At 43.8% G+C, this 288,358-nt stretch overlaps 1 protein-coding gene across 3 annotated transcripts; it reads right to left on the reverse strand.

The window, feature by feature from the left end:
* Positions 1-42,348: 42,348 nt before the first annotated feature.
* On the reverse strand, positions 42,349-218,866 carry LOC137321093 (zinc finger and BTB domain-containing protein 7C). 3 transcript variants are annotated; one of them, XM_067983288.1, is made up of 5 exons: positions 218,642-218,866; positions 180,040-180,093; positions 104,575-104,706; positions 54,967-56,226; positions 42,349-43,569 (listed from the first exon to the last, which is right to left on the reverse strand). In XM_067983288.1, the coding sequence occupies exons 3-5, from the start codon at positions 104,601-104,603 to the stop codon at positions 42,930-42,932; spliced, it is 1,929 nt and encodes a 642-aa protein (XP_067839389.1). In that variant the 5' UTR covers positions 104,604-104,706; positions 180,040-180,093; positions 218,642-218,866; the 3' UTR covers positions 42,349-42,929. The 3 variants fall into 3 exon arrangements, with proteins under 3 accessions (XP_067839389.1, XP_067839407.1, XP_067839398.1); XM_067983306.1 differs by lacking the exon at positions 104,575-104,706 and having other exon boundaries at positions 218,642-218,865; XM_067983297.1 differs by lacking the exons at positions 180,040-180,093; positions 218,642-218,866 and adding an exon at positions 108,833-108,983.
* Positions 218,867-288,358: the final 69,492 nt, after the last annotated feature.

Here is a 288,358-nt window from a genome sequence, read left to right on the forward strand (position 1 = left end):
TGAGCCCTGTGGCACACCACTGGAAACTGATTTGGCAGGGTTTGGATGAAGAAATCTTGTGTTGGAAAAGTAGGAGAAAGAAAATGCTCCACGTACACCAATAGTGTATACGCACATAGTAAGGGCTATAGTGCTAATGCATGTCCTATATTTTTCTATTTTGATGCCAGATTTCTTCAGCTAGCCCCTGAACATTGGCCAAATGGGTAGAGGGAAAACCAATGTATAGAAGGAGAGACTATGGGGAGATGGGAGTAGTCGAGTCATTTTTTATTTTGCTGACCTACTTGCTTGTAAAACTTTTTAAAACAAATTCCTGGGATGGGGGCATCGCTGGTAAGAGTGGCATTTATTGCCCATCCCTAGTTACCCTGATTTGATACAATTGTGTGACTTGTTGGGCCACTTCAGAGGGCAGTTAATATTCAATCATGTCGGTGTGAGACTGGAGTCACCTATAGGACAGACTGAACAAGGACGGCAGGTTTCCTTCTCTAAAAGTGAACCTGATGAGTTTTTATGACAAGCAAACATCTTCTCGGTCACTTTTACTTATTTTTATTTCTAGATTCAAATTTTCAAACTGCCATGGTGGGATTTGAACTCATTCCAAGTAACATAACCATTACACTATCGTACTCTATTTCAACAATTGAAGCCATGATGTGGAGATGCCGGTGATGGACTGGGGTTGACAATTGTAAACAATTTTACAACACCAAGTTATAGTCCAGCAATTTTATTTGAAATTCACAAGCTTTCGGAGGCTTCCTCCTTCCTCAGGTGAATGTTGTGGAAATGAAATCCTCGAACCTTTCGCATTTATAAATCACAGAACAATACTTGGTGATTACAGACAGTGTTTTCAACTGCCCGTTGCCAAGGCAATCAGTGTGCAGACAGACAGGTGTTACCTACAAGGTCTCCGAATATACAAACCACCAAAAAAAAAGAGAGAGAGGCAGAAACATCGAAAAGACAGCAAATGACCCGTTGTATTAAAAACAGATAACATTTGTTCGCTGGTGGGTTAACGTGTAGCGTGACATGAACCCAAGATCCCAGTTGAGGCCGTCCTCATGGGTGCGGAACTTGGCTATCAATTTCCGCTCGACGATTTTGCGTTGTCGCCATGTTCTCCGCAGCCTTCAACATGTCATCAATGACGACGAGCACCTCGCTATGGCCATCCACACACCTCCACTACTCGCCTTTAAACAGCCACCCAACCTCAAACAGACCATCGTTCGCAGCAAATTACCTAGCTTTCAGGAGCACAGCGTCCATGACACCACACAACCCTGCCACGGTAACCTCTGCAAGACATGCCAGATCATCGACACAGATACCACCATCACACGAGAGGACACCACCCACCAGGTGCATGGTTCATACTCCTGTGACTCGGCCAACGTTGTCTACCTCATACGTTGCAGGAAAGGATGCCCCGGAGCATGGTACATTGGCGAGACCATGCAGACACTGCGACAACGGATGAACGGACACCGCGCAACAATCGCCAGACAGGAGGGTTCCCTCCCAGTCGGGGAACACTTCAGCAGTCAAGGACATTCAGCCACCGACCTTCGGGTAAGCGTACTCCAAGGCGGCCTTCGAGACACACGACAACGCAAAATCGTCGAGCGGAAATTGATAGCCAAGTTCCGCACCCATGAGGACGGCCTCAACCGGGATCTTGGGTTCATGTCACGCTACACGTTAACCCACCAGCGAACAAATGTTATCTGTTTTTAATACAACGGGTCATTTGCTGTCTTTTCGATGTTTCTGCCTCTCTCTCTTTTTTTTTGGTGGTTTGTATATTCGGAGACCTTGTAGGTAACACCTGTCTGTCTGCACACTGATTGCCTTGGCAACGGGCAGTTGAAAACACTGTCTGTAATCACCAAGTATTGTTCTGTGATTTATAAATGCGAAAGGTTCGAGGATTTCATTTCCACAACATTCACCTGAGGAAGGAGGAAGCCTCCGAAAGCTTGTGAATTTCAAATAAAATTGCTGAACTATAACTTGGTGTTGTAAAATTGTTTACAATTGTCAACAATTGAAGTAATATTCTTTCCCGGGTCCTCAATACTGTGGAACATCTAACCCCCTCAGTCTTTCTTCTACAATCAACAGAGCTTCAAGACCCAAAATTGGCATTGCCTAAAAACTGTTCTGATCTTTATTGTAATCTTTTGAGTCTGTTTCTTAATAATAAAGAAATTTAAGTGGCAAGTAACTGATGGCTGCTACTATGCCATCTGTCTCTTTCTTTACCTTGTTGCTGCCCTTTAAGTAGTTCTCACTGGACCTACTTTGGATGTGGATACTCTTCACATGCTTCCTTCAGTTATTCTGGTTTTGTATGGTTTCAACATCAGGTTTGATTGTTATGAAGATCTTTAAATAAAATGTATTCGAAAAAAAAAGGCTTGCAAAACTCACTGTCCAGGCTCACACTTAAGTTCAAAACAGTCCAAGGGGTTCCTGCTCAGCAGCACTGTCATGGTTTGAGTATGTGGTGATTGGTCGTTGGATTCACACTAGCCAACTGCAACATTGCCAAAGTCAGACCACTGGAAACAGTGAGATTTTTTGAGCAAAGCAGGATGGAGACTACAGACTCAGTGGGGGGAGTTTTAGCCCCCAAGGACGGGTGGGAAGGTAAAAATGTTAAAATTCTCAAACCTGACATCAACCCAATGAGTGAAGGCACAAGATGTGGATGTGGTTCTCAATGAATGCTTTGCGTCTGTCTTCACAAAAGAGGGGGACGATGCAGAGATTGTGGTTAAGGAGGAGGATGTGAAATATTGGATGGGATAAACATAGTGAGAGAGGAAGTGTTAAGAGGTTTAGCCTCTTTGAAAGTGGATAAGTCGCCAGGCCCTGATGAAATGTATCCCAGACTGTTAAGAGAAGCAAGGGAGGAAATAGTGGAGCCTCAGACCATTCATTTTCCAATCCTCCCTCGCTACAGGTGTGGTGCTGGAGGATTGGAAGACTGCTAACATTGTACCGTTGTTTAGAAAGAGATAAAATGATAGACCGAGTAATTACAGGCCAGTCTAACCTCGGTGGTGGGCAAATTATTGGAATCAATTCTGAGGAATAGCATAAATCGTCATTTAGAAAGGCAATGGATTAATCAAGGACAGTCAGCATAGATTTGTTAAGGGAAGGTCGTGTCTGACTAACTTGATTGAATTTTTTGAGCAGGTAACAAGGAGGGTCGATGAAGATGACGCATTTGATGTAGTTATCATGGATTTTAGCAAGATTTTTGACAAGATCCCACATGGCAGACTGGTCAAAAAAGTAAAAACCAAGGGAAAGTGGCTAGTTGGATCCAAAATTGGCTCAGTGGCAGGAAGCAAAGGGTAATGGTCGACGGGTGTTTTTGTGACTGGAAGGCTGTTTCCAGTGGGGTCCCGCAAGGCTCAGTACAAGGTCCCTCGCTTTTTGTGGTAGATATTAATGAGTTGGACTTGAATGTGGGAGGCTTGATCAAGAAGTTTGCAGATGTTATAAAAATTGGCCATGTGGTTGATAGTGAGGAGGAAAGCTGTAGACTTCTTTTTTTATTTGTTCATGGGATGTGGGCGTCGCTGGCAAGGCCGGCATTTATTGCCCATCCCTAATGGCCCTTGAGAAGGTGATGGTGAGCCACCTTCTTGAACTGCTGCAGTCCGTGTGGTGAAGGTTCTCCCACAGTGCTGTTAGGAAGGGAGTTCCAGGATTTTGACCCAGCGACGATGAAGGAACGGCGATATGTTTCCAAGTCGGGATGGTGTGTGACTTGGAGGGGAACGTGCAGGTGATGTTGTTCCCATGTGCCTGCAGCTCTTGTCCTTCTAGGTGGTAGAGGTCGCGGGTTTGGGAGGTGCTGTTGAAGAAGCCTTGGCGAGTTGCTGCAGTGCATCCTGTGGATGGTACACACTGCAGCCACTGTGCGCCGGTGGTGAAGGGAGTGAATGTTTAGGGTGGTGGATGGGGTGCCAATCAAGCAGGCGGCTTTATCCTGGATGGTGTCGAGCTTCCTGAGTGTTGTTGGAGCTGCACTCATCCAGGCAAGTGGAGAGTATTCCATCACACTCCTGACTTGTGCCTTGTAGATGGTGGAAAGACTTTGGGGCTGATCCCGATTTAATTTAGGTATATAAAATTGTGACGGGATTGGATAGAGTGGATAGGGAGGACCTATTTCCCTTAGCAGAGGGGTCAGTGACCAGGAGGCATGGATTTAGAGTAACTGGGAGAGGGATTAGAGGGGAGCGGAGGAGAAATGTTTTCACCCAGAGGGTGGTGGGGGTCTGCTTGAAAGGGTGGTAGAGGCAGAAACCCTCAACTCATTTAAAAAGTACTTGGATGTGCACTTGAAGTGCTGTAACCTACAGGGCTACGGATCAAGTACTGGAAAGTGGGATTAAGTTGCATGTCTCTTTTTAAGCCAGTACGGACACGCTGGGCTGAATGGCCTCCTTCTGTGCTGTAACTTTCAATGATTCTATGAACCCACCTCCAACCTGCCCACTTCCGGTTTTAATGGAGGCGGGTCAGGGGGCGGACGACCAATCCGCTCTCAGGAGGCGGGTCGGTCACTAAAATTCTTTAAGAAGTCTGTGTGCCTCCATTTTAACTCTTTTTATTTTTAATGTAAAAGGGGGCGAGAAGGGCCGGATCCACGAGGTAAGTGCCTTAACTGGACTGCTTGTGGGCCAGGAGGAGCAGTAGTGCTTCTACTAGCCCCCCAAGCTTACCTCCACGGGATCGGCCCTCCACCCCCCGCGATGTCAGACTTACCTGACATCCGCTCCCCGGCTGCTTTCCAGCCTGTCAATCTGGCTGGCTGTCGTGCAGGAGCATGTTGAAAAAATTTAAAAGATGTCCTACAGTTAAATTCAGCAGGAAACTGCGGGAAACCCTTACTTCAGGGTTCCCCATCTGATAATCCTCCCTTCGCTCTCTTCCTGGCTCCAAGTAAATGTCAGGACCATTGAATTGAACAGATCTGGGGTAACTTGTTTTTTTTATAGACAGATATACAGTAAAAGCCACTATATTTCTCAGAAACAACAGCAGCTGTTATCCGAAATAAGAACGCCTCGACAGGTCTAATTCACCTATGACCAGACTATCCCAACCCACTAATGATTTCTTTGCAGTTGGGGTACAGATCTAGACCAGTCATTGAATGGCTTTAGTAATCAGTTGGTTAGAGGGAATCATCCTTTATTGCTTTACTCACCTCTACTTATCTGCTAAAATTAATGACGAGAAAAATCTTGTCCTCTGTCACCAATTGACTTTTTGCGTAGCCTTCAGGGCTTGTACGTAATTCAGATGCGAGGCCTATGACTCATCTGCATTGTTTTTCACTGTATTCAGGTCATCACCTATTAAGTGATTAGCCTCAGTCCTCAGTTAGTGTTTAACTGTTCATTCTCACATTGAGCTATGACTGTTCACAATATGTAACTGTTTAACTCCTCAGAGAGAAGCTGAAGTTAAAAATAATTCCAGAGAATAATAAGAAGAAGTCATCGAGAAAAGGAAAAGCTGCAAGGCAGAAATGATATTCGGGCCAAGTTGAATTTTGAAAGCAAACAAAACCTCTCGTGAAGGGTAGGTCATGTGTGACTAATCTAGTTGAATTTTTTGAAGAGGTCACTAGCATTGTGAATAGGGGAATGTCTATGGATGTTGTCTGTATGGATTTCCAGAGGCATTTGGTAAGGATCCGCACAAGAGATTATTAGCAAAAATGAGAGCGCACGGAATTGGAGGTAATCTTGTGGTAATTGTTTGGGAGGTAGGAGACAGAGAGTACAAGTGAAGGGAACATTTTTTGATTGGTGGGATATGACAAGTGGTGTTCTCCAGAGATCTGTACTGGAGCCTTAGCTTTTCAACATATATTTATATCAATGACTTGGATGAAGGAATCGAGAGTTGTTATCCAAGTTTGCAGATGACACTTGACTAGGAAGCACAATAAGTTGTGTAAATGGGAGTCGGAAGTTACAAAGGGATATAGACAGACTAAGTGAGTGGGCAGATGGAATTACATGTGGGCAAATCTGAGTTCATCCACTTTGGATCCAAGAGAGACATACTGGAATATTTTCTTAATGGTGAGAGATTAGGAGCTGTGGAGAAGCAAAGGGATTTAGGTGCCCATGTACACAAATCACTAAAAGCTCGTGCACAGATACAAAGACTAATCATAAAGGCGAATGGAATGCTGGTCTTTGTTTCAAGGTGGTTGGAATATAAAAGTGAGGAAGTGATCCTTCAGTTGTAAGAGTCTTGCTCAGATTCCATCTGCAGTGCTATGTTCAGTTTTGGGCACCATACCCCAGGGAAGATATACAACGCAGATTCACCAGAATGATGCCAGGGCTTAAAGAGTTAAATTATGAGGACAAGTTGCATAAACTAGGCTTGTATTCCCTTCAATTTAGAAGGTTGAGGGGTAATCTAATCAAGATCTTTAAAATGATAAAGGGATTCAATTGGATAGATAGAGAAATTATTTCCTCTGGTGGGGGAATCCAGAACAAGGGAGCACAAGTTTAAAATTAGAGCTCGGCCATTTAGGAGTGAAATCAGGAATCACCTTTTCACACAAATGTAGTGGAAATCTGGAACTCTCTTCCCCACCCCCACCACCCCCAGGCTGATAGATGCTGGGTCAATTGAAATTTTCAAGACTGAGACTGATAGATTTTTGTTAAGGAATGGTATCAAGGGATATAGAGCAAAGGTGGGAAAATGAGGTACAAATCAGCCAGGATCCAATTGAATGGCAGAACAGGCTGGAGGAGATGAATGGCCTACTCCTGTTCCTATGCTCCTTTGAAGGAACTAAGTCGGAAGGGAGCACAGGATGGGGAGAGGAGCAGCGAGACATGATGAGCCTGATAGGGTCACGAGCCTCTCACCACCTGCCCTTGGAAGAAAATGAGTGGGTTTCGGGGAGTGGTTGGAGGGTAAAGGGTGAGGTGAAGTGACAGTGGAATGACATACCTTTCTGGAACTCGTAAAGTCACAACTAACTCTATCATCAAATGGTTAGAAATCCACAAGGCTTATATTTGGCAATATAAACTAGAGGGCACAATTCTAAAAGGAGTGGAGGAACAGGGGGATCTGGGGGCATATGTGGATAAATCTTTGAAGGTGGCAGGGTAGGTTGAGAAAACGGTTAAAAAAGCATACGGAATCCTGGGCTTTATAAATAGAGGCATTAGAGTACAAAAGCAAGGAAGTCATGATGAACCTCTATAAAACACTGGTTCGGCCACAACTGGAGTATTGTGTCCAGTTCTAGGCACCACACTTTAGGAAGGATGTGAAAGCCTTAGAGATGGTGCAGAGGAGATTTATTAGAATGATTCCAGGGATGAGGGACTTAAATTACATGGATAGACTGGAAAAGCTGGGGTTGTTCTCTTTGGAACAGAGAAGGCTGAGAGGAGATTTGATCGAGATGTTCAAAATCATGAAGGGTCTAGACAGAGTGGATAGAGAGAAACTGTTCCCATTGGCGGAAGGGTCAAGAACCAGAGGGCATAGATTTAAGGTGATTGGCAAAAGAACCAAAGCTGATATGAGGTAAAACTTTTTTACACAGCAAGTGGTTGGGATCTGGAATGCATTTTCCGAGGGAATGGTGGAGGCAGATTCAATCATGGCCTTCAAAAGGGAACTGGATAAATACTTGAAATGTAAAAATGTGTAGGGCTATGGGGATAGGGCGGGGCAGTGGGACTAGCTGGATTGCTCATGCATAGAGCTGGCACGGACTCGATGGGCCGAATGGCCTCCTTCCATGCTGTAACCTTCTACGATTCTATGAAGGCTAAACCCCTTGACCTTAACACAAGCCCAAACTAGAATCCTAATCAAATATATACTAAAAATGACCCTAACTGCAACACTAATTGTAATGCCCCAACAGTAACACCCTAACCCCAACCCTAAATCGTACAGCCTAACCATAAACCCTCACCTCTGAACCTAATCCCAACCTCAACTACTGCTACTCCCACCCATACCCTTAACCCTAACTCTAATACCCTAACCCAAACCCTAACTCTAATGCACTGACTCTAACCCTAGTGCAATGGCTAATCCTAAGCCCTAATCCTAAACCGTAACTCTGAACTTTTATGGTAAATCCTCCCTCTGACTTTGACCATGTCCCTATACCGAATTCTAATCCTAATCTCAATGTGGCTAACCTCATCCCTCACATTTACAAAGACGCCGGTCCTTCTGTAACTAACTCTGACATGGTGAGCTCTAATATTATGCAGGATAAAACCAATCCTACATACTATAACCCCAGCCAGGATTGAAAAAAACATATTGTCAAAAAAACCTGGAGAAGAAGGAATAACAACATGGGCCAAGTAGAAGTGACAGGCTCTAATGAAATAGAAATTCCAGCAATTGATGAGAGCATAAACACAACACAAATACCCTCCTGCCTGAACCTCTTAATATAACCCCATAATTAACCTGGGAAGATTTTATTCCAGGGCAGATTGGTTAGTGACACTGGTGTCAACAAGACTGCCAGCAAGGCCAGTGGGAGCAGTAACAAAGCTGACAAGGTCACAACAAATCAGCGGGGGTGGCAGCATTGTGGCAGAGTTCAACAGCCACAAGGCTGGCAGGACCAGCAACAGGCAGGAGAGTTCAGTGGCAAGATCACAGTAATAAAATAATCCACGATTTAAAGTTAAACCTAACTTCAATTTTAATGGGAAATCCCTGGCCAGGAGTGCATGCAGTAATTCTGAAGAATCAGAAACAAAGCTGAAACTTGAGAGCTGCAAAGGCCAGTGGAAAAAAATGGTCAACTGTGGAAACTGAGACAAAAATCAAGAGCCAGAACTATAAGTACCAGGGAGACAAGAATTGGAATGGCATCCCACTTTAATCCCTGGCTGTACTTCCCCTGAAATATATTACCACAAAGCACTGTGAATACTGATTTAGTTGAAATATTCAAAACAGAAATAGATTCATGACGAAAGAAACAAGATAACAAGGAATTAGAAAAGACCAGTCACCCAAATCAAGCCTATTTCTTTCACAAACCATGTACAATCCACTCTATAATAGACTCTACCCAATCCATTTAAACATGGAGCAGAAGAATGCAAGCTTGATGTGAAGGCAGGAAGGAAATTAAATTATGCTCATTGGCTCTATCCAGGGCCTTTACATTTTCAAACTACCAAATTCCCAAGAAGTCTCCCATTTAGCACTTGCTGGAGGTGGTCAGTCATGGTTTGCTGCAGGGTGAGATGATCACCAGGAGCGTCGTAATGGAAATACTTCAGTAGCAAGCGAATAGAGCATTTATGTAATTAGTATTAAATAACCACTGCAGAATCTAGATGGGATGAAATAGTTTACTTTCTAACAAAATCGTCCCTTCAGATGGTTCTCATTAGCCTCTCAATGACAGAGGAGCAGTGGTTTATTTCAAAGAAATGATTATGTCATTGAAAACAGATGTACCACAGAAATGGACTACATCACCTCAACCACCCCCGTGTGACCAAACCAACTAACCAAACGAAGCTTATGAAGCAATTTAAAAAGTTCAAACACTTTAGCCCTGATTTTAACCTATCCCACCCATAGCAGGTGGGATAGGTTGGGATTGGACACCCATTTTAGACCCACCTAATTTTACTCTCATGACTTGGTTGGATGAGGTGTAAATCAGGCATTCGACCCAACCACTCCATTCCCACTTGGGAGCACTGGGTTAAAATTGAGGTTTTTATTGTCATTTTTCTTCTTACAAAAAGGTACTCCCCAATGGCTTTACATTCATCACCTCCCTATCCTCATTCCATCTCGCTTCTTCTCCAGCTCTCAGCTCATGCACAATATGCCTACACATCATTTACCTTTTCAATAGCCACTTACTAACTCTCGCCCTCTCTTTCTGCAGGACAAGGCAGCACATAATCCCAGGGGGAGGAACAAGACCAGGGGAGGAGTACCCAACATGATAGCCCTAACCCAAGCAGAGCATGAAGCCTGGACATTAGTGGCCCAGGCAAAGCCATTAGCATTGGGGAAGGTAAGTCTAGCGGCTTATCTTATGTGTCTGCATATGACTTGTAATCCTACATTCACCTCAGCAAATATTCAGCAAGCTTCACAACTTCAAGCTGCATTCTCAAGACTGTCACCTGCTAACGTCATGGGTGATTTGGACAGGTATCACAGACACAGCTAAAACAACTGCAACCTCAGTGAGAAGGAAATTGGGGTGGGAGTATTGCTGGAACACCGTCTCCTGGTGGCTACATATGGAGTCAGGGGAACCGTATCAAATTGAAAGGCCTCAAAGAACTTCATACAATGAATTACTTTTTGTTGTTATGTAGGCAAAAGCAGCAGCCATTGTTCACCAGCAACGTCTCACAAACAAAAGAGATAAATAACCAATGGTTCTGTTTTTGGTGCTATTCATTGAGGGAGAACTCCTTGCTCTTTGAACAAGTTCTCTGAACAAGGGGGTCGATTTTAACTGTTCTTGCCAGGTGTGAAACGGGTGGCAGTGGGTCGATCGTCCGTTTTACGCCCTGTCCGATTTTTCTTCCCATTAATTGCAGATATTCTATCATGTACACATGTCTGCTTAGACTACCCCTTCAGGGAACAGGAGCTAATTCCTTGCATGCATCCCTTGCTGGGTGGGAAAAAAAACATCCATCCCCACACACAATAAACATGGAGAAAATGCTGTAGAGTTGTACCAATGTAAAATAATGATAATTGTGCTCTGCCTGGAGCTAGGGAATCATCAGGGGTTTCGAGCCACTTTCACATCAGATCAGCCCATCAAACACATGTATGAATACAAAAATGGGATAAGAGAGATTTAAGTCAACATCAGCAAACCAGCAATTATCAGCAAATGGAGTTAACAAGCAAAAAAGGAATCATTGAACAAGAAAAACCCATGAAACAAAGAATTTGGCCTGTCCAGCCTGATCCTTATACAGACTATGTAGAATCTATAAAGTTATGGGAGTGTAGGTTATGAATTCAAATTCTATCATGGCAAGTTATGAAATTGAGTTCAATAAATCAATAGACATTTTCTCACCTTTTTCCTCATCACAGCACCAAAAGAGCCATTGATCATGTCCTGTGGAGTGTTTGATCATCCCGGTCTATACCGAAAACCTACAATCGCATTCCCAACCAGATTTTTATCCAGCTCTGTTTTTGAGGGAGTTAGTTGACTCAGCTTCACTACTTCCACAAATCTACTACTTCCTGAGATGATAACATAGAATCATACAATAATATTAAATTTACAGCACAGAAGGAGGCCATTTGGCCCATCATGTCCATGCCGGCCGAAAATGAGCCACCCAGTCGAATCCCATTTTCCAACACTTGGTCCATAGCCCTGTAGGTCATGGCACCTTCAGGTGCACATCCAGGTACTTTTTAAATGAGTTGACGGTTTCTGCCTCTACCACCCTTTCAGGCAGTGAGTTCCAGACCCTCACTACCCTCTGGGTGAAAAAGATTTTCCTCAGCTCCCCTCTAATCCTTCTACCAATCACTTTAAATCTATGCCTCCTGGTTCTTGGCCTCTCTGCTAAGGGAAATAGGTCCTTCCTATCCACTCTATCTAGGCCCTTCATAATTTTGTACACCTCAATTAAATCACCCCTCAGCCTCCTCTGTTCCAAGAAGAACAACCCCAGCCTATCGAACCTTTCCTCATAGCTAAAATTCTCCAGTCCTGGCAACATCCTCGTAAATCTCCTCTGTACCCTCTCTGGTGCAATTACATCCTTCCTGTAATGTGGTGACCAGAACTGTACGCTGTACTTAAGCTGTGGCATAACCAGTGTTTAGTACAGTTCCAGCATAACCTCCCTGCTCTTATATTCTATGCCTCGGCTAGTAAAGGAAAGTATTCCATAAGCCTTCTTAACCGCCTTATCTACCTGTCCTGCTACCTTCGGGGATCTGTGGACGTGCACTCCAAGATCCCTCACTTCCTCTAAACTTTTCGGTATCCTCCCATTTATTGTGTACTCCCTTGCCTTGTTTGCCCTCCCCAAATGCATTACCTCGCACTTCTCCGGATTGAATTCCATTTGCCATTTTTCTGCCCACCTGACCAGTTCGTTGATATCTTCCTGCAGTCTACAGCTTTCCTCCTCACTATCAACCATACGGTCAATTTTTGCATTATCTGCAAACTTCTTAATCATGCCCCCTACATTTAAGTCCAAATCATTAATATCCATCACAAAAAGCAAGGGACTTAATACTGAGCCCTGTGGAACTCCACTGGAAACAGCCTTCCAGTCACAAAAACACCCGTCAACCATTACCCTTTGCTTCCTGCCACTGAACCAATTTTGGATCCAATTTGCCACTCTCCCTTGGATCCCATGGGCTTTTACTTTTTTGACCACCCTGCCATGTGGGACCTTGTCAAAAGCCTTGCTAAAATCCATGTGGACTACATCAAATGCACTGCCCTCATCGACCCCCCCCCCTCAAAATTTCAATCAAGTTAGTCAGATACGACCTTCCCTTAACAAATCCATCCTGACTGTCTTTGATTACTCCATGCCTTTCTAAGTGACGGTTTATCCTGTCCCTCAGAATTGATTCCAATAATTTGCCCACCACTGAGGTTAGACTGACTGGCCTATAATTACTCGGTCTATCCCTCTCTCCCTTTTGAAACAATGGCACAACGTTAGCAGTCCTCCAATCCTCCGGCACTACGCCTGTATCCAGTGAGGATTGAAAAATTATGGTCAGAGCCTCTGCTATTTCCTCCCTTGCTTCTTTTAACAGCCTGGGATACATTTCTCTTACTACCCGTTTACTATCTTTATGATGTGGAGATGCCAGTGATGGACTGGGGTGGACAAATGTAAGGAGTTGCACAACACCAGGTTATAGTCCAACAGCTTTATTTGAAATCACAAGCTTTTGGAGCTTTGCTCCTTCGTCAGATGAAGTGACGAAGGAGCAAAGCTCCGAAAGCTTGTGATTTCAAATAAAGCAGTTGGACTATAACCTGGTGTTGTGCAACTCCTTACATACTATCTTTATGCCTGTAGAAGACTTTTGGATTCCCTTTTATGTTGGCCACCAGTCTATTCTCATACTCTCCCTTTGCCCCTCTTATTTCCTTTTTCACTTCTCCTCTGTAATTTTTATATTCATCCTGGTTCTTACTTCTATTATCAACCTGACATCTGTCATATGCCCCCTTTTTCTGCTTCATCTTATTCTCTATCTCTTTTGTTATCCAGGGAGCTTTGGCTTTGGTTGCCCTACCTTTCCCCCTCATGGGAATGTACTGAGACTGTACCTGAACCATCTCCTCTTTAAAGGCTGCCCATTGTTTGATTACAGTTTTGCCTGCCAATCTTTGATTCCAATTTACCCGGGCCAGATCTGTTCTCAACCCACTGAAATTCATCTTCTCCAATTAAGTATTTTTAATCTAGATTGCTCCTTGTCCTTTTCCATAACTAATCTAAACCTTATGATACCATGATCACTGTTTCCTAAATGTTCCCCCAATGACACTTGCTCCACTTGACGAACCTCATTCTCCAGAGTCTGATCCAGCAATGCCGCCTTCCTCGTTGGGCTGGAAACATACTGATCAAGAAACTTCTCCTGAATATACTTCAGAAATTCCTTCCCCTCTTTGCCCTTTACACTATTACTATCCCAGTCTATATTAGGATAGTTGAATTCCCCATTATCACTACTCTATAGTTCTTGCATCTCTCTGTAATTTCATTGCAAATTTGCTCCCACTAATTGGTGGCCCATTGAATACACCCAGTAGTGTAATGGCACCTCTATTGTTTCTTAACTCTAACCAAATAGATTCTGTCCTTCAAGGACATCCTCTCTCCAACACTGCAATATTCTCCTTGATCAATACTGCCACCTCCCCCCTCCTTTTCTTCCTTCCCTATCTTTCCTGAACACCTTGTATCCAGGAATATTTAGTACCCAATCCTGCCCTTTTTTGAGCCAGATCTCCGTTATCACCACTACGCCATATTCCCAGCACAGATTTGTTAAAGGCAAATCGTGTTTAACGAACGTGATTGAGCTTTTTGATGAGGTAACAGAGAGGGTTGATGAGGACAATGTGGTTGATATGGTGTATATGGACTTCCAAACGGCATTTGATAAGTGCCACATAATAGGCTTGTCAGCAAAGCTGAAGCCCATGGAATAAAAAGGGCAATGGCAACATGGATATGAAATTGGCTAAGTGACAGGAAACAGAGAGTGGTGAACGGTTATTTTTTGGACTGGAGGGAGGTGTACAGTAGTGTTCCTCAAGGGTCGGTACTAGGACCACTGCTTTTCTTGATATATATTAATGACTTGGACGTGGGTGTACAGGGCACAATTTCAAAATTTGCAGATGACACAAAACTTGGAAGTGTAGTGAACAGTGAGGAGGATAGTGATAGATTTCAAGAGGACATAAGCAGGCTGGTGGAATGGGCAGACACATGGCAGATGAAATTTAATGCAAAGAAGTGTGAAGTGATACATTTTGGTAGGAAGAATGAGGAGAGGCAATATAAACTAAATGGTACAACTCTAAAAGGGGTACAGGAACAGAGAGATCTGGGGGTATATGTACACAAATCTTTGAAGGTGCCAGGGCAGCTTGAGAAAGCCGTTAAAAAAGCATATGGGATCCTGGGCTTTATAAATAGAGGCATAGAGTACATCAGCAAGGAAGTTATGATGAACCTTTATAAAACACTGGTTCAGCCATAACTGGAGTATTGTGTCCAGTTCCAAGCACCGCACTTTAGAAAGGATGTGAAGGCCTTAGGGAGGGTGTAGAAAAGATTTACTAGAATGGTTCCAGGGATTAGGGACTTCAGTTATGTGCAAAGACTGGAGAAGCTGGGATTGTTCTCCTTAGAGCAGAGAAAGTTGCGAGGAGATTTGATGGAGGTGTTCAAAATCATGAAGAGTCTTGACAGAGTAGATGGAGAGAAGCTGTTCCCATTGGCAGAAGGGTCGAGAATCAGATTTAAGACAATTGGCAAAAGAACCAAAGGCGGCATGAGGATAAATATTTTTACACAGCGAGTGGTTAGGATCTGGAATGCACTGCCTGAGGGGGTGGTGGAGGCAGATTCAATCGTGGCTTTCAAAAGGGAATTGGATAAGCACTTGGAGGAAAAATTTTTTCAGGGCTGCAGGGAAAGGGCAGGGGAGTGGGACTAGCTGGATTGCTCTTGCAGAGAGTCAGCATGGGCTCGACGGGTCAAATGGCCTCCTTTTGTGCTGTAACCATTCTGTGATTCTACGTGGCTATTTGCACCTGCAGCTCACCAACCTTATTTACCAGGCTTCGTGTATTTACACACGTGCACTCTAAACCTATCTTAGACCTTCACATATTCTTTCTTAATCTGATCCCATCTAATACTGTACTATTTCTTACTGTGGTGCTATCTGTATCTCCCAATCCTTTGTGCACCTTGTTTCTCCTTTCTAATGCTACATCCTGGTGCCCATCCCCCTGCTAAATTAGTTTAAACCCCCCCACCCCGCCAACACTAGTGAACCTTCCCGTGTGGACATTGGTCCCAGTTCTGTTGAGGTGCTACCCGTCCATCTTGAACAGGTCTCTCCTGTCCCAGAACTGGTTCCAATGCCCCAAGAATTTGAAGCCCTCCCTCTTGGACCATGTCTCTAGCCACGCAGTAACCTGCCTTATTTTCCTATTTCTGTACTCACTAGTATGTGGCACTGGGAGTAATCCAGAGATTACTACCTTTGAGGTCCTGCTTTTTAATTTCCTCCCTAGCTCCTGAAACGCTGGCTGCAGGACCTTATCCCTTTTCTTTCTTATGTCGTTGGTACCCACATGGACCACAACTTCTGGTTGTTCCTCTTCCCCCCCCCCCGCAGAATGTTCTGTACCCTCTCCATGATGACCTTTACCCTGGCACCAGGGAGGTACCATGCAGGACTCAAGTCGACAGTCACAGAAACGCCTGTCGGATCCCGTATGACTACTGCATTTCTAAAAAGTATATCCAGATATTCTGTTAGGTACCCATGTTTGGAATTTACTAGATTATATTCTTCTGGACTGTATCATAGATGTAAACATGTTTCGCTGTATTATCTATAAGGCTGGAGCAGAGAGTGATTCACCATGAATCTCCATGGTGTTTAGGGACTGTGGTAATCGAGCCATTCTCCGTCAGCCATGAGCGTGATTCACATTACTTCCAACACAAATTGTTTTACTCACTCAGTCGCGTGTCAGAGCAGGTTATGGTGTCCTGTTGGAGTTCACATATCCCTATCAGGGGGTCTCAGCTTTATTTCTCAAACTATGATCAGTATGAATGGTGTATTTTTTTTTGGCTTAACAATTTGAAAAATTTAAAGATTGTCCTCCCCAGAAAATGAAAAATTTCCCACAGAAAAAGTTCACAATAAAACTACTTACATTTATGTAGCGCCTTTAATGTAGAATAATGTCCCTAAGCACTTCACAGAGTTTTAAACAAAAAATGGACCTGGAGGCAGAGAGGGAGATATTAGGAGGGGCTTAGTCAAAGAGGTGGGTTTTGAGATGGGTCCTTCAAGGTGGAGAAGGAGGTGGCGGGTTCAGGGATGGATTTCCAGAGAGTGGTGCACAGGTGGCTAAAAGCCCAGCTGCCAATGGTGTGGCAAAGAGAGGGCAGAATGCACAAGAGGCACGTTCAGAGGAGCAAAGAGTTTTGGGCTGGGGGGGGTTGTAGTACTGGAGGAGGTAGAGAAAGGGAGTGACAAGGCCATGAAGGAATTTAAACAAAGGAGTGAGAGTTTTAAATGGAAGCCAATGTAGGCCAGGAAGGAGAGGGGTGTTGGGTGAGTGGCACCTGGTGCAGAGTTTAGGATGAGTTGAAGTTTACGGAGCCGGAGGCCGACCAGGAGAGCGTTGGAATAGCTGAGTCTGGAGGTGACAAAGGTATGGATGATAGTTTCAGCAGCAGATGAGCTGAGGGGCAGAGGCAGGTGATGTTACAAGATGTGAAAGTATGCAGTCTTTGTGATGGAGTGGATATAGGATCAGAAGCTCAGCTCAGATTCATCCTGAGACAGTAGCCAGGTAGGGGGATGGAGCTGTTGGCTCCTACAATGAATAAATTATTTGTTTATTATTCTAAAAGTGTATAAGAAAAGTTAGGGACAAGATCAGGGCCTTTGTCCCACTGAAGATAACCCTTCTCGTGAAATAATCACCCATCAATTGTATCCTGAATAGCACCACTATTTTTGCCTCCATTAACTGCTTAATAGACTTTCAAATATTTATCGCTCTGAATAAAGTTTTTTCCTAATAGCTGTTCTAAATTTGCTTTTTACTAAATTGTATTTTTATCATATTTTGAAGCTATAATCTGAGTTTACAGAGGGAGGGTGGGGGATGAGAAAAAGGTGGAGGTTCTGGCAAAAGAAGGGTTCAGAAGCAGATTGGGTGTGAGAGGGGCCAAGGGACTACAATGTGACTGGGAAAAAAACATTCTGTTTTTAGACCAATCTTTGCTTCTCCTCTGTCACACAAGTGCTCTTGTGTTTGATGGGATTGCTAAAATTTAAAGTGACAGGCACACAAATACCACACTTTGTCCATAACCCATCACCGTACATAAATTTTATTGTAGCAAGATGGCTGCCGTGGAAATGAAATATCACAACTGGTTTGGAAGGAGGTGATCTTCCAATGTGAGGTTGAACAATGTGGGGGCAGAAAAGAGGGAACTTTGTTCCTGACCACACTGGGGGTGAAATTGGTCTCTGCCAGTTGTGTAAAATGTGCTCATAGCGAATCAGCAGCCTGTTTTAAACTGCCCTCGAGTGACAGCCTTGGCTCAGTTGGTAGCATTCTCACTTCTGAGTCAGAAGGTTGTAGGTTCAATTCCTAATCCAGGGATTTGAGCACATAATCCAGGCAAACACTTCTATGCAGTTCTGAGGGAGTGCTGCACTGTCAGAGGTGCCATCTTTCGGATGAGACGTTAAACTGTCTGCCCACTCAGGCGGACATAAATGATTCCACGGCACTATTCAAAAAGTAGGGGAGTTCTCCCCGTGTCCTAGCTAACATTTATCCCTCAGCCAACATCACTAAAAAAAAATCTGGTCATTAATCTCATTGCTGTTTGTGGGACCTTGTTGTGTGCTAAGTGGCTGCTGCCTTTCCTACTTTACACCAGTGATGACACTTAATTGGCTGTACAGCACTTTGGGACGTCCTGCGGTTGTGAACGGCACTATATAAATTCAAGTTCTTTCTTTTGGAAAAGCAAATCAAGCGCAGTGTAAAACGAGTTGCCGATTTGCTATGAGTCTGTTTTGCTTACTGGCGAAGACCAATTTCATCCTGACTTATGTATGCTTGATGTTGACTGATATAAGGGAGAGAAAAGTAAAACTTTCTTCCATTCCCCAAGATTGACATTTCTCATCAGATTGAGTATTGCCCTCATCCCTTAACAATATCTAATAATTCTTTGCAGTAGTTTGTTTTTTCTTAAAAGGATGGCACGACTCCCTTTTTAAGGCTGTGAAATATTTGCAAAATCCTGACGGTTGTTTGTCCACCATCATGGTGACAAGAGTTCTGCACCTGAAATTCAGCTTTAATATTGGAAAACTGAACAATGTCTCCCTCTGTTGGTGAATTGAGAGGATCTATGTTCAGTATTGAAGTAGCAGACTGAGAACAATCTTACAATTAAAATTCCACGGGGTCTCCCGATTGTCTGCTGTTTCTCTGGGACTTCCAAGGATCTTCCGTCGAAGTTACGGTGAACGATCGAGAGACCCCTGCGGAAATTCAACCCCTTAATGTTCTGTGGCTTGACAATCCTTGATTCGAGTTTGTAGTTATAGGGGCTGATTTTCCTGAACCACTCTGCCTGATAATGGACAGGAACAGCTTATCTAAATGCACTGTGGACTGTCCAGGATGAGTGTAGACCAGACAATGTGGGGTGCAGGAAAGGCGGCATGTGTCCAAGTTCAGTTGGTGTATGACTTGGAAGGGAACTTGAATATGATGGTGGTTCTATGATATTGCTGTTCTTGTCCTTCTCATGGGAGGTACCATTGAAGTAACCTTGGTGAGTTGCTACAGTGCATCCTGGATATCATACATAGTGCGGCCACAGTGCACTGGTGGTGGAGGGGATGGATATTGAGTCCAGTGAATTGGACGGTGGGGGCAGGGGAAGGGGGGGACGCAGGGTGGGGAGGATGGGTGGGGGGGTGGTGTTGGTGCTCTATCCTCAATGGTGTTGAGCTTATTGTTGCAGCTGTACCCATCCAGGTGAGTGGTGAGTATTCCATCGCACTCCTGGCTTGAGCTAATTAAATGGTGGCGGTTTTCAGGGGAATACCCAACCTCTGCTCAGCTTTTGTAGCCACATTATTGGTATGGCTGCTGAAGACTCTAAACCTTTACTAATTAAGGTCACCAATCCTGATGGGGATTAATTAGTTTGCTCTGAAGGACACAATGGCTGTGCTGGGAATGAAGACTTTTTGGGTAATTTTTTCCTTTAGCCTGGGGGCACCTCAGGCAGACCGGCTGTGTGTCGCTCTGCCTTACGAACATACGAATTAAGAGTGGGAGTAGGCCGTTCGGCCCCTCGAGCCTGCTCTGCCATTTGATAAGATCATGGCATATGGTGGGGATGGTGCTGTTTGAAGCACCCTTGCAGGCACAATGGGCTCGATTTTAGGGTCGGGTTTCCGGCGGGTTACCAGCGGGGTGGCCCCGAAAATCCCGATCTCCGGTCACGTGACCGGATCGCGACGAAATCCCGGCCACTTCCGGGTACCGCGCTGACGTGCGGGGCTGCGCGCGCAAGCCCCGCTGGTGGGAATCCCGCAGGCAATTAAAGCCAGCGGGGTTCCACTTGAGAGTACTTAACTTGCTCGTTGTGGTCAGTTAATGAGCTGAAGCAGCTGTCAAAAGAGGAAGTGTGGGATTTTAGGTTCAAGGCAGTGAGTTTCCCACACTGGGGGAAACAGACTCCCTCCAACCAGGCGTGTTGCAGCCAGCAGCCTGTGGCAGGTGCCAAGGTGCGCTCCACGGGGGAGAGCCCTCACCCACGCAGGAGGCCACCACGTCACATAGGGCAACCCCTGCCCTCCACCACCCCCCGCCAAGCCAGAGGACAGACCGACACGAAACCGCAGCCCCAGTCCGAGGACCCACACACCTACCCTGCACAACCCCTCAGACCAACACCTGCCAGTTGGGTGGTGTGTGGACACCCTCGGAGGACGAAGAGCATGACCAGCACCAGCAGCCTCGCAGTCCACGCTGTCCGCCGCAGAGACGTGGATCCCCCCAACACGGTGTGGTTGCACGCCCACCTGCACAGCAGGAGGGAGGGCTACCGCAGAGAGAGACGCGTCGCAGAGGGCACTACCCTCGCCACAGGGTCCACAGACCGAGGCGCAGCTCCCCGGACCTCTCCGATCAGCAGTGCACAGGGAGGCGCAGATTCGCTCGACATGTAGTCGTGGAGATCTGCAGCCTCTTTCATGCCGAGCTGCTCCTGGCTGGCCCCAGCACCAACTGCTTACCTGTCGCTGGCAAAGTCACCACTGCCCTCCACACCTTCTCCTCCGCATCCTTCCAGGGTGCAGCCGGCTACACCGCCGATGTCTCTCAGTCGTCTGCGCGGACGAGCCCTGCAAATACACCTGCACCTACTCTGCAGTAACACGATGGGTGGCATCAGTGGTGGGTCCTCATAGTGATACCCAGGAGCGGGCATTATTGGACACAACGGACAGGATTCGCGGAGACATGGCAGTGGTGGTGTCAATATAATGTGTGCTGTTTGTTGCTCTGAAATTCAATATGGGTAACACCCATGACAAACCCTCAGACACCCTTGTGCACCCCCTTCATGCTGACGAGACGTTTGCCTTACGCTGCCTACTGCACATATGTGATGCATGCCCTGTGGCTGCAGCACAGGTGGTGGCAGGTTGAGTGAGGCTGGCCGTGAGGGAGATGCACGAGAGGGTGAGGATGGGATGGAGCCATGAGATTGTATGAGGATTGGGTCGCGTGTTAGTGGCAGGATGAGTACTGGCGAGGTGAGTAGGTGGAGGTAAGATGAGGATGGGGTGTGAGTGGGTATGAAGGGTGATGTGACAGAATAGTGTTGGCGGTGCCGAAGGAGATTTGGGGTGGGGGCAGTGTTGTGGCAGACAGAGTGTAGGGGAAAGACTTCGTGTTCTCACTGTGGCGGACCTACTGCGGTCATTGCAGCGCCTCCTGCACTGTATGCAGGTGGGCCATATGTTGGTGGCGCAGGTGACCCCCTCTGCCACCTCGAGCCAGGCCTTCTTGGTGGCAGAGGCAGGCCGCTTCCTCCCGCCCGCCGGGGGGAAGATCTGTGTCCTCCCCCTCCTCCTCACCCCATCTGATGATACCTGGGGTGAGGCATCATTAAACTGGGAGCAGCCTTCCCCCTGGGCTGCTCCATGCTGCAATTTGTTCTATTGGTTGCAGCATCTGTCAGTGGAGGACTGCCCCTTTAACTAGAGAGCCTCCAGCTGACAGATCGTACTGCACATGCGCAGCCCGACCGACGCGCAGGCCAGCGCCGTGGACCCCGGAGGAGCAGGTAATTGATTCCTATTAGTGTGTTGCCTGCTACGATCACGTGGGCAACCCACTAATTTCGCCGTTCGCGTTTTCGACGCTCCCGGAGGACCACCCGCTGGGAACCCGCAGGCCTGCTAAATTCGAGCCCAATGTATCTGCTCCAATTGTGTTAATTACCCCGTCCCTAGATTTTGGGAAAGGGTCTCCGGCATGGGGCTAGAGCAGATGGGAGTTCCACTCCATCACACCTGCGCTGGTGGAGCAGATCTCCAAGAATTTCAGGTCTGAATTTTTTTTAAATTACAATTTTTCACACTGCAATCGATTGTATAGGCTTTCTGAATTGTAAAATTTAAATCCCTCCACCACCAAAGTCCTTTGCTTCCACTGTAGTTATGGCTCAGACGATGGGAAATATGTTGTATTTCCCTGATTCAGATGTTATTAAAAGATATAGTTGGGCATATAAAATCAGTGCCAGGAAACCCAGTGGGCAGGGACACGGTGGAGCATGATTCTGTTCCCCCCACAACAATTTCACTTGTAAATTGGTGAAGGGAGGGGTGAAAATCCCAGCCCAGTGTTGAATTAGGTGATCTCTGGGGTGACAGTTGGGCCTCAGTGCACCTGGGCTAAGAGCGAAAATCAACTAAAGATCCTGTTCTTGCTTTCCAGTGATCCTTGCGGGAAACTGACTCTAAACTCAGCTGTTATACTCCCAACCCCACGGTTTAATAAGTAATGGTAAGTAAACGGAAGCTCGAGGAACAGCACCTCATCTTTCATTTAGGCACTTTACAACCTTCCGGACTCAACACTGATTTCAATAACTTCAGACCATAACCACTGCTCCCATTTTTTCGGACAGCAGGTGCTGGCAATGGTTCTGATGTTGCCATTCGCAGCTATTCTAAACCATTCTTTTGTTTCTTAACTTGTCCCATTTCCACCCTCCTTGCCTTGCACCATCATCCCTTTTGTCATTTGATCACTTGTGCCCTCTACCCTATCATAGATCTTCCCTTTTGTTCTTTCCTCCCTTCTCCCCCTCCCCCCTTTCCCTGACCCTGTACTTGCTGAAAAACTCTTTTAACATCTTCCAATTCTGATGAAAGGTCTTTGACCTGAAACGTTAACTCTGTTTCTTTCTCCACAGATGCTGCCTGACTTGCTGAGCTTCTCCAGCATTTTCTGTTTTGATCCCACAGTTTAATATCCTGCTAACACTCACTTGACTCATACACAGAGAATTGTTACTTGGACAAAGATGCGTGGCACCCATGGAACCATTCCCAATAGGAGTCAATGCCTTCAGGAAAAGAGCAAGGAAGACAATTGGCAAAGGAATTTCCCAAGAATTAAAAAGTCAAATATTTTCACATCACCAACTCTTAGAGGGGAGGGAACAGTTTAATAGATCGACAGGTTTCTGATGCGTGAAGGACCACAGGAGAGGGAGTTGGGAGTTAGAGAGAGAATTTGCGAGGGAGCTTAGAGAAAGACTCTTTCCATTGGTGGATGGTGAGGGTAGTTGGACTGGGGGAAGATGGGTGGTAAGGGAAATGAGTAAGTGGCCAGAAATAGCCTTATCGAAATCTCAGATGCACAGAGGCTATGAGTTGCAAGAACAAGGGAGTGGCCATGTATGTGCGTTTATGTGAAGGACGAGACTGAGTGAAGTTAAAGGGGTGAGAGAAAAGGAAACTAGGTGCGTTTAAGTGTAGGTTGATATAAATGAGAATAAGGAGTTACTCAACGTAAAGACTAAAGCTTTCTTTTCAGAATCTGGGTCAGCAGAGAGGCAGATGTAGAGATTTGCTATCTGTCACAAAGATACCAGCAGCTACCAAACATCATTGGGCTGACACATTCACCATCAGTAAATGTCACTTGTGGCCTGAAACTTGGCTCCACCTCCTTGTAGACACGTTTTGATGTTGACCTATGAAGATGGTAAAATGGTGTGGCACAGAGAACCACTGTCCTCGTAACCACTTCATACAACACTGCCTCCATTGTCATTACCTGCTACTCAAAGAAAACACCCTCAGCAGTCATCAAACAGGTCATGTTCTGAGCTGCTCCATCTGTAGTCTGCAGACTCATGCTGGGTTTTTCTTCCTCTTCATTTTTTCCCATCTTTTCTTAGTCCCCTACCCCTTCAGCCTTGACAAAGCTACTGATAGACTGAGATGCCTTTTGAGCTTCTTCAAAAGTTTTCGGAATTTTTGTCACTATTGTGATACTTCACTTTAAATGTCCCCAACCCTTTTATATTTTACTTACAAGCAATTTTCTGCTTCCATTACTAATGTGTTTCCTACACTCAACTGAATCTGCACCTGAAGTTGGTCCAATAAGTGGACCACAGAAAATTGGGTGGAAACAGCACATCCTCATTTGAGTCTTTCTCAACCCAACAACTGCAATTTGGATCTAAACTATGTCAAAAGAGAAAAATCTAGGCTAATACAACGTTAAAGGTGCTATATAAATGCAAGTTGTTGTTATGTGTTCCTGAGATTTTTTTCAGTTTGCTGTGGCTTGGTTCTTATTCTTTCTATATGGTATATCTGCAGCTTCTGGCCACTAGAGAGAGCTCTTCACTGTCTCTTAATGTTAGGGATATTCTCTAGTTTTAAAGAAAATTAGGGATTGATAATATGATGGCACTCCCCATATTATTGGATATAGAGGCCTAAGGCCTGTGCAAAAGGCCCTCAAATGGTGAAAATGTGGGGGTTTCCCCATAACGTGACTGAATACTTGAGTACTGCACCCATACACAGTAGGCACTGAGGGAAGGCCCACCTCAAAAACGTTTACTAATTTTGATCCAGGATTGGCCCTCTCCTTATAGGACCATCCTTATTTACCCACATTTTTTCATTATCATGGCCAAATACCTGCAAGCAGACCCAAGTCCAGACTAAATTTGGGGACTAAAAAAATGCCAGTAGCCCTTCACAGGGGTGGAGCCAATGGAGGGTCAGGAGAGTTCATGACTCCAACCCAATCACTTTGAACTCGGACAACTTTGCACACACCCATAAAGAATTAGTTCTCTGGTCCGCCTCTGTTTCTTTAAAATATTGGGAGGAGGAGACGGAGGGGTGGAGCAGCTCACAGCAGGCACTTTGATGGGCTGCATCATGTTTCCCTCCTGGACCCTTGGGCCTCTGATGGCCCCAAGAATCCTCGCCTAAATTTTTGCCTCTTGGGGCTAGGTTGGCCAAATCTGGATTTCGACTCCCCCCTCCACCCCGGTCTTTCAACCTTAGCTACACCCCTGTCCGTTCACTGGCAGCTGGCATCCGACATCCTGCCACATCACGTACTACATGCTGGAAATGCCCAAGATGTATTAATGAGCCGACTTCATATTATGGTGTGAGGTCAACTCATTTAGATGCAGGTGAGGCCAGCACCTGATCAGCAGTGACCCCTGCGCCAGCACCTTGTTGTAGGCCTCATAGCCTAGGAATAGGTGGCAAAGGCTACAGAGATTGCAGCTGGCTGGGTTCTGGCAGTTTACTATCCTGATCATCGAAACAGGAAAGCACACTGGGTACTGCCAATTAGTGCAGTCTAGGGGTTCTAATATCCCTTCACTCTTTACACTGAAGTTATCAGAGAATGATTTACAAAGAACAAATTTTTATACAAAACTTAAGTCTTATCACATCCTCACTAGAATCATAGAAAAGTTACAGCATGGAAGGAGGCCATTCGGCCCATCGAGTCCGCGCCTGGTCTCTGCAAGAGCAATCCAGCTAGTCCCACTCCACACCCCCCCCCACCATCCCCGTAGCAATGCAAATTTTTCCTTTCAAGTACTTATCCAGTTCCCTTTTGAATGCCTCCACCATCCCTCGGGCAGTGCATTCCAGATCCTAACCACTCGCTGTGTTAAAAAGTTTTTCCTCATATTACCTTTGGTTCTTTTGCCAATCACCTTAAATCTATGTCCTCTGGTTCTTGACCCTTCCACCAATTGTAACAGTTTCTCCCTATCTACTCTGTCGAGACCCTTCATGATTTTGAATACCTGTATCAAATCTCTTCGCCGCCGTCTCTGTTCCAAGGAGAACAACCCAGCTTCTCCAGTCTATCCACGTAACTAAAGTCCCTCATCCCTGTAATCATTCTAGTAAATCTCTTCTGCACCCTCTCTAAGGCCTTCACGTCTTTGCTAAAGTGTGGTGCCCAGAACTGGACACAGTACTCCAGTTGTGGACGAGCCAGTGTTTTATAAAGGTTCATCATGACTTCCATACTTTTGCACTCCATGCCTCTATTTATAAAGTCCAGGACCCTGTATGCTTTTTTAACGGTTTCTCAACCTGCCCTGCCACCTTCAGCGATTTGTGCACATAAACCCCCAGATCTCTCTGTTCCTATACCCCCTTTTAGAGTTGTGCCCTCTAGTTTATATTGCCTCTCCTCGTTCTTCCCACCGAAATGTATCACTTCGCATTTTTCTGCGTTAAATTTCATCTGCCTCGTGTCTGCCCATGCCACCAGCCTGTCTATATCCTCTGGAAGTCTACCACTATCTTCCTCATTGTTTACTACCCTTCCAAGTTTTATGTCATCTGCAAATTTTGAAATTGTGCCCTGTACACCCAAGTCCAAGTCATTAATATATATCAAGAAAAGCAGTGGTCCTAGTACCGCCCCCTGGGGAACACCACTGTATACCTCCCTCCAGTCTGAAAAACAACCTTTCACCACTACTCTCTGTTTCTTGTCACTTAGCCAATTCTGTATCCATGTTGCTACTGCCCCCTTTATTCCATGGGCCGCAATCTTGATGATAAGCCTACCGTGCGGCACTTTATTAAATGCCTTTTGAAAGTCCATATACACCACATCAACTGCATTGCCCTCATCTACCCTTTCTGTTACCTCATCAAAAAACTCTATCAGGTTAGGTTATGTCCTAATGATCTTCTCAACTGATGAATCACTAGTCCGAGTTGTACAATTTTGCTATATTCTGCGGGGGAGAGAAAGAGAAAGGGAAACGTCATCCAGAGCTGGAACAGAGAGTGGAGGGTGCTGAAGATCGGGATGGGGGTGGGGGAGAGGGGAAAATCGATGGGGAGGGGAAGATTGGGGTGGAGAGTGGAAGATCGGGGGCAGAGAAGATCGGGGGGAGGGGGGAGATTGGGGGGGAGATGGGAAGATTGGGGGGGGGGGAGAGTGGAAAATCGGGGGAGGGAGAGGGAGATCGGAAAGGGAGACATTGGGGAGGAGGGGGACATCAGAGAGGGGGATAATGGACATCGGAGCAGGGTGGAAAGGTTAGGTTTATTTTCTTTTTTAACTTTGTGCAATGGTTTTTTATTTAATTTATTTTGTTTATTTTTGCCTGATCTAGCCCTTCGCGTATGGCCGTGGGAAAGCCGCCCAGGTAAGTTTAAAATCGTTTTAACTATCTACTATGTCAGAAATAAAGTACCTTAAGTACCTCAATGAGGTGCATTTGGTTCTTTAACTATCATCCCGCCGGCTTTAATTGCCTGTCTATGGGAAACCCGGAAGTCGGCAGGTTGGGGCCGGCTTCCTCACCTGCTCGGGATTTTCCCGATTTTCGCAGCCCCCAACTTCCTCTTCCCTTTCCTTTCAATTTCCTTTGAAAATCGAGGCCAAAGAATCTGCAAAGGGATATAGACAGGTTAAGTGAGTGGGCAAGAAGGTAGTAGATGGAGTATAATGTGGAGGTTATTCACTTTGGTAGGAAGAATAGAAAAACAGAATATTTTTTAAACGATGAGAAACTATTAAATGTTGGTGTTCAGAGAGATTTGGGTGTCCTCGTCCAAGAAACACAAAAAGTTAGCCTGCAGGTGCAGCAAGCAATTAGGAAGACAAATAGCATGTTGGCCTTTATTGCAAGGGGGTTGGAGTACAAGAGTAAGGAACTCTTGCTGCAATTGTACAGGGCTTTGGTGAGACCTCACCTGGAGTACTGTGTACAGCTTTGGTCTCCTTATTTAAGATGGATATACTTGCCTTGGAGGCGGTGCAACGAAGGTTCACCAGATTGATTTCTGGGATGAGAGGGTTGTCCTATGAGGAGAGATTGAGTAGAATGGGCCTATACTCTTTTTAGTTCAGAAGAATGAGAGGTGATCTAATTGAAACATGTAAGATTCTGAGGGGTTTTGACAGGGTAGATGCTGAGAGGTTGTTTCCCCTGGCTGGAGAGTCTAGAACTAGGGGGCATAGTCTCAGGATAAGGGGTCAGCCATTTAGGACTGAGATGAGGAGGAATTTCTTCACGCAGAGGGTTGTGAATCTTTGGAATTCTCTACCCCAGAGGGATGTGGATGCTGAGTCGTTGAGTATATTCAAGGCTGAGATAGATAGACTTTTGGACTCTAGGGGAATCAAGGGCTGGAAAGTGGAATTGAGGTCGAAGATCAGCCATGATCTTACTGAATGGCGGAGCAGGCTCAAAGGGCCATATGGCCTACTCCTGCACCTATTTCTTATGTTCCCTCTCTAAATTTAGGTCTGTACAACTGCTTCATTTCTGTTGTGTATAAACAAAAAGCAAAATGTCTGCTGTGGGTCAATGCCTTTCTCAAATATCAGAGCTGTTGATTTGGAGGAAGTGCATTCCCATAACACACTGTACCCAGACCGTGCTCATTGTAGATCTAAATAGTGCAGCACAGCAGTTCATAAAATGAACTGTGCTTGACTGTTAACATGGATCACAAACCAATAACTTAAGACTTCTTTTGTCCATGTTAGAGATTTCTCAAACAGCACAACATTCCTTATTGGTCATATCTCTATTCTGTCAGATACAATATTAAAATAAATATAAAAGCATTGTTTCCACTCTAATTCACTGCCCTGAAGATCAGCACCTATTTACCCTCATTTCAAAAATGAGAGTATACTTTACTTAATATATACAAACACTAAATGCACAAAATACACACAGAATATTGGAGCTCTTTGTCTGCAAACTCAACTAGGTTCAGAGAAGGAATAATCAATTCAGTGGTATCCCTTGTGATCATTGTAAGGGACAATAATTCTGACATATATGCTTAAATACACAGCTCTTTGAAATGGTGGAGGTTCAACAAAATGTGGGTCTCAACAGTCATCAGTCAGTTTACCAACCTGTAAGGATCCTGGAGATATTTCAGTAAAAGCGGTTTTAAAAAGTGGTTAAAATCACTTCAACTATCACCCCTCAGGGCTTTGAAATAAACTGCGACTTGTCCTATAGTAAAGCCAGGTAACAAAATTGAACCATTGATTCTCATAGTGTCACACATTAAAGGAAGGTGGCTTTGAGGAGTCAGCCATTTTCTTTTCATCCCAAATGTGCAATCCCTGGTCTTTTCTGCGTTAATTGTTCTCAGCTGAGTCAGGAGTAGTAAGGGGCTATGGCAGGGCAAAAGAATCAACCAGGGCCTCTGCTCCTGATGGCTACCCAGCGACTGCTGCTAGAAATGTGCAGGTGCAAAAGTCGGGTGAAGCTGTGGTATGCTCCATGGGTGAACAGCCTGCTGACAATGACTGTCTAGACTCATGCATAAAGAATGGTCACTTTTTATATAGTTTTGGAGGACTGCTTGCACCCATGGAACTGATTAAAACAAGAGTTAGTGTTCTCAGGGGAGGAGCTGGGAAACTGGTAAAAGTAAACTTTCTTAAAAAAATAGTTTCTGTGCTTTGGCTCACTGTAAGTCTATTCAGCTTTTATAATGGCTGGCTTCATGTCTTTAAAGATTACAAAAATGTACCAATGTCACTCTCAAACCCAACAAACATCATCAAAATGTACAGTAAACATATTTATTCAGATACATAGATGACATAGGTTTTTCCCCACCCCTGGGGAGCAGGAGTAGGGATACAAATTCTGGTACAAAACATCATATAAAAGAATAATCAGCCCCCACCCCCAACATTGGCTTTGTTTAAAAGGCTAAGCTAGAAAACAGAAGTTTGGTAAATTCAACAACAGACACCAGCCACAATAGACTAAAGGTCTTAAATGACTGTTTATTGAAAATGAGAATGAGAAGCTGTTTCTTTTATCACAGAACACAAGTAACTACATTTGTAAACTAAATGATATTAGGACCCATTTAAACTTGCTCAGTTTTGTTGCAATTCCAGCTATAGAATCCAGCCTTCAAAGCAAACCTCATGGTGTATCATTTATATAACCGAAAAGATCGATCCTCACAGCTTAGTGGTAAAATACCTTGGTCAGTGTGGAGCAGATCTGGACAGGAAATGTTCCAGCTTGACTCCTGGTCTCTTCAGAGGGGTTTCAAAGGGGGGTGGGGGGTGGGGAGAGGCAACAGATGTGCACCAATAGTTGGGGGGGTGGGGGTGGGGAGAGGCAACAGATGTGCACCAATAGTTGGAGAGGGGGTGGGGGGTGGGGAGAGGCAACAGATGTGCACCAATAGTTGGGGGGTGGGGGTGGGGAGAGGCAACAGATGTGCACCAATAGTTGGGGGGGGTGGGGAGATGCAACAGATGTACACCAATAGTTGGAGGGGGTGGGGAGAGGCAACAGATGTGCACCAATAGTTGGAGGGGGGTGGGGGGTGGGGAGAGGGAACAGATGTGCACCAATAGTTGGAGGGGGTGTGGGGGGTGGGGAGAGGCAACAGATGTGCACCATTGGTTAGGGGGGTGGGGGGTGGGGAGAGGCAACAGATGTGCACCATTGATTGGGGGGTGGGGGGTGCGGAGAGGCAACAGATGTACACCAATAGTTGGAGGGGGTGGGGGGCGGGGAGAGGCAACAGATGTGCACCAATAGTTGGAGGGGGGGTGGGGGGTGGGGAGAGGCAACAGATGTGCACCAATAGTTGGGGGGGTGGGGAAAGGCAACAGATGTGCACCAATAGTTGGGGGGGTGGGGAGAGGCAACAGATGTGCACCAATAGTTGGGGGGGGTGGCAACAGATGTACACCAATAGTTGGGGGGGGCAGGGAGAGGCAACAGATGTGCACCAATAGTTTGGGGGGGGGGGTTGGGAGGCAGGGAGAGGCAACAGATGTGCACCAATAGTTGGGGGGGAGGCAACAGATGTACACCAATAGTTGGAGGGGGTTGGGGGGGGTGTAGGGAGAGGCAACAGATGTGCACCAATAGTTGGGGGGCAGGGAGAGGCAACAGATGTGCACCAATAGTTGGAGGGGGGGTGGGGGGCAGGGAGAGGCAACGGATGTGCACCATTTGTTGGGGGGAGGTGGGGGGCGGGGAGAGACAACAGATGTGCACCAATAGTTGGAGGAGGTCGGGGGGGCGGGGAGAGGCAACAGACCAATAGTAGGGGGGGAGCAGGTAGAGGCAACAGATGTGCACCAATAGTTGGGGGGGGTGGGGTGGGGAGAGGCAACAGATGTGCACCAATAATTGTGGGGGTGCAGGTAGAGGCAACAGATGTACACCAATAGTTGGGGGAGTGGGGTGGGGAGAGGCAACAGATGTGCACCAATAGTCAGGGGGGGGTTGGGGAGAGGCAACAGATGTGCACCAATAGTTGAGGGAGTTGGAGGGCGGGGAGAGGCAACAGATGTGCACCAATAGTTGGGGCGGTGGGGTGGGGGGAAGAAGAGACCGAACTGTCAAGGTTCCCACTCCTGATTGCAATCCAGTGATCTCCGCTGAAAAATGTCTGTACGGATGTGAGCGGAAAACAAAATTAGACTTGTCTGTAATTATCCTCATGGTAAAATAGCTGGAACTCAGGCCCAGATTTTCGAATTGCCATTATTTTAATCAGCTGCTGCCTTGTGTACTCATGCTCGTGACTTTCCCGGTGAGTCCAAGAGAGGTCAGTTTTTGGTAGCCACTGAAAATCAGAGTATATTTAGAATGACTGTTATATACACATGTACTCTCCTACCTGCAGGTCATGACTTAAATTATTCAGTGCCTCCTCCTACAATTATCATCGAACCTGAGGGAGTTTGGGTTATCTTGGTTCAAGGTCTTTATTCTCTGTGGATTCTAAATCCCATGCACAGAAAGCCACAGTCATGAGATTAAGTGGAGTTCTCAGACCATACATGAGCAATACACTTAGCTGACCATGAAATGATGTACATGATGGATGAAGGGCCAGGGCTTAAACCAATATATTGATTTCCAAAATTTCCAGTGACTTCCTACAAGCAATTTTATTTTTGTTCAGCTGGGTGTTTGACATGCAAGAAAACCCATCACCATATTTAATAGCTTCCAAACTCCACTTACCCAAGTGCACAAAGCTTAGGTGAAGGTTGGCATTTGCCAGAGCTTAGCCATCCCTAGGTATGTGCTGCAACTGAAGCAGCTAAAACCGTACAGTACTAGCAAAAAGTATGGTTTGTCCAGCTGGGACCTGCCTATCCAGTAGGGCATTGGCTTTTTTTTCTGGAGGAGAGTGGAAAGAATATGAGAGCTGAGTGACAGATCTACCCCTCCAGGTGATATTAATGACCAAGCTGGCTGGTTTAATTATCAGAAGCGTCCTGGAGTACTGTAGACCTGCCTGTCTCCGTATTAGATTACCAATTCCGTCACAGTGTTAACGTTCTAATCTTTGCTTGCCACGCACGTTCTTCTTGAAGCCAAATTGAGCTTAAAGAGACCAATTCATTTTCCGTCTCCCTCCAAGGAAGGCAGCCACAGTCATCTTTAAGCTAACTATAGAACAAAGAGATCTGCTCGCCTTTCCCCACCCTATCTCCTAGGAAAGACAGTCACTGGTTGGTAATTAGATAACTGACAAACATGGCTTTTGAGCCCTATTCAGGGGACAACAGATAGCAGGAACTCCTAATGAGCAACACAACTTACCATAGAATATAGAAGTGCATTGCCACCAACCTCCTGACTACAGTGTGGGCACACACTATACCCTACTGTATGGTGGTTCCACCCATTACAGGTGCAGAACTTAGCATCAACTCTCACCTATCTGCAACGCACTCATCGTAGAACATGTACCAAGCCTACTTGTCACCAATTGCATGGCCACTGTGTGGCTGATTCCTTCTTCAGGATGCTGAGTAACAGGTTGGAGTAGCCTGAAGGTTTCCCTTCCTACAACTTTTTCCTCTTTTTGCCACAATGTCACTTCACAGCTTGGTTCTGGATCTCACATATAGGCCAAAGGAAGCCCTTCTGTTGTATGCTTTGGAGTTCTGAACCATGAACCATGTCTTCTTTTTCAAATGCAGCAATGTCCCAAATCAAGTTAGGCTAGTGGTGTATAAGATGTGTATCCTTGCAAGCAAAATTAACTGAATTCTCCCATTAAAAGGGTGGGAAGTGAACCTAAGGTGTGATGAATGCATAAAAACAGAAACATTCCTCATTCAGGAGTTAATTTATCATTTTGTTTTAAACAAAGACTGGCTCTTAGAACAGGAGCTGCTTCACTGGTAGGTGTTAATATTTGGAAAATTTGTTTCTAAACCCAAAAAGCAGCACAGCGAGGATAACAATCCAAAAACACAAACAACTTTTTGTAGCTTCACTGACAGCTTATTCGATAGGTTCATACCTATCAATCCCCGAAGACTGCATAACACACCATCATAAATGCATCTCCAACTCAAAAATATTAGGATATATTAAGGTACAATGATTAATGCTTGAGAAGGTGTAAATATAGGGAAGTAAAAAAAATCTTCCTTCTCCCGGTTCTAAAGAACCCCTAATACAGCAATAAAGTACATTATACAGCCCAAATGCACAGCGAGAAGGCCAAGGTCAACAGGTTATTACACAGTGTTTGAAAATGGAGGCTGAGAATTTAAAGCACACAAGAACATTGCTGTACATGATTTCATACACTGTTAAGCCTCCCTAGTGAACAACTGTGTCCCAACAGGCAGTTCTGGTAATTGCATTATGACGAGTAAATAACAATAATGAAAGAAATTTAATCTTTGTTGTTAGCTATCAAAATTTTCTTTCTTGTCATGAGGAAAAGTTCTGCAACTTTAAAATTAAAAATAGATTTCGTTCCACAGCAACGGTCAACATTGGTTGGGTAAGAAAATGCTAAAGAATAAGTAGGATCTGGACACTGCAATTTCAGAAGAGAGATTCCTGAATAGTGATCAGGAGTAGGAACTCTGGCTGATTTGAGCCCCTTCCCAAGACCAAGGGCACTGAGGCCAATTGTACCACCTTACTCTAATGCCGCTCAGATCAGCTAACGCAAGGCAGTTTGGGATTTAAGTTTGAACTCTTCCTTATCTATCGAGCTAAGTTCCACACCTAAAACTGCATTACTTACTTAACCACCAGAGAGTGCCTTTTTTCTATTTATATAGTAAATGCTGGTGACATTATTGTTAAGTACTGGCTAACGGAATAACTGTTAGATAACTGATTTTGAATCAGCCCTGTGTTTGTTATTACACCTCTATTAATTATTCTAATGCTAATCGAGTTACAGCCACAAGCTCAGGGCTAATTCAGCATCAGTTACATTTATATAAATTCAGCTTCCAATGGGATCGGCCCAGTAACTCATCTATGTCAATATCCCATTTACTGTTTAAACAAGTGCTGTAAGAAAATGACTAAAAATTAACAGATGATGGTAATTAGAACTCTTTGGGATCTTAATGGTGGCAGAACCTCTTTAATACCAAAGCACAGAAACACAGCTTTTTGACTGTATTTTAAGTTTTTGCCATTAGATTAATTCTCTCAATAAAGTGAGACTGTGCAAAGCTTTAGTGTACAAGTGTCGCAATTGAGGGTTACCAGAACTACTCTGTAAGAGATTTAATCACGCAATAACCATATAACACACCCATACCTATTTCATTAATCAAGTCAATTTTTTAAAAAATCATGCTGCTTTTAACAGCCACTCTGAGCAGTCATCATTACTGACCAGAGAACCATGCCCACTTCTGGGTAAAATCCTTGCCCAATTGTCACACATTTTTGACATGTAGTAATAGTGATCAGGGCCCATCACCTGGATGGTAAAGTGCATATGTAACAGGTGCGTTATATACTAAAGGCAATCTTTTAAGCCAATAGAAATTGCGTAAAAACTTAATAAAAATGCTATTAGGTATACTGCTACAAGAGCAATTAGTGCAAGTCAAGTGAAACATTTGTTCAAAACAAAGAGTTTCTTTTTAAGAGCCGTAATGATTCAGACCACAGTTACTATCTTTCTCTGTTTAAGAACATGACCACACTACTTTGCATAACCGGGTACAGGCCTGGCCGTAAAGTTATCATCTCTGAACCAAACAAAAGGTCCCAGGGTTGATTCCCCAGGCTGAGTTAGCTAATGTCAGCTGGATCAATAGTAGATGCGCTACAGTTATCAGAAACATCCTGGTTCTTGAAGGGAAACATTAGCCACCTTGGCTGTTCCTGACATCTATCCAATGACCCCCCCTAGAAGTATGCATGTGTGGATGTTGGGTGAAAACTTGTGGGGCAGTCCAAAACTAGAGGTCATAAATATAAAATAGTCGTTAATAAATCCAATAAGGAATTCAGGAGAAACTTCTTTACCCAAAGAGTGGTAAGAACATGAAACATGCTACCACAAGGAGTAGCTGAGGCAAATAGCATAGAAACATTTCAGGGGAAGCTAGATAAATACACGAGGGAGAAAGAAATAGAAGGATATGCTGATAGAGTTAGATGAATTAGGGGAGGAGAAGGCTCGTGTGGAGCATAAATGCCGGAATAGACCAGTTGGGCTGAATGGCCTGTTTTTGCGCTGTAGTTTTGATGTAACTTGTTATAAAACAGGATCAAGTTTAGCATTGCTGTCCTCCATAGTTAGATAGCGTGCCCACTGGAGGCAACCATCATCCTTGGAACCATACTCCAACTATACCCTAGTGTGATGAGTAGGGAGCTTAAGTCACTGCATAATAAGAAAGTCTATATTTTAATATCTTTTTTTCAGGAGTCTGGCTGTCACTTTAAATCTCAGTTGCTGCTAACTGCTTCTGCAGGCTGCAGAAAATGCACATTTTGTTCTGGTATGCCATTAGCCATTCCAAAAGCATTCATACTGTGTCCAGTATGTTCAAAGCATTTTGCTAATGCGTGTGTAGGTGGTTCCCCTGGAACAAAAGGATGTTTGATATGCTAAAGTCCGGATAAATGTGAATGCCCTGCAATTACAGGCCTTGAGCTTTAAAGTGTGCTAGGGATTTCTCTGACCAGCAAACATTCTTTGTATTTGACATTCTATGAATTTTTTATGTGTGTGTATATATATATTTATATATAATCAAAATTGGAGAAATACATGCTGAATTCCCTTTATATTGGGATATCTTCGAAGATATTTGGAGCTACATCTTAGGCCTTAGGCTGTGTCAGCAGCTATTCTGAAGGTGACAGCGATAGGGAATGTAGAGACTCTGGTAGCAAACTGCTGCACAAGGCATAAAGTTATTTCAACTGTCAGTTTTGCAGTGAGTGTTAGCACAAGAAAAGCATCTTTGTCATTTTTGATATTGTAAGGAACAGAGTAAGGTTTTAATCAGTGTAAATCTACGGCTTTAAGAGTATTTAAGACTCTAGATTTGCATGTTTACTGTTCAATACCACTATCTAGTAGTTTCTAGGTTACAGTCCAACAATTTTATTTTAAAATCACAAGCTTTCGGAGATTATCCCCTTCGTCAGGTGAGTGAGTGAATAAGAGGTTCTCAAATCGCATATCTTATATTAGCCTCGTAAGAACGGGATATGACGCTCGACTTGTCGATCGACAGTTCAGACGGGCCACAGCGAAGAATCGCATAGACCTCCTCAGAAGACAAACACGGGACGCAACCAACAGAGTACCCTTCATCATCCAGTACTTCCCCGGAGCGGAGAAACTACGCCATGTTCTCCGCAGCCTTCAACATGTCATCAATGACGACGAACACCTCGCTAAGGCCATCCCCACGCCTCCACTACTCGCCTTCAAACAGCCACCCAACCTCAAACAGACCATCGTTTGCAGCAAATTACCCAGCTTTCAGGAGAACGGCGTCCACGACACCACACAACCCTGCCACGGCAACCTCTGCAAGACATGCCAGATCATCGACACGGATGCCTTTTGGGTCTCTTTCTCTCTGTCTGTGTAATTTGACACAGTGTGTATTCAGCATACTGGGACCTACTGTTTTCCGTGGCTAACCTGTCTGAACACCAACGACACCTTTTGATTGGTGTGATGGAGTCCCAGCCTAATATAAGATATGCGATTTGAGAACCTCTTATTCACTCACTCACCTGACGAAGGGGATAATCTCCGAAAGCTTGTGATTTTAAAATAAAATTGTTGGACTATAACCTGGTGTTGTAAGATTCCTTACATTTGTCCACCCCAGTCCATCACCGGCATCTCCACATCATAGTAGTTTCTAGACTAAGCCATGGTCTGATGGAGTGTTTAGCCTTCCACGTATCGATGTTGAGGAAACCACATGTGGTGGCACGTAACAGCGTTTTGGCTTACAGTATGTAAGTATCCTTTGTTTGATCTCTGGGTTTGTTATATTGGGCAAATAAATGAACTTGGGTCATAATGAGCAAGTGTTTGCTTTTGGGGTGTGGTCTCTTGACACTGAACTTGAGGAAGGTCTCCAGAGTGAAAATCTAAAAACATAACCACTAGTAAGAGAGTACTTCAGGGGAAGAGGAAGGGGAGAAACTGGAAGGAAAAAAGGTCTATGCTGTACTGCCAATAGCAGACATTACGAAACTAGTTTCAGGCTGTATGCACAAAAGTTGGTTTTCAAAAATTTACAGTTCCTCCCCGCACACTTTGTCCCTTTCCTGTAAGGATCCATACAGTCTCCATTCAGTTGATCTGCAGGCAGTAAAACTCAACAGTTCTGCAGTGAGCTGTCCAAATGATCATATAATTTCAGGGCTCAAGTTTAGAACTGCAGTGGTGTTGGCTGAATGCTGAGCTCCTCTAGTGCAATGACATCCATACATGACTAACAGATTACAATGTCCGTCATGAGATCTGAACTGGCAGTCACAGCGTTGTGTCAAATTTTTTCTTTTGTGAGCCTTGTGAGGGTAAAGGTGAGCAATGAGGATGATTCCAAGTATCAGGAATTTTAAGTTATGAGAAAAGGTTACAGAATTTTGCTTTTCTTTGGAAACAACACTTCAAGATTATGAGAGGAAAGTGGATGCAAGTAAGTTTTTCACTATGGCAAAGAGTTAAAACCCAAGGGAACATGTGTTACACATTAGAAAATCAGAAGGAAAGTCATGCATATCCTTTTCACCCAAAATTGTGGAATGCTACCAGGGAAGGCCAGTGAAATGACTGGTGTGAATGGGTTCAAGAGGCATTTGGATGGGTTTCTCGAGAGAAAAGTTGATTGAGGGACACAGTGAGAAAGTGCAATAGATCTATTAAAAAGGAACAGACTAATTGGACATTATGTTTTTTTTTTACCTATTCCTCCAAGTTCTTATATTTATGTGTTAAGTTGTTCACCTTAAGTTGTTCACCTTAAGTTACCATGTATGAGCTGGCTTTTCCAGTAGTCCTATGCTGCAGAGACACTTGCTGTCTTCTGAAGAGGACTTTAGTTTTTACTGACTTGAGCATCGTGTGGAGTCTACAATGCCACCTGCGTGCTTATGTACGCTCAAAAACATTGAAGTGACTGTGGCCAAATCTGAAACTAAAACTGCAATGAGTGAAAGAAAAACAATTTAAAAGAAGAAAAATGTTTAAAATATTGACACCTATTATCCTCCTTCAACCAAAGTATCTCCAAATTTAAAAACCTTTGAGGATAACCACAATTTATAAAAGGAAGGACATCTTAACTTGTTCAGAGGAATTCAAACCTTTCCTGCTGGAAATCCCTGGCTGTGCATCATGGGAATTAAGGTATTACTGTGCAACCATTATGATGAGGACAGATGAATACATAATCAATGTAGAAAGCTTTCTGTTTTTAATATTGACAGAGTTTATATTGCTAAGGATCACAGTTTTTATATGATACTTTTATCTGAGTTTGACATTTAATAATTTAGTCCTGTACAAGGAGGCTTTTTTTTTGCAGGGGAGAAGGAGTGAAGGAATAAAGAAAATAACAGTAGAAGTTTAAGAGCATCTTTGAGGGGGGGGAGGGGTAGGGGGAGGTAGTAAATTTCAAGTTCTACATTTCCTAGTTACCGCTGAGGAATCTATTCACCTGCATAGGGAGGACATAGGATTAATGTGCAGAGCAGCACTATTACAAAAATTATCTTTACACAGAGGGTGATTAGAAAGTGGAATTCTCTGGCACAAACTATTGTTGAAGCAGCGTCCATAAATTCTTTTAAAATAAATTTTCATGGTTGCTTGAAAAGATGGAGTATCAAAGGGCATGGGGAACAAGCAGGAGAGTGGGATTAGACTAGGTGTATATTATGTGGGAAATCACTGACACAGACTTGAAGGGCCGAACTGCCTACTTTGGCATCATAACATTCTATCATACATTGTGGGGTCTCCAAACACCGAGCAGGGAATAGAATATCATCACACAAAACTTCATGTTTATTTTGTGCATGGTAACAGTAGTAATGGCTCCATTCAAAACATTTTTTTTGAATTATCTGTTTCTTCTGTAAACAGTGGAATAAATTGTATTCATCTGGATGTGGGATTTAGAAAATACAGTATTGCACTTTCAGACAAGTAACCAGTCAGATTGAGTCCTAAAAATTAAAATGAAAAATACTTGCTCCAGTGTTCCATTCTTGTGTGGATTATATTCACGATTTTAGGAGGCACAGTAAGTTGTGTAGATGGGAGTAGGAAGTTATAAAGGGACACAGACAAAGTGAGTGGGCAAAACAATGGCAGATAGAATTCAACATGGGGAAGTGTGAGGTCATCCACTTTGGATCTAAGAAAGACAAATTGGAATATTTTCTTAATGGTAAGAGACTGATCTGTGGAGGAGCAAAGGACTTTTGGTCTCCACATACACAAATCACTAAAAGCTAGTGCACAGATACAAAAAGTAATCAAAAGGCTAATGTAATATTGGCCTTTATCTCAAGGTTGGAATTCTACAGTGAGGAAGTAATGCTTCACTTGTACAGAGTCTTGGTCAGGCCCCATCTGAAATATGTTCAGTTTTGGCCACTGAGCTGTTCGAGAAGCTATGTTGGACGAAGTTGTATTCCATTTAAAGGCTCCATTTTATGGTTAAAATACAGCTTCAGAAATTTGCTGAAACTGCTAGTATCTGTAGAATATCAATAAGTCAGTCAAATCTGTAAGACTGGTACCATAGAATCATAGAATCATAGAAGTTACAACATGGAAACAGGCCCTTCGGCCCAACATGTCCATGTCGCCCAGTTTATACCACTAAGCTAGTCCCAATTGCCTGCACTTGGCCCATATCCCTCGATACCCATCTTACCCATGTAACTGTCCAAATGCTTTTTAAAAGACAAAATTGTACCCGCCTCTACTACTGCCTCTGGCAGCTCGTTCCAGACACTCACCACCCTTTGAGTGAAAAAATTGCCCCTCTGGATCCTTTTGTATCTCTCCCCTCTCACCTTAAATCTGTGCCCCCTCGTTATAGACTCCCCTACCTTTGGGAAAAGATTTTGACTATCGACCTTATCTATGCCCCTCATTATTTTATAGACTTCTATAAGATCACCCCTTAACCTCCTACTCTCCAGGGAAAAAAGTCCCAGTCTGTCTAACTTCTCCCTGTAAGTCAAACCATCAAGTCCCGGTAGCATCCTAGTAAATCTTTTCTGCACTCTTTCTAGTTTAATAATATCCTTTCTATAATAGGGTGACCAGAACTGTACACAGTACTCCAAGTGTGGCCTCACCAATGCCCTGTACAACTTCAACAAGACATCCCAACTCCTGCATTCAATGTTCTGACCAATGAAACCAAGCATGCTGAATGCCTTCTTCACCACCCTATCCACCTGTGACTCCACTTTCAAGGAGCTATGAATCTGTACTCCTAGATCTCTTTGTTCTATAACTCTCCCCAACGCCCTACCATTAACGGAGTAGGTCCTGGCCCGATTCGATCTCCCAAAATGCATCACCTCACATTTATCTAAATTAAACTCCATCTGCCATTCATCGGCCCACTGGCCCAATTTATCAAGATCCCGTTGCAATCCTAGATAACCTTCTTCACTGTCCACAATGCCACCAATCTTGGTGTCATCTGCAAACTTACTAACCATGCCTCCTAAATTCTCATCCAAATCATTAATATAAATAACAAATAACAGCGGACCCAGCACCGATCCCTGAGGCACACCGCTGGACACAGGCATCCAGTTTGAAAAACAACCCTCGACAACCACCCTCTGTCTTCTGTCGTCAAGCCAATTTTGTATCCAATTGGCTACCTCACCTTGGATCCCATGAGATTTAACCTTATGTAACAACCTACTGTCATTTTCTAAGATAGATTTGGAAACTCTGACCTTCTAAAGGATACATCTATCTGGTTGACAACGATATGTTTATCCTTTTATGCACATGTAAGTAGATATGGTTGTTATGTTATGTCCTGAAACTGTGCTGTGGAGCCTTCCACCTCATGGTACCACAAGACAGTGAGTCTTTGGAATGTTGAACAAATGGCATCTAATTTAAACCAGGAGTAAGGGTCATGGTAGAGATATGACATAATGGTCTTTTAGCTAAGGGTATAATTGCATATGATTATCACGGGAAGATAGGTAGAGATCGCGGGTTGGCCACCTTACAGCTTGAGTTCAAGCAACTGTAGCGCAAGGTGTCCTGCAGCCTTCACATTGCCTTGTGTGCTGTCTGCGAATATCATTCTTCTATAATAAAATCTGTGTAAACATTTTACATCTAGAAATCTCATTCCCTGTTTCAAAGGTAACAGCTCCAAGCTTACCCCTATAGTATGCTCTATAACAGACTCTCAGGAAAGATATATTAGCCTTGGAAAAGGTACAGCGCAAATTCACCATAATGATACCAGAGCGTAAAGAGTTAAATTATGAGGACCGGTTGCATAAACTTACCTTGAGATTAGACGGTTGAAGGGTGATCTAATCGAAGTGTTGAAAATAATAAAGGGATCAGTAGGGTAGATACGGAGAAACTATTTCCTCTGGTGAGGAAATGCAGAATCTTAAAATTAGAGCTCGGGCATAAGAGTGAAATCAGGAAGCAGTTTTTCTCACAAAGGGTGGTAGAAATCTGGAACTCGTTACTCCAAAAGGCTGTGGATGCTGGGTCAATTGAAATTTTCAAGACTGAGATCAAGAGATTTTTGTTGGGTAAGGGCATCAAGAGATATGGAACAAAGCCAGGTAAATGGAGTTGAGATGCAGATCAGCCATAATCTAATGGAATGGCAGAACAAGCTTCAGGGGCTGAATATCCTTCTCTTGTTCCTATTTTCCACATTTGTAAAAATTGTAGGTTCAAGCTATTTTTTTAAATTTAAAGTATTTCTACAGTGATTGCAGTGATGTGAGATTAAATATTAATTTAAACGATTGAGTACTACTTTCCCTACACTGGAATAGGGAGAGAGTCTTTGCACATTGTATTGTACATACACAGAAACACAATAAAACTATCAACTTTTAGGCATTTTATAACAATCAGAAATAATCCAATTCCTTCATTTACAAATTTCTGAATAACTTGGGGATATTTTTGGTTAAATGAATAAAATCAAATACAAATCCAGAAACCTAACCGATGATACACAGCTGAGAAAACTTTGATATTTTGCATCAATGAGCGAGCCAATGTTGATGTCCCCCTTTAATGCTAAGGCAAACTCATCTGAGTTACTGAAGAGGAAGGCGTCACAAGAAGTACGTTACATCACAAAAATAATTACAACACTTCTCCCACAAAACATCAGCAAAGGAAAGGCAGTTTCAAGTTCGTATCGGCTACAGTACTCAACTTCTTTGGGTTTTTTTTTTGTTTAAATACAATTACTTTATACAATAGATCAATTTCAAGATCATTCAGTGGTCTGTAAAATTATTTTTCTAAAGACGTTTTACACATACAAATATTACATGTATAGTCCAAAGTGTGGATTTTGTTTCACTTTCATGTTCAGAAAGTACACGTTATACTATGGAATGGCATTTCCATGCAAGTCGTTCATTTTCTTTTTCTTTCAAACTTGCTCTTCTGTTTCTTTACTTACTCGCCTCCTGAATAGAGGCAGCAGGGTTAAATCGCACGCCCCATGGATCACCTGTTGAATAGTACTGTCGGGGTAGATGAGAGAAAGTATTGTTGTGAGACAGGGTAAATGCAGCAAAGATGTCTCTGTCCCTTTCATCGACAATATGGTTCCTGTTCAACATGCTAGCTGTGGAGCTTTCTCTTTCCTTTGCTGCTGCTTCGCCGATGAAGTTCTTGGAATTTCGAACATCTCCATTAAAGTACTTCTCAGGGTTGCCTGGCTCCACCTTCCTTGCATTTGGAAGCCTGTTCCCTTCTCTCGGCAGGATGTTGGTGCCACTTTCATTGGAATGTGTGCCCTGGGATGGGCCACCCTGTGAGTAGAGGAGGCTAGCGGAGCGCCAGGCGGCAGGCCTTCGGCCCCGACGAGGTCGTGGCAAGCGGCAACTCTGCCTCTTGATGTGTCTGTGCAGGTGGTCAGAGCGGGTGAAGCTCTTGTAGCAGTGCTCGCATTGGTAGGGACGGATTCCCGTGTGTATCCGCATGTGGTTCTTTAGGTCGTAGTTGTGCACAAATCTGGCGTTGCAATGAATGCACGTGTAGGGTCTTTCCCCAGTATGCTTTCGCATGTGAATCTTCAGCTTGTCTTGTCTGAAAACAGGGGAAATAACATGACATCACAGCGGGAAACACAATGCATTATAACAGCGTTCCCTGGCTATGCTGACTAAGTCAACTTATATTAGCCTGGGTGACTATAAGTTTCTACAAGTGGTCTCAACATTTCTGTGGGTGGTGGGGAGAGGGGCTCCCTTTCACAATCGCTGTCGAGTAAGCCTTGCTAGAATTTTTTTGTCTTTGAACACCAGATGAGCACACCTTACCACTCGTAGGGCTCTAAAGTGCTTTTCTTGGTACATTTTCACTGATGAATGTTTTTACAAATTTAGGCGCTTTCGAGTTTGGTGGTATCAACCAGACCTGTTAACAGCCTGAGCGTCTTACTTTTATGGGAGGGGAATGTGCTTTGAATTCCAGGATCTGCCATTGCTTCTGGTCCCATAGGTAAGGCTGTTACACTGTAGCCAAACGTAGCATCTATTATGCACCAGCAAAATCCCACAGACAGACTATGGCAAGACAGTGAAAGAACTCCTTGCTCTTCTTCGAATAGTACAACAGGAACTTTAATATCCACTTGAACGACTGGAAGTGGCAGATGAGATTTTAGTTTAATATCTCATCCAAAGGACAGCATCTCCGACAACACAGCACTCCCTTGGTGCTGTACTAGACTGCCAGCTTAAATAGGTACTCAAGTCCCATAGGGCTCAAACCAGTAACCTTCTGACCCAGAAGAAAAAGTGCTACCAACTGAAACTGAGCTAAACTAACACTGATTACGTAAAAAGGTTCATTAAAAAAAACTGTGTAAAATCTGCACCCCAATAGTTTGCACTCTCTAAATTTTGCCAAATGCTATTTATGAACTTTACTGAGGACTGATTAGTTCAGAAACACATTATTTGGAACCAGTGGCTCCATGAACTGAACATACTCCAATATTCAAAGGTGCCCCTTCGGAAGAAAGAAAGAAATATAAATAGGAGCCCAGTGTGATTTCAACTTTGGGGAAAACAGTGATGGATCAATGTCCTGCATCCAGTAGACTAAACAGCACAGTCAGCATGAGAATTCTAAAATTAGATAGACTATATATATGCATGAAGTTGGGGGCGGGGAAGAAAGGTGGATTCATTCTGTTTTGGCACAGGAAGCTAATGTTTGGTGGTTTGCAACCAAAACAAACAAAAATAAAACACCAGCTGGAGCCTTAGCAGTGCCACAGATGGAAGTGTTTGGCAGTGACAACGCCTTAGCTGCACATGCTCAGAGCAGAAAGAATCTTGCACATGTAAAGTAAGATTCAATGAAAGGCTCTTTTCAATCCTTTCTGCAATAAGCATAACTACAGACAGGTGTCACCAGAGTCTTCTAGCAAAGTAAAGCCACAATAACCCAAAGCTGTGCTTGTTTTATGCTTTGTTATTCTAACTTCAGAACTATCAGATGGTCATACATTAATGGTGACAGTCGCTTCCTTAAACATATGACCTATTTTAATATGTCACTCTCAACAATAAACATAGGATTATGTATTTAAATGCATTTGTATCCGTGACACTTTTGCTGGTCATAAATCTAATATTTTCTCCAAATTGACAACTCTTTAACCTTGCCAGAGATTAAAATTAAGTTTGAATCCCCCAAATCATCTTCAGTTTTTGGCAGTTATACATTGGCAGGATTTATTTGACATTTTAATATTGGATCAGTTGATCACAGATATAATGTGGATCAAAACGAGTCATTCAAACATGGCTGACAGATGGAATGTGATATATAGTGATCTGGCAGTGTAATGATAAACACTCAGGTCTATGCCTCTTTGTTCTCCTCAAAGTTTGCACCCATTGTCCCTCTTCTCTGGGGAGGTATACGTGGTGTTTGGCTAATCTGCGTTATTGTACCTGCTTTCTGCTGACTGGCTCAGAGCAACATGGGTGCCAATTTCTTCCAATGTGTTATTTTTACCAGGGATGTACTGAACATGTGGAAAGGCAAGACGGAGTTTTTTGTCATTAAAATAAACTCTTGAACGCAACAAATTATGATACTGGGTTTCAAAGAAAAATTTAACTGATCAAAGACACATTCAAACCTCGCTCCACAAACTCGCCCTACTGAAGGAGGCTGATTCATGCAGAACATAGAGTTAATTGAAGGGAATTTTTGTTGTGTTTTAATAAAATTAAAAGTCAGCAAAAAATGCTGGAGTGGCCAGATAGTCAAAATGTTCTCCTTTTATTGAAATGCTACTGACTGTGGGCTATTGGAGTTTTCAATGCTCTACCACAATGATGCACATTCAGCAGGTCCTTCACGGGATCTAGCGAAACCGAGAAAGCCACTATTGGATTGTTTTTTCAAACCCTCTTCGCTATCTTGTGGTCAGACTGAGTAAATAATAATGGGGGAATGTTTGCTGGCAAACTAGGAGTTCCCAAATAAGGTTAGATTTCATTTAAAAAGAAAATGAAAGATGAATTTGAAGATCTCTGAAGCTAAACTCTGTGCCTCAAACACTTGTCCATATAGCTTGTGTATCACAAGCTGACATCTGCACTGTAAGTTCCAGCCATTTGTGCTCCTAGATGAGGTATCCCCACAGACACTGAGCATCTCACCTTAGGGAGAGGAGATGTGAGCACATGTAATACGCTGATTACTGACAGAGTAAATAATATATACACAAATAATATTTTTCCCAGCTGCAAAAACTAATCATCTAAGGTAATAATAATCTAAGGTAACAATTAACTACAGTTTATAACAGAACACACACATACAGATATATTTGAATATGTTTTTTCAACTTGTATATTATGCACAATTTACTTTGAAATAAATGACCATCAAAAGAGCTAAAATTCATACCACACTCTGACCCTGGAGCACTAGATTGTTAACTACAGCGGGAGACTGGTTACACTTGATTAGAAAGGGGAAGTAGGGACAGGGAGGAAACTTGGCCCACATCAGTCAGACAGCTATTCTATCAGGGGATGGCATTAACAGTATCAGTGGAAATGACCACAGGCTGGACTGATCCCTCTGGAAAATAAACATAATTTGCATGACTTACCAAAGAAGAGATTAACATAATTAGCACAATAAACTTGGCACATAACTTTGAGTGCTTTTTCTCAGTTTCAGTGTCTGTTGCAGACAGCCTTTCAAATCTCGTAACCAATAAGCCACTATTGGGCTGACCTTCCCTCAATATTCTCCCCTCCTCTCCTGAAGGACCTGACTTATGCTTTGGTACTTTTTTGACACTACTATAGTATGGTCACATTTTTTTTGCCGATACCAGCTTTTTATTTCCAGATTTTATTTTAAATCGAATTCAAATTCTCAAATTATCATTGTGGGATTTGAATTTACATTCCCTGGATTATTAGTCCAGGTCTCTGGATTACTAATCTAGTAACATAATCACTACACTACTATACTGCAGGGATGGCTAATCTTCATGTGTGACCCCAGTAAGTGTCAACAGGCTACTTGACTACAAGGCGCATCACTGTCGAGCCTGATCCTGTTCTCACCCGACATCCATACACGTGTATTTTCCAACAGAAATAACTGCATAGCGACCAAAAGCAGGAGCATGGATGAGTTTTTCCATTCCCTAGTATAGGAAAACTGAGACAAATTGAAACACCCCAGTACATTTTCCAACACAATCCTAAGCAGCAAACACACTGCCACCACTGGACAAGAGAATTTGTAGATTACTTCCTAACTTCAAAAACCTGCTCAAAACCTTTCTTTTTAACCATGCCTTTGGCCTCTCACCCGCAACTTTTCCATTTTCTTTCCTGCTTGCTGTACACTGTTTTCCCTTCAACCTATAGAGTGCTTTGAGGCGTCTTCCTGTACATGGGGAGTGCTATAGAAGTGCACGTTATTGTTAAAAGGGAATGATACATTGCACACATCTTATTGTTGCAGACTAGGAAATTCCATGCCTTTAACTTGGTAATTTGTTTTATATTAATACACAATGGCGTCTATTCATGATCGCTCAATCTTTTTATCTACATATAGTTATGTGGGTCACCTACCCACAAATAGTAAATGCTACATTGAATCAAAATAATTGAATATGGGAGGAAATCTCCCATCCTTACCCTATCTGGCCTATATGTGACTCCAGTCCCACACCAACGTGGTTAATTCTTTGAAGTGGCCTAGCAAGCAACACAGTTGTGTCAAACTGTTACAGGGTAATAAATTCCAGCCTTGTCAGCGACACCCACATCCGGAGAATGAATAAGAAAAAGGTTCCATTTGATTCCCACAAGCTGCTACCACAGAGAGAAAATTCAGCACTTATTACAGTCCCAGGTTTTGTAATTATATTTATTTTAGAAGTTCAAAAGTCCCCACCCAGCATTCAGCTGCACAATGGTTCATGTAAAGAACTCAGATCTCACAGGAATCTACAAATTACATTATGATCATCACATTTCACCAAACCTAGTCAGCACCAAACATTCCTTGGAGGTCCTACCAATAATTAGAACCTTCAGCAAAAATAACCCAATACCAAATAAATAAAATTTGGGCCAACAAGCACTGATCTCTAATAAATTCTCAAAACATGGAACTCCTATTATGTGTTGCAAAGATTACAAGTGAGAACCAGGCTGAGTATAAAAAGTTCAGGGGGGAAGTAAAAAAGGAAATAAGAGGGGCAAAGAGAGATTATGAAAATAGACTGGCAGCATTGAAATGTAAAGGTTATATTCTGGCATAGGAGGCCGCTAAACTCATTCAAGTATTTGTGCAAGTACATTAGTTCTCATTCACCAACTCTAAATAGTTGAACTTGCCATATGCAGTGAGTTCTGAACACTTAAATGCTATGATTCTACACTGGAAACACAACCTTGTTTGTTAATACCTGGCCAAAATGCCAAAAACATTTTTTACTCCTCCAAATGTTTATGTCCACCATTTATAAAATCCTACATCAATCTCTCAAATCTTGAGGAAACAAAAGTAAGGAAACTTTGTGGGGTCTAGGACAGAATCTATTTGGTTAGAGTAAGAAACAATAGAGGTGCCATGATACTACTGGGTGTATTCTATAGGCCATCAACTAGTGGAATGGATATAGAGGAGCAAATTTGCAGGGAAATTACAGAGAGGTGCAAGAACTATAGTGTAGTGATAATGGGGGCTTCAACTACCCTAATGTAAACAATTTTACAACACCAAGTTATAGTCCAGCAATTTTATTTTAAATTCACAAGCTTTCGGAGGAAGGGGATATATGCATGGAGGCAGAGGGCATGGCAGAGTTACTAAATGAGTACTTTGCATCTGTCTTTACCAAGGAAGAAGATACGGCCAAATTCACAAGATTTCCACATCGTTCACCTGAGGAAGGAGGTAGCCTCCGAAAGCTTGTGAATTTAAAATAAAATTGCTGGACTATAACTTGGTGTGGTAAAATTGTTTACAATTGTCAACCCCAGTCCATCACCGGCATCCCCACATCATGACTACCCTAATGTAGACTGGGACAGTAATAGTGTAAATGGCAAAGAAGGGGAAGAATTTCTGAAATGTGTTCAGGAATACTTCTTGATCAATATGTTTCCGGCCCAACGAGGAAGGAGGCATTGCTGGATCTGGTTCTAGGGAATGAGGTGGGTCAAGTGGAGCAAGTGTCAGTGGGAGAACATTTAGGGAACAGTGATCATAGTATCATAAGGTTTAGATTAGTTATGGAAAAGGACAAGGAGCAATCTAGAGTAAAAATACTTAACTGGAGGAGGGCCAATTTCAGTGGGTTGGGAACGGATCTGGCCCGGGTAAATTGGATTCGAAGATTGGCAGGCAAAACTGTAATCGAACAATAGGTGGTCTTTAAAGAAGGGATGGTTCGAGCACAGTCTAGGTACATTCCCACGAGGGGGAAAGGTAGGACAACCAAAGCCAGACCTCCCTGCATGACGAAAGAGATAGAGAACAAGATGAAGCAGAAAAAGGGGACGTATGACATATGTCGTGTTGTTAATACAAGTGAGAACCAGGCTGAGTATAAAAAGTTCAGGGGGGAAGTGAAAAAGGAAATAAGAGGGACAAAGAGAGAGTATGAAAATAGACTGGCAGCTAACATAAAAGGGAATCCAAAAGACTTCTATAGGCATAAAAGTAAGAGGAGGGGTGGGGCCGATCAGGGACCAAAAAGGGGATATATGCATGGAGGCAGAGGGCATGGCAGAGTTACTAAATGAGTACTTTGCATCTGTCTTTACCAAGGAAGAAGATACGGCCAAAGCCACAATAAAAGAGGAGGTATTTGAGATACTGTATGGGATAAAAATTGATATAGAGGAGGTGCAAGAAAGGCTGGCTGTACTTAAAGTAGATAAGTCACCAGGTCCAGATGAGATGCATCCTAGGTTGCTGAGGGAAGTAAAGGTGGAAATTGCAGAAGTACTGACCATAATCTTCCAATCCTCCTTAGACACAGGGGTGGTGCCAGAGGACTGGAGAATTGCAATTGTTACACCTTTGCTCAAAAAAGGATGTAAAGAAAAACCCAGCAACTACAGGCCAGTCAGTTTAACCTCGGTGGTGGTGCAACAATAACCCAGGACAAATTAATAGTCACTTGGACAAGTGTAGATTAATAAAGGCAAATCGTGTTTGACTAACTTGATTGAGTTTTTGGATGAGGTAACAGAGAGGGTTGATGGGGGCAATGCAGTTGATGTTGTGCATATGTACTTCCGAAAAGCATTTGATAAATTGCCACATAATAGGCTTGTCAATAAAATTGAAGCCCAAGGAATAAAAGGGGCAGTGGCAACATGGATACAAAATTGGCTAAGTAACAGGAATCAGAGGGCAGTGGTGAACAGCTGTTTTTCAGACTGGAGGAAGGTATGCAGTGGTGTTTCCCATGGGTCGGTACTGGGACCACTGCTTTTCTTGATATATATTAATGATTTGGACTTGGGTATACAGGGCACAATTTCAACATTTGCAGATGACACAAAACTTGGAAGTGTAGTGAACAGTGAGGAAGATAAATGATAGACTGCAAGAGGACATAGGCAGGTTGTTGGAATGGGCAGACACATAAGAACATAAGAAATAGGAGCAGGAGTCGGCCAATCGGCCCTTCGAGCCTGCTCCGCCATTTAATAAGATCATGGCTGATCTGATCCTAACCTCAAATCTAAATCTAAACATGGCAGATGAAATTTAACACTAAGAAGTATGAGGTGATACATTTTGGTATGAAGAATGAGGAGAGACAGTATAAACTGAAGGGTACAACTCTAAAGGAGGTGCAGGAACAGATAGACCTGGTGGTATATGTACACAGGTTGTTGAAGGTGGCAGAACAGGTTGAGAAAGCAATTAAGAAAGCATATGGGATCCTGAGCATTATAAATAGAGGCATAGAGTACAAAAGCAAGGAGGTTTTGTTGAACCTTTATAAACACTGGTTTGGTCACAATTGGAGTGTTGTGTCCAATTCTGGGCACCGCACATTAGAAAGGATGTGAAGGCCTTACAGAGGGTGCAGAAAAGATTTACTGGAATGGTTCCAGGGACAAGCGACCTCTGTTACGTGGATAGACTGGAAAAGCTGGGATTGTTCTCCTTAGAGCAGAGAAGGTTGAAAGGAGATTTGATAGAGGTGTTCAAAATCGTGAAGGGTCCAGACAAAGTAAATAAAGAAAAATTGTTCCTACCGATGGAAGGGTCGCGAACCAGAAGACACAGGTTCAAGGTATTTGGCAAAAGAACCAAAGGCAACATGAGGAAAAACTGTTTTTAAGCAGCGAGTGGTTAGGATCTGGAATGCACTGCCTGAAAGGGTGGTGGAATCAGGGTCAGTTGTGGCCTTCAAAAAGGAATTAGATAGGTACCTGAAGGAGAAAAATTTGCAGGGCCACAGGAAAGAGCGGGGGAGTGGGACTAGCTGGATTGCTCTTGCAGACAGCTGGCTAAGGCTCAATGGGCCAAATGGCCTCCTTCTGTGCTGTAATGATTCTATGATAAGAAAAAGGGCATTTGACCCAAATAGCTGATTCGCTCCACAGATTACAAATAATTTCCGCTTCATGGACTCCACTCAACACAAAGGCATCCAGCAAGTGAAGGTAAAATTTCAAGATAATGGTCTATGAAATTTCTCTCCAACCCCCAAAGGTAATTGAGCAAATCTCCAGAATGTTAATTGAACCCTATAATGCACACTTAGAAATTAAGCAGTTGCATTCCAAAGGTGATTTATCCATGGTCCCAACAGAACATGAACCATTATGTTCTATGGAATATTTAATCATTCTTATCCTTATAATCTTTAATCCTGTTCTTAATGGATATTTATCCAACTGTTTATTTAAACGTGTAGATTGGCATAGCATTTTTTCTGGGCGTCTGCTCACTACTCTGTGAGACAGCAAATTTTTTCCGATCTTTGAAGCTTTCTAACGAAAGATTATGTACCTTATAATGTTCTCCTCAACTGGAAGCATCCTCGACAACCACTCAACGTTGTGCAGCTTGGCCCAACTCTAGTGGTTTGTAGAGGATGGTGAATGAAAAATTTAGCTTTTTTTTTCCAGTGCCAGGCCTATCATAAAATTTCACCTTTTGTCTCTTAGTCACGGTTTTGGAAATCCTCCATTTAATGGGTCTGTGCATGATCCAAAACAACACAACGAGGGAGAAATTTGAATGCGTCATACCCATTTCTCAAGTGTAAAACAGCGCAATGTGTACCGATTTCTGGGTGTGAGGTCCTGCCCTGGGAGCATGACTGCCATCATATTGCTCTGCTATTTCTTGGGCATCCCTGGCGGCCATCTGAAAACAGCATTGGCCCAATTAAGTATGCAAAGAAGGGATCCTGCACCTGTTTAAGGACTCTTGCAAAATTCATAAAAGACTAGGCAGAGCATGTGCCGCACGTGCTCCGACTAGTTTTTCCAGTCCTACAGTGGCCTAATCCACAGTCCTTAAAGGGACCGCTGGAGGCTGCCAAAGAAAATTTTGGGGAAACTTTGTTTGTAATTCCTCTCCTGTGGAGCCTGGAGGACAGAAATACTCCTCCTGGCTCCACAGCACAATTGTGGGCTGCTGCTGACCCGTGCTCACTCTCCCCCCCACCTCCCACAATTTCCTCCGCCCCCCCACCTCTCTCCCAGAACTTACCCGTTGGCCACTGCAGGTGAGGCAGCAGGCCCAAAATTGACACCCGCCATCAAGTGAACTGCCTCTGGAGGCATGACAGGCGCCGGCAGCTTGTCGTTATTATTACAATGAGGCCCAAGGCCCAATTTCTGACAAGCCTCGGCCTCCCGGTTCGGGCGTGTGCTGGAAGTGCACTATTAGTTATGCGCTTGAAAATGAGCCATAATGAATTTCCATCACATTATGTCCATTTTCTTTGAATGTTAATTGAAAGGTGATGCTTGTGCAAAAAAATCCTAGATATAAAATCATTAAGTATATTTATTTAAAACAGAACTCAGGACAGCTTTTACTAAAAAAAATCTTAGTTATTAGTAAAACATATGATATGCAAGGATTTGGAAAAAAAATTAATATTGCAGTTAAAATGAAAGTTTAGTTCATTGATAAACAAAGTAGGTAACCGTACTGTTGAGTGTGCTACTGAACCAGAAAGACTAGTACGGACCCAAGTTCAATTCCTGATGTGTGCAAAGTTCGATGATTCCAGCCAAGGAAGAAGATGGCACAATGCAATTCCATTATTCTTAGGCTGGAAAGGGAAATAAAAAACGTGCCAAGACTCTTGCTCCTAGTCACATTCCAGTAACCCTTGCTGAAAAGTGTGCGTGTGGATGTTAGGAGAGGACAGTATTAGGCTTGGTTTTGATGACCTCTAGAAATGAATAATTTGCCTTCACTCAATGTCTAGGCAAGATAACAGAGAGTTGTGATGTCAATGGAACTGTACCTCAGGATGAGTCAGCACTTTCAGGAATGGTGTGGAGAAAAGTAGAAAAAAACAATATAGAAATGAAAAGGTGAAGTCTTAGATTTTCAATTAGCTGTTCAGTTAAATCTTATTAACCATTTGGCTTTTCATTTTTGTGCTTGGGAAAGGAGGGCAGTCATGCATCAGACTTTTTGGATTTTTCTATCTTAACTCCAGAATTCTTACTTTTCTTCAAAGTGCTTTATTTTCAAGACTTTTCCCTCTGATTGTGTTTCTGCATATGTAAATATGTAAGTCAATGACTACTCGTAATTCCTAATCCTATTTTTTTGGACTGGTCGTCCAATCTCCAAAACCAGCTGGTGCCCATTATTCATTGCCCTCACCCAAGATTTCAAAACATTTAGTCTGTTCATAGAACTGTAGAAATTTACATCGAGTTACATCGCGTCTACAGCACTGAAACAAGCCATTCTGTCCAACTGGTCCATGCCAGTGTTTATGCTCCACATGAGTCTCTTCCCACTCTTCTTCATCTAGCCCTATCAGCATAACCTTATATTCCTTTCTCCCACATGTGTTTATCTAACTTCCCCTTAAATGCACCTATGCTATTTGCCTCAACTATTCCTTGTGCTAGCACATTCCACATTCTTACCACTCTTTGGTAAAGAAGTTTCTCCTGAATTCCTGATTGGATTTATTAGTGACTATCTTATATTTATGACCTCTTGTTTTGGACACCCCCACAAGTGGGAACATTTTCTTTACATCTACCCTATCAAACCCTTTCATTGTCTCGAAGACCTCCATCAGGTCGACTGTCAGCCTTCTCTTTTCTAGAGAAAAAAGCCCCAGTCTGTTCAGCCTTTCCTGAAAAAGATATCCTCTCAGATCTGGTATCATCTTTGTGAATCTTTTTTGCACCTTCTCCAATAACTCCACAGCACAGAAGGAAGTCATTTGCCCCATTGTGTCTGTGCTGGATTATGAGTAGATTGGATAAATAAAAAAACTCGGCCAAATACCCGAGTGAAGAAATTGTTAAAGTGATTGTTCCTAATCTCTGTGGTCAAGGTCTTGGGTTCTAGCTCTAGACAACACTGCACTTACGAGGAGCATTTTCAGATCTCAAGGGAGCTGCTAGGTGAGGTAGTCAAGGCTGTGGAATATCTTGCCTGAGAGGAGAAAAAACTGCCACATCAGCAGTAAGCTTGTCTGTATTGGTTTAACATCAAAGGAATATTCCAGACTAGGCTCAGAAAAATCCTGTCTGTAAACCTTATCCATCTCATTAAGAAAACTAGGTTTCAACTGACCTGCATTTAGAATCAGACTTTTTAATCCACAGACACTATGATAATCCCATGCAGGATTACATATGGGTGCTGGATGCTCAGTTAGTGCTGACATACTAGAATTGTTGCATAGCCATATATCTAGACAGGGGATGGACAACAAAAAAATTAACTGCTGCTAACCTGGTAAAGCGGACTTCACATATATTGCAAATGTATGGTTTCTCCCCTGTATGTGTTCGCATGTGTCGTGGTAACTTCCCTGCTCCCTGGATCACTTTGTTGCAGATAGGGCACTGCTGAGATGCCTTGGGTCTCATCTTTTTCTCATATTCCAACGGCCAAGTTGGATAGACTGCTGCCAAATAGGAAGGATCTAGTATATTCAGATAGGAATTAAAGTCTAGCTCTTCCTTTACAGCTCCAAGGTTATTCCGGCTGTTTCCCACCATAATACCTTTAAAAAAGTCACAAAGACTTGCGGTTGAAGGCAGATCCTCCTTGACTTCCTCCTTGATCTTTTCCTTTTTCACTACTAGATTAAGAGGCAATTGGTCCACATCTTGGTGTTCTGCAAGCTGAGGAAAACCATGATAACCTCCATTCCAGAAGGGAGGAAAGAATCCTGGTCTTAGTGGAGACATGCTGGTCCTTCCATTCAGCAAATTCCCTCTAGAACTTATCTCTTCTTTTAACAGAGACTCTAAGGAGAAATCACGTACAGGACCCAAGCGACCGCCAGGACCATTAACTGTAAATTGGCTAAAAAACTCCCGAGGCGGTTCTGTGTATTGCTTTTCTATAAGCTTGCTGGTCAAAGCGTTTTGAAAATCACATTCCTTATTCCAGTGATGACCTTCTTGGAAACTTTCTTCAGATTTATTGACAGGTTCTTGAGGAGGTTTTCCAAGATCTTGTTGGGGAGATTCTTCGAGACCTTGTTGGGGGGATTCTCTGAAATCTTCTTGGAGCAGATTGTCTTCAAGATTTTGGTTGGATTGTTTTTCTGGATCTCCTCTATCATTGCTCACCCCACCACTTGACTCCATGATATCAACACATACTTGGATAACACACTGAATCTCTAACAGCTGTGCTGCACTTAAAACATCCTTTACATTTGAGCTGCTAATAGTGAGGGTTGATGTATAAGCAAACTCCAAAATTGCAGAAAGTGCCTCTGGTGTCACAAAGTCAATCTGGTAAACATTATGTTGGTCTGCAAGAGTGTCTGTGGTGAACAGTGTCTTGAAGTATTTGCTACATGCAGCAAGGATTGACCTGTGGGTCCTGTATTCCTGATCCTTTACTATCAGGACAACATCACAGAGAAGGCCATCCTGCCTCTGTTCATTCAAACTACAAAGGAGCTCGGTGCTATGGTCTGGAAATGGAATCCCAATGAGATCATCAGCCGCACTGGCCATCTTTGTACAAAGAGGTCTGTCAGATAAAGCAAAGTGGAAAATAATCTAATTAGTGACAATAGCATTTTGAAAGTCAAATATAGAAAACATACACATGTAGACTCGCACACATGCACACACTCTTAGGAACATAGGAATTGCTAGACGAAGAAAGACCAAGGTCCATTTCGTTCATCTTCTACCATCCTCGAGAATTTTCAGTTAATCAGAGAGAGCCAGCAGGGATTGTGAAAGGTAGGTCGTGCCTGACAAACCTGATTGAATTTTTTGAAGAGATGACTAAAGTAGTGGATAGGGGAATGTCAATGGATGTTATTTATATGGACTTCCAGAAGGCTTTTGATTAGGCTCTCATAAGAGACTGTTAGCTAAGATAGAAGCCCATGGAATCGAGGGAAAAGTACGGACTTGGTTAGGAAGTTGGCTGAGCGAAAGGCAACAGAGAGTAGGGATAATGGGTAGGTACTCACATTGGCAGGATGTGACTAGTGGAGTCCCGCAGGGATCTGTCTTGGGGCCTCAATTATTCATAATATTTATTAACGACTGAGATGAAGGCATAGAAAGTCTCATATCTGTGTTTGCGGATGACACAAAGATTGGTGGAATTGGAAGCAGTGTAGATGAAAACATAAAATTACAAAGCGATATTAATAGATTAGGTGAATGGGCAAAACTGTGGCAAATGGAATTCAATGTGGACAAATGTGAGGTCATCCACTTTGGATCAAGAAAGGATAGAACAGGGTACTTTCTAAATGGTAAAAAGTTAAAAACAGTGGATGTCCAAAGGGACTTAGGGGTTCAGGTACATAGATCATTGAAGTGTCATGAACAGGTGCAGAAAATAATCAATAAGGCAAATGGAATGCTGGCCTTTATATCTAGAGGACTATGAGTACAAGGGGGCAGAAGTTATGCTGCAGCTATACAAAACCCTGGTTAGACCGCACCTGGAGTACTGTGAGCAGTTCTGGGCACCGCACCTTCGGAAGGACATATTGGCCTTGGAGGGAGTGCAGCATCGGTTTACTAAATGATACCCGGACTTCAAGGGTTAAGTTACGAGGAGAGATTACACAAATTGGGGTTGTATTCTCTAGAGTTTCGAAGGTTCAGGGGTGATCTGATCGAAGTTTATAAGATATTAAAGGGAACAGATAGGGTGGATGGAGAGAAACTATTTCCGCTGGTTGGGGATTCTAGGAGTAGGGGGCACAGTCTAAAAATTAGAGTCAGACCTTTCAGGAGCAAGATTAGAAAATATTTCTGCACACAAAGGGTGGTAGAAGTTTGGAACTCTCTTCCGCAAACGGCAATTGATACTAGCTCAATTGCTAAATTTAAATGTGAGATAGATAGCTTTTTGGCAACCAAAGGTATTAAGGGATATGGGCCAAAGGCAGGTATATGGAATTAGATCACAGATCAGCCATGATCTTATCAAATGGCGGAGCAGGCACGAGGGGCTGAATGGCCTACTCCTGTTCCTATGTTCCGATGTTCCTATCCTGGTAGTTGCATGATACAATGATAATGGAGTTGTTGACTAATCATAGCAGTCAATCTCTTATCAATTCGTCTACAACAGTCCCAGACATGACATGAGAAAAACCCCAGTGGTGGAGAGCTTTAAGAACCATAGATCTAGAGCTAGAGGGCATAGTCGCAGGATAGGGGTCAGCCATTTAAGACTGAGATGAGGAGGCATTTGTTCACTCAGAGGGGTGTGAATCTTTGGAATTCTCTACCCCAGAGGGCTGTGGATGCTGAGTCGTTCAGTATATTCAAGGCAGAGATAGATAAATTTTTGGACTCTAGGGGAATCAAGGGATATGTGGATCGGGCGGGAAAGTGGAGTTGAGGTTGTAGATCAGCCATGATCTGTTTGAATGGCGGAGCAGGCTCGAGGGACTGTACGGCCTTCTCCTGCTCCTATTTCTTATGTTCTTAGGTCAAAATTCGTCTGTTCCTCCCAAGCAAGCTACACTTATCATGTCATGTTTCAAATTTCTGAAATAAATCTACCGAATTTGCATTTGAATTAATCAATGCTAACTGCTTCCATCATCTCCTTTGGGAGCCTGTTCCATAGATTGATCACTTGCTCACTGATACCTCTTTGACAGCACCTTTGGCCACCTTCCCTAATCTTTATCCTACATCTGCTCAGATCTGACCTCCAAGTATGAAGCACCTTAATATGTTTTGCTACATTAAAGGCGCTATATAAATTCTGTACTTTATTTTAAATAATGTTGACATGTCAGGGCGATAGAAATTGAATAATCTGCATTTGAAGGTTTTTTTATTTAAACTATTCCAGAGTTAGAAAAAGAACAGTTACTGTAATTCAGAGGCTGTGGATTACTGACCAGCCTCATTTAAAGTGATAACCTGGAAAAAGGAAAAACAACAATTATGAAAATTCTCTGCAGAGTAGGATCTAAAAGTATTAGGAACCGAGCCAACAATTTTCTAACCACATCAAGTAATTGTAAAATATGTACAATACAACATGGTGCAAGTGCCAACACCACAGAAATCTCAGCTTGTGTACTTTTACCTGTTAAGCCCTTTAGCTTCCAGTCATGAGAATCAGGAAACAGCCAGCAGGGAGAAAGGAAACCACGACAGTTATACAGAAGCACAGAATTCAGTTGCAAGATAATATGGCATGAAATGTTTAGAAATGCTGTAGCTGCAATAAACAAAGACTCTGTACTGTACAAGACATTCCTTATGGTATTTTATATTCATCAAAATTAATCTATCTCTTTAACAGAGGGGAAAAACAAGTAAAAAGGAGTATTTGAGGAAACACAAAACCTCTGTCCAGGTGGGAACATCATCATTTTATCTTTTGAAGAAAGCAGTGTCTTTTTCAGCCTAACTACATAAATAAAACCACTGTGTTCCCTCACCCTTAAAACACTAATAGTATTTCTATGACCTTCTTCAGTGATGAACTCAACAATACTAATCACAGCACACGGTCTGCTTTCTATCAAAGGTTCCCTTTTAGTGTTCTTTGAATACAAAATATTATTTCAGTCATTTTTCTATATAGTTGAACATTTTAAATTGCCTACATAACAACACTCACTGCACTTCAAAACATAATTCATTGTGTAAAACTTTGAGGCAGTTTAACATGAAAAGCGCTATATGAGTGCAGGTATTAAGAATTCTTCAGAAATTAGAACAGAGACCATTCAATGTTAGAAATCTTCCTAACCCAATACTAACTGTACTAACCTGCATTGTATCTGCATGCATACCTAAACCTTTTCACATTTGGATGTGTATAAAATACTGATATTATTTATGTAACAGTACTCATGAGACATTAGCACGAATAGTCCACAGCATAGAGTTGTTCCTTTAATCTGCTCATTCTGGCTGTGCAACATTTCTATGAATGGGAAATTAGGGTAGAAACTGTAAAACAATCTCTAAAGCAGTTCAAAAAGAATATGCACTGATACACAAGTCCATTAAGAAATAATTTGGAGGGCTTCCACAGTGGCTAATGGTGCACTACATGGTATGGTACGGAGATATACAGGCAAGAAAGCTCCCAATTTCAATCCCTGGTCTGTATTGAGTTAGTTGATTTCAACTGGGAAACTACAGTTGACTTATAATCACAGAATTGTACAACACAGTAGGAGACGATTCAGCCCATTGCACCAATGCCGGCGCCCTGAGATCTCTCCACTTATTTCCATTTACCTGACCTTTCCCCATACTCTTTTTACATTTTTCTTTTTCAAATATTTATTCACTTCTCTTTTAAAAGCTATTACAGATTCTGCTTCCACTCCCATTTCTGGTAGAGTATTCCATGATGTTAAAAATCTCTTGTGTTTAAAAAAAATCTCCTCTCATTTTGTACTTTCATACCCTCTAATTTCAGCTAACTGAACAATGGAAATAGTTTTTCCCTGTTTATCTTATCAAAACCGTACGTAATTTTGAACACTATGGACTTCTTTTAACCTTCTCTGTTCTAATGAAAAGACCTGCAATTTCTTTAGTGTCATAACGAAAGCCTCTCATCCCTGGTATCATCCTAGTGAATCTCTTCTGTACCCTCTCCAGGGCCTTAACATCCTTCCTAAAGGAGGGCGCCCAAAACTGTACACAATATTCTAACTGCTGCCTAAACAATGATTTGTATAAGTTTAGCACAGGCATAACTTCCTTCCACCGCATATTCTTTATCGATATACTTCATTATTTTCTCAAAAAGCTTGGGCTCGGAAAAAGAAAAATATCAGCCAGAATTCCCACTCCTGACCCCAATGTATGGACACGGGGTGAAAACAGGTTTGGAATAGGTCATGATACCCCGCATGATGGAATAACCTCCCAACAATCACAATGTAAGTTCACATATGAAAAATGCCACGGAAGTGTTCCCTGTAGAATTGCATCCCTTCAGCAGGAGAGGGGAGAAAATTTGAAAATATAATAGATAAATAATACTAAAATAGTCGGGATTTTTTTAAATAAAGTTCACCTTCTCTCTGACCTCTGTTGCCCCTCTCACAGTGAGAGTAATTATGGAGAAGCTACAGCCCCCTCATCATGCACTACCAACGATCACGCATACGCAAAGTCCAGAAAATGCATGTGGAACTGCAAAATCTACAATTTTGGTGCAGAGGTTAATGTAAAACTAATTCACATTTTTCAATGCAATTTAATAGGGATGTTTCTGAAATATATAAATATATATATAAATACTCGCCTTCAAACAGCCACCCAACCTCAAACAGACCATAGTTCGCAGCAAATTACCCAGCTTTCAGGAGAACGGCATCCACGACACCACACAACCCTGCCACGGCAACCTCTGCAAGACATGCCAGATCATCGACACAGATACCAACATCACACGAGAGGACACCACCCACCAGGTACATGGTTGATACTCCTGTGACTTGGCCAATGTTTTCTACCTCATACGTTACAGGAAAGGATGCCCTGGAGCATGGTACATTGGCGAGACCATGCAGACACTGCGACAACAGATGAACGGACACCGCGCAACAATCGCCAGACAGGAGGGTTCCCTCCCAGTCGGGGAACACTTCAGCAGTCAAGGACATTCAGCCACCGATCTTCGGGTAAGCGTTCTCCAAGGCGGCCTTCGAGACACACGACAACGCAAAATCGTTGAGCAGAAATTGATAGCCAAGTTCCGCACCCATGAGGACGGCCTCAACCGGGATCTTGGGTTCATGTCACGCTACACGTAACCCCACCAGCGAATAAAAGTTATCTGTTTTTAATACAACGGGTCATTCTCTGTCTTTCTCTTCCTTTCGGAAGATTCTCCATCTCTCTCTCTGTCTTGTGTTCTGGCCGTTTGTATATTCGGTGGTCCTGTAGGTAACACCTCTCTGTCTGAACACTTTGATTGCCTTGACAACGGGCAGTTGGAAAGATTATCTGTAATCACCAGGTATTGTTCTCTGACTATAAATGCGAAATGTTTAAGGAATCCCACGCTCACCCGACGAAGGAGATAATCTCCGAAAGCTTGTGATTTTCAAATAAAATTGTTGGACTATAACCTGGTGTTGTAAGATTCTTTACATTTGAAATATATAAAAACCTTGAACTATTCAAAAATAAGCAAATCCGAAATATATTTTTAATATCAGTTGGATGGTGAGTTAAAAAAAGATTGGAAATGCAAGCAGCCATTTTGAAGTAATGATAGTAAAATGGAGTGTTTAATAGGGACACAGGTAGTCTCAAATTCGAGAGTTCTGACTCCCATTCTCAGCAGCTTTGAAACCTATCTCTACTATTTTTGATTGTAAGTCCACAAAGGGAGAGTATCCTTAGTTTTTGTGGATTTAGAAAATGCTGGAAATGTATTAGTTTTGGAAAGGATGCAGCAGAAGAGCGCATAATTTTGCATGCCCAAACATCCAGCCCTAACAGTAAAAGGTGCTGTGCAACATTTAATTTTTGTGAAAGAATAGACTGCTCTTCTGTTAGCAAAAAAAGTATGAGTCAAACTCTTCATTTCAGAAGTTCTGAGAGATCTCATGATATATGTTCAGGATTCAACACTTTTGTATATTTGACTGCATAACAAGAGGGTACAGCTGGAGGAAACTGTGGTGTTCTCCCAAAACTGGCACCAGTGGTTGGCTGGAGTCTATAAAGGCAGCGGGATTAACCTTCTAAGACCGTTACCTAGTACAATGCATGCTGTTAAACAGTGCAAAATTCTGAGCTTCAACTTTTGTGCAAAAAGGATATTGGTCCAGGTGCTTTGCTATTTAATGATTTTTTGTGTCATTAGTTTCATTACCAATGCAAGGTACAAGATCAACTTGCATTTAACATCCTTTAACAAATGTTCCAAGGCACTTTACAGAAGCGAAGGAAAAAGTGGACAATAAGCCAAAGAAGATTATACTGGGAGGGGTGACCAAAATTTGGTCAAAGGGATGGGTTTTAAAAGTCAAAGGAGGCGAGGGAGGTGGAGAGGTTTAGGAAGTGAACTTCCAAACACAGGGTCTAGGTAGCTGGAAGAATAGTCACCAATGGTGGTGTGAAGGAAGGGGTGCACAAAAAGCTGGAGTTAGTGGAACAGAGAATTTGGAGGGGTTGTAGAAATAGAAGAGGGTACAGAGATAGGGGGGAATGAGGCAGGAACCCCCCCGATGGTGGACTCCTCTCCATGGTAGACCCCCACCTTCCTCTGACTCTTCACCCAACCTCCAGCGATCTCTGATCTTCTTCCCGGCCCCCGATCTTCTTCCTGGCCCTCCCATCTTCTTCCCGGCTCCCCCCCCCCTCCACCGATCGCCTCCCCAGACCTTCCCCCGATCTCCTCCCCAGCCCACGATCCCTCCCTCCCTTTGATCCCCAGCTGCGACTTGCTGGCACAGGCCTTCCTATCCGACAGCCAGCCAGCCTGTCAATCAGGCTGACTGCCGGACGCGAAACCCCGAAGTTCCTTGTTAAGATTGCGAGCTCCAATTTACCTTCCGAGTTTCGCACCCGAAAATCTTCCCCCCACCCTCCAGCTGGAAGTGATAATTCTCATCCTCCATGGCCTCGCCCCTCCCTATCTCTGTAACCTCCTCCAGCCCTTACCCTCCAAGGTCTCTGCACTCCTCCAATTCTTGCCCCATCCCCGATTTTAATCGCTCCACCATTGGCGGCCGTACCTTCAGCTGCCTAGGGCCTAAGCTCTGGAATTCCCTCCCTAAACCTATCTGCCTCTCTTCCTCCTCTTTAACCAAGCTTTTGGTCACCTGTCCTAATATCTCCTTATGTGGCTCAGTGTCAAAATTTGTTTGATAACACTCCTGCGAAGCGCCTTGGGACGTTTTACTACATTAAAAGCATTATATAAATGCAAGGTGTTGTTGCTCTTGTTGAAACGTTACATGCAACAGGGCATATGATTACGAATTGAAAGTACAACGTTCAAATAAATGTGGTCGCCAAGGCCCTGCATTCTCAGGAATGTTTTGCTTTCTAGTAAAACATTCTTGACCCCACACTACCACTAATAGATTTTTTTAAAGTACATCTCACCCAGTTATATTCAACAGGGCATGAAACACTGAGCAAAGTTTCTCATTGCATAATCACATTTAGTCATTTATTAATCTGGATTAAACATGTGAAGCTGAAGGCTTGTGCACACTCCTGGAAACAAATGGAGTATTTGCACTGAGTGATTTCCTATCCATTGGCAAAGCTGGGAAAAATAGGATCTGAATGTAACTTTCACTCTTTGAAATGTGATTCTTATCTACAATCAAATACTAGGATGCAGCTCAAGGGTATTTGACTACAAATTGAATTGATGTTTTTAATCCTGCATACATAATAAAAACACACACACATATGCCATATTATTTGTGTAATTTTCTGCATCCTGTCTACAAAAGTAGGGGAACATCTAGACAATAGCGATCACAACATAATAAGGTTTAAGATAAAGATTGAGAAGGACATAAATAAGACAAAGATCAAAGTAATAAATTGGAAAAAAGTTGATTTTGAGGGGATGAGAATGGAACGAAGAAACACCTAGTATCCTCACCAGGAACACAAAGCCCAAACAGCCCTGACCTCATTTGCAGTTGGTAGACAAGCTTTCCAGGTAGACCAACTGATGACTGCAGTCTTCCAAAAGGGAGTGCAGTAATCGTTACTACACAACTGCATGCTGGCTCTGATTTCTTTAATGTCTCTCTACAAGTACATTTCCTCTCATGAAATATTGTCTGCACAGTTCTACTGTAATTGGAGTCATTTTTTTCCAGCTGATCATTGTGCAAATTTTAAAATAAAATTCAGTTTGCACACCCCCCTGAATTGTACAATCTCCATATGCCATTCAGTTGAGTTTGCAAAAACCAGAAAAAAATTCTCATTATTTATTGTATTCCTCCTTCTCACTAGAAGATCAATAATTAAATGACCTTATACTGCAGCTAGCATTCTGCCTCATCAACCCCTACGCTCATTGCTGCTAGTAACAGAGAATGTGTGGGAGCAAGCACACCAAGGCCATGAGAACAGATGTAATCTCTAGAAAAACGCAACTGAAGCTAAAAGCCGCTATGTCACCTTCAGAACTAAGGGAGTTCTGAAAGCCACATTCATTTGCATTTTGATCTACTTCTGGTACAAGATGTAGAACAACTGTTTTGCACCACTAATACTACACGATCTATTAGGACACATAAATACATTTGCATGCTGCCATTACTTATCTCTGTCTATTTAATATTTAATGTGTAATTTTAAACCTCAGTTTCAGCTGATGTTGAAATTGGGAATTAGGAGGAAAACAGACTCAAAATCAAATTTTTAAATATAATTTTCTTTACATTTTAAGTCTCTCCCTAAATCATGCAATATTCCCCAACTGAGACTATGGGCCACTGGCCAACTCGTAGGTCTCAACCTATACTTGGCATTAGAAGATATATAATTGGGGCTTGGGGTGACCTCCTTCTTGTGGTGGAGGCACCTAGTCCTCACTGGCTGCCTCCATTGATAGCATGCCAACACCAGAAATGTGCCTTAGGAATCACGGATGTCAATCTGTGCCATAACTACTTAGTGACACAAAAAAGGCACTATACAAAGTTACTGTACATGAGCAGCTGGTGAGTTTTCAGTTGGCCCATCACAAAGTGTTTATTTAAGGTGCTTTTATATAGCAGGAGCACCATACTAGTGCCTCCAGGTTTCCCAAGTGCAGGTTTTGTGCAGCCAGTTACAAGCCAAATGTAAAATTGGAGACCCTCTAAGACTTTCTGTTGGGTGGATTTGTTTTTAGTTGATCTTTTGGGCCACCGGTCTTAGGAAGTCTTGGCAGTTTTGCATTTGATTTGCAGCCAGCTATGCAAGATGCACACTTGGGAAACCTGGCGCCACTAGTGCAATATATAAGTGCCTTTAGTAATCACTAGTTCTTCAACATAATCATCAGCAACACTCTACATGACTCAGCTTCAACTGAGGTTGACTTGGCTCCTGAAGACATCTTCAGTGTTCAAATAACTACCACAAAATATAGCTGAACTCCTACCTCAGGGTATGTGAGTTCAAACACTAGTTTTGCTGAAAGTCACATGTAGCCTTACTGGCCATCTCATTTGAAGAAAACTGATTAGAAATGAGACCTAGGGATTTTCTAGGTCAATCTATAAAATCATTGGCACGAAAAAGAAGAAAGACTTGCATTTATATAGTCTGTTTCATAACCTCAGGACATCCCAAAGCAATGAAATGTAGTCACTGTTGTAATGTAGGAAACATGGCAACCAATTTCCACACAGAAAGCTTCCATAAACAGCAATGAAATAAATGACCGGATCATCTATTTTTTATGTGTTGGTTGAGGGACAAATGTTGGCCAGGACACTGGGAAAAATCCTTTGCTGTTCTTGGAACAGTGCCGTGGGATCTTTAACGTCCACTTGAGAGGGCGGTCAGAGTTGCCAACCCTTCAGGAATTAAAGATTAATCTCCTGGACATAGCTGCGAGCAACCCTGGATAAAAATCAAAGGAGCATTAAAAAAAATGGTGTTTTATAAAAAAAATGCTTTGAGCACTTTCGTTTTTATTAGTTATAAAAATATTAGTGGAGCGATTGGAGGTGCGAGATCATGTGATGAAACCACCAGGAATAATTCCAACCAGAGCTGGCAACCCTCCACAGATGGGACCTTGGTTTAACATCTCATCTGAAAGACGGCATCTCTAACAGTACAACACTCCCTCAGTACTGATTTCCTGTACTGACCTCCTAAGCTATCCTTTACCAGGCTTTTAATTAAAGACTGGTCTGTTATGTCTATAATACAAATTGCTTAAGTATTACATCTTTTTCTCATTTAATTAAAATGTATAGGGAGGTAAAGCAATCTTTTATAAGAATACAGTGAAATTCATTCAGAACTGGACACCCAATTATAGAAAGAATATTGAAAACATGGTAAAGGTGCAATGTAGATTCACTAGAATGATATTGGGGTTAAGAGGATATATCTGGGACAAGAGACTTAAAAAAAACAGGATCTTATTTACTGGAACAGAGCGCGTTAAGGAAAAATTGAACACAGTCTACTCCTGTTAATTCAAAAAAAATTGCAATAAAAAGTTTGAATTGTCTAATAATTTGAATTAAGCAACTTTAAATTAAGGGGCCACAATTGACTGTAGCCAGTGAATGAACAGTGCCCGCCGTTAGTTAGATTTGTCCTTGCCCACTTAATTTCCATGAGACTTTGCACCGGAAGTTGCTGTAAGTGGGAGACGAAAACAGCACAATGCCCTCCACAGGGCATCTGGGATCTGTGTGAACAGGGCAAGCAACTGTGTATCTCCTTAACCAATCAGACTGAAGAATTGTGAAATGAACAGCACTGTCTGAACCAGGAAGTTTAAGTTAGAATAGTGAATTCAATATCAAATTAGGTACAGAAAGCAAAGTAAACAGAGGGAAAGAAAGATTGGATTAAGAGGGAGAGAAAAAGAGAAAGAAAAAGTTTTAAAATGTTTTAATTTACATTGTCTTCAAATCTCCAACAAGAATTAAAACCTGTAGGAATGAGACTCCACACTTGTAAAAGTTAACTTTCAGTGCCAGAGAGGCTGTTTGGTAGCAATAAAGATGTATCACACAGTAAAAAGGGTTCTGAGACTGAAATGGACAAGCCCTAACTTTCTGTGGCGAGTTTAGTTCATACCTACAACAGTAACTACACTTCAAAAAATATTTTATTGGCTCTAAAGCAATTTGGGACGTCCTAAGATCGTGAGAGACACTGTATAAATGCAAGTCTTCCTTTCTTTCTTTTACCGTGCAAGAAAAGAACTACATGCCGTTCAATGCATTTGAATAGTGAGTCAGACAGCGAGATCCGTTTTTGCGAAGTTGATGGCGGAGCGGCGCATCTCGGACAGCAACTTCCGGATTTTCGCGTTTAACCTCGCATCTGCCCTCGCCTGAAGTTGCTGTGCATAAATAACAGTGAGCCCTGTTAGCCTCACCTTTATTTTGACAGCAAATTCTGGGCTAAGAAGAATAGACTAGAAGCGTTAAAGGTTAAGGTTTGAGATGGTAAATGAAAGATTATTTCCACTGGTTAATGAACAAGGGGACTTAAATTTAGGATTAGTACCAGAAGAGGAGGTTAGAATAATTTTTTTCATGCACCAGGTTATTAGAATGTGGAATGCATTAACACATGTGGCTATTGATGCAAATTCAGTCATATTTAGGAGGGAATTGGATGAACAATTGAAAAAAAAATTTTGTATGAAAATACAAAAACGGTATGTACGTCATATGGAGCTAGGGTGGCATAGACAGAAATGAGCTCCTCCTGTACTCCCTGTGAGTATCAAGGAATTGATAAAATTGTTCACTATGGCAAAGGGTTCAATACGAGGGGACAGAAGTTAAAAACTAGGGAAGCAGAGAAGTCATGCAATCTTTTTTCATCCCAAGGATAATGTGGAATAAGTTACCAAGGAAGACCACTGAAACAAGACAGTATAAATGAGTTTAAGAGACAATTGAATAAGTTTCTGGAGACAGAAGGGATTGAGGGATATGGTGAGAAGACAGATATGTGGTTTGAACCTGAAAATTCAATGGGGTCATTGGGCCACTAGTCTTCTCCTATTTCTAAAAATTCCTGTTATCATGAAGCCTAGAAAACTTATGAGTTGGTTCTTGCTCACATTGAAGTCCTCTCAGATTGAAGGATTAGCTTTGGTGTAATGTGTATAGATTTCTGTGGGTAAAATGTTCCAACCTCCTAACTAGGAACATGGACTAGGGAGGAGTATGGGGAACCCAATGCAGTAGTGAAGAAAGAGCATGAAGTCCAGAACAAGAAAAACGTTCAGCCCATCAAATCCACTCTATCCAGAATCCCTGTCTGAGTATTCTATCATCAACCTCCCCAAACACCACCAACTGGTGATGCCCTACTTTAAGGATTACCAAGTTTCTTCCCTTTTCTCCCCTGAAAAATACTTGAAAATAAACTAAAATCCATTGTTTTCAAAACAAATTCACTTCTGATAAAACAAAACATATGTATTTTTAAAATTTTTTTAATTGCAGTGTCTTTTTTGTGAGCAATTTTTGCCTTCTTTTATGCTGTTCTTTTAATTTAGATTACTGGAAGCCAGCATTCAGGAGCTAGCACCCACTGTAAATGCTAATAAACCTAATTTCTGAAGCCCGGTGGCAGATGTAGACTCAGTTTTACCTTAGTCCAAGAGGCCAATTTTCGGATGGCCGAGCAGGTGCGTTGGGGGTGGGGGCTCCTAAAATGGCGGAATCCCGGAGCGGGTTCAGAGCCCGGCTCCAACCCGCTGACTTCCGGATTCCCCAATGACGCATTCGGGTGCACGTGCAGTGCCCGCATGCGGGACTCCCACCGGCAATTAAAGCCGGCGGGATGATAATTTACATTCTTATTTAGGTAGTTGAAGTACTTGACAGACCTCATTGACTGGAGATTTTGGCAGGGGTGCAATTTTGACGGATCCTCAGCGTGTTTCCCGTGCTGTGGGAAACACTCCCTGTTGGAGCGGACGTGTTTCAGCCAGCAGCCAGTGGGAGATGCAAAGGATTATTTGACAGTTGGGGGGAATACCTCATTTATTGCAGCATTGCACTCTGTCACTTCAGACAAAGTTTTGGCTGCAACACCTTTATCTTTCCACTCAAAATTATTAATTTATACCCGAAACTCTGCTGTGCAAACACATTTACCTCCTTTGCGGACCCCCTCAAACTCACCATAGCTGCATTCATCACTTCTTCCGAGGACGAGCAACATTAGCAGCCTCGCCAGGCATGGCGTCCACCTCCGCCACGTGGAGCTCCACAACACAGTGCTGCGCCACAGGCACCTGCACAAAATAGTCGTGCAACTATACATACACCCACTGTAGGGTGACCCAATGGGTGGCATCAAGTATGGGTGTTCATTGTGAACTTCATGAAAGGGACTTATTACACAAGCCAGTTAAGAATGGCCAAGACGTGGCAGTAGTGGTAACAATAATAATGATTAATGTGCCATTAACAAAAATCAAATATAAATAAAAAACATGACAAACCGTCAAACACCCTTGTGCATCGCCTTTGTGCTTACAAAACCTTTGCCTTACTCTTCCGATTACTCCCACGTGGTGCTTCCCCTGTGGCTGCAGCAGAGGTACTGGCAGGTTGCTCTTGTTCATGCCCTGACTGATTAGATGCTTTGGGCCTATGCCCTCTGGGTTTCGGTGCCCGTGAGGGTCCCTCCAAAGACTGCTCCACCTGCACCTGTGCAGGGGCAGACTCGACCACCTGGATAGGAGGCAGCATTGCGGGTACTGGTTGAGAGGGGGCAACAGGTGAGACATGGGAGCGCTTTGAGTGGCGTCTCCACTTCCATGTCCCCTTTCGCCATCATCCCTCTCCTGGGCCAGGCCCACATCACTCCTACCACCCTTGACAGTTTGGAGGACATGTGTGAAGCCTTGTAAGGCCAGTGCTGGTGTATCTGACTGCCTGTTTAAGCGGCAGAAAGTTGCTCACCCTGAGTCTGAAGGGCCGTTGACAGGGCCTCAATGGACTCGTTGGTGTGCCATGCATGAAGTTTGATGGAGGCTAGCCTTCCCTCCATTGCAGACATTCCCGCACTTACCCGCGACACTATTTCAGAGATGCCCTCATGTACCTGTGACAGTATCTCAGAGTTCCTTCCTGTGCCTGTGCCACCATTCCACTCATGCAGGAGTTGGGCTCCTCCATCCTCTGCGCAATTGTGGAGAGGGCGTGTGGCACCTGTTCCAGCACCTCTCAAATGTGCTGCTGCCCGTCGATCATTCTCCTTTTAAAGGATGGCCCCCAGGGTTCAGCATCTGAGTCCAGCTGAGCAGAGCCTGGAGAAGAGTGCTCCCACCGACACGGACTCTCCACAACTGCCTCTGCCACCAGTGTCTGCTCGTGCTCACATGTGTGTGGTGACTCACCATGTGTGACTCTAACTAACTGAGGATGGGGACCCCCACCGAGATGTGTGTATCTGCGCTGGTGGATGGCTCGCTCAGATGTGACGGTGCCCCCTCAGAGGCCGGCAGGTCCACTGAGGAACCGCCCTCTGCCATCACGGCAGTCGCTGAAGGCCCTGTAAGAGAACAGAAGGCAATATTAAGCATGATGACAGATGTTGAGGTGCTGAAGATGGTAAGGCATGTTAACATCATTTGCTATTGTGAGTGCTGAATGTTAAAGTTCTGTCACCAGCCATTTGTCAGGTGCCAGTCTCGGCGTCCCCCACGGACAGGCACTCGAGGGTGCAGCTCAATTCGAGAGCCTCCTGCTATGTGTCCATGAAGACCACCAGATGTTGTGGCCCCACTCCGGTCTTCGCCCTCTCCCGTGCATTCTGGGCTCGCTTCTCCGATAAGGGGAGAAAGTAGAGAGGCGTGAGTGAGTGATGGTGACGTGGCCAACCGCTGAATGCATTGGTTTAGGTGAGGCTGACTGTGAAAGAGATGCATCAGAGGGTGAGTATGAGACAGAGCCATGAGATTGTATGAGGATTGGGTTGAGTGGTAGTGGTGGGATGAGTACTGGGGAGGTGAGAAAGTGCAGGTAAGTTGAGGATGAGTTTTGTGTGGGTGTGAGGAGTGATGTGATAGAGTAGATTTGGCAGTGCAGAAGGAGTTGTGGGGTGGGGGCAATGATGTGGAAGACGGAGTATAGGAGAATGAGTAAGTGTACTCACTTTGGCTAACCTAGTTAGGTCACTGAAGCGCTTCCTGCACTGTATCCATGTGCGGGAGATGTTGTTGCTGCTGCTGACCTCCTCTGCCACCTTGAGCCAGGCCTTCTTGGTGGCAGAGGGAGGCCATTTCCTCCTGTCAGCCGGATAGAAGATGTCCCTCCTCCTCCTCACCCCATCCAGTAAGACCTGGAGTGAAGCATCACTAAACCTGGGAGCAGCCTTTTCCCTGGGCTGCTCCATGCTGTTGTTTTGGTTCTTTGCTGCAGGAGCAGCATTGGAGGACTGCTCCTTTAAATAGGGCTTCTCCAGCTGACAGCCTGTGATGTGGGTGCGCATTCTGCCTGCTGCGCAGGTTTCCAACGGGAAACCCGGAAGCCAAGGTAAGTGGCTTCAATTTACTTGCGATCGCGTGGAGAACTCACCGATTTTATTGGGCGGGTTACCCACGCGCCCAATCGACCCCCCATTGCCAACCCGCTTCCCTGGTAATATCGGGGCCCATGAGTCTGCATCCAGGGTATGGAAAACAGATATAACAGCATAAAATCTGGGAGCTGCTTCCAGACGCTGGGCTTCTGGAATACAAAATTAAACAATATAAAAGTAACAAAAATAATAACAGGAAATGCTAGACACACTCAGCAGGTCAGGCAGAGAGAAAAATGTGGGGTTAACATTTCAGGTCGATGACCTTTCGTCAGAACCAATATTGAAGAGTAAGGTCATCTTATACATACAGGATAAAGTAATTTATCATGTGGATTCAGCAACACTTAATCTACCTGCTCTAATTAGTTGAATTACTGTTATCTAAATTAAATACAGGTGGGACTGTAAGAGGAGTCACTTTTAAGAGATGACCTCAAAAAAGTAGCTTAAAAAGTTGAAATTAGTCACTGAAATTCAGACATGAATTATTTTAATCTACATAACGTGACATTTAATTAGACACTGAATTTTGAGGATCCACCTAATGCTTTAGCCTAAGTGTCCATAAGTTGTTTTTAAATGAAGATGGATTCTTGGTGCGATGTTCAATGAGACCAATCCTACTGAAAGCACAATGGGCCGGAAATTGCTAGTAAAATAAGGGCGAGCCTAATAGCGCTCACCATTATTAATGGGCAAATCAAAGAGCAAGTTCCGGCGACTGCACACGCGCAGTCAAACGCGGAAATCCGGAACTCACTCTTCCTGATTCACCGGTGATCTGAACGCTCCATGGATTGATAGCTCGCTGGCTGGCTCTTCAATGAAATCAATGGAGGAGCGTAAACTTGCCACTAAAATAGACCGAAAAGGTTCAGGCTGCTCTGAACTGGTGCAAGGAGCCTGTTCTGCTGCCATGTTAATCTCGTGCATAAATAATAAAGCCAAGATTCAGCCAGAAGGAGCTTTTTAGCTGTCGGAGAGTTGTTTAAAAAGTCTGAGAGCCGGGTGTCAGAATTTTCAAATGTGGAGTCTCATTCCTCCCAATTTTAATAGTTTTTGAACATTTTTTAAAAATTTAAATTAAAAAATTTAAAATGTTTGTATTTTTTTTACTTTTTCTATCTCTTTTGTCTCAGTCTTTTAATTTTACCCTCTCTTTATTTTGCTTTCTCCATCAGATGTTATAGTACATTTACTAATCTTACCTGGCACTTCCTGGTTCTTAGTTTGCGCGGTTTGTGAATGAGCAATCACTCCCTGGTTCTCACAGCGTGCTTGATTGGTGGAGGGGACATAGAGCCCGGGAAAGGACACTGCACTTCTTGCAGCTCTCAATTAAAGCAAGTTGACACCCAGAAGAACGTAAAAGGTTCGTGGATAAGTTAGTTACTTACCAGCGACGGGCGACATGTGTTCACCACTCAGCGCAATTTCTGGCCCAATATGATTTGGTCCCAAAATGTGTCATAAGTGGTTAACTTAAAGAATTTGAGAGAATTGTCGGATTGAAATAATTTAATGAGTATTGAAAATTGCAAAGGTTTATACCCCTTTCCCCATGAATCAAATTTCCATCTTAGCTGCATTTTCCAGGAGGCATTGAGTAGAAACCAGGCACTTCTTCACAGACAGGGAAAGGCAGAAATAGAGGGGGCTACCAAACTATGAACAACCTGGGCCACTCACCTCCCAGCTACAGGCATTGACAGAAGGTTATGAGCACCTTGTTTGTCTGTCTTTGCCAGGCCTGGGAAAGAGGGATGAAAGATGTTTTAAATAGTCTGAGAAATCAGACAGTAATCTCTGTTTTGATAAACTTTAATTAAAAAAGGAAAGATAAATATAAAGAGAGCACTGGCAAATTAAGCTCTGAAGGACTGAGAGGAGCAAAATTACAACAGCTAGCAATGAAAATACCAGCAAAGTGTCAGGAGGTGCCCTCTGTGGGACGTTGAGGCTGGAGTTCACTCCCTGAGACACATTCTTCATATGCTGAAAAATGTAACTTACAATAGATGCAGAATTAACAGAAAGCTCAGCACCCAAACAAACCTCCAGTTTTTAAAAAAAAACCTTGTAAACATAGAGCCAATGTTAATTTCTGACAAGCTCCAATTGTTCTGACCAGAGGATAAAACTCTTTAACCATAAGAAGAAACAGATTTTTAAAAACAAAAACATGTCCCTTATTTCTAAGCAAGTCAACTACAGTTAGAAACACTGCAATAGCCAGCCGACACCAAACCCATTTTGTGGGGTGCTCACTCAGCATTTTGTTGAGTCTGATTACTGCTGTCAGCAGCTACAGTACTGGAGTGCACTTGACTTTCTTTTTTTGTCGTTTATTTTTTAGTAATGGAAAACAATGAGGGAGAACGGAAGTATTTCTTTCCAGGCCATCTGGCTCAGAACTGACAAAACTCAATCTAACTGTATGTTAAAGTACTGTACTACATAGCAAGTTGGCTAACTTTGTTGTTGCCTCCATTATCTGTTCAAGGGTTTCCCTACATCAAAGAGGTAATTTTTATTTTGTTTATTCCTCTCCAATTCTCTACCCTCCTCCCCTGAAGGCACTGACTCACACATTGTTTTTTTTTAGTTCACTCCACCCTTGCCCACATGGCCATTTCTCAGCTTCAGTTTTGACTTTTGGGCGCCTGACCAAGGGAATGCGCCAACTGGTCACGGATACACGTGGCAAAGAGGTGGCTGTGATTTTGAGGCCCTGGCCTCATTTGCAGCAAGCTGTTGAGCTGCGGGGTGCCGAACGAGCATCCCAATGCTATGCCCTGCATTTAACTTGCTGCTGGCTGATATTGGGCTGCCCCGGCGAGCAGCAAGTTAAATGCAGGGCATAGCGTTGCGATCTCAGAGCGGGGGGTGGAGGGTGTCCCGGGTTGGCAGAGGCCCACATTATTTGAGAAATGATATCCAACTTACCTTTGCAGGACCTCTTCGGCTCTATCGCCTGAGGAACTGATAGAAGAGTGCACGGCGTACACACTGACCAGTTCCAACTTAAAATGGCAATCGGGGTCCTAGGACCCAAACTTTCACATCAAAAGGGGATTACTGCCTGAAACAGGCAGCACTTTGGGCACCCAACAGTAGGCCCCTTTTCAAAATGGTACCAGATGCATCATCAGGTTAACGGGGCGGTAAGGTTACCATTTTGAGGCCATTAAAACCATGTTAACACCAGGCACAACAAGTTAAAATCGCCCCCTTCACGTGTGAGCCCATAAAGCAAGAGTTGATAGGTTATTTAACTGTAGGGGCATGATATCCGATCCTGACCCAATCCGAACATCTACACACATGCACATTACAGCAAAGGTCACTGGACAGCAAACAAGAGAAGATTTTTTTTCCACTCACTATAGCCCATGATGCTGTAGCCGACTGTAGAATACTTACCTACACCTCAGATGAAATCAGCTAACTCAGTACAGAAAAATTAGTTCATTTTATTTCTTCTGAGAGCTTGTTTTCTCAGATTCAAGTAACAGAGGTTGGCAAATATAAAGCTAAATTTAGCAGAAATCCCCTCCAAAAGAAATCACAATTCAGAGTCACCAAACAACTTGAACTTCCTTCCACTATTAAGCAGCAATAATAGTTGATATACAAGGATATTTTTAAAAAATTATAAAGTTTTTTGAGTGGTTTTAAATGATAAGATCTTCGCCAAAAACCTTTTCCGTGAAACCTGCATGTTTGAAATAACTGAAATACTCTGTACTTGCTTAAAAACTGTTAAATCTTTACTTCTTCCAGCTCTGACGAAAGGTCATTGACCTGAAATGTTGTGCTCGATTTTAGCACCCGCGATCGGGTGCGTTGGTGGCAGGGGGGCTACGAAAATCGGCGATTCCCGGGGCGGGTCGGGAGCCCGGCTCCAACCCGCCCACTTCCGGGTTCCCCACAGACACGCTCACATGCGCGCGCAGACCTGCACGTGGGACTCCCGCCGGCAATTAAAGCCTGCGGGGTGCCACTTAAGGTATTTATTTAGGTATTTCAGGTCGTTTAGAGACCTGATTAACAAGATATTTCAGGAGGGGTGGGATTTTGCAAACAACTGGGACTGTTTCCCGTACTGGGGGAAACACTCTCAGTTCAAATGGATGTGTTACAGCCATCAGCCTGTGGCGGCAGCAAAGGTCCATTTGACAGTGGGGGAGGGGGAGACCCTCACTCATTGCAGGAGGCCACTCTTTGGACAAAGTTTGGCCTCCACCACCTTCCTCCTGACAATAAAATTCACCAACTTGCACACTTACCCCGGTGTCCAGACACATGTACCTATCTTGCGGACCTCCTCAGATGTACATCTTCCGGATGGGGGCCGCCGTAGCTCAGTCATGACCTCCTCGGAGGGCGAACAGCATCACCAGCCTCGCCGGCCACCTCTGACACGTGGAGCTCCACAACACAGTGCTGTGACACATCCACCTGCAGAGCAGGAGGGAGGGCAACCGCAGAGAGAGATGCGTCGCAGAGGGCACTACCCTCGCCACAGGGTCCATAGACTGAGGCTCAGCTTCCTGGACCTCTCTGAGCAGCAGTGCACACAGAGGCTCAGAATCACCCGACATGTAGTCGTGGACATCTGCAGCCTCCTTCATGCCGAGCTGCTCCCGGCTGGCCCGAGCACAATCATCTTACCTATCGCTGTCAAAGTCACCACTGCCCTCAACAACTTCTCCTCCGCATCCTTCCAGGGTGCCACCGAGGACATCGCCGACGTCTCTCAGTCGTCTGCTCAAAAGAGCCCTGCAAATACACCTACACCCACTCTGCAGTGACACAATGGGTGGCATCAGTTGTGGGTCTTCATTGTGATCCTCAGGAAAGGGCATTATTGCACAAACCAGACAAGATTCGCAAAGACGTGGCAGTAGTGGTGACAATATAATATGTGATGTGAGTTGATCAGAAATTAAATATAAGTAAAAACCATGACAAACCCTCAAACACCCTTGTGCATCCCCTTCATGCTCACGAAACGTTTGCCTTACGCTTCCTACTGCACATATGTGATGCATGCCCTGTGGCTGCAGCACAGGTAGTGGCAGGTTGAGTGAGGCTGACTGTGAAAGAGATGCATGAGAGGGTGAGTATGAGATAGAGCCATGAGATTGTATGAGGATTGGGTTGAGTGGTAGTGGTGGGATGAGTACTGGTGAGGTGAGTAAGTGCAGGTAAGATGAGGATGAGGTTTGAGTGGGTGTGAGGAGTGATGTGACAGAGTAGTGTTGGCAGTGCAGAAGGAGATGTGGGGTGGGGGCAGTGATGTGGCAGACGGAGTGTAGGGGAATGAGTAAGTGTACTCACTTTGGCTGACCTACTTAGGTCATTGCAGCGCCTCCTGCACTGTAGATGCGCGATATGTTGGTGGTGCAGGTGACCTCCTCTGCCACCTCGAGCCAGGCCTTCTTGGTGGCAGAGGCAGGCCGCTTCCTCCCGCCCGCCGGGGGGAAGATCTCTGTCCTCCCCCTCCTCCTCACCCCATCCAATAAGAGCTGGAGTGAGGCATCATTAACCTGGGAGCAGCCTTCCCCCTGGGCTGCTCCATGCCGTAATTTTTCCTTTTTCTTGCAGCATCTGTCAGTGGAGGACTGCCCCTTTAAATAGAGCTCCTCCAGCTGACAGACCTTACTGCGCATGTGCAGTCCACCCGACGCACAGATCAGCAGCGGGGAACCCGGAAGACCAGGTAAGTGGATCCAATTAGGCTGCAATCGCGCGCGGAGCAGACTGGTTTCACCGGGCGCGTTACCCATGCGCCCAATCGACCCCCCGCCACGAACCCACCGCCATGGTAATATCGGGTCCGTTAACTCTGTTTCTTTCTCTACAGATGCCACCTGACCTGCTGAGTATTTCCATTTTCTGTTTTTATTTTATTATAAATAGCAGTATTAGTGATCTAAAATTATCTTTCTTTCACTGTGACAACTCACGTTCACCAAGTCCAGCCCGGCACTTGAAGTCCCAAACTCTTCCCTTGAAGGAGCACTATTCACCCTCAATAAATCACTTATTCCCCTTCCAGTACTGCAGATCAGGCAGGGGTTCTCATTTTTTTGCAAATAGTCACAAATGGGTCCAAACTTAACTGGACCGGTCATATAAATACTGTGGCTACAAGAGCAGGCCAGAGGCTCGGTATTCTGCGGCGAGTGACTCACCTCCTGACTCCCAAAAGCCTTTCCACCATCTACAAGACACAAGTCAGGAGTGTGACGGAATACTCTCCACTTGCCTGGATGAGTGCAGCTCCAACAACACTCAAGAAGCTCGACACCATCCAGGACAAAGCAGCCCGCTTGATTGGCACCCCATCCATCACCCTAAATATTCACTCCCTTCACCACCGGCGCACAGTGGCTGCAGTGTGTACCATCCACAGGATGCACTGCAGCAACTCGCCAAGGCTTCTTCGACAGCACCTCCCAAAACCGCGACCTCTACCACCTAGAAGGACAAGGGCAGCAGGCACATGGGAACAACACCACCTGCACGTTCCCCTCCAAGTCACACACCATCCCGACTAGGAAATATATCGCTGTTCCTTCATCGTCGCTGGGTCAAAATCCTGGAACTCCCTTGCTAGCAGCACTGTGGGAGAACCTTCACCACATGGACTGTAGCGGTTCAAGAAGGCGGCTCACCACCACCTTCTCAAGGGCAATTAGGTATGGGCAATAAATGTTGGCCTCGCCAGCGACGCCCACATTCCATGAACGAATAAAAAAAAATGCAGCATAGTGGTTGAGAAACACATGGCTTATGGGAGTTTTTTTTCCAATTCCAAACAATGCCTTCCTCAAGGGCCACTCTCAGGAATACTTCAACACGCTGCACAACAGCAGTGGGACACGGTTGTGATTCGCTATGTAGTGAGTTCCTGATTTCAAGTATCAAGTGGATATTTGAATCCCATAACTGGGTATGCTGTGAATAGAGGTCCAGAGACACAAGGAGCAACAACTCTGCTGAGGACCGCAAACCTAAGGGAGGCAGGCACAAAAATCCCCTGGGCTGTGTTATGAATAGCGCTGTCTTATATATCAACAGATAAAGATGAAGCATCTGATCAGCAGCAACTTAAACAGAGCCATTTACTCACAAATCTGAATTCTTTCATGTCTCCAACACAGGGAAAGAGAGCTTGCCAACATTGCCAGTGGCCAATGCCACTTTTAACTAATGTGGCGTGTACAAACAGTGCAAAATGTTATCTGTGTTTCCTGCATCAAAAAGTATGAGACCCCCAGCTGCTTGATCAGGCCTCCACTGCGTAACTTTGCATGACCTACGGAGCAGTGAGTGGGCATTGCTGAAGGGCATTTGTTTCTGTCACATATTCTCATGTTACAATCTGCATGTGAAAACAATCAAGGTCTTACTGGACTCAAGTAAGTACTTTCACCTTCCTGTTACTTTGAATTTTATGGATGAGTTTTTATTAGAGAGTGACATTCCAGCTTTTAGCATTCCCCAATTTAAAAAAAAAGTACACATAGTTTTGTGGATTCCCAGCTCTGGCCCACGTAAACACATAAAAGATGAGAATTGAGAGAGAGGAAGAAAGTCAATTTCCTTTACGACTTTATAGTATCAAAAAAAAAGTTTGGCTGGAAAGACAAAAACATACAGTATCCTGGCTGCTAATGTTTCAGACATCCCACACCCAACAAGTCTGCCTTAGTTGCTGATTAAATTTTTGGATCTTTAATATCAATCTTTCTCAGGACTGATTTAGAACCTAACAAAAAAATGAAAACCCAACATAACCCAGAATCAAAGCAGTTCAAAGCAAGACTACTTAATATTCATTGTCTCGCAGTGAATCCAGAGCATACCCTACAATCAAAGCAGCTCAAAGCAAGACTGAGTTTATTATGCATTGTCTGAGTCATCCAGAGCAGTTCCCCAGTGCAATCCTACTGTATACTATAGCTTTCTGACATTGCTATTTATTTACTCGACACCCAGCCTACTGTAATTCCTAACATTTATCTTCAGGCGAAAGGGTGGCAACAGTTAGTTCCATTTATAGTTGGGTGGATGAAACCTTACATACAGTTCTTTGTATTTACTGTATTTTCTTTCTCCGGGCATAAAAAGCTGCAAATTCAGCAACACCCTGACATAATAAAGCACAAAGTAATACAGCCAAACACCTGGCAGACATCAGAGGTTCAGCCAGTGTAAATCATTTCACAGGTTGTGTGTTTATACCATAGTTTTCCCCCTCTCCTCAAAGCAGTGACTCATACAGAGGTGTGGTCCACGGCCACCAGCCACCCTCCAGCACCTCACCCAATTGGCCTGATGTATGAGCTCATGTAACCCTAGACAGTGAACGACAATGGGTTATTCAAACATGGTGGTCTTCACTCAGCTAAATTCTGTCCACATCTAATGTCACTTACATGTACATTTTCCCTGTCATCTCCTGGTGGTGATACATCAGTGAACGAATTTTATTTTAAATTCCTTCCTTTTTTTAAACTATGGTCTTTCTGGGCAATGTATCAATTCAGACCTATTTGCTCCTATGCCTCCATTAATGCCACTTTCAACTGCCAACTTACAATACTGTACAGCTCGGGAATGCTGTACAGTACTTCTCTAATCTTTCCTTGTAGTCATTCCCTTTACATTTACAAACATTCCTGTTGCTTATCTGCTTACCCCTTCCAATGCATGTACAGATTTTTGGTAATGCGGTTAGTGGAAGTAAACACAGCATTTCAGACGCGATATGACTTTGTAATGTGCAACCAATATATTCTACTGTATTGGCTATTTATCTTTGCAGTCTACATTTTTTAAAATTGTGAAAATGGTGAGAAACTAGGAACTGTAAAGGAGCAGAGAAATTTAGGGGTCCATGTAAAGAAATCACTAAAAATTAGTGAACAGGTCCAATAAATAATTAAAAAGGCTAAAGGAATGTTAGCCTTTATCTTAAGGGGGCTGGAATACAAAGGGGTGGAAGTTATGCTACAGTTGTATAAAGTTCTGGTTGGACCACATCTGGAGTACTGGGTTCAGTTCTGCGCACTGCACCTCAGGAAGAATATATTGGCCTTGGAGAGGGCGCAGCGTAGATTCACCAGAATGGTACCAGAGCTAAAAGGGTTAAATTATGAGGACAGGTTGCATCGTCTAGGCTTGAATTTTCTTGAGTATGGAAGATTAAAGGGTGATTTAATTGTGATGTTTAAGATGATTAAAGGATTTGATAGGGGAGATAGAGAGAAACTATTTCCTCTGAGTCCAGAACAAGGGGGCATAACCTTAAAATTAGAGCCAGGCTATTCAGGGGTGATGTCAGGAAGCACTTCTTCACACAAAGGGTAGTGGAAATCTGGAACTCGCTCCCCAAAAGCTGTGGAAACTCCATGCCAAACTGTCAGTGTGTTGTCAGGGTTAAAAAGTAGTTATCAAAAAAAAGCTGAGCATCAGTTCAACACTTTGACTCCATTTTGACACCTTTCTACTGAAAGGTGAATTGTTTGAAGTAAAAAACTACAAGACTTCAAAAAAAAGGAGGAATTTTGCAACTCAGTTCCACAGTGATGAGATTTTCAATTGTTAAAAAGAGTTAATTTGTTATAGGTCAGAAAGTTAGATTGGTTAGAACTCAATGAAGTATCTGTGATCCTCTCCTGTGCAACACACTATTTGCTCCACAATTGCATTTTGACTTTAATAACATCAGACATGATTATTACCCACTCTTCCTCGGTAATAGTTTTCCACGAGGTGTGGCTTTATTTAAAGTAATTTAAAATTACTAGAGTATCATGTACTGCTAATGCAATCCACAGCAGATGAGATCAGACATAAAAGTATCAGTCTTTAATTTGGGACAAGGCGTGGTAGAAAAGGGCTCAATTTCAGAGGGGCTCAATGGGTGGCATCATGTCTTGGCATTTATGATGAAGCACATGAAAGGACTCAACAATGGGCAAGACGTGGCAGTGGTGGTGAGAATTATTACATTTAATGTGACAGAAAAAAAATTCGAAATTAACAAGGGGGAAAACTCTCCAGTGGCTGGAGTCATACCTAGCACAAAGGAAGATGGTAGTGGTTGTTGGAGGCCAATCATCTCAGACCCAGGACATTGCTGCAGGAGTTCCTCAGGGCAGTGTCCTTGGCCCAACCATCTTCAGTTGCTTCATCAATGACCTTCCCTCCATCATATGGTCAGAAATGGGGATGTTCGCTAATGATTGCACAGTGTTCAGTACCATTCGCAACCTCTCAGATAATGAAGTAGTCCGTGCCCGCATGCAGCAAGACCTGGACAACATCCAGGCTTGGGCTGATAAGTAGCAAGTAACATTCGCGCCAGACAAGTGCCAGGCAATGACCATCTCCAACAAGAGAGAGTCTAACCACCTACCCTTAACATTCAACGGCATTATCATCGCCGAATCCCTCGCCATCAACATCCTGGGGGTCACCATTGACCAGAAACTTAACTGGACCAGCCATATAAATACTGTGGCTACAAGAGCAGGTCAGAGGCTGGGTATTCTGCAGCGAGTGACTCACCTCCTGACTCCCAAAAGCCTTTCCACCATCTACATGGCTCAAGTCAGGAGTGTGATGGAATACTCTCCACTTGCCTGGATGAGTGCAGCTCCAACAACATTCAAGAAGCTCGACACCATCCAGGACAAAGCAGCCCGCTTGATTGACACCTCATCTACCACCCTAAACATTCACTCCTTTCACCACCGGCGCACTGTGGCTGCAGTGTGTACCATCCACAGGATGCACTGCAGGAACTTGCCAAGGCTTCTTCAACAGCACCTCCCAAACCCGCGACCTCTACCACCTAGAAGGACAAGAGCAGCAGGTACATGGGAACAACACCACCTGCACGTTCCCCTCCAAGTCACACACCATCCCGACTTGGAAATATATCGCCGTTCCTTCATCGTCGCTGGGTCAAAATCCTGGAACTCCCTTCCGAACAGCACTGTGGGAAAACCTTCACCACACGGACTGCAGCGGTTCAAGAAGGCGGCTCATCACCACCTTCTCAAGGGCAATTAGGGATGGGCAATAAATGCTGGCCATGCCAGCGACGCCCACATCCCATGAACAAATAAAAAAAAACATGACATTTCATCAAACACCTTTGTGCATACTCTTGGTGAATTACAATACCTTAACCTTTCCCTTCCTACCACTTCTACGTGGTGCACCCACTGTGGCTTCAGCAGAGGTAGTGGCAGATTGCTCAGATCCCTGCCCTGACTGCAAAGATGCTCTCGGCCCACGACATCTGGGTTTTGGAGCCCGTGAGGGCCCCGCCAAAGACTGCTCCACCTGCACCTGTGCAGGGGCAGACTCGGCCACCGGGAGGGGCAGCATTGCGGATACTGGTTCGGGGTGTGGGGGGTGGGGGCGGTCAATGGGTGAGAGGTGGGAGTGTGTTGAGTGGAGTCCTCACTTCCATTTACCCTTTCGCTATCATCCCCCTCCCGGGCCAGCGCAACATCACTTCTACCACTCAACTGGCCAGCAGGCAAGTGAGCAGATGCGCCGCGTTCTAAGGCCAAGGCTAAAGTATCTGTCTGCCTGTTTAAGGCGGCAGACATATTGACATCCAGAGTCTGCACGCCCGTTGTCATGGCCTGCACGGACTCATTAGAGAGCCGTGCTTGAAGCTTAATGTAGGATAGCATTCTCTCCATCGCAAACATTCCTGCACTTAACCTGCGCCACCAATCCACTAGCAATGGAGTTGGACTCCTACATCCTCTTCACTACTGTGGAGAGTGCATGTGGCATGTTTTCCAGTACCTCACAAAGGTGCAGCTGTACCTCTATCATTCTCAATCTCAACAATGGCCACGGGGCTTCAGCATCTGCATCTAGCTGAGCAGAGGAGTGCGCCCCCTAATGTGGACTCTCCATAGCTGCCCCTGCCACCTTTGTCTGCTCGAGCACACCTGTGAGTGGTGAATCACCAGGTGACAACTCAACTATCTGGCTAACAGGACTCACAGAAGAGCCAGTATCAGCACTGGTCCATGGCAGTATGCCATGTGAGGAATAAGCTCCTCTGAGGAATCACCTTCTTCCATTGCAGTTGATTGTTGTTGGAGGTGTGAAGGCCCTGGAAGATAACAGAAATCAATATTAATTATTCATCGGAAAAGTGACAATCTTTCCAATGACTTTCCAATACTGAGATGTGGAACAGGTCAATCACTGATAAAATCAATTCATCATGTGTGTGAAGACATTAAAGTTCTGTCACCAGCCATCTGCGGGTTGCCAGTCTCTAGATCTCCAACGGATAGACATGCAATCGTCCAACTGATGTCCATGGCCTCCTCCTCTGCATCTGTCAACTGGACTATTTGTGGTGGTCCACCTCCAGTTCTACTCCTCTCCCTTGCATTTTGCGCTCTCTTCTCCTACAAGGGAGAAAGAACAGACCTGTGAGTGAGTGAGGGTGATGTCTTCACCCAATGGATGTACTGCTTTGGGTGAGGCTGACAATGGAACAGATGCATCAGAGAGTGACTATCAGATAGGTGCATCACACTACATCAGGATTAGGGTGAGCGGCAGTGGTGGGTGCACAAATGGGGAGGTGAGGAACTGCATTGAAAATGAAGGTTAGTTGATGCTGAAACTTAAGTGGGTGTGAGGAGTGATATGATGGCGATGGCTTGCCAACACAGAATGAGGGCAGGGGCGGGGTGTTATTTTCACAGGATGTGGGTGAATCAGCAAATGTACTCACCTTTCCTGACCTGGTTAGGTCATTAAACTGCTTTCTGCATTGAACCCAAGACCTGGACACCGTGCTCCTGCTGCTCAGCTCTTCTGCCACCTCCAGTCACGCCTTCTTCGTGGCAGAAGCAGGTGGTCTCTTCCTCCTGTCAGCTGGGTACAGGACGTACCTCCTGATTCTCACACCAGTCATTAGCACCTCAAGGGAAGCGTTGCTGAACACGGCTGCTGCCTTTGCTCTGTATTCCTCCATTTTCCTTGTTCCTCCTTTCTCCTTCAAAATCCATTTTTGCATTGGCCCTTTAAATACCACAGTTCACAGCACATCATGCAGGTGCGCAGCACGCCCGCTGCATGGCTTGGAGACACGAAATGCGGAAATAAAATTAAGTGCCTTCAATTGAGTTGCAATCGCTCAATCCAACGCGCTAAAATTATTTCTGGGTTCCCACGCAACTATTTACCCACCCGCCGAGTTCCCGCCGCCATGGTAAAATCATGCCCGTGGTATCAGCAACAGGCCTAGGCGAAAATGTCAAAGAATTTCATGGGCTATGGGCAGGGCAGTTAAAGCTTTTGACATTTGGTGCCAGTTCTTTCTCATGTTTCATAGTGCAAGTGGAGTTTGAGACAGCAGTTTCACCTATACTGACACAGATTGGGTAAAAATACAATCATTTGAATTGATTTATTATAAAACAGTCTCATCGAAACCAAGGAAAAGGGCTTGAAACAGTCACAGAACTCATCAGCCCATAACATCGAAAGAAGAACAATTTATTTTGTGTATTATGGTAATTTCTCCTCTTAACTTTCCTCCCTTATAACTTCCTTAGCTACAAATATAGAATCATAGAATCAGAATCATAGAATGGTTACAGCACAGAAGAAGGCCATTCGGCCCATCGAGCCTATGCCGGCTCTTTGTAAGAGCTATCCAGTTAGTCCCATTCCCCCGCTCTTTTCCTGTGGCCCTGCAAATTTTCCCTTCAAGTATTTATCCAATTCCCTTTTGAAAGCCAAGACTGAATCTGCTTCCACCACCCTTTCAGGCAGTGCATTCCAGATCATAACTACTCGCTGAGTAAAAAAGGTTTTCCTCATGTCATCTTTGGTTCTTTTGCCAATCACCTTAAATCTGTGTCCTCTGGTTCTCAACCCTTCCGCCAATGCGAACAGTTTCTCTTTATTTACTTTACTTTATTTACTTTACTTTCATGATTTTGAATACCTCTATCAAATCTTCTCTCAACCTTCTCTGCTCCAAGGAGAGCAACCCCAGCTTCTCCAGTCTATCCACGTAACTGAAGTCCCTCATCCCTGGAACCATTCTAGTAAATCTTTTCTGCACCCTCTCCAAGGCCTTCACATCCTTCCTAAAGTGCAGTGCCCAGAATTGGACACAATGCTCCAGTTGGCCGAACCAATGTTTTATAAAGGTTCAGCATAACTTCCTTGCTTTTGTACTCTTATACCTCTATTTATAAAGCCTAGGATCCCGTATGCTTTTTTATGCCGTCCTTTCTGCTCTTTCACCTCCCCTGCACCCTCACAGTATTAAAATCAAGACTCATCGCATCATTTTATATCCTAACTCATTCTTTCCCAACGCTGCAAAATCCTGGAACTCTTTCAGTCATTTCTTCCTCCTTCAATCCACAAACTTTTAAAACCCAAGGTTGGTGTGGACTGAGCACTATTTCTTGATTTCCTTTGTCTTCTCCCCGACTCTGTTCAACATCAGTGGTATCCTGGACTTTCATCTAAGTTTTTCAATTAAAGAAAAATCTAATACATATGAACTGCGGGTGGTTTCTAAAAGCCTCTACGAAAAGGTTCCAAATGTGTCATCGTGGAGCAGCGAGCAAGCTTGGGCTGCCATTGGAAAGCATTCACAGCTTTATCAGACCTGTTTACTCCCATAGTCACTGCTAAATGCTCTGGTCTCTGTCAACAATAGCAAGCTCCATTTTAGCCCTCACATCATGCACCGTTGATCAATTCACTTCCTTTAATGTGTCAGTGAAAATCAAGAATGCTCCACTGCTATTTGAAGCAGGCAGGGATTTTTTTAAATTGCAAAAGGATCAGGAAAACAGGGTAAATGCTCAAATGTAGCAGAATCTGTATGAAAAGAAATGGAAAAACTTAAGATATATATTTGTACACGAAGGGAATCAAGGGATATGGGGATAGGGCGGGAAAGTGGAGTTGAGGAAGATCAGCCGTGATCTTATTGAATGGCGGAGCAGGCTCGAGGGGCCGTATGGCTCCTATTTCTTATGTTCTTATAAAAGGCTAAGTGAAGAACTCAATGTTCAAGTTCAACCTTCATTTCAACCTACTCTCAATTCCTGGTACACAGCTGGTGTTTATTTAGTGTCTGCACCTTCTTTTCCTCTTAATTGCATTGCTACCACCTCACCCAGCAGGAAAAAAAGGTGAACATTACCTGGACACAGCTTTCTCATTCTTCTCACTGTTTGCGAAAGCACTGCATGACTACTGCTACAGCGTGGTTTCACTCATACTAGGGAGGATGGGCTATCTCCCACCTCAGACAGAAACTGAACAGAAAGATTTTAGACAATCACAGGAATAAATAGAAAGAGATGATTAAAAATTCCAATCGAATTTGATGGTTCCAGTGTTGCTGAGACCAAGGAAATGGCATCTGTAAAAAGCAAACAACTATGGTCAGCTAATGAATAAACACCACCACCACGACTAACAAATACAAAAGGTTGGATAGGCCTTCTGGAATTTTGCTTGATTACCTTTGGAAATCAGTGAGAAATTACATGAAATTTTCAGTCAGGAGAGTAAATAAGTAATGTAGAGTTTACGATGGAGCGTACCGCCCACAATCTGACGAATGAGACGGCTTGATGGGTAAATTTCTTTTTCTTCTTCCATGCTCTATGATGTTCTTAAAGCCCCAGACTTGGTTAATACAATGACTGAAACTAAGGCAAGAAGAAGATGGGCCAGTCACTTTGGAATGTGGCCAAACAATTTGATCTCAGTTTCCTACAAGGGTAATGGGTCAAACTGAAGCTTTATTTGGTAGTTTTATGATCCTGCCCCCTAGCCTCACTATTGACCACGCTGCCAGCTGCCTAGATCCCACTCTCTAAAGTCCTCCGTCTCTCCACCTCCCTCTTCCCCAAAAAGATCCTCCTCAACATCCACCTCTTTGACCAAGCTTTTGGTCACCTTTCCTAATCTCTCCTTTGGCTAAGAGATCCATTTTCCTCATGCCTTTGTGAAGATCCTTGGGATGTTTTTCATGCAGGACAGTCATCGGACTTGTAAAGGAGAAGTCGTGCTTGCCTAATTTAATTATTTTTTCGAGGAAATTACAGTAAATAGATAAAAAGGAATGTGGTAGATGCAGCAGTCATGCATTTTCAGAAGGTATTTGACAAGGTACTATATAAGAGACTTATAGGAACATGGGAACAGGAGTAGGCGATTTTGCCTCTCGAGCCTGTTCTGCCATTCAATGAGATCATGGCTGATCTGTGACCTAACTCCACGTACCTGCCTTAGCCCCATATCCCTTAATACCTTTGGTTAACAAAAATCTATCAATCTCAGATTTAAAATTAACAATTGAGCTAGCATCAACTGCCGTTTGAGGAACAGAGTTCCAAACTTCTACCACCCTTTGCGTGTGGAAGTGTTTCCCAACTTCACTCCTGAAAGTCCTGGCTCAAGTTTTTAGACTATGTCCCCTCGTCCTAGACTCCCCAACCAGCGGAAATAGTTTCTCTCTATCTACCCTATCAGTTCCCCTTAATAGCTTGAAAACTTCGATCAAATCACCCCTTAATCTTCTAAATTCCAGGGGATACAACCCTAGCTTGTGTAATCTCACCTCATAATTTAACCCTTGGAGTCCAGGTATCATTCTAATAAATCTACATTGCACTCCCTCCAAGGCCAATATATCCTTCCTAAGGTACAGTGCCCAGAACTGAACACAGTATTCTAGGTCTAGTCTAACCAGGGATTTGTATAACTGTAACATAACTTCTATCCCCTTGCATTCTAGTCCACTAGCTATAAAGGCCAGCATTCCATTGGCCTTTTTGATTACTTTTTGTACCTGTCCATGACATTTTAATTATCTACGTACATGGACCCCTAAGTCTCTTTGGGCTTCCATTGTATCGTGCTTTTCACCATTTAGAAAGTACTCTGATCTATCCTTTTTAGATCCAAAGTGGATGACCTCACATTTGCCTCCATTGAAATCCATTTCCCACAGTTTTGCCCATTCACTTAATCTATTAATAGCTCTCTGTAATTTTATGCTTCCATCTACACTGCTTACAATGCTGCCTATCTTTGTGTCATTGACAAACTTGGATATGTGGCTCTCTATCCCTTCATCTAAGTCATTAATAAATACAGTGAATAGTTGAGGCCCCAACACAGGTCCTGGGACACCACTAGTCACATCCTGCCAATTTGAGTACCTGCCTTCTTACAAAAACTAAGGCACATAGTATCAAAGGAATATAAGTGCAGGGATAAAAGGCAACTGGGGAAGAAAGCAAAGAGTAGGAATAAATGGATCTTTTTTGGATTGGCAGGATGCAGTAGTGATGAGCCTCAGAGACCTGTGTTGGAATCTCTTTTGTTTTTCCATTTATATAAATAATCTGGACCTCGTCCCAAGCAGAAAGATATCAAATTTTGTGGGTGACATGGCAAACTCTGAGGAAGACTGCAGAAGATTGCAGGAGGGCATAGAGAGGTGAGCAGAGTGGACAAATAGGTAAAAAATGCAGTTCAATACAGAGAAATGTGACGTGGTACTTTTTGAGAAAAGAAGGGAAGTATATCCTAAACAGGGAGATCCTTGGAGTTGAGAGGCAGAGAGATTTATGGGTGGACATGCATATGTTATAAATTTTCAAAAATGCTATAAAAGATAAAATTAGATTTATATATTATAATTATATCTATATATATATAGAGAGAGAAATATAGAAAGAAAGAGAAAGAACTTAGATTTATACTGCGCCTTTCACAACCTCAGTTCATCCCAAAGCGCTTACAGCAAATGAAGTACTATTGAAATTTAGTCACTGTTGTAATGTAGGAAACGCAGCAGCCATTTTGCGTACAGCAATGTCCCACAAACAGCAATGCGATAATGACCAGATAATCTGTTCTTTTGGTGATGTTAATTAAGGGATAAATATTGGCCAGGACACGTGGAGAACTTTCCTGCTCTTCTGCAAATAGTGCCAGGGGATCTTTTATATCCACATGAGAGGGCAGACGAGGCTGGCTTCATCTGAAAGATGGCACCTCTGGCAGGGCAGAACTCCCCCAGTACTGCACTGAAGTGTCAGCTTAGATTATTTGCTCAAGTCTCTGTGTCAGAAGGTCTGTTCAGGTCCCACTCCAGAGGCAAGAATGCTACCTCTGAGCCAAGGCTGACACAGGAAGAGTATTAAAGAATATTGGAAAGAAGCAGGGAAATGCAATTAGAGTAAAAAGCTCCAGTTAAACAACTAGCACCTGCACAAATAAATGGCCTTCTCCTATGTTATAATTTCCGTGATTCGACATACATGCATCTGGATCTTTGATTCAAATCCTGCAATAAATTGCTTCCTGAATTTCACAGTTTCAACTTAGTTGAATCTGTGATATTATTTTAGTCAATTGTATTGCATCAACATGAACAGAATTGAAATGGCTCAGAAACATTGTTCTATATGTATAAAAACCAAAAAATATTAAACACATGTAAAATCAGGTGCTAAATCAGTTAAATCTACCCTGAATCCATGAAACATGCAATAAAATAAAATCTACCGACACTGCAGTTTAGACAAAGTATTCAATTCAAACCATATTTTTTGATTGCAGACCTGCCACTTGTAGATGTCCCACATTTGCCAAGGACAGAAAAAAACAAAAACATGGAATAACTCCAGCCCTATGAACTCTGACTACATAGCACAAAAGTTGGAATGAGTTTTGATAACATGAGTCTCTAGGTTTATATGTCAACAAACTGCTGAAACTTCACCCAGCTTATGATATTGTCTGAAATGCTTGATGTGCTCTGTACTTAAGAAAATCAATACAGGATAAGGATCAATCCATTGAGCCTTCAAGCAGGTCATGCATGACTTGCACTGTCATGGGATCATCAAATTATTTAATCCCGAGGAAAATTAATGTGGGTGAAATTGGTCATTGGCAGTGATGCAAAGTGGGCGATAAGGAATTGGCGGCCTGTTTTACACCATTGATGTCAATGGAAAAGAAGATCGGACGGGGTGAATAACGAGCTGCCAATTCGCTATTGCCCATTTAATGCTATCGCCAAGAGATCAATTTCACCCCCGATAACTACAAGCAAAACTTCCAAGGCCCAATTTCAGGTTTATACTGCGCCTTTCACAACCTCAGTTCATCCCAAAGCGCTTACAGCAAATGAAGTACTATTGAAATTTAGTCACTGTTGTAATGTAGGAAACGCAGCAGCCATTTTGCGTACAGCAATGTCCCACAAACAGCAATGAGATAATGACCAGATAATCTGTTCTTTTGGTGATGTTAATTAAGGGATAAATATTGGCCAGGACACGTGGAGAACTTTCCTGCTCTTCTGCAAATAGTGCCAGGGGATCTTTTATATCCACATGAGAGGGCTGATTACAGCTGGGACAGCAGTTCAAAAAATGGCAAGCTAAATATAGATAAGATGGGCAATTAGCACACTGTAGCTCATCAAATTACAGTCTCCCCGTCCCATCACATCATCTAAATATATTTTGAATGAATATTAGAACTTTCTTTCCACCATCCTGAAGACCATTCCAAATTTTGATCACTCTCTGTGTGAAGAAGCTTTACCTCAGATCTGTTCTGAACTGTCCATTCATTAGTTTAGCCGATGGTATAGCGAGGTGGAAATTCCATTTTCCATTTATCCGCCCACTCTGCAAGCTTGTTTATGTCTTCCTGTATTTTGGTGCAGTCCTCCACATTATTACCTATACTCCCCAATTTGGCATAATCCGCAAATTTTGACTCATACCTCCAATTTCTGAGTCCAAATCATTTATGTATATGGAGAACAACAGTGGTCACAGCACGGATCCATGCGGGACATCATTCTCTGACAGTCCAAGAATCTTTGCTTAACTTCTACCCTCTGTTTTCTGTTCTGCAGCCACCTTTCAATCCATTCTTCTACCTGGCACTGGACGCCACATGCGTACCACATAATAGACTCGTTCGCAAAATTAAAGCCCATGGGATTAAAGGGACAATGGCAGCAAGGATACAAAATTGGCTAAGGGACAGAAAGCAGAGAGTAGTGGTGAACGGGTGTGTTTCAGACTGGTGGGAAGTAAACATTGGTGTTCCTCAGGGGGCATCGGTGAGCAGGTTATTGGTGTGTTTGCAACCATCTTCAGCCAGAAGTGCCGCGTGGATGATCCATCTCGGCCTCCTCCCGATATCCCCACCATCACAGAAGCCAGTCTTCAGCCAATTCGATTCACTCCACGTGATATCAAGAAACGGCTGAGTGCACTGGATACAGCAAAGGCTATGGGCCCCGACAACATCCCGGCTGTAGTGCTGAAGACTTCAGCTCCAGAACTAGCTGCGCCTCTAGCCAAGCTGTTCCAGTACAGCTACAACACTGGCATCTACCCGACAATGTGGAAAATTGCCCAGGTATGTCCTGTCCACAAAAAGCAGGACAAATCCAATCCAGCCAATTACCGCCCCATCAGCCTACTCTCAATCATCAGCAAAGTGATGGAAGGTGTCGTCGACAGTGCTATCAAGCGGCACTTACTCACCAATAACCTGCTCACCGATGCTCAATTTGGGTTCTGCCAGGACCACTCAGCCCCAAACCTCATTACAGCCTTGGTCCAAACATGGACAAAAGAGCTGAATTCCAGAGGTGAGGTGAGAGTGACTGCCCTTGACATCAAGGCAGCATTTGATTGAGTGTGGCACCAAGGAGCCCTAGTAAAATTGAAGTCAATGGAAATCGGGGGAAAACTCTCCAGTGGTTGGAGTCATACCTAGCACAAAGGAAGATGGGAATGGTTGTTGGAGGCCAGTCATCTCAGCCCCAGGACATTGCTGTTGGAGTTCCTCAGGGCAGTGTCCTTGGCCCAACCATCTTCAGCTGCTTCATCAAAGACCTTCCCTCCATCATAAGGTCAGAAATGGGGATGTTCGCTGATGATTGCACAGTGTTCAGTTCCATTCGCAACCCCTCAAATAATGAAGCAGTCCGAGCCCGCATGCAGTAAGACCTGGACAACATCCAGGCTTGGGCTGATAAGTAGCAAGTAACATTCGCGCCAGACAAGTGCCAGGCAATGACCATCTCCAACAAGAGAGAGTCTAACCACCTCCCCTTGACATTCAACGGCATTACCATCGCCGAATCCCCCACCATCAACATCCTGGGGGTCACCATTGACCAGAAACGTAACTGGACCAGCCATATAAATACTGTGGCTACAAGAGCAGGTCAGAGGCAGGGTATTCTGCGGCGAGTGACTCACCTGACTCCCAAAAGCCTTTCCACCATCTACAAGGCACAAGTCAGGAGTGTGATGGAATACTCTCCACTTGCCTGGATGAGTGCAGCTCCAACAACACTCAAGAAGCTCGACACTATCCAGGATAAAGCAGCCCGCTTGATTGGCACCCCATCCACCACCCTAAACGTTCACTCCCTTCACCACCGGCGCACAGTGGCTGCAGTGTGTACCATCCACAGGATGCACTGCAGCAACTCGCCAAGGCTTCTTCGACAGCACCTCCCAAACCGACGACCTCTACCACCTTAAGGACAAGAGCAGCAGGCACATGGGAACAACACCACCTGCACGTTCCCCTCCAAGTCACACACCATCCCGACTTGGAAATATATCGCCGTTCCTTCATCGTCGCTGGGTAAAAATCCTGGAACTCCCTTCCTAACAACACTGTGGGAGAACCTTCACCACACGGACTGCAGCGGTTCAAGAAGGCGGCTCACCACCTCCTTCTCAAGGGCAATTAGGGATGGGCAATAAATGCCGGCCTCGCCAGCGACGCCCACATCCCATGAACGAATAATAAAAAAAATCTTTAACTGAAAACTAGGAGCTTTACTGTGACAGGGGTTATTATTAAATTTGTGGAATAAATTTAATTAATTTTTGAAATAACCAGTACACACTTTCCTAGAGAATGCTACTTTATTAATACATGCTTTCATTTTAAATAAATCTTTAAAACTGTGATTGATGTTATGTGAGCCACAATTTGAGTTAATTTCCTGACTTCGTGTATACACAACTGCTGCACTGCATTCTGGGCAATGTGGTTTCTTCATCAATTTTAGTTTGGAAAAGTAATCACAGGGTTATACTGGAGTAACATCCATGCCAAGATGTAAAATTTACCAATAGATAGGAAAGATAGGGAATCCTCCACTTGCTCCTTTCCCATTTAAACCCATCACAACAAATCACCAGCCATAACGGCATATGACCTTTCAGCTCCATGTATAAACTGTCGTTAATAATTTTCATTTTTGGACAATGGTACACAGTATAAAGTAGATATGGTTGCCAGATATTAACAACCATATAAACCTCAGGGTTCAGGTAATACCCCCAATGTTTAATGCTGTTTTCTGAACCCCCAGAGCTTCCTACACACACCTGACCATCCAGAATTATAGATGCGACTATCAAGATCGTCTGCAACAGTTGCACATATCCCAATATGCCATCCATCAATGATATAATCTTCTAATCTCCCTCTCTTCTCCCATATCCATTAGGATTTTCATGGAATTCCTCTCTCTTCCATCTACCCAAAAGAAAACCTAAGATGCTAACAAAAACACTTAAATGTATTTTGGATTCTCAAATTTATTAACTGGATAACTGATCCATTTACAATCTGGAAAAATAATGCAATCATACTAGCATGGGCTTCATTTGGGGCACTGCCAATGCATTAACAAACATCATATTGAATACACACACAAAACTGGGATGTTGTTCTATTTTAACAATCGTTTAAAATGCACTCAGTACAGCTGAATCAAACTATGCACTCATTTAGTGGGAGCGAGGTAGGAGATAGAAAGTAAAGGAGGGCAAAAAGGAAGGCAAGAAGGGAACAGCTCAGATTGTGCTTGATGGAAAATAACCCACCCAATGATGCTGGATCTAATAAAACTCATGAATGCCAAACATTTAATTTAATTCCCAACCTTAATCATAACATGACAACTACTTTACGTTAGACATCATTAGCAGCATAGCAGTCTTAAACCACAAATACATCATGTGTCATTCTCAATGGGTGACTGGGGCAGCAGAAACACAGCAGTCATTGCTAAGGCTAATGATCTGTCACGGTATGACATGCTGTGACAGATCCCTTGAATTTTATAGCCTACAGGGAGAATTGTAATTTTGCGCAGAAATTACATGATTTTGTATTGCTCTTGCATAAAGCTGACACGGACTCAATGGGCCGAATGGCCTCCTTCCATGCTGTAACCTTTCTGTGATTCTATGATTTAAAATCACATTACTTCAGAGTTGACATACAGGTATTTTCAGCATCAAGACTGATTCCTTAAGCACTAATCTTGCGACTTCATTGCAGAGACCACTGTTTCTCTATATTTTTCAATCTGCAATTTTATCACGGTAATTGCTGTATTCTTGCAAGCACTTTAAGGCTCCAGTGTTTGGCAAATCAGCTGAGAAAACTCGGGGCAGTATCTGAAAGAGCAACTGCCAGTCACTCCTGTGCTGTCAGGTTTGGTTGTGAATAAAGAGCTGCAAGTGTGATTTACCCATAACTGCCTTATGATTTTCAGCAAAATTCCCTGTGACAATTCACTAACCTCAGTTACTGCCACTAAAACCAAAACAGAAGATTTCATGTAGACAGATATCAGACATACATTCCTTCATTGTCCACAACTTGGGATATATTAGATCAGGAACCCCAATCTCCTAACAAAATTAAATCATTATATTTTTCCAGCTGCACTGATAATGCAGGATACTGCAGTCATTTTTCAAGCTTGAATTACAGCACCATTAACACCTCAGTGTTTGTATCTCAAGAATACTAGTAATACTCAACATCTTGGCAAAATATACAAAACTCATATCACACACTATGCTATCCTGCTGTCTGCACAGTTTTAAAACATGTTAAAAGCTATCCATTTTAAAGCGTGCTGTCACCCATTTATTACCTTCAAACGCTAGTGAATACACAAGTGGAATTAGAGCCAAGAAATGGCTTCCTTAAGGGCTCAGTGGAAAAATGCAAAAACTGAGGCACTAACCAAGAACAGTCCAGGTTCAAAACCCAGTCTATGCCGATTCTACATTTCCCATCCTTAGGTTCCAGCAACAAGCCTGCCCCTACTGAAGTAAAGCTAATTGGGATGGGCCAGGTGCTGGAACTGCAGTATGGGAAAAGCAGGCAGGGTAAAGCTGACTTTATCCCAGCATATGGAGCATTTCTGAAATATGCAAATGTCTCAATGGAGAAATTTTTTTTAAAAAGGTCAGCCAGGGTTCCAGCTCCTAATTGCTAGCCAGTGAGGGTATATAGATAGGACTGGGTTTGGCTATGTTGATCCACAACTTAATAGCCTGCCACACTCACTGTCCAGACTTACACATGAGAAATATTTAGTAACATGTAATACTAGAACCCATGGAACCATACCAAATCCTAAGTTAGTGTCTTTGGGGGAGAACAGAAGAAAAAGGGAGAAAATTGAGGGGAAAGGAAGACAAGAAAAGCCATTGATGAGAACTCTGGATTCTATAAACCCACTTCAGTTCCAAAGACAAATCTTAATCTGACCACAGAGAGACTGCACAGCATTACAGCTACTTTGTATGGAACACAATCATACTAGACAACAGCTTTCATTCAGTTTTGATTTTTACTCCCCTGTTACAAGGCCTGATTCCACTCAGTTCTATCTACGTTTATGAAGTTCAAACAACAGCTCCCTGCTCGCAGACACAATGCCAAGTTAACCTTGCAGAGCTTACTGTTTCCTGTCCCTCTACCCAAATTGTATCAACCCAGAGTTTGGTTTAACAAATGTTGACAGATGGTACAAGTTTATCAACACACACTTTCCCAAAACAAAAGGATTGGAATATAGTAGATTTTACATGCGAGTATTTCAGAGGCCATTCATACTGTCCTTGAAGGGAATCTGTTTTACTTAATGGCACAACAACCACCAAGCAGTGATAATAAGTTTGAAATTAAGAGGACAGACATTGTAATTTTCTTTGTTATTCATGATTGCAAAGAAATACTATTTCCTGGAGATGGGTTAGAAACGCACTCCCACCGCACCCCCCGTCATCCTGGCTGAGAGCCCAAGCGGCTGCCTCGAATGAACCTGCAAAGGCACACAGTTTCAAGAACTACACAAACTAAAACACAGATATCACATTCTACCATTAGAAATGAAGTTGCCTGGTCTACTTCATTTGGAAATTGCATACGCTAAATACACAAATTTGGAGATGACCTACTCCTCCATAACATCGTAATCTTACACAATATAATGATATAGTTAAAGTGCACTTTGAAGTAACTTAATTTATAGGCTGTACCAAATGTAGCAAATCCAATTGCCCCTTACCCTGCCCTACATCCTGGCCAGGGTGAAATTGCAGTGTGTCCATAGGAGGCCTGTCTCTGTGGAGCCCTTTCTGTCTCTGGTCTCTTTTTTATTTTCTATGATTCTTTCTCCATCTTTTTTCTCAGGTTACTGCATCAGCACTGATCACCCAAACTATTTGACTGCATCTTGAATTCCACCATGTGGTCTCATCTACCCAGGCACAAAGATCAACGAAGAAGGGCAATGTCAATATGACAGTGAGGTACATTGACCAGGAAAGACTCGGAATCAAGATCTGTTTTGAGATTTTTTAAAGGAGGGGGTAGAGAGGGGAAAGAAGAGAAAAACCTCAAGTTTTGAGTTTCGTTCTTCTGGTGTTCCACAGCTGCAAAGAACTTTTCTCTGGTCCTCATTAGTACCAAGTTCACCTTGCTGGGTCTGATTTTCTCTCCCGCTCCCTTCCCCAAATTAGAACCCACACAGATTTTGGTTTGACAAATCTTGACAGGAACTGTGAAATAACTGCTCTTCACTATGAACCAGTCCTGCAATTTTCATTAATACACACTTCCCCCCCAAAAATAGAAGAGACTGACATACATTACATTTCATGTTCAAGCCCTGGAAAATAACTTTTTCTTTTAGAGCAGAACAGCAATAGCACAGCAGACACTGGTAAAACAAAGAGGTCTCACATTGTGAGTTTTTTTCATACCCACTAATCCTTGTGAAGAAATAGTTTCCTGGTGATGTGTTAAGAAGCAGGTTCCTACCTCATCTCCTCATTAAAAACCTAGCTGACAGCCTGAGTGACGACACTCAGTAATCTCAGCTCTGGGACAGAGGTAGGGGTGGTAAAATTGACCTCAGCAACCTTGGCGGTGGGAGAGAAAATAAAAATCAGCAAATGTTGCTCTTCAGATCACTTTCCAGCAACCCCTGCCCAAAAGTTTTGAAGTGCAGACAGGATTAGACTTGGCTTTGATGCTACTTTAGTTGATAACTCACAGGGGGTAATTTTGACTTTGTGCGATAGTGTAAAACGGATGCTAGTCAATCAGCAGCCCGTTTTACATTTCTCCCGATTTTTATTTCCATTGAAGTCAATTGAAATAAAAATCGGGAGAGTTGTGAAATGGGCTGCCGATTCGCTACCACCCGTTTTACACTATCGCACAAAGTCAAAATTACCCCCACTGTCTCGAAGCCCAAGAGGGAATAGTCATCTGGGAAATGGACAAGACAACTGGATTTATATCCTTGCACAAGTCACCAACTGCAGGAGAGAACAAGGAAGATTTGGTAAAAATAAAAACAAACACACCATGTCATGTTTTAATTCATACCCATTTTAAACTTTTTTTTACTACGATTGCAGAATTTCTGGAGAACTTTCAAAGAGGAAATAGTCTTACAGTGTTTTATTTTTAAATATGCGCCATACCGCTTGTGCAGCATGGCAGAGTGATGGTCATGGCAAATGCACCACATTTACCTTAATAAAAATCACATTAATGCTGCTTCCAGTTTTCCTTCAAAACACTCTACTAAAGATATGCAGGGTATGCACCATAAGAAAGGCAAATTTAATTTGCGCCTCAGCAAATATGTTTTCATAACAAAAAACATTGTAAAAGACATCTGCCGTAGTGCAAATTGAATTCACCCCTTAGAAATAACAGAGCCATCAAAATGAGATTTGGTACAGGCCATTCCATTTATATTGTATCAAGTAAACTGGACAAACCATTCCTACACAAACCAAATGCAGTAACATACATTTTTTCCAATCTGTGCATATCTGATAGTTTTGACAAACTGCCAGAGTAGCACTCTGGAAGTACACCAAGTTGGAGAGGTGCACGGAGAAACACCAGGAAGAGAATACTGAGTAAGGGAGACTCTCAAAGAAACATCATGAAGACAGTGCTGAGTCAGGAAGGCACTTAGTTAAAAACTACCCAAGCTTTTTAAACTCAGAGTATCTCTCCAGAAGGCTCACCTGATTTCTTCAGTTACAAAGGTTATCACATAAACCAGACAGGTCAGGATCAGAGGAACAGGAGTAGGCATTCAGCCCCTCGACCCTGCTGCGCCATTCAATGAGTCATAGCTGATCTGCATCCTAACTACATTTACCCGCCTTGGCTCCATATCCCTTAATACCCTTATCATAGAATCATAGAATCATAGAAGTTACAACATGGAAACAGGCCCTTCGGCCCAACATGTCCATGTCGCCCAGTTTATACCACGAAGCTAGTCCCAATTTCCTGCACTTGGCCCATATCCCTCGATACCCATCTTACCCATGTAACTGTCCAAATGTTTTTTAAAAGACAAAATTGTACCCGCCTCTACTACTGCCTCTGGCAGCTCGTTCCAGACACTCACCACCCTTTGAGTGAAAAAATTGCCCCTCTGGACCCTTTTGTATCTCTCCCCTCTCACCTTAAATCTATGCCCCCTCGTTATAGACTCCCCTACCTTTGGGAAAAGATTTTGACTATCTACCTTATCTATGCCCCTCATTATTTTATAGACTTCTATAAGATCACCCCTTAACCTCCTACTCTCCAGGGAAAAAAGTCCCAGTCTGTCTAACCTCTCCTGAAAAATCAAACCATCAAGTCCCGGTAGCATCCTAGTAAATCTTTTCTGCACTCTTTCTAGTTTAATAATATCCTTTCTATAATAGGGTGACCAGAACTGTACACAGTACTCCAAGTGTGGCCTCACCAATGCCCTGTACAACTTCAACAAGACATCCCAACTCCTGCATTCAATGTTCTGACCAATGAAACCAAGCATGCTGAATGCCTTCTTCACCACCCTATCCACCTGTGACTCCACTTTCAAGGAGCTATGAACCTGTACTCCTAGATCTCTTTGTTCTATAACTCTCCCCAACGCCCTACCATTAACGGAGTAGGTCCTGGCCCGATTCGATCTACCAAAATGCATCACCTCACATTTATCTAAATTAAACTCCATCTGCCATTCATCGGCCCACTGGCCCAATTTATCAAGATCCCGTTGCAATCCTAGATAACCTTCTTCACTGTCCACAATGCCACCAATCTTGGTGTCATCTCAAACTTACTAACCATGCCTCCTAAATTCTCATCCAAATCATTAATATAAATATCAAATAACAGCGGACCCAGCACCGATCCCTGAGGTACACCGCTGGACACAGGCATCCAGTTTGAAAAACAACCCTCTACAACCACCCTCTGTCTTCTGTCGTCAAGCCAATTTTGTATCCAATTGGCTACCTCACCTTGGATCCCATGAGATTTAACCTTATGCAACAACCTACCATGCGGTACCTTGTCAAAGGCTTTGCTGAAGTCCATGTAGACCACGTCCACTGCACAGCCCTCATCTATCTTCTTGGTTACCCCTTCAAAAAACTCAATCAAATTCGTGAGACATGATTTTCCTCTCACAAAACCATGCTGACTGTTCCTAATTAGTCCCTGCCTTTCCAAATGCCTGTAGACCCTGTCCCTCAGAATACCCTCTAACAACTTACCCACTACAGATGTCAGGCTCACCGGTCTGTAGTTCCCAGGCTTTTCCCTGCCGCCCTTCTTAAACAAAGGCACAACATTTGCTACCCTCCAATCTTCAGGCACCTCACCTGTAGCGGTGGATGATTCAAATATCTCTGCTAGGGGACCCGCAATTTCCTCCCTAACCTCCCATAACGTCCTGGGATACATTTCATCATGTCCCGGAGATTTATCTACCTTGATGCGCGTTAAGACTTCCAGCACCTCCCTCTCTGTAATATGTACACTCCTCAAGACATCACTATTTATTTCCCCAAGTTCCCTAACATCCATGCCTTTCTCAACCGTAAATACCGATGTGAAATATTTATTCAGGATCTCACCCATCTCTTGTGGTTCCGCACATAGATGTCCTTGTTGATCCTTAAGAGGCCCTACTCTCTCCCTAGTTACTCTTTTGCCCTTTACGTATTTGTAGAAGCTCTTTGGATTCTCCTTTGCCTTATCTGCCAAAGCAATCTCATGTCCCCTTTTTGCCCTCCTGATTTCTCTCTTAACTCTACTTCGGCAATCTCTATACTCTTCAAGGGATCCACTTGATCCCAGCTGCCTATGCATGTCATATGCCTCCTTCTTCTTTTTGACTAGGGCCTCAGTCTCCCGAGTCATCCAAGGTTCCCTACTTCTACCAGCCTTGCCCTTCACTTTATAAGGAATGTGCTTACCCTGAACCCTGGTTAACACACTTTTGAAAGCCTCCCACTTACCAGACGTCCCTTTGCCTGCCAACAGACTCTCCCAGTCAACTTCTGAAAGTTCCAGTCTAATACCATCAAAATTGGCCTTTCCCCAATTTAGAATTTTAACTTTTGGGCCAGACCTATCCTTCTCCATAGCTATCTTGAAACTAATGGAATTATGATCACTGGTCCCAAAGTGATCCCTCACTAACACTTCTGTCACCTGCCCTTCCTTATTTCCCAAGAGGAGGTCAAGTTTTGCCCCCTCTCTAGTCGGGCCATCCACATACTGAATGAGAAATTCCTCCTGAATACACTCAACAAATTTCTCTCCATCCAAGCCCCTAATGCTATGGCTGTCCCAGTCAATGTTGGGAAAGTTAAAGTCTCCTACTATTACCACCCTATTTTTCTTGCAGCTGTCTGTAATCTCCTTACATATTTGCTCCTCAATTTCCCGTTGACTATTTGGGGGTCTGTAGTACAATCCTATCAAAGTGATCTCTCCCTTCTTATTTTTCAGTTCTACCCATATAGACTCAGTGGGCGAACCCTCGGATATATCCCCTCTCACTACTGCCGTGATGTTCTCCCTAATCAAGAACGCAACTCCCCCTCCTCTCTTACCTCCTGCTCTATCTTTCCTATAGCATCTGTACCCTGGAACATTGAGCTAATTCAGCTGGTATCTACTGCTTTTTATGGGAGAGAGTTCCACACTGTATTACCCTTTGTGTTTACCATAACATAGTGCGCTGTGTTAATTACACACAGTGGCTTTTCCTGCTCTAATTTCAGTTGTAATATTTTTGAGCATAAGACTCCCTCTCTTTAAATTATTTTTATCCCCTTTTGCACCATTTGCAGATGGTCTTTTCCCAGATCTCTACATTGCATTGAAACATGTGAGATTTAGCAGCAAAGTCACCTCACTCTGTGCTTGGTGGTATGGATTTTTCTTCCTCTGGGGAAGTAGTTGGCCTCCTTTTGGCACTTTTGCACTGCAGCACAGCAGAGGTTGGGAACTTGCCAGTTGAGGGACCAAAGACATGAAAGTGTATCATGCCATTAGCCTTGTCGTATATTAATGGCAGCTTGGCTCACTTGTAGTATCGCACCTCTGAGCCAGAAGGTTATAAAATCAAGTTACACTCCAGAGATGTCTCCAAGGTATCAGCCGATACCTTGTTGCAGTACTGAGCGAGTGCTACATTTTCTTTTCGATGAATTGTTAAACTGATGCTCCATCTACACTCTTAGGTGGACATAAAAGATCCCATGGCACTATCTAAAGAAGAGCAGGGAAGATCACCCTGATTTGGTCAACATTTATCCCTCAAGCAACACCACCGAAAACAGATTGCTATTTGGAAAATCTTGCTGTGTGTAAATTGGCTGCTACGTTTGCCTACATTACAATAGTGACTATCCTTCAAGAGTAATTCATTGTCTGTGAAATACTGCGAAATGTCCCAAGGATCTTAAAGACACTATATAAATATAAAGTCTTTTTTTCTTTTCTTGATTTTTGTCATTGCTGTTTTGGGACCTTGCTATGCACATATTGGCTGCCGCATTTGCCTAAATAACAACACTGACTACACTTCAGAAGTAATTTGCCTGATAAATGCTTTGCAATGTCCTGAGGATATGAAGGGTGCTATATAAATACAAGTTCTTTCTTTCAATATGCTGTTCCACTGCTTCTTTTGTTACTTAGCGAATGATTTTCACCTCCAGGGCCTTACTCCTCCCTATCACTGTGACCTCCTCCAGTCCTACAACTCTCCGATAACTCTGCGCTCCTCCAATTCTGGCCTCTTGTGCATCCCCCATTTTCATTGTCCCACCATTGGCAGCTGTGCCTTCAGCTGCCTAGGCCCTAAGCTCTGGAATTCCCACCCTATCCTTTCTGCCTCTCTTTCTTCCTTTAAAACGCTCCTTAAAATCTACCTCTTTACCTGTCCTAATATGTCTTTATGTGGCTCGGTGTCAAATTTTGTTTGGTAATACTCCTTTGAAGCGCCTTGGGACGTTTTACTATGTTAAAGGCGCTATATAAATGCAAGTTGTTGTTGTTATTGCAGGCACAGACAAGGGCAAGTATTAGTGAGTCCCATCTCAACACACCAAACTGTCCTGTCACAGTATGTTCTTTCATCATTCACTACCATGCACATTTTTCTTTGGATTCTGATTATAAATACTGTATTGCTATATTTCTTAAATCTTATAATTCCTTATGGAGTGCTACTTTCAACACATATTTGGAATAAATCCATAACATACCGGATTATCAACTTAAAAACTAAATGGAGTGTGGCACCAAAAATCAAGCATAAAACTAAGAAACCTTAAGAGCCAACAAAAATGCAGGCCCCAAAACTACTACCCAAGTACAGATTACTAAATGTAGCAATTAGTCTGACATTCAGATATTTTGTTACCTTACTCTGCAATGTTATCAAGGTGATATTTTTACTAGCAAAACATGGTTAGTTCATTTTTTCAGATACAGAACCAATTATGAATTTAAAATAAAATTCACTTTTAATTGCTTAGCAGCACAATCATTGAGTGACATAAGAGAAACAAGTTAAACATAAATCTTCCTCCCCAGTACTGGGAATGTGGAGTTGAAATTTTGAAGTCTTTGGTACTGCAAGATTAACGTCAGCACTTAAGGGGGACTGGGAATAAGACAAATGCAGGACTGTGACCAAGCATCACAATAACCTGAGTAGATTGGCAGGATCGCAATTGGATGGCGATACAGTTAGAACACCTGTCTCAACCTATCCCCACCCGCCCACTGGTGCCAAGTGGATTTTATTTAATCAATCTTGGAATTCCCATTTACAAGGAAGTCCAAATTGCGTTAAGCTTCCTACCTTTGAAGCCAGAGTCTGTTCCGCAACATTGGATACCAGCTTGTGAGGAGGGACGTTCCAATATTGGCATTGGGCAGTTGACATTCCAGTAAGATCTTACTGGAAAGATCCAAGATGTCCAAATTGGACAGGCTGTCAAATGAAAATAAAGGGCATGAAGGTTAGTGCATTATTAGCCTTCTGTTTATATGGTAAATCAGAGCATTTAGTAAATATTATAAACTAAATGTTCTGATGAAAGATCATTGACCTGAAATGTTAACTCTGTTTCTCTCTCCACAGATGCCGCCTGACCTGTGAAGTGTTTTCCAGCATTTTCTGTTTTTATTTCAGATTTTCCTTTTGTTTTAATATATTATATTATGGTATGCTCACAAAACATGTTAAAAGCTTCTCCCATAGCTCAGAGGATAAATGCATCATCTGCGCTACTGAGCGCGCCAAAGTCACGGAAGGTCTTAGGTTCGGTCTCTGGTTTGTGCTGAGTTAGATGATCTAATCTGACAGTTGAGGAACTACGATTGGGATCAGTACCCATTTGCCAGGGAAAGGAAAAGTCAGCCAGGATATCTACTACTGTTCACTATCCAGTTGAAAAGTGCACATATATAGACGGCTTGTGATGGCAGGATCAGATTTGCCTGTGATGTTTCCCATAATTGAACACTCTGCTGACGCTCATTATTTACATAAAAATGGAGCAGAGTAATCAGTCCATTGAGGCTATCATTTTGTTGGTCAGGGCAGCACTTTATCTTTTTAATTCCAATTCCTCTGCCTCTTTCCATTTCACACCTCAAGATTGTGGTTCACACATGACGGTCACATGTAAGGAATGGCCACTTCAGCAAAGAGGGTGCCTGGGTAGCTGTATCCCAGCATGAGGTCCAATTTTCTGGACATCAGGGGAAAATATGAGACAACAACAAATAAAACAATAGACCTTGGAGCAGATCGTTAATGCTCATCTCCTGCTGAAACCCTCATCCACGCCTTTTGACCTCTAGACTTGACTATTCCAATGCTCTCCTGGCTGGCCTACCACCTTGCATCCTCTGTAAACTTGAGCACATCCAAAACTCTGCTGCCCGTATCCTAACTCGCACCAAGTCTTGTTCACCCATCACCCCTGTGCTCGCTGACATAAATTGGCTCCCGGTCCGTCAACGCCTTGATTTTAAAATTCTTATCCTTATTTTCAAATCCCTCCATGGCCTCATCCCTCCCTATGTCTCTAACCTCCTCCAGCCATACAACCCTCCGAGATCTCTGCGCTTCTCCAATTCTGGCCTCTTGCGCATCCTCGATTTTCATCGCTCCATCACTGGCGGCCATGCCTTCAGCTGCCTAGGCCCTAAGCTCTGGATTTCCCTCCCAAAACCTCTCCGCTTCTCTACCTCTTGCTCCTCCTTTAAATCTACCTCTTTGACCAAGCTTTTGGTCACCACCCCTAATATCTCTATGTGGCTCAGTGTCAAATTTTGTTTGATAACGCTCCTGTGAAGTGCCTTGGGACGTTAAAGGCACTATATAAATGCAAGTTGTTGTTGTTTAGATAGAGTTTAGAGAAAAAATTTCAAAGCTTAGGGTATAGCGATTGGCAAAAGAACCAAAGGCGAGATGAGGAAAAGCTTTTTTACACAGCGAGAGGTTATGATCTGGAATGCAGCGCCTGAGGGGATGGCGGAGGCAGATTCAATCATGGCTTTCAAAAGGGAATTGGATAAGTACTTTATGGGAAAAAAATTGCATGGCTACAGGGAAAGGGCGGGGGAGGGGGCGATTAGCTGGATTGCTCTTGCAGAGAGACGGCACGGTCTCAGCGAGCCAAATGGCCGCCTTCCATGCTGTAGCCATTCTATAGACAGCTGAAGGCACGGCCGCCAACGGTGGGGTGCAGGGTGTGTACAATAGTGAAGATTTGGAGGAATACCAAGTTCTTAGAGGGTTATAGGTCTGACGTAGATTATGAGATAGGGAATGCGATTTTGAATCAGAGCCGGGAAGGGGGTGGAGGGGTCGAATTACGGATGGGAAACCCAGGAGTTAGGGTTTCCCGGACGTCCGTACAATTTTGACGTAAGGCCGTATTTGTTTTTGTCGGTTTCCCATTCGACAGGCTGGCCTGATTGACAAGCTGGTCTCAGTCGGACGGGAGCAGAGCAAGGAACAGGACGTGGAAAGGTAAGTCTTCAGTTAAGTCTTAGATTGTATGGATTGGGGGGGGGGGGTGGGTGCATGGGTGGGCCCGGGGGAATGAGGGCACCTATGGGCATGGGGACCACGTGGGTCGGGGGGGGGGAGTCAGTCATGGGGTGTGGGGGAGGTGTCAGTCTCTGGGGGGAGTCAGTCATGAGGGGGGGAAGTCGGGGGTCATGGAGGGGATAATCAGGTGTCATGGGGGGGCGATCGGGTGTCAGTCACCGGGGTGGTGGTCGGGATTGAGGGTCATCACGGTGGTCTGCAATCATTGAGGGCGGGATCTGCAATCATTGAGGGGGTCGCTGCAGGTAGGCTTGTTAGGCTTGGGGGAAGCACTCCTGCTCCTCCGGGCCCACAAGCTGTGCTATAAAGGCACTTACCTGCAGTTTCGGGCCTTCTCGCCTCCTCTCAGATGGCGTGAAGGAGAAGGTCCAGGAATCCCAGTCCCCAGGGATTGCATTCACAAAACCTTTCAAAATGGAGTCCCGCAGCCTCCTTGAAAGGTTTGTGACCAACCCGCCTCCTGGGAGTGGGTTGGTTGTTCGCCACTCGTTCCGCCCCGGTGAAAACCAGAAATGGGCGGTTTGGGAACAGGTCTGAAATTGTTGCAATTTTCAATGCCTCCCTGTCCCCAATCCACCTGTTTTACTCAGTTAAAATCCTGCCCATGTCTTCAGATGATGTCGCTGAGAGGCAGCATGTAGAAATAAGAGGAGGCCAAGGATAGATCCTTAAGGGACTCCAGAGGTAATAGTGCGGGGCTGAGAAGAGTAGCCATTTCAGGAGATTCTCTGGTTTTGACTGGATAGGTAAGAGTGGAACCTGGCGAGGGCAGAAGAGAGGAGTTGGAGGAGGATAGTGAGGTCAACTGTGTCAAAGGCTGCAGTGAGGTCGAGAAGGATAAGGAGGGATAGTGTACCACGGTCACAGTCATGGAGAATGTCATTTGTGACTTTGATTAGTCACAAATGACAAAGGTGGAAACCTGATTGCAGAAGTCCAGACATGGAGTTGCAGAAAAGATGAGTACAGATTTGGGAGGTGGCAACACGTTCAAGGACTTTGGAGAGGAAAGGGAGGTTGGAGATGGAGCGGTCGTTTGCAAGGACAGAGGGGTCAAGATTGGCTTTTGAGGAGGGGGTGATGTCGGCAGAATCGAAAGGTAGGGGAACAGTAGGGACGGGAGGAGAGGCAACCATTTGCAATATCAGCTTGCATGGGGGCTGTGAAGGGAAGTTGAGTGGTCAACAGTTTGGTGAGAATATGGTCAGGAGAGCAGGAGGTGAGAATCATGAACAAGATGAGCTCAAAGAGTGCATGAGGGAGATAGGAGAGAAACTAGAGAAAGATGAGAGTTCAGGGCTAGGGCAGGGTAGAACCTTGGCTTGGTGGGCAAGGAGAAGGTAGAGTTGCGGCAGAGGCAGCTGAACGGATGGTCTCAATCTTAGTAACAAAGAAGAAACCTCACTCCAGCTCACTAGACATGGCAATGAATAACAAGTATTTAGAGGATCATCCATTTGGTAGCGAACACTCAACTGCCGATGCCTTAGAGTGCTAATTATGCACTACTTCAAGACCCTACATAAAAAAAAACTGTGCATTTACATGGTGTTTTATTAGTTTCTCAGAAACTTCCCAAAGTGCATTACACACAGTGAAATGCAGCCATTGTTATTACGGAGGTAAACAAGCAGATACTCACTGGAGGGGAAAAGTACTGACCTCAGGTTTTTAAATGTGCCCCATCTCATAGTGAATCCTTTCCAACACTTCCCATTTCACACTGAATTTGGTAATTCCATCTCCACCCTCAACATACTGGCCCCTTCTGAGAACAATGCATGTATATATCATTAAATAAACATCGGTTTTAATGTTATTTGAGAGACCTACACACGGAACAATTGGGATTCATGACTTTGGGTGGTTTTACCCTGATTCAGTTTTCCTTGCTTACACATAATAAAAACACTAACTTTGTTTTGCTGAGAAAATTGGCTACGACAGTGCAAAAAAAAGTAACATGCTGAGTATGAATATCAGAAAGACTTACAGTACAATAGGTGCCTTCAGACGACCACATGCTTCTTATTGTAGGGATCACTGGCCCGAGAGAGAGACGCACACACAGTAACAGGGAGAATGGGACTGAGAGAGACAAACTGCATAAGCATGCCACAGAGCAGCCTGCAGTTCTGCTCACCTGTCCTCCCGGCAGCAAGGGCACTGTGCCAATGACAAGAGGATAAAGGGTTGGTCCCAGTACTTAAGAAAAGAAACCACAGGGCGGCGGCAATGGAAAGGATAAAAAGCAGATCTATTTTCTATGAATATAGAAATGTTTCTTTACCCAGGAAAAATAGTTTCAGGATTTCAAATGGCAATATTTGAATTGCTACATGAGATCTACCCACAGTTCATGAGAGAGAAAATGGTGGATACAATTATTCTCAAATGGCTGGATTTTTAAATTTGAAGTTAAAAGTGAAAAAATACACACACACACACACACACACACACACCACAGGGAGCACTGTGGGAAGGGTTGAAAAACGTCCAAGGGAGGATTGTAGAACTGGCTTAAACCCATGGCAATTAAGGAAGGGCGTGTATGGAGTTTATAATGTGCCGGAACACCCTCCCCCTCCTTCTATCCCCTATGCCTGGTGAATACGTCCTGTGCACAGTGGCCTCAGAAGAGGACCTGAAAAACAAGCACTAAAACACCGAACAAAATTCAACCCTCGTATCACTGTTCAGAATTTCAGTGTTAAATGGTGCTGCTGCTGCTGCTGCTGCTTTTAAAGACAGTACCAGTGGTGCTCAGCAGTTGCAAATGCAGCCAGGAAAACGCCCCTTTGCTGCCAGGCCGGTTTGAACTGGATTACCCCACCTCTCATTCTTCTGCCAGCCCCTATAGCCCTTTGCAGCCCTTTGCATGAGAAGACAGAATTAGGAATGTGATCTAACCACATGCCTGCAGATATTAACTCACCACCACTCCCCCCCCCCCCACCCACTCCCCATTAACAGTCTCTCTTATTAAGCTGGAATGTTTTTTCAGCCTCTCCTACACATTTTCACACAGCTAAAGCTATGCACTGTACTTGTAACCCACCCAGGTTAGGAGGTGGGCAGCTTAGGGTTGGCATCATCGGATATAACATTAACACTTCAAGTGTCACTTTTTCTTTGCAATGCAGCAGGCGTCTCTTCTGCACCTCTGGTACAGATCTGGGTCAGGCAAAATTAATGGTGTTTGTGCACGTGCGTAAATCTACAAAAACATTCGGCAATCGCACAATCTGGTTATAGCTGTTAAAAGTAAATTAAAGTCTGCTTTGTGGTGCCGAATGTTCGAGAGGAGAATCTGTTTTTTTTTCTCAGTTGGTAGCACTCTGAGTCAGATGGTCATGGGTTTAAACCCCTCTACGGATTTGTCATGGACTTCCCCGAATGTCTTGGCCAATATTCCTCCTTCATCCATCACCACAAGAACAGATTACCTGATTATTCATTTATTTGCTGTTTGCAGGACCTTGCTGTATGCAAATTGGCTGCTGGGTTTGCCAATAACAGCAGTGGGCACTTCAAAAGTAATCCACTAGTTGCTAGGTGCTTTGGGACTTCTTGAAAATGTGATAAGATGCTTTATAAATCCAAGTTCTTTTTCTCTCCTTTAAAGATTCACAAAATCTCCTGGTCTAATGCTTTCCCCCACCCTCCTAATTTTCTCCCCTCCGGTCCTGAAACTACTAAAATCTGGGTTACAGTTCCATTGATGCAATAGACTACGTTTATACAGCCCAGATGTCCATCGTTCATGCATGATCCTTGATAGTGAATGTCAGTTTACTTTATCATGGGTGACATATACATGTTATTTTGTAGAATCACAAAAAGGTTACAGCTCGGAAGGAGGACATTTGGCCAGTTGAGTCCCTGCCGGCTCTCTGCAAGAGCAATCTAGCTAGTCCCATCCCCCACCCTATCCCCATAGCTCTGCAATATTTTTTCTTTCAAGTACTTATCCAATTTCCTTTCGAAAGCCACAATTGAATCTGCTTCCACCACCCTTTCAGGCCGTGCATTCCAGATCATAACGACTCACTGCTTAAAAAAGTTTTTCCTCATATCGCCTTTGGTTCTTTTGCCGATCACCTTAAATCTGTGTCCTCTGGTTATCGACCCTTCCGCCAATGGGAACAGTTTCTCTCTACCTACTCTGTCTGGACCTCTCATGATTTTGAACAGCTGTACCAAAACTCCTCTCAACCTTCTCTGCTCCAAGGAGAACAATCCCAGCATCTCCATTCTATCCACATCACTGAAGTCCCTCATCCCTGGAACCATTCCAGTAAATCTTTTCTGCACCGTCTCCAAGGCCTTTACATCCTTCCCAAAGTGCGGTGCCCAGAATTGGAAACAATACTCCAGTTGTGGCCGAACCAGTGTTTTATAAAGGTTCATCATAACCTCCTTGCTTTTGTACTCTATGGGCTCAATTTTAAAACCAAAGTCCAGGGGTGTTGGGGCAAAGAAAATCAGGATGTTCTGGAGCGGGCAGAAATCCCGGCTCCAACATGTGAATAACCCAGAGTCATCTGGGTGCGTGTACCGTTCCCGAACCCGGAAGTCCCACCGGCAATTAAAGCCGGGGAGCTGATAATTAAAGGAGCAACTATACCTCATTGAGGTACTTAAGGTTGTTTATCTTTTGGAAATTGAACAGTTAAAACGATTTTAGCTTTCCCACGGCTTCCGATTCACGCCTGGTGAAACCAGATGGGAAGTGCCGGATCAGTGAAAAATAGACTAAATAAAATTACATTTCCCATTGTAAAAAATTAAATAAATCTACCTTACAAACGATGTCACCTGCACCCGCACCCCCCCACCCGCCACCAATGTCCGATGTCTCCCCCCCATCCCGAATCTCTCTCCCAATGATGGAAGTCATAGCATCAAATGAATGAACTGGGGCTATGGGGAATGGAAATATTACAAGACTGACAGGTTAAAGCATATATGTTAACCAGAAGATTTTTAGACTTGGGGACTAGTACTACTGGAAAAAACACACATTGCAATATCTACACAAATTTGTCATATTTTATGAAAAGTTAACAAACTGCCCATTAGCCACGTTGTATAACTATGGCAAAGTATTTATGAAATCCTAAATGTTGCCGGGTTCTTCAAATGCAAATACTTTCTTTCTTGTCACTGACCAAGGGGTCAATTTTCGGATGGCCGAGCAGGTACGTTCGTGGCGGGGGGGGGGGGCTCTTAAAATTGGGGATTCCCGGAGCGGGTCTGGAGCCCGGCTCCAACCCACCCACTTCCGGGTTCCCCAATGACGCAAATCATGCGTGGGCAGCCCCCGCATGCAGGACTCCCACTGGCAATCAAAGCCGGCGGGATCCCACTTAAGATCATTATCTGGGTACTTGAGGTCGTTTACAGAGCTCATTAGTTGGAGATTTTAGGAGGATTCGGATTTTGGACTACCCAGAGCGTGTTTCCCATGCTGGGGGAAACACTCCCTTTTTAAACAGACTTGTTGCAGCCAGCAGCCAGTGGCAGCTGCAAAGGTCCATTTAATAGGTGTGGGGTAAACCCTCATTCATTGCAACAGGGCACTCTGTCAACTCAGACAAAGTTTTGCCTGCCACACTGTTATCTCCACACTCCAAATAATTAAATCATACCCTAAACTCTGCTGTCCAAACACATTTACCTACTTTATGGACCCCCCCCCCCACCACTCACACCGTCAGGATGGGGGGGGGGGGTCCATTGCTGCATTCATCACTCCATTGGAGGATGAGCAAAATCACCAGCCTCGCCAGGCATGCCATCCACCTCCGCCACGTGGAGCTCCACAACACAGTGCTGCGCAACAGGCACCTGCACAAAATAGTCGTGCAACTACACATACACCCACTGTAGAGTGACCCAATGGGTGGCATCAAGGGTGTTCATGGAGAATCTCATGAAAGGGCATTATTGCAAAAGCCAGTCAAGAATGGCCAAGACGTGGCAGTATTGGTGACAATATAATATGTAATGTGAGTTAATCAGAAATCAAATATAAGTAAAAACCATGACAAGCCCTCAAACACCCTTGTGTATCCCCTTCATGCTCACGACACGTTTGCCTTACGCTTCCTACTACACATACGTGATGCATGCCCTGTGGCTGCAGCACAGGTAGTGGCAGGTGGGGTGAGGCTGACCGTGAAAGAGATGCATGAGAGGGTGAGTATGAGACAGAGCCATGAGATTGTATGAGGATTGGGTTGAGTGGTAGTGGTGGGATGAGTACTGGCGAGGTGAGCAAGTGCAGGTAAGATGAGCATGAGCTTTGAGTGGGTGTGAGGAGTGATGTGATAGAGTAGTGTTGGCAGTGCAGAAGGAGATGTGGGGTGGAGGCGGTGATGTGGCAGACGAAGTGTAGGGGAATGAGTAAGTGTACTCACTTCGGCTGACCTACTTAGGTCATTGAAGCGCCTCCTGCACTGTATGCAGGTGCGTGATATGTTGGTGGTGCTGGTGACCTCCTCTGCCACCTCGAGCCAGGCCTTCGTGGTGGCAGAGGCAGGCCACTTCCTCCTGTCCGCCGGGGAGATGATCTCTGTCCTCCCCCTCCTCCTCACGCCATCCAGTAGGACCTCGAGTGAGGCATTATTAAACCTGGGAGCAGCCTTCCCCCTGGGCTGCTCCATGCTGTAATTTTGCCTACTTTCTTCAGCATCAATCAGTGGAGGACTGCCCCTTTAAATAGGGCTCCTCCAGCTGACAGCCTATGATGCGGGTGCGCAGTCCGCCCGCTGCGCAGCTTTCCAGCGCGTAACCCGGAAGGCAAGGTAAGTGGCTTCAATTAGGCTGCGATCGCATGGGGAACCCACTGATTTTATTGGGCGGGTTACCCACGTGCCCAGTCGACCCCCTGCTGGCAACCCGCCTCCCTCCTAATATCGGGCCCCAAGAATCAACTCCCAGCACTAAAGTACAAAATCCGAACAGAAAAGCAAGTGTAGCCTGGACACTAGTTTTGTTTCAGAACAATTTCATGCAAGTTTCTTGTGCCAGGATGATAGTGGTACAAGGAAAATAATGCATGAGGAAAAGAGCCAGGTCCAGGTGCTTTGGAAACAATCCATAATCAGACTCTCTCTCTCCCAACGGCCGATGAGGTACGAACATACGAACATACAAATTAAGAGCAGGAGTAGGCTCTTACAAGGAGAATGAGAGAAAACTTTAATTTTAATTTTAAAACCACTCCATGAATGACCACTCCCTCTTTGGCATTGAGAGGGCTCCAAAATGACAGACAAGTCTGTTGGTGGACAATTGGAACTCAGTCAACCCTTTGCAGCAGACATGGTAAACTGATAGCTGAGTTAGGTCCACAGTACTCCAAGGCAGCCTGGCTAATTAGTGGGACCTGAAGGCTGGAATTCTCCCCAATCAGCTCCAGCTAATTCAGGAAGCCAGTGCCCAAAGAGGTACAGTAGTCCTGTTTGGACAAGTAGCAGGAAGCTGATCAGTTCACTGCACTGCTAGGATGTAGTTTTAGCTGCTTAAACTCCAGCAGCAGCTATGCGAATACTAGGGGGTCCCTGAGCCTTAGCTCTTGCCAACCTTTGCGTGAGCCCTCTGCCCTCAGTTAAGTGGAATGTGTCTACGGTGAAAGAACACACACACCACTCGGCAAACAGAAACTCTACTTATGTGAATTTCTTTGTGGCTTGGTTTCAGTCTCAAATGAAGGTGATAAGTTTCCGTGCGTGTCAGACATCAAGCTAATCACATTTTTTAAAAGACCGCTTCTCCAGCTAAAAGCAATGCTTCCTCCTTTATTGAGCCTGGGACAGATGTTTTACATTTCCACTACAGTTCACCTACTGTATTTAACATTTCTAGAAAAATGACTTTTCCACACAGAGTTCCAGGAGTGCGAGCTCACCCAAGTGGCCTTTATCTACACATAAGCCGAAACAGAGCTCATCAGAGATCACGTCTGAAATTGATCTCCTGCTTACCTGGCCAATATTTATCCCTTAACCAACATTCATGGAAAAACGATGATCTGGTCATTATCTCATTGCTGTTTGTGGGACCTTGCTGTGCGCAAATTGGCTGCTGCGTTTCTTACATTACAACAGTGACTATACTTCAAAAGTGCTTCATTGGTTGTAAAACGCTATGAGACATCTGGAGGTCGTGAAAGGTGCTATATAAATGTAAGTTTGTTCTTTCTTTCTTATGCCCATACACAAGCAGTTGTTAACAGTGATCACTGGATAACTAATTAGGAGTGAAAATCATGGCTCATCTTTGTTCCCTCCGTACCCTAGGGGCATTGATGGCAATTGTAGTGCCTTGCAGTCTGCTTTAGAGGATCATACTGCCCCAGTTTTTTTTCTGTATTTTAACTACAGCATAAATTTAGCCTCTCTCACAAATGAGAAGACGGAAGACGAAAAGAAAACACTTAGTGCAAGACTCCAGATAAAAATCTAAAGAAACCAAGGCTAATCAGTGTTCATGAGCTCAAAGACATATGCTCTTGAGCTTACTTAACATCCAAAGATATAACAGGAATTCCTTCATAAAATGTGACAGTTTATGTTATTGCAGTGACAAGTTAGCGTTAACATCTGAAAAATGTTCTGACCCATGATCAGATGCACAACCGGTACTCACAGAAATGCACTCTTGACAAGTTATTTCCTTCTGATAAGGAGAAAAGAAAGATGAAGGTGGGGTGATGGAAAGCAACTGCAACTATCCTCAGTTGGCACTTCCATAATGCAATGGAGCTGAGTTCAGGAGCTAAGTGATGCGAGAGGTTATGGCTGGGACTCGAAAGCAATGTTCTACGAGACTCAAGACAGCACCACTGCTGTTTATACTGATACACAAATATTGTATAATAATTGTGATGTGACTGCATGTGGCTTGGGATAGTGATATTGACATTACTCCCAACCTTTTCCATCGGTGCACTCAAGTATCTTCTGCAGTCTTTGGGTCCTTGGCTCAAATTGAGCCCAGGCTGATGTGCAATTCTGCTGCTGGTTATAAGGGTCCTCCATGAATAATTTAACCACCTTCAAGCCAACTCCTAATACCAGCAGTTGGCACACCATCCTCCCAGAGGAAGGGAAAGCAACCAATTTATCTGCAACAGCTCATGAGATTGTACAAGTTCTGGAAACATTGCTAACTACAAACACATAGACTTTAATCTATTCAATAAACTGGCTATCTAATGCTGTTAACTTGTCAGCTATCTAAAGAGGCTAATCCTAATTAATATCACCAATTTATTTCAATCTCACCTATAAACGAAATCATCAACAAGCAGTTATGACAGTAAATAAGCAATGGTGAACATTTAAATAAATAATTCATAATTCTCAACTAATATACATTCATTTGAGGAATAAAAACTCCATGGGAAAAGTGATCCAACCATGGCTAACTAGAGAAGTTAAGATAGTATTAGATTAAAAGAAGAGGTTTACAATGTTGCCAAAAAGAGCAGTAAGTCTGAGGATTGGAAGGGTTTTAGAAATCAGCAAAGGATAACCAAGAAATTGATAAGGAGGGAGAAATTGAATATGAGAGTAAACTAGCAAGAAATATAAAAACAGATTGTAGGAGCTCCTAGAAGTATATAAAAAGAAAAAGATTAGCGAAAGTAAACGTGGGTTCCTTAGAGGCAGAGAGAGAAGAAATTATAATGGGGAATAAGGAAATGGCAGAGACGTTAAACAAATATTTTGTATCTCTCTTCACAGTAGAAGACACAAAAAACATACTGGAAATAGTGGGGAACCAAGGCTTTAATGAGAGTGGGGAACTTAAAGTAATTAAAATTAGTAAAGAAAAAATACTAGAGAAATTAATGGGTCGAAAAGCCAACAAATCCCTTGGACCTGATGGCCTACATCCTAGGGTTTTAAAAGAGGTGGCTGCAGAGACAGTGGATGCACTGGTTTTGGAGTATAAGAGTAAGGAGGTCTTGCTGCAGCACTCTGGTGAGACCACACCTGGAGTACTGTGTACAGTTTTGGTCTCCTTACCTAAGGAAGGATATACTTGCCTTAGAGGGGGTGCAACAAAGGTTCACTAGATTGATTCCTGGGATGAGAGGGTTGTCAATGAGGAGAGATTGAGTAGAATGGGCCTATATTCTCTGGAGTTTAAAAGAATGAGAGGTGATGTCATTGAAACATATAAAATTCTGAGAGTGCTTGGCAGGGTAAATGCTGAGAGGCTGTTTCCCCTGGCTGGAGAGTTTAGAACTAGGGGGCATAGTCTCAAGATAAGAGGTTGGCCATTTAGGACCAAGATGAGGAAAAATTTATTCACCCAGAGGGTTGTAAATCTTTGGAATTCTCTATCCCAGAGTGCTGTGGATGTTCAATCATTGAGTATATTCAAGGCTGAGATTGATAGATTTTTGGACACTAAGGGAATCAAGGGATATGGGGATCGGGCTGGAAAGTGGAGTTGAGGTCGAAGATCAGCCATGATTTTATTGAATGGCGGAGCAGGCTCAAGGGACCATTAGGCCTACTCCTGCACCTATTTCTTAAGTTCTTATGTTCTAATGCTGAATTACTGTGACATAACTGAACTTTTAACCTCTGCTATTAATTTTATCAATTAATTCTATCTACCAATTATTTGTATATTGAATGTTTAAGTTTAAGCGCTGGGAGCCATGATTCTGAGGTTAACAAACAATTGTTAGTTCATGTTTTTATTGTCTGACTTCTTCTTTGTTACTAGGTAAGAAAGAGTTAATTAATTCATCAGTAGTTTGTGCAGATGCTGATGTGAGGTTGGTAATATAATCCAAACTAGTTGATGCAAGATAGTTTGGTGTAAGAAAAAGTTAATTCATTCATCAGTAGCTTGTGTAGATTCTGATTGGGGGTGGGGGGGGTTGGTAATATAATCGCAACTGGTTGATGTAAGATACATCATTGAGCCAAATTGAGACATCATTAACTCCTAGACAAGGATTGGATGGTAAACCCCAGACGCTTCCTTGATGAGGAGTTAAGATAGGGGGGTTAAGGATTCATCTGGTGATTTTGCTGAACATTCTCGTCAGGTTATGGTCCTAGTCTTCTTACAGGGTCTTGGAGCATTGAGACAGTTCTAGGATCAGGGAATGCAGTCTAGAAACACAGTCGAGATCCCAAGAGCTGGAAGTGGGAAGTCCGGGATGGGATTTGTGTGGGGGGGGTGTGGTTAATGGCATCCAGCAGGTCAGAGGAGTGGGTTTGGAGTGGAGCAACTTGGGAACTAGAATGGCAGTTTGCAGGGGATGTTGGGGTCTGGCAGAATTAGATAAGCAGTAGGGTCTAGCAGCTCAGTAGTTTGTGGAGAGGAAAATAGGCCCAAACTTCATTTGGTTCCTCTCTAACTATCAGGCCCCAAAACCCAACTGCATTCCTCTTTGTTCCTTAAGCCTCAAAAATGGTTCAGAAGAGAGATTTTTTAAAAACTGAATTTTCAACTGACATAAAGAGCTGTAACTAAATGAGAAATCCATTCACAATAAACAATGGGCTAGATATTAGCACCCGCGATCGGGTGCGTTCCTGGCGGGGGGGGGCTGAAAATCGGGGAATCCTGGAGCGGGTCGGGAGCCCGGCTCCAGCCCGCCCACTTCCGGGTTCCCCACAGACGTGCTGACGTGCACGCGCAGCCCCCGCATGTGGGACTCCCGCAGGCAATTAAAGCCGGCGGGGTGCCACTTAAAAGTATTTATACTGGCATTTCAGGTCGTTAACAGACCTGATTAAGGAGATATTTTACATGGGGTGGGATTTTACAAACAACTGGGACTGTTTCCCGTACTGGGGGAAACACTCCCAGTTGAAATGGACGTGTTGCAGCTATCAGCATGTGGAAGCTGCAAAGGTCCATTTGACAGGTGCGGGGGGGGAGACCCTCACTCATTGCAGGAGGCCACTCTTTCACTTTGGACAAAGTTTGGCCTCCACCACCCTCCTCCTAACAATAAAATTCACCAACTTGCACATTTACCCCGGGGTCCAGAGACATGTACCTACCTTGCAGACCCCCTCAGATGTACATCTTCCGGATGGGGGCCGCCGTAGCTGCAGTCATGACCTCCGCAGAGGGCGAACAGCATCACCAGCCTCGCCATCCACGCCGTCCACCTCTGACACGTGGAGCTCCACAACACAGTGCTGTGACACATCCACCTGCACAGCAGGAGGGAGGGCAACCGCAGAGAGAGATGCGTCGCAGAGGGCACTACCCTCGCCACAGGGTCCACAGACCGAGGCTCAGCTTCCTGGACCTCTCTGAGCAGCAGTGCACACGGAGGCTCAGAGTCACTCGACATGTAGTCGTGGATATCTGCAGCCTCCTTCATGCCAAGCTGCTCCCGGTTGGCCCGAGCACCATTTTCTTACCTGTCGCTGTCAAAGTCACCACTGCCCTCAACAACTTCTCCTCCGCATCCTTCCAGGGTGTCTCTCAGTCGTCTGCACAAAAGAGCCCTGCAAATACACCTACACCCACTCTGCAGTGACACAATGGGTGGCATCAGTTGTGGGTCTTCATTGTGATCCCCAGGAAAGGGCATTATTGCACAAACCAGACAAGATTCGCAAAGACGTGGCAGTAGTGGTGCCAATATAATATGTGATGTGAGTTGCTCAGAAATTCAATAGAACTAAAAACCATGACAAACCCTCAAACACCCTTGTGCATCCCCTTCATGCTCACAACACGTTTGCCTTACGCTGCCTACTGCACCCATGTGATGCATGCCCTGTGGCTGCAGCACAGGTAGTGGCAGGTTGAGTGAGGCTGACCGTGAAAGAGATGCATGAGAGGGTGAGTATGAGATAGAGCCATGAGATTTGTATGAGGATTGGGTTGAGTGGTAGTGGTGGGATGAGTACTGGCGAGGTGAGTAAGTGCAGGTAAGATGAGGATGAGCCTTGAGTGGGTGTGAGGGGTGATGTGACAAAGTAGTGTTGGCAGTGCAGAAGGAGATGTGGGGTGGGGGCGGTGATGTGGCAGACAGAGTGTAGGGGAATGAGTAAGTGTACTCACTTTGGCTGACCTACTTAGGTCATTGCAGCGCCTCCTGCACTGTATGCAGGTGCGCGATATGTTGGTGGTGCAGGTGACCTCCTCTGCCACCTCGAGCCAGGCCTTCTTGGTGGCAGAGGCAGGCTGCTTCCTCCCGCCCGCCGGGGGGAAGATCTCTGTCCTCCCCCTCCTCCTCACCCCACCAATGATACCTGGAGTGAGGCATCATTAAACCTGGGAGCAGCCTTCCCCCTGGGCTGCTCCATGCTGTAATTTTTCCTATTTCTTGCAGCATCTGTCAGTGGAGGACTGCCCCTTTAAATAGAGCTCCTCCAGCTGACAGACCTTACTGCGCATGCGCAGCCCACCCGACGCGCAGATCAGCAGCGGGGAACCCGGAAGACCAGGTAAGTGGATCCAATCAGCCTGCGATTGCACTCGGGGCAGACTGATTTCACCGGGCGCGTTACCCACGCGCCCAATAGACCCCCCCCGCCGCAAACCCACCGCCCTCCTAATATCGAGCCCAATGTTTCTGTTTTCTTTACTAACTGTCACCCAAAAAAAGTCATAGGTGCTATCAGTTCATGATAGAAAAACAGAAATTCCGAATCTATATATTATTAAAAATCTTGCCTATAGCACACACTTTCTGTCCGTAAACCACATTTCTAATGGATAAATCCCAAAGGAACATGTCAACATTTCACTGTCATGGTTTGACGATGAATCAACAGTGCCATCCAAAACGGTTTTTGAAAACAAATCTTCATCCACCGTTTTTTTCCCTCAGCAAATGAAATTTATGCCTTTACTCAACAATGTAGCCAAACTTCTCAGAGGCTGGTACAGCCTGGTCTGTGAGCTGAGCACTTCATTTTTATGACTGCTTAATTTTATCAAATGTATAGAATGATACAGCACAGAAGGAGGCCATTCGGCCCATTGTGCCTGTGCTGGCTCTTTGAAAGAGCTATCCAATTAGTCCCATTCCCCTGCCCTTTCTCCATAGCCCTGCAAATTTTCCTCTTCAAGTATTTATCCAATTCCCTTTTGAAAGTTATTGTTGAATCTGCTTCCACCACCCTTTCAGGCAGTGCATTCCAGATCATAACAACTCACTGCGCAAAAAAATGTTTCCTCATGTCGCCTCTGGTTCTTTTGCCAGTTCAAGTTTTTAAAAAATCTGCAGAAAAACTCAAATTGAGTAAAAAGAGCTAGTATTACCCACATTTCTCTTTCAAGTTATGAAGATTTCACATCTTTTCATGTGCTTCCATCATTTTGTTTTCATAAAACTAGCTCAGTGCAACTGTACAACAGCATGAGGTGGATGAATTAACATGCAGTCGAAGTTATATATTTTTTTGATGACTATCTCCATAGACATTAATGCAGCCCCCTCACTCAGACAAGCTCAACATCTCTTCCAAACCAGTCTCCTTCCACACCCCAATCAACACCATAATGAAATAAGCATACCAAATTACTAACCAACATATTCTCAAAAAGGAACAGCATTTATATAAAAAAGGATTTGACACTCCTTTCCTGTTTGCCAAACACTGATCTGCATCAAAAGTGCAGTGTTAAAATGTCACTGTGTCATTTACATATGATGTGGAGATGCCGGTGATGGACTGGGGTTGACAAATGTAAAGAATCTGACAACACCAGGTTACAGTCCAACAATTTTATTTGAAAATCACAAGCTTTCGGGGATTATCTCCTTCATCAGGTGAGTGTGGGAATCCTTGAACGATTCGCATTTATAGTCAGAGAACAATACCTGTGATTACAGATAATCCTTCCAACTGCCCGTTGTCAAGGCAATCAAAGTGTTCAGACAGAGAGGTGTTACCTACAGGATCACCGAATATACAAACGGCCAGAACACAAGACAGAGAGAGAGAGAGAGAGAGAGAGGGAGAAACATCCGAAAGGAAGAGAAAGACAGAATGACCCGTTGTATTAAAAACAGATAACTTTTATTCGCTGGTGGGGTTACGTGTAGCGTGACATGAACCCAAGATCCTGGTTGAGGCCGTCCTCATGGGTGCGGAACTTGGCTATCAATTTCTGCTCGACGATTTTGCGTTATCGTGTGTCTCGAAGGCCGCCTTGGAGAACGCTTACCCGAAGATCGGTGGCTGAATGTCCTTGACTGCTGAATTGTTCCCCGACTGGGAGGGAACCCTCCTGTCTGGCGATTGTTGCGCGGTGTCCGTTCATCCGTTGTCGCAGTGTCTGCATGGTCTCGCCAATGTACCATGCTCCGGGGCATCCTTTCCTGCAACGTATGAGGTAGACAACGTTGGCCGAGTCACAGGAGTATGAACCATGTACCTGGTGGGTGGTGTCCTCTCGTGTGATGGTGGTATCTGTGTCGATGATCTGGCATGTCTTGCAGAGGTTGCTGTGGCAGGGTTGTGTGGTGTCGTGGACGCTGTTCTCCTGAAAGCTGGGTAATTTGCTGCAAACGATGGTCTGTTTGAGGTTGGGTGGCTGTTTGAAGGCGAGTAGTGGAGGTGTGGGGATGGCCTTAGCGAGGTGTTCGTCGTCATCGATAACATGTTGAAGGCTGCGGAGAACATGGCGTAGTTTCTCCACTCCGGGAAAGAACGGGAGAACCTCGTAAGAACGGGATATGACGCTCGACTCGTCGATCGACAGTTCCGACGGGCCACAATGAAAAATCGCATAGACCTCCTCAGAAGACTAACACGGGACGCAACCAACAGAGTACCCTTCGTCGTCCAGTACTTCCCCGGAGCGGAGAAACTACGCCATGTTCTCTGCAGCCTTCAACATGTCATCGATGACGACGAACACCTCGCTAAGGCCATCCCCACACCTCCACTACTCGCCTTCAAACAGCCACCCAACCTCAAACAGACCATCGTTTGCAGCAAATTACCCAGCTTTCAGGAGAACAGCGTCCACGACACCACACAACCCTGCCACGGCAACCTCTGCAAGACATGCCAGATCATCGACACAGATGCCACCATCACACGAGAGGACACCACCCACCAGGTACATGGTTCATACTCCTGTGACTCGGCCAACGTTGTCTACCTCATACGTTGCAGGAAAGGATGCCCCGGAGCATGGTACATTGGCGAGACCATGCAGACACTGCGACAACGGATGAACGGACACCGCGCAACAATCGCCAGACAGGAGGGTTCCCTCCCAGTCAGGGAACACTTCAGCAGTCAAGGACATTCAGCCACCGATCTTCGGGTAAGCGTTCTCCAAGGTGGCCTTCGAGACACACGACAATGCAAAATCGTCGAGCAGAAATTGATAGCCAAGTTCCGCACCCATGAGGACGGCCTTAACCGGGATCTGGGGTTCATGTCACGCTACACGTAACCCCACCGGCGAATAAAAGTTATCTGTTTTTAATACAACGGGTCATTCTGTCTTTCTCTTCCTTTCGGATGTTTCTCCCTCTCTCTCTCTCTGTCTTGTGTTCTGGCCATTTGTATATTCGGTGGTCCTGTAGGTAACACCTCTCTGTCGGAACACTTTGATTGCCTTGACAATGGGCAGTTGGAAAGATTATCTGTAGTCACAGGTATTGTTCTCTGACTATAAATGCGAAACGTTCAAGGATTCCCACACTCACCTGATGAAGGAGATAATCTCCGAAAGCTTGTGATTTTCAAATAAAATTGTTGGACTATAACCTGGTGTTGTAAGATTCTTTTCATTTACATATGACTCTGATAAACGACAAGACTGCTCAGCTATTCACCATCCCCAGGCAGTACTTTTCCAATGATTGATTTTTAATCAAGGGAGACCGATAATGGCACTCATGTTTTAAGTACTGCAAGGCACAGCAGTCCTACTATATCCATGCTGCAGTGATTCCACAAAATCCTCCTGAGCCCCAAAACCAACTGCTATTCAAAGCTAAAGAGGCACTTCATCATGTTGTCCTTGCTCTATGGACTACCAGGACAGGTTTGCTTGGTAAGTGCCATGTAACACAACTGTAGGTTAAACTTCAATATCTCCTCCAAAGTCTCCAAAATATTTTTAGAAAGTTTATATTATAAATTATATACTGTAAATAAAAAGAAAATTAACTTCAGTGATTGATTCATGATTGTGGCTTCAGTCATTCATCAACTACACAAGTGGATGTCAGCCATAAAGGCAAAAAAGGACCACCACCACCAGAACAAAACTGCCCCCAATTCCACAATATATATATATTATATTTAGAATTCCTGGTATTAAACTTAAACCAATAAAACTCATCAACTCCCCAAAATTTATTTTGATAACATCAAAAATAAGGATTAAAAGTGAAATAAAATCAGCAACAATGTACCTGTTATTTCTATATTGTGCATTTCTATATTTGTGATAACAATGCTTTCTCTAAAATAAAACTCAATATTGATACGTCCTGTTAAACAACACTGAAACTGCCCAAATGACTGAAACAACTGCTCAACTTCATTTTTCTCCCCCATCCGATTTTACTCTTATGTTCCCTTTTGAACGAAAGAAAAATGGAAAGGACTGACAGAATTCAGACTTAGTGCACAAAAAATTAGCAAAGATAAAACTCAAGAAATTAAAATATACACATGGCAAACTCCAAACATATACAAGAAAAGCAAATTGGTACAGCATAGTGTACAACACACTGCAATACATTCCCATGATATGAATTCATACTGCGACTGCACATTGTTTGCTGTTTCAAGCATTGAATTAAATTGAAGATATTTTAACTTTTAAGTTTACAGCCAACTTTTTAAAAGGAATTTTGATAGCAGCCAGATTGAAAGCAGTATTTTGTTTGCATGCATCATTTTCAGTGAGGTGGTTGGTGCTGTTCAAATTGCATCCAATTTTGCTTAATTTAGATCCATTTGGATGCCCCCCCTACCAATCCTTGGTAAGTACACTAACAAGTAAAAGCATTAACTATCTGAATGTAAGCTGCAACATTACAAAATCCAACTCCTAACGTTGTGTTTGGAAGTACTGTCAGTAGGCCTGGCATGTTTGAACCTCACATATATTTCCTAATGGCTCAATAGGTAAATGCACCATGTTACATGGTACTAACCATGTAAACCAGTAAAGTCCTTAGCCCAGATGGCTAATCTGTGCTGGAAAGTGGGTGTTACAAGGACAGGATCAGGTTCAACTGTGATGCACTCATGGTGAGATAAGCAGCCAATTTTCATTATATGGATTCATATGAAGTATGGTTGTTTGGGCAAGGCGGTGGAGGGAAGAGGAGGAACGAAACCCCACACAAATATAGAATCCAGATAAAACGTTACATGAGACTCATTACAAGTTTAAAAACAAAATTTTCTACTGCGTCCTTGCATTCCTTTGTACTACCTACAGTTTTCAGCTGAGGGGGCGTATTAATCCGTTCCCAGTACCACTTGATAAACAGCTGCTGACGTGGGCAGCAGCATGGTCCTGAGTTGAGTCAAGCTCCAATTGTTATTACTCCCTCCCTTCAGGAAACATCTTTCTTCTGCCTGATGACTTCCCACTCATAACCTGGTTAAGACCGGAAAGTAAACACGTTCTTAGTGCCCCAAATATCCACTTGATGCTTATGATACCTGGAGACCCTCTCAATCCTGTAAACACTGAAAGGAAAGTCCCACTTTAGCATTACAAACACAATCAATGTTACCAGGGCTGCGGGTTCACGGTGTGGGGGGCTATTGGGCGCATCGGTAACGTGCCCGGCGAAATCAGTCTGCCCCCTGCGCGATTGCAGCCTAATTGGATCCACTTACCTGGTCTTCCGGGTTCCCCGCTGCAGAGCTGCGCGTCGGGCGGACTGCACATGCGCAGTAAGCTCTGTCAGCTGGAGGAGCTCTATTTAAAGGGGCAGTCCTCCACTGACTGATGCTGCAACAAATAGCAAACATTACAGCATGGAGCAGCCCAGGGGAAAGGATGCTCCCAGTTTAATGATGCCTCACTCCAGGTATCATTAGATGGGGTGAGGAGGAGGGGGAGGACAGAGATCTTCCCCCCGGCGGGCGGGAGGAAGCGGCCTGCCTCTGCCACCAGGAAGGCCTGGCTCGAGGTGGCAGAGGAGGTCACCTGTACCACCAACATATCGCCCACCTGCATACAGTGCAGGAGGCGCTGCAATGACCTCAGTAGGTCAGCCAAAGTGAGTTCACTTACTCATTCCCCTGCACTCCATCTGCCACATCACCGCCCCCACCCCACATCTCCTGCACTGCCAACACTACTCTGTCACATCACCCCTCACACCCACTCAAAGCTCATCCTCATCTTACCTGCACTTACTCACCTCGCCAGTACTCATCCCACCACTACCACTCAACCCAATCCTCATGCAATCTCATGGCTCTATCTCATACCCTCTCCTGCATCTCTTTCACAGTCAGCCTCACTCAACCTGCCACTACATGCATCACAGGGCATGCATCACATGGGTGCAGTAGGCAGCGTAAGGCAAACGTGTCGTGAGCACGAAGGGGATGCACAAGGGTGTTTGAGGGTTTGTCATGGTTTTTACTTATATTTACTTTCTGACCAACTCACATTACATATTATATTGGCACCACTACTGCCACGTCTTTGCGAATCTTGTCTGGTTTGTGCAATGATGCCCTTTCCTGAGGATCACAATGAAGACCCACACCTGATGACACCCATTCTGTCACTGCAGAGTGGTGTAGGTGTATTTGCAGGGCTCTTTTGTGCAGACGACTGAGAGACGTCTGCGATGTCCCCAGTGGCACCCTGGAAGGATGCGGAGGAGAAGTTTTTGACTTTGACAGCGACAGGTAAGAAGATGGTGCTCGGGCCAACCGGGAGCAGCTCGGCATGAAGGAGGCTGCAGATGTCCACGACTACATGTCGAGTGACTCTGAGCCTCCGTGTGCACTGCTGCTCAGAGAGGTCCAGGAAGCTGAGCCTCGGTCTGTGGACCCTGTAGCGAGGGTACTGCCCTCTGCGACGCATCTCTCTCTGCCTTTGCCCTCCCTCCTGCTGTGCAGGTGGATGTGTCACAGCACTGTGTTGTGGAGCTCCACGTGTCAGAGGTGGCCGGCGAGGCTGGTGATGCTGTTCGCCCTCCGAGGAGGTCATGACTGCAGTTACGGTGGCCGCCATCCGGAAGATGTACATCTGAGGGGGTCCGTAATGTAGGTACATGTGTCTGGACACCGGGGTAAGTGTGCAAGTTGGTGAATTTTCTTGTCAGGAGGAGGGTGGTGGAGGCCAAACTTTGTCCCAAGTGACAGAGTGGCCTCCTGCAATGAGTGAGGGTCTCCCCCCCCAACCTGTCAAATGGACCTTTGCAGCTGCCACAGGCTGACAGCTGCAACACGTCCATTTCAACTGGGAGTGTTTCCCCCAGTATGGGAAACAGTCCCAGTTGTCTGTAAAACCCCACCCCTCCTCACATATTCCCTTAATCAGGTCAGTTAATGACCTGAAATAGCTAAGTAAATAGTCTTAAGTGGCACCCCGCTGGCTTTAATTGCCTGCGGGAGTCCCACATGCGGGGGCTGCGCGCGCACGTCAGCGCGTCTGTGGGGAACCCGGAAGTGGGCGGGTTGAAGCCGGGCTCCGGACCCGCTCCGGGATTCCCCGATTTTTGGAGCCCCCCCGCCAGGAATGCACACGATAGCGGGTGCTAAAATGAAGCCCATGTTGTGAGAAATGCCTGCAGTATGATGACTCATTCCTTAAGGCCATGTAATTATCCTTCAACATTAAGCGTCAAAATTTAAAAGCAGTAAATTTCAGATGAGCCTGCCAGTGCAGAACAGCATAATTTCAATAATCCAACTTAGTGTCTTCATTTGTAGCAGCATTGAATTTTCCCCCCCAATTTTCCTCCCTTTCTCTGCTGAAGGCATTGACTCATATTGGTGCTTATTCTAAGTTCAGGCAGCAGAAAGGGCCTTTTTCATGTGTAAGCCCAGTGTCTCGAGCTGTTTGGAGCATGTGGGAAGGAGGGGGTGAGGGCAAAATCAAACCAAGCTCAATCCTATCTCATCTGACATCAGTGTGTGAACTTTCCAACCGGAGTCACTGGATAGCAACCAAGAGTGGGAACCCAGCTGATTTTACTTCTCCCTAGCCCAGGCCCTGAAGTCAACTGTATCAAAAAAGAAGTTGCCAATAATCTAACCATTTTAAATTGGTTAAGACAATTAAATGAATGTGCATTCCTAATAATGTATTTTAACAGCTTGGTGGGTCACAGAGGTTTTGCAGGAAATTACTACCCATATGAAAGTTGGAACGACAAGAGAGGGGCACAGACACATCCGGCCACAGCTCTAATCAGTAGACATATCACCCGCCAATTTCTACAGATGCCTTTTTCTAAAACTGATCTTCTTCGGCAACATTTCAAGAATCCAGAGTCAGGCCTGCACACTCTGCCCATTTGTCAAGGCTTAATTTGGCAGGCACCAAATGGAAAAAAGCTCAGCTAAATCAGACTAGGGTGGGTGTTTGCACTTCTCAAATGGTTGCTTGAAGACTCGGAGTACAGTCATGATACTGGTATGGTGGAAACACAAGCTGCAATTCATTACTTGCTAAACTTTATCCGTTATTTCAAAATAGGGAATTGCATTCAATTGAATTACTACTTAATCCCAGAGGTTCAATCCTTTTATGCTTTAAAACTATTGATCACAGAGAGCCTGAGAACGGACATATGTATAGAACTTACTGTTTTCTCCCCCTCAATGTGATGAAGCTAACATCATTGGCAGGGAACTTCATGAGGTCATGGCGGGGGTGGGGGGGTGGGGGGAAGAAAAAGCATTCCACACAAAACATCCATTTATCTGACTCATCAAAAACCCCTGAGAATAATGATCTTCTTTAAGGAAGAAAGGCAGGTATAACCAGGAGAAAATAGTGAATTGTTACCACATTCCAAGTCTCTTCATAACATTTCAAAGTTTAATAATTTTGCCTCCCTTTGCCAAATCACTTTTGCAAGACAACAAAAATTGTACATAAAAAGTGAACTTTTCAAAAAAGGCAAAAATCACGACAGCGATCAATGTTTTTAAATGACAAGCAGGTATAATTTAATTGGCAGAACAAACAACAAGTGTGCAGAATAAATTCATAGGTAGCCTTATTATAGCTATATCAGAATAGCTATGGAAAAGTACATGGACCACTCTAAAGTAAAAATACTCAATTGGAGGAGAGCCAATTTCAATGGGATGAGAACAGATCAGGCCCTGGTAAATTGGAATCAAAGATTGGCAGGCAAAACTGTAACTGAACAGTGGGCAGCCTTTAAAGAGGAGATGGTTCGGGTACAATCTAAGCACATTCCCACGAGGCAGAAAGGGAGGGCAACTAAAGCCAGAGCTCACTGGATGAAAAAAAGAGATAGAGAGTAAGATGAAATGGAAAAAAGGGGCGTATGACAGATGTCAGGTTGATAACACAAGTGAGCACCAGGCTGAATATAGAAAGTTCAGGGGAGAAATGAAAAAGGAAATAAGAGGGGCAAAGAGAGAGTATGCGAATAGACTGGCGGCCAACATAAAAGGGAATCCAAAAGTCTTCGAAAGGCATGTAAACAGTAAACGGGTAGTAAGAGGAGGGGTGGGGCTGATTTGGGACCATAAAGAAGATCTACTCATGGAGGCAGAGGGGATGGCTGAGGTACTAAATAAGTACTTTGCACCTGTCTTTACCAAGGAAGAAGATGCTGCCAGAGTCTCAGTAAAGGAAAATATAATTGAGATACTGGACAGGCTAAAAATTGATAAAGAAGAAGTACTAGAAAGGCTCACTGTACTAAAAATAGACAAGTCACCCGGTCCAGATGGGATGCATCCTAGGTTGCTGAGCGAAGTAAGGGTGGAAATTGCGGAGGTACTAGCCATAATCTTCTAAACATCCATAGATACGGGGGTGGTGCCAGAGGACTGGAGAATTGCAAATCTTGCACCCTTGTTCAAAAAAGGATGTAAGGATAAACCCAGCAACTATAGACCAGTCAGTTTAACCTCAGTGGCGGGGAAACTTTTAGAAACGATAATCCGGGACAGAATTAACAGTCACTTGAACAAGTGTGGATTAATTAGGGAAAGCCAGCACGGATTTGTTAAAGGCAAATCGTGTTTAACTAACCTGATAGTGTGTTTTGATGAAGTACAGAGACGATAGATGAGGGCAATGCAGTTGATGTGGTGTATATGGACTTTCAAAAGGCGTTTGATAAAGTGCCGCAAGGTAGGCTTATCATCAAGATTACGGCCCATGGAATAAAGGGGGCAGTAGCAACATAGATACAGAATTGGCTAAGTGACAGGAAACAGAGATTAGTGGTGAACGGTTGTTTTTCAAACTGGAGGGATTTGTACAATGGTGTTCCCCAGGGGTCGGTGCTGGGACCACTGCTTTTCTTGATATATATTAATGACTTGGGTGTACAGGGCACAATTTCAACATTTGCAGATGACACAAAACATGGAAGGGTAGTAAACAGTGAGGAGGATAGTGATAGACTTCAAGAGGATATAGACAGGCTTGTGGCATGGGTGGACACATGGCAGATGAAATTTAACGCAGAAAAATGCGAAGTGATACATTTCGGTAGGAAGAACGAGGAGAGGCAATATAAACTAGAGGGCACAACTCTGAAAGGGGGTTCAGGAACAGAGAGATCTGGGGGTTTATGTGCACAAATCATTGAAGGTGGCAGGGCAGGTTGAGAAAGCGGTTAAAAAAGCATACGGGATGCTGGGCTTTATAAATAGAGACATAGAGTACAAAAGTATGGAAGTCATGATGAACCTTTATAAAACATAGGTTCGGCCACAACTGGAGTATTGTGTCCAGTTCTGGACACCACACTTTAGGAAAGATGTGAAGGCCTTAGAGAGGGTGCAGGAGAGATTTACTAGAATGATTTCAGGGATGAGGGACTTTAGTTATGTGGATAGACTGGAGAAGCTGGGGTTGTTCTCCTTGGAACAGAGAAGGTTGAGAGGAAATTTGATGTAAGGTATTCAAAGTCACGAAGGGTCTCGACAGAGTAGATAGAGAGAAACTGTTCCGAATGGCGGAAGGGTCAAGAACCAGAAGACATCAATTTAAGGTGATTGGCAAAAGAACCAAATATGACATGAGGAAAAACTTTTTCACACAGCGAGTGGTTAGGATCTGGAATGCACTGCCCGAGGGGGTGGTGGAGGCAGATTGAATCATGGCCTTCAAAAGGGAACTGGATTAGGAAAAAATTTGCAGGGCTACGGGGATAGGGTGGGAGAGTGGAACTAGCTGGATTGCTCTTGCATAAGCCGACGCAGACTCGATGGGCTGAATGGCCTCCTTCCATGCTGTAACATTTCTTCACCTTCGATAACCAGTTCTTTACCCAAACACACGGAACAGCCATGGGGACCAAATTTGCACCCCAATACGCCAACATTTTCATGCACAAGTTCGAGCAGGACTTCTTCACTGCACAGGACCTCCAACCAACACTATACACCAGATACACCGACGACATTTTCTTTCGATGGACCCACGGCGAAGAATCACTAAAGAGACTACACGATAACATCAACAAGTTCCATCCCACCATCAAGCTCACCATGGACTACTCCTCAGAATCAGTTTCTTTCTTGGACACACGAATCTCCATCAAAGACGGGCACCTCAGCACCTCACTCTACCGCAAGCCCACGGACAATCTCACAATGCTCCACTTTTCCAGCTTCCAACCTAACCACGTCAAAGAGGCCATCCCCTATGGACAGGCCCTGCAAATACACAGGGTCTGCTCAGACGAGGAGGAACGGGATGGACACCTACAGACTCTGAAAGACGCCCTGGTAAGAACGGGATATGACGCTCGACTCATCGATCGACAGTTCCGACGGGCCACAACGAAAAATCGCATAGACCTCCTCAGAAGACTAACACGGGACGCAACCAACAGAGTACCCTTTGTCGTCCAGTACTTCCCCGGAGCGGAGAAACTACGCCATGTTCTCCGCAGCCTTCAACATGTCATCAATGACGACGAACACCTCGCTATGGCCTTCCCCACACCTCCACTACTCGCCTTTAAACAGCCACCCAATCTCAAACAGACTATCGTTCGCAGCAAATTACCCAGCTTTCAGGAGAACAGCGTCCACGACACCACACAACCCTGCCACAGTAACCGCTGCAAGACATGCCAGATCATCGACACAGATACCAACATCACACGAGAGGACACCACCCACCAGGTACATGGTTCATACTCCTGTGACTCGGCCAACGTTGTCTACCTCATACGTTGCAGGAAAGGATGCCCCGGAGCATGGTACATTGGCGAGACCATGCAGACACTGCGACAACGGATGAATGGACACCGCGCAACAATCGCCAGACAGGAGGGTTCCCTCCCAGTCGGGGAACACTTCAGCAGTCAGGGACATTCAGTCACCGATCTTCGGGTAAGCGTTCTCCAAGGCGGCCTTCGAGACACACGACAACGCAAAATCGTCGAGCAGAAATTGATAGCCAAGTTCCGCACCCATGAGGACGGCCTCAACCGGGATCTTGGGTTCATGCCACGCTACACGTTACCCCACCAGCGAACAAAAGCTATCTGTTTTTAATATAATGGGTCATTTGCTGGCTTTCTCTGCCTTCCGGATGTTTGTGCCTCTCTGTTTTTTTTTCCTGTTTGTTTTTTTGTTGAATGTGTATTCGGGGGTTCTGTAGGTGACACCTCTCTGTCTGAACACGGTGATTGCCTTGGCAACGGGCAGTTGCAGGGGCAGTCTGTAAACACCATGTATTGTTCTATATGTATAAATGCGTAGGCTTCGAGGAGCTCCTGAACATTTACCTGACGAAGGAGGAAGCCTCCGAAAGCATGTAGATTTCAAATAAAAATTGTTGGACTATAACTTGGTGTTGTAAAATTGTTTACAATTGTAACATTTCTATGATTAAAAAAAAATGTAAAAATTATGTTGGAGCACAATTAATCACTCCACAAGGTACACAGAAGAGCTTCATCTGGACAGGTTCCAATTACTGCCAGCACCACCAATTACTGAGGTAAAATCCTACCAAGAACGCACTGACCAGGTCTGGAAGGAGGGAGAGGTGCAAGCAGAGAAGAAAATCAAAAGATGGTCTGAAAGCCATTACATACAATCGCACAATTAGGGTATATATTTTGTTTTAGTTCTTTCAAAGTTCAGTGTGTTCTATGCAAATCACAGTTAGGGTATATGAACCATAGGTAACAATGAAGACCGAGTTTGTCCAATATTTCAGTAGCAACGCTGTGCTTTCAGATCCAAGCTTTCACTGACTCAGCTGCTGTTTTGTGCATGTGCTACTTAAGCCTCCAAACAATTAATGTACAGCTACTCCCAAACTCTAGCCTGCAGTGCACAAGACATGCATTGCATACTATGCACTTAGCGTTTTCAGATAACTGTTTGTAAACTATGAAGATAAGTTTATTCCATTAAATTTAGGTGATTTTAAAAGAAAAATCTGTATAATCTCTATTTTTTCATTGCCCTGTCCAAGTTAGAAAAATAGAAATGTTTGTCCATACAGATGCCGAATCATTCGATAACCTAATTAGAGAAAAGGATTTTAAAGTAATACTGATGAGGATCAGTGGTACAGCAGAATATGAAACCGTTAACTAATGCTGGTATGCATTGTATGAGCTTCAAGCTTTCACAATAATGTTGGTTGAGCAGTTTTGTCTAATCTTGCACTGCTAAATGTTGCCTTTCCGTGCTTCTGATGGAATGAGCAACTGTGGTTTGGTACAGCGGAAGTGAAAGTTTACAGTGTGAACAGTTCAAAAGAGCAGCCATGAACAACTTATGTTCCTGTTGCGCTTGATCAGAGTTCTTCTACAGTGAAATTGAGGACGGTTAAATGTGATAGAATGATTGGTTAAAGTAAGAATTGTTCCCAAAACCCATCGTACCAGTCAGATATAAGCTACTTTTTAAAAATTTGTTCATGGGATGTGGGCGTTGCTGGCAAGGCCAGCATTTATTGCCCATCCCTAATTGCCCTTGAGAAGGTGGTGGTGAGCCGCCTTCTTGAACCGCTGCAGTCCTTATGGTGAAGGTACTCCTACAGTGCTGTTAGATAGGGAGTTCCAGGATTTTGACCCAGCGACGATGAAGGAACGGCGATATATTTCCAAGTTGGGATGATGTGTGAATTGGAAGGGAACGTGCAGATGGTGTTGTTCCCATGTGCGTGCTGCCCTTGTCCTTCTAGGTGGTAGAGGTTTGAGAGGGGCTGTCGAAGAAGCCTTGACGAGATGCTGCAGTGCATCCTGTAGATGGTACACACTGCAGCCACGGTGTGCTGGTGGTGAAGGGAGTAAATGTTCAGGGTGGTGGATGTGTTACAAATCAAGTGGGCTGCTTTGTCCAGGATGGTGTCGAACTTCTTGAGTGTTGTTGGAGCTGCACTCATCCAGGCAAGTGGAGAGTAGTCCATCACACTCCTGACTTGTGCTTTGTAGATGGTGGAAAGGATCTGGGGAGTCAGGAGGTGAGTCACTCATTGCAGAATACCCAGCCTCTGACCTGCGCTTGGAGCCACAGTATTTATGTGGCTGGTCCAGTTAAGTTTCTGGTCAATGGTGACCCCCAGGATGTTGATGGTGGGGGATTCGGCGATGGTAATGCCATTGATGTCAAAGGGAGGTGGTTGAACTCTCTCTTGTTGGAAATGGTCATTGGCTGGCACTTGTCTGGCGCGAATGTTACTTGCCACTTATTAGCCCAAGCCTGGATGTTGTCCAGGTCTTGCTGCATGTGGACATGGAGTGCTTCATTATCTGAGGGGTTGCGAATGGAACCGAACACTTGCAATCATCAGCAAACATCCCCATTTCTGACCTTATGATGCAAGGAAGGTCATTGATGAATCAGCTGAAGATGGTTGGGCCTAGGACAGTGCCCTGAGGAACTCCTGCAGCAATGTCCTGGGGCTGAGATGACTGGCCTCCAACAACCACTACCATCTTCCTTTGTGCTTGGTATGACTCCAGCCACTGGAGAGTATTCCACCTGATTCCCATTGACTTCAATTTTACTAGGTCTCCTTGGTGCCACACTCGATCAAATGCTGCCTTGATGTCAAGGGCAGTCTCAACTCACCTCTGGAATTCAGCTCTTTTGTCCATGATTTGGACCAAGAGCCGAGTGGTCCTGGCGGAACCCAAACTGAGCATCGCTGAGCAGGTTATCGGTGAGTAAGTGCTGCTTGATAGCACTGTCGATGACACCTTCCATCACTTTGCTGATGATTGAGAGTAGGCTGATGGGGTGGTAACTGGCCTGATTGGATTTGTCCTGCTTTTTGTGGACAGGACACACCTGGGCAATTTTCCACATTGTCGGGTAAAATGCCAGTGTTGTCGCTGTACTGGAACAGTTTGGCTGGAGGCGTGGCTAGTTCTGGAGCACAAATCTTCAGCACTACAGTCGGGATGTTGTCGGGGCCCATAGCCTTTGTTGTATCCAGTGCACTCAGCCGTTTCTTGATATCACGTGGAGTGAATCGAATTGGCTGAAGACTGGCTTCTGTGATGGTGGGGATATCGGGAGGAGGCTGAGATGGATCATCCACTCGGCACTTCTGGCTGAAGATGGTTGCAAATGTTTCAGCCTTGTCTTTTGCACTCACGTGCTAGACTCTGCCACCAATGTGGATGGCGATGTTCATGGCGCCTACTCCTCCTGTTAGTTGTTTAATTGTCCACCACCATTCACGACTGGATGTGGCAGGACTGCAGAGCTTTGATCTGATCCGTTGGATTGTGGAATCGCTTAGCTCTGTCTATAGCATGTTGCTTCCACTGTTTAGCATGCATGTAGTCCTGTGTTGTAGCTTCACCAGGTTGGCACCTCATTTTTAGGTACGCCTGGTGCTGCTCCTGGCATGCTCTTCTACACTCCTCATTGATCCCCTGGCTTGTTGGTAATGGTAGAGTGAGGAATATGTCAGGCCATGAGGTTACAGATTATGCTCGAAGACAACTCTGCTGCTGCTGATGGCCCATAGCGCTTCATGGATGCCCAGTTTTGAGCTACTAAATCTGTTCTGAATCTAACCCATTTAGCACGGTGGTAGTGCCACACAACACGTTGGACGGTGTCCTCAGTGTGAAGACGGGACTTCGTCTCCACAAGGACTGTGCGGTGGTCACTCCTACCAATACGGCCATGGACAGATGCATCTGCGACAGGTAGATTAGTGAGGACGAGGTCAAGTAGGTTTTCCCTCGTGTTGGTTCGCTCACCACCTGCCGCAGGCCCAGTCTGGCAGCTATGTCCTTCAGGACTCTGCCAGCTCGGTCAGTAGTAGTGCTACCGAGCCACTCTTGATAATCATTGAAATCTCCCAACCAGAGTACATTCTGAGCCCTTGCTACCCTCAGTGCTTCCTCCAAGTGGTGCTAAATATACCATCTATCCTGAGCCAATGGCAGTTTGCTTTAGCCACAGGAAGTCCTGCTTGCCCATCAACACTGATCTACTTTGGCTCTCGGTCCCCCATTGGCTGAAATTTAAAATTTTCACCTTTGTGTTTCAAATCCTCGATGGCCTCACCCCTCCATATCACTGTAACCACCCCCCCACCCCCGAACTGTACATTCCTCTGACTCTGCCCAAACATTTCCCACTAATGGGGAAAGGAAAGGAAACACACTCAGGCACACCATCAAAGGCACGTACACATATTCATACACGTTCTGGTCAACAGTACCTATGGCAGAGGCCTGGTCGATGGTTTGTGGTGCAAAACGGAAACAAGAAAAAACAAATAGAAAAAAAGAGAATCCGACTAAAAATATGATTCTGTACTGTGAGTATGAAGAAAACAATCTAGCGCCCACATTCATTTACCATGTAACTGGGACACTACTTGAAATAACACTTAGGCTAGAGTGTGTTACCAGGCATTAAACATCAAAGGATTGAGAAGTCGTCAGAAGTGTTTAATCAACATCATCTCAACCCATAGCTGCATTACATCCTTGGAAGATGCTCTAGCTTGTGATATTCATGAAGGCAAACCTTACTGGTTGTGCCCTCAACTGCAGATGTGCGGGTCTCATATCATAGATAGCATTTGCAAGCATAAATTACTTGACCTCCATGTCGCTGACAGTACTTTATCATAAGTTTCATGATCTGCCGTCTCCTCCTGTCGCCTTCAAAATGTACTGAGCAGGTTCAGTGTGTCAGTGAACTTGAATCCTGATGCAAAATAGCATCACAAAATAAGCACGCTGATGCATGGGACTAGTTCAACATCAATTTCCATCCTATTGAATTGTGAGCCATATTAAACACAGAATTAAACCAATGTAAACTGCCAAAGTTTTGTCAAAAGGTTGTATTTAAAACTTTCCTTTTCAGATGCAGTCAGACTTGCCTCCAGTTTTATGCTGTCTCTGACTTTAAACGCAGCTCAATAACCAACTCCAAGAACAGCCACACCTTGAACTCAGTAATTTTCTCTCTGGAAAACAAAATTTCATTCTAAAAGAAGTTGTACTATGCTTTGTGATTCTTGTTCTCTACTGCCCTCTGAAGCCCCATCCTGACTTTCTCACCGAGATATCTTCCTTCCTTTCCTCCCTCAGCCTCTGCACTGAACGTCTCCTCATCCTCGGTGATTTCTATCTCTGTCTCAACTCACCTTGCCCGCTCTTTAATTTCACTGCCCTCCTATCCTCCCTTAACCTTTCCCTCCATATAAACTCTCCTACCCATATTCACGGCCACCTCCTTGAACTTGCCATGTCACATGAGCTCTCTACTCCCATGGTCTTGATCACAGACAAGACCATCTCTGACCACTTCCTTGTGCACTCACCATCCATGTCCCTCTATTCCCTTCCAACCCCACTTCCTCTACAATTACCCCTGGAATAAACTCTTCTCTAAATCACTTACAACTGCATTTCAAACATCTAACTGCCTAACTTTTGGCCCTCCATTCATCACAATACTTCTGCAGCTGTCAATCTGCTCAACAACTCCATCTCCTCCATCTTTGACACTCTTGTTCCCAGTAAAACCCTTACCCTCTCCCATCCTGGTCGTTCCCCCTATTATGACCCCAACTTCATTTTCTCAAATCCGAAGAGCGCAGACTTGAGCGTATCTAAGATCCATCACCAGATCTTGCTGGAAGACATCAAGCACTATTGGGCCTCACTCTCCTCTGCCAAAACCACCCACTACTCCAGGATCATCCTGGAGAATAAAGATAACCCATGGCTTCTTTTCTCCTCTATTGACAGTCCCCTTATTCTTCCCTGCCCCACCCACCCTCACCTCCAAGTGCAAAGATCTCATGACTTTTTTTGTCACGAAGATTGAGAACATCCCCTACCTTCCCTTTGTTCACCAAGCCAAATTTCCCAAAGGCTCCCCCCTGCCCTAGCTCTAAACCCATGTCTTCTCTAGTTTCTCTTCTAAACTCACCTTGTCCACGAAACTCATCTCCTGCTCACTTGACTTTTTTTTCCCATTCGTTCAAGGGATGTGGGCGTCACTGACAAGGCCAGCATTTATTGCCCATCCCGAATTGCCCTTGAGAAGGTGGTGGTGAGCCGCCATCTTGAACCGCTGCAGTCCGTGTGGTGACGGTTCTCCCACAGTGCTGTTAGGAAGGGAGTTCCAGGATTTTGACCCAGCGACGATGAAGGATTGGCGATAAATTTCCAAGTCGGGATGGTGTGTGACTTGGAGGGTAATGTACAGGTGGTGTTGTTTCCATGTGTCTGCTGCCCTTGTCCTTCTACATGGTAGAAGACGTGGGTTTAGGAGGTGCTGTCGAAGAAGCCTTGGCGAGTTGCTGCAGTGTATCCTGTGGATGGTACACACTGCAGCCACAGTGTGCCAGTGGTGAAGGGAGTGAATATTTAGGGTGGTGGATGGGGTGCCAATCAAGCGGGCTGCTTTGTCCTGGATGGTGTCGAGCTTCTTGAGTGTTGTTGGAGCTGCACTCATCCAGGCAAGTGGGGAGTATTCCATCACACTCCTGACTTGTGACTTGTAGATGGTGGAAAGGCTTTGGGGAGTCAGGAGGTGAGTCACTTGCCGCAGAATACCCAGCCTATGACCTGCTCTTGGATCCACAGTATTTATGTGGCTGGTCCAGTTAAGTTTCTGGTCAATGGTGACCCCCAGGATGTTGATGGTGGGGGATTAGGCGATGGTAATGCCGTTGAATGTCAAGGGGAGGTGGTTAGACTCTCTCTTATTGGAGATGGTCATTGCCTGGCACTTGTCTGGTGCGAATGTTACTCACCACTTATCAGCCCAGGCCTGCATGCTGTCCAGGTCTTGCTGTATGCGGGCACAGGATGCTTCATTATCTGAGGGGTTGCAAATGGAACCGAACACTTGCAATCATCAGCAAACATCCCCATTTCTGACCAAATGATGGAAGGTCATTGATGAAGCAGCTGAAGATAGTTGGGCCTCGGACACTGCCCTGAGGAACTCCTGCAGCAATGTCCTGGGGCTGAGATGATTGGCCTCCAACAACCACTACCATCTTCCTTTGTGCTAGGTATGACTCCAGCCACTGGAGAGTTTTCCCTGATTCCCATTGACTTCAATTTACTCGGGCTCCTTGGTGCCACACTCGGTCGAATGCTGCCTTGATGTCAAGCGCAATCATTCTCACCTCACCTCTGGAATTCAGCTCTTTTGTCCATGTTTGGACCAAGGCTGTAATGAGGTCTGGAGCTGAGTGGTCCTGGCGGAAACCAAGCTGAGCATCGGTGAGCAGGTTATTGGTGAGTAAGTGCCGCTTGTTAGCACTGTCGACAACATCTTCCATCACTTTGCTGATGATTGAGAGTGGACTGATGGGGCGGTAATTGGCCGGATTGCATTTGTCCTGCTTTTTGTGGACAGGACATAACTGGGCAATTTTCCACATTGTCGGGCAGATGCCAGTGTTGTAGCTGTACTGGAACAGTTTGGCTAGACGCACAGCTAGTTCTGGGGCATAAGTCTTCAGGACGACAGCCGGGATGTTGTCGGGGCCCATAGCCTTTGCTGTATCCAGTGCACTCAGCCGTTTCTTGATATCACGTAGAGTGAATCGAATTGGCTGAAGACTGGCTTCTGTGATGGTGGGGATATCGGGAGGAGGCCGAGATGGATCATCCACTGGGCACTTCTGGCTGAAGACGGTTGCAAACGCTTCAGCCTTGTGTTTTGCACTCACGTGCTGGACTCTGCCATCATTGAGGATGGGGTTGTTTATAGAGCCTCCTCCTCCCGTTCATTGTTTAACTGTCCACCACCATTCACGACTGGATGTGGCAGGACTGCAGAGCTTTGATCTGATCCGTTGGTTGTGGAATCGCTTAGCTCCTTCTATAGCATATTGCTTCTGCTGTTTATCGTGCATGTAGTCCTGAGTTGTAGCTTCACCAGGTTGGCACCTCATTTTTAGGTACGCCTGGTGCTGCTCCTGGCATGCTCGTCTACACTCCTCATTGAACCAGGGTTGATCCCCTGGCTTGTTGGTAATGGTAGAATGAGGAATATGCCGGGCCATGGGGTTACAGATTGTGTTTGAATGCAACTCTGCTGCTGTTGATGGCCCACAACGCCTCATGGATGCCCAGTTTTGAGCTGCTAGATCGGTTCTGAATCTATCCCATTTAGCACGGTGCCACAACATGTTGGATGGTGTACTCAGTGCGAAGACGGGACTTCGTCTCCACGAGAACAGTGTAGTGGTCACTCCTACCAATACTATCATGGACAGATGCATCTGCGACAGGTAGATTGGTGAGGACGAGATCTAGTAGGTTTTTCCCTCGTGTTGGTTCGCTCACCACCTGTCGCAGGCCCAGTCTGGCAGCTATGTCCTTCAGGACTCGGCCAGCTCGGTCAGTAGTGGTGCTACTGAGCCACTCTTGGTGATGGACATTGAAATCCCTCACCCAGAGTATATTGTGAGCCGTTGCTACCCTCAGTACCTCCTCCAAGTTGTGCTCAACATGTAGGAGGACTGATTCATCAGCTGAGGGAGGACGGTAGGTGGTGATCAGCAGGAGGTTTCCTTGCACATGTTTGACCTGTGTGATGAGATTTCATGGGGTCCGGAGTCAATGTTGAAGACTCCCAGGGCCACTCCCTCCTGACTGTATACCACTGTACCGCCACCTCTGGTGGGTCTGTCCTGCCGGTGGGACAGGACATTTCCAGGGATGGTGATGGAAGAGTCTGGGACGTTGGCTGAAAGGTATGAAACCTAATTCCCATTAAACTGCTGATGACCAAACTTCTCTTCCTGGTCTCCATGTTAACTGACATTGTAAGTGGTTCCATCGCCTCAGATACTCACCTTCTCCCTTTCAAAACCGCCATCATCAACCCCTCTTCAAAAATACTACCCTCAACCCCCGCTGCCGTGGCACACTACCGCTTCATCTCCAACCTCCCTTTTCTCTCCAAAGCCCTTGAATGTGTTGTGGTCTCCAAAATCCGTGCCCAGCAAAAGTCAGCATCTTCAAGAGGGAGGCGAGAAAACTTTATTTTTAAAAACAATTTCAAGCAACATTTGCCTCATAGCTGAAGTCAGGGGAGTGCTGGACTTTGATCCAGCACAGTCACATCAGCACCCTAAAAGTGAGTATGGAAACAATGTGGGGGTCAAAACACTTACTATTTATATTTCTGAATTTGAAAGTATTTTTTGTTGGAACTTGGGCTTTACACACCACACTGTTAGAAGCATCCCTTCTGTTTGCATTTTCAAGCCATAACCATCATATACTTTCGATAATTAAAGAAGAATGATGCAAGCATTGAAGTGACCCAGAAATATGTTTTCATCACAGGTCACTATGAATTTTATCTACCCATCGGACCAACTAATTAACTGGAACAGTCCGAATAACATCAGCTTCTCAGTAAATGTTCCAATAACAGTGGCTTGAAAACTGAGAGGAAATTATGTAAACATGCAGTTTATCAAACCTGTCATCACAGTGACGGTGACATTTACTACACATCAAATGAACAGAAAATGAAAAGCGAGAACCACTTACCACTGACCTAGAACTTTGAAATCTTGTGGATCTTGTTGTCTTAAAAAAAACGAAGAAAAAACTTGCATTTAGCAAGCAACTTTCACATTTTCAGGACATCCCAAAGTACTTGAAAACTAATGAATGTTGAAGTGTAGTCACTGTTGTTATGCAGGCAAACACAAGAGCCAATCTGGGAACAGTGAGATCCCACAAACAGAAAATGAGGTAAATGACTGGTAATCAGTTTTGACGTTGGTTAAAGAAGGAATAGTAGTTAGGACGCTGGGAGAACTTTGCTCTTCCTTGAAAAGTGCCATAGATCTTTTGTGTCCACCTAAACAGAAAGTCGGGGCCTTGGTTTATGTCTCATCCAAAAGATGACACCTCCAATAATGCAGCACTCATTCAGTACTGCACTGAACTGTCAATGTAGATTATGCACTCAAATCATGGAGTCGTGTGGGGACAGGTAATCAGGCCAGATAGCTTCTATAGACAAAGTAAGAAAATGAGAGGAACCACAATGGGAGAATATCGCTTATATAATTCTTTAGCGCAGCAGTCATGAACTATATTATTTCTGCTACTCAAAGAGCTAACTAAAGTTATTAGCGACTGGAAAAGGCATACAGAGAGATCAACTAGTTGTAGAGGTGTTTGTTATGGATTTCTTTTTTTTAATATGCATATTAATTCATTGAAACTGAGCAGCTAGCTCATTATACTATTTCTTGCTCTGCACTCTCTCCTAAGACACAAATTTTCTATCTGGGATCTGTCAACTCTTAACAGATAAGATTTCTGCCCATCTGGGACTGGCCATTCTGTGTGTACAGTGTCTTGAGAATTCTACATTTTTCCCTGTATTTGACTTAACAGCGCATTATTTATGTTGCTAATAAAAATATATTTTCTGTAATAATGATACTGTTTTGCTTTGGACAGCTGATACCATTAGGACAGAGGACCCCTGGGAATGCATCAATCATTACAGGGAGCTTCCCATGAAGAAAAAGTTGAAAACCACTGCTGTAAGGATATAAATTGCCTTTTGTCCTAGACTGCTGCACAATGCAGGAACTGATTATTTTAAGCCTCACCCAACTGCAGGTGCAACATGTGTGGTCTCGACCGCAGTAGCCATCTGGTTAGAAGGAAAAAAGTATAATTAAATTGAGCAGTGTGTATTGATGTCCATAATCTGGTTATTAAGTAATGGAGTGGTTTTTAATGACTTTAAATATTTTGTGGAAGTACTCGTCTACCATCTCAGATTTGCACATCCACAGATAAACTCAACCAAAGTTGGCTATGCAGTGGCTGAGGTGTTCGCTTCACAATCGTGTTCTGGCTTTAAACCATGATACTGCATGACATTCAACTCCGTTGGCCAGAGCCAGAGGAAGCGATAGTTGATTTGTCTGTCACACAAGGTTAAGGAGCACTTTAATTTCTGCCAAAGTATCCACAGGAATGTAAAAGTTAAATTTTGTTTTTTCCCCAGAAATATTAGTGTAGCACTGTGCTCATGGGTCAGATGGAATCAATAGCGCAGTAGAATTTGGAACAAAATCAAACACTGCAGTTCCAACAAGCAAACAAAAACATTTTTATCTGCTATAACAAATACCAAACATCACAAGGATCTTTCAACATTCCTTATCCATTACGTCCCTTCCATTTTCTTTGTTAAAGAGTCTTCCAAAATCCAAATGAAGCACTGAACTGCATCAAAGTATAAAGAAACAATGTGTATGCCAAGGAGTAATTTAAAAAGTTAAATCATTTCTATATACATAGTCTTCTTCTTCCATTGCTCGATATAGCTTAGTAACATACTGAGTATGTTCTCTATTCTCTATTCTTCCTTGCCATCAACCTTACTCCCTCTCAGTGTCAAAGGTGTATTCTATTCATTGTTTTGTTTAATTTTTCTCTGCTACAGTTTGATTAATACCCACTTAAATTCCATTCGAAGTGGGCACACTATGGATGTGGTTGGCAGAATTTGGAATTTGAAGACCAGGCATGAACAAAATTTGTGCATGTGGAGTTGCTCAGGAGTCACATTTGCAACCTTAGAATTCTGGCCACGAACATTGCCTGATGAAAACTATATTGCTGTTCCATACAGATGGGCTATTGCAGCTAAAACAAAATGGTAGCTAAAATAGCAAGCGAGACTACCACTGACAATTTATGTTAGTTGCTAGTGTGCTTTGTCCAGACGCAGACAGGAGTGCAAAGTACAAAAAATGCCCCATACCCCACCACACCTATAAGTGCAGAACAGGGGAGGTGGAAATCCAACTATACAACCCTCTGTGGCTTCTCGCATCTCCTCCTTCCCAACCTTCATCAGACCGCCATGAAACCTACCTCCCGATCCAATTCCTGACTGCTCAGCAACTGTTCTTGGCTCAATGCTTGCCGACAACATTAATGACTCCCTTTCTGCACACACTGTTTCCCCCTTTCAAAACTCCCCTCTTCGTCCTCAACCCCTCAATTCTCTGACTACTGCATATCTCTAACTTTCCCATCCTTCTCTAAGGTCGTTGAACACAATTAACCAACTCATATCAAGGACTTCTGCATATCAAACTTCTGCAGAAACAGCTCGCAGTAACCTCTTAACACTACAGGTATTACCAGCAAGACAAAAGTCATATAAATAACCCTTCATAGACAAAAAATGCTGAATTTTGTCACTAGTTAAAACTTTCTCTAGATAAAAATGAACAAAACTGACTCCATCTTGTCCAGCTCCTGCTAGAATCTCCATATCTCAGCACCCCTTCTACTCCCGCTCCCAGCCTTACTTCACCCCCTCCCCTGCTCCCTCCCCCCAAGCCCATTCCCCTCACTGGCTGCGAGATCAGGTTCAACCTGATGGTACACAATCTCAGAGTCCTGCCTGACCTCAGGTGAGCTACAAACCTCATATCCTTTCCAACTCCAAGGCCACTGTTATTCTTTACCCTTTCTTTTACTCTAATCTTTTTTTTTTGGCCTCAGACTATACTTGCAGGTGAGCCCCAGCTCCTGATCTTCATTTGACCAACTATCTGGGAAAATTCTTGGTGTGCTCAGAAATCATACAAAACAGCCCTCTTAGTTTATTTCAGCCATTGGTTTTATTATGTGATATCACCTGATTCTCCTCATTTTCAGAAGGCGGCAGAATAACACTACACTAGACTTTGATTTAAGCTTCAACTGCTGAACAAATGTATTAAAACTGGAAAACAACAAGATAATAGCAAATTTCTCTCATTGTTAGCTCTGTGTTAATCTCAGTCTCTTTTTTCACTCCCTTCATCTTTCTGCAATTCTTCCATTTCCTCTGCTTCTTATTTTTCGGTTTGTCTCCCATGCTCTCTCGATGCCTTTCGCACTCAATTTGTAAACATTTCCTTTTTTCAAAGTCCAGGACAGGCAAGAGGCCTGGATTGGGATGTACCTCTACCACGGGCTGGGTAATCTCCCTGTTGTTGCAATGGATCTACAACCAATGCCCTAACTTGTACTGGCACATCTGAGAGCCGTTATGAGTTGACATCAAAGATCAGCCATGATCTTATTGAATGGCAGAGTAGGCTCAAGGGGCCGTGTGGCCTACTCCTGCTCCTATTTCTTATGTTATAGGGGGTAACATATTAGGAACATAGCATGGATAAAGGATTGCTTAGCTAACAGGAAACAGACAGTAGGCATAAATGGGTCAGTTTCAAGGTTGGCAAGATGTAACGAGTGGAGTGCCACAGGGATGAATGCTTGGACCTCAACTATTTACAATCTATTTCAATGACTTGGATGAAGGGACCGAATGTATGGTTGCTAAATTTGCTGATGACACAAAGGTAGGTCGGAAAGTAAGTTGTGAAGAGGACACAAGGAGTCTGCAAAGGGATATAGATAGGTTAAGTGAGTGGGCAAAAATTTGGCAGATGGAATATAATGTGGGAAAATGTGAACTTGTCCACTTTGGCAGGAGGAATAGAAAAGCAGTATTTTATTTAAATGAAGAGAGATTGCAGAACTCTGAGGTACAAAGGGATCTGGGTGTCCTAGTACATGAATCACAAAAAGTTAGTATGCAGGTACAGCAAGTGATCAACAAGGCAAATGGAATGTTGTCATTTATTGCAAGGGGAATGGAATATAAAAGTAGAGATGTTTTGCTACAGTTGTTCAGGGCATTGGTGAGACCACATCTAGAATACTGTGTGCAGTTTTGGCCTCCTTATTTCAGAAAGGACACAATTGCTTTGGAGGCAGTTCAGAGAAGGTTCACTCGACTGATTCCTGGGGTGAGGGGGTTATCTTATGAGGAAAGGTATATACAAGTTGGGCCTGTATATACTGGAGTTTAAAAGAATGAGAGGTGATCTTATTGAAACATATAAGATCCTGAGGGGACTAGAAGGGGTAGATGCTGAGAGGATGTTTCCCCTTGTGAGAGAGACTAGAACTAGGGTTTAAAAATAAGGGGTCTCCCATTTAAGACGGAGATGAGGAGAAATTTTTTCCCACAGAGGGTCGTGAATCTGTGGATCTCCCTTCCCCAGAGAGTGGTGGAGGCAGCGACATTGAATATTTTTAAGGCTGAGTTAGATAGATTCCTGATTAACAAGGGAGTCAAAGGTTATAGTAGGTAGACGAGAAAGTAGGATTGAGGTCACAATCAGATCAGCCATGATCTTATCAAATGGTAAAGCAGGCTTCAGGGGCTGATGGCCGACTCCTGCTCTTAATTTGTATGTTTGTTTGTTCTTATGTTACAATATAGACAGTGACAGAGAAATTGGGAGCCAGCTGCTTCATCAATGATCTTCCCTGCTCATAAGGACAGAGTAGGGGATTTTCGCTGATGATTGCACAGTGTTCAGTTCCATTTGCAACCCCTCAGATAACGAAGCAGTCCGTGTCCGCATGCAGCAAGACCTGGACAACATCCAGACTTTGGCTCATAAGTGGCAAGTAGCATTCGCACCAGACAAGTGCCAAGCAATGACCATCTCCAACAAGAGAGAGTCTAACCGCCTTCTCTTGACATTCAACGGCATTACCATCGCCAAATCTCCCACCATCAACATCCTGGGGGTCACCAATGACCAGAAACTTAACTGGAACAGCCACATAAATACTGTGGCTACAAGAGCAGGTCAAAGGCTGGGTATTCTGCAGCGAGTGACTCATCTCCTGACTCCCCAAAGCCTTTCCACCATCTACAAGGCATAAGTCAGGAGTGTGATGGAATACTCCCCACTTGCCTGGATGAGTGCAGCTCCAACAACACTCAAGAAGTTCGACACCATCCAGGACAAAGCAGCCCACTTGATTGGCACCCCATCCACCACCCTAAACATTCACTCCCTTCATCACCGGCGCACCGTGGCTGCAGTGTGTACCATCTACAGGATGCACTGCAGCAACGAGCCCAGGCTTCTTTGACAGCACCTCCCAAACCCACGACCTCTGCCACCTGGAAGGACAAGGGCAGCAGGCACATGGGAACAACACCACCTGCACGTTCCCCTCCAAGTCATACACCATCCCGACTTGGAAATATATCGCCATTCCTTCATCGTTGCTGGATCAAAATCCTGGAACTCCTTTCCTAACAGCACTGCGGGAGAACCTTCACCACACGGACTGCAGCGGTTCAAGAAGGCGGCTTACCACCACCTTCTCAAGGGCAATTCGGGATGCGCAATAAATGCTGGCCTTGCCAGCAACGCCCACATCCCATGAATGAATTTTAAAAAAGGGTGTAAGTGAGAGCTCATGAAAACCTAGGCATTTATTATGGACCCATTGCATTCTATAACACACTGAAACCTATAAAGAACAACATATAATAAATGAAATATCACACTATTGATTGTGGGTTACCACACATCTTTCATCAGGACTTAAATCCTCATTCCTTCAAAATTCTGAGTTATCCTTTGGACCTAATTTCTCTTAAGTACAATACTTGACATACATTATTGTATAATATTCACTTAGCAGCACAACTCTGGTATCTCCTTTACAATAGCTAGGGCAAATGAAATCAGTCAGTTCCACTGAAAACCAGCATTTTTTGCAGGACTTTTAATGCAAAATTCAGTGAGGCAAATTGCAGCACACCATTAAGTGTTGAAATTTATAGGATCTGCCATGGGATGCCAAGCTGCACCAAATCATTTGCCCTGTTAACAGCAAATGGAATCTAAATTATTCGACTATGTTGGCTTCCATTTGCTACTGTAAATTGCATCAATTAAATTGTCTTCAACATTATCTTAGCTCACCCCAGAAGTTGGATCCAAACAGGCAAGTCCCACCTTCATGTCACAATAAAAAAAAAAGTAGCTTTCAAAAAGACAGCAGTGGGCAAAATCCTGCTCATCAGCAGCCTGAATGTCTGAGGCCCTCCAACTCCCACACTTCTCCATCATACAGGGAGTCAATGTGGCAATCCTTCCTGAAAATTAAGGAAGCTATCAGGGCAAAAAAAATTTAAAACTATTTAAAAAAAAAATAGAAACAATTGCAGGTGCACACACTGCAGCAGTGGCTGGTGCACACACATTTTAGATATTACATATAAAGATGGATACAGATATTATTCCAAGAACCTCCCAAGCTGCTGAGGAAGTAGTGGCAAAACCGCAGCATTACTTGTGGCAGGGGGAGTGGAAGGACATCAGGCACTCGGGCTCGGTACTGCCTATATTTTTGTTTGCCTGCTGAACCCTTTTACGAGCAGAAATATCCCACACGATAAAATAAAGGTGATTCGAAGAGCAGGAGGGTAAATGCCTGTATAAAATTGGATTTTAAAAAAGATTCTCCAGTATAAAAGTCCAATGAAAGTCATATTGTTCAACAATATGTCCTATGTGGCAAGCATAACCCTTTAAACAGAATGAACATTTGGTTAGAAAGGATCCTGGGTAAGTACAAATTTGTTGGTTTTGGAAACAGTCAGAGTGATAGGTTTATGTGCAGTTTACATCACATTTTATTTAACACAAGGACTAAATTGTTAGCCTGTCATTGACAAAGTCTTAACAGTAACATTCAGCATTTTGGATATGCCTTTTAAAAAAACACAAACAAAACTAAATATTACATATTGTGGTCACAGCATTTCTTAATCATGATTTGTGCATTATTTTTGGACACCAGTCCTGCAGAGTGAATGTAATTGCACATACTGAACACATAGAAACATAGAAAATAGGAGCAGGAGTAGGCCATTCAGCCCTTCAAGCCTGCTTCACCATTCAATATGATCATGGCTGATCCTCGATCTCAATACCATATTCCCGCTCTCTCCCCATACCCCTTGATGCCTTTTGTGTCTAGAAATCTATCTAGCTCCATCTTAAATGTATTCAGTGACTTGGCCTCCACAGCCTTCTGTGGTAGAGAATTCCACAGGTTCATCACCCTCTGAATGAAGAAATTTCTCCTCATCTCAGTCCTAAATGTCCGACCCAGTATCCTGAGACTGTGACCCCTCGTTCTGTACCCCCCCCAGCCAGGGGAAACATCCTCCCTGCATCCAGTCTGTCTAGCCCTGTCAGAATTTTATATGTTTCAATGAGATCCCCTCTCATTCTTCTAAACTCGAGTGAATACAGGCCGAGTCGACCCAATCTCTCATCATACGCGAGTCTTGCCATCCCAGGAATCAGTCTGGTGAGCCTTTGCTGCACTCCCTCGATGGCAAGTATATCCTTTCATAGATAAGGAGACCAAAACTGCACACAATACTCCAGGTGTGGTCTCACCAAGGCCCTGTGTATCTGCAATAAGACATCCTTGCTCCTGTACTCAAATCCTCTTGCAATGAAGGCCAACATAGCATTTGCCTTCCTAACTGCTTGCTGCACCTGCATGTTTGCTTTCAGTGACTGGTGTACAAGGACACCCTGGTCCCTTTGTACATCAACATTTCCCAATCTAACACCATTTAAATAATACTCTGCCTTTCTGTTTTTCCTTTCAAAGTGGATAACTTCACATTTATCCACATTATACTGCATCTGCCATGTATTTGCCCACTCACTCAACTTGTCTAAATCGCCTTGAAGCCTCTTTGCATCCTCCTCACAACTCACCTCCCACCTATTTTTGTGTCGTCAGCAAACTTGGAGATATTACATTTGGTTCCCTCATCCAAATCAATGATATATATTGTGAATAGCTGGGGCCTACACTAACAATTACAGTCACTATTAGTAATAAACTGGACCCAAGACTGAAAAAATGTATTCTTAGAAAATAGCAGGAGAGATTTAAGGCCAGCAATCTGATCTCACAATTCAGGTTACAGTATAAAGTTCTCAAGCATTTGATGGCATCAGCTGGACCCCTATCTTCGATCCCTGCTGGGTAACCACTCTGCAGCATCTGCTGTTCTCTATGCAAAGCAATCGAACAGTAATTTTGAAGTTTGTAAAAATATAACCTATCATTTGAACGCTGGAAACATCAAATGGAACCAGATCAGCGGAATACCATAGTACAGCAGGTCTGCAGTCCATTATTGCAGTAATTACACATTGTTACTTCAGCAACTACTGCAAATTAACAGCCTCTTTTTATTGTCACATAATCTTAGATTTCCCATAACATCTGCTGAATTCAGTGAAAGTATGCACAATCAGACTGTTTCAGTTCTTCAATCAGCTTCTTCAAATCTTCTGTGCATTGTAATGTAAGCCATCAGTGGGTGGGATATGGGATGTGTGGGTGATACAGGACTTATTGTGAATGTCAGCTTTCATTGAGGGAAGAAGAAAGGACTTAGTGGGTTGCTGGAATAGGTTGTGCAAGCACCTACTAATTCTGGATACTTATTCTGATATTCAACATTGTCATTTGCCTTATTTATTATATTGGTACCAATCTGAAATAAGAAGAATTGCACTTGAGTCTTACTTTAATGATGTCTGATATTCTCATCATCACATATCAAATTTCTCCCACTAGTACCAGTACCTGTAACTGCCAGTACTTCACCCCAGCATTGTACAACTCAAAGCGTTCTCCACATCAAACCCAAGTTTGGAACATTTACCATTGTACTCCTCAGTGTTTTGTCACAGTTCATGCAGACACAGGAGCACCGTATCACATCTCTCAAACATCTGAAAGCTGATTACCATACAATGAATTGCTCAGAGTGTAGTGGTTGTCATTATGTAGGCAAACATGACCAGCAGTTTGCTCACTGCAAGATCCCACAATCAGCAAGAAATGAATCATCGGCTAATCTGATTTTAAGAATGAATGTCAGGCAGCGCAACTTTTCTTTCATTATTCCGTGGGATCTTTAACTTTCAGCTAAGTCACTAGAGCAGTAAGATGGGTTTATTTTCTCAACCAAAGGACAGCACATCCAGCAATTCAGCAGTCCTTTAGTACTGCACAGCATAGAGGCAAAAATGCTATCAACTGAGCCAAGCTAGCACGTCACATATTTCACAAATAGCTCACTATTATACCTTACTGAAATCTGAGTGACCAACACGAACTCTACGTGGAGTGGCCCTTTTACGAACAAAAACTGACAGTGACTGGAAGAGTTTTCCAGTTCGCTTTTTTTGTATCTACTAGCCTCAACGCTAAAGGTACACTGAATTCAATTTCAAGTCTGCAAAGTTGTAAGTAAATAGCACATATAACAGATGCCAATTCACTTTTAGTCAAGGCCATATTGGAAGTGAATATTCCAAAGAATGTAAAGAAACACCCTTTTTGGAGGAGGTGAAAATTAATATTTATTCTAACTATATGATAAATAGTTAAAAATTTTCTTTGAGTACATTTTTGAGAGTGGAAAATAAGTAATAAGTGAAACAGTGCCCTTGAGAGAAAAGTATTTACTGATCACTTCATATACGGAGATGGTGCCAGAGGACTGGAGAATTGCAAATGTTACACTCTTGTTCAAAAAAGGGTGTAAGGATAAACCCAGCATCCATTTGATGGCATCAGCTGGACCCCTATCTTCGATCCCTGCTGGGTAACCACTCTTCAACATCTGCTGTTCTCTATGCAAAGCAATCGAATTAGAAATTATACTCCGTGACAGAATTAGCAGTCACTTGGACAAGTGTGGATTAATAAGGGAAAGCCAGCACGGATTTGTTAAAGGCAACTGAGGTTTTTTTTCAATATTCGTTCATGGGATGTGGGCGTCGCTGGCGAGGCCGGCATTTATTGCCCATCCCGAATTGCCCTTGAGAAGGTGGTGGGGAGCCGCCATCTTGAACCGCTGCAGTCCGTGTGGTGACGGTTCTCCCACAGTGCTGTTAGGAAGGGAGTTCCAGGATTTTGACCCAGCGACGATGAAGGAACGGCGATATATTTCCAAGTCGGGATGATGTGTGACTTGGAGGGGAACGTGCAGGTGGTGTTGTTCCCAAGTGCCTGCTGCTCTTGTCCTTCTAGGTGGTAGAGATCGCGGGTTTGGGAGGTGCTGTCGAAGAAGCCTTGGCGAGTTGCTGCAGTGCATCCTGTGGATGGTACACACTGCAGCCACGGTGCGCTGGTGGTGAAGGGAGTGAATATTTAGGGTGGTGGATGGGGTGCCAAACAAGCGGGCTGCTTTGTCCTGGATGGTGTCGAGCTTCGTGAGTGTTGTTGGAGCTGCACTCATCCAAGCAAGTGGCGAGTATTCCATCACACTCCTGACTTGTGCCTTGTAGATGGTGGAAAGGCTTTGGGGAGCCAGAAGGTGAGTCACTCACTGCAGAATACCCAGCCTCTGACCTGCTCTTGTAGCCACAGTATTTATATGATTGGTCCAGTTAAGTTTCTGGTCAATGGTGACCCCCAGGATGTTGATGGTGGGGGATTCCGCGATGATAATGTCAAGGGGAGGTGGTTAGACTCTCTCTTGTTGGAGATGGTCATTGCCTGGCACTTGTCTGGCACGAATGTTACTTGCCATTTATGAGCCCAAGCCTGGATGTTGTCCAGGTCTTGCTGCATGCGGGCTCGGGCTGCTTCATTATTTGAGGGGTTGCGAATGGAACTGAACACTGTGCAATCATCAGCGAACATTCCCATTTCTGACCTCATGATGGAGGGAAGGTCATTGATGAAGCAGCTGAAGATGGTTGGGCCTAGGACACTACCCTGAGGAACTCCTGCAGCAATGCCCTGGGGCTGAGATGATTGGCCTCCAACAACCACTACCATCTTCCTTTGTGCTAGGTATGACTCCAGCCACTGGAGAGTTTTCCCCCTGATTCCCATTGACTTCAATTTTACTGGGGCTCCTTGGTGCCACACTCGGTCAAATGCTGCCTTGATGTCAAGAGCAGTCACTCTCACCTCACCTCTGGAATTCAGCTCTTTTGTCCATGTTTGGACCAAGGCTGTAATGAGGTCTGGAGCCGAGTGGTCCTGGCGGAACCCAAACTGAGCGTCAGTGAGCAGGTTATTGGTGAGTAAGTGCCGCTTGATAGCACTGTCGACGACACCTTCCATCACTTTGCTGATAATTGAGAGTAGACTGATGGGGCGGTAATTGGCCGGATTGGATTTGTCCTGCTTTTTGTGGACAGGACATACCTGGGCAATTTTCCACATTGTTGGGTAGATGCCAGTGTTGTAGCTGTACTGGAACAGCTTGGCTGGAGGCGCAGCTAGTTCTGGAGCACAAGAAACATTCCTAGCAAATCGCAGTGTGGTTTTAGGACTAAAGCGAGGCCGAGTTCAAGTCTTTACATGAACCTCCTCAAATAAATGAGTGAACACAAATAAAAGCTGCGGATTCCTGGAAAATGTCAGGCGGCGCGGATCTCATGGCTGTTTCAGCACAACCGCTGAATGTTTTGCTGCAGATGAAGATGATCGGTGTTTAACTAACTTGATAGTTTTTTGATGAGGTAACAGAGGGGGTAGATGAGGGCAATGCAGTTGATGTGGTGTATATGGACTTTCGAAAGGCATTACCATCGCCGAATCCCCCACCATCAACATCCTGGGGATCACCATTGACCAGAAACTTAACTGGATCAGCCACATAAGTACTGTGGCTACAAGAGCAGGCCAGAAGCTGGGTATTCTACAGTGAGTGACTCGCCTTCTGATTCCCCAAAGCCTTTCCACCATCTACAAGGCACAAGTCAGGAGTGTGATGGAATACTCTCCACTTGCCTGGATGAGTGCAGCTCCAACAACACTCAAGAAGCTCGACACCATCCAGGACAAAGCAGCCCGCTTGATTGGCACCCCATCCACCACCCTAAACATTCACTCCCTTCATCACCGGCGCACTGTGGCTGCAGTGTGTACCATCCACAGGATGCACTGCAGCAACTCGCCAAGGCTTCTTCGACAGCATCTCCCAAACCCGCGACCTCTACCACCTGGAAGGACAGGAGCAGCAGGCACATGGGAACAACACCACCTGCACATTCCCCTCCAAGTCACACACCATCCCGACTTGGAAATATATCACCGTTCCTTCATCGTCGCTGGGTCAAAATCCTGGAACTCCCTACCCAACAGCACTGTGGGAGAACCTTCACCACACTGACTGCAGCGGTTCAAGAAGGCGGCTCACCACCACTTTCTCAAGGGCAATTCGGGATGGGCAATAAATGCTGGCCTCGCCAGAGACACCCACATCCCATGAACAAATAAAAAAAAAATTGATAAAGTACCGCATAATAGGCTCGTCATCAAGATTGAAGCCCATGGAATAAAAGAGGCAATAGCAGCATGGACACAGAATTGGCTAAGTAACAGGAAACAGAGAGTAGTGGTGAACGGTTGATTTTCGGACTGGAGGGAGGTGTACAATGGTGTTCCCCAGGGGTTGGTACTAGGACCTACTGCTTTTCTTGATATATATTAATGACTTGGACGTGGGTATACAGGGCACAATTTCCAAATGTGCAGATGACACAAAACTTGGAAGTGTAGTGAACAGTGAGGAGGATAGTGAAATACTTCACGAGGATATAGACAGGCTAATTGCATGGGCTGACACGTGGCAGATGAAATTTAACGCAGAAAAATGCGAAGTGATACATTTCAGTAGGAAGAATGAGAAGAGGCAATATAAACTAAAGGGCACAATTCTAAAAGGGGTACAGGAACAGAGAGATCTGGGGGTATATGTACACAAATCGTTGAAGGTGGCAGGGCAGGTTAAGAAAGCGGTTAAAAAGCATACAGGATCCTGGGCTTTATAAATAGAAGCCATGATGTGGAGATGCCGGTGATGGACTGGGGTGGACAAATGTAAGGAATCTTACAACACCAGGTTATAGTCCAACAAATTTATTTTAAAATCACAATCTCCGAAAGCTTGTGATTTTAAAATAAATTTGTTGGACTATAACCTGGTGTTGTAAGATTCCTTACATTTATAAATAGAGGCATAGAGTACAAAAGCAAGGGAGTCATGAAGAACCTTTATGAAGCACTGGTTCGGCCACAGCTGGAGTATTGTGTCCAGTTGTGGGCACTGCACTTTAGGAAAGATGTAAAGGCCTTAGAGAGGGTGCAGAAGAGATTTACTAGAATGATTCCAGGGATGAGGGACTTTAGTTACGTGGATGGACTGGAGAAGCTGGGGTTGTTCTCCTTGGAACAGAGAAGGTTGAGAGGAGATTTGATGGAGGTGTTCAAAATCATGAAGGGTCTAGACAGAGTAGATAGAGAGAAACTGTTCCGAATGGCAGAAGGGTAAAGAACCAGAAGGCATAGATTTAAGGTGATTGGCAAAAGAACCAAAGGGAACATGAAGAAAAACCTTTTTACACAGCGAGTGGTTATGATCTGGAATGCACTGCCAGAGTGGGTGGTGAAGGCAGATTCAATCATGGCCTTCAAAAGGGAACTGGATAAGTACTTGAAAGGAAAAAATTTGCGGGGCTACGGGGGTAGGGTGGGGGAATGGGACTAGCTGGATTGCTCTTGCATAGAGCCGGCACGGACTCGACGGGCCGAATGGCTTCCTTCCGTGCTCTAACCTTTCTATAATTCTATGATTCTATATGCACTAGAACATAACTAGTAATTAAGACCAAAAAATATTCAAAAAAGTCACAAAAATAGAGAGCATAACCCTATTCAAAAAAGCCTCAAATACTAGTGAAGAAAATGCATTTGTGCAATTGTCCTGTCCCACACTATTTTTGAAGCTGTGTCTGTGCTAAAGTGGCATTAATTTGGCAATTTATAAGGGTTTAAATTGGTAATCCAGCATACACAGAAGAAAAATGTTCAATGCTCAATTTCAAAATAGACCTGGAGTCTTACTTTACGCATTGATTAGCAACAATCCGGGGGAAGTTCCACTTTTCGGGGGACTTAATAAGAACAACAACTTGCACTTAACGTAGTAAAATGGCCCAAAGCGCTTCACAGGAGTGTTATCAAACAAAATTTGACATTGAGGCACATAAGGAGATATTAAAACAGGTGACCAAAAGCTTGGGCAGAGGTAAGTTTTAAGGAGCATTTTAAAGGAGGAGGAGTGAAAGGTAGAGGCGGAGATTTAGGGAAGAAATTCCAGAGCTTAGGGCCTAGGCAGCTGAAGGCATGGCCAATGGTGGAGCGATGAAAATTGGCAATGCGCAAGAGGCCAGAATTGGACGAGCGCAGAGATCTCCGAGTGTTGTAGGGCTGGGGGAAGTTACAGAGATAGAGAGGGGCGAGACCATGGAAGGATTTGAAAACAAGGATGAGAATTTTAAAATCGAGGTGTTGCTGACAGGGAGCCAATGTAGGTAAGCGGGCACAGGGGTGATGGGTGAACGGGACTTGGTGCGAGTTCGGATTATGGGCAGAAGAGTTTTGGATGAGCTCAAGTTTACAGAGGGTGCAAGGTGGGATGCCAGCCGGGAGAGCATTGGAATAGTCAAATCTGGAGGTAACAAAGGCATGGATAAGGGTTGCAGCAGCAGATCAGCTGAGGCGGGGCGGAGACGGGTGATATTACGGCGGTTGAAGTAGGTGGTCTTAATGATGGAGAGGATATGATGTTGGAAGCTCAGCTCAGGGTGAAATAGGACGCCACAGTTGCAAATAGTTTGGGTCAGCCTCAGACAGTGGCCAGGGACAGGGGTGGAGTCGGTGGCCAGGGAACGGAGTTTGTGGTGGGGACCGAAGACAATGGCTTTGGTCGTTCCAATATTTAATTGGAGGAAATATCTGCTCATGCAATACTGGATCTCGGACAAGCAGTGTGACAAATCAGAGGCAGTGGAAGGGTTGAGAGAGGTTTTGGTGAGGTAGAGCTGGGTGTTGTCAGCGAACATGTGGAACCTGACGTGTTTTCAGATGATGAAGTCGAGGGGCACCATTTTGATGATAAATAGGAGGGGGCGAAAGATAGATCCTTGGGGGACTCCAGAGGTAACGGTGTGGGAGCGGGAAGAGAAGCCAGTGCAGGTGATTCTCTGGCTACGTCTGGATAGATATGAATGGAACCAGGCGAAGGCAGTCCCACCCAGCCAGACAATGGAGGAGAGGTGTTGGAGGATGATGGTGTGGTCAACTGTGTCAAAGGCTCAGACAGGTCGAGAAGGATAAGGAGAGATAGTTTACCATGGTCACAGTCTCATAGGATGTCATTTGTAACTTTGATAAGGACCATTACAGTGCTGTGGCAGGGGCGGAAACCTGATTGGCGGGGTTCAAACATAGAATTGCAGGAAAGATGGGCACGGATTTGGAAGGTGACAACATGTTCAAGGACTTTGGAGAGAAATGGGAGAGATGGGGCGGTAGTTTGCAAGGACAGAGGGGCCAAGGGTGGGTTTTTTGAGGAGGTGGGTGATGATGGCAGATGTGAAGGGCTCGATGAATTCATCCTTCTGCGCGTGTGCCACCAGATGATGCCTTATTTCATTAAATGAGTTTGTCTCAAACATTTGGTTAGAACAAGTGTTCGATTCGCAGGCTGCCATATATCTACATTTTTTCATGCAAACGTTCCAGTTGGTATGTCCACTATACTGTGGAATCAATATATAAGAAACATACAAGTTGCTCTCGTGATTCAAGAGCTGCATTTTCTTTAGCATCTCAGATAAATAAAAAGAGCCGTACAAATGCTGTGCGGCTCCTGTAGGATATTGCACAAATGCCAGTTGTTCCTTTTTAACGTTCCTGTTCACAGTGGAATCTTAGTGCTGTGTTTTGAAAGTTGGTTGTGACTAACACATAACACAAAAATATAAGGAAGCATACAATGGAAAAAGATATTCAGTCTGCAAAGATCCTGTTGTCTGTGTATCACAAAACCTAAAAGGCTCTGCGAGAGAGAGAGAGAGTGAATGCAAACACACAAGTGCAAGCAACATTGTTAACAGTGATTATTAAATAAACTTTGTTCCATATACATACCCGTCCTTGGATCTTTGACTGGATGAAGTCTAAGGTCCTGATATCTGGTGCTTATGTCGGTTTTCACTGGCGTTCGCGTGGACTGATTCTTCTACAGATTGTGTACAACCTACTCTATCATGGACTTCCCCCACGCAATGTCATCTCCTTGGGTAGTTTTTGTATAAATGCTTCCTGATCATCACAAGGTAATCACACAAAACTCTAGAATATCATATCTCCCTTATGTAACCTTTAGGTTAAATGACTTTTTCAGTACATAATGATAATGTCATCTTTTTGTGGGAGGATAGCAATTGCTGTAAACTTAAACAATACTTTTTCTAAATGGTATTTGGTTCAGGCATTTTGTGCATAAATGAAAAGGCTGACGAGACAAAAAAGCGTAAAAAAGCTCAACATTTCTGTGGCTGGAATCTTTAATAAGGTTAACAACTGGGGATGCAAAAAAAAAATCATTCCTAGAGGAGGGTGGAGTAGTTATATAGTAGGCCATAGAATAAAAGGCTAAAATCCAAGATGTCTTTAAAAAGGGATGGCTATTGCATTTAACCATCCACATCTTGGATGCATTTAATCAAGGCTTTCCAAAATATAATTACTTACTTATTTTAAACAACTTCTCCAGATACCAAATTTATCTCGGAAGCTGTCCAATGCAACTCTCTGCGGTCAAATTCTTACTGTGGACACCTACCCTTTAAACAATTTAATACAAACTCTCTTGGTTACCTTCACCTAACATTGCTCTGAAACATGAAGAGTAGTAGGTGGAAAGTACTTAGCTGAAGCAGCTTATTTTCCAATTTAGTTTTTTTTAAATCTTGCCGTTTCAAAGTGATATCATAACATTGTGGATCTAACGCAGGATGTACTGAAAAGAGAAACCCTGTCCCGCAGGACAATAAAGGCCATTTACTTTGTTGCCTAATTGTGAATTCAGCAGCATTGCCAACAATTTGGATTCACTCGCAAGTTACACAATTTTCTATTTTGTAATGCTTGCAATTCACGCAAGAAGTTTTAAAAACCTGCTTGACTCCCCTTCAACACTTTGAGACCCTTACGTGGATATGGGGTCGGAATACCATTTGAGATTCGTGAATGTTGGCAATCCCAATTCGGTATCACTCTTGGTTGCAGTTTCCACACATTACAACAAGTCAACTGAAGATATCTAAGCTAACTACAGCCTTACATCATCCACGGTAGGAACTTCCCAAGATTTGATCAGAAAACTTATATGAATCTCATGCACTTTACACTCAGGAGGGCTCCCTGAATTATTTATCTGAACTATCACAACTCAGGGTTACAATTAGCTTTCCGAGAAACAAAATGGAGCATAGAAAACAGAAGTCATCAATATTCTCCACAAACACTGAGCACAGTTTGCTACAATTTATTTAATAAACACATTATAAGACAAATACTGTGTTGAAATATAAACCAGTTTCGGACCACATCCTTTAACTTTCAATTGTTGGGGTAGTGTATGGATGAGATTTGACACAGGCTAAAAACAGAAATGGGCTCTGAAGAAGATATGTATTGTTAAATATGAGAGATTACATATTATTAGAAAGGAGCTAAGAAAGCAGTCCTGAATTTATGTAATACAGCGAGGATGTATTTAAACTACAAGCAAAAAAAGAGAAAAGGCTCGATCAGGTCTGATCCCCACCTTGTTCTGAGTCAGCTGTTATCAACTGGGGCAGCAGTTTGTGAGTTTCAATTGGCTCCAGTGCCCTTGGACTATGTCCAGAGCTGCACAAGAGAAAGCTCACAAGTTATAACGGAGAGCACTGAGTCACTCTTGTGCTTGTTATAGCTCCAAATACACTGTAGGGAAAATCTCACTTAATCCAGTATACTTGAATACTCTTAATTCATCAACTCAAATCAGCAGTAATCATCACTTTGTCATCCTAATGCTGTATTGCTCAAATGCTTTCTCAAGACACAAACTAATTTTGTTCGGACAAAATCAATAATTACTGTTTATTTTTAAAGTGGACGCAGTACAAATCATAGAATCATAGAAAGTTACGGCACAGAAGGAGGCTACTAGGCCCATCGTGTCCGTGCCGGCCGAAAAAGAGCTATCCAGCTTAATCCCACTTTACAGCATTTGGTCCGTAGCCCTGTAGGTTACAGCACTTCAAGTGCACATCCAAGTACTTTTTAAATGAGTTGAGGGTTTCTGCCACTACACTTTTTCAGACAGTGAGTTCCAGACCCCCACTACCCTCTGGGTGAAAACATTTCTCCTCAGCTCCCCTCTAATCCTTCTACCAATTACTTTGAATCGATGTCCCCTGGTCACTGACTCCTCTGCTAAGGAAAATAGGTCCTCCCTATCCACTCTATCTAGTCCCGTCATAATTTTATGCACCTCAATTAAATCTCCCCTCAGCCTCCTTTGTTCCAAAGAAAACAACCCCAGCCTATCCAATCTTTTCTCATGGCTAAAATTCTCCAGCCCTGGCAACATCCACGTAAATCTCTTCTGTACTCCGTCTAGTACAATCACATCTTTCCTGTAATGAGGTGACCAGAACGGTACACAATACTCAAGCTGTGGCTTAACCAATGTTTTATGCAGTTGTAGCATAGCCTCCCTGCTCTTATATTCTATGCCTCGGCTAATAAAGGAAAGTATCCCTTATGCCTTTTTAACCACCTTATCTACCTGTCCTGCTACCTTCAGGGATCTGTGGACATGCACTCCAAGGACCCTTTGTTCCTCTACACCTCTCGGTATCCTCCCATTTATTGTGTACTCCCTTGCCTTGTTTACCCTCCCCAAATGCATTACCTCACACTTCTCTGGATTGAATCCCATTTGCCATTTTTCTGCCCACATGACCAGTCCATTGATATCTTCCTGCAGTCTACAGCTTTCCTCCTCACTATCAACCACATGGCCAATTTTTGTATCTTCTTGATCAAGCCCCCCACATTCAAGTCCAAATCATTAATATCTACCACAAAAAGCAAGGGACCTAGTACTGAGCCTTGCGGGACCCCACTGGAAACAGCCTTCCAGTCACAAAAACACCCGTCAACCATTACCCTTTGCTTCCTGCCACTGAGCTAATTCTGGATCCAACTAGCCATGGATTCCATGGGCTTTTACTTTTTTGACCAGTCTGCCATGTGGGACCTTGTCAAAAGCCTTGCTAAAATCCATGAACACTACATCAAACATGTTATCCTCATCGACCCTCCTTGTTACCTCCTCAAAAAATTCTATCAAGTTAGTCAGATACTACCTTCCCTTAACAAATCCATGTTGACTGTTCTTGATTAACCATTGCCTTTCTAAATGACGACTTATGCTGTCCCTCAGAATTGATTCCAATAATTTGCCCACCACCGAGGTTAGACTGACTGGCCTATAATTACTCGGTCTATCTCTTTCTCCCTTTTTAAACAACGGTACAATGTTAGCAGTCCTCCAATCCTCCGGCACTACACCTGTAGCCAGGATTTAAAACACTCAGCACTATGCTTTACTGAAAGCACAGCACCAACCCTGAACTATCAGTATGAATGAGCAGAAGGTACATAAATCACTTAACAGAACTTGGTACAATGTATGCTACTTCATTAATAGCTTTCTTAAATCTATTACTCACAGAAACATTAATTAAAGCATAAGCTGTAAATACAAGACCCCCTCCTCCCTATTCTTTTATGTAACCAGAGCTTGGCACACTCAGAAATAAAGAACATTGATCTTTTTGTTCTGAGGAAAGTAAAGATTAAAAACAACTCCAGTGGTGTCAGTTGGCAACTGACCTTTTCTATGGTCCCTGGAGTAACATATCTGGAGATATTGGTGAAAATCATGATCTTCAAAGTGAAACTAGCTTTGAAGGATTCACAGGATCAAACAAATTGCTCATCCAATATTTGGGAGAGCAGTTTTGGAGTTTTGCTGTGCCAGTTGCCAAATTCACCCCAAAAGAAGAGGATGGAGTTCATGTTGCAGTAGAAGAGGAGGAAGTAGAAATATTGGATAAAAATAGATAGAAAGGAGGTGCTAAATAGGTTGGCATCACTCAATGTTAACAAGTCATCCAGTCCAGATGGGATGCATCCTAGGTTGCTGATGGAAGCAAGGGTGGAGTCAACAGATGCTCTGACCACAATCTTTCAATCATTCTTCCTTGGATATGGGAGTGGTACCAGAGGACTGGAAGATAGCAAATGTTACACCTCTATTCAAAAAAGGGGAGAAGGATAAACTTGGTAACTACAGGGCAGTCAGTCTAACATCAGAGGTGGGAAAACTACTAGAGGCAATTGTCAAGTTTAAAATGAATTCTCACTTGGAGAAGCATGGGTTAATGAGGGACAGCCCGCATGGATTTGTTAAAGGCAAATTGTATCTGACTAACCTGATTGAGTTCTTTGATGAAATAACAGAGAGGGTTGATGAAGATAGTGGACTTTCAAAAGGCATTTGATAAAGTACCACACAACAGGCTCATTTGGAAAATAGAAGCAAATGGGTTTAAAGGGACGGTGGTAACTTGGGTATGTAATTGGCTAAGAGACAGGAGGTAGAGAGTAGTGGTGAATAGATGTTTTTCTGACTGGAGAGAAGTATGCAGTGAGGTTCCCCAGGGATCGGTATTAGGACCATTGCTTTTCTTGTTATACATAAACGACCAGGACTTGGATATAGGGAGCACAAATTCGAAGTTTGCTCATGATACAAGTAAATAGTGAGGAGGATAGTAGCAGACTACAGGATGACGTAGACAGACTGGTGAAATGGGCAGACACACGGAAGATGCAATTTAATGTGGATAAGTGTGAACTGATGCACTTTGGGAGGAACAACATAAAAAGGCAGTATAATGTAAACTATTTTGAGGGGTGCAAGAGCATAGTAACCTGGGGGTGCATTTTAACAAATCTTTGAAGGTGGCAGGGCAAATTGATACGGCGGTTAAGAAAGCATATGGGATACTTAGCTTTTTAAATAGAGACATTGAATATAAAAACAAGGAAATCATGCTAAACCTTTACAAATCACTGGTTAGGCCTCAGCTGGAGTATTGCATACAATTCTGGGCATCACACTTTAGGAAGGATGTCAAGGCCTTGGAGAGGGTACAGAGGAGGTTTACTAGGATGATGCCAAGGATGAGGGACTTCAGTTATGTGGAGAGATTGGAGAAGCTAGGATTATTCTCCTTCGAGCAGAGAAGGTTAAGGGAGACCTAATGGAGGTATTCAAAATTATGAGGGGTTTTGATAGAGCAAGTAGGGAGAAATTGTGTCCTCTGGCAAGTGGATCGGTAACCAGAGGTCATAGATTTAAAATAATTGGCAAAAGAACTAGAGGGGAAATTAGGAGAATTTTTTTCACACCGAGAGTTGTTAAGATCTCGAACACACTACCTGAAAGGGTAGCGGAAGCAGATTCCATAGGAACTTTTAAAAGGTAATTGGATATGTACTTGGATATGAAGAAAACTAATTAGCAGGGGTATGGGGAAAAAGCTGGGATGTGGGACTCAATTGGACAGCACTTTCAAAGAGCCGGCACAGGCACGACGGGCAGAATGGCCTACTTCTGTGCTGTAATATTCTATGATTTTATGATTCTATGACTGTTCAAAAGAAGAGGATTGGCAGAAAAGCCAGATTGTTAAAACGAACTGCCTGATTGCAAAACTGCATCAACTATCAAGTGCCCCGTGTCAAATAACGCTCCTGAGAAGCACCTTGGGATGTTTTACTACTTTAAAGATGCTATATAAATGCAAGTTGTTGTGTTGTACTTGTAGGCATGACAACTGCCAAAGAACTAAATATTGCTGCTTTAGAGAGGCTCTATTATGTTGTAGAATAGAAGATTTTTTTTGGGGGGGGGTGGGGGGAAGTAAATGACCATGGGGCCAAAATGTTCATTTACTTCCCCCTCCACAAATGCCTTTCTTTGTTTAATAGATCAACCCACATACCCATTTTGTTGCTAAATCCGAATCCTTTCTCTCTTCAGAAAGGCAACAAATCATCTCTTGAATTCATCTCTACTGTTTGCTTCAATGATGTCTCCAATTGCTTATTTCACAAGTCTATTATTGACTTTGGGTGAAAATGTTCCATCCAAATTCCACCCTTACTCCTAATATCTTCACTTGTGTCTGTTGACACTTGAAACCTTCACCAGAGTGAATCATTTTCCCTAGATCAATATTATTGTCAATTCCTTTGTGGAATATTTTCATCTGGTATGTCAGTACAGGCAGTGGTACTTTGGTTTTATGAGCGGAGAGCGAGCGAGCGGGGATAAAAGGAGGACTAAGCAAGCAGGTAAAAGAAAAAGTGGCATCAGCACAAGGGAAGGAGCTGATTGGACAGGACAGACAAAGAGGACCAGGCAGGTAGTGCAGGAGTCCCATAGTACATCTCACTCTACAACCAGAATTCAGTTCTGAATACTGGTGAGGGAAAGGTTTCCTCTGGGGAGTGCAGCCAGAGCCAAGACCACAGCACCATGGGTGACTCAGCTGTACGGGGGGGGGGGGAAGGAGTGCGATAGTGATAGGGGATTCTATAGTTGGGGAACAGACAGGCGTTTCTGCGGCCGCAGACATGATTCTAGGAAGGTATGTTGCCTCCCTGGTGCCAGGTTCAAGGATCTCACTCAGCGGCTGCAGAACATTCTGGAGGGGGAGGGTGAACAGCCAGAGGTCATGGTCTATATCAGTACCAACGATATAGGTAGAAAGAAGGATAAGGTACTACAGGCAGATTTTAGGGAGTTAGGAAAGAGAGTAACAAGCAGGACCTCAAAGGTAGTAATCTCCAGATTACTCCCGGTGCCACGCGTTAAGGAGTATCGAAATAGGAGGATAGAGCAGATGAATGCGTGGCTGGAGAGATGGTGCAGGAGGGAGAGCTTTAGATTCCTGAGGCATTGGGACCAGTTCTGGGGGAGGTGGGACCTGTACAGGCCAAATGAGTTGCATCTCAATGGAACTGGGACCAATGCCCTCGTGGGGAGGTATGCTCATGCTGTGGGGGAGGGTTTAAACTAATTTGGCAGGGGGATGGGCACCAAGATGTAGCATTGGAAACGAGAAACAGGGTGCATGAAGGATTGGGAGAGAAGGATAGCACTAGAATAAGATATAATACGGTATTAGGTGGGATCAGACTAAGAGAGACTACAAGAAAGTCTAGATTTGGTTCACACTGCATGTGTGTAAATGCACGAAGCATGGTAAACAAGGTTGGTGAGCTGCAGGCGCAAATAGCCACATGGGAATATGATGTCATGGCAATAACAGAGACCTGGCTCAAAAAAGTGCAGGATTGGGTACTAAATATTCCTGGATACAAGATGTCCAGGAAAGATAGGGAAGGAAAGAAAGGAAGGGGGTGGTGGCTGTATTGATTAAGGAGAATATTGCAGTGCTGGAGAGAGAGGATGTCCTGGAGGGGTCAAGGACAGAATCTATTTGGTTAGAGTTAAGAAACAATAGAGGTGCCATTAAACTATTGGGTGTATTCTATAGGCCACCAACTAATGGGAAGGATATAGAGGAGCAAATTTGCAGGAAAACTACAGAGATGTGCAAAAGCCAGAGTAGTGATAACAGGGGGCTTCAACTATCCTAATATAGACGGGGACAGTAGTAATATAAGGGGCAAAGAGGGGGGGGAATTTTTGTAATGTGTTCATTATAACTTTCTCGACCAGCACATTGTCAGCCCAACTTGGAAGGAGGCATTGATGGGCATTTGTGGGCACCGCACTTTAGGAAAGACGTAAAGGCCTTAGAGAGGGTGCAGAAGAGATTTACTAGAATGATTCCAGGGACGAGGGACATTAGTTACGTGGATAGCCTGGAGAAGCTGGGGTTGTTCTCCTTGGAACAGAGAAGGTTGCGAGGAGATTTGATAGAGGTATTCAAAATCAAGAAGGATCTAGTCAGAGTAGATAGAGAGAAACTGTTCCCATTGGCAGAAGGGTCAAGAACCAGAGGACATAGATTTAAGATGATTGGCAAAAGAACCAAATGTGACATGAGGAAAAACTTTTTTACACAGCGAATGGTTAGGATCTGGAATGCACTGCCCGAGGCGGTGGTGGAGGCAGATTCAATCATGGCCCTCAAAGGGGAACTGGATAAGTACTTGAAAGGAAAAAAATTGCAGGGCTGTGGGGATAGGGCAGGGGAGTGGGACCAGCTGGATTGCTCTTGCAAAGAGCCGGCATGGACTCGATGGGCCGAACGGCCTCCTTCCATGCTGTAACCTTTCTATGATTCTATGGTAAGTAATTAGTGAGTGTTTTTTTTTGTTTCTCGTAGGCTTAGTAGTAATCTAATAAATAGAATCGTGACAGGGCACCTCAGTCCCGTCGACTGCACATCCTGTACCATTTGGAACTCCAGGACGCTTCTCGTGTCCTGGATGGCCACATGTGCGGGAAGTGTCGTCAGCTGGAGGAGCTCGAGCTCCAGGTTTTGGAGCTTGAGCAGCAGCTGGCATCACTGCAATGCATCCGTGAGGCAGATAGCTACATGGATAACGTGGTTTTTGGAGGTGGTCACCCCGCATCATAGGAATGTGCAGGCAGAGAGGGAATGGATGACCACCAGACAGATAAGGAGGACCAGGCAGGTAGTGCAGGAGTCCCCTGAGTGCATCTCACTCTCTAACCAGTGTTCTGAATACGGGTGAGGGAGAGGGTTCCTCTGGGGAGTGCAGCCAGAGCCAAGTCCACAACACCATGAGTGGCTCAGCTGTACGGGGTGGGGGGGGGGGCGGCGGAGGAGGAAGGTCAGGAGAGCAATTGTGATAGAGGATTCAATAGTTAGGGGAACAGACAGGCAATTCTGCAACCGCAGACGTGATTACAGGATGGTATGTTGCCTCCCTGGTGCCAGGGTCAAGGATGTCACTGAGCGGCTGCAGAACATTCTGAGTGGGGAGGGTGCTCAGCCAGAGTCGCGGTCCATATCGGTACCAATGACATAGGCAGAAAAAGGGATGAGGTCCTGCAGGCAGATTCTAGGGAGCTAGGAAAAAGATTAATAAGCAGGACCTCAAAGGTAGTAATCTCTGGATTACTCCCGGTGCCACGCGCCAGTGAGTGTAGAAATAGGAGGATAAAGTAGGTGAATGCGTGGCTGGAGAGATGGTGCAGGAGGGAGGGCTTGAGATTCCTGGGGCATTGGGATCAGTTTAGAGGAAGGCGGGACCTGTACAAGTCAGATGGGTTGCATCTCAACAGGGTTCGGACCAATATCCTCATAGGGTGTTTTGCTAGTGCTGTTGGGGAGGGTTTAAACTAGCTTGGCAGGGGGATTGGAACCTGAGCGTAGATTCAGAAGGGAGAGAAGCAGAGCTGGAAATGGAAGGCAGGAAATTAGTAAGTGAGTTTCGAAGGCAGAGGAAACAAAGGTTAGAAAATAGACAATAAAGGAGTTTGGCAGTGCTGAATGGTATATACTTCAATGCAAGGAGTCCAGTGAATAAGGTAGATGAGCTGAGGGCACAGATAGACATGTGGAATTATGATATCTTAGCTATTACTGAAACATGGCTTAAAGGGGGGCAGGAATGGCAGCTCAACATTCCTGTTCAAAGTGTTTTCAGACGAGAAAGAGAGGGAGATAAAAAAAGGAGGGGGGGTGGCAATATTGGCAAAGGAAACAATTACAGGTGTGAGGAGGGATGATATGTTAGAAGGATCATCAAATGAGGGCATATGGGTTGAGCTAAAGAACAAAAAAGGGTAGTCACACTACTGGGAGTGTACTATAGACATCCAAGCAGTCAGAGGGAAATAGAACAGCAAATATGTGGGCAAATTTCTGAGAAGTGCAAAAACAATAGGGCAGTAATAGTAGGGGATTTCAAGTATCCTAATATTAACTGGGATAGAATCAGTGTAAAAGGTATAGGGGGCACAGAATTCTTAAAATGCATCAGGAAAACTTTTTTAGCCAGTACGTAGCAAGCCTAACAAGAGAGGGGGCAGTTCTGGACTTAGTTTTAGGAAATGAAGCTGGGCAGGTGAAGGAGTATCAGTGGGAGAGCATTTTGGTGGTAGTGATCAGAATTCAGTTAGATTTACCATAGTTATGGAAAAGGACAAAGATGGAACAGGAGTAGAAGTTCTTAATTGGGGAAAGACAAACTTTAGTAAGCTGAGAAATGATTTAGCAAAAGTGAACTGGAAACAGCTACTTGAAGGTAAATCAGTGTCAGAACAGTGGGAGGCATTCAAGGGGGACATCGTGAGGATTCAGATCAAATATATTCCCACAAAGCAGAAGGATGGGACTGCCAAATCAAGAGTCCCCTGGATGTCAAGGAGCATACAGGGTAAGATACGGCAAAAAAGGGAAGCTTATGTCAGACACCGAAAGCTCAATACTGCAAAAAGCCTAGAGAAGTATAGAAAGAGCAGGGTGAAATTAAAAAGGAAATTAGGAAAGCAAACAGAGGGTATGAAAAAATACTGACAAGTAAAATCAAACAAAACCCAAAGATGTTTTACAAATACATAAAGAGCAAGAGGATAACTAAGGAAAGAGTAGGGCCTATCAGAGACCAAAAATGTAACCTATGTGTGGAGGTGGAAGATGTTGGTATGGTTCTTAATGAATACTTTGCTTCTGTCTTCACAAAAGAGGGGAACGATGCAGAAGTTGTAGTTAAGGAGGAGGAGTGTGAAATATTGGATGGGATAAATAAGCGAGATGAAGTATTAAGACGATTAGCATCAATGAAAGTAGATAAATCACCAGGGCCGGATGAAACGTATCCCAGGCTGTTAAGAGAAGCAAGGGTGGAAATAGTGGAGGCTCTGACCGTCATTTTAAAATCTTCTTTGGCTACAGGCCTGGTGCCGGAGAATTGGAGGACTGCTAATGTTGTACCATTGTAAAAAAGGGTGAAAAGGATAGACCGAGTAATTACAGGCCAGTCAGTCTTACCTTGGTGGTGGGCAAATTATTGGAAATAATTCTGTGGGACAGCATAAATCGTCATTTAGAAAGGCACAGATTAATCAAGGACAGTCAGCATGGATTTTGTTAAGGGAAGGTCATGTCTGACTAACTTGATTGAATTTTTTGAGGAGGTAACAAGGAGGGCCGATGAGGGTAGCGCGTTTGATGTAGTCTACATGGATTTTAGCAAGGCTTTTGACAAGGTCCCACGTGGCAGACTGGTCAGAAAAGTAAAAGCCCATGAGATCCAAGGGATAGTGGCAAGTTGGATCCAAAATTGGCTCAGTGGCAGGAAGCAAAGGGTAATGGTTGACGGGTGTTTTTGTGACTGGAAAGCTGTTTCCAGTGGGGTTCCACAGGGTTCAGTACGAGGTCCCTCACTTTTTGTGGCATATATAAATGATTTAGACCTAAATGTAAGGGGCATGATTAAGAAGTTTGAAGATAATACAAAAATTGGCCATGTGGTTGATAGTGAGGAAGAAAGCTGTAGACTGCAGGAAGATATCAATGGACTGGTCAGGTGGGCAGAAAAGTGGCAAATGGAATTCAATCCAGAGAAGTGTGAGGTAATGCATTTGGGGAGGGCAAATAAGGCAAGGGAATACACAATAAATGGGAGGGTACCGAGAGATGTAGAGGAACAGAGGGACCTTGGAGTGCATGTCCACAGATCCCTGAAGGTAGCAGGACAGGTAGATAAGGTGGTTAAAAAGGCATACGGGATACTTTCCTTAAATAGCTGAGGCATAGAATATAAGAGCAGGGAGGTTATGCTAGAACTGCATAACATGCTAATTCGGCCACAGCTTGAATACTGCGTACTGTTCTGGTCACCACATTACAGGAAAGATGTGATTGCACTAGAGAGGGTACAGAGGAGATTTACGAAGATGTTGCCAGGACTGGAGAATTTTAGCTATGAGGAAAGATTGGATTGGCTGGGGTTGTTCTCTTTGGAACAGAGGAGGCTGAGGGGTGATTTAATTGAGGTGTATAAAATTATGAGGGGCCCAGATAGAGTGAATAGAGAGGGCCTATTTCCCTTAGCAGGGGGGTCAGTGACCGCTGGGCATAGATTTAAATGATTTCCACACCGTTCACCTGACGAAGGAGGAAGCCTCCGAAAGCTTGTGGAATTTAAAATAAATTTGTTGGACTATAACTTGGTGTTGTAAAATTGTTTACATAGATTTAAAGTAATTGGTAGAAGGAATAGACGGGAGCTGAGGAGAAAATTTTTCACTCAGAGAATGGTGGGGGTCTGAAACTCACTGCCTGAGAGGGTGGTAGAGGCAGAAACCCTCGACTCATTTAAAAAGTACTTGGTGTGCACTTGAAGTTCTGTAACCTACAGGGCTACGGGCCAAGTGCTGGAAATTGGGATTAAGATGGATAGCTCTTTTTCGGCTGGCACAGACACGATGGGCCAAATGGCCTCCTTCTGTGCTGTAACTTTCTATGATTCGATGGTTACTATTTATTAACCTAGCCTAAGGGCTAAAAAGTAGTATATGTATTTATTTCACATAAGGGGAGTCCATCGGATACAGTATTTATCCAAATGGAAGCCAAAAATCATGAGAGGTACAACTTTGGTGCTTGTGGGTTGTTGAGTTGCACCCAGCTGATTAAGGAGGATCATATCCAATTGTTTCCCCAATATGCAGCTTCTTTCATACAGCAGCCTACAGTATGGGTTATCCTTTGACAGATAACAATTAGAGAACCTTTAATTGAAGTCATGTAAAAATAACTTTTAACCAAAATCAGGCAGCTTGCAGTTAAAACATCTCAATTTGTCACTATCACAGCTCAAATCTACAAATCCTCCGACTATTTAAAATGTCTTGAATATATTCTCACAAGAATTTGATTACTGGACAAGCACGTAATTTCTTTGATGTTGAATGGTCAAAACTACTACGTCATAGAGAGGGTCAAGGCCATGAAGGGATTTAAACACATGGATGAGAATTTTAAATTAGAGGCAATGTAGTGCTCGTCAGCACTGTCTGGTGATAGATGAGTCTGACTTGGTGCAGGTTAAGATACGGGCAACAGAATTTTAGACAAGATCAAGTTTATGGAGAATGGACAATGGGAGGTCAAAAAAGCATTGGAACAGTCAAATCTGGAGGTGTCTAAGGCATGGATGGATAAGGGTTTCAGCAGCAGATGGAAGCACAAGTTGGTGGTCTTCATGATAGAAAGGATAGAAAGACTTAGCTCAGTCTAATATAATGGTGAGGTTGCAAACAGTCTGGATCAGCCTGAGACAATGGGCAGGAAGGCAATGGCAGGGGTATAGCGCTAGTGGCAGGGGTATAGCGCTAGTGGCAGGGGTATAGCGCTAGTGGCAAGGGTATAGCGCTAGTGGCAGGGGTATAGCGTTAGTGGCAGGGGCCAAACACCATACTTTCAGTCTTCCCAATGGTTAACTGGGGGAAATTGCAGATCTGCAAGACTGGATACGAATAAGCAGCCTGACAACACGTGGATAGAGCTGGGTGTCAGGAGCAGGAGCAGGAAGAGAAGCCATTACTGAAGACATACTCTGGTTAGGATTGGATAAGAGTGGAATTAAGCGAGGGCAGTCCCACTCAGTTTGACAACGAATGAGAGGTGTTGAAGGAGGATGGTGTGGTTAACGGTGTCAAAGGTTGCAGATAGGTCAAGGTGGGATAATACATCGCAGTCAAAGAGGATGTCGGTCGTGATTTTGGTTAGGGCCGTTTCAGTGCTGTGGCAGAAGCAGTAGCCATATTGGTGGACAACTCACTAAAATCAATATTGCAGTGAGAGAAACTAACCGGACCTGAGGAAGTATAGCTAGACAACTATAGCACCAAAGGGTGTTTTGAGGACGGGATGATGACAGTGGTTTTGAAAGGGAGGGAGACTGTATGGGAGGAGATGGAACCATTTACAATGACTGCTAGCATGGGTGCCAGGAAGGGAAGTTGAAAGGGAAATAAACAGTGGAAATATAAACTAAATGACCCAGAATTTCCTCAGAGTTGCTGCCACTCCACCACAATAACTTCACCAGTGAAGTTATTGCAGTAGAGCAGGAGGCACGCCAAGGACAATCCAGGCGAATGGCTCTGAGCTACACGACAACATAGGAGATCTGGGCATATTGGTGGACAACTCACTAAAATCAATATTGCAGTGAGGTAAGCTAACTGGATCTTAGGAAGTATAACCAGAGAGATATCGCACCAATCAGTCTGTACAAGGTACTGGTATGGCCAGAAATGGAGTTATGTGCACAATTCTGGTTACCGTATCATAGCAAGGATATCCAGGCACTGAAGCAATGGCTCGCCAAACTGATACCTAGCTGATTCAAGTATTCAAGATCCTTAAGAAAATAGATAAATTGAACACCGATATGTTTAAGATTACCACAACCTCTAAAACCAAGAGCCACAAATTCATACTTAGAAGAGGAAAGATTTAACTACTTTACACAGAGGATGGTGAAAGCATGAAATGTACTATGCAAGAAGGCAATGGAGACCGATAAAGGGGAATTTGAACTCCTGGGCAGAAAGCCAATTGGATGTGCAGGCCGCCTACCTGGGAGCTGTAGTGAGATGTCCAATCCATTTTAATGGTCTAGCCTTATTAACATTCGTCTCGAAATGGATGTTCAGAGGCAGCTCGTCAACTATGGGTTGGCAAAGATGGGGCAGCCCAGAGGCCGCCAATCAGTTAAGTCGTGGGGGAGGGAAGGTTTTGCGGGACCCCAATTTACATTTATTCATGAGGCTCCTGCCTGGGTCAGGTAGGCACCTCAACAACTCAAGAAAACAGTTTTATTAAAACGTCTGCAAGGTGGGAAAAGAGCGGTAAGTCCACCAATTTGATTTTAACCCCCGTTCTGCCTGGTTTCTGCCGAGAAGAGGGAGTTAAAATTCCCTGACCGTGTCAAAAGATTTAGGGAAAAATGTGAACGAATGGACAACAAAGATAGTTTTTTGGGACCAGCCAGATGGACTGAAAGTCTTTTCTGGTCCTGTACTTTCTTATGTTCCTTATAGGCAGTGCCGTATCAGGTTCTAAGCCCAAAATGTCTATGTTACAAATTACCAGCTGCCTCCATTAAATGTGAACATTCATTAGCATTTCATCAATTCATCTAGTGCCAGCATCATTCTTCACTTAGTCCTCTCAAAATAATTCCTGTTTGTTGTTGATTGACCAAAAGCGGTCCAATTTTCAGACACAGTGAACATCAAATTTGTTCAATACCTTCATTAATATCCACTGTAGATAACAGCTATCCAAAAGGTTATGACAATCCACATTACCTGGATACACTTTGAATTAGTCATAGAAAAGTGCACATCAAGTTACACCATATCATAAACCAAACATCAAAGCTTCACCAAAATGGGCTCCAATGTTGGAAACAATCCACCGATTTTACTGTTGCATCTTAATACATCTAGTTTGGCAACTTTCTTTTACAGTCTGAATTGAAATAGATAAACGCAAAGTACTGATTTTTTAATAGTACATCTTAAAGCTATATACTCAAATTGCTTATGTAGTGCAGGTTTGTGAAAGTGTTAATGAAATTGATGGTCTGGGCAGTCTCTGCAAGTCAGCACAAAACCAACAGCATGAAGCTGTCCTAAAATGTGTGACTAATTGGCACCAATTTGGCTATTGTTCTCATTTAGACGACAAAGGATACTATTCACTGGTCATGTAGGGGTGTTCTGCAGAGGTTGGAACAACAGAAGAGGGAGTTTTACATCGCAACATACTGGTACCATACAGTACTCTATGCTCTTCACTTTATCAGTGCTTGATATTCATCACCTCTATACAGTGCAGTTTTAAAAAAATAAATATGCACACTTTGCAATCCTATCTAAATTTAGAGCTGTGTGCGAAGCACAAAATTTAACCCTCTTTAAAAGAACGCAAAACAGAAATCAGGCCAGCATTCCCATTAGAATTTCAAAACAAGTTCCAGCAATGAACCAATTCTAAAAGTCTAGTACAAGGCAGAAACACAAAATTTTCTTTTTTTAAAATTGTAAGGAATCCAGCTTGAGGTATCATGAAATTAATTAAAAACACAAAAGTGCTCCATATTTATACTAGTCGATGAGTCACAAACTTCCATATGACTCGATAAACTTTGATGTACTCCAATACTGGAGAACTAAACCGTGCCCTAATATAACACTGTATTGTAATAATTTGGATATATTACCGAGCGACTTGAATTAAACCTAAAAAATTCCTTTACCTTCCATTAATAGGTAACTTCAACATTTGACGTGGACAGCGCAAGATCTTGGAAGCTTGACTCTTCTAAAGAGTAAGTTCAACTATTCAATTACTGTACATTCAATCTCACCCCCCAATCCCCCTCAACAATTTTCTCCACCCCCTCCTCTCCTGCATATGGGCTCCATAGGCACCCATCACAGTCTAGCACTTTGCCTGAAAATACTGGAAATACACAGTGGGTCCATCAGGATTTCATCTTTCATCTTGTTTTCCTCTTCGGATGAAGATGAGTGCAGCTAACAGGTGCTTCAACGATGGATGCACCACCACGAAGCTCAATTCTGACCTCCTCACACATGCATTTCTAGCAGAGGTCACTTCATGGCCAGTTTTATTTTCCTTAATTCATGGGTGTCAAGACCAATTGGAGAACCCTTACCTCCACCACTGCTGAAATTAGTTAGCTCAGCACAGACAGACACCAAACTTTGGACAGTCCTAGATTTTTTGGCTTAGTTACTCATTGGATAAATGTGATGAGTCAGCAGTGAGCCTAATCTTTGCTTGTGCCCAAATGCTAGACTTAAAAGTGGTATTGCCCAAAAATAAAATAACTGAGACATGAAGTAATTTTAAACAATACAACATAACTGCTCTTTAAAAGACCCCTTTACAGGGCTGTGTCAGGGAATTAAGTGGATACTAATACTTCCTGCAGTATGGGGTGTGGATATTAGAATCATAGAATCATAGAATCATAGAAGTTACAACATGGAAACAGGCCCTTCGGCCCAACATGTCCATGTCGCCCAGTTTATACCACTAAGCTAGTCCCAATTGCCTGCACTTGGCCCATATCCCTCTATACCCATCTTACCCATGTAACTGTCCAAAATAGAATCATAGAATTAATAGGGTTGGGTAGCAGCTGTCCTAAATGTTGCAAAATTGATATTGGGACCTAAAGTGGACTAGTGATAAAATTTCAAATAAAATGCTAAAAATACAAATGCTAGAATTCTGAAATAAAAACAGAAAATACTGGAAATACACAGAAGAGAAAAGACAGGTTATGGTGTTTCGGTGTGTACCCTTCAGACTGAGGGCTAAGAGCTCATCTCTGTGTATTTCCAGCATTACGTGGTTCTATTAGTGATGAAAGATATATTGTAGCTACAATTATATTTTTTGGATTTACAATAAGTCAATTACTCCAAAAAGTTTTCATAAGAAAAGGAATGCCATTGACAACTACAATAAACTAATGTTACCTCCTGTGTGCAGTGTGGCACAATCAGTGCATGATTTTAGGTCAGCTCTCGGCTTCCGCTGGAATTGTAGATCATGAACATCAGTATTTAAATGTCCCCAGACATCTTTTGCAAGTCAACAGCCCAGATTTACTTCCCTGGCTGTTTATGGGTTTTCTGTTGAGACCGACTTACATATCATGCAGAGGGCAGTTGCATGGAATTTTTAAGCTTATGAAACTTAGCACTAAGATGGTCAGTTTACACTGGAGTTTAACGACCATAACTGGAATCTAAAAGTAGAAGCAGTAAAATGTAATTTAATGCCATGTGAAAGTTGACCAGTTGCTGAAAGGTCATACTGTGGCTCCTGTGAAACAGTTGGCCTATCCTATCAATGCTATCGCTATGTAAATCCATTTATGGCAAGAATGCCCAGGAATTTTGATTGTGCCAAATCGATTGAAAAGAGGAAGAATATTCAGGAGGTACATTCAGTTGAGACATAGACTGCTCGTGACTCTGGCCTTCTGTACATCTCTTCCTTTCTTCACCCCATCAGTGGTGACAGAACTTCAGATTGGGCATACTCTTTGGAACACTCTGCCTTTGCACTTCTCTTTGGCATCTTTAAAAATCTCCTTAAAACCCATCTCTTAGACCGAGCTTTCAATCACCCCTCCTAATCTCTTCCTTCCTGGTTCAGCATCCAATTTCAACACTCATAATTGTGAAGCATCTTGGACTTGATATATTTTTGCAGAAAATAAATGATACATGTTGTGTTTTGGATTAGTTTAGTTTACATTCTCAAGAGTCAAATTCTTTGATGTTTGATACTGGGGAGTGAGGTCGCAGGGTTGGTTGCATATAGCAGCAAGTTTTCTGCACACAGAGATATGTGGAATTCCACATTCCTGGTCTGATCACCACGGATGTTTGGAGTTGTTCTTTCATTGTCAGAGGTTGCATGGCCAAGGTGAAAAGAAGCAGTTAGGTTTCATTTTCAAGGTGGAAAATGTGATCTGTTGCCACAAGTGTTCGCTAAGGAAATGTGCTACCATTGATTAGCACACACAATCTCTAAAACCTAACAATCAATCCTTTAAACCAACTCATTCACTGAGAATTAGCCAGTCTTCTTCCTCCCAAGTGTGATGGTTCATAGTTTTGAATGAGTTTGAAACTGTAGTAAAAGATTGTTTTCACTGGTTGGTGAAACAACAATAAAGGGGTATAAACTTGGTATTAGCACTAAAAGGATACCAGGGAGGTTAGAAGGAATTTATTAGAATTATAGAATTATTTGCTGTAATTAGCTATTGAAGCTGAGGCAATTACAGCATTGAAGTGGGAACTGGATAAACACGGAAAGGAAAATATTAAAAGGAGACGGGGAAAGGGTAAGGAAATTATTTACAGTTCTGATGTGGAACTAGCATTGGGACAGGTGCAAGGGAATGAAAGACCTCCATCAATGCAGAAATTTCGATGATCCTATAAAAGTGATCTGTCTTACGTTCTCTTCCTCCTCTTTTCATCCTCACTGTGTTGAAATTAAGTCTCATTGCACTGACTTCCATTCTAACTCATTCTTTCTCAGGATCTCAAAACAGTGGAACTCCTTACTTCCTTCTTCCTACAACCCAAGCACCTAACCATGGCTTCTTCATTTACTTTATCTTCTCAGTTTGTCTTTGAACCTTGGTTTGCCCTGCACTAAGGATCTTGGCGTTTCACCAAGGTTTATCAATATTAAAAATGTAAAGTTCAACCCAAGAAAAAACAATTGTAATATTATCTTAGCATAACTCTTGAAGATTCTACAAATTTAAAAGTTTTGAGTCATTCCATCAAAAATCCTCGGATATGCTGCACGTAAATGTTTCTACCAACCACTAATAATAATATAATTATCAGCAATTCTTTGTGGCTGAAACACTGAGATACTAGCTTTGAAAAGAAAAAGAAACTTCCAAGTTTTTTGAACTGTGAATATTGAAACCCTTGTTAGGTATGGGTATCAAGGGATATGGAGGAAAGGCGGGTAAATGGAGTTGAGGTGTACATCAGCTATGATCTAATTAAATGGTGGAGCAGGCTCGAGGGGTTAAATGGCCTACTCCTGTTGAGAATCCCTATGTGGTCAGTTTTCGGTAAAATATTAAAATGTCTACGTGGCAAAGAAGCAGAATGCAAAATGGTTAGAAAGGGTTAATTAGTTAGTAACTGAGATTGGTACAGGTGGCCTGGCCTCCTGCTGGGCCATATGTTTGTGTAGTCAGCAGGCTTGCATGGTCTTAGCAATGTAGAGTCTTTGATGTGATTAAAGGACTGGTCTGAATGTCTCCATGTTTATGGCAGATCAATATAGGTAACGAGCTTAGCCAAAGTTGAAAGACATTCCAGGTTGGGAGATAAGGAACAGAAGGGACAGGGAAGAACATTCCAAGTTGGAAGGTGAGGAAGTATTCCCTTTGATGTCTAACAGCAGCATGATCAGCACATGGATGATTTATGATTAGCCGGAAATAATGTAACCTCGCATGGCAACCTACGCCCGGCTTATGATTGGTGTTGACCCTCATTAAGTATGTTCCAACCCTATTGATTTGTATAAAAACGTGTGGATTTCTGTATGTTTTTGTTCTTGCTCTGCCAGCATAGAGGGACTCTATCAGGAGTCCAAATCAATGCTGCAGACTAAGAACCCTGCTATTAAAGTTGTGATGAACTTTAAAATGTATTCGACTTCAGTTTTTACTGAACCAGACTGAGGGGAAAGAATCCGGATCGTCACTGTTCCTAATGTTCCTATGTTACTAGAAAGATTGCCTATGGGACAACAGGCTTTTTCTAGTTAAATTGGGATTCAGGTCTACAGAGGTGAAAGAACTGTACATTCGTCACTGCTCAAATTGAATAATTACGGTTTGTATTAGAATAGGTCTGATAGACTCTTAGTAACTGTCTATTAATATAGCGTCTAATTGAGTTCACATGGACTTTTGACTAATGAAGTAATATGTTGAACTGACGTCTCATGAGTTCATGAGAACAAGAACTTCAGTATATACACAGTTTTCAAAATTCACGTGCAGAAGTAGACAACAAGACATACTACTACTACCACTACCACTACAACAACAACAACAACAACAACATGCATTTATATAGTGCCTTTAACATAGTAAAGCATCCCAAAGCGCTTGACAGGAGCATTATCAAACAAACTGAGCCACATAAGGGGATATTAGGACAGGTGCTTGGTCAAAGTGGTAGGTTTTAAGGAACATCTTAAAGGAGAAGAGAGGTAGAGAGGTGGAGAGATTTAGGGAAGGAATTCCAGAGCTTAGGGCCTAGTCAGTGGAAGGCACGGCCACCAATGGTGGAGCGATGAAAATCGGGGATGTGCAAGAGGCATGTATTGGAGGAGTGCAGAGATCTCCAAGGGTTAGAGGAGGTTACAGAGATAGGGAGGGGCGAGGTCATGGAGGGATTTGAAAACAGGAAGAGAATTTTAAAATCGAGGTGTTCCTGGAGCTAATGTAGGGGGGTAATGGGTGAATGGGACTTGGTGCGAGTTAGGATATGGGCAGCAGAGTTTTGGATGAGCTCAAGTTTGTGAAGGGTGGAAGATGAGAGGCCAGCCAGGAGAGCATTGGAATAGTCAAGTCTGGAGGTAACAAAGGCATGGAAGAGGGTTTCAGCAGCAGTTGAGCTGAGGCAGGGGCAAAGACAGGCGATGTTATGGAGGTGGAAGTAGGTGGTCTTGGTGATGGAGCAGATATGTGGTCGGAAGCTCATCTCAGGGTCAAATAGGTTGCCAAGGTTGCAAACGGTCTGGTGCAGCCTCACACAGTGGCCAGGGAGAGGGACAGAGTTGGTGGCGAGGGAATGGAGTTGGTGGCAGTGTCCGAAGGACAATGGCTTCGATCTTCCCAATATTTAGTTGGAGGAAATTACACATTATTCTATTCAGTGTTGAACAAGACCTGGGTAAATTATTATCTTTTAGCCAATATATACAGGACTATACCTGTTTATTATTTAACTACTGTTCAGTGGACACAATAAACTGATAACTCGAGTAATTTACTATTATAACTGTGACGACCTTAACTGATCCAGCTCAGTCTTTAGATTTAGATCATAATACAGAAGAGCTTACCACACGTGAGCCACTCTGTGTTCTCTCCTCCTCAGCTGCCAGCTGTGGATGTCTCTGCATAATGTAAATACAAGAACATTAAATTCTCCTCTTAAAATTGACTTTTTAAAAACTATTGTTTTTTTAAAATGTCGAAATAAAATCAAGCTAGATGTAGAATTTTTCTTGTTTGATAAATCTGCAGCCATGATGTCAAGAGCCTGAACTCTTATATGATCAGCACATTTCAGGGACGGGGGCACAAAAGCAGCGATAACCAGCTTAAAAGTAAAATAATCCCCCAATCATTAAATTGAAACAGGTGTTTAAATATATAAAGAATATGGTATACATTTAAGAGAGTTATAAGACATTAACACACCTAATGATGAATTCACTTAGATTTATTTATAGATTTAGGTATTTGGTACTCCAAATATAATCATACTTTTCTTGTAAGATGGACTTTCCTACATGCTGTAGGCATGTTTTTCCATTAACATTGAATGATTGAAAATACAACTGTTGTTAAACAATGTCAATAATGTGCTAAACTTCATCAAAGAAGACATAAATGTGGATAGCTTTTCATTTTCTCATGTGTATGATCAAGCAAAAGAGAAACATTTACATCCTTGATAGGTCATATTGCCATATTATTTTTCGGCATGTTACACTGATTTGCATATTGGTATAATTGTACGTTTTTATTAAAGAGCATTGAGTTGATACAATGGCCCCGATATTTGTGGGGAAGCAGGGAGGGTGTGCGGGAGTGTGGGGGAAGGCTGGGGACGCAGAGGCCCTGCCAAATTTAACGGCAGAACCTCATTATAATTTTCTCTTGCTTTTCCTGCCCAACAGCTGGTCAAATTTACAGGCTGGCCGGCTGCTGGGCAGGTAAACCAGCGGCAAGAGGCCAGAGATCGCGTTTGGGGGGGGCTTTATAGCGAGGCCAATGTGTCTGTTGGCATCACTGTGCATAGCTATTCTACTGCTACACTATCAACATTAGTGTACTGTTTTTGCAGGTGAACACGGGTTGAGTTGATTGTGATTTTTTTTCTGCAATTCATTCTTCATGAGCAAGATACCAGGCAGCAGTTTCAAATTTAGAATCTGATGAAGTTCTGATGAAAGATCATTGACCTGAAACGTTAACTCTGTTTCTCTCTCCACAGATGCCGTCTGACCTGTGGAGTGTTTTCCAGCATTTTCTGTTTTTATTTTAGAATCTGATCTCTAAGTTCAGATGATGGCTTTAACCACTTGAGCTTTCCACATTTTTTGTCATCTGACAGCTTTGCAATCGTTCCCAAGTAACTGACCCTTCTAACCCATAGTCAGTTAAACCCATAGTTAGTCATAACTTGCTGAACTTCGGGTTGCTGGAGCATGCTGTGGCATGGCCGCCCATTCATACCCCAATACTTTGCCAGACTTTCTGTGCTCCCATCAACCGCCAGGCTCAAATTCAGCAGACATCTACTTATTGTTAGTTATCTCTGGCTACAGTCTGTTAATTCACCTATTGTACAATACATCCTAATTAGATTGCTGCCTATGTACTGCTTATAATCACATCCAGGTTCCATTAGCCTATATATCCTTTGAACAGCCCAAGGCATACCATGGAATCAGGGATGCGTGAGAAGAGAGAAGAAAAGATATAAAGTGGAAACACCAATATGAATGATAAATCAAATAACAGACTACAGAGCTTCATCAGCACATAGGCAGATGTTACAGTAATCAGAGACCAACCACCCTTCAAGCCAAAATTTTGAGTGCCGGTTTGGTAGTGCCACGACATCCTTTATAGGCAGCAAACCAATCTGACGCCATCAAGACGCAAACATCATCTTCACCTCTTCAAATAGTCAGCAGAGTAGTTTAGAGATGTTTTAAGGTCATAAGAACATAAGAGATAGGAGCAGGAGTAGGCCATTTGGCCCTTCGAGCCTGCTCCACCATTCAATGAGATCGTGGCTGATCTGATTTTTACCTCAACTCCAGTTTCCCGCCTTTTCCCCATATCCTTTGACTCCCTTGCTGATCAAAAATTTGTCTAACTCAGCCTTGAATATGTTCAATGACTCAGCCTCCACCGCTCTTTGGGACAAAGAATTCCAAAGGTTCACAACCCTCTGAGAGAAGAAATTTCTCCTCATCTCCGTCTTAAATGGGCGACCCCTTATCCTGAGACTATACTCCCTGGTTCTGGATTCCCTATGAGGGGAAACATCCTCTCAACATTTACCCTGTCAAGCGCCCTCAGAATCTTATATGTTTCAATAAGATCTCCTCTCATTCTTCTAAACTCCAGTGAGTATGGGCCCAACCTGCTCAATCTTTCCTCATAAGAAAACCCTTCCATACCCGGAATCAACCTAGTGAACCTTCTCTGAACCGCCTCCAATGCAAGTTTATCCTTCCTAAAATAAGGGTAACAAAACTGTATGCAGTACTCTAGGAGTGGTCTCACCAGCATCCTGTACAGTTGTAGCAAGACTTCCCTGCTTTTATACTCCATTCCCCTTGAAATAAAGGCCAATATTCCATTTTCCTGCCCCACCTGTATGCTAACTTTTTGTGTTTCATGTATGAGGACACCCAAATCCCTCTGTACCGCAGCATTCTGTAGTCTTTCTCCATTTATATGATATTTTGCTTTTTTATTCTTCCTACCAAAATGGAAGACTTCACATTTTCCCACATTATACTCCATCTGCCAATTTTTTGCCCACTCGCTTAACTCATCTATATCCCTCTGCAGACAGAGGGATATCTTTGTATCATCAGCAAATTTGGCCACAGTACACTCGCTTCCTTCATCCAAGTCATTGATATATATTGTAAATAGTTGAGGCCCGAGCACTGATCCCTGCGGCACCCCATTGGTTACAGATTGCCACCCTGAAAATGAGTCCTTTATCCCGACTCTCTGTTTTCTGTTAGTTAGCCAATCCTCTATCCATGCTAATATATTACCCCCAACACCATGAGTCTTACCGTGTGCAGTAACATTTTATGTGGCACCTGATTGAATGCCTTTTGGAAATCCAAATACACTTCATCTACTGGTTCTCCTTTATTCACCCTGTTCGTTACTTCCTCAAAGAACTTTAATAAATTTGTGAAACACGATTTCCCTTTCAAAAAACCATGTTGACTCTCCTTGATTTTATTTCGAGTCTCTCTGAATGACCTTCCACTACTGCCTTAATAATGGATTCTAGCATTTTCCCAATGACAGATGTTAGGCTAATTGGCCTAAAGTTACCTGCTTTCTGTCTCCCTCCTTTCTTGAATAGGGGCATTACATTTGCGGTTTTCCAATCCGCTGGGACCTTTCCAGAATCTAGTGAATTTTGGAAGATTACAACCACTATCTCTGTAGCCACTTCTTTTAAGACCCTCGGATGTAAGCCATCAGGTCCAGGGGACTTGTCAGCCTGCAGACCCATTGGTTTGCCCAGTACTTTTTCTCTAGTGATAGCAATTGTTTTTAGATCCTCCCTCCCCTTTGCCCCTTGATTATCTACAATTATTGGTTGGCTTTTAGTATCTTCTATTGTGAAGACAGACACAAAATATCTGTTCAATGCCTCTGCCATTTCCTTGTTTTCCATTATTATTTCCCCAGCCTCATCCTCTAAGGGACCTATACTTACTTCTTTTTATATACTTGTAAAAGCTCTCACTGTCAGTTTTTATATTTCTTGCTAGTTTACTCTCATAATCTATTTTCTCCCTCTTTATTTTTTTTTAGTCCTCCTTTGCTGGTTTCTAAAGGTTTCCTAATCTTCGGGCTTACCACTAATCTTTGCCACGTTGTATGTCTTTTCTTTTAACTTGATGCCTTCCTTAACTTCCTTAGTTAGCCATGGTCGGTACATCCTTCTCGTGGAGTCTTTCCTCCTTACTAGGCTATATTTTTGTTGAGAGTCATAAAATATCTTTTCAAATGTCTGCCACTGCTTATCCACTGTCATACCTTCTAATCTGTTTTCCCAGTCCACTTTAGCCAACTCTCTCATCATGCCATTGTAATTGCCCTTATTTAGGTTTAATACAATCATTTCAGATCCAAGATCATCACTCTCAAACTGGATGTGAAATTCTATCAAATTATGAGCACTGTTTTCTAAGGGATCCTTTACTTCGAGGTCATTAATTAATCCTGTCCCATTATCCATTACCAGATCTAAAATGGCCTGTTCCCTGGTTGATTCCACAACGTATTGTTCTAAGAAACAGTCCTGTTTTATCATTAAATAATGATACAATTAGACTCACACAGCTATGGTGTTATTGCCCTGTAATCCACCAAAAATAAACCCAAATTAGTGGTTAATTTGCATGGCATTTGAACTGATTACAGTGGCATGGTTATTGCATTACAAATAGAAAAATATACAATGAGAAATCATGTGTGACAGCTCATTCCATTGTCTTTCTTTGGGTTGTGCTGCACCTATTAACTGGAATTGATAACAAAAAGAGAAAATGCTGCAGAAGCTCAGCAAGTCAGGCAGCATCTGTGGAGAAAGAAACAGTGTTAACATTTCAGGTCGAAGGCCTTTCGTCATTGATCTTTGATCATTATCCTAGTTTTCATCGCCTTTCCATGCTTCTTTCTTTGCTTCTCTTTTGATTGAAATATGTGGGACTAAAGACCATACAGTGCTTGGTTGTTAGAAGTTTAGGGTACTTGTAACCTAACCCGTCAGGCAGGAACAGGAAAGGTTCGAGTTGGAAGTCCATTTTACACCCTACCCGATTTTATGCTCTGCTGACCTCAAAATTGCTGCCTTAGATTATTTTATAAATTTATCACTGGAGTTCCAACCAGAATCACTTGCACCAATTCCTGAAGTCAGACTTTCTCCACTTGGAACATACACTCAAAAGAACAATATTAGTTCTTGTGGAAATTCCACTGAAATCCTCCCTACTGAGCTTTCAGCTTTAATGTTCAGTGGTCTAGAAAATGTTTAAATCTTCTAAGCACTTCTACATTGCCCTCCGGCGCAAATAAAACTGGTGCCCTTCCCTGGTTTCTATTTCTGTCCCATCCTTCCTTGTCAGTGCTTTGGTATTCCCTACACTGAAATCTACCCCAGGGTTTGGATCAGCTTGAGAGTGGGTAAAATCTCAATTGTTGTGTACACATTCCCTGTAGATTTTCGGCCAAATCAGAGTTACAGAAGAATCTAAATACATCTCACCCCACCCCCAGTCAAGGAAGAAAATCTGTAGATAGCCAGAGAGAGGCCTCAAATGCCTATCACAAATTCCCAAAGGAGGTACTGTAGAACCCCAATTATGAAAGGTTCTGAATTTTTATAGGTTTTTATAGTAGGTCTTATGTGACTGACTGATCACATGGTGAGATCATTATTTTTGGGTGAATTCGTTGCGATAACTCCGTTTTCCTCCCCTTTCTCTTTGAAGATCTTGATGATCTGGTCTTAACTTTGTAAAGCTTGAGCCAAGAATTTTCTTTAATGCATTTGATGGATTTTGTACTGTATGTGATGTATTTTGTACTGTTAGATGTCCTCTGCTGCTGGCTAGATTAATTTACTCCCAAGCTTGGGCAGTTATGCAAAGAGGCAACAGTAATAGTGATAGTCATTCTGACAAACATGTAAGTGACAGGCATATCTTTAATATCATGTATAGTTAGGTTCTGCTTTGTACTACATGTTTATGCTTGAGCTTTTTCTTATTATAAGTTTGAATACTAAGCAGTTTTTTAAAAATGTTCGGGATGATTTAGAAAATACAGCAGCTATTTAAAAACATAAGCTTACTTCATACTGTAGTGGTTAAATACACCACAGGGAATGGTATTAAGCCATACAGACCAAAACATCCCAAATTTGACCTTTCGGTATTGCTGTTAGTTGATCTCAGGATGGACAGCAGCTGGGATTGGCTTCAGTTTCCTTGAAAGTGCCTTGGGACGTCTTTCTACATTAAAGGTGCAAGCTGTTGTTGGGCTGGATTGGGGAAAATCAGGCACTTCTGATTTTTATGGAATGATTCATGCAGTGAAGTACAAATATGTGCGTGTCGGGTGAGCACAGGATTGGGCTAGGCTGTGATATCATTCAAGGACAGATAGCCTGCCGTCGCTCATTATCTAAGCTTGGGCGAGGTACTAGAGGATTGACTGCAAACAATCCATTCACATTCAGTCATACATGCGATATAAATGGAACATCTTACAATGGAAGAATCAACCTTCAAGAAAGAAGGAAGGGAGAAAACAGGAACAAAATCATGTAGTTTCAACATAGAGATAAATAACTCAATCATTCAGCCTAAATTATAAAATATACTGTTCTGCGTAGATTCAACACCATTTTACAGAAACAAGTAAATTATCCATGTGCTTTGAGTATGAGCTGTAACAATGTTTTCCTCCATGTCCATTTGCATTTTATTTTTAACCGTTAGTGGATAAGCAATGTGGCACTTAAGACTGTTTTTAAACCCTACTATGAAATTAGGATCATTGCCACGAGGATACTAGCTGTATTTGTCCTTCAGTGCCAATCCCGCATAATAAATGGAAAGAAAAAATGAAGAATGCACATTGTGAAATGCACATTGTGATCTAAGTCAGCTTGGACCCTCACTGGAAAGAGGAAACTACAATGATTTGGTAATGTTGGTCTGAGGCTTTACAGGCACCTGTCCAACAGAATGATGCACTGAAAGTGAGAGAAAGAAAGATATGATGGACAATATGGAACATGGATAAATAATAACAAACACTATCACAGATATTTTAAGAATACCAGCACTCAACAAAAAAGGAATGAATTAACCTGGATACCCAGCAATGCATGCAATTTTATCATAAGAACTCACAAATTTTCATAACAGGGAAAAGCCATTTGGTCCAACTGGTTCGTTCCTATTTGATAGATCCCAATCCCACAACCCACCTTCTCATTAATCTCTTTCCCTGCATAATCACTCCTTCATTCCAGTTATATTCTTTGCTTTAATGGCTTTCCCATGTAACTTGTGTCCCTTTTTGTAAAAAAAACTCCTAACTTCTTTGAATTTTTTAATAAGTGTCCGTTGATATTGGATTACTTCACCACAGGGAACAATTAAGCTGGATCAACCTCATCAGCCCCTTCCATAAACTTTAATCAGAATACTTCAGTCTTTTGGAACCATATAAAGCAGCAGTTTGCAGTTCACATGAAAGAAAAGCAACAGATTTCTTGAGGGTGGGGGCAAATGAATTGCTCTATGTTCACATCCTCAACAAAAAGCTGATGTAGGGACCACATTCAAAACTCTATAGCTACACTGACAAACAAGTAACAAAAAGAAATTTGCATAAGTTACCACTTTGTTACCTGATGGCTATAATTTGTATGGATCCAGGAGCTAATGCTTATTTTAAAAATTAACCAGGAGTTGGAGAACCGGGTTACGCAGTGAGTTAGATACTGGCCTGTCACCTTTGGGATCAAATCCAATCAAGACTAATGAGATGAATTCTATCTGCTGGCTGTGTGAGTCGCTGGTGAAATGAGTTTGGGCAGTCTCAATCCAGATCCTGTGGGCATGGGCCTACAGGACAAAACTATTTCTAATTTGCCACTAATTGCCAATCTCAGCTAGAGAGGTCACAAAATGGCTGTTGTAGTTTTTGGAGCAAAGTAGCGGGACGTTTATTCTACTGCTGACCAAAGAGTGCATGATGCTGATATCTGATGTCTGAAATTGAAAAAGTCTTGCTCCCCACCTTGATGAGCACAATCTTTTTTTAAATCACAGCAACCAAAATGGTGGCAAGCCAGAGCCCCATTTGTTCTCGACTGTATATATAAAATATTTACCAAAAATGATCAGAACTTCAGTCAAGCAGGTTTTATGGAGAACCAAAAGTCTAGGGAGGAAAGAAATACCCTTACAAATGCCCTTACCGACGACTGACTGATGCAATCAGATTTGCATTAAAACGGACTGAGGACTCAGTCCCCGATCAGTGGGATAATGCGTAAACCAAAGAAGTTATGCAAAGAATAAGACTTTTCATCAATCTTTCCATTGTAATATTTTTACATCTAAATTTAACAGTGATTGGTTAAATGTCCATACATCCATTTTTTCCTGCTTTTTAATTGTTTACCTCACCAATTATATGAAACACATTCAGCCAAAATTAGATTTCTCCTTTCTGAATTTTCTGATTCTCAATTCACAATTTACAAAAAGCAACCAAATGACAAATATACATTCTACCAAAAAATGAGATACAACCCCCATGAAAGTTCCCCATCTGACAAATGCTCAATTTCATAAATATCATAGTAGGTACAGCACAGGAGGAGGCCATTCGGCCCATCGTACCTGTGCTGGCTCTTTGAAAGAGCTATCCAATTAGTCCCATTCCCATGCTCTTTCCCCATAGCCCTGTGAATGTTCTCCCTTCAATTTATTTATTTCATTCCCTTTTGAGAGTTACTATTGAATCTGCTTCCACCACCCTTTCAGGCAGTGCATTCCAGATCATTACAACTCGCTGCGTAAAAAAACATTTCTTCATAACGCCTCTAGCTCTTTTGCCGCTCACCGTAAATCTGTGTCCTCTGGTTACCGACCCTTCTGCCACTAGAAACACTTTCGCCTTACTTTCTCTGTCAAAACCGTTCATGATCTTGAACACCTCTCTGAATCTTCTCTGTTCTGAGAACAGCCCCAGCTTCTCCAGTCTCTCCACATAACTGAAGTCCCTCATCCCTGGCACCATTCTAGTAAATCTCTTCTGCACCCTCTCTAGTGCCTTGACATCCTTCCTAAAGTGTGGTACTCAGTATTGAACACAATACTCCAACTGAGGCCAAACCAGTGTTTTATAAAGATTTAGCATAACTTCCTTGCTTTTGAACTCTATGCCTCTATTAATAAAGCCTAGGATCCCATATGCTTTTTGAACAGCCTTCTCAACTTGTCCTGCCACCTTCAAACATTTGTGTATGTCCACCCCCAGGTCTCTCTGTTCCTGCACCCCCTTTAAAATTGTACCATTTAGTTTATATTGCCTCTCCTCATTCTTCCTAACAAAATGAATCACTTCACATTTCTCTGTGCTAAATTTCATCTGCCCATTTCACCAGTCTGTCTATGTCCTCCTGAAGTCTGTTACTGTCCTCCACATTGTTTACTACATTTCTGAGTTCCATGTCATCTGCAAACTTTGAAATGATCCCCTCTATACCCAAGTCCAAGTCATTAATATATATCAAAAAGAGCAGTGGTCCCAACACCGACTCCTAGGGGACACCACTGTATACTTCCCTCCAGACTGAAGAACAACCGTTCACCACTACTCTCTGCTTTCTGTCCCTTAGTCAATTTTGTATCCACGCTGCCACTGTCCCTTTAATCCCATGGGCTTCAATTTTGCTATCAAGTCTATTATATGGTATTTCATCAAATGCCTTTTGAAAGTCCATATACACATCAATCCGACTTCCATCATCAACCCTCTCCGTTACTTCACCAAAGTAATATGTAACATTGCAAGATTAAATTCAGATTAGCACAAGTGCAAAAGCACTACAGAATTGCACAATAAGCAGGCGAATCTCCACTATTTTAAATACGGAACGACCCCACCCATTGCAACCCTACTATTGGTTGCAATTCACAAAACACAAAACATGACATATGACATTTATACACAGTATTTATGAAAATCCATAGCTGCAGGTTTAAATATAGGATGTGATCAGTGCTCCCACCTGTCAAACATGAAAGGTGGCATTGAGGCTCCTACCTGTAGTCCATCCACCCCTCTCCAGCTTGGCCCCCAAAATCTGCTACATCTGCCAGAAGGGCATACAAACAACAACAACTTGAATTTATATAGTACAGCGTCTCAAGGTACTTCACAGGTGTATAATCAGACAAAATTTGACATCGAGCCAAAGAAGGAGACATTAGGACAGGTGATCAAAAGCTTGGTCAAAGTTGTAGCTTTTAAGGAGGGTGTAAAGGAGGAGAGAGAGGAGGAAATGCAGAGAGGTTTAGGGAGGGAATTTCATAGCTTAGGGCCTAGACAGTTGAAGGCACAACCACCAATGGTGGGGTGAAGGAAGTGGGGGATGGACAAGAGGCCAAAGTTGGAGGAACGCAAAGTTCTCAGATGGTTGTAGGGCTGGAGGAGGTTACAAAGATAAGGAGGGGTGAGTTTGGCTTAATTCAGAGTTAAATTACAATTTAATAATTATAATGATTCTTCTGCTGGGTTCAAACCTTTTTGCCCTCCTTCAATACCTAGGCACACAAATCAAAAGCAAAATACTGCGAATGCTGGAAATCTGAAATAAAAACAGAAAATGCTGGAGAAGCTCAGCAAGTCAGGCAGTGTGGAGAAAGAAACAGAGTTAACGTTTCAGGTCGAAGACCTTTCGACAGAACTGGAAGATGTTAAGAGAGTTAATTAGGTACTCAAACTCTGTTTCTGGCATTAACAAGCTATAGTAAGAGGAGCAAAAGGCCCGTTACAGACTGAAGTGCATGGGTCAGTAAGCAGCACTTGCTAATTCCAGAATGACATACCTTCCAATTATAGCTCCTCCCCACTTCACTGAATTCTTGACCTCACTTGTATTGCTCTTGGGAAGATGTTGAGCAAAGACCAGAGAAAGGCATGGATGTTAGGGAACTTGGGGAAATAAATAGTGATGTCTTGAGGAGTGTACATATTACAGAGAGGGAGGTGCTGGAAGTCTTAACGCGCATCAAGGTAGATAAATCTCCGGGACCTGATGGAATGTATCCCAGGACGTTATGGGAGGTTAGGGAGGAAATTGCGGGTCCCCTAGCAGAGATATTTGAATCATCCACCGCTACAGGTGAGGTGCCTGAAGATTGGAGGGTAGCAAATGTTGTGCCTTTGTTTAAGAAGGGCGGCAGGGAAAAGCCTGGGAACTACAGACCAGTGAGCCTGACATCTGTAGTGGGTAAGTTGTTAGAGGGTATTCTGAGGGACAGGATCTACAGGCATTTGGAGAGGCAGGGACTAATTAGGAACAGTCAGCATGGTTTTGTGAGAGGAAAATCATGTCTCACGAACTTGATTGAGTTTTTTGAAGGGGTAATCAAGAAGATAGATGAGGGCTGTGCAGTGGACGTGGTCTACATGGACTTCAGCAAAGCCTTTGACAAGGTACCGCATGGTAGGTTGTTACATAAGGTTAAATCTCATGGGATCCAAGGTGAGGTAGTCAATTGGATACAAAATTGGCTTGACGACAGAAGACAGAGGGTGGTTGTAGAGGGTTGTTTTTCAAACTGGATGCCTGTGTCCAGCGGTGTGCCTCAGGGATCGGTGCTGGGTCCGCTGTTATTTGTTATTTATATTAATGATTTGGATGAGAATTTAGGAGGCATGGTTAGTAAGTTTGCAGATGACACCAAGATTGGTGGCATTGTGGACAGTGAAGAAGGTTATCTAGGATTGCAACGGGATCTTGATAAATTGGGCCAGTGGGTCGATGAATGGCAGATGGAGTTTAATTTAGATAAATGTGAGGTGATGCATTTTGGGAGATCGAATCGGGCCAGGACCTACTCCGTTAATGGTAGGGGAGAGTTATAGAACAAAGAGATCTAGGTGTACAGGTTCATAGCTCCTTGAAAGTGGAGTCACAGGTGGATAGGGTGGTGAAGAAGGCATTCGGCATGCTTGGTTTCATTGGTCAGAACATTGAATGCAGGAGTTGGGATGTCTTGTTGAAGTTGTACAGGGCATTGGTGAGGCCACACTTGGAGTACTGTGTACAGTTCTGGTCACCCTATTATAGAAAGGATATTATTAAACTTGAAAGAGTGCAGAAAAGATTTACTAGGATGCTACCGGGACTTGATGGTTTGACTTACAGGGAGAGGTTAGACAGACTGGGACTTTTTTCCCTGGAGAGTAGGAGGTTAAGGGGTGATCTTATAGAAGTCTATAAAATAATGAGGGGCATAGATAAGGTCAATAGTCAAAATCTTTTCCCAAAGGTAGGGGAGTCTATAACGAGGGGGCAGAGATTTAAGGTGAGAGGGGAGAGATACAAAAGGGTCCAGAGGGGCAATTTTTTCACTCAAAGGGTGGTGAGTGTCTGGAACGAGCTGCCAGAGGCAGTAGTAGAGGCGGGTACAATTTTGTCTTTTAAAAAGCATTTGGACAGTTACATGGGTAAGATGGGTATAGAGGGATATGGGCCAAGTGCAGGCAATTGGGACTAGCTTAGTGGTATAAACTGGGCGACATGGACATGTTGGGCCGAAGGGCCTGTTTCCATGTTGTAACTTCTATGATTCTATGATTCTATGATTCTAAGAGCGAGAAGGAAAAATCATCACTGGGCACTCCCATTAGTGTCATATTGGGTAGCTTTTATCTGGGATCAACAGAAGCCTAGGGACACATCATCTGCCTCCCTTTCTTGGTCACGGATGTGTGGCTCAGGGAGACAAGAAGAGGAAAAAAGTAGGAGAAATTACCCTCTAAACTTTAAAAAGCTTTTACCAAATAATGGCTTTCCAGTATTTGTCAGAACAGCATTCTCCTTTTCTGCTTTGTTGTATCTGCAATCAAAGCATCTGAAGATTCATCATTTCCCTCCCTCCTCCTGCCTGACCCCTGCTTTTTTTTTAAGCTTTTAACCTGTAATTTTATTTTGTGCCAAATATAGAGAATGCAATTCTAGGGTGGGCTGCGTGTCTCTCACACAACAAAGCCTTGAAGAGGGTGTTGTCATTTTTAACATCCTCCTTCGTAACCACTGCAATTGGTTGCATGGAAACGTAGTGATTGTGCACAATTTGGTTCCCCACCCTCAGCTGAAAACCAGTTTGCCTCCTGTGTTGCCTCGACATTTTGGTGGTCCAAACCCAAAAGCATAACATAGCATGACGTAAGTTCTCGCTTTTCAGAACAGGGAGGGAACAGGAGCTTTAAGAGGTTAACCTCTGCATGGTTCTGCAAGACGCTCCCAGTGATTTTCCCTGCAGTGAAAATAACCTTTCCTTGTGACCTTCTCTGGCTAGGTTTTCATTCTTACCGTTTTGTTAGCATGGATCCCAGACACATTGACACATGTTGTAGATGAACTACGAGCAAAGTTTATCATTCAGTCTACATAATTTTGTTTTAAATCAATACCACTGATAAAGATCTGTTAGCAGTGCCTTGAAATTCTCTAAGTTTTACTGTGGGCTTCACCTGTTAACCCTTTCCTCACTCACTTAATTACCAGCAACAGCAAAATTGAAAAAACAAAAACCAACACCAGGCCACAATCTACCCTGATTCATACGCTCTACAATTTCATATGTCATGAGGACTCTTGTGCCAATCTAATCACCAAACGCAACTTCATTATTTGTCTGCAACTCCAGAAGTAAAGAAAGAGCCTCAATTTTCTTTTGTTCATAACCATATTTCTAAGATTTCACCAACTCAATCCGTCACATAAAAAGAAAGAAAATCTGTTAACCTTTGTATAAAATTAAAACCACACAAGTGCAACAGGGCATTTATGCATATCACAATGTCCACTGCACGATTTAATACCAAATTACTTTTAGTAATGCCTATATTTGCTGAAATCTAGGGAAAAAATTTCTATTAAATTCTTAAACTGACGATATATCGGGTTGGAAGTCCACAGATCAGTTCGGTGTTAGTTTGTGCAGAGGGATGGAGCCCCATTGAGCAGTTGACTGCTGTTTTGTGCCCGCAATTCTCCATATTATATTTTCTGTCCTGTTGATAAATACGTGAAAAGAAAGAATATAAAAAGATTCAAGGAAAGGGCAGGGAAATGGGCTTAGATAGCTCCAGTTGAACAGCTAGCATCACCACAGCCACAAATCCTTCTGTACCGTAATTTCTACGATTCCAACTTGCCGAGTTCCCAGTGTCAGGCATGCTACTGTATGGATAGATGATGGAGAACAAACATTTCCCACAGGAAGGATAGGGAGGAAATTTACTTGTCAAATTAACATAAACTGGCACTTCAGCTGACATAACTTTTCTCTCTATTTGCATTAATCTCTGTTTGCCCAAACCCATGAAGTCTCACAACAGGCTGAGAATGCAATTCAATAAAACACAAAATAGTAAACTGCAAACTGCTACCAGAATTTACTGTCCTATAAGAACATCTGATCAATGACCCTGGGGTCTCCATCCTTTGTTTGATCAGTAGCATTTCATACAGAACCTTGTGAAGCATTCCGTATAAGAGACAGACTTCCACCCCGGGTTAAAAACTTTTTAAGACACATTGGGATCGATTTTAACTCGGTGAAACTGGCATAACGGGCTGGTAAAGGCCTCAAAATGGGTCGTGGGCTTACCACGCTGTTAACACCAAAACTCCAGCCACTGCCATTTTGAAAAAGGCTCTGCCTATGTGTACTGACGTTGAGCAGCCTAAGCAATGGTCTTTAAAGGGATACATAGAAAACAGCCACAACATTTTTTTCAACTTGTATTTTTGTGGAGTCAGAAGGAGCAGGAGTGCTCCTCCTCCAAAAATGCTGTGAACCACTGCTCGCCACCCTCGGCCTCTTCTCCCCAGGACCTACTTGCAGCTGCCCCTGGCATCCCAGTCAGCAGACAATCCTGTGGCCCAGCTGTCTCGGGGCACCCATTTGGCGTTCGCTACTCACTGGTCGGATTCAAATGAGGCCCAGGCTTCAAAATTGTGGCAGCCTACTGTATCTGTACAGTCTGTTGTCCATATTATGACAATTGTGTTTGTAAATTTTCTTCTTCCTCATCATCTTTGGCCCCTGCCACAAACTCTGTAACCAACGCCCCACCCCCACCGCTCCTCAGCCATTGTCTCAGGCTGACCCAGGCTGATGTTGGACATCTCACCATCATCATCGAGCCTGACGAGCTTCTGATCCCATATACTCTCCAGCACAAACACTGTCTATTTCCACCTCCTCTATGACATCGCCCACCTCTGCATTCATTTGGTCAAAATTTGGTCATTTAACAAAATAGGATTTCCAAAGTGAAAATGACTCTTTAACACAGTGAATTAAGAGGGACGAAAGAGTTAAGAGATACCACTGAGCTAAGGAAGTTCAATAAAACAGAGGTTAGTCAGGCCACTATGAACATCAAGAGAGTAAGTGAAGACAAGAGACTTGCATCAAATGACTGGAAAACCATAGGAACAAATAAAAATTAACCAACATTTGGTTATGGTTGCGACCTAAGGCAACAAACTCCCCAGATGGCTCACTGGATAACAGCACTGCACAATTTAGTACTCAGACATAAAGAACAGGTTCGATCCTTAGTCCAGGTTGAGTTAGCTGATCTCGGTATTAGCTATTACAATTGACCTCAGTGCCCCTAGATTTGAGTGATAAAAGAAAAATCATCCTGTTTCCAGCTCCTGATCATTGTCCAGCGATTCATGCTGGAGAGTGAATGGGGTGAATTTCCTTGCTGTTTCCAGCGTGGCAATTTTTACAGTGGGGAAAATTATGGGGAAGCCATTTCTGGAACTGGTGTGCCTTTAAAAGGCTTCCCCCAAGTTTCCTCATGATCCTGGAACTGTTCTGTGATCACCACACTATTTACCACTGGTCTCTTTTACACATGGACCATCTGAGAGCCAATGGTGCTGTGCTTGGGAGTTTCCTGCACTTACTCCACTAGTGTAATCGGGGTAAGTTACACCTGTTACAATGATGTTCAGCAGCTGTCAGGACCAGCTGTTAAAGGTGAGGAGTTCCCTCAATGGAAGAGGCTGGACATCTTTTGTTGAAGACTTTCGCCTACCCAACGTCAATGGCAATCAGGAGAAATGGCATTCCCATTGGACACCTATTCTCGTGCTTATTCTAGGTACTAGGATTGCAGCAAATGGTTGGCTCCTCATGCTGCACAGAATGATCGTGGAACGGAGGTAGCACTCGTCCCGTACCAGCTGGCTCCTGGTATGGAGCCGCTACTGGCTGTATCTCTGCACACTGCTCTTGGGCAGCCTGCTCTCATCTCCCACATTCCACTGACATGGTGCTCTGAGGGGCATGGCTGGAGGCCCAGCATGTGCTGGGGTATCGCAATATCATGCAGTTGTGACTTCTGGGTAGCTTGGTCTTCATCATCCTCTTCACCTCACCTTAAGAACATAAGAACATAAGAAATAGGAGCAGGAGTAGGCCATAGGGCTCCTCGAGCCTGCTCCGTCATTCAACAAGTCCATGGCTGATCTTCGACCTCAACTCCACTTTCCCGCCCCATTCTCATATCCCTTGATTCCCCTAGAGTCCAAAAATCGATCTATCTCAGCCTTGGATATACTCAATGACTCAGCATCCACAGCCCTCTGAGGTAGAGAATTCCAAAGATTCACAACCCTCTGAGTAAAGAAATTCCTCCTCATCTCAGTCTTAAATGGCCAACCTCTTATCCTGAGACTATGCCATTGCAGTGGTGGATCTTCAGGAAAGGAGGGTAGAAGACAAAAATGGGTGACCATCACCCCTTTGGGATTAAAGAGGCAGAAAAGGAGGTGGTAGGTTTTGTCTGCATGGTGCTTCACAGGAGCGCCAGAATGACAGCCTAGGTGCTCAGTTCAGTACCTTGCCGCTGGCAAAAGCAGAGTGTCTATCCACGAGGTGCCTGGCCTTATCCTCACAGTGGGGTGAGGGGTTTAAATGTGGGGAAACCCCCCTGGCGGTTGATTTTGGTGGGCATTTTATGCCAATTTGTCCTGCAAAGAGGTTAAGTAAATGAGGGTAAGGCACTTAAGGATTGTGTGGCAAGTGGCATTGGAGTGATGAATAATAGATATAGGGGTGTGAGGGTGCTAAAGTGGAGAAAGAGGTTTTTGGGTTGTGTATGGCAGATCTTGTGTATTTGGGGCGCTCTGAAGCCATAATACAGGACAGGGAATTGGAGGCGCCCTTAACCAGAAAGCACTGTCAACATAAGAAATAGGAGCAGGAGTAGGCCATACGGCCCTTCGAGCCTGCTCCGCCATTCAATAAGATCATGGCTGATCTTCGACCTCAACTCCACTTCCCGCCCAATCCCCTTGATTCCCCTACAGTCCAAAAATGTATCTATCTCAGCCTTGAACATACTCAACGACTCAGCATCCACAGCCCTCTGGGATAGAGGATTGACACCCCTCTGAGTGAAGAAATTCCTCCTCATCTCAGACCTAAATCGCCCACCCTTATCCTGAGACTATGCCTCCTAGTTCTAGGCTCTCCAGCTAGAGAAAACAGTCTCTCCGCATCTACCCTGTCAAGCCCTTTCAGTATCTTATACGTTTCAATGAGATCACCTCTCATTCTTCTAAACTCCAGAGAATATAGACCCATTCTACTCAATCTCTCCTCATAGGACAACCCTCTCATCCCAGGAACTAATCTAGTGAACCTTCGTTGCTGCGCCTCTAAGGCAAGTATATCCTTCCTTAGGTAAGGAGACCAAAACTGTACACAGTACTCCAGGTGTGGTCTCACCAAAGCCCTGTACAATTATAGCAAGACTTCCTTACTCTTGTATTCCAACCCCCTTGCAATAAAGGCCAACAAACCATTTGCCTTCCTAATTGCTTGCTGCACCTGCAATGTTAACTTTCTGTGTTTCGTGGACAAGGACACCCAAATCCCTCTGAACACTAACATTTAATAGTTTCTCACCATTTAAAAAATATTCTGTTTTCCTATTCTTCTTACCGAAGTGAATAACCTCACATTTCCCCACATTATACTCCATCTCCCACATTCTTGCCTACTCACTTAACCTGTTTTCATCTCTTTGCAAACTCTTTGTGTCCTCCTCACAGCTTACTTTCCCACTTAACTTTGTATCATCACAAACTTGGATACATTACACTTGGTCCCTTCATCTAAGCCATTAATATAGATTGTAAATAGCTGAGGCCCAAGCACTGATCCTTGCAGCACCCCACTAGTTACAGCCTGCCAACCCGTTTATTCACACTTTCCGTTTTCATCCATTAACCAATCCTCTATCCATGCTAATATATTACCCCCAACCCCGTGAGCCCTTATCTTGTGTAACAACCTTTTGTGTGGCACCTTGTTGAATGTCTTTTGAAAATCCAAATATACGACATCCACTGGTTCCCCTTTATCTACCCTGCTAGTTACATCCTCAAAAAACTCTAATAGATTTGTCAAACACAATTTCCCTTTCACAAAACCATGTTGACCCTGCCTAATCATATTATGATTTTCTAAGTGCCCTAATACCACTTCCTTAATAATGGATTCCAGCATTTTCCCGATGACTGATGTCAGGCTAACTGGTCTGCAGTTCCCTGTTTTCTCTCTCCCTCCTTTCTTAAATAGCAGTGTTACATTTGCTACCTTCCATTCCACTGGGACCATTCTAGAATCTAGGGAATTTTGGAAGATCATAACCAATGCATCCAATGTCTCTGCAGCCATCTCTTTTAGAACCCTAGAATGTAGCCCATCAGGTCCAGGGGATTTGTTGGCTTTTAGACCGCTTAATTTCTCCAGTACTTTTTCTTTACTAATATTAATTACTTTAAGTTCCTCACTCTCATTAGACCCTTGCTTCCCCACTATTTATAGCATGCTTTTTGTGTCTTTTACTATGAAGACAGACACAAAATATTTGTTTAACATCTCTGCCATTTCCTTATTCCCCATTGAAGGGTTATTCGTAGAATTGTTGTTTTAAGAGAGTGAAGAATGTGCTGGTGCTTAGGGTAGACAAGGGAAAAAAGGGAGAGGTGTGCAGTATGTCACCTTGCCTGCCCTGCTGAGGATGTAGAGTTATTGCACTTCTGTTCTGCAGTCCTTGGGGTGAGCATGTTGACAATCAATGCCAGTACCACCTGCTACCAGGTGGCATGAGGGATAATTGTGGGTGACTTGATGGAATCTGTTTATCTTGCCTTCAATGCCCTCAGGAGGACTTGGAGGTCTAAAGGACTAAAGTTGTGCATTCTTCGTGTCTAGCATCATGATATGCCTTGCTGATTCTGGGCACAGATGGCACTTCAATATTCATAATTCTGTCCAAGTGTAATGAAAGTATTGGTAAGACGTGCAATGAAGTAACTTGAGATAGAAATGAAAGAGCCAAACTGTGTTTCTGCCTTAACTTCTTGTCTTACCTGCTATTTCTCAACTACTTGCTGCCCCTCGGCGACATCATCCAAAAACACGTCAGGTTCCACATGTACGCTGATGACACCCAGCTCCACCTTACCACCACCTCCCTCGACCCCTCCACTGTCTGATTTGCCACACTGCTTGTCTGACCTCCAGTAATGGATGAACAAAAATTTCCTCCAACTAAATATTGGAAAGACCGAAGCCATTGTCTTTGGTCCCCACCACGAACTCTGTTCCCTAGCCACCCATTCCATCCCTCTCCCTGGCCACTGTCTAAGGCTGAACCAGACCATTTGCAACCTTGGCGACCTATGTGAGCCTGAGATAAGCTTCCAATCACATATCCACTCCATCACCAAGACTGCCTACTGCCACCTTCGTAACATCCTCCATCTCCACCCCTGCCTCAGTTCATCTGCTGCTGAAACCCTCATCCATGCCTTTGTTACCTCGAGACTTGACTATTCCAATGCTTTCATAGCCGGCCTCCCATCTTCCACCCTCCATAAATTTAAGCTCATCCAAAACCCTGCTGCCCATATCCTAACTCACACTAAGTCCCGTCCACCTATCATCCCTACGTTGGCTCCCGGTCTGGGAACGCCTCGATTTTAAAATCCTCTTCCTTGTTTTCAAATCCTTCCATGGCCTCACCCCTCCCTATCTCTGTAACCTCCTCCAGCCCTACAACCCTCCAAGATCTCTGCGCTCCTCCAATTCTTGCCTCTTGCTCATCCCTGATTTTAATTGCTCCACCATTGGCAGCCCTACCTTCAAGTGCCTAGGCCCCAAGCTCTGGAATTCCCTCCCTAAACTTCTCCGCCTCTCTACCTCTCTCTCCTCCTTTAAGATGCTCCTTAAAATCTACCTCTTTGACAAAGCTTTTGATCACCCATCCTAATATCTCCTTTTGTGGCTCGGTGTCAAATTTTGTTTGAAAATCGCTCCTGTGAAGGGCTTTCGGACGTTTCACTACGTTAAAGGCTCTACATAAATGCAAGTTGTTGTCTCCCCTCCAGTGTTGTGCTGAATAGCACAGGCTGAACAGTGCATTTAAAAGGCGGCACAAAAGTTTACTGGTTCAATTGCTTGCACGGTTTTAAACCAATGCTTGCACCATTAGATATGCAAATGAGCATATCTAGGAAACATCCAGGTACCTTCCTCCAGAGGCCGGTGGCAGAATGAATATTTTTTTGTTAAAAAAAGGTGCAACAGCAGTGTAAATTACATCAAGGAAATGCTGGGTATTGATCTGTGAACGTCAGGCAAGCTCAGGACTGGGCTCACTTGTGAACCTCCCCATAGTCTAGTAGCCAACTGACAATCACTTTCTAGACTCACACACGAGAAATGGCCACCTGGGTGAAGTACTGGAGATTGGCCAGCATTTGTAGAACTGTACCCTCATCAAGAGTCACTGGGCGCTAAATTGGGCCGTGTAGTGCCCATTGTTTCAGCGCGATGCAGCCTCTTCGACATACAACATGGTGTCTTGTATGCACACGCACGTTTCCAGCGTGACGTGCGTCAGTCGCCATTTTGGTATAGGAGGTAGTGCAGGCGCAGATAACGATCGCTGGAATCGTGTAAAGTAAGGAGAAAATGGCTTCAATCAGTGTACAACACTGATTTAAAGTGATAAGTCCCAAAATGGTGAATAACGCTCAACTCAATGCACAGTCTTAACCCCGACCATCTGAACATGTCTTCGAGTGCCTGGAGGACCCCCCATCAGCACTATTTAAAGGGACCAAGCAGGATTTACAGGTTAGTGGCTGGATTTTTGCTTCTGGCTGCCAAGACATTTGTAACTGTTTTTGGAGGTCTCCTACACTTGAATACTAGGACGCGGGGACATAGCCTAACATTCAGAGCCAGGACGTGCAGGAGTGAAGTTATGAAATGCTTCTATGTGCAAAGGGTGGGAGAAGTTTGGAATTTGGAACAGTCTTCTGCAAACGGCAGTTAATAATAGCTCAATTGAGAATTCTAAATTTGTGATTGATAGATTTCTGTGAACCGAGGGTATTAAGGGATATGGGGCTAAGGCGGGTATATGGAGTTAGGTCACAGGTCCACCCTGATCTGATCAAATGGTGGAACAGGCTCGAGGGGCAAAATGCCACAGCCACTTGCTGCCTCCTGATATGTGCCAGCTTCTCCTGCAAGAAAGCAGGACGTGTGTCTGGGTGATGTGCCAATCATTGTCGAATAGCTGCCAGTGTGTGTGGCCTGTGAGTTGTGGGTGGGCGGCTTGCAACGGTGGTAATGTGTAAGGGTGAGAGGGTTGAGTACTGATAGAAAGAGTTTGTTGGTATGTGGGTGATGGGGGGTGTAGCGCATGGACCAATAGATGCGGCTAGTGGTGTAGTTGGTAGGAGACGCAACTTGACAGTTGACCTCACTCATCTTGACCACTCATGTCAAAGCATTGAACTTCTTCTTGTTCTGCATCCATGTTCATGATGCTGTGCACCTGGCATTGACTTCATCCCCTGTTGCCTCCCACTACCTTTTGGGTATATATCTGGAGGGCCTCTTGCTCCCCCCCACCCCCGCGGATATAGGATGTCCCTCCTTCTGTCCACCTCTTGCACCAAGGCATCTGGTGCAACAGCAGAGAACCTTGGTGCACAGAGTCTCAGATCGGCAGATTGGTGAGGTCTGGCATGCAGATTGGAGGATGTGGGATTTAGTGGTCCGCAACCTTTATTCAATGTTTTAACATAACTCATCAGTATGTAAAAATAGGGATGGGACCTGCATCTGTGCTTTACGTGTGTGATGTCTGATCTCCGTTCAGACTCCGTGCAGACAGCAGGCTGTTATATTCAGCAAATAACAGGTACCAGCTACCTTTAAGAGATTGGAGCTTCCCTCTGCTGGTAGAAAGTGCGAAATGCATGGAATCCTCGTTCAACGCTGATTTCCAATGCAGATTGAAGATAAGTCCTCAGGCCTGACAAAAATCTCAGGCCTGCGCAGGGACCATTGGGCGCGGGGTAATAGCAGATCGTGCTACTCCCGCCCAAAAACAGGCCCTATCCAATTTTCCCCCCTACATCTTCACAAGAGGAGAGTAGAAAATTACAGGGAAAAACAGGGATATCGCTATGATAAAGTTTAATATGACAGAGTTTCCTCAGGCTACTGTGGACATAAAGATTGTACAGAAAGGCAAGTGGCATACAGTATATTACCCAAGAACTAAAGGAACAAACAAAGAACTAATATTTAGTTGGGCAAGGTGAATAAGGACATAATGAGCAGTTAGGAGAAATTTCTCTACGAAGTAGGTTATTGGAGCATGAAATGCTTTGTCACAGGGAGTAGTTGCGGTCGGGACTGTTGCATCTTTTAAGAGGAGTTAAAGACTTGAAGCAGTCTACAGGACCATGTGGGGCAGTAGGATTAGTTTTAGACTGCTCAAGCAAAAAGCCAGCAGACGGTATGGGCCAAATGGCCTCTTTCTGTGCTATAAACTTCTATGGGTTTAACACTCAAGACAACTTGCACAACTGCAGCAACAATTGTACCGATTTATTTCATGGTGGCAGTTAAATTTTTACATCTTCGCTGCCTCTCTTACTCTGGTTTCTGTATTTTTGATTACTTTTGTAGCTGCATCTCAATTCCCCGTAGTCTCAAGAGGTCTTCACTAGCCCCGAGTTCCAGGTAAGTTTATGATTGCATGCACAGAACAACGAAAAGAAAACCTACTGTTGATTACTGTAGCTACTGGATCTATCCTGTGCTGCTACAGTAATTTTCTGCCATTTATGAAAAGCATCAGAGCATCACAACATCAGACTCTAATTTTAGGTTTTCAAGTGTCAAGCAAATTTATTGAACAGAAGATAAAAAGCAAATATACAACAGTAATATTATACATATATATTTACAACAGATATACTAACTAATTCCCTGAAAGACAATAAAAGGTTACAACCTATATGCTAACTTATTATTTTGCGGAATACTTTTACATACACAATTTTCTATTCTTGTAGTCCTTCGACTGTGGGATCGAGTTACTTCATGCTCATTAAATAGCCCCAAAAACAGAGACTACTTGGATTTGAATAACTGTCAGTTGCATTCGTGGCTAAATGGCTGTCATACACAAATGCAGTAAATCACACACACACACTGAACTGGCCTGGCTTTTCCATCCAGCCTTTCAGTTAGAAAGCCAGGCCAGACTGTACTCGCAACATTTGTTTTGAGTCAGGCTGGAATGTGGATTTTAACTGCAGCAAGTTTTTAAACTCCTTATTTCATGTGACTGAGTTAACCAAACTTTACCAAGTTTAAATGCTTCATTTATGTCACAGTGACATTCTATGAATGCATCAATGTTACCAATGTGAGTTTTCTGGTCTGTGGTACAAAGTTGTATGACTGCAGCATGCTGTATCTTGCACCTGAAAAGAAGTACTGATCAGCCGCAGAACATTGTATTGCCGAATTTACAACAAATACTTCATCATTCCAACAAAAAGAATTTGTAATCCATTTACACTGATAAATAAGGTGTTTGAAATAAGACTTTTAAGTTTTGGGTTTTGTGTGTGAGATATCCTGACATTACCAAGCTTTCCGGAGAACAAACAGGCTTGGTACAGAACACTAAATCAGATTTCCCACCCTACAATTTTTTTTAAACTGGTGTGGTTCTATCCACATAGTGATTTCCTTCCCCTTGTCTTTCACTTTCCCCCTCCCCCATAATACATGCGGCCTCTCAGCAGGAAGGGCAGGTCAGATCAAGGGCCACCGACTTCAAAACCACCACCCATGTTTGGCAGTTCAGAACTAAAGTCTGTTTTCACAGACTTTAAAGAACAATTTTAGTTTCTTCATTCTCTCAAATGCTCACTTCTGCTTTATTATCCACCAATTGTGCCTTCATAAGCTGGTAAAAGTGCATGTAGCATCAGTTTTCTGCATCAGACAGTGTTCTTACCCCACAGAGGCACACCAATGGCAGCGACATCTAAAGCAAAAAATGGGATTGCATCCTGCCTGACTAAACACTTGCAATAAGACTAATTAGTTGAGCCAAACTGTCAATTGCAATTTAGCTACTATGCAGGCATTATCTTGGTATTTAAAAAAAGGACATATCATCCCAAGCCATTATTATTCATCTTAGAAATTGATTATAAGTTTGGCAATGATCTTCATTAATTTACCTACATGCCCTCACAATAGAAGCAATTATAAGGAAACCTCAAAGAAGGGGGTGAGTTGAAGAATGAATTTCAGGGTCAGCTTCCCCGATAACCTAGTGGAAAATAGCATTAAGCTAAACAGACAGTAAGCTCCCAGGTTTGATCCCTGGTATGCGTTGAGTTAGCTTATCTCAGCCAGGATGGAAGTTGAGACAATAGAACAAGTATCTGTGTCACTGTGAAAGTTAGTGGGTTCCTGACCTAATCACTATCTAGTGAACCAAGCTAAAAAGTTTGCAACTGAAGATATCAAGTGATGACAGCATCAGACTTGGCTGCAGTTCCCTCTTTCATTGAATAGCCTGCCCACACTCACTGCCCATGCCCAGATAAGAAAAATGGACACTTGAGCCAGGTGATAGAGGGCTAGCATCCATGAAACCATACCCAAAGGTCACTGTCTTCATAAGAGGTAAAGAATAAATGGGGGGTGGGGAGAGGGTGTAACTGTAAACAAAAATATTCCACACATATTAGAATTTTTAAAAAACTGCTAGCCTGATTTGGAGAGGGAGAAAGATGAGAAAAAGTGACAAAGTATTCCTTATGGGTCCATTTCAGAGATTTTACTTTTTACAGCAGAGATTAAGGTAATGAACAATTTGGGTGCTCATCTCTTCCCCATGGAGTAATTCCACTCTTCAACCCTGCTAATTGAGGGTCAGGACTCAGGAAATCAAATAGAATGAGTGCCTTTTTGCCACAGTCCATGTTAAATAAAGAGCTGTAAATCATGCGAAGATCTCTCTATCTGTTCCCTCCAGAGGAAGATTTTTCTTCAACTGTGAGAAGTGATGTAATTATGGGTCAACTACACAGTACTGCACTTTAATAAGGACTGAAGCCATCCTAGGGAAGGGTGGGTAGCCGGCACAATTATGGGAACAACTTTTATTGCTATTACAGCAATAACATTGGCTCAGTAAAATCAAAAGCAATTACACCACTTGAACCTACCATTTTCTACATACGCACATATATATATATTTTTTTTAAATGAAACTATGCCATCCCTCTTTTGAGAGCAGTGGGATAATTGGGGTGTCTATTGTACAGTGGATTACTCAAATTATCTAACCCCTAAGAGTCGTGATCCTGTAAATTTGTTCTACTTGTTATCCAGTATTGCTGCAATTACCCCAGGTGTCGAGTCAGCAGCACCTTTGAAAATCCTGATCGTCAGCACTTGTTTGCCTTTCAATGAAGGTTCAGTCTGTTCTTCAACATTTAACAGCTCCACCTGGGTTCCCGCTGCAGAATCAGAGTTCAAAATTAAGGTTACAGAACCACTGGGAAAACAGGATCTGTAACTGACTAAATTTCCTGGTCTCCAGCAAAGATTACTGCTTCAGGGAATGGCATAGCAGCATAGCATGTTGAGATCAAAGTGATGAGACATGAGTTCAATCCCTATTTCATGCAGATCTCAGCTTTAGATAAGCTATAACAAGGGAGCCCTATGGGGCAACCTCACATCTTCCCACAGGGAGAAGGAAAACTAGTGCATGAGTTATCATCTCACTGCTCTTGCATACTTCAAATAAATGCCTACAATGGCTACTAGCATTGGCTGAGACCTAAGAGCAGTCACTGCATGATTCAGGGTGGGTGGCAAGAAAATAGAAACGATTCGTAATATGCAAATGGCTTGTTAGTTTTATACTCACACCTGACATAATTTTATCTATTTTTACTACGCCGCTCAGCACTTTAAAGACACAGACTATGTGCCGTCTTTATCGTCTTTTCTCCAACGAAAAGCCAGTTCAGTTTTTGAGTCACTTCATAACTTAGATCCTTAAATCCAGGGCTATGCAAAAAACGCTCTGTATGGAAGCACAATGCAGAGAGGATGTGTTGCTGCTGGAACAGATTGATTGCGCTATGAAAGCAGCCATACTGCCAGTGGAACACTGGTAAAAACAGGTGGATTTGAAGCACTCCTGTTCAGCTCAGTACCAACATGAAAGAGCAGAACTTCTGGATCAGGTCAGTTTACAAGTTGGAGAGATGACAACTATATAGTCACATTATTGCACCTGTGAGAGACTCATGTTAAAAACAGAACCTTCAGGAAAAAATTTCTGATGACATACCAAATTTCCAAAAATAACAAAGAAATTTCTTCTTCTCAAGAAAACAAGCTCAGAATTATAGCCAGCAGTAATGATGTATCTTAGTTTTTACCTTCAGTCCAACTTCATTTAATTTCAGCATTTTTCAAGAAAAGTTATTTTAAAATTTGTTTAAAAAAACACTGGAATAAACTAGAATTCGTTTTTAAATTATTACTAGTTGAAAATTCAGACTATTGCATGTTCTAATTGTGTTGATTCCATTTTTTAATATTTCAAGCAATAGATTCAACTATTTAACAGACCACGGAGATTTTACAGTAATATATTCAAATTTCTTCTCATCGAGAAGACAGAATTATAAATGTTAATTATTGTGTCCTTTTCTATATAAAATGACCAAAAAACACATGCTTAGTCCACAGCTGAAGTGTAGGGGTACTGGGCGGCCTAACAACTTCTTTGAACATTAGAGCTGCATCGCACACAGCATAACTTAAAAATAGCAACACATGTCTTGTACACAGAAGGAATTCTAAAATTTCTAACTTATTTTAACACAAAATGGGATGCAGGAGGAAGGAACCAAGCAAGCACAATCTGACCACCATACCGAGCTGACAATGGGATGCATTTGTTCAGAGCTTTTCCCCCTCCATCATTGTAAGTTTGGCAGAAACTCGTTTTATGCGCGTAAACGGGGTTTCCGCAAAGTTACGGCAGCAAAGCGAGAGAACTTCTGAGGAAATTCATCCTCAATGAGCCTCTCTTGTAATAAACAAGAACAATAACTTGCATTTAAATACCATCTTTAACAGAGAAAAATGTCCCAAGACACTTCACAAAGGCATAAATTAAAAACAAAAAGAACATAAGAACATAAGAAATAGGAGCAGGAGTAGGCCAATCGGCCCCTCGAGCCTGCTCCGCCATTTAATAAGATCATGGCTGATCTGATCCTAACCTCAAATCTAAATTCATGTCCAATTTCCTGGAAACTGTCTATTTCTGTTTTAAATTTATTTAATGATGTAGCTTCCACAGCTTCCTGGGGCAGCAAATTCCACAGACCTACTACCCTCTGAGTGAAGAAGTTTCTCCTCATCTCAGTTTTGAAAGAGCAGCCCCTTATTCTAAGATTATGCCCCCTAGTTCTAGTTTCACCCATCCTTGGGAACATCCTTACCGCATCCACCCGATCAAGCCCCTTCACAATCTTATATGTTTCAATAAGATCGCCTCTCATTCTTCTGAACTCCAATGAGTAGAGTCCCAATCGACTCAACCTCTCCTCATATGTCCGCCCCCTCATCCCCGGGATTAACCGAGTGAACCTTCTTTGTACTGCCTCGAGAGCAAGTATGTCTTTTCTTAAGTATGGACACCAAAACTGTATGCAGTATTCCAGGTGCGGTCTCACCAATACCTTATATAACTGCAGCAATACCTCCCTGTTTATATATTCTATCCCCCTAGCAATAAAAGCCAACATTCCGTTGACCTTCTTGATCACCTGCTGCACCTGCATACTAACTTTTTGATTTTCTTGCACGAGGACCCCCAGATCCCTTTGTACTGCAGTACTTTCCAGTTTCTCGCCATTAAGATAATAACTTGCTCTCTGATTTTTCCTGCCAAAGTGCATAACCTCACATTTTCCAATATTGTATTGCATCTGCCAAATCTCCGCCCACTCACCCAGCCTGTCTATATCCCCTTGTAGGTTTTTTATGTCCTCCTCACTCTCCACTTTCCCTCCCATCTTTGTATCATCTGCAAACTATGTTACACTCGGTCCCCTCCTCCAAATCGTTAATATAGATTGTAAAGAGTTGGGGACCCAGCACCGACCCCTGCGGAACACCACTGGCCACTGGTTGCCAGTCCGAGAATGTACCATTTATCCCAACTCTCTGCTTCCTGTTAGATAACCAATCCTCCACCCATGCCAGAATATTGCCCCCAATCCAGTGATTCTTTATCTTGAGCAATAATCTTTTATGTGGCACCTTGTCGAATGCCTTCTGGAAGTCTAAATACACTACGTCCACTGGTTCCCCTTTATCCACCCTGTACGTTATGTCCTCAAAGAACTCAAACAAATTTGTCAGACATGACTTCCCCTTCGTAAAGCCATGCTGACTTTGTCCTATTAAATTATGTTTATCCAAATGTTCCGCTACTGTCTCCTCAATAATAGACTCCAAAATTTTACCCACCACAGATGTTAGGCTAACTGGTCTATAATTTCCAGCCTTCTGCCTACTACCCTTTTTAAATAAGGGTGTTACATTAGCAGTTTTCCAATCTGCCGGGACCTTTGCCGAGTCCAGAGAATTTTGGAAAATTATTACCAAAGCATCCACAATCCCGACTGCCACTTCCCTCAAGACCCTAGGATGTAAGCCATCAGGTCCAGGGGATTTATCCGCCTTGAGTCCCATTAATTTACTGAGTACCAATTCCTTAGTGATTTTAATCGTATTTAGCTCCTCCCCCTCTACAGCCCCCTGTTTGTCCAGTGTTGGGATATTCTTAGTGTCCTCTACCGTAAAGACTGAAACAAAATATTTGTTCAGCATTTTTGCCATCTCCATGTTTCCCACCATTAATTTCCCGGTCTCATCCTCTAAGGGACCTACGTTTGCCTTAGCCACCCTTTTTCTTTTTATATTACTATAGAAACTCTTGCTATCTGTTTTTATATTTTTTGCTAATTTATTTTCATAATCTATCTTCCCTTTCTTAATCAATCCTTTCGTTACTTTTTGCTGTCTTTTGAAGACTTCCCAATCTTCTATCCTCCCACTAAGTTTGGCTACCTTATGTCCTTGTTTTTAGTCGGATACTATCCTTAATTTCTTTACTTAGCCACGGATGGCTGTCATTTCTTTTACACCCTTGTTTCACTGAAGTGTCAATCAGCCCACTTTTAAGACTGGAGAAGCACATGTGGCCTCACATGCGAGAGAACAGTATTCAGTTCATATACTGAGGGGCCTCTTGGGCTACGCTACCATAAGAATAGATGTGTGGTCAGTAAAGGTGAACTCCTGATCATAATGGATTCAGGACCCACTTATGGGAGAGACCAGTAACAATGCACCCAAGAAACTATCAAGAGCAGCCTCAAAATCTGTAACAGAAGCCAATGAGGGACTTGAAGCCAAGAATTTTAAATTCAGTTCATTGGGAGAAGAGGGAGTAAATAGAGTTTAACAAGGACAAGGGTGATGGGGATGTGGGAGTAGTGTGCAACAGGATGTCAGCAGCAGAGTTTTGGGTGAGTTAGAGTTTCTGTGGGGCAGGGCCTGAGTGGCGAGGAGAACTCGAGAACCTGGAAGTGATGAAGGTGTGGATGAGTTCCAGCTGCAGTGGAGGAAGTGCTGGGGTAGAGGCAAGTGAAGGTGGAAATTGGTAGTGTTAGTAATGATGGATAGGATATGGATTTCAAGCTCAGCTCAGGGCCAAATAGGTCATCAAAGTTGTGCTCCATCTGATTCAGCCTCAGCAAAATAACCAGGAAGGGGAAAGGAATCAGGGTCTAGAGTGCAGAGTTTTTGGTGGGAGCCAAGAAAGATGTCTTCAGTCTTGCCAATGGTACCTCTGAGGTCGCCTTTTGTAATAAGGATTTGTATATTAAATTTTGCCTCAGCACAGTATTGTTATTTTGCACATAGGTCAAATTGAAAACATTAAATGTAGTATTGTCACAACGGGCAATGGTATATCAATGAATAGACAATGGAGTCAAAGGAAGTAGGAAGAACAAGGAGAGGCAATATAAACTAGAGGGCACAATTCTAAAACGGGTGCAGGAACAGAGAGATCTGGGGGTATATGTGCATGAATCATTGAAGGTGGCAGGGCAGGTTGAGAAAGCAGTTAAAAAAGCATACGGGATTCTGGGCTTTATAAATAGAGGAATAGAGTCCAAAAGCAAGGAAGTCATGATGAACCTTTATAAAACACTGGTTCGACCACAACAGGAGTATTGTGTCCAGTTCTGGGCACCACACTTTAGGAAGGATGTGAAGGCCTTAGCGATGGTGCAGAAAAGATTTACTGGAATGATTCCAGGGATGAGGGACTTTAGTTACGTGGATAGACTAGAGAAGCCGGGGTTGTTCTCCTTGGAACAGAGAAGGTTGAGAGGAGATTTGATAGAGGTATTCAAGATCATGAAGGGTCTAGACAGGATAGAGAGAAACTGTTCCCATTGGTGGAAGGGTCAAGAACCAGAGAATATAGATTTACGGTGATTGGCAAAAGAACCAAAGGTGACATGAGGAAAAACTTCTTTAAACAGCGAGTGGTTAGGATCTGGAATGCACTACCAGAGGGAGTGGTGGAGGCAGATTCAATCGTAGCTTTCAAAAGGGAACTGGATAAGTACTTGAAAAGAAAGCATTTGCAGGGCTACAAGGACAGGGCGGGGGAGTGGGACTCGATGGATTGCTCTTGCAGAGAGCCGGCACGGACTCGATGGGCCAAATGGCCTCCTTCCGTGCTGTAACCTTTCCTATGATTCTATGACATGAGTGTATGCCCGTTCATGCTCACATAGCAATCCAAGGGGACAAGTACCAATCAAATGTTAAGTGTTTCCTCAAAAGCAAGAGAAAGAAAGATGAAAGAGACAGAACAAAGTGGACAGGTAATCAGACAGCTACTTTTGCACACTTTATAGCAATTAGTCACAGCATTGCTTGCTAATCTGGCTGTCCGAATGTGCAGCATTGCCATCACTGTTTCCCCTAACCCTCGTTAATCAGTATGTTGCAACATTCAACTAAACTTTCATAATCCAGTCAAAATTCTTCAACAACAAATCAGATGTCCTAGGCAGTGTCCTAGGCCCAACCATCTTCAGCTGCTTCATCAATGACCTTCCCTCCATCATAAGATCAGAAATGGGGATGGTCGCTGATGATTGCACAGTGTTCAGTTCCATTCCCAACCCCTCAGACAATGAAGCAGTCCGAGCCCGCATGCAGCAAGACCTGGACAACATCCAGGCTTGGGCTCATAAGTGGCAAGTAACATTCACACCAGACAAGTGCCAGGCAATGACCATCTCCAACAAGACAGGGTCTAACCACCTCCCCTTGACATTCAACGGCATTACCATCATTGAATCCCCCACCATCAACATCCTGGGGGTCACCATTGACCAGAAACTTAACTGGACCAGCCACATAAATACTGTGGCTACAAGAGCAGGTCAGAGGCTGGGTATTCTGCAGCGAGTGACTCACCTTCTGACTCCCAAAAGCCTTTCCACCATCTACAAGGCACAAGTCAGGAGTGTGATGGAATACTCTCCACTTGCCTGGATGAGTGCAGCTCCAACAACACTCAAGAAGCTCGACACCATCCAGGACAAAGCAGCCCTCTTGATTGGCACCCCATCCGCCACCTTAAACATTCACTCCCTTCACCACTGGCACACTGTGCCTGCAGTGTGTACCATCCACAGCATGCACTGCAGCAACTCGCCAAGGCTTCTTCGACAGCACCTCCCAAACCCGCGATCTCTACCACCTAGAAGGACAAGAGCAGCAGGCACAAGGGAACAACACCACCTGCACGTTCCCCTCCAAGTCACACACCAGCCCGACTTGGAAATATATCGCCGTTCCTTCATCGTCGCTGGGTCAAAATCCTGGAACTCCCTTCCTAACAGCACTGAGGGAGAACCTTCACTACACGGACTGCAGCGGTTCAAGAAGGCGGCTCACCACCACCTTCTCAAGGGCAATTAGGGATGGGCAATAAATGCCAGCCTCGCCAGCGACGCCCACATCCCATGAATGAATTTTAAAAAATTATTTTGACAGTCCAAAGCATCAGGAAATAAGATGTAGAATATCAACAATCCAGAAATCAGATCAACATAATCCAAGCAAAATCAGATGGTCTACACCATTGAAATCAAACACTAACTGTCAGAAGGCCAATTTTTAAAAATCCACAGACAGTAGGAAGCCAAAACACTTTGTGGAAAAATTATTACAGTACTTTCTGAAATACAGGAGGCACGGTGTAGTCACATTCTTGACAAAAAGTATGTGCTTTTATAGCTTCCTCATCAATGCATCACACTCTTTAAAGCTGTCAAAACAGTCTTGTAAGAGAAGGGTTACTATATTTCAGTAATTCCTCGAGGCAGCTTTTCCTGAAAAGTGAACTGTAATTAGTCCTGTAATTAGGGTTCAAATTTGTCTTGTAAATAGCTCCTTCCACCCCTCCTAAAAGTAAACATGAATGCAGGTTTCTTTAGTTCATGCCTTTTGCCTTTACCTAATGATGCAACACGTGTCTTTTACTTGTAGTGCGCAACTCGTTGGTAATGCATAAAATGAAGTCCACACTGAAGAAAATGGTTGCAATAGCTGCTTCTGTCTACCACAGGCAGCAAAGAAAGAAACTTCCTGTCTTCAGAGCACTTGTAATTAACAGTTCCCAGTGGCCCAAATAAATAATTAAAACAAAATAACCAATTTCTGTAACCAAATTCAATATTGGTTAGTTGGATTCAAATTTGATCTGATCATATACACAATCTCCCCAGCACACAATAATAAAGGTTTCAACTACTAAATACAGTGGCAAACTTCTCAGATGTCAATTTGATGTGGTTACAGGAGAATATGAGGGACGCTAACTTATTTCAGTGCAAATTCCTCTACATTTTATAAAATACAAAAAATTAACTTTGGCTTAACAACTAGCTGAAAAGCAACTGCAACTAAGAAAACACCATGTTCAACACCTTTTCCGTGGCAAAACAGCTCCCATTTGGGGTGATGAGGACAACGCAGCAGGAACACCATGGGGGTCATTTTGACTTTGGGCGATAGTGTGAAATGCGTGATATGGGCTTAGCCACCCGTTAAACACTTCTCATGGAAACAAAAATCGGAAGAGGTGTTTAACGGTTGGCCAAGCCAATATTGTGCGTTTTACACTATCGCCCAAAGTTAAAATTTCCCCCATGTCACCGAATGAGACTAATGAGGGAGCATATTGAAGATGCATTTGTGGACTGGGTTTCAAAAGAGCCTCTTGTGGAATCATACAGCCAGTTAAGCTAATGATTGTCTACAAGAACACAGTTACTTCAGATAATGTGTGGGGTAAGATTTTCTCTGTGTGCTATCTGCAATGAAATTGTAATCCAGTTCCTCATAAATATCATCAACTAAAATCACAATCAAAGTCTCAGAAGATGCTACATTTACTGAAATAGAAGTGATCATTCATTGAGAGAGAAGTAAATACACTCCCAGTTTTAAAGCAGTTGACTGGATCACAAACAGCTGGATAAAGGATTGAAAACAAGCAGTTTAAATACAAAAGCCTAGCTTTCCAATCAGGGTTATTTTAACTCCCTTTATGAGAAAGGGATTTGACTCCTACTTCCAGGACAATTAGTTCAGTGCTGCTGTTGGCCACAACAGGACTTACTTTTCAGGAAGAGCTGTCCACAAGAATAAATGACATTAAAGTAACATGATCAGAAACTCTCGGCTGAAGTCTGTTAGAACTATTAAGGTTCAGAAGGAACCATGTCAAGTATTTTTTTTAAAATGCCAAAAGACTTGAAATTAAATTTACGTCCAGGGTAACACAAATTTGAGCTGTACAGAATAGTAGCACTTGATACTACGACACCATTATATGAAAGGTGAGGAAGATTGAAATCCCAGAAAGCGAAACAATCTTATCTCAGTGATTAACAAGTTCCACTGGGATCGAAAATAACCAGCAGTGGTAACGAAACAATTTGTGGATCTTCATGGCTACCTCCAGCTATAATTACCTGCTCAAATCTTGCATCCTCCCCTCCTTGCTCCATTGTTATTTATCTTACCCTTAACCATTCATCCATTTCCCCCCATGGGTGTGTGGCAAGACACCAGAGCCCCCCTCAATCTCAGCCTATTTCCCTTCTCCCCTTGCCTATCTATCCACTTTCCTCAAAGAGGCTTTGTTTGACTGAGACCTTGAAGTAAAAACTTTAGTGAAGGCATCAAAAGACAATTTAATCAATAAATTTAATCAAATTTCTAATGTCCAAAGTAAGGGTTTAAATAACATTTTTAAAAATGTTATTTAAACCCTTACTTTGGACATTAGAAATTTCAGTTACTGAAGACAAATGGTAGATATTTTTTCTTAGACAGCATTTTGAGTGATTTGTGTGGTAACTATAAATATGGGTGCCTTGCTAGACACTCACTAAAAAGCGGATGTTATGTGACAAGCAAGGTGTGACACCTGGAACATTGAAAGTTCGATCACTGTGCCACCGACAGCAGTTAAAAATTGTGGGCACTTCCATGAGATTTCCTGTAAGAGCAAGTTTACTTAGAAATTTTCATTGGAGCGCACGCTTCTCGCACCAAATTTATTATGTAGATTTTTGAATTCATTCGGGCTAGAGGTAAGCAATAGCAACACTAACATGACAAAAGATGATCCAATATAAAAAGGAAAGTATCCGAGACCAAGAGTAATCTCAAATCAAACTCAAATTAACACCAAGATTGTTGATTTTTTTGGTTTGATAGTCAATAGCTACCAGTGACATGTCTTGTTCTCTTGGTCTCCCAATTTTTCCTGTGAACACATTTTCTTATATACCCCCATTCACTATTACCATAGTATTTTATACTGGTGGGGGTTGAGAGGAAAGAACACACAGGGTATGAAATATCTTGAAACACTGACTGAAACAATGTGGAGCATGTAAAGAATTCTGGCCTCATTTGAAATCTACCACAACTACTGATACTTAGCAAACGCTTCATCAGGCAGCACTGCAAGGTTTTTATTCATGGAAAAACATGTTTTTCATAATTCATGCCTGCACCCTTCATGAGTTATTGGTCTCTCATGTTCCTGAGAGAACTATGCCATTGCACCATTCCTATTATGACACCCTACTAATATTAAAAATGAAGTTGAAAAATATTTTTGTTCGGGTGTATATAGCATTCAAGAATTATTTTACCATTTAGTCAGATTGTCTGAAAAGCAACTCTTAGTATAATCATTCAGCCTCAGATCCAAATCTGCTGTTCACCATTCCAAAATGCTGTTAGCCAAGTTTACAATCCACTGTCAGCATTCTAACAGTATCTCATCCAAATCTTTTAATTTATCATACTGGTCAATTATTCTCCCTTTGATTCTAAATAATTTTGATTCGTAAAAAAGAAAAACTTGCTAATGAGAGGTGAAATTATATCTATGGGAAAACATTAAAAGAATTAGTTCTGAGATAAACATATTCTAACGTGGCACGTTTTCAGGCCACCTCTCCCTTTAAGAGTACATCACATCATTCTTTCATGCAACCCTCCCCTTTCCCATGCCCTCTTGAGTGCCCCAACCAGAAGCCAACTGAACATATTTGCCAATCAAAATAAAAAATAAGGATTGCTCCTTCCCATGCAAACAAAATATATTCCAAGGTTTATTATTTCATTTTTAAAATTTCAAAATACATGTCTATGTCTACTTTTAATTTCTGGCAGAATCCCAACAATACTTTATTAAATTGTTGCGATTGTTCAATGTGACTGCTTCATCAATATCCAAGGCAACAGGCCTAATATTAGTCCAATTTGTGACTATAAATTTATTTGAAATGTCTTTTAACTTTGCACGTTAAACGTTATCTTTTCTACTACCCCAACCCCAGATTGTGCTAAATGAACCTTAACACATTCAATTAATTCCAACTACTTCCACAGAAACAGCATGTATGCGCAACACCACACACCTTTTTTCTCCACTCCACTTCCCAAAAAATACATTCCTGATAAATTTGCTTATCCCATATACTGTAATAGTAACCCGCTGCACAGTTCCTGCCCCTCGGACAACCCCTTATAACTCCATTCCCCAATTCACCTTATGACCCTTGCTAATATTTGTTCCCATCAACCTAGATAACTATGAACTTGCTCTTATATTTAAGTATTAGCACTCACTCCATGCTGTATCTTGTAAAATTCTTGACATCCATTCCAAAAAAAAATTTTCCTAAAAAAATCTTTAGCATATGGTTACTTAATCATTCACAAAATTCTCGATAATTGAAGAGCCCCTTAAATAGAAATCGCTGACTAGTCCCAGGCATGGCTCTGGCGTCAACCATTTAGCAGCATGCACTAATTTTAGTAGAAAATGCCTCACAAGCAATACAAGTAAGCGTACTTAACGTGCATATTTACTTAACAAACATCTACCATCATTCATTCTTTCACCAAAGTTTGGAGGTTTGGCATGAATTTATCAGACGCAGCACATCTTAGTGCAGATTCTAGGTTTTTGACCAGCAGTACTTCGACTTCATCAGAGTGATTGCTGAGAATGTTGACTCGCACAATGAAACACAACAGACCCGCCCCTGCTCTCCATCCAGAACGCAGTTGGACGTTGCTTGTTCTTTGCCATGTGTCCTGTTGGAGCTGCTCACCATTGGTTGTGATTGCTTTCGTCTGCTGGCCTGAAGCGATTATTCCAATTGGTCGAGCTGACCGTAATGATAGATTCCTTCTCCATACAACGTTGCTGGTGTTTCCATGGCGCTGAAGTCTGGAGCTTTCACCCATGTTACACATCATTTTAGCAAATAACCAATAAGCAGTAACCAAGGAAGTAAAGCACACACAACGATCAAAAAACACTCACACACTCTGCGTTTTGTCTTACCATTTTAACCAACAAACACACAATAAGTACACACAGCTACGCCATGAGAATTGGGATCACGTGCCCAACGATGGTGTTTATTACTCATTCTTTATTTAATCAAAAATGCAAATATCCACATCTGGATTCCCAATTAGCCACATGTGGCTAGTGGTTTATGTATTGGACAACACTGTCCTAGATCACAAAATAAACCTTGACATAAGTCTGTTTGCCAACCCTTGCCATGTATGGTTAACTCAACAAACGCTGAATTCTATAGCCAGAACATCAAAGGAAGGACATACCAACACTACAGTAAATCTTGACCAGTTTTTCCTCTACTAAACCACTAAATGAATCCCTGACCTCTCCCCTCTCAACAACCCTTTCCATATATAATACAATTTCAGGATAAGCTCTCTCAATCCTATCCCTTACGTCATTTAATTAACTCCTCAAAATCCCCTAACTCCTAAACCTTTCAGTCGACTCTAACAAAATCCCTTAATATGACCCCAAGTCATTGAAAGACACCCCTAACATACGGCCAACATCATCTAAGTAACACTTATGTAACCCTTCCATGTACCATAAGCCTCTGAACAAGCTCCCTCAATTCCACCAAATGATGAAATGGGGCATCAAAGGGTGTGATAATTGACCCGAGGTGACAGATGGAAAAATTACCCTGGGGACTATCAATGCTCATATGTGATGAATGAACACTTCCATGAGGGAGCAGAACAATTGGTGCCTGTGGAACTGCACTCCAGCAAGGAGTCAACACCTTCATGACATCAGGGAAAGGAAGCAAAACTGGCAGAGAAAATCGTATATTTTAGATCACTAAATCAAACCGTTCATGTAGAATGTTCCCTCAACCTTGTCCTCTACAGTACTGGATACTACCACACCTGTCAACCTCCTCCATATACAACCACCAACAAGCTCCCTTAACCCCTCATTCCATAGATCACTGAATAAGCTGATGGTAAACCCCTTTCCACATACACTAACCACTGACAAACTCTCTTGTCCATAGATCAGTCAATGATCCTATAATTTATAATCCATCAACCATTTCCAAATGCAGCAAATTCCTGGGCAAGCTCCCTCAATCCTATATCCCAGACCACTGAATGACATCTTCCCTTCTTCCAGAAACACTAGACCTCCTGACAAGCCCCTTGGGGAAGGAGTTACTCCATCTCAAAGCGATACCTGTCCTATCAAACTACATCCCGCACGTATTTTAAAAATCTCCCTGAACGCACTCCCTTTAATCCACCAAAAATAAAAACCCACCAACCATGACTCCTCCATCCCTGACAACAGAAGTTTACCAACAAACACAGCAACAATTTTCTCACAGAAGAAGCGCACACCCAGATAGACAGACAGTACCTGTTGTGTCCTCTCCAGTCTGTGTTAACTGCTGTGATTTATTTTCCCCTTCAGATCTTTTTTCTCTCTTTTAATTTTTCTTCCCTCCATCAGTCCACAATCCCTGCTGGTGGTGTGTCAGTGAATGAGGAGCCCGGATGGATGTGTTTGTGTCTCCTCGTCTCTCCCCTCCCATCTCCTGTAATTATAAAAGATGTGGTTGCTAAGGGAGGGGGGAAACCTCTCAAAAATAAAGAGGAAATATATATATATATTGTCCTTCCACTCACGTAACAGCCTAACTTCACAGCAGCCACAGACGGAGGCGGGCAGTCGCCTGGGGCGTTTTTGACGGACAGCCTGAGACCCAATCACTTAAAGCGGCCGCGTGCGCGCCCCGCCCCGCCCCTCCCCAACCGTCATTTGGGGCGGGACGGGCCCGCCAATCGGAGAACAGCAAGCGGCGGGTCGTTCAATGTTATAAATGAATTCCTCCCCCGCCCGCCTCGTACCCGCCCCCCCCTCACTCGCCGTGACGCGTTAGCAACGACCGATGATTGACATAAATCCAACAACAGAGATTTGGCGGGCGGGGGGGGGGGGGGGGGGAGCGGTCGCCAGTTTTTTTGACAAAGCGGCCAATCAGCGGCCAATAGGGGTGGGATTAGGTGCCGGCGCGGATAACAAATTGCTCTTCTTTTTTTTGATTGATGGACAACCTCGAGGACCAATGAAGAAAGAGAATGGGTCGGCGGTGGGTGGGCGAAGCAATCCAAACGTCAACCAATCGATGGAGCGACTGGCCTTGTGCTGCCGTGACCTGTTCAGCAAAGTGTGCTTTTCGGGGTGTGATCCATGTATTTCTGGATCTTCCTGGTTTTTATTATTAAAAAATGTAAAAGAAAGAAAGCTGAAATAAAAACAGAAAATGCTGGAAACATTCAACAGGTCAGGTAGCATTTGTGGAGAGCGAATCAGTTATTTTTGTTAGGTAAGGGTATTCATAGTAGGTACAGCACAGGGGGAGGCCATTTGGCCCATCCTGCCTGTGCAGGCTCTTAGAAAGAGCTAGCCAATTAGTCCCAAATTTTTTGCCTTCAAGTATTTGTCCAATTCCCTTTTGAAATATACCATTGAATCTGCTTCCACTACCATTTTAAACAATTTTACAACACCAAGTTATAGTCCAACAAATTTATTTTAAATTCCACAAGCTTTCGGAGGCTTCCTCCTTCGTTAGGTGACACCGTTCACCTGACGAAGGAGGAAGCCTCCGAAAGCTTGTGGAATTTAAAATAAATTTGTTGGACTATAACTTGGTGTTGTAAAATTGTTTACAATTGTCAACCCCAGTCCATCACCGGCATCTCCACATCATGACTACCATTTTAGGCAGTGCATTCCAGATCATTACAACTCTCCGGGTTAAAAAAAGTTTCCTCATGTCGCTTCCTATCTTAAATCTGTGTCCTCAGGTTACCGACACTTCTGCCACTGGAAACAGTTTCTCGTTATTTACTCTGGCAAAACCGTTCATGATTTTGAACACCTCTATCAAATCTCCCCTTAACCTTCTCTGTTCTAAGGAGAACAACCCCAGCTTCTCCAATCTCGCCACATAACTGAAGTCACTCATCCTTGGCACCATTCTAGTAAATCTATTCTGAACCCTCTGTAAGGCCTTGACATCCTTCCTAAAGTGTGGTGCCCAGAACTGAGAACAATACTCCAGCTGAGGCCTAACCAGTTATAAAGATTTAGCATAACGTCCTTGCTTTTGTACTCTATGCCTCTATTAATAAAGCCCAGGATCCCATATGTTTTTTTAACAGCCTTCTCAACTCATCCTGCCACAATCAAACATTTGTGTATGTCCACCCCCAGGTTTCTCAGTACCTGCACCCCCTTTAAAATTGTACAATTTAGTTTATATTGCCTCTCCTCATTCTTCCTACCAAAATGCATCATTTCACACTTCTCTGCACTAAATTTTATCTGCCATGCATCTCCCCTTTCACCAGTCTGTCCATGTCCTCCTGAAATCTGTTACTATCCTCCACATTGTTTACTCCATTTCCAAGTTTTGTGTCATCTGCAAACTTTGAAATTATACCCTCTATACGCAAGTCCAGGTCATTAGTATATATCAAAAAGAGTAGTGGTCCTAATACTGACCCCTGGGGAACACCACTGTATACTTCCCTCCAGTCTGAAAAACAACCGTTCACCACTACTCTCTGCTTTCTGTCCCCTAGCCAATTTTGCATCCACGCTGCCACTGTCGCTTTAACCCATGGGCTTTAATTTTGCTAACAAGTCTTTTATGCGGTACTTTATCAAATGACTTTTGAAAGTCCATTTACACATCAACCGCACTACCCTCGTCAACCCTCTGCGTCACTTCATCAAAGAACTCGATCAAGTTAATCAAATACAATTTTCCTTTAACAAATCCGTGCTGACTTTCATTTATTCTCCCATACTTTTCCAAGTGCCAGTTAATTTCGTCCCGGATTACAGTCTCTAAAAGTTTCCCCACCACCGACGTTAGGCTGACTGGCCTGTAATTGCTGGGTTTATCCCTATTCCCGTTTTGAACAGGGGTGTAACATTTGCAATCCTCCAGTCCTCCGGTACCATCCCCATATTTAACGAGGATTGGAAATTTGTAACAAAAGCCTCTGCAATTTCTATCCTTATCTCCCTCAGTAACCTTGGGTGAATCCCATCTGGACCGGGTGACTTTTCTACTTTGAGTACCGGCAATCTTTTAAGTAGCTCCTCTTTATTTTTATCTTCTCCAACATCACTACTACCTCCTCCTTTACTGTGACATTGGCAGCAGCCTTTTCTCTCGTGAAGACGAATGCGAAGTATTCATTTAGTACCTCAGTCATGCCTTCTGCCTCCACAAGAAGATCTTTTTTGACCCACCCTTCCTTTGACTACCCTTTTACTATTTATATGTTTATAAAAGACTTTTGGGTTCCCTTTTATGTTAGCCGCTAATCTATTCTCATACTCTCTCTTTGCCCCTCTTATTCCCTTTTTTAGATCTCCTCTGTACTTTCTGTATTCAGCCTGGTTCTCTACTGTATTATGAACATTACATTCGTCATAAGCCTCCTTTTTCTGTTTCATTTTAATCTCTATATCTTTAGTCATCCAGGGAGCTCGAGTTTTGGATGTTCTTCCATTCCCCCTCATAGGGGTATGTCTACTCTGTACTCAAACCAACTCATCCTTGAAGGCCTCCCATTGTTCAATTACTGTTTTGCCTACCAATTTTTGATTCCAATCTACCTGGGCAAGATCCACACGAGACAGGGAGTAGGGATAATGGGCGGTACTCAAATTGGCAGGATGTGACTAGTGGTGTCCGACAGGGATCTGTGTTGGGACCTCAACTATTCACTGTATGGATTAACGACTTAAATGACGCGATAAAGAGCCACATATCCAAGTTTGCCGATGACACAAAGATAGGCAGCATTGTAGTAGATGGAAGCATAAAATTACAGAGAGATATTAATGGATTAAGTAAATGGTCAAAACTGTGGAAAATGGATTTCAATGGAGGCAAGTGTGTGGTCATCCACTTTGGACCTAAAAAGGATAGACCAGAGTACTTTCTAAATGGTGAAAAGCTCAAAACAGCGGAAGTCCAAAGAGACTTAGGGGTCCATGTATATAGATCATTAAACTGTCAATGCCAATGTATAGATAATTTTCAAAAAAGCTAATGGAATGCTGGCTTTTATAGCTAGAGGGCTAGAATACAAGGGGGTAGAAGTTATGCTACAGCTATACAAAGCCCTGGTTAGACCACACCTGGAGTACTGTGCTCAGTTCTGGGCACTGCACCTTAGGAAGGATATATTGGCCTTGGAGGGAGTGCAGTGTATATTTACTAGAATGATATCTGGACTCCAAGGGTTAAATTACAAGGAGAGATTACACAAACTGGGGTTATATTCCCTGGAATTTAGAAGATTAAGGGCTAACTTGATTGAAGTTTTCAAGCTAGTAAGGGAACTGATAGGGTAGATAGAGAGAAACTATTTCTGCTGGTTGGGAGTCTAGTACTGGGGGACATAGCCTAAAAACTTGAGCCAGGACTTTCAGGAGTAAAGTGAGGAAACACTTCTACACGCAAAGGGTGGTAGAAGTTTGGAATTCTCTTCCGTGAACTGCAGTTGATGCTAGTTCAATTCTGCTACGGCGGGTATATAGAGATAGATCACAGATCAGCCATGATCTCACTGAATGGCGGAACAGGCTCGTGGGCTAAATGGCCTACTCCTGTTCCTATCTTCCTGTGTTCCTATCCCTTTTTAACTCACTGAAGTTTGCCCTCCACCAGTTAAATATCTTCACATTTGATTGTTCCTTGCCCTTTTCCATAACTAGTCTAAACGTAATCATATTTTGATCACTGTTCCCCAAATGCTCCCCAACTGAAACATGCTCCACCTGTCTGACTTCATTCCCCAGAACTAGATCCAGCACTGTTTCCTTCCTGGATGGGCTGGAAACACACTATTCCAGAACGTTTACTTGAACACATTTCAGGAATTCCACCCTGTCTCTCCCCTTTTACACTGTTACTGTCCTAGTCTATATTGGGATAATTGAAGTCCCCCATTATCACTACTCCATAGTTCTTGCATCTTTCTATAATTTTCCTGCAAATTTGCTCCTCCATCTCCTTCCCACAGTAGCGTAATCATAGAATCATAGAAAGGTTAGAGCACGGAAGGAGGCCATTTGGCCCATTGAATCCGCGCCAGCTCTACACAAGAGCAATCCAGCTAGTCTCACTCCCCCGCCCTTTTCCCATAGCCCTGCAAACGCTTTCCTTTCAAGTACTTATCCAGTTCCCTTTTGAAGGCCTTGATTGAATCTGCCTCCACCACCCCCTCGGGCAGTGCATTCCAGATCCTAACCACTCGCTGTGTAAAAAAGTTTTTCCTCCTGTCACCTTTCGTTCTTTTGCCAAGCGCCTTAAATCTATGTCCTCTGGTCCTTGACCCTTCCGTCAATGGGAACTGTTTCTGTCTATCTACTCTGTCTAAACCCTTAATGATTTTGAATACCTCTATCAAATCTCCTTGCAACCGTCTCTGTTCCAAGAAGAATAACCCCAGCTTCCCAAGTCTATCGATATAACTAAAGTCCCTCATCCTTGGAATCATTCTAGTACATCTCTTCTGCACCCATTCTAAAGCCTTCACATCTTTCCTGAAATGCAATGCCCAGAACTGGACACAATACTCCAGTTGTGGCCGAACCAGTGTTCTATAAATAAGGAGTAATAGCTTCTCTATTATTCCTTAATTCTAACCAAATAGATTCTGTCTATGACCCCTCAACTACATCATCGCTTTCCAGTGCTATAATAGTTTCTTTGATCAATACTGCCACCTCATCTCCTTTCTTTCCTTCCCTATCTTTCCTGAATACCTTGTAGCCAGGAATATTAGGTACCCAATCCTCCCCTTCTTTGAGCCAGGTCTCTGTTATTGCCACTATATCATAGTTCCATGTGGTGACTTGAGCCTGCAGCTCATCAACCTTATTCACCATGCTACGTGCATTTACGCACATGCACTCCAATCTCATCTTAGATTGCCTCGTATAGGCCCCCTGTCTGATCCCTCCTATTTCTGAACTATTCTTTACTCTAGTGCTACTTATCCTTCACACTTTGCACTTTGTTTCTCCTCTCTAATGTTTCATCCTGGTGCCCACCCCTTGCCAAATTAGTTTAAACCCTCTCCCACAGCACTAGTTAACCTCCCCGCGAAGACATTGGTCCCAGCTATGTTGAGGTGCAACCCTTCCATCTTGAACTGATTCCTCCTGCCCCAGAACTGTCACAATACTCCAGGAATCTGAAGCTCTCTCTCCTGCACTATTGCTCCAGCCATGCATTAACCTGTCTTGTCCTATTATTCCTATACTCACTAGCACATGGCACTGGGAGTAATCCAGAGATTATTACCTTTGAGGTCCTGCTTTTTAACTTCCTCCCAAGCTCCTGAAACACTGACTGTAGGAACTTGACCCTTTTCCTTCCTATGTCATTGGTTCCCACATGGACCATGACTTCTGGCTGTTCCCCTTCCCCCTCAAAACTTTCTTCACCCTCTCAGTGATGTCCTTTACCCTGGCACAAGGGAGACAACACACCATGCGAGACTCATGTCGGGGTTTGCAGAAACACCTATCTATCCTCCTGACTATCGTTACCCCTATAACAACTGCATTTCTTTTGCCCCCCCCCCGTGCAGTCGAGTCTCCCATGGTGCCGTGGATTTGCTCCTGACTGCACTCCCTGTGGTGTCAACACCCTCACTGGTATTCAACACTGAATACCGGTTTGAGAGTGCCACATTTCCAGGGGAATCCAGCACTGCCTGCCTGTTCCTCCTAGTCTGTCTAGTGGTCACCCAGTCCATCTCCACCTGAACTCTCTGTAGCTGCTGAAACGTGCTATCCACAAAACTCTTAGCTCCCCATAGCACTGTAGTGATGCCAGCCGCCCCTCAAGCTCAGAAACTCTGAGCTCGAGCAGTTGGCGGCACTTCCTGCACATGTGGTTTTCCAGGACACACGAAGGTTATGAAACTAAATGGAGTTAAGATGCAGATCAGCCATAATGTAAATGAATGGCGGAATAGGCTCGGGGGACTGAATGGCCTACTCCTGTTCCTATGTTCCTATCAGTTAACACTTCAGGTCGATAACCTTTTGTCAGACATTGAAGAATTTAGAGACGAACAACTTTTAAGCAAGTACAGAGCTGGGGAAAGGTGGGAGGATTGGGAGGGGCGGGGTGGCGGAAAGAACAAAAGGGTGAGGTCTGTGATAGGATGGATGGCAAGAGTGATTAAATTACAAAAGGAGGTGCTATTGGGACATGTTTAGGAACATTGGCGATTGCATACTGGTGGAAACACATTTTTCATAACTTAATACTTCTTCTAAAATCGGAGCTCAACCCTAAATCCAACCCCTAATCTTAACCCATAACCCCAACTCCTAACCTCAATCCCTATCCACTAATCCCAGACCCGAAACCATTAACCTCCAGGAGCATATATCGAGAATTCAGGCACATGGTCCCTATGATTTTCCATGCACTAAAACTATGAGGATCATGCATCTGAATTCCAAATATGTACTTCAGTTGGGCCAGATTCCCTACTAAGAACAGTTTCATAAAATTGGCCCTATGGTGTTAAGTACGATCTCTAACATACTTTGGGATTGTGGTGGAGAAGTGAAGAACTCATATTTGTGCCCCAGCTCATGTCCCATTATCCTGTCATGGCCCTGTGAAGTATATTTCCATATGAGAGGTGGCCTCCTGATACCTGATCGTGCAGTGGAGGTCCTGTTCTCATAGGAGTTTGGCTCATGATTTTTTTTTGTCCGTTTTCCTCAATAATGTTTGGATTATCCTGTTTGTTTACTGCAAAAGGATGATGCATCTTCTTGTGGCCTTTAAAGAAATAAAGAACTTGCATTTATACAGTGCCTTTCCCATCCCAAGGGCACCCTAAAGTGCTTCACACCAAACGTAATACTTTTGAAATGTAGTCACTGTTGTAATGTAGGCAAACGCAGAAGCCAATTTGCATACAGCAAGGTTCAACAAACAGCAATGAAGTACATGAGCAAAAAATGTGCTTCTGGTGGTGTCACTTCAGGGATAAATGCTGATTATAGTTCTATGGAGTGGGCTTTTAACCTATGACCTTCTGATTCAGAGGTGAGAATGTCAGCACTGAGCCAAAGCTGCCCCTGGATGACAGGTGCTCCAGCTGGTGTCCGACTATCCTGTGATGACCATGTGAAGGATACTTAAGACTTAGATCTGGGTGAACTCTCTGAACTGTGAATGACAGATAGCACTGGGAGACCTGAAGAGATGGGCATGATAGCTTTGAAAAGTACAGTGGAAAGTATAGAACAAATAAAGTCCAGCTTTGATGTGTTCCTACACAATGTTCCCAGAGGTGTGCAGGTTTTACAGAGAGATTGAGAAGGGCCTCGGAGCATATCTCCAGCCATGAATAGCGGTGAAGGGAGACTTTAACAGGGGAATGGGACAAAATAAATAACTTACCAAGGAAAAAAGGGGATAATTATTTTCATGCAGTAAAAATATATAAATACCGGTAATCTAGAAAAATAAGGTAACATAATTTTAGAAAAACAAAAATACCTGATATAATAAAACAAGTTATCGATTTTAATTCAGCAGTGATTTTCCTCAAACTCTTCTGTCCATCCCTTTCCTGCCTATGCTGGTGCATTGATATATTTCCTCACTCAACATCCTTAAAATCAGCAAGCTCAAATAGGGAGTTTTCCTTTACATGATATACATGTACCATCAGCTTGCTGTATTTGAGGCACTATGGACAAGCAGTTTCTAGTCTCAGTTGATGAATAGCTTGTTCTACCAATGAGGAATACTAGAAATGCAATACTTCCTGTTAATACAGTGATAATGAAGCTTACCGATGTTTGTGTAACCATAGCATCTGCTAAAGCTTCTCATGCTGTGAAGTGACAGCTGGTGTTCAGTAATTCTAGATCAGTAGAGCAAATCTTAATAAAACTTTTAACGATCTGTTACTTTATGATAACAGTAACAAACATAACATGGATTTGAATGAATGCTATAACCTGAATTACTATACCTATGGGCCAAAACGTCAATATTTACTGGGTGATGAGCCATGGGGTATGAGTCTCCACAGCTGATGTCAATGTGCAGCAGTCTTTTGTGAGAAACATCAAGGGCAAACAGGCAAAAAAGTTGCACGTTTTAAAAATAAACTTAGCTTAGGGAGCAGTTTTAAAAATAAACTTAGCGTAGGGAGCCATGATGATGCACTATTTTGAAACTCTAATGAGCGTGGATTCATAAGATGCTGTGTTACAGATGCAATCCTTGACCTTGTCATCACGCGTGGCCTTGAGACCTCCCCAGCAGGGCACTCTCCAGTCACTTCCACATCTCCTTTATCATATATACACCCCGGTATGCCCCTGACTTCTCCACCACCAGCTTCTGCCCCAGCAAAAAGCCACTCATACTATCACAAGATAATTACAGATGAAGAAAGTCATTCGGTCCATCTTAAGTAATTAATGCAGAGAAATCATATCAGCCCCCTTGAGGCATCCAATTGTTTCTTAAATGATTCCAGAATTTTTGCCTTCACTACTCTATCCGAAAGTTTATTCCACACAGTGATCACTTGTTGTGTTAAGAACAATGTCCTGATCTCAGTCCTACAATTACCTGAACCTGTATCCCCTGATTCTCCTTCCACAGTTTAATTTGAAGTAGTATTTCAGGGTTCTATACCCATAACAATTGTATATGCCTCTAAAAAATCCCCTATCAGACACCTCTTAATCGAAACAAAAGCTTGTTTCCCCAGTCTTTTCCCACAACAAAGACCCCTGACACAGAGGATCGGACTTGTGGCTCTTGTCTGCACTGTCTCCAGTGCTTGAATATCTCTCTTGTTTCTTGATGATCCAAACTGGACGCGGTGTTCAAGGTGTGGTCTCACCAGAGTACTGTACAGTTAGAATCATAGAATCATACAGCACAGAAGGAGGCCATTCAGCCCATCATGCCTCTGTCAGCTCTTTGAAAGAGCTATCCAATTAGTCCCACTCCCCCACTCTTTCCCCATAGCCCTGCAAATTTTTCCCCTCCAAGTGTTTATCCAATTCCCTTTTGAAAGTTACCATTGAATCTGCTTTCACCACCCTTTCACACAGTGCATTCCAGATCATAACAACTTGCTGCATAAAAAAATATTTTCTCAACTCCCCTCTGGTTCTTTTGCCAATTACAGAAATCACTAAAAGCTAGGGAACAGGGACAAAAAATGATTAAAACAGCTAATGGAATGTTGGCCTTTATCTCAAGGGGGCTGAAATACAAAGGGGTGGAAGTTATACTAAAGTTATATAAAGCTCTGGTTACACCCCATTTAGAGTATTGCATTCAGTTCTGGGCATTGCACCTTAGGAAGGATATACTGGCCTTGGAGAGGGTGCAGCACAGATTCACCAGAATGATACCTGAGCTTAAAGGGTTAAATTATTAGTACAGGTTGCAAAGACTAAGCTTGTATTCCCCTGAGTATAGAAGATTAAGGGGTGACCTAATTGGGGTGTTTAAGATGATTAAAGGAGTTGATAGGGTAGATGGAGAGAAACGATTTCCTCTGGTGGGAGAGTCCAGAACAAGGGGCATAACCTTGAAATAAGAGCTAGGCCGTTCAGGGGTGATGTCAGGACACACTTCTTCACACAAAGGGTAGTGGAAACCTGGAACTCTCTCCCTCAAAAAGATGTCAAAGCTGAAAGTCAATTAAAAATTTCACAACTGAGATTGATAGATTTTTGTTAGGCAGGGGTGTTAAAGGTTACGGAAACAAGGTGGGTAGATGGAGTTAAGATACAGATCAGCCATGATCTAATTGAACGATGGAACAGGCTCGAGGGGCTGAATGCCTTCTCCTGTTCCTATGTTCCTACCTTAAATCTGTGTCCTCTGGTTACCGACCCTCCTGCCAGTGGAAACAGTTTCTCCCTATTAACTCTATCAAAACCTCTCATAATTTTGAACACCTCTAATAAATCTCCCCTTAACCTTCTCCGCTCTAAGGAGAACATTCTGATCTTCTCTAGTCTCTCCACATAACTGAAGTCCTCCATTCCTGGCACCGTTCTAGTAAATCTCCTCTACACCGTCTCCAAGGCCTTGACATCTTTCCTAAAGTGTGCTGCCCAGAATTGTACACAATTGTACACCAGCTGAGGCCCAACCAGTGATTTATAAAGATTTAGCATAACTTCCTTGCTTATGTGCTCTATGCCTCTATTTATAAAGCCAAGGTTCCCATAAGCTTTTTTAACAGCCTTCTCAACTTGACCTGCCACCTTCAAAGATTTGTGTATGTAAACTCCCAGGTCTCTCTGTTCCTGCGCCCCCTTTAAAAGTGTACCATTTAGCTTGATGATTACCTCCTCTGATTTATATCTCACTATTTTTGCTATCTATTTCAACATCAAGGCAAAGAGAAAATATGAAATGAAAATATCAAAAACATAAAAAGAAATAGTAAAGTGTTCTATAGGAACATAAGTAACAAAAGGAGAATTAAGATAAGAACATGGCCATTAAGGGATGAGCAAGATTACAGGAAATGAAACTGAAATGGCAGAGATACTGAAGAGATACTTTGCCTCAGTTTTCACTGAAGAGTCTAACAAAAAGGAAATGGCAACACTAGAAGAAGTCAAGAGGGATATTACAACAGTTAATATGGAAAGAAAGGAGATACTAGACAAACTAGATAAACTTAAGGAGGATAAGACCCCGTGTCCCGATGGATGGCACCACAGATACTCAAAGAAACTAGGATCCATATATAAAAATCCAATAGGAAAAGGAATAGTGCCAGAGGACTGGCAAGCAGCAAATATAATTCCTATCTTCAAAAAAGGAACTAGAACTAATCCAGTCAACTATAGACCAATTTGCTAATGTCAGTGGTAAGAAAGATACTCGAATCGTTGCTCAAAGCTCATATAACAAAACATCTAGAGACAGAGAATATAATGAAAAATAGTCATCAAATTTCTAAAAGGAAGGCGATCTTTAACCAACATTATTGAATTATTTGAAAAAAATAACAAAGAGTAGGCAAGGGCAATGCAGCTGATGCAGCACACATGGACTTTCAGAAGGTCTTCAATAAGGTGCCATGTAAGAGATTCGTGACAAAGGTCAGTGTGTGTGGAGTTAGGGGCCAGGTAGAAGAATGGATTGAAAGATAGCTGCAAAACAGAAAAGAGAGGGTAGGAGCTAAGGGAAGTTTCTCAGACTAGCAGAAAGTTCAAAGTGGCATCCTGCAGGGATCCGTGCTGGGACCTCGGCTGTTCACCATTTACATAAATGATTTGGACTCAGAAAGTGGAGGTATGGTGTCAAAGTTTGCAGATAATACCAAATTGCTAATAATGTGGAGGACTGCACCAAAATACAGGAAGACATAAACAGGGTGGGCAGATAAAAGCCAAATTAAATTCAATATAACGAAATGTGAGATGGTTCATTTTCATATGAAGAATAAGGAGACCATTTATTCCTTGTAAGGTAAGAAACTAAATGGAGTAGAGGAGTAAAGAGATCTGGGAATACAGATATATAAATCATTAAAAATAGTAACATAAGTTGATAAGGCCATAAATAGTGTAAGCAAAGTACTGGAGCTCATTTCTAGAGAAATAGAATACAAAAGTGATGGAAGGTGTTGTCGACAGTGCTATCAAGCGGCACTTACTCACCAATAACCTGCTCACCGATGCTCAGTTTGGGTTCCGCCAGGACCATTCGGCTCCAGACCTCATTACAGCCTTGGTCCAAACATGGACAAAAGAGCTGGATTCCAGAGGTGAGGTGACAGTGACTGCCCTTGACATCAAGGCAGCATTTGACCGAGTGTGGCATCAAGGAGCCCAAGTAAAATTGAAGTCAATGGGAATCAGGGGGAAAACTCTCCAGTGGCTGGAGTCATACCTAGCACAAAGGAAGATGGTAGTGGTTGTTGGAGGCCAATCATCTCAGCCCCAGGACATTGTTGCAGAAGTTCCTCAGGGCAGTGTCCGAGGCCCAACCATCTTCAGCTGCTTCATCAATGATCTTCCCTCCATCATAATGTCAGAAATGGGGATGTTTGCTGATGATTGCACAGTGTTCAGTTCCATTCGCAACCCCTGAGATAATGAAGCAGTCCACATGCAGCAAGACCTGGACAACATCCAGGCTTGGGCTGATAAGTGTCAAGTAACATTTGTGCCAGGCAATGACCATCTCCAACAAGAGAGAGTCTAACCACCTCCCCTTGACATTCAACAATTCAACAGCATTACCATCGTCGAACCCCCCCTGTCATCAACATCCTGGGGGTCACCATTGACCAGAAATTTAACTGGACCAGCCACATAAATACTGTGACTACAAGAGCAGGTTAGAGACTGGGTATTCTGCGGCGAGTGACTCACCTCCTGACTCCCAAAAGCCTTTCCAGCATCTACAAGGCACAAGTCAGGAGTGTGATGGAATACTCTCCACTTGCCTGAATGAGTGCAGCTCCAACAACACTCAATAAACTCTACACCATCCAGGACAAAGCAGCTCGCTTGATTGGCACCCCATCCACCACCTTAAACATTCACTCCCTCCACCACCGGCACACTGTGGCTGCAGTGTGTACCATCTACAAGATGCACTGCAGCAACTCGCCAAGGCTTCTTCGACAGCACTTCCCAAACCCATGACCTCTACCACCTAGAAGGACAACGGCAGCAGGTACATAGGAACAACACCACCTGCACGTTCCCTTCCACGGACTGCAGCGGTTCAAGAAGGCGGCTCACCACCACCTTCTCGAAGGCAATTAGGGATGGGCAATAAATGCCAGCCTTGTCAGCGACGCCCACATCCCGTGAACGAATAAAAAAAAAAGTAACACACCATCCGGACTTGGAAAATTATCGCCGTTCCTTCATCGTCGCTGGGTCAAAATCCTGGAACTCCCCACCTAACAGCACTGTGGGAGAACCTTCACCACACGGACTGCAGCGGTTCAAGAGGGCGACTCACCACCACCTTCTCAAGGGCAATTAGGGATGGGCAATAAATGCTGGCCTTGCCAGCGACGCCCACATCCCATGAATGTATAACAAAAAAAGCAGGGAGGTAATGATAAATTTATATAGAACAGTGGAGCTCTGCCTCATGGAATTACTGCATTTAAGGAGAGGCTTGATGCATACATGAGGAAGAATGGAATAGAGGGATACGTGGGTAGGATGAGAAGGGGTAATTAGAATAGGAGGAGGCTTGTGTGAAGTATAAATACCGGCATTGACCAGTTGAGCCAAATGGCCTGTTTCAGTGTGTAGATTCCACGTAATTCCATTAGTTTTGTTGATTGCTGCTCTGCATTAGTTTCACATGTTTAGTGACGGGTTTGCTACGGCTCCTCGGTATCTTTTATCTTCATTCTTAGCTGTTTGAACACCATTCATGGAATATGCATGTCATCTCTTTTTCCTACGTGTATCACTTCACACTTGTCTGCATTTCATCTGCCGTATCTCATTGCTGTTTGTGGGACCTTGCTCTGCGCAAATTGGCTGTCACATTCCCCTTCATTATAACAGTGACAACATTTCAAAAGTACTTCATTGGCTGTGAAATGCTTTGCATCATTCTGACATTGGGAAAGGCACTGTACAAATGCAACTTCTTTCTTTCTTTAAGTATTGGCATCACACCAAATCCCAGTTCCATCCTACCATGCTATTCACATCACACCAAATCCCAGTTCCATCCTACCCTGCTATTCACATCACACCAAATCCCAGTTCCATCCTACCCTGCTATTCACATCACACCAAATCCCAGTTCCATCCTACCCTGCTATTCACATCACACCAAATCCCAGTTCCATCCTACCCTGCTATTCACATCACACCAAATCCCAGTTCCATCCTACCCTGCTATTCACATACACACCAAATCCCAGTTCCATCCTACCCTGCTATTCACATACACACCAAATCCCAGTTCCATCCTATCCTGCTATTCACATACACACCAAATCCCAGTTCCATCCTACCCTGCTATTCACATCACACCAAATCCCAGTTCCATCCTACCCTGCTATTCACATCACACCAAATCCCAGTTCCATCCTACCCTGCTATTCACATCACACCAAATCCCAGTTCCATCCTACCCTGCTATTCACATCACACCAAATCCCAGTTCCATCCTACCCTGCTATTCACATCACACCAAATCCCAGTTCCATCCTACCCTGCTATTCACATCACACCAAATCCCAGTTCCATCCTACCCTGCTATTCACATACGCACTTTTGAAGCAGAGATTTCTGGGCAGCACACTTCCTCCTTCCTAACCTTTGGATGCTAATGCCAACTGTAACACCACCGCCCTGTCTGAGATCAGCTAACTCATCACAGGGATTGATCTTAAACCTGCTTGGTTTCTGTGGCTTAGTATCTGAAGGTCATTTACCCATTGAGCCATTGCAGCAGCAGTCTGTATTTTAAATTTAAATGGGATCTAAGCTGGTGCATGGATTGGGTGGTGGCTCCGCTACCTTATTGTGAACTGTTACCGTCTGTTCATATTTCCATGTAATTTGAAAAATATTTTGTAAAGGTGGTCTTATCATGTATGTCATAGGTAAACATACATCAGATGAAGCTGGTATTTCCATGCAGATTGGGTGATCACTTTGCTGAACACCTCCATTCAGTCCGCAAGTGTGACTCTGAGCTTCCGGTCACTTGCCATTTTAATTGTCCATCCCACTCCCACTCTGACCTCTCTGTCCTCATCCTTCTACACTGTTCCAAAGAAATTTAATGGAAGCTTGAGGAACAGCACCTCATCTTTCGATTAGGCACTTTACAACCTTCCAGACTCAACATTGATTTCAATAACTTCAGATCATAACCACTGCTCCCATTTTTTCGGGCAGCAGGTGCTGGTAATGGTTCTGCTGTTGCCATTTACAGCTCCTCCAGATCCATCTTTTGTTTCTTTACTTGTCCCATTACCACCCTCCTTGTGTTGCATCATCATCCCTTTTGTCATTTAATCACTCCTGCCCTCCACCCTATCACAGACCTTCCCTTTTGTTCTTTCCTCCCCTTCCTCCCCTCCCACCTTTGCCTGGCTCTGTTCTTGCTTAAAAACTGTTAAATCTTTAACTTCTTCCAGTTCTGATAAAAGGTCATTGACCTGAAACGTTAACTCTGTTTCGCCTTTGGTCTGCCCGAAACTTGCTGCTCTTCCAGTACAAGGAGCTGTCCTCGACCGAGTGTTGCAGACTGGCACATTCCAAGGTCCAGGACTACATGCTGAGGGACGCACTGAGGATGGGTGCGGCTGCCGCAAAGGCTCTGTGGGGAAAGGCAACCGTTTAGAGCCTTCCCGCCATTGTATACCGAGGGGCTGCAATCAGGGAAAAATCCCCTCGGGCAGAATGTAAAATTCTAACTGATGTAATGTAACTGTAATGAATCTGTAATGAACCTGGAAAGAATCTGTAACGTACCTGTTATCAAAAATGTGTATTGAGTGTATTGCAATGAGGCACCCTAGAGTGTCATGAACTGTAATTATGTCCAATGTGTTCATTGAACTGTACTTGATGTAACCTGCAAATTGTATAATCTGTATTGTGTATGTTTGGAATGTGATATGAGAACTGTATTGTATGTATTGCTGCAAATTTTATGAATAAAGTATATTTTTTGAAAAAAAACTCTTTCTCTCTCTGCAGATGCTGCCTGACCTGCTGAGTATTTCCAGCATTTTCTGTTTTTATTTCAGATTTCCATCATCCGCAGTATTTTGCTTTTGATTTAGTGTTTAATTCACGGCCACTTCTCTTCCAGGAATGCCCACCTTGAAGAAGTTCTGCTCTTCTCTCCGACAGGATTTCCGTTTGTCTTGTTTACTCTGTTCAGCTTCATTGCTTTCTGTTTCCCTTCTCTTGTTTGATCAGGTATCTACTAAAACTCACTTTCACAGCCACATCTCTTTCCTCAGCAACTGTCTCCAGCTCCGACTTATTCCATGAGGATTCCAACTTAAATTCCACCCTTCATGTTTCGGATCCATCCGTGATTGCAGATATCTCTATGATATTCAGCGTTCCTCGAACCAGTGCTCTCGCTGCTTCCTGAGATCCATGCTCAACGCCATGCACCACCACACGCACAGTCTCCACCTCTCTCTCCAGCAGCACCAACTCACTCCATTTCAGTGTTGTCCTGGTCCACAGTTCCATTTCATCCTTCACCTCATTCGATGCTTCAACAAAAAAACTTTTCTTCTTCCTTTCAGGTGTCAAGAGCCGCAAGCTTCAACCCCTCCTGATCCTTCTTCACCTTCACTTTCCTCTGACCCCATCTCACTCCAATCTCACCACTTGTCGCGTTTTCACTGTCCCCTCTGACCTTCCCTTCTCTGACCCCGAACAATCAGTCCTCAGCAAAGGCCTCAGCTTCATCCCTCACCTCAATGAATTTCGAGCTTGACACGATGCTGAGCTCTTCTTCCACCGTCTTCGCCTTTGCGCCCACTTCTTTGGTCAGGAGTCTTCCCCTACACAGCGGACCCTTTCTCCAATCTTCATAGAATCATAAAATCATAGAAAATTTATGGCACAGAAAGAGGCCATTTGACCCATCGTGTCCGCACCAGCCGAAAATGAACCAACCAGCCGAATCCCACCTCCCAGCACTTGGTTCATAGCCTTGTGGGTCATGGTACTTCAGGTGCACGTCCAAGTATTTTTTAAATGAGTTGAGGGTTTCTGCCTCTACCACTCTTTCAGGCAGTGAGTTCCAGACCCCCACCACCCTCTGGGTGAAAAAAATTTACCTCAGCTCCCCTCTAATCCTTCTACCAATCACTTTAAATCTATGCCCCCTGGTTATCGACCTCTCTGCTAAGGGAAATAGGTCCTTCCTATCCACTCTATCTAGGCCCCTCATAATTTTATACGCCTCAATTAAATCATCCTTCAGCCTCCTCTGTTTTTCTTTTATTCGTTCATGGGATGTGGGCGTCGCTGGCGAGGCCGGCATTTATTGCCCATCCCTAAATGCCCTTGAGAAGGCGGTGGTGAGCCGCCCTCTTGAACCGCTGCAGTCCATGTGGTGAAGGTTCTCCCACAGTGGTGTTAGGAAGGGAGTTCCAGGATTTTGACCCAGCGACGATGAAGGAAATGCGATATATTTCCAAGTCGGGATGGTGTGTGACTTGGAGGGGAACGTGCAGGTGATGTTGTTCCCATGTTCCTGCTGCCCTTGTCCTTCTAGGTGGTAGAGATCGCGGGTTTGGGAGGTGCTGTCGAAGAAGCCTTGGCGAGTTGCTGCAGCGCATCCTGTGGATGGTACACACTGCAGCCACAGTGCGCCGGTGGTGAAAGGATTGAATGTTTAGGGTGGTGGATAGGGTGCCAATCAAGCGGGCTGCTTTGTCCTGGATGGTGTCGAGCTTCTTGAGTGTTGTTGGACCTGCATTCATCCAGGCAAGTGGAGTGTATTCCATCACACTCCTGACTTGTGCCTTGCAGATGGTGGAAAGGCTTTTGGGAGTCAGGAGGTGAGTCACTCGCTGCAGAATACCCAGCCTCTGACCTGCTCTTGTAGCCAAGTATTTATATGGCTGGTCCAGTTAAGTTTTTGGTCAATGGTGACCCCCAGGATGTTGATGGTGGGGGATTCAGCAATGGTAATGATGTTGAATGTCAAGGGGAGGTGGTTAGACTCTCTCTTGTTGGAAATGGTCATTGCCTGGCACTTGTCTGGCGCGAACGTTACTTGCCGCTTATGAGCCCAAGCCTGGATGTTGTCCAGGTCTTGCTGCATGCGGGCATGGACTGCTTCATTATCTGAGGGGTTGCGAATGGAACTGAACACTGTGAAATCATCAGCGAACATCCCTATTTCTGATGTTATGATGGAGGGAAGGTCATTGATGAAACAGTTGAAGATGGTTGGGCCTAGGACACTGCCCTGAGGAACTCCTGCAGCAATGTCCTGGGGCTGAGATGATTGGACTCCAACAACCACTACCATCTTCATTTGCGCGAGGTGTGACTCCAGCCAGTATCCCACCGATTCCCATTGGCTTCAATTTTACTAGGGCTCCTTGGTGCCACACTCGGTCAAATGCTGCCTTGATGTCAAGGGCAGTCACTCTCACCACACTTCTGGAATTCAGCTCTTTTGTTCATGTTTGGACCAAGGCTGTAATGAGGTCTGGAGCCGAATGGTTCTGGCAGAACCCAAACCGAGCATCGGTGAGCAGGTTATTGGTGAGTAAGTGCTGCTTGATAGCACTGTCGACAACACCTTCCATCACTTTGCTAATGATTGAGAGTTCCAAAGTGAACAACCACAGCCTATCCTATACCCAATCCTGGCAACATCCTCGTAAATCTCCTCTGTACCCTCTCTGGTGCAATTACATCCTTCCTGTAATGTGGAGACCAGAAATTTACACAGTACTAAAGCTGTGGCCTAACCAGTGTTTTATACAGTTCCAGTCCCTGCTCTTATATTCTATGCCTCGGCAGATAAAGGAAAGTATTCCATATGCCTTCTTAACCACCTTATCTACCTGTCCTGCTACCTTCAGGGATCTGTGGACATGCACTCCAAGGTCCCTCACTTCCTCTATACCTTTCCGTATCCTCCCATTTATTTTGTAACCCCTTGCCTTCTTTGCCCTCCCCAAATGCATTAGCTCACACTTCTCTGGATTGAATTCCATTTGCCACTTTTCTGCCCACCTGACCAGTCCATTGATATCTTCCTGCAGTTTACAGCTTTCCTCCTCACTATCAACCACACGGCCAATTTTTGTATCATGTGCAAACCTCTTGATCAAGCCCCCCATATTCAAGTCCAAATCATTAATGTATACCACAAAAAGCAAGGGACCTAGTACTGAGCCTTGCGGGACCCCACTGGAAACAGCCATCCAGTCGCAAAAACATCCGTTAGCCATTTCCCTTTGCTTCCTGCCACTGAGCCAATTTTGGATCCAACTAGCCACTTTCCCTTGGATCCCATGTGCTTTAACTCTTTTGACCAGTCTGCATGTGGGACCTTGTCAAAAGCTTTGCTAAAATTTATGTACCCTATCCTCTACATTGGGGAGAACAAACACAGATTGGGTGATCGCTTTGCTGAACACCTCCACTCAGTCCGCAAGCGTGACCCTAAGCTTCCGCTCGCTTGCCATTTTAATTCCCCGTCCCACTCCCACTCTGACCTCTCTGTCCTCGGCCTCCTACACTGTTCCAATGAAGCTCAATGGAAGCTCGAGGAACAGCACCTCATCTTTCGATTGGGCACTTTTCAACCTTCTGGACTCAACATCGATTTCAATAACTTCAGATTATAACCACTGCTCCCATTTTTTCGGGCAGCAGGTGCTGGTAATGGTTCTGCTGTTGCCATTTACAGCTCCTCTCGACCCATCTTTTGTTTCTTCACTTGTCCCATTCCCACCCTCCTTGCCTTGCACCATCATCCCTTTTGTCATTTAATCACTCCTGCCCTCCACCCTATCACAGACCTTCCCTTTTGTTCTTTCCTCTCCTCCCCTTCCTCCCCGCCCCACTTTGCCTGGCTCTGCACTTGCCTAAAAACTGTTGAATCTGGAAGCTGATTCAATAATAACTTTTAAAAGGGAATTAGATAAGTACTTGAAGGGAAAAATATTACAAAGTAGGGGAATGGGACTAATTGGACAGTTCTTTCAAAGATCCGGCACAGGCACGATGGACTGAATGGCCTCCTCCTCTGCTGTACTTACTATAACTTCTTCCAGTTCTGACGTAAGGTCATTGACCTGAAATGTTAACTCTGTTTCTTTCTCCACAGATGCCGCCTGACTTGCTGAGTATTTCCAGCATTTTCAGTTTTTATTTCTGGTATTTCTTCAGGTAGTTTTTTTTAACTCAAAATGCCCATTTTAAATTGTTTGTTCTTGGGATCTGGGGGAGGTAGTATTTATTGCCCATCCCCATGTGCCCTGAGGGCATTTCAAGTCAATCATATATTGTGGAATTGGTGTCATATATAGGCCAGATCAGGTAGGCTCCCTTCCCTGAAGGATATGAGTTAAGGAGTGGAGTTTTGTGCAACAATCTAGCAGCTTCCATGGCCACTTTTTTCTGGTGCTAGATTTTTTTGAATTCAATTTCACAACTTGCCACGATGAGATTGCAACTCATCATTTCTGGGTTGCTGGTCCAATGCCATAACCATTAGGCAACCATATCCTGGGGGCCCTGCCTGTCACAGGGGTGGGGAATCTAAAGAAAGATAGTGTGGAATGCAGATTTATTTGGCAAATCTATATAAAATCATTTTGTTTTTGAATATTTCTTTACAAGAAGTAGATAATGAAGAGTTTGAAAACAGTAAATCTTGCTTACATCTTCCAAAATACGGAAGACTGCTCCCAGAATGCTGAGGAGGTCAGTATGAGCCATTGCTGGGATTTCAATCCAGGAACCAAAACATGATCAGACCATCCAACTACAAAAAACGATAATTACTGGAAGTCCACACACCTTTCTTAAAGCACTTTGATATAATTTTATTCATTTTCTTTCAATTACGTGGGGAAAAGGCTGGTTTTAAATTGTTGTACATCTGTTTTCCAATATTGTAACTGCCTTGTCTGATGATGGTGCCACATTTCATCAAATTCTGCCCACAGAATCGCTGTGAAACCGTAATCGTTACCACAGTGAAACTGCATTCTAGTAGCAGCTTACTCCATGCCATCCTGCTTGTGATTACATTTGGTCTTTTAATGAGAAAGCAAGCACTTTGTCTGTTTAACTATGTGGAACGTGCACCTTCACTAGCTCTTGGTGAATCTTTGCAGTTAAGTTTAACAAAATTAAATCAACAACCTATCATTAAAGGTGAAAACACACAAAGAGTTTGACTATTAACCCGATTTCCTGTTGATTCAAGTTTCTTTATATCTGCAGGCTTCCAATAGTTTTGTCATTCATGAAATATGTTTCCGTAACACAAGGCATGTCTTGGTAACCCTGGCTAATTCGGCTTGCCTCTTGTACTGGGAGACAGGCCAACCTATTATAGATCAGCATTCAGATAGGGAACTTACAACTGCACACACTTTGGCCTTATGGCAAGACATTGTAACACAATACAACAACTCACTGGTGCCTTAGGCACACAGGCAACAAATAGTTTTCCCTGCCTTCTTTTGCTATTCTTTGTTCCTGTACTTTGGACAGATCCATTTCCTGAAGAATATTTTCATAGTGCGTCACCCACTGGACCCTAGCTAGCCACTCTTTTTGAGACTATTTTCAGGATCCACCACTGTGTTTCTCACATGTGGTGAAACCACGTCATCCTCTTTTTATATCATTTTATAAATATAAGCTTTTTATTGAAGGAAACACCGGCTACATTTCTGTTCCCCTTATTCATTAACATATCATGCAGCCAAATCCACAGATCTTTTTTTACCCGCATCTGAAAACAGAATCATCAAACGTCTCCGCGCACTTGTAAACCAATATTTTATAATATGCATGTGAAGCCTTTGAGAGTGGCTTCTAGTAAAAATATTGTTGACAATTTTACTCACATAAAAAGAAATATTGATTCCTTTGAATCTGTTCACTAAACAGTGTTGCTCATTTAAAGGGGCACTGTGTTCATGAAAAAAAATGTTTTGCAATGTTTTTCGTATGTTTGGTAAAGGAATAGAGCCAGAAAAGCCATGTGTCATTTTTGTCATGACAACATCATGCTACAAGTGACACCATGATGTGTTTTGATATACTTGATATAAACAAATGGACAAAAAGGTTTATACTTTCTTCACGGAGATCATGTCACTTTTATGTTATCATGCACATATGGATGGCAATGAGAAATGCTAATATCACAAACATTTATTCTATGTATAATTTCATACCCCTCCACTACAAATTCTCCTGGCTTCTTTGTACTCCATGTAATCACCAGCAACGATTTCATGAGACATCTGTCCTTGTTACAGTTCCCACAAACTGCATTTTGTTGTTGTGTCCCCCAAAATGCAAAGCTTTTGTAAACATTTTTCATATTTTCTCTGCTCCTTTACTGATGTATGTTCTCTTCATTATTCACTTCCCTCTGATGGTCAGCAAAAGAACAACTTGCTTTTATATAATACCCTTAACACAGAAAAATGTTCCAGCATTTTTCAGAAATATAATCAGACAAAAATGAATACCAAGCCAAAGGAGGAGGTATTGGGAGGGGTGACCAAAAGCTTGATCAAAAGGAGCATCTTAAAGGAGGAGAGGTTGGCTGGCTTAGCGATGGTATCATGGTCAAGCCTGATCCTGTCTTCAACAAACGTCCACACATGGATACTTTCCAGAAGAAGTCACTGAATAATGATCAGGAGCAAGATCCCACTCTAATTTTTCCCTTTCCTATTAAAGGATCATTTATGGAAATGATAGAATTCTAACTGTTCATCATCTGAGATCGGCTAACTCAGTATAATTTTTTTAATGAGAACAACATATTGGTTCCTTGGAGTAGCAGGACATGAGTTCATCCATGGGATTTTCCCACACTTTGAGTTTCGAATTTCAATCTTGTCACTGTGTGGATCCACAGAGTACACTCCAGGCACACTCGGTCGAATACTGCCTTGATGTCAATGTCCATCACCAAGAATGGCTCGGCAGTACCACATTGACCAAGCTGGCCAAGTCATAAGAATGTTAGAACATAATAAATAGAAGCAGGAGTAGGCCATCTGGTCCCTCGAGCTTGCTCCGCCATTCAATAAGAACATGGCTGATCTTCGACCTCAATTCCACTTTCCCACCCAATCCCCATATCCCTTGATTCCCTTAGAGTCCAAAAATCTATCGATCTCAGTCTTGAATATTCTCAATGGCTGAGAATCCACAGCCCCCTGGGGTAAAGAATTCCAAAGATTCACAACCCTCTGAGTGAAGAAATCTCTCCTCATCTCAGTCCCAAATGTCCGACCCCTTAACCTGAGACTATGCCCCCTAGTTCTAGACTCTCCTGCCAGGGGAAACAGCCTCTTAGCATCTTGTATGTTTCAGAGAGATCACCTCTCATTCTTCTAAACTCCAGAGAGTATAGGCCCATTCTACTCAATTTCTCCTCACAGGTCAACCCTCTCATCCCAGGAATCAATCTAGTGAACCTTTGTTGCACCGCCTCTTAGGCAAATATAACCTTCTTTAGATAAGGAGACCAAATCTGTATACAGCACTCCAGCTCACCAAAGCCCTGTCCAATTGCAGCAAGACTTCCTTACTCTTGTACTCCAACCCCCTTGCAATAAAGGCCGATATATAATTTGCCTTCCTAATTGCTTGCTGTACCTGCATGTTAACCTCTGTGTTTCATGTACAAAGACACCCAAATCCCTCTGTACACCACCATTTAATGGTTTCTCACCAATTAAAAAATATTCTGTTTTTCTATTCTTCCTACCAAAGAGAATAACCTCACATTTCCCCACATCATACTCCATCTGCCACCTTCCTGCCCATTCACTTAACCTGTCTACATCCCTTTGCAGACTCTTTGCATCCTCCTCACAGCTTACTTTCCCACCGAACTTTGTATCGTCAAAAAACTTGGATACATTACACTCGGTCCCTTCATCTATGTCATTAATATAGATTATAAATTACTGAGACCCAAGCGCTGATCCCTGCGGTACCCCACTAGTTACAGCCTGCCAACCTGAAAATGACCCGTTTATCCCTACTCTCTGTTTTCTGTCGGTTAACCAATCCTCTATCCATGCTAATATATTACCCCCAACCCCATGAGCCCTTATCTTGTGTAACAACCTTTTGTCTGGCACATTATCAAATACCTTTTGAAAATCCAAATTGCTACATCCACTGGTTCCCTTTATCTACCCTGCTAGTTACATCCTCAAAAAACTCTAATAGACTTGTCAAACAAGATTTCCCTTTCAGAAAACCGTGTTGACTCTGCTTAATCATGTTATGATTTTCTAAGTGCCCCATTACCACGTCCTTAATAATAGATTCCAGCATTTTCCCGACTATTATATCAGGCTAACTGGCCTGTAGTTCCTTGTTTTCTCTCTCCCTCCTTTCTTGAATAGTGGGGTTACATTTGCTACCTTCCAATTCACTGGGACCATTCTAGAATCTAGGGAATTTTGGAAGATCACAACCAATGCATCCACTATCTCTGCAGCTACCTCTTTTAGAAGCCTAGGATGTAGGCCATCAGGTCCAGGGGATTTGTTGGCTTTTAGTCCCATTAATTTCTCCAGTACATTTTCTTTACTAATATTAATTATTTTAAGTTCCACATTTTCATCAGACCCTTGGTTCCCCATTATTTCTGGTATGTTTTTTGTGTCGTCTACTGTGAAGACAAATACAAAATATTTGTTTAATCAGTCTGCCATTTCCTTATTCCCTATTATAATTTCTCCTGTCTCAGCCTCTAAGGAACCCACATTCACCTTCGGTACTCTCTTCCTTTTTACATACTTGTCGACGCTCCTTGCTTGCAGATTTGTCTAAATCCTGAAGGATATAACTGTCAGACTGGGCTTGCAGTAGGAGGTGGGATAACCAACACAAGGGAATAACCTATTTGACCTCATCCTCACAAATCTACCTGTCGCAGATGCATCTGTACATGACAGTATTGTTATGAGTGACCACTGCACAGTTCTTGTGGAGACCAAGTCCTGTCTTCACTCTGAGGACACCCTCCATCATGTCATGTGGCGCTACCTCCATGCAAAGTGGGATAGATTAAGAACAGATTGAGCAGCTTAAAACTGGGCATCCATGAGGCACTTTGGGCCATCAGCAGCAGCAGAACTGTATTCCATTGCAATCTGTAATCTCATGGCCCAGTATATCCCTCACTCCTCCATCACCTTCACCATCCTCCAGATGACCATCCCTGGTTCAATGAGGAGTGTAGAAGAGCATGGCGGGGACACCAGGCATACCTGAACATGAGGTATCAACCTGGTGAAGCTACAACACCGGACTACATGCATGCTAAATAGTGGAAGCAACATGCTATAGACAGAGCTAAGCAATCCCACAACCAACGGATTAGGTCAAAGTTCTGCAATCCTGCCACATCCAGTTGTGAATGGGAGTGGACAGTTAAGCAACTAACAGGAGAATGGTCCATGAACATCCCCATCCTCAATGTTGGCGGAGTTCAGCATGTGATTGCAAAAGACAAGGTTGAATCGTTCCCAACTTCAGAAGAAATGACAAGTCCTTCTTGGCCTCTTCCTAAGGCCCCCACCATCACAGAAGCCAGTCTTCAGCCAATTCGATTCACTCCACATGATATCAAGAAATGGCTACATGCACTGGATACAATAAAGGCTATGGGCCCTGACAACATCCCAGCTGTGGTGCTGAAGACCTGTGTTCTTGAACGAGCCATGCCTCACCAAGCTGTTCCAGTGCAGCTACAACACTGGCATCTACCCGACAATGTGGGGTATGCCCAGATATGTCCTGTCCACAAAGCAAGACAATTCCATGCTGCCAAATTACAGTCCTATCAGCCTACTCTCAATTATCATCAAAATGATGGAAGGAGTAGTCAACAGTGCTATCAAGTGGCATTTACACACCAATAACCAGTTCACCAATGCTCAGTTTGAGTTCCGCTAGGACCACTCGGCTCCAGGCCTCATTACAGCCTTCGTCCAAACATGGACAATAGAGTTCAATTCCAGTGGTGAGGTGAGAGTGACTGCCCTTCACATCAAGGCATCATTTGACCGAGTGTAGCACCAAGGAGCCCTAGTAAAACTGAAGTCAATGGGGATCAGGATGAAAACTCTGGTTGCTGGAGTCATACCTAGCACAACGGAAGATGGTTGTAGTTGTTGGAGGCCAATCAGCTCAGCCCCAGAACATCGCTGCAGGGCAGCGTCCTCGGCCCAACTATCTTCAGCTGCTTCATCAATGATGGCCAGAAGTGGAGCTGTCCACTGATGATTGCAGTGTTCAGCTCCATTCACAATTCCTCAGATATTGAAGCAGTCCGTGCCCACATGCAGCAAGACCTGGACAACATCCAGGCTTGGGCTGGTAAGTGGCAAGTAACATTCACACCGCATAAATGCAAGACAATGACCATCTCCAAAAGGAGAGAGTCTAACCACATCCCCTTGACATTCAATGGCATTACCGTTGACCAATACCCCACCATCAACATCCCGGGGATCGACATTGACCAGAATGCACCCGCGACCTCCACCACCTAGAAGGACGAGGGCAGCAGGTGCATGGGAACATTATCACCTCCAAGTTCTTCTCCAAGTCACACACCATCCCGACTTGGACATAATTCGTTCTTTTGTCATCATCATTGAAAGTACGTGTATATCACATCCACTACACTGCCCTTGTCTACTCTTTCTGTTATTTCTTCAAAGAATTTAATAAGTTATACATAACCTTGACATTCCTTTTAGAAATCCTGCTGATTATTTTTTATTATATTTACTGTCTCTAGATGTTTTGTTATCTGATCTTTTTGCAAAGATTCTAGTATCTTTCCTACCACCGACATTAAGTTAACTGTTCTGTAGTGCCCTGTATTAGTTCTAGTTCCCTTTTTGGAGATTGGAATTACATTTGCTGTTCGCCAGTCCTCTGGCACACTTCCATTTTCCATTGAATTTTTATTTATGGATATTAGTGCCTCTGCTCTCTTCTCCTTCGTTTCCTTGAGTATCTGTGGGTGCAATCCATCTGCGCCCAGGGTTTTGTCCTTTTTAAGCTTGTCTAGTTTGTCTAGTATCTCCTTTCTTTCTATATTAATTATTGGGACATCCTCTTGACTTCTTCTACTGTTATCATTTCCTCTTTTTTAGCCTCTTCAGTGAAAACGGAGGCAAAGTATATCTTCAGTATCCCTGCCATTTCAGTATAATTTTTTACTCCTTTTTTTTTATAATTTCTCTCTCCCCCTCCTGAAGCCACTGACAATTACAATACAGTTCCATGCCATTGACAGCTCTCTGGTACTTTGCCCAAATGATTAATCTTACCAAGTCTAGACCTGTTTGACCATCTTAAAGCTAAGCCAATTTGAACAGTGATCAGGAACAAAAATCCTATATTGGGTCTTGACTCCTCATATATATATAAAAAATGTTACACATTTCCTGTGTCAACTTTTCCATTATAAATTCCTATGTCTAAATTTATAATGGAAACTGACAATATAAGCTTGCTGTAATTACACACTCCCCCCTGTGAATGCACTGCAGTGCCATCCTGATGGAAAAGTATAATTACAGTGTGGCAAGTTTACATACACAGCTTCCATTATAAATGTGGACACAGGAATTTATAATAAAAATAAAGGACAGCATATATGACATTAAAACAATGACAGAATTGTATCTGCATGTCCTAGTCCACTAACCCCATTTTAGATAAAAACTACACTTGGTTTTGGCTTCAAATGGGCAATGCCACTTGGCATCAACTAGTTTAAAATAAACGTCATAACACTGAAATGGAATATGGGTAAAGCAATTTAAATGCATAGTCTTTAATATACATGTCTGAAAATATGGGGATGGCTCTGGCTTTTTAGAGCCTATCACATAACATCAGCTGAGCACCCCTGTAATTAATTGGTCACATAACGTGACCCTCACAGGAACCCCTAATACAAATAGAATGTTGCAGCCTTGCAGCATTTTAATATATAATAGATAGTTGGAAACAAAGCAAGTCAACAGTGACACTAATGAGCTAGATTTCATAAATTATTTTAGAATAACGTAATTACGTCTGTGCAAAGCCATTTAGCCCATTTAATTCTTCCATCCAGAAAGATCCTAAAGTCCCCCCATTGCTACATCCAATTGTTTCTTAAATGATTGCAGGGTTTTCACCTCCACTACTCAATCTGGAAGTTTATTTCATATGTTGATCACTCTCTTTGTGAAGAACTTCCTGCAATCAGTCCAAAATTTACATTTTATTAGTTTGAACCTGTGTCCCCCGGTCCTACTCTATTTAATTTAAAGTAATATTCTGGATTTACCATTTCAATTTCCTTAACTATCTCAGATACCTCTAAACGATTACCTCTTATATGGCTCCTTTTCAGGCTAAAAAGTATAAATTTTTCCAGTCTTCATAAATCAAACTTTTGACACAAGGGATCAATCAACCTTTTGGCTCTTCTCTGCACTGTGTCCAGTGCTTGAATGTCTCCTTTGTTTTATAGTGTATGCCTGTAGTTAATTGGAATTATCGGGGAGTGTACCAACATGCCATGTTTACAATTTGTGGCTCTTTATCAATATACAATTTATTTTTATGGCCCTTGAGCTTTGAAAGGTTGGCCATAGTGCACTAATGAGTCATTTAAAAAAAAGCTGCTGCAGTTCTCAATGAAAATGTAAACCACCACTTTCACCTCCACACTTATTGTGCAAAAAAATAACAAAGGGTGAATAAGAGACACTGAAAAGGCAAAGATATTTTATAAAATTTAGGATTTCTTGCCAGTTCATAGGATACACTTTCCCTTTAAATGCTTGCCTGCAAAGATTAATTCCATCCTTAGCAGCACAAAAAACGTTACAGGGAAAATGACCACTCACAACACTCAAAAACATCCGTTCATCAGTGCCATCTAGCAACTAAGGCACACAAGCAATATCCCGACAATAGATTCAATACAAAAAGCATACAATCTGTTATTGGAACTGCTGCAGTTGATCAGTGCCATCTTGTGGGCATTTATGTTATGTTAAACTGTGAGAAGCACATTTCCTTTTTCTTCTCCTGTTTTCTCTCTTTATGTCCTAAAGGCACCGAAGCCTGCTGGGGTATGATTCCATGGGCATCAAACACCCTCTTGACCAAAAAGTAATTCTTTATGCCTGGTCTAGACATTGAACCATGGTGGGCAATCACAGCCAGGCCTGATCTTTCCTAATCTTTTATCCCAACACAAGCGTTTTCCAGCAGAGGTCACTGAATAGGGATCAGGAGCAGGAACACCACCTGATACTCCCTCCCCCTCAGTCCAGGATCTCTCTGGCCATTTGTAGGACTGCTATCAAGGCTGAGAGCTAACTCAACAGAGAATAACATTTTCAATGTGCTAAGGAAGAAATTGAATTCATATAATACCTATCACATCTATCACAATGACCCAAAGTATTCACATCCCATGAATTACTTTTGAAGTGCAGTAACTGTTGTTATGTAGGCAAATTCAGCAGTCATTTTGCGTGCAGCAAAGTCCCACAAACAGCAATGAGGTGAATGACCAGTTAATCTATTTTTGTGGTATTAGTCGAGGGAAGAATATTGGCCGGCACATAGAGAGAACTCCCGCTCTTCTTAACATAATACCATTCTCATCAGTAATGTTGTTGGATTTACCTACAGTATACATGCAATGTGTAGACTAGTGGTTTATGTTGGCAATAAATGACTAATGCTGACTATTTTTAATGCTCTACTGTATCACAGTCGATAAATTGTGAGGCCACCAACTGGTCACAACAAAAATATAAACCATGTTTGATATATACTGGCACAAAGCTCATCATAAAATTAGCACAGTATTATGACAAAACATAAATAAACTTGTCACAGAAAATACCAACATGCCAGAAGACAATAATTTAATTTTCTCGATGCTTTGCTGCAGTGTGAAATGTTACCCTCAAAACTCCAACCATTAACAGACACTTAAAAAGAAAGGGGCCAAAATTCTGATGGCCTTGTTCCAGCGATGGAACTATGATGGAGTGAGGCCTAAGTCCGTCGACTTCTGGGACACCAGAAGTGGCAGAATACCCCAGAAATGCACTCGGGCCCAGGGCAGAGTTTCAGGGCCAAAATGTGAAGGCCTGGATCATATTGGGCCTGAAATTGCTCCTGAAATAATGGAGGAGCTCAACAGCGCTCTCAGTTTTTAGTGGTGAATTGAAGGAGCAAGTTCCCACGTTTGCACATGTGCAGTGAAACGTGGAAATCCGAGTGCTTCACCGGAGATATGACAGCTTCGAATTAAAGGGACATCGCACGCTGCAATCAGAGAAATCATTGAAAAAGCTCAAAATTGCTTATCTACTCAGCTGGAAAGTAACTAATTAGGCCATCAAACAGGTACGCTTAAAAATACAGGACTAACCTAAGTTTTAACAGCTTGGTTAGTCTTAATGACTGCCAAACAACTAAAAATTAACTTTAAAAAATCTGGAATCTCACATTACTCCTTATTTTAATAGTTCTTGGTCATTAAAAAAAAATTAAAAAATTAAAAATTTTTTTTTACTTTTCCCTTCTGTTTCTTTAATTTAATTCAATTATTTCTTTGGCGTTTTGTAAAAATAATTTTTTTTTTATTTACAATGACATACAGAATACTAACTTTAAATGAATGAAGTCCGCTTGCCTGCTTGAACAACGCAGCCTGAATCCGTGGGCGTGATTTCTCTTCCTGACAGATTTTGTGGGCGTGTTTTCTCCTCACAGGCGTTTCCAGCCGCGCAGTAACTCACGCTGCTCAGAGGCCGGGTTGATAGCGCACATTTTGTTTGATGTTCAAATTCAAGCAATTCGATGCCACAGAGCCCGCAGTAAGTATTTTCGTTAATTTAATTCACAGGAGCTGCGGTGAGCGTTGCCTTGCCGCTCTGCGCAATTTCTGGCCTGTTATGTCAGAAGATGTTTCAGTACATACAGTACGTGTGACTGAAAATAGTAGATTCAAAAGTAATAATATTAAAGTACTCTGCATGCACTAGAAAGAAAGAAACACTGACAGATGAGTGAGGTCCCAGGATCGATCCCTAGCCTGTACTTGGCTTGCTGACCTCAATGCAGGGCTAATGATGAGCTACCACAATTAGCATGTCTGGGCTGAAGAGCAAAGTCAACCATGTTTCTTTATTGTTGTCCAGTGACCATTGCTGGAAAATGTGGTTTTATGTATGTTGGATGAGGACATGATCAGGTTCAACTGTAATGTCTGCTTGAATACCCAGGAGAGCATTGGAATAGTTGAATCTGGAGTAAGTTAAGAGCACCCTTTGTAGTCTTGCGTCCAACTGTGGCCCAAATGGATCCGAGTCAAGGAAAACATTGGAGGGGCTGTGTTCTTGAAGGTTATAGTCGAGGGTCTCCTGCCATCTCTATGGCAACAACTGCAGACATCTTGTGATTGAACTGTACTGAATGAACCCCAGGTCAAAACCACTTCAACATGTACAAAAGAATCAATAAAAAAAGGGGGTCACTGAAGGGATATTGAACTCCTCTCAACTGCAAAACGGGGATAAATGATTTAACAAAAATTGAGATTTAATCTGAAACATTGGTAAGTAAATCCTTTTGTTTTCATGAGACAGGACTAGGAAACATTACTTTTCATTTTAAATTCTACCTTCCCCAGTATGATTGAGCAGCACAACTTCAGGGAAATATGAAGGGTAACAACAGTGATAATTTAATCCATCAACTGATGGTTTCCGATGGTTAAGCAGATTTTCATTTCCTAAGGATGCAAGTTTTTCAATTTTGGAACCCATCTACTTGTTTAGTTACACATTGTACCTTGGGTATCAATGTTAGAAATTGGGAAACTTTTGTACCATCACCGCTACAATGTTTGAAAATTAGTAGTATATTTTAAATTAAAGATGGGTAGTCTGGATCCATCCAGAATTCATATAGACTTGATTGAGCTTTAAAAGTTACAAAGTAAATTCAAATGTGTTAAAGGTAGCAGCGCATGACAGAGGCTGGAGACTGAATTAAATAAACTACACAACACAGTGCTGATATAGTGGGACGAATTGGATAGGGCTTTCAAAGAGTTGGCACAGGCACGATGGGCCGAATGGCCTCCTTCTGTGCTGTACCATGCTATCATACTATCATTACTTCATTTTAATGTATTTGCCTCATCGCTTTATTAAATGGTACTTGAAACTTATGTGTTTCAAAGGCGGCAGCAGCAGTTCAGGAGCTTTGAAATTGACCAGCTCACAGTTCGCAGGCAGCAAGCTCTGCTGAAGTTCACCCTGCAGCACTGGCGGCTTCAATCGTTCAACCTGCAGCAATGGCAGTTTCAACATGCCCTTGACATCATGGCAGCATTTGACCAAGTGTGGCACCAAGGAGCCCTAGTAAAATTGAAGTCAAAATCAGGGAGAAAACTCTCCAGTGGTTGGAGTCATACCTAGCACAAAGGAAGATAGTAGTGGTTGTTGGAGGCCAATCATCTCAGCCCCAGGACATTGCTCAGGGCAGTGTCCTAGGCCCAACCATCTTCAGCTGCTTCATCAGTGACCTTCCTTCCATCATAAGGTCAGAAATGGGGATGTTCTCTGATGATTACACAGTGTTCAGTTCCATTCGCAACACCTCAGATAATAAAGCAGTCTGTGCCTGCATGCAGCAAGACCTGGACAACATCCAGACTTGGGCTGATAAGTGGCAAGTAACATTTGCGCCAGACAAGTGCCAGGCAATGACCATCTCCAACAAGAGAGAGTCTAACCACCTCCCCTTGACATTCAACGGCATTACCATTGCCGAATTCCCCACCATCAACATCCTGGGGATCACCATTGACCAGAAACTCAACTGGACCAGCCACACAAATACTGTGGCTACAAGAGCAGATCAGAGGCTGGGTATTCTGCAGCGAGTGACTCACCTCCTGACTCCCCAAAGCCTTTCCACCATCTACAAGGCACAAGTCAGGAGTGTGATGGAATACTCTCCACTTGCCTGGATGAGTGCAGCTCCAACAACACTCAAGAGGTTCGACACCATCCAGGACAAAGCAGCCCGCTTGATTGGCACCCCATCCACAACCCTAAACATCCACTCCCTCCACCACCGGCGTACTGTGGCTGCAGTGTGCACCATCCACAGGATGCACTGCAGCAACTCGCCAAGGCTTCTTCGACAGCACCTCCCAAACCCGCGACCTCTACCACCTAGAAGGACAAGGGCAGCAGACACATGGGAACAACACCACCTGCATGTTCCCCTCCAAGTCACACATCATCCCAACTTGGAAATATATCGCCGTTCCTTCATCGTCGCTGGGTCAAAATCCTGGAACTCCCTTCCTAACAGCACTGTGGGAGAATCTTCACCACACGGATTGCAACGTTTCAAGAAGGTGGCTCACCACCACCTTCTCAAGGGCAATTAGGGATGGGCAATAAATGCCGGCCTCGCCAGCGACGCCCATCCCATGAACGAATAAAAAAAAACATTCACCCTGCGGCACTGGCGGCTTCGATCTTTTATCCAGTGGCAATGGTGGCTTCGATCGTTCACCCTGTGACACTGGCGGCTTTGATCACTCACCGTGTGACACTGGTGGCTTCAATCATTCACCCTGTGACACTGGTGGCTTTGTTCGTTCACCCTGTGACACTGGCGGCTTCAATCGTTCACCCTGCGGCACTGGCGGCTTCAACCGTTATACATCGACAGGATACATTATCCCCCATTAAATGCACAAACAGTAAAAAAAAGAATAAAAGGAGAATGGTATATTACAAATTTACAGTTACAGGATGATGCCTTGTTTTATGTTGGCGAGATCTGAGATTCTAATCAATTGGAGCTTTTCAAATCACTGCACTGCTTCTTTAAATTTGTTTGTGTACAGCATGCCTGAAACTGCTTTTGTGGCCACGGACTCATTTAAGAATTGAAGATCAGATCTTCAGCTCTGCTTGAATATTTACGAATCAAAAAGTTTCAATGCTGAGTGTAACGAAATCATGCTTTATTATTGGATAAAAACTTGAAGGGGAAACATTTCCAGGGCTATGGGGAAACAGCAGGGGAGTGGGCCTAATTCGGTAGCTCTTTCAAAGAGCCGGCACGAGCACGATGGGCTGAATGGCCTACTTCTGTGCTGAATCATTTTATGATTTTATGGTTCGTTTTTTTGTTAAGTTTCAGGACTCAAGTTGAGTGCCTCAAGTTTTGTTTTAGAATGATGAGTCGCTTGTTTCTACAGACACCAGATTAGCGTCATCAAATGCTACATCATTTCACAGCATGGTGACAAGGTGGAGTAAAGGTGAGCCTCTTAAAGGCTCAGTTATGACCTATTCAATGTCTTTTAACAACTTCTGAAACAAATTGCTCGAGGGGGAAGAGACGTGATGGTTAGCTCCGAAGGCATCTGTGAGCATTCCTGTCTCCACTGTCAATCCACGCAGTCTGGACAACACTTATTTGCAATATCAAACCAGGGACATACGGTCATATGGGTAATGCGAGAACACAATGGTGTCTCAGAATGGTGAATTTTATGATAACCAGAACTATGGCGTCAGGAAAAAGACATGTAAGTGCACCCAGAAGAAATGTCAAACCACCTGGGCATGACCCACCAAAAGGTATCAATCTAGAATCAATACACAGCCTAGCAAAGATCAGGAAAGTGTAGTTAAGAATAATTAATTAAGAGCTTTCTCTTGGTGGTGGTTGTGTTCGTGCCCATATCTAACAATGAGAATATATTTTGCAACGTGGCCATCCCCTGAAAGGGGGAGATTCTAATCAAAGGCCTCCAGACCCCCGCCGCCACACCAATCTTTTGATTGATCAAAAATTGAGCAAGGGTGGAGATAGCAAGCATATATGCCTTGGAAAGCAGAGGAAACAAGAAACAATGGAAGACTGAGCGAGGCTGGGGACAGCAGGTGAGAACAACAGGTTAACGTAGGAATATGATGAGACATACACTTCTACTTACTAACCTCACTTTGATTAAGAGAGCTGGTAATTGCTTAGGTTAAGTTGGCTGATTTAATGGTAAATGTACATTGATCGGCTCTTCCACTAAAAATCACTTATTGTATATTGTGTGTGCGTTGTTTTTAAAAAATAGAGAAATTAAATGCGAAAGTGTGTGTGCATGTAGTTACAAATGCATGTGGATGGTGGATTGGGGTTGTGCCAGTTTGAAAAGAGCATCAACATTTGGTTAATGTGCACATTGATTTCACAGCTAACAGTTACTAAACTGTGTGCTCACATTCTAAACCCTCGAATTAACTATGTGTTTTAAAATACAACTGTATCCTGTTGAACAGGCCTTGGAGGCTGGATATAGGATATTAATCTCATTTCTTTACAGACTAGTGATAAAGCAAAACAAAAATAGAAATTTTAGTAATCAGGTTGCTCTGGTAAATTGAAGCACAGATGCCAGCATTACTGCACAAATTTACTATTCAAGCAAATTTGCGATAAACTCAGTCTAGAATTTCACATTAATTGTGTCTATAGTTTTCAGGGTCATTTTGGCCTGTTGTTGAAAATGCCCTCAGTCCTTAGAACGTGAATGTATGATTCAAGGTGTTGCAGTCATCATCCTCACACAAGGACGATGAGTCAATTTTTAAGATTAACCAGAATGTGTAATATAAAATTAAAAATTGTTACAGGATTCCCACACACACCCCTGTGCGGTATCATGCAGCACGGGGAGCATTTGGAAAGATTGTGTAATTTTCTGCCTACATCCTTGTTCACTGGCAGACAATGTTAGGTAACGGGTCCCTGCATTTGATAAGATTAAATTATTGGGTGAATCGCTAAAGAGCTGCACTAACAATCTCCACAAGTCATTGCACATTGCCTAAAAAGCATTGTAAAGTATTGGAACATCCTGCAAGGACTCGAGAGTCAAACATTTGAGGACTGTGATCACACTCCCACCAGGAGACATGACAAATGTCATCACTATACTTCAAACAAAGCTGTGAATGATCAAAAAATACTCAAAGAAGCCAGCACAGTTTCACAATGTGTTGGAACTCCAATGCGCTTACCACAAGTGGAAGAATCATAGAATCATAGACTAGTGGGAACGAGTCTATAGTCTATTACCAACTAGTGGGAAGGAGATAGAGGCGCAAATTTGCATGAAATTACAGAGAGGTGCAAAAGCCACAGATTTGTGATAACGTGGTCTTCAACTACCCTAATATAGACTGGGATAGTAATAATATAAAGGGAAAAGAGGGGGAGGAATTTTTGAAGTGTGTTCAGGAGAGCTTTCTTGACCAGTACGTTTCTGGCTCAACGGGGAAGGAGGCATTGCTGGACTTGGTTCTGGAGAATGAGGCGGGCCAAGTGGAGCAAGTGTCAGTGGGGGAACATTTAGAGAACAGCGATCATAGTATCATAAGGTTTGGAATAGCTATGGAAAAGGATATGGACCACTCTAAAGTAAAAATACTCAATTGGAGGAGGGCCAATTTCAGTGGCATGAGAACAGATCTGGCCCAGGTAAATTGGAATCAAAGATTGCCAGGCAAAACTGTAATTGAACATGGGCGGCCTTTAAGGAGGAGATGGTTCAGGTAAAGTCTAGGTACATTCCCACACGGTAGAAAAGTAGGGCAACTAAAGCCAGAGCTCCCTGGGTGACAAAAGAGATAGAGAGTAAGATGAAGCAGAAAAAAGGGGCATATGACGGATGTCAGGTTGATAACACAAGTGAGAACCAGGCAGAATATAGAAAGTTCAGAGGGGAAGTGAAAAAGGAAATAAGATGGGCAAAGAAAGGGTAGGAGAATAGACTGGCGGCCAACATAAAAGGGAATCCAAAAGTCTTCTAAAGGCATGTAAACAGTAAACGGGTAGTAAGAGGACGGGTGGGGCTGATTTGGGACCATAAAGGAGATCTACTCATGGAGGCAAAGGGCATAGCCGAGGTGCTAAATGAAGACTTTGCATCTGTCTTTACCAAGGAAGAATATGCTGCCAGAGTCTCAGTAAAGGAAGATATAATTGATAAAGAGGAGGTACTAGAAAAGCTAGTTGTACTTAAAGTAGATAAGTCACCCGGTCCGGATGGAATGCATCCTAGGTTGCTAAGGGAAGTAAGGGTGGAAATTGTGGTGGTACTGGCCATAATCTTCCAAACATCCTTAGATATGGGGGTGGTGCCAGAGGACTGGAGAATTGGAAATGTTACACCCTTGTTCAAAAAAGTGTGTAAGGATAAACCCAGCAACTACAGGTTAGTCAGTTTAACCTTTGTGGTGGGGAAACTTTTAGAAATGATAATCCAGGATAGATTTAGCAGTCCCTTGGACAAGTGTGGATTGATTAGGGAAAGCAAGCACGGATTTGTTAAAGGCAAACTGTGTTTAACTAACTTGATAGAGTTTTTTGATAAGATAACAGAGAGGGAAGATGAGGGCAATGTGGTTGATGTGGTGTATATGGACTTTCAAAAGGCATTTGATGAAGTGCCGAATAATAGGCTTGTCATCAAGATTGAAGCCCATGGAATAAAGGGGGCAGTAGCAGCATGGATAGAAAATTGGCGAAGTAACAGGAAGCAGAGAGTAGTGGTGAACGGTTGTTTTTTGGACTTGAGGGAGGTGAACAGTGGTGTTTCCCAGGGGTCAGTGCTGGGACCACTGCTTTTCTTGATGTATATTAATGACTTGGACTTGGGTGTACAGGGCACAAATTCCAAATTTGCAGATGACACAAAACTTGGAAGTGAAGTAAACAGTGAGGAGGATAGTGATAGATTTCAAGAGGATATAGACAGGCTGGTGAAATGGGCGGACATGTGGCAGATGAAATTTAAAGCAGAAAAATGCAAAGTGATACATTTTGGTAGGAAGAACGAAGAGAGGCAATATAAACTAGAGGGCACAATTCTAAAAGGGATACAGGAACAGAGAGATCTGGGGGTATATGTACACAAATCATTGAAGGTGGCAGGGCAAGTTGAGAAAGCAGATAAAAAAGTATACGGATCCTGGGCTTTATAAATAGAGGCATAGAGTACAAAAGCAAGGAAGTCACAATAAAACACTGGTTCGACCACAACTGGAGTATTGCATCCAGTTCCAGGCACCGCACTTTAGGAAAGATGTGAAGGTCTTAGAGAGGGCGCAGAAAAGATTTACTGGAATGATTCCAGGGATGAGGGACTTTAGTTACATGAATAGACTAGAGAAGCTGGTGTTGTTCTCCTTGGAACAGAGAAGGTTGAGAGGAGATTTGATAGAGGTATTTAAAATCATGAAGGGTCTAGACAGAGTAGGTAGAGAGAAACTGTTCCCATTGGCAGAAGGGTCAAGAACCAGAGGACATAGATTTAAGGTGATTGGCAAAAGAACCAAAGGTGACATGAGGAAAAACGTTTTTACGCAGCAAGTGCTTAGGAATGCATTGCCATGGGGGGTGGTGGAAGCAGAATCAATCGTGGCTTTCAAAAGGGAACTGGATATGTACTTGAAAAATTTGCAGGGTTACAGGGATAGAGCAGGGGAGTGGGACTAGCTGGATTGCTCTTGCATAGAGCCGCACAGACTCGATGGGCCAAATAGCCTCCTTCCGTGCTGTAACCGTTCTATGATTCTATGATGGGGTCAGCTACTTCAATTTTTTCTGGTGGGTGCTCACACCAACATCGACACTGGAGAGGGGGAGGAAGATGCAGCGCATACAAGGCATTTGTCGGGGTGGGTCAATCCGACACTGTCGGCAGACATTTTAAATTAAAGCCAGCAATCGGCCTCCTTTATAACAGGGCCCATTTACCTGATGCTGCCAGCAGTCTTCTGAGGTGCTCAGCCCCCACTTGTGTCACTCCATTGAACTGGATGCTGGTGTCTTTCCAGTGTACAGATCACTCAGGTGCTGGAAGGGGTGCTATGATGACACAGGGCTTTTCAGACTCTTCCACCTCTCTGCTAAAAAAGAAAGCAACAAAAACAGAAAGTGCTGGAAATACACAGCAGGGCAGGCAGCATCTATGGAGAGGAACATAGGAACAGGAGTAGGCCATTCAGTCCCTCGAACCTCTTCTGCCATTCAATTAGATCATGGGTGATCTGTACCTCAAATCCATTTACCCACATTTGCTCTATATCCCTTAATACCCTGACCGAACAAAAATCTATCTATCTCAGTTTTACATTTATCAATTGACTTCCAGCCTCAGCAGCTTTTGGGGGAAAGAGTTCCAGATTTCCACTACCCTTTGTGTGAAGAAGTGCTTCCTGACAGTATCCCTGAACGGCCTAGCTCTAATTTTAAGGTTATGCCCCCTTGTTCTGAGCTCCCCACCAGAGGAAACAGTTTCTCTCCATCTACCCTATCAAATCCTTTAATTACCTTAAACACCTTCAATTAGATCACCCCTTAGAGAGAATAGACAAGTTAATGTTTCAGGTATGGACCCTTCGTCTGAACAAAAAAACAACAGATTTGCCAAATGTTTTTGGATGAAGCTAATGCCCCTTTAAATAGACTTCTGATTACAGTTCCTGTTTCTGGCAAGTTGAGCCAGATTGTACATACTGGAGCAACGACTAGCCAGTCATTATCTTAAATAACCAAACATAAAATTTCAAACAAAATTCCAACGTGCAGTTTTTAACTTTCTTAGTGTTTCTCCCTCACCACCAGGCTTCACTTTAAGGGGAGGGGCTGGCACATATGTTGTTTCTCATGCATAAACTATTTCATTTCCTGCCACTGTAGGAAATGGAACATTTTCTGCAGCATCAGAAGCAGCAGTTTTTTCACTTTTATTGTACAAGAACCATCACTGGGGTGTGTATGAAGTCCAGAGATTTTGTTCAAGAAACACAGAGTAAAACTTCAGGGATCATGTTTTATTTGCAAAACAATTATTTTTCCCCTTTCCCTTTTACAAAGTCTTCCTGCAGTATATACCTTCCCTAGTTGAGAAAACAGCTTGTTGATCTGCTCCAGGGAGTAATTTTAATCCCCAACTCATCCACTTCCGTGCTGTAACCTTTCTATGATTCTATGATTCTAGGATGTCAAGGCCTTAGAGAGGGTGCAGAAGAGATTTACTAGAATGGTGCCAGGGATGAGGGACTTCAGTTATGTGGAGAGACTGGAGAAGTTGGGGTTGTTCTCATTCGAGCAGAGAAGGTTAAGGGGAGATTTGATAGAGGTGTTCAAAATCATGAACGGTTTTGACAGAGTAAATAAGGAGAAACTGTTTCCAGCAGCAAAAGAATCGATAACCAGAGGACATAGATTTAAGGTGATCGGTAAAAGAGCCAGAGGCGACATAAGGAAACATTTTTTTATGCAGTGAGTTGTTATGATCTGGAATGTGCTGCCTGAAAGGCTGGTGGAAGCAGATTCAATTGTAACTTTCAAAAGGGAATTGGACAAATACTTGAGGGGAAAAAAATCTACAGGGCTATGGGGAAAGAGCAGGGAAATGAGACTAATTGGATAGCTCTTTCAAGAGCCGGCACAGGTACGATGGGCCGAATGGCCTCCTCCTGTGCTGTACCTATTATGATACTATGATACCCCACTTGCACTCAATACTTCCCTCACTTTGCCATTGGTTATGATTGTAAAATTCACTGTGTCTTCTGTCATGTATTCTGTGTCATTGAATACATTCAAGGCTGAGTTAGACAAAATTTTGATCAGCAAGGGAGTCAAAGGATATCGGGAAAAGGCGGGAAAGTGCAGTTGAGGTAAAAATCAGATCAGCCATGATTTCATTAAATGGCGGAGCAGGCTCGAGGGGCCAAATGGCCTACTCCTGCTCATATCTCTTATGGTCTAATGGTCACTGCCACCATCCTGTGCCCTGCCACCTTGCACTCCCTTTAAGGGTTAGTCTTAGTTTTTTCATATGGAAGTGTAGTTCTGTGCACTGTGCTACAAAAGATATTCTATTTTCTTGTGTTCCGAAGCTATGGTGAATTGCATGTGGAAGAAATGACACTGCATGACACCTATTTCTTCAACAGTACATCCCAAACCCGTGACCTCTACCACCTAGAAGGACAAGGGCTGCAGGTGCATGGGAACAACACCACCTTCACGTTCCCCTCCAAGTCACACACCATCCTGACTGGAATATATATCACCGTTCCTTCATCGTTGCTGGGTCAAAATCCTGGAACTCCCTTCCTAACAGCACTGTGGGAGAACCTTCACCACATGGACTGCAGCGGTTCAAGAAGGCGGCTCACCACCACCTTCTCAAGGGGCAATTAGGGATGGGCAATAAATGCTGGTCTTGTCAGCAATGCCCATGTCCCGAGAATTAATTTTTAAAAAGGAACATGAAAGAGGAACATTACCCGTGAGCCCAGGATCGTGTGCATCAGCAGGCTATCTGAGCATGGAGGGGTATCACAGCTGAGCTCGAGCCCGTTGACATCCAGTTTGGAGAAAAAATTTTAACTGTAAAAAAAATAATTTGTGCTTGTAAACTATTTAAAATTTTTCCTTTCCCTCCCTTTGATTTCAGGTCTCCCTACAGCACACACAGTTCCTGAGCCAACAGGTCGAGCAATTGTTGCATGACCAACCACACAAAGGTTCAGTAGAGCATACAGATTTTGTCTATCTCACTCCGTATGGTGGAGATTGTGAATTCACACTGACATGCAGTGCCACTACTCCATCCAATCAAACTACTCAGGGACTAGGACAAAAAAAACAGAAGAGTATCATTTAAAAACAATAAACACTGGTAGCTGTACAGAAAAATATAAACACAGGGATGGGGTACAAACATGCTAGAGTGAGAGCGAGACTAAAATAAACAGAAACAGTGCGAGAGGTACTTAAAATGAAACATCAGTGCTGTACTTAAAACACAAATGCCAGGAACAACACTAAAATAATACCGGGACTGACAGTAAAAAAACATTCACAAACACTTAGGTTGAGACTAAAAATGAGAGCTGTACTTAAACACAGGTACAGTGGGCACAACACTAAAAAAATGCACAAATAGTATCAGCACAGTAGGTTCAGCACAGGAGGAGGCCATTCAGTCCATCATGGGGCCCAAACGAGGGAAAATACAAACATCAGGAGTAAAACTAAACAAAGGTTTATGCGGCTTGGTATGGCAAAGTCGGACAGAGCAGGAGGCCACAAGGAGGGAAAGCATAATGTCCCGAGACTCTGCCATAACCAGGGGAGCCCGAAGCCTAGTTAAACCAGTGATGTGGGAGCAGAGTGAGACCTGCAGGCTGGCGAAGAAAGAGGAGGCTGTTGAGAGGGAGAGTAGAAGTGGAATGGTCTGAGGCATGCAAAAAACAGGGAATTTAAAATCAGAAAGGCGAAATTATTAAGGCAATTGAATTTTAAGAAATAAAAGTTTGAAAATATGTTTTAAAATAAAAAGTTAAAAGTTTAAAATAAAGTTCAGGAAATTACTAACTGCAAGAAGAAAAAGATGGCAATGGAGTCAGTCGAGAAATCGCCACCTGTGGCCACAGGCTGTAACTACAGTGTGATGGTTGACGTTGCAAAATTGAAATGGAAGTGTTAATATATCAATTCACGATGGAAAATGTTGACCAAAAGCATGACCTAAAATTGTGACAACAGGAATTAAGGTTTGTGGACAGAAGTGGCGCTGAGCACCAGGGAAGGAACCCCAGGTATCAGTACAAAAGCGAGAGCGGAGCGGAGCAGAGTCGAGAGTAGTAGTGCTGAGCACCAGGGGAGGAGCCCCATTCACTAAGAACAGAGAGAGTAACATCACAGTGACGTCACGGTGAACAGAGAGGAGGAGCTCTGAGAGACTCCGAATAAAAGGGTAGGTTAATTGGGGTAAGTAAACAGCAAGTAAATTAATAATAATCGAGTATCTAAAGGGAGTTCAGAAAAAAAAGGTTTCTAAACATAACGAATGGGCAGCTGAGACCCATTGCCTGCAATTCCTGCGCCATGTGGGAACTTCAGGATGCTTCATGTGTCCCGGAGAGCCACATGTGCAGGAAATGCCTCCAGTTCCTCGAGCTCAAACTGAGGGTTTCTGAGCTTGAGGGGCAGCTGGAGTCACTGCAGAGCAAAAGGGAGGTAGAATGTTTCCTGGATCATACGTTCCAGGAAGTGGTCACTCCGCAGCCACAGAGAGTTCAGGATAGCAAGTGGGTGGCCATCCAAAGGGGTACAAAGAGGCAGGAAATGCAGGAATCTTCTGGGTGTGTGGCACTCTCAAACAGATATTCAAATACCAGTGAAGGTGACAGCATATCGAGGGAGTGCAGTCCTGAGCATGGCACCATGGGGCAAAGGGCTGCACAGGGGGCACAGTGAAGTGTTGAAATGCAGTATTCATAGGGGATTCGATAGTCAGGGGGACAGACAGGCAGGAGTTTCTGTGACCGCTGACATGAGTCCTGCATGATGTGTTGCCTCCCTGGTGCCAGGGAAAAGGACATCACGGACAGGGTGCAGAACATTCTGCGGGGGAAGGGGAACAGCCAGAAGTCATGGTCCATGTGGGTCTCAACGAAATAGGAAAGAAAAGGGATAAGATCCTGCGGTCAGAGTTTCAGGAGTTCGGGACGAAGTTAAAAAGCAGGACCTCAAAGGTAGAAATCTCTGGATTACTCCCAGTGCCACATGCTAGTGAATACAGAAATAGGAAGATAAGGCAGTTTAATGGCGGCTAGAGACATGGTGCAAGAGGGAGGGCTTCAGATTTTTGGGGCATTGGGACCAGTTCTGGGGCAGGAGGGACCTGTTCAAGATGGACTGGCTGGACCTCAACAGAGCTGGGACCAATGTCCTCGTGGGGAGGTTCACTAGTGCTGTCGGGGAGGATTTAAACTAATTTGGCAGGGGAGTGGGCACCAGGATGTAGCATTAGAAAGGAGAAACATGGATTGGGAGAGACAGATAGCACTAGAGTAAGAAATAGTACAGTAGTAGGTGAGATCAGACTAAGAGAGAATAGGAGGTCTAAGACAGGTTTAGAGTGCATATGTGTAAACGCACAAAGCGTGGTAAATAAGGTTGGTGAGCTGCAGGCACAAATAGCTACATCAGAATGTGATGTTGCGGCAATAAAGGAAACCTGGCACAAAAAAGGGCAGGATTGGGTACTAAATATTTCTGGATGCAAGGTGTTCAGGAAAGATAGGGAAGGAAAAAAAGGAGTTGGGGGGAGGGGTGGCGTTATTGATTAAGGAGAATATTGCAATGCTGGAGAGAGAAGATGTCCTGGAGGGGTCAAGGACAGAATCTATTTGGTTAGAGTTAAGAAACAATCGAGGCACCATTAAACTATTGGGTGTATTCTATAGGCCACCAACTAGTGGGAAGGATATAGAGGAGCAAATTTGCTGGGAAATTACAAAGCGGTGCAAGAACTATAGAGTTGTGATAATGGGAGACTTCAACTATCCTAATATAGACAGTGATAGTAATAGTGTACAGGGCAAAGAGGGGGAGGAATTTCTGAAGTGTGTTCAGGAGAACTTTCTTGAACAGTATGTTTCCGGCTCAACGAGGAAGGAGGCATTGCTGGATCAGATTCTGGGAAATGAGGTGGGTCAAGTGGAGCAAGTGTCAGTGGGGGAACATTTAGGGAACAGTGATCATAGTATCATAAGGATCAGAATAGCAATGGAAAAGGACATGGATCACTCTAAAGTAAAAATACTCAATTGGAGGGGGGCCAATTTCAATGGGTTGAAAACAGGTTTTGCCCAGGTAAATTTGAATGAAAGATTGGCAGGCAAAACTGTAATTGAACAATGGGCGGCCTTTAAAGAGGAGATGGTTCGGGTACAGTCTAGGTACATTCCCACAAGGGAGAGATGTAGGGCAACTAAAGCCAGAGCTCCCTGAATGACGAAAGAGATAGAGAATAACATGAAGCAGAAAAAGGGCGTATAACTGATGTCAGGGTGATGATACAAGTGAGAACCAGGCTGAGTTTCGAAAGCTCAGAGAAGTTAAAAAGGAAATAAGAGGGGCAAAGAGAGGGTATGCGAATAGATGGCGGTTAACATAAAAGGGAACTCAAAAGTCTTCTATAGGCATATAAATGGTAAACAGGTAATAAGAGGAGGGGTGGGGCTGATTAGGGACCAAAAAGGAGATCTACGCATGGAGGCAGAGGGCATGGCCGGGGTACTAAATGAGTACTTTGCATCTGTCTTTATAAGAAAGAAGATGCTGCCAAAGTCACAGTAAAAGAGGAGGTAGCTGAGATACTCGATGGGTTAAAAATTGATAAAGATGAGGTACTAGAAAGGCTGGCTGTACTTAAAGTGGATAAGTCACCCAGTCCGGATGGGATGCACCCTAGGTTGCTGAGGGAAGTAAGGGTGGAAATTGCAGAGTTGCTGTCAATCTTCCAATCCTCCTTTGACATGGGGGTGGTGCCAGAGGACTGGAGAATTGCAAATGTTACACCCTTGTTCAAAAAAGGATGTAACAATAAATCCAGCAACTACAGGCCAGTCAGTTTAACCTTGGTAGTGGGAAAGCTTTTAGAAATGATAATCCAGGACAAAATTAATTATCACTTGGACAAGTGTGGATTAATAAAGGAAAACCAGAATGGATTTGTTTAAGGCAAATCATGTTTAACTTACTTGATTGAGTTTTTTGATGAGGTAACAGAGAGGGTTGATGAGGGCTCTGCGGTTGATGTGTATATGGACTTTCAAAAGGCGTTTGATAAAGTACCACATGGTAGGCTTGTCATCGAGATTGCGACCCATGGAATAAAGGGGGCAGTAGCAACATGGATACAGAATTGGCTAAGTGACAAGAAACAGAGAGTAGTCGTGAACGGTTGTTTATCGGACTTGAGGGAGGTATACATTGGTGTTCCCAAGGCGTCGGTTCTGGGACCACTGCTTTTCTTGATATATATTAATGACTTGGACTTGAGTATACAGGGCACAATTTCAAAATTTGCAGATGACACAAAACTTGGAAGGGTAGTAAACAGTGAGGAGGATAGTAATAGACTTCAAGAGGCTGGTGGCATGGGCGGACACGTGGCAGATGAAATTTAACGCAGAAAAATGCGAAGTGATACATTTCGGTAGGAAGAACGAGGAGAGGCAATATAAACTGGAGGGCACAATTCCAAAAGGGGTACAGGAACAGATAGATCTGGGGGTATATGTGTACAAATCTTTGAAGGTAGCAGGGCAGGTTGAGAAAGTGGTTAAAAAAGCATACGGGATCCTGGGCTTTATAAATAGAGGCATAGAGTGCAAAAGTAAGGAAGTCACGATGAACCTTTATAAAACACTGATTTGGCCACAATTGGAGTATTGTGTGCAGTTTTGGGCACTGCACTTTAGGAAAGATGTGAAGGCCTTTGAGTTGGTGCAGAAGAGATTTACTGGAATAATTCCAGGAACGAGGGACTTTAGTTATGTGGATAGACTGGAGAAGCTGGGGTTGTTCTCCTTGGAACAGAGAAGGTTGCGAGGAGATAGAAACATAGAAACATAGAAAATAGGAGCAAGAATAGGCCATTCGGCCCTTCGGGCCTGCTCCACCATTCAAAATGATCATGGCTGATTGTCTAACTCAGTATACTGTTCCTGCTTTTTCCCCATATCTCTTGATCCCTTTAGCATTAAGAAATATATCTATCTCCTTCTTCAATACATCGAATGACTTGGCCTCCACTGCCTTCTGTGGTAGAGGATTCGATAGAGGTATTCAAAATCATGAAGGGTCTAGACAGAGTAGATAGAGAGAAACTTTTCCCATTGGCGGAAGGGTCAAGAACCAAAGGGCGTAGATTTAAGGTGATTGGCAAAAGAACCAAAGGTGACATGTGGAAATACTTTTTTACACAGCAAGTGGTTAGGATCTAGAATGCACTGCCAGAGAGGGTGGCAGAGGCAGATTCAATCATGACCTTCAAAAGGGAACTGGATAAGTACTTGAAAGTAAAAAATTTGCAGGGCTACGGGGAGAGTGTGGGGGAGTGGAACTAGCTGGATTGCTCTTGCATCGAGCCAATGGGCCGATGCGGACTCGATGGGCCAAATGGCCTCCTTCCGTGCTGTAACCTTTCTATGATTCATGGGGAATGGGCCACACAATGGCAAATGGCTTTTAATTTCGATAAATGTAGAGTCATGCATGTTGGTAGGGCCAACACAGGATACACATATCATTTGCAGGGAATAAAATTGAAAGAGGTTGAAAGTGAAAAAGATCTAGGTGTTATTGTGCACAGATCATTGAAGGTTCATGACCAATGTAGAGAAACTGTAGCTAAAGCTATTAGGGTATTGGGTTGTATTAATAGAACCATTCAATATAAATCAAAGGACATAATTTTGTCACTATACAGGTTGCTGGTCAGACCGCATCCGGAGTACTGTAGAAAATTCCTCTCCGAACCCCTCCAGCGATCGAAACCAGTCCAGGAGATCACAGGGACCAAGTGTTATCTATAAAGACACTTACCTTCTATATGATGCGATCTCTGCCCCAATCAGGAACTGGTCCAGCTCCCTCTTGAAGGGATGCAGAGAGTCGATACCCACCACGTCAGCCGGCCATGTATTCCAAAGGTTTTGATCACCAAAGAGTACTGTGCCCAGTTTTGATCTCCACACATGGTGGCATTGGAAAAGGTCCAGAGGAGAGCTACAAGAATGATTCCTACTTAAAGAACCACAGCTACTTAGATTGGCTTGAGGACCTTGGTCTGTTTACTTTAGAGCAGCGTAGACTTAGAGGTGTCCTGATAGAGGTCTATAAAATAATTAATGGGTTGGATAGTGTCCCTATTGATAGATTATTCCAGTTTAACAGATTGGGGAGGACCAGGGACATGAATTTAAACTATGGAACAGTAGGAATAGACTGGATGTTAGGCGGTTCTTCTTTTCCTAGAGAATTGTGAGTCTTTGGAATACATGGCCGGCTGAAGTGGTGGGTATTGACTCTCTGCATCCCTTCAAGAGGGAGCTGGACTGGTTACTGACTGGGGCAGAGATTGCATCATATAGAAGGTCAGTGTCTTTATAGATAACACTTGGTCCATCTGATCTCCTGGACTGGTTTTGATCGCCTAAGGGGTTTGGAGAGGAATTTTCCAGAGTATTTTTTCCCTGATTGGCCCTGTTTTTTTTCTCTTTTTTTGCCTCTCCCCAAGAAATTAAATGGCTGCGGGGGCCGCAATCTCTTAAAGGCAGGCTCTCTCTTAAAAATCTCTTAAAGCTAGCTGGTACCTGTTATTTGCTGAAAATAACAGTCTGCTGTCTGCACGGAGTCTGAATGGAGATCAGACATCGCACATGCAAAACACAGATCCCACTCCCGTCCTTATGTTTACAAACCAATGATTTATGTTAAAACGTTGAATAAAGGTCGCGCACTACTAAATCCCACATCCTCCAATCTGCATGCCAGACCTCACCAATCTGTCGATCTGAGTTTGTACCAGGCCTGCGAGAGTGCGTGCACCAAGGTTCACTGTTGATGCACTTGAGTCGTTGGTGCAAGAGGTGGACAGAAGGAGGGACATCCTGTATCCATGGTTGGGGTGGTGGTGCAAGAGGCCCTCTAGACATATACCCAAAAGGCAGTCAAAGGCAGCAGGGGATAAAGTCAATGCCAGGCACACAGCACCACAAACATGGATACAGTGCAGGAAGAAGTTCAATGCTTTGACATGAGTGGTCAAGATGAGTGAGGTCAACTGTCAAGTGGTGTCTCCTACCAACTACACCACATACCAACAAACTCTTTCCATCAGTACTCAACTCTTCCGACCAGATGCTTCCTCTCACCCTTACACATTACCACTGTTTCAAGCCACCCACCCACACTCACATAACAGGCACATCACCCAGACACACGTCCCGCTTTCTTGCAGGAGAAGGTGGCGCATGTCAGGAGGCAGCAAGTGGTAGTGGCATTTAGCCCCTCGAGCCTGTTCCGCCATTCAATGAGATCATGGTGGACCTGTGACCTCACTCCATATACAAATCTATCAATCTCAGATTTAGAATTCACAATTGAGCTAGCATCAACTGCCGTTTGCAGAAGACCGTTCCAAACTTCTCCCACCCTTTGCATGTAGAAGCATTTCCTAACTTCACTCCTGCACGTCCTGGCTCTAAATGTTAGGCTATGTCCCCTAGTCCTAGTATTCAAGTACAGGAGACCTCCAAAAACAGTTACAAATGTCTCGGCAGCCAGAAGCAATAATCCAGCCCTAACCTGTAAATCCTGCATGGTCCCTTTAAATAGTGCTGGTGGGGGTTTTCCAGGCACTCTAAGACATGTTCAAATGGTATGGGTTAAGACTGTGTGTTGAGTTGAGCGTTAAGTCCCAAAATGGTGTCTATCACTTTAAATCAGCATTGCACACTGATTGTATCCATTTTCTCCTTACTTTACATGCTCCCGGCGTTCGGTATTTGCGCCTGCGCTAACTCCTATACCAAGATGGTGTCCGGCGCACGTCACGCTGGAAAGGGCCCAATTTAGCGCCTGATGTTTCTGTTATTTGTCTCTTAAGCTGTATTTTCTTTGCAAAGATAAGCATCCTGTAGATCAGTGTTAATACATTATTTGTCTCCACATATCTAATGTTGAAAAATAATCCTCTATGAAACATCAAATGACTCACATGTTATTTTCTCTTTTCTAATTTTCTTCTCTCTCCTTCTGAAGATCATGATGATCCTTGTTGAAGTTTGGCTCAACAGGAGCAGACAGCCTTCGTTTACCTTGCCCAAGCATTGTATGTGTATGTCCAGACAGTGAATGGTAACAGACTTTTTTTTTTATTCGTTCACGGGATGTGGGCGTCGCTGGCAAGGCCGGCATTTATTGCCCATCCCTAATTGCCCTTGAGAAGGTGGTGGTGAGCCGCCTTCTTGAACCGCTGCAGTCCGTGTGGTGACGGTTCTCCCACAGTGCTGTTAGGAAGGGAGTTCCAGGATTTTGACCCAGCGACAATGAAGGAACGGCGATATATTTCCAAGTCGGGATGGTGTGTGACTTGGAGGGGAACGTGCTGCTACCCATCTCTGGGGGACCCCGGCCAAGCCCAAACTTGTCCTCATCCAATAACCAAATACAGTTGCACTTTCCAACAGCTGTCCAGTCTGCAGCTCCAGCTGCAACTCAGGCTGATTTTCTGGTCCCTAGCCCAGGGACATAAAGTGAATTGGAACTGCACCACTGCAATGCCGGCTGAGATCAGCTAACTCTGAACAGACCCTGGATCAGAATTGGCACGTCCCTCGTCAGTATGGGCCAGTACCATATCATGTAATACACTTATCCACCGAGATAACGGTGAGTTCCAAGAAATCCAGTTTTATTATTAAGCTTACACACAGGGTATAACATGTTGCAACCTTTAGAAGGTTGGCAAGTACAGTACATTGCACCTTGTTGCAGCCTGCACAATGTGGCAACAACCCAGGACATTATTGTGAACCTGTCACAGGCTCACATGAATATCTTATTGTCAATTGTTCAGTTGACAGGGTTGAAGCTAGCCAACATTGTAAACAAGATTAGTCCAGCCCACTTACATGTAAGTCATCTGCTATTGACTGATTCTCTGACATTCCAACATAAGAATTACACAGAAGTTACAACATTGAAACAGGCCATTGGTCCAACCATTTCATGTTGGTGTTTATCCTCCACACAAACAGTAGTACTAATCTCATGTGTCCACTATAGAATTACATAAAAATTACAACATGGAAACAGGCCATTCGAGATGACAGTCTCAATGCCTTTCTTTTTTTGATGGTATTAAATTCCCTAAGCTAAGCACAGTAGGGCACACATTATCACCCATGTGATAGTTTCATAGATGGTTATACCAGGTGAACATAGACATAGGGACAGACAACAGCTTGTAATCCTAGCAGCAGTAACTTATGCCACATGAGGTAAGGGGCATTACTCACAGTCAGCCCCAAATCCAAAGGGCAGTAAGCTGGTTGGGAGATTCCATAATCCTTGCCCCATGATGATTTAGTTAAGGCAATCATTCTCAATTGTACTGGGAGTCTATCCTCAAGCTGCTGTGAGCTGGCATTGAGGCATCTCTCTTCCTCTCCTAGGAAGAGGAAAAGAATCGTCCACACAAATAGTGGTAATTATTCTAGACTATCCTGGGATAGTACCAACATCAAGCCTCACAGACACTGTCCAATGGGATATTCCAGTGTCCTGGAATACTTGCCAGACCTTTCTTTTACCATCTATTCTGTGAGTGAGTAAGGAGCCATCCAGTTTTAAGAATTTCTATATTTTATCTTTTTCTATGAATTTGCAACTAGGCCCAGTATTGTTACAATTTATAATGGTTTCTGTAACGACTTGCTGAAGGTAATTTGGTGTCCCTATGTGTATGTGTGTCTGTGTTTGTGTTGGACTCCAGTAAACAATAGTTTCCTCTGTAGAGAATAAGTAAGCATCAGTCTGAAGTCAGAGTCCAATTAAGTCAGATTGTGTTTGACTCAACATTATTTGTTATTATCATGGTAGGTACAGTACAGGAAGAGGCCATTCGGCCCATCGTGCCTGTACCGGCTCTTTGAAAGAGCTTTCCAATTACAAGTTGTTTATATTTGTGGATTACTTTTGTCTCCAGATTGCTACTGCAGGATGTAAATCAAAGTGAGGCAGTTTTGATAAATTGGAAAGAATCCTATTATTCTTCTATGCTAGATTGGACAGCAAAGCAAAGTGAAACATATAGCAAGGCTGGGAGCTCCACGATCTTCAGCTTTCTATTTTGACATGCCGCTTATCAGCTGAGGGCATCTAGGAACTATGGAAGGGTCAATTCTCATTGAAAGCTTTTCATCACACACCCTGGCCAAAAGGTATTGAAGAGAACTGATAATGTTTTGGGCCATTTACTGTTTTGGAACAGATAGTCCTGTAAACCATCTAATCCGTTGATTTTCTCTTGTTTCTATATAATCTTACTTTTTTATCAATCTGTTTTTAGCCTAAGCTGCACAGTCTGGCAATGTGGTCTTTTCCATTGATTCAGACAGAGCTGAAGCACATGGCTTTTAGGCCGCATTATTTTTGCTACATACCTCAGCAACATGCATCAGAAATAATGCAGATACCCTGTTCACCCTGTACTGGTGCTATCCCATAACATCAAATGAAGCGTGAACTTGTCTATGGAAGCTGCCTTTTGTGAAAAGTATTCAGAAGAAGCCTGACTTGTAACGATTGTTGGAAATTAAAGTGGGATAAGTAACACTTGTAGGCCAAACAGACTGTTCAAATTTTAACTCTAAGTAAATTCCCATTTTAATAAGTTTCATAACAGCAAGACTGGAAACCAGGATAAAGCCGTGACTGGCTCAGCAGCATTAGGAAGAAAGAGCATTTCAGCTGTAGCAGGAAATATAGGATTAGGCCCATGCACACCAGCGATAAATGCTTAAACTGGAAACTGCAAAGGAGAAATGCAAGTTTGAGAAAGAGCAGTAGCAGCATCAGAGAAAGGAAAGTAAAGGACTTGCATCTCAGGATGTCCCAAAGTGCTTTACAGTCAATGAAGTACTTTTGAAGTGTAGTCACTGTATATTGTAGGAAACACGACAGCCAATCTGCGCACATCAAGATCCCACAAACAGCAATGAGATGCATGACCAGATAATCTGTTTGGTGATGTTGGGCACTGGGAAACTCCTCTGCTCTGCTTCAAATAGTGCCATGGGTCTTTTATGTCCACCTGAGAGAGCAGACAGGCTCAACGGAATGACGGTACTTTCGACAGTGCAGCACCCCCTCAGTAGTGCACTGGAGTGTCAGCCTGGATTATGTGCTCAAATCTCTGGGGTGGATCTTGAACCTATGCGCTTCTGATTTGGAGGTGAGAGTGCTACCACTGAGCCAATGCTGACACCAAGAGGGAAATAAACAATTGCCTGTGGCAATGCTACCCCAGGTATTTTGCGCATTAGGTCAAGTTTCAGTTTATAGGAAGCGTGGGTTTGCAGAGAGCTTGAGCTAAAATTATTTGGATGAAGCCCAAAATGTAACATCTCCCCTCCTCTTCTCATCTTTATAACTGCCAAATTCAACATCTGCTAATCACTACTTTCTGATTTGCCTCATCTCCATTTTGTGGTGTCCTACACCTTTGATTCTTGGTTTCTCAATCTTTAAAAATATTCCATATTAGAGAAGTGTGCTAATGCTTACTTTAGCACAGCAATAATTGTATTGAAGTACAATGGGACTTCCACATTCATAAGAATAACCATAGAGCCAGATACAACATTTTAAAAGCAGGATTCAGATTTCACAGGGAGCAGATCATACCACAGCCCGAAGAAACTGTCCAAATACTTTGTTGTCCACTGCATGATATCAGGATCAGATATCGGTGTTGACCTGCCTCAAGTCCAATAATAACGTAATTATAGTCAGGGCAGATGGCTAAGATAGTATGTTGAAACAAGGTTATACAGGGGCATCCATAATACTGTCATAAGTACTCACTTTCCCAAAGGGTTATTGAGCACACCTATGACATACTCATATGTGGCACATTGTGCTGGACATTTCTGCACATGATCGCTTTGCCATTGTTGCTAAGCAGAAAAGCGCTATCCATGATAACATTGAAAAACATGAAATGCAGAAGAATTTCCAGAAAGTTACAATAATGGGAAAGGAACAAACTGAAGAAACACAGCTTTCTGGAGCCTAAAGAATTTTAAAATTACTTGTCAGAAGACTAGGCATTTGGCCAATGTATCAAACAAAACAAATGGGTGTGAAAGGCGAGCGCCCCACACAAAGTGAAAGCAGAGACACCAGGAGGGGACCTAGGTGTGAGAGGGGAGCACGGCCCACACATAAAGTGGGAGCGGAGAGAGCAAGAGCGGAGCTGAGTGTGAGAGGGGAGCACGGCCCACACATAAAGTGGGAGCGGAGAGAGCAGGAGCGGAGCTGGGTGTGAGAGGGGAGCACGGCCCACACATAAAGTGGGAGCGGAGAGAGCAAGAGCGGAGCTGGGTGTGAGAGGGGAGCATGACCCACACATAAAGTGGGAGCGGAGAGAGCAGGAGCGGAGCTGGGTGTGAGAGGGGAGCACGGCCCACACATAAAGTGGGAGCGGAGAGAGCAGGAGCGGAGCTGGGTGTGAGAGGGGAGCATGACCCACACATAAAGTGGGAGTGGAGAGAGCAGGAGCAGAGCTGGGTGTGAGAGGGGAGCACGGCCCACACATAAAGTGGGAGTGGAGAGAGCAGGAGCAGAGCTGGGTGTGAGAGGGGAGCACGGCCCACACATAAAGTGGGAGCGGAGAGAGCAGGAGCGGAGCTGGGTGTGAGAGGGGAGCACGACCCACACATAAAGTGGGAGCGGAGAGAGCAGGAGCGGAGCTGGGTGTGAGAGGGGAGCACGGCCCACACATAAAGTGGGAGCGGAGAGAGCAGGAGCGGAGCTGGGTGTGAGAGTGGAGCACGGCCCACACATAAAGCGGGAGTGGAGAGAGCAGGAGCGGAGCTGGGTGTGAGAGGGGAGCACGGCCCACACATAAAGTGGGAGCGGAGAGAGCAGGAGCGGAGCTGGGTGTGAGAGTGGAGCACGGCCCACACATAAAGTGGGAGTGGAGAGAGCAGGAGCGGAGCTGGGTGTGAGAGGGGAGCATGACCCACACATAAAGTGGGAGCGGAGAGAGCAGGAGCAGAGCTGGGTGTGAGAGGGGAGCATGACCCACACATAAACTGGGAGCAGAGAGAGCAGGAGCAGAGCTGGGTGTGAGAGGGGAGCATGACCCACACATAAACTGGGAGCAGAGAGAGCAGGAGCGGAGCTGGGTGTGAGAGGGGAGCATGACCCACACATAAAGTGGGAGCGGAGAGAGCAGGAGTGAAGCTGGTGTGAGAGGGGAGCACGGCCCACACATAAAGTGGGTGCGGAGAGAGCAGGAGTGAAGCTGGGTGTGAGAGGGGAGCACGGCCCACACATAAAGTGGGAGCGGAGAGAGCAGGAGTGAAGCTGGTGTGAGAGGGGAGCACGGCCCACACATAAAGTGGGAGCGGAGAGAGCAGGAGCGGAGCTGGGTGTGAGAGGGGAGCACGGCCCACACATAAAGTGGGAAAGGAGAGAGCAGGAGCAGAGCTGGGTGTGAGAGGGGATTAACAGCCCACACATAAAGTGGGAGTGGAGAGAGCAGGAGTGAAGCTGGGTGTGAGAGGGGAGCATGGCCCACACATAAAGTGGGAGCGGAGAGAGCAGGAGCAGAGCTGGGTGTGAGAGGGGAGCATGACCCACACATAAAGCGGGAGCAGAGCTGGTGTGAGAGGGGAGCACAGCCCACACATAAAGCGGGAGCGGAGAGGGCAGGAGTGGAGCTGGGTGTGAGAGGGGAGCATGACCCACACATAAAGTGGGAGCAGAGAGAGCAGGAGCAGAGCTGGGTGTGAGAGGGGAGCACAGCCCACACATAAAGTGGGAGCAGAGAGAGCAGGAGTGAAGCTGGTGTGAGAGGGGAGCACGGCCCACATATAAAGTGGGAGTGGAGAGAGCAGGAGTGAAGTTGGGTGTGAGAGGGGAGCACGGCCCACACATAAAGTGGGAGTGGAGAGAGCAGGAGTGAAGCTGGTGTGAGAGGGGAGCATGACCCACACATAAAGTGGGAGCGGAGAGAGCAGGAGCGGAGCTGGGTGTGAGAGGGGAGCACGGCCCACACATAAAGTGGGAGTGGAGAGAGCAGGAGCAGAGCTGGGTGTGAGAGGGGAGCACGACCCACACATAAAGTGGGAGCGGAGAGAGCAGGAGCGGAGCTGGGTGTGAGAGGGGAGCACGGCCCACACATAAAGTGGGAGCGGAGAGAGCAGGAGCGGAGCTGGGTGTGAGAGGGGAGCACGACCCACACATAAAGTGGGAGCGGAGAGAGCAGGAGTGAAGCTGGGTGTGAGAGGGGAGCACGGCCCACACATAAAGTGGGAGCGGAGAGAGCAGGAGCGGAGCTGGGTGTGAGAGGGGAGCACGGCCCACACATAAAGTGGGAGCGGAGAGAGCAGGAGCGGAGCTGGGTGTGAGAGGGGAGCACGGCCCACACATAAAGTGGGAGCGGAGAGAGCAGGAGCGGAGCTGGGTGTGAGAGGGAAGCACGGCCCACACATAAAGTGGGAGCGGAGAGAGCAGGAGCGGAGCTGGGTGTGAGAGGGGAGCACGGCCCACACATAAAGTGGGAGTGGAGAGAGCAGGAGCGGAGCTGGGTGTGAGAGGGGAGCACGGCCCACACATAAAGTGGGAGCGGAGAGAGCAGGAGAGAAGCTGGATGTGAGAGGGGAGCACGGCCCACACATAAAGTGGGAGCGGAGAGAGCAGGAGCGGAGCTGGGAGTGAGAGGGGAGCACGGCCCACACATAAAGTGGGAGTGGAGAGAGCAGGAGTGAAGCTGGTGTGAGAGGGGAGCACGGCCCACACATAAAGCGGGAGTGGAGAGAGCAGGAGCGGAGCTGGGTGTGAGAGGGGAGCACGGCCCACACATAAAGTGGGAGCGGAGAGAGCAGGAGAGAAGCTGGGTGTGAGAGGGGAGCACGGCCCACACATAAAGTGGGAGCGGAGAGAGCAGGAGCGGAGCTGGGTGTGAGAGGGGAGCATGACCCACACATAAAGTGGGAGCGGAGAGAGCAGGAGCGGAGCTGGGTGTGAGAGGGGAACACGGCTCACACATAAAGTGGGAGTGGAGAGAGCAGGAGCAGAGCTGGGTGTGAGAGGGGAGCACGGCCCACACATAAAGTGGGAGTGGAGAGAGCAGGAGCAGAGCTGGGTGTGAGAGGGGAGCACGACCCACACATAAAGTGGGAGCGGAGAGAGCAGGAGCGGAGCTGGGTGTGAGAGGGGAGCACGGCCCACACATAAAGTGGGAGCGGAGAGAGCAGGAGCGGAGCTGGGTGTGAGAGGGAAGCACGGCCCACACATAAAGTGGGAGTGGAGAGAGCAGGAGCGGAGCTGGGTGTGAGAGGGGAGCACGGCCCACACATAAAGTGGGAGCGGAGAGAGCAGGAGCGGAGCTGGGTGTGAGAGGGGAGCACGGCCCACACATAAAGTGGGAGCGGAGAGAGCAGGAGCGGAGCTGGGTGTGAGAGGGGAGCACGGCCCACACATAAAGTGGGAGTGGAGAGAGCAGGAGCGGAGCTGGGTGTGAGAGGGGAGCACGGCCCACACATAAAGTGGGAGCGGAGAGAGCAGGAGCGGAGCTGGGTGTGAGAGGGGAGCACGGCCCACACATAAAGTGGGAGTGGAGAGAGCAGGAGCAGAGCTGGGAAATCAAAAATGTTATAAAGTGACGTCGCCGGACAGCAGGTAGGTGATTGGTTGGTGAGTATTGCCATTTTTTGCTCTCTCAGTTCGGGCAGTGGTTTAAACTAAGAGCTGGGAAACTATAACGTGCTATTACGTTTTTAAATTAATAACTTAAACTAGATAAACTAATGAGTTAATAAAACTAAAAATATCGAGTGAATAAAAACTTTGATTAATTAAATATATAAAACAAGGTTAGATAGGGATGGCAGGGCAGGTGATGTGTTGTAACTGCAGCACGTGGGAGTTGGTGAAGACCAGCGAGATCCCGAGCAGCCACATCTGCAGTAAGTGTCTGCGACTCGAGGAACGTTGGCTCAGAGTTGTTGAGCTGGAGTCCGAGCTGCAGACGTTGCGATGCATCAGGGAGGGGGAGAGTTATCTGGACGCTTTGATCCAGGAAGTAGTCACACCCCTTAGGTTAGGTAATAGTTTAGATTTGGTCAGTGGTCAGAGACAGGAGGATGTGACAGTGAGTCAGGCAGGTATGGGGGCCCAGGATGTAGCGATGGAGGGGCCTCGGCCTTTGACCTTGTCCAACAGGTACGAGGAACTTGCTACCTGTGAGGATGAGAACAAAGACGGCAGGGAGGATGGGCAATTTGACCACGGCACTGTGGTACAGGAGATCATTCAGGTGGGCGGAGTAAAAAGGAATGTGGTAGTGGTAAGGGATAATATAGTCAGGGGATAGATACTGTTCTCTGCAGCCACAACTGGGAGTCCCGAAGGCTGTGTTGCTTGCCTGGTGCCAGGGTTAAGGACATCCCCTTGTGGCTGGAGAAGAACTTGGAGCATGAGGAGGAGGATCCAGATGTTGTGATCCACATAGGAACCAACGACATAGGTAAAATTAGGAATGAGGTTCTGCTGAGGGAGTTTGAGGAGCTGGGGTCCAAATTAATAAGCAGAACATCAAAAGGTAATAATCTCTGGATTACTACCTGAACCACACGCAAATTAGGATAGGGTCAAACGGATCAGAGAGTTAAATGCGTAGCTCAAAGAGTGATGTGGGAGAGAGGGGTTTCAATTCATGGGACATTGGCACCAGTACTGGGAAAAGAGGGAGCTGTTCCGACAGGACGGGCTACACTTAAACTGGACTGGAACCAGTGTCCTGGCGAATCAAATAACTAGGGCGGTAGATAGGGCTTTAAACTAAAAAGGGGGAGGGGAGGGTTCAGGTCAGGGTAAATTTCTAAATCTAAAGAGAAAAGTCAAGGCCATAGCGCAGTGTAGTGATTTGGGTAAAGATAAGCAGAGTGTGTCAGGAAGGGACAGAGAGTTCAACGGTAATAGTGCATCAGTAAATAGAGTCAAATCAGGGAAAAGTGGTAAAAAATTAAAATTAAAGGCATTTTATCTGAATGCACGAAACAATCGTAACAAAATAGACGAATTAATGGCACAAATAGAGATAAATGAGTTTGATCTAGTAGCCAGACGTGGTTGCAAGGTGACCAAGATTGGGAACTAAATATTCTAGGGTACTTGACTTTTTGAAAAAACAGACAAAATGGAAAAGGAGGTGCGGTGGGTGGGGCGGGGGGGGGGCTAGCCCTGATAATAAAGGTTTACATAAAGACAATCGTGAGAAAGGACCTTAGCTCAGAAGATCAGGAAGTAGAATCAGTATGGCTGGAGATAAGAAATATCAAGGGGTAGAAAACACTGGTGGGAGGAGTTAATAGGGCCCCTAACAGTAGTTATACTGTTGGATGGAGTATGAATCAAGAAATAAGAGGAGCTTGTAACAAAGGTAATGCAATAATCATGAGGGACATTAATCTTCATACAGAGTTGGCAAACCAAATTGGCAAAGGTAGTTTGGAGGACGACATGGAATGCATTCGAGACAGTTTTCTAGAACAGTATGTCGAGGAACCAACTAGGGAACAAGTTATTTTAGATCTAGTATTGTGTAATGAGACAGGGTTAATTAGTAATCTTATAGTTAAGGATCCTCTGGGGCAGAGTGATCATAATATGATAGAACTTCATATTGAGTTCGGGCGTGACATACTTAAAATCTGAAACTTGGGTTTAAATTTAAACAAAGCCAATTACGTAGGTATGAGGGGGCGAGTTGGCTAAGGTAGGTTGGGAAGTTTGATGAAAAGATATGATGGTGGATAAACAATGGTGAACTTTTAAAGAAATATTTCATAATTCTCAACGAATATACATTCCATTGAGGAATAAAAACTCTATGGGAAAAGTGATCCATCCGTGGCTAACTAAAGAAGTTAAAGATAGTATTGGCATAAAAGAAGAGACTTATAATATTGCCAAGAAGTGTAGTAAGCCTGAGGATTGGGAAAGTGCGAGAAACTAGCAAAGGATGACCAAAAAAATTGATAAAGAGGGAGAAAATAGAATATGAGAGTAAACTAGCAAGAAATATGAAAACAAATTGTAAGAGCTTCTAAAAGTATATAAAAAGGAAGAGAGCAATGAAAGGAGACGTGGGTCCCTTACAGGCTGACACAGAAGAAATTATAATGCGGAATAAGGAAATGTCAGAGATGTTAAACAAATATTTTGTATCTGTCTTCCTAATAGAAGACACAAAAAGCATACTAGAAATAGTGGGGAACCAAGGGTCTAATGAGAGTGAGGAACTTAAAGTAATTAATATTAGTAAAGAAAAAGTACTGGAGAAATTAAGGGGACGAAAAGCCGACAAATCCCCTGGACCTGATAAAGGGGAACCAGTGGATGTACTGTATTTGGATTTTCAAAAGGCATTCGATAAGGTGCCACACAAAAGGTTGTTACACAAGATGAGGCCTCATGGGGTTGGGGGTAATATATTAGCATGGATAGAGGATTGGTTAACGGACAGAAAACAGAGAGTAGGGATAATCAGGTCATTTTCAGGTTGGCAGGCTGTAACTCGTGGGGTACCGCAAGGATCAGTACTTGGGCCTCGGCTATTAACAATCTATAATAATGACTTAGATGAAGGGACTGAGTGTAATGTATCCAAGTTTGCTGACAATACAAACCTAGGTGGAAAAGTTAGCTGTGAGGAGGACACAAAGAGTCTGCAAAGGGATATAGACAGGTTAATTAAGTGGGCAAGAAGGTGGCAGATGGAGTATAATATGGGGAAATACTTTGGTAGGAAGAATAGAGAAACAGAATATTTTTTAAATTGTGAGAAACTATTAAATGTTGGTGTTCAGAGGGACTTGGGTGTCTTTGTACACAAAACACAGAAGGTTAACATGCAGGTTCAGCAAGCAATTAGGAAGGCAAATTGTATGTTGGCCTTTATTGCAAGGGGGTTGGAGTGCAAGAGTAAGGAAGTCTTGCTGAAATTGTACAGGGCTTTGGTGAGACCACACCTGGAGTACTGTGTACAGTTTTGTTCTCCTTATCTAAGGAAGGATATATTTGCCTTAGAGTCGCTACAACAAAGTTCACTAGATTTCTTCCTGGGATGAGAGGGTTGACCTATGAGGAGAAATTGAGTAGAATGGGCCAATACTCTCTGGAGTTTAGAAGAATGAAAGGTGATCTCTTTGAAACATATAAGATTCTGAAACGGTTTGACAGGGTAGATGCTGAGAGGCTGTTTCCCCTGGCTGGACAGTCTAGAACTAGAGGACATAATCTCAGGATAAGGAGTCAGACATTTAGGAATGAGATGAGGAGAAATTTCTTCACTCAGAGGGTTTTGAATCTTTGGAATTCTCAACCACAGAGGGCTGTGGCTTCTCAGTCATTGAGTATATTCAAGACTGAGATCGATAGATTTTTGGACCCTAAGGGAATCAAGGGATATGGGGATCGGGCAGGAAAGTGGAATTGAGGTCGAAGATCAACCATTATCTTATTGAATGGTGGAGCAGGCTTGAGGGACCTTATGGCCTACTCCTGATCCTATTTCTTATGTTCTTATGACATGGCCAGCTCGGTCACTGCCGAGCCACCCTTGGTGATGGACATTGACATCAAGGCAGTATTCGACCGAGTGTGCCTGGAGTGTACTCTGTGGATCCACACAGTGACAAGATTGAAATTCGAATCTCAAAGTGTGGGAAAATCCCATGAATGAACTCATGTCCTGCTATTCCATGGAACCAATATGTTGTTGTTCTCATTAAAAAAATTATACTGAGTTGGCTGATCTCAGACGATGGGCAGTTAGAATTCTATCATTTCCATAAATGATCCTTTAAAAGGAAAAGGAAAAATTAGAGTGGGATCTTGCTCCTGATCATTATTCAGTGACTTCTGGAAAATATGCATTTGTGGACATTTGTTGAAGACAGGATCAGACTTGACTACGATACCATCGCTAAGCCGAGTATATGGGGGAATTAGGGAGGGGACCAGTAAATGGAGGGAATTGGGGGAGCACCAATAAATTGGGGAATTAGGGGAGGACACCCGTATATGGGGGAATTAGGGGAGGGCATCAGTAAAATGGAAGAATCAGGGGAGGGCACCAGTAAATGGAGGAATTAGGGGAGGACACCAGTAAATGGGAGAATTAGGGGAGGACACCAGTAAATGGGAGAAATAGGTGAGGACACCAGTAAATGGGAGAATTAGGGGAGGACACCAATAAATGGGAGAATTAGGGGAGGACACCAGTAAATGGGAGAATTAGGGGAGGACACCAGTAAATGGGAGAAATAGGTGAGGACACCAGTAAATGGGAGAATTAGGGGAGGACACCAGTAAATGGGAGAAATAGGTGAGGACAACAGTAAATGGGAGAATTAGGGGAGGACACCAATAAATGGGAGAATTAGGGGAGGACACCAGTAAATGGGAGAAATAGGTGAGGACACCAGTAAATGGGAGAATTAGGGGAGGACACCAGTAAATGGGCGAATTAGGGGAGGACACCAGTAAATGGGAGAAATAGGTGAGGACACCAGTAAATGGGAGAATTAGGGGAGGACACCAGTAAATGGGAGAATTAGGGGAGGACACCAGTAAATGGGAGAAATAGGTGAGGACACCAGTAAATGGGAGAAATAGGGGAGGACACCAGTAAATGGGCGAATTAGGGGAGGACACCAGTAAATGGGAGAAATAGGTGAGGACACCAGTAAATGGGAGAATTAGGGGAGGACACCAGTAAATGGGAGAAATAGGGGAGGACAGCAGTAAATGGGAGAAATAGGTGAGGACACCAGTAAATGGGCGAATTAGGGGAGGACACCAGTAAATGGGAGAATCAGGGGAGGACACCAGTAAATGGGAGAATGAGGTGAGGACACCAGTAAATGGGAGAATTAGGGGAGGACACCAGTAAATGGGAGAATCAGGGGAGGACACCAGTAAATGGGAGAATTAGGTGAGGACACCAGTAAATGGGAGAATTAGGGGAGGACAGCAGTAAATGGGAGAATTAGGGGAGGACACCAGTAAATGGGAGAAATAGGTGAGGACACCAGTAAATGGGAGAAATAGGGGAGGACACCAGTAAATGGGAGAAATAGGTGAGGACACCAGTAAATGGGAGAAATAGGGGAGGACACCAGTAAATGGGAGAAATAGGTGAGGACACCAGTAAATGGGTGAATTAGGGGAGGACACCAGTAAATGGGAGAATTAGGGGAGGACACCAGTAAATGGGAGAAATAGGTGAGGACACCAGTAAATGGGAGAATTAGGGGAGGACAGCAGTAAATGGGCAAATTAGGGGAGGACACCAGTAAATGGGAGAATCAGGGGAGGACAGCAGTAAATGGGCGAATTAGGGGAGGACACCAGTAAATGGGAGAAATAGGTGAGGACACCAGTAAATGGGAGAATTAGGGGAGGACAGCAGTAAATGGGCGAATTAGGGGAGGACACCAGTAAATGGGAGAATTAGGGGAGGACACCAGTAAATGGGAGAAATAGGTGAGGACACCAGTAAATGGGAGAATTAGGGGAGGACACCAGTAAATGGGCGAATTAGGGGAGGACACCAGTAAATGGGAGAATCAGGGGAGGACAGCAGTAAATGGGCGAATTAGGGGAGGACACCAGTAAATGGGAGAATTAGGGGAGGACACCAGTAAATGGGCGAAATAGGGGAGGACACCAGTAAATGGGAGAATTAGGGGAGGACATCAGTAAATGGGAGAATTAGGGGAGGACACCAGTAAATGGGAGAATTAGGGGAGGACACCAGTAAATGGGCGAATTAGGGGAGGACACCAGTAAATGGGAGAATTAGGGGAGGACACCAGTAAATGGGAGAATTAGGGGAGGACACCAGTAAATGGGCGAATTAGGGGAGGACACCAGTAAATGGGAGAATTAGGGGAGGACACCAGTAAATGGGAGAATTAGGGGAGGACACCAGTAAATGGGCGAATTAGGGGAGGGCACCAGTAAATGGGCGAATTAGGGGAGGACACCAGTAAATGGGAGAAATAGGGGAGGACACCAGTAAATGGGTGAATTAGGGGAGGACACCAGTAAATGGGAGAATTAGGGGAGGACAGCAGTAAATGGAGGAATTAGGGGAGGACACCAGTAAATGGGAGAATTAGGGGAGGACACCAGTAAATGGGAGAAATAGGGGAGGACACCAGTAAATGGGAGAATTAGGGGAGGACACCAGTAAATGGGAGAATTAGGGGGGGACACCAGTAAATGGGCGAATTAGGGGAGGACACCAGTAAATGGGAGAATTAGGGGAGGACACCAGTAAATGGGAGAATTAGGGGAGGACACCAGTAAATGGGCGAATTAGGGGAGGGCACCAGTAAATGGGCGAATTAGGGGAGGACACCAGTAAATGGGAGAAATAGGGGAGGACACCAGTAAATGGGTGAATTAGGGGAGGACACCAGTAAATGGGAGAATTAGGGGAGGACAACAGTAAATGGAGGAATTAGGGGAGGACACCAGTAAATGGGAGAATTAGGGGAGGACACCAGTAAATGGGAGAAATAGGGGAGGACACCAGTAAATGGGAGAATTAGGGGAGGACACCAGTAAATGGGCGAATTAGGGGAGGACACCAGTAAATGGGAGAAATAGGGGAGGACACCAGTAAATGGGCGAAATAGGGGAGGACACCAGTAAATGGGTGAATTAGGGGAGGACACCAGTAAATGGGAGAAATAGGGGAGGACACCAGTAAATGGGAGAATTAGGGGAGGACACCAGTAAATGGGAGAATTAGGGGAGGACAGCAGTAAATGGGAGAATTAGGGGTGGACACCAGTAAATGGGAGAACTAGGGGAGGACACCAGTAAATGGGCGAATTAGGGGAGGACACCAGTAAATGGGCGAATTAGGGGAGGACACCAGTAAATGGGTGAATTAGGGGAGGACAGCAGTAAATGGGAGAAATAGGTGAGGACACCAGTAAATGGGCGAATTAGGGGAGGACACCAGTAAATGGGAGAAATAGGGGAGGACACCAGTAAATGGGTGAATTAGGGGAGGACACCAGTAAATGGGAGAATTAGGGGAGGACACCAGTAAATGGAGGAATTGGGGAGGACACCAGTAAATGGGAGAATTCGGGGAGGACACCAGTAAATGGGCGAATTAGGGGAGGACACCAGTAAATGGGAGAAATAGGGGAGGACACCAGTAAATGGGTGAATTAGGGGAGGACACCAGTAAATGGGAGAATTAGGGGAGGACACCAGTAAATGGGAGAAATAGGGGAGGACATCAGTAAATGGGAGAATTAGGGGAGGACACCAGTAAATGGGAGAATTAGGGGAGGACACCAGTAAATGGGAGAAATAGGGGAGGACACCAGTAAATGGGCGAAATAGGTGAGGACACCAGTAAATGGGTGAATTAGGGGAGGACACCAGTAAATGGGAGAATCAGGAGAGGACAGCAGTAAATGGGAGAAATAGGTGAGGACACCAGTAAATGGGTGAATTAGGGGAGGACACCAGTAAATGGGCGAATTAGGGGAGGACACCAGTAAATGGGAGAAATAGGTGAGGACACCAGTAAATGGGCGAATTACGGGAGGACACCAGTAAATGGGTGAATTAGGGGAGGACACCAGTAAATGGGAGAATCAGGGGAGGACAGCAGTAAATGGGAGAAATAGGTGAGGACACCAGTAAATGGGTGAATTAGGGGAGGACACCAGTAAATGGGCGAATTAGGGGAGGACACCAGTAAATGGGAGAAATAGGTGAGGACACCAGTAAATGGGCGAATTACGGGAGGACACCAGTAAATGGGAGAATTAGGGGAGGACACCAGTAAATGGGAGAAATAGGGGAGGACACCAGTAAATGGGAGAATTAGGGGAGGACACCAGTAAATGGGCGAATTAGGGGAGGACACCAGTAAATGGGCGAATTAGGGGAGGACACCAGTAAATGGGAGAATTAGGGGAGGACACCAGTAAATGGGCGAATTAGGGGAGGACACCAGTAAATGGGTGAATTAGGTGAGGACACCAGTAAATGGGAGAAATAGGTGAGGACACCAGTAAATGGGAGAATTAGGGGAGGACACCAGTAAATGGGAGAATTAGGCGAGGACACAAGTAAATGGGAGAGTTAGGGGAGGACACCAGTAAATGGGAGAATTAGGGGAGGACACCAGTAAATGGGCGAATTAGGGGAGGGCACCAGGAAATGGGAGAAAGAGGGGAGGACACCAGTAAATGGGTGAATTAGGGGAGGACACCAGTAAATGGGAGAATTAGGGGAGGACACCAGTAAATGGAGGAATTAGGGGAGGACACCAGTAAATGGAGGAATTAGGGGAGGACACCAGTAAATGGGAGAATTAGGGGAGGACACCAGTAAATGGGAGAAATAGGGGAGGACACCAGTAAATGGGAGAATTAGGGGAGGACACCAGTAAATGGGCGAATTAGGGGAGGACACCAGTAAATGGGAGAAATAGGGGAGGACACCAGTAAATGGAGGAATTAGGGGAGGACACCAGTAAATGGGCGAAATAGGGGAGGACACCAGTAAATGGGTGAATTAGGGGAGGACACCAGTAAATGGGAGAAATAGGGGAGGACACCAGTAAATGGGTGAATTAGGGGAGGACACCAGTAAATGGGAGAAATAGGGGAGGACACCAGTAAATGGGAGAATTAGGGGAGGACAGCAGTAAATGGGAGAAATAGGGGAGGACACCAGTAAATGGGAGAATCAGGGGAGGACAGCAGTAAATGGGAGAAATAGGGGAGGACACCAGTAAATGGGAGAATTAGGGGAGGACACCAGTAAATGGGCGAAATAGGGGAGGACACCAGTAAATGGGTGAATTAGGGGAGGACACCAGTAAATGGGAGAAATAGGGGAGGACACCAGTAAATGGGAGAATTAGGGGAGGACAGCAGTAAATGGGAGAAATAGGTGAGGACACCAGTAAATGGGTGAATTAGGGGAGGACACCAGTAAATGGGCGAATTAGGGGAGGACACCAGTAAATGGGAGAAATAGGTGAGGACACCAGTAAATGGGCGAATTACGGGAGGACACCAGTAAATGGGTGAATTAGGGGAGGACACCAGTAAATGGGAGAATCAGGGGAGGACAGCAGTAAATGGGAGAAATAGGTGAGGACACCAGTAAATGGGTGAATTAGGGGAGGACACCAGTAAATGGGCGAATTAGGGGAGGACACCAGTAAATGGGAGAAATAGGTGAGGACACCAGTAAATGGGAGAAATAGGGGAGGACACCAGTAAATGGGAGAATTAGGGGAGGACACCAGTAAATGGGCGAATTAGGGGAGGACACCAGTAAATGGGCGAATTAGGGGAGGACACCAGTAAATGGGAGAAATAGGTGAGGTCACCAGTAAATGTGCGAATTACGGGAGGACACCAGTAAATGGGCGAATTAGGGGAGGACACCAGTAAATGGGAGAAATAGGTGAGGACACCAGTAAATGGGCGAATTACGGGAGGACACCAGTAAATGGGTGAATTAGGGGAGGACACCAGTAAATGGGAGAATCAGGGGAGGACAGCAGTAAATGGGAGAAATAGGTGAGGACACCAGTAAATGGGTGAATTAGGGGAGGACACCAGTAAATGGGCGAATTAGGGGAGGACACCAGTAAATGGGAGAAATAGGTGAGGACACCAGTAAATGGGCGAATTACGGGAGGACACCAGTAAATGGGAGAATTAGGGGAGGACACCAGTAAATGGGAGAAATAGGGGAGGACACCAGTAAATGGGAGAATTAGGGGAGGACACCAGTAAATGGGCGAATTAGGGGAGGACACCAGTAAATGGGCGAATTAGGGGAGGACACCAGTAAATGGGAGAATTAGGGGAGGACACCAGTAAATGGGCGAATTAGGGGAGGACACCAGTAAATGGGTGAATTAGGTGAGGACACCAGTAAATGGGAGAAATAGGTGAGGACACCAGTAAATGGGAGAATTAGGGGAGGACACCAGTAAATGGGAGAATTAGGCGAGGACACAAGTAAATGGGAGAGTTAGGGGAGGACACCAGTAAATCGGAGAATTAGGGGAGGACACCAGTAAATGGGCGAATTAGGGGAGGGCACCAGTAAATGGGCGAATTAGGGGAGGGCACCAGGAAATGGGAGAAATAGGGGAGGACACCAGTAAATGGGCGAATTAGGGGAGGACACCAGTAAATGGGAGAAATAGGGGAGGACACCAGTAAATGGGTGAATTAGGGGAGGACACCAGTAAATGGGAGAAATAGGGGAGGACACCAGTAAATGGGTGAATTAGGGGAGGACACCAGTAAATGGGAGAAATAGGGGAGGACACCAGTAAATGGGAGAATTAGGGGAGGACAGCAGTAAATGGGAGAAATAGGGGAGGACACCAGTAAATGGGAGAATCAGGGGAGGACAGCAGTAAATGGGAGAAATAGGGGAGGACACCAGTAAATGGGTGAATTAAGGGAGGACACCAGTAAATGGGAGAATCAGGGGAGGACAGCAGTAAATGGGCGAATTAGGGGAGGACACCAGTAAATGGGAGAATCAGGGGAGGACAGCAGTAAATGGGAGAAATAGGTGAGGACACCAGTAAATGGGTGAATTAGCGGAGGACACCAGTAAATGGGCGAATTAGGGGAGGACACCAGTAAATGGGCGAATTAGGGGAGGACACCAGTAAATGGGAGAATTAGGGGAGGACACCAGTAAATGGAGGAATTAGGGGAGGACACCAGTAAATGGGCGAAATAGGGGAGGACACCAGTAAATGGGTGAATTAGGGGAGGACACCAGTAAATGGGAGAAATAGGGGAGGACACCAGTAAATGGGTGAATTAGGGGAGGACACCAGTAAATGGGAGAAATAGGGGAGGACACCAGTAAATGGGAGAATTAGGGGAGGACAGCAGTAAATGGGAGAAATAGGGGAGGACACCAGTAAATGGGAGAATCAGGGGAGGACAGCAGTAAATGGGAGAAATAGGGGAGGACACCAGTAAATGGGTGAATTAAGGGAGGACACCAGTAAATGGGAGAATCAGGGGAGGACAGCAGTAAATGGGCGAATTAGGGGAGGACACCAGTAAATGGGAGAATCAGGGGAGGACAGCAGTAAATGGGAGAAATAGGTGAGGACACCAGTAAATGGGTGAATTAGGGGAGGACACCAGTAAATGGGCGAATTAGGGGAGGACACCAGTAAATGGGAGAAATAGGTGAGGACACCAGTAAATGGGTGAATTAGGGGAGGACACCAGTAAATGGGAGAATTAGGGGAGGACACCAGTAAATGGGAGAATTAGGGGAGGACACCAGTAAATGGGCGAATTAGGGGAGGACACCAGGAAATGGGAGAATTAGGGGAGGACACCAGTAAATGGGCGAATTAGGGGAGGGCACCAGTAAATGGGAGAGTTCGGGGAGGACACCAGGAAATGGGAGAATTAGGGGAGGACACCAGTAAAT

The sequence above is a fragment of the Heptranchias perlo genome, chromosome 1, assembly GCF_035084215.1.
Source record: "Heptranchias perlo isolate sHepPer1 chromosome 1, sHepPer1.hap1, whole genome shotgun sequence".
NCBI classification, from domain to species: Eukaryota; Metazoa; Chordata; class Chondrichthyes; order Hexanchiformes; family Hexanchidae; genus Heptranchias; species Heptranchias perlo.

Coding starts and splice junctions, on each gene's coding strand:
- LOC137321093 (XM_067983288.1), bottom strand. CDS start 104,603: ATGTTGCGGAACAGACTCTGGCTTCAAAG. Junction 56,227..104,574: donor AACAGACTCTGGCTTCAAAG/GTAGGAAGCTTA, acceptor TTTATCTGACAG/ACCTCTTTGTACAAAGATGG. Junction 43,570..54,966: donor TGTGAAGTCCGCTTTACCAG/GTTAGCAGCAGT, acceptor CCCTGTTTTCAG/ACAAGACAAGCTGAAGATTC.